This window comes from Salvelinus alpinus, chromosome 27 (assembly GCF_045679555.1).
Source record: "Salvelinus alpinus chromosome 27, SLU_Salpinus.1, whole genome shotgun sequence".
Lineage (NCBI taxonomy): Eukaryota > Metazoa > Chordata > Actinopteri > Salmoniformes > Salmonidae > Salvelinus > Salvelinus alpinus.
This window is the reverse complement of record NC_092112.1, coordinates 26,477,685-26,766,042: the sequence shown is the minus strand read 5'-3', so window position 1 is coordinate 26,766,042 and position 288,358 is coordinate 26,477,685. Positions and strand designations below refer to the sequence as shown.

General features: G+C 42.0%; 7 protein-coding genes across 50 annotated transcripts; 5 read left to right on the top strand and 2 right to left on the bottom strand.

Annotated features, from left to right (window-relative positions):
- The first annotated feature begins 77,837 nt into the window (after positions 1-77,837).
- LOC139556265 (heat shock factor protein 2-like) lies at positions 77,838-84,211 on the top strand. Of its 2 annotated transcripts, none has more exons than XM_071369997.1 (11): positions 77,838-78,054; positions 78,491-78,599; positions 78,688-78,815; positions 81,391-81,515; positions 81,621-81,696; positions 81,833-81,891; positions 81,987-82,068; positions 82,349-82,461; positions 82,551-82,805; positions 82,980-83,091; positions 83,406-84,211. In XM_071369997.1, the coding sequence occupies exons 1-11, from the start codon at positions 77,962-77,964 to the stop codon at positions 83,763-83,765; spliced, it is 1,512 nt and encodes a 503-aa protein (XP_071226098.1). In that variant the 5' UTR covers positions 77,838-77,961; the 3' UTR covers positions 83,766-84,211. The 2 variants fall into 2 exon arrangements, with proteins under 2 accessions (XP_071226098.1, XP_071226099.1); XM_071369998.1 differs by having other exon boundaries at positions 77,863-78,054; positions 82,980-83,042.
- Positions 84,212-84,266: 55 nt separating this feature from the next.
- On the bottom strand, positions 84,267-90,771 carry LOC139556264 (serine incorporator 1-like). The gene is made up of 10 exons (XM_071369996.1): positions 90,624-90,771; positions 88,649-88,810; positions 88,342-88,535; positions 88,107-88,186; positions 86,838-86,975; positions 86,524-86,693; positions 86,277-86,367; positions 86,030-86,174; positions 85,665-85,889; positions 84,267-85,177 (listed from the first exon to the last, which is right to left on the bottom strand). The coding sequence occupies exons 1-10, from the start codon at positions 90,660-90,662 to the stop codon at positions 85,039-85,041; spliced, it is 1,383 nt and encodes a 460-aa protein (XP_071226097.1). The 5' UTR covers positions 90,663-90,771; the 3' UTR covers positions 84,267-85,038.
- A 12,780-nt stretch (positions 90,772-103,551) lies between these two features.
- On the top strand, positions 103,552-125,969 carry LOC139556263 (cAMP-dependent protein kinase inhibitor beta-like). The gene is made up of 3 exons (XM_071369995.1): positions 103,552-103,745; positions 123,268-123,427; positions 125,108-125,969. The coding sequence occupies exons 2-3, from the start codon at positions 123,295-123,297 to the stop codon at positions 125,194-125,196; spliced, it is 222 nt and encodes a 73-aa protein (XP_071226096.1). The 5' UTR covers positions 103,552-103,745; positions 123,268-123,294; the 3' UTR covers positions 125,197-125,969.
- Positions 125,970-127,244: 1,275 nt separating this feature from the next.
- Positions 127,245-129,038, top strand: LOC139556262 (fatty acid-binding protein, brain). Its single transcript, XM_071369994.1, has 4 exons — positions 127,245-127,422; positions 127,578-127,750; positions 128,186-128,287; positions 128,758-129,038. The coding sequence occupies exons 1-4, from the start codon at positions 127,350-127,352 to the stop codon at positions 128,806-128,808; spliced, it is 399 nt and encodes a 132-aa protein (XP_071226095.1). The 5' UTR covers positions 127,245-127,349; the 3' UTR covers positions 128,809-129,038.
- Positions 129,039-137,206: 8,168 nt separating this feature from the next.
- LOC139556261 (cyclic GMP-AMP phosphodiesterase SMPDL3A-like) lies at positions 137,207-144,068 on the top strand. Of its 3 annotated transcripts, none has more exons than XM_071369990.1 (8): positions 137,207-137,408; positions 137,730-137,943; positions 139,128-139,272; positions 139,557-139,653; positions 139,862-140,025; positions 140,247-140,427; positions 141,857-141,981; positions 142,665-144,068. In XM_071369990.1, the coding sequence occupies exons 1-8, from the start codon at positions 137,306-137,308 to the stop codon at positions 142,965-142,967; spliced, it is 1,332 nt and encodes a 443-aa protein (XP_071226091.1). In that variant the 5' UTR covers positions 137,207-137,305; the 3' UTR covers positions 142,968-144,068. The 3 variants fall into 3 exon arrangements, with proteins under 3 accessions (XP_071226091.1, XP_071226092.1, XP_071226093.1); XM_071369991.1 differs by having other exon boundaries at positions 137,208-137,408; positions 139,134-139,272; XM_071369992.1 differs by lacking the exon at positions 137,730-137,943 and having other exon boundaries at positions 137,269-137,408.
- A 12,497-nt stretch (positions 144,069-156,565) lies between these two features.
- LOC139556278 (clavesin-2-like) lies at positions 156,566-185,276 on the top strand. Its single transcript, XM_071370058.1, has 5 exons — positions 156,566-157,902; positions 158,583-158,757; positions 176,416-176,526; positions 177,001-177,221; positions 182,517-185,276. Exons 1-5 carry the CDS (start codon positions 157,514-157,516, stop codon positions 182,608-182,610), a joined length of 990 nt encoding a protein of 329 aa, XP_071226159.1. The 5' UTR covers positions 156,566-157,513; the 3' UTR covers positions 182,611-185,276.
- Positions 185,277-190,734: 5,458 nt separating this feature from the next.
- On the bottom strand, positions 190,735-262,298 carry LOC139556277 (proteoglycan 4-like). Of its 41 annotated transcripts, none has more exons than XM_071370013.1 (67): positions 262,222-262,289; positions 252,969-253,178; positions 245,133-245,189; positions 242,586-242,720; positions 239,398-239,424; positions 238,265-238,372; positions 237,906-237,932; positions 232,744-234,024; positions 230,798-230,884; positions 230,291-230,563; positions 224,250-224,288; positions 223,817-223,882; positions 223,008-223,040; positions 221,137-221,175; positions 220,925-220,966; positions 220,572-220,616; positions 220,088-220,132; positions 219,926-219,967; positions 219,646-219,702; positions 218,445-218,492; positions 217,072-217,404; positions 216,728-216,775; positions 216,604-216,642; positions 216,354-216,389; positions 216,228-216,275; positions 216,095-216,142; positions 213,601-213,648; positions 213,459-213,497; positions 213,313-213,381; positions 212,920-213,063; positions 212,769-212,804; positions 212,595-212,621; positions 212,429-212,476; positions 212,287-212,325; positions 212,141-212,209; positions 211,946-211,993; positions 209,446-209,493; positions 209,304-209,342; positions 209,158-209,226; positions 208,765-208,908; positions 208,614-208,649; positions 208,440-208,466; positions 208,274-208,321; positions 208,132-208,170; positions 207,986-208,054; positions 207,791-207,838; positions 205,291-205,338; positions 205,149-205,187; positions 205,003-205,071; positions 204,610-204,753; positions 204,459-204,494; positions 204,285-204,311; positions 204,119-204,166; positions 203,977-204,015; positions 203,831-203,899; positions 203,636-203,683; positions 201,136-201,183; positions 200,994-201,032; positions 200,848-200,916; positions 200,455-200,598; positions 200,304-200,339; positions 200,131-200,163; positions 196,876-196,908; positions 195,163-195,207; positions 195,008-195,037; positions 192,208-192,252; positions 190,735-192,100 (listed from the first exon to the last, which is right to left on the bottom strand). In XM_071370013.1, the coding sequence occupies exons 1-67, from the start codon at positions 262,256-262,258 to the stop codon at positions 191,940-191,942; spliced, it is 5,634 nt and encodes a 1,877-aa protein (XP_071226114.1). In that variant the 5' UTR covers positions 262,259-262,289; the 3' UTR covers positions 190,735-191,939. The 41 variants fall into 41 exon arrangements, with proteins under 41 accessions (XP_071226114.1, XP_071226115.1, XP_071226117.1 ...); XM_071370014.1 differs by having other exon boundaries at positions 230,291-230,560; XM_071370016.1 differs by having other exon boundaries at positions 217,072-217,380; positions 262,222-262,288.
- Positions 262,299-288,358: the final 26,060 nt, after the last annotated feature.

Here is a 288,358-nt window from a genome sequence, read left to right as displayed (position 1 = left end):
TATGATGGATTTTCTACATGCGTGGTTATGCTGCACGGTTTCTGCAGGATGCTTCCGATTTTTCAGCAATTCATATATTATTTACCTCAGCGAAGGACCAAGCCATCAATTAGCTTTTTACCTCTGATCCAAAGATAGTAATGGATGGCATTTATTTATACTGGGATCAACTCTTTGATTAACTCAAAACACTTAAAAGTCAACATTGAGGACTTCATCTGATTACTCGAATGTTCCATTGTGCTGGTCCTGAAGTTCGGCGTGTTTTGTTGTTCTTTGTTTGCTATGGACAACCTAATTACATTTTCATTGATTTATGTTGGCAGCATTCTCACCTTCTCAAAATTATAGCTGGGGTTTCATCACAAACATCTAACACACATACACAGTGCCTTCAGAAAGTATTCATACCGCTTAACTTATTTCACATTTTATTAAGTTACAGCCTGAATTTAAAAAAAATTCTGCCATCTACACACAATACCCCATAATGACAAAGTTAAAATGTGTTTTTAGAAATGCTTGAAAATGTATTGAATATAAAATACAGAAATCGAATTTACATAAATGTTCACACCCCTGAGTCAATACTTTGTAGAAGCACCTTTGGCAGCGATTACAGCTGTGAGTCTTTCTGGGTAAGTCTCTAAGAGCTTTTCACACCTGGATTGTGCAACATTTGCCCATTATTATTTTCAAAATTCTTCAAGCTTTGTCAAATTGGTTGTTGACCATTATTAGACATCCATTTTCAGGTCTTGCCATAGATTTTCAAGTACAGTACATTCGGAAAGTATTCAGACCCCTTGACTTTTCCCACATTTTGTTACGTTACAGCCTTATTCTAAAATGTATTAAATAAATGTTTTTGCACATCAATCTACACACAATACCCCATAATGACAAGTTTTTAGACATTTTTGCAAAATTGATTAAAAATAAGAAACAAAAATATGTTATTTACATAAGTATTCAGACCCTTTGCTATGAGACTCGAAATTGAGCTCAGGTGCATCCGGTTTCCATTGATCATCCTTGAGATGTTTCTACAACTTTATTGGAGTCCACCTGTGGTAAATTCAATTGATTGGACATGATTTGAAAAGGCACACATCTGTTTATATAAGGTCCCACAGCTGACAGTGCATGTCAGAACAAAAACCAAGCCATGAGGTCAAAGGAATTGTCCGTAGAGCGCCATGACAGGATTGTGTTGAAGCACCGATCTGTGGAAGGGTGCCCAAAAAATGTTGCAGCATTGAAGGTCCCAAGAACACAGTGGCCTCCATCATTCTTAAATGGAAGAAGTTTGGAACCACAAAGACTCTTCCTTGAGCTGGCCACCCGGCTAAACTGAGCAATCATGGGAGAAGGACCTTGGTCAGGGGGCTGACCAAGAACCCAATGGTCACTCTGATAGAGCTTCAGAGTTCCTCTGTGGAGATGGGAGAACCATCCAGAGAGGACAACCATCTCTGAAGCACTCCACCAATCAGGCCTTTATGGTAGAGTGGCCAGACGTAAGCCACTCCTCAGTAAAAGGCACATGACAGGCCGCTTGGAGTTTGCCAAAAGGCACCTAAATGACTCTAAGACCATAAGAAACATGGTCTGATGAATCCAAGATTGAACTCTTTGGCCTGAATCCCAAGCGTCACATCTGGAGGAAACCTGGCACCATCTGTACGGTGAAGCATGGTGGCGGCAGCATCATGCTGTGGGGATGTTTTTCAGTGGCAGGGACTGGGAGACTAGTCAGGATCGAGGGAAAGATGAGCAGAGAGATCCTTGATGAAAACCTGCTCCAGAGCGCTCAGGACCTCAGACTGGGGCGAAGGTTCACCTTCCAACAGGACAACGACCCTAAGAGCACAGCCAAGACAATGCAGGAGTGGCTTCGGGGCAAGTCTCTGACTGTCCTCGAGTGGCCCAGCCAGAGCACAGACTTGAACCCGATCGAACGTCTCTGTAGAGACCTGAAAATAGCTGTGCAGCGATGCTCCCCATCCAACCTGACAGAGCTTGAGAGGATCTGCAGAAAAGAATAGGAGAAACTCCCCAAATACAGGTGTGCCAAGCTTGTAGCATCGTACCCAAGAATACTCGAGGCTATAATCGCTGCCAAAGGTGCTTCAACAAAGTACTGAGTAAAGGGTCTGAACACTTATGCAAATGGGATATTTAAGAATAAGACTGTAATGTAACAACATGTGGAAAAAGTCAAGGGGTCTGAATACTTCCCGAATGCAGTGTATATTTAAGTCAAAACTGTCATTGGGCCACTCAGGAACATCTTCTTGGTGAGCAACTCCGGTGTAGATTTGGCCTTGTGTTTTAGGTTATTGTCCTGCTGAAAGGTGAATTCATCTCCCAGTGTCTGGTGGAAAGCCAACTGAACCATGTTTAACTATAGGATTGTGCTTAGCTCCATTCTGTTTATTTTTTATCCTGAAAAACTCCCGTCCTTAATGATTAACAAGCATACCCATAACATGATGCAGCCACCACTATGCTATAAATTTAGAGATTGGTTCTCAGTAATGTGTTGTATTGGATTTACCACAAACATAACACTTTATATTCAGGGCAAAAAGTGTATTTTTGCAGTATTACTGCCTTGTTGCATACAAGTGAAAAAAATCTCAATTTAAGCCATTTTAAATTCAGGCTGTAACAGAACAAAATGTCGAGGGGTGTGAATACTTTCTGACAAAAGCAGTCAGTGGTTGAGCAAACAGTGATTAATTTGAGTACCTGGTAGCCTAGCGGTTAAGGGTGTTGGGCCAGTAACCCAAAGGTTGCTCGTTTGAATCCCAAGCTGACTAAGTGAATAATCTGCTGATGTGCCTTTGAGCAAGGCACTTAACCCTAATTTCTCCGGATAAGAGGGTCTTCTAAATTATGTAAATGTAAGCAATGCTCTAAACATCCTTACATGCTCAGATAGGACGTTGTACCCAACTAGGGCATCAACATGCAAGGGCATCAATATGCAAGTGCATCAATATGCAAGGGCATCAACATGCTAGGGCATGAACAATCATGAAATACAGAGAGCACTCCTAAGCAACTCTTCCTTAGGAAGTCATAGTATCTTCACTGAGTAGCCAACATTGGAGTTAAAATGACTCTTCTTTATCAACTTCCAGACACTCAACAACAAGCATCTTATCTGCAGCAGTATGAGTCATTGGCAGAATAACATGGCACAGATTCTCTGATAACAAGGCTGTGTTTATCTCTCAGACGTTTGTTTTAACAGCCCTTGGTAGAGGCCAGGAGTGATGCTGCTAACACAGACTGATGAAGGTCACAACATGAAATATACCTCAGTGGAAACAGAAGTACAGTTACTAAATCTTACTGTCAGAATTAGTCTGATGATAAGATATTTATTTTCTCCCCCCTTTCTATTTTCCCTTTAAAAAGCATTCTCTACAGCACATCTTACTGAAGCCGTTGGAAATGTTGGATTGTAGTCCTCTGATGAAGCGGCGTATCTGTTATTATTCACCATGTCAGCGTTAATGACTTAACCACCCAGAGAAAAGCCTGTTGTTTTCTTAATTAAGTCACCCATCAAGGGCATCGTTAGACCGGCCTTATTTGACTTTGAATAATAAAAGGCAGAGTCACACAAACACACAAGCTGTTCCACTCAGTTCAAGGTGAAGATAGACAGTGAGAGAAAATTACTGTCAAACCCAACAGCCAGTGGTTTACCAAAAGTCTTCTTTGGCCTGGTATGTGACCAAGATGTCATGAAATGGGTATTTTAGCAATGTATTGAGGATAACCCCCTGCCGACACATAGCCAATACATTATCTTCCATGAGTTTGACCTACAGTGCCTTGCAAAAGTAGTCAGACCCCTTAGATTTCTTCACATTTTATTGTTTTACAAAGTGGGATAAAAAAAATGTCATTGTACTTTTTGTCAACAATGTACATAAAATACTCTGTAATGTCAAAGTGGAAGAAAAATACATATATATATATATTTATTTTTTATTAATATCCAAAATATATTCGTTGCATAAGTTTTCAGCTCCCTGAGTGAATCAATACAGGTTAGAATCCCTTTGGCAGTGATTACAGCTTCTTGGGTTATTCTCGAAGAGCTTTACACAGCTGGATTGTGCAATATTAGCCAATTATTCTTTTAATAATTTTTCAAGCTCTGTCAAGATGTTGGGGATCATGGTTTGACAGAAATTTTCAAGTCTTTCCATATATTTTCAAGCAGATTTGAAGTCCAAACTTGGCCACTCAGGAACGTTCACTGTCTTCTTGGTAAGCGACTCCAGTGTAGATTTGGCCTTGTATTGTAGGTTTCTTCCACTTGGACATTACAGAGTATTTTGTGTAGATTGTTGATAAATCAATACAATTAAATCCACTTTGTAAGACAATAAAATGGAAAGAAATTCAAGGGGTATGAATACTTTTGCATATACTGTATATAGGCTGGGCCCTGCGTAGTGCGTACTGTGACTGTTAACTAGCGCTCACAGACTCACTTTAAATTAAGTATTTATCATGTTGTTTTAGTAGCACTTGTTTGCTCAACAGATTTGAAATGCCACAACAGGACACCACAATTAGCCTTCTTGCTCTTTCATTTCCCAATCATCAATGTTACTGGTGTAACACAATGTGTCATTGATGATTGGGAAATGAAAGCGCAAGAAGGCCAACTGTCAATATGGGCAAATTAACATGAGGTAATGACAACATTGCTGATTACATTTACATTATCGTGTGAAGTCTCCTTTGGCAATGAATTAAGAATATAATTGTTGTATTGGGTTTCTTGGGACTCCAATTAGTAAAAAATTGCCATAAAACCAAACTTTCTGATGCTGAGATTTATTTAGTGACTTGTGGTATTTCAAATCAGAGGTGGCTTGAAGTTAGTGCACTGTTCCAATGTACCAAACACCCAGTGAGGGGGGTCAGTCAATGTACCATGATGGGGGGTTCTGGCCTGGGGTTTGAAGTGCCATTCATTCCCAGGCATGTGTCACTGTTCTGGGGCTCATTTACAAGGCTCTCCTTGGAGGCTTGTACCAAAGGCATGCTGACTAAGGCATGCTGACTTCATTTCAGGAAACTGGGCTAGCTCCGGCCCACTCAGCACAGAGGAATCTCTCTCTCTCTCTCTCTCTCTCTCTCTCTCTCTCTCTCTCTCTCTCTCTCTCTCTCTCTCTCTCTCTCTCTCTCTCTCTCTCTCTCTCTCTCTCTCTCTCTCTCTCTCTCTCTCTCTCTCTCTCTCTCTCTCTCTCTCTCTCTCTCTCTCTCTCTCTCTCTCTCTCTCTCTCTCTCTCTCTCCTGCGAGAAGGTACTGGAGGAGGCTGGAGTATGGCAGGATATCCGTGCATACTGCCGCTCACTCTCCCCCTCGGCTCCCGCATATTGCTGCCTTCTCCCAGCCACAGGGGTCAGGGCAGACGCTGCTGGACGCAGGGAGCCAGGGCCAGGGTAGAGTAGGAGGGCCCAGGGCCCACTCAACCAACCAATGCTGACATTTTGCAGTAATAAAACTAATCTGTAATCAGTTTTGTGTGCTCTGAGGCTGACGTGCTGCCGCTATCTCCAAAGAACATCTCCTAATTGCCTGCAGACGTTTGCAGATCTACAGTACATACCTAGACAGTTAGAATACTGTAGTATGCAACATGTTTGCTGACTGGTTGTGATCCCTTCAATGAAAACAATTAATGTTCTCTACTGCAGTTATGCCCCAGATTTCATATAAATAGAATTGAATAATTGCCCCACATTTTCTAATAGAACAGTGATAACCCTGGATCATTATCTTAAGAACAAGTCTAGAGTCAGACACAATCTTGTTTTATCCTCCAATTCCAGAGTGGTTTCTGTCTCACTGTTTCCACGTACCATGTGATTATATTCATTTCATTGGCTGTGTGGTGGTTGTTTCTATTTTTTCTTTGCTGGTCAGTTTGGCTAAAGCAATGTCTCCAGGACTTCCTGGCATTTCTGGTGAATCACAGACACACTAAACACAGTGAACACAATGAGGTGCCTGCCCAGGTTTCCCCAGAATGATGAACAGGAAGGGATGGGATGACGGCCATTGTACAGGATGTGGCCCGTGCACAATCATCTGGAGAGGGTATGTGTTAAAGCTGTTATAACAACTGTGTTCCATAGACTACTCTGCTGACGTATGTGTGCCACTGTGCCCAAATGGGACTGAGACCTTGCAATAATAACAAAATTATGGTGGCATTTGGCTGGCAAGACAGTTAAACTAATACTTGTTATCATTCTCATGCTACAACTTGGATACCAGACACAATCTGAAATAGGACATTTTTCTTTTGTCTCTCTAAACTAATGCAGTACAATTTGTTTGGTTTTGAAGTGATATTCAGCATCTGGATGCCATAGGGCCACGGAGCAGTCCTTTGCCATGCCGCTCTCTGATACTGTAACCTCTCTGGGTTTGGTCGGTTATCACACCTTGTATTTGTGCCTAAGGTCAGAGAGAGCAGGAGAAACCGGCCTGGCACAGCACAGAAAGAGGCATTAGATGCTCATAGAGATGCGGAAGGGGCTTATGTCACGTTTTGGTCAGACTACCCTGCTCATTATTTTCTCCTCCTCTGCTTCTCGGTCGGGAAGTGAATAGTGAGTGACTGAGGCATCCTGAGGAGGAGGGAGGTTGGGTTACTCCTCTTATAGAAGGATGTCATGATGCCGCTCCTCCCTTCCTCTTACTCATACAAACCTACAGACAGACTCTGGAAAGAGGAAAAGAAAGCAAGAGAGAGAGAGAGTGGTTGCATCCAGTACCTTTCTACATGTAGCATGTCTGTTTGACAGGATTCTCAAACGAGTGTTTGAGTGAGTGTGTACGCTTGTGTATGTGTGTCAGCCCACTGAATAAGGCTCCAGAACCTCAGGGCTGACAGGGTTCTGATTCCTCCTCCTTACGCAGTTTCCATGGTGAACAGTTCCTGTAGTTCCACAGTGGGGGATGTTTCAGCACCAGCACAGGCTGTAAACAATGTCTGTCGCTAGTGTGTATGTATGATAGCATAAACATGCTCTTGCATTACATGCAGAAGCAGTTCCATTATGACTTTAAGCCTCCCATGCCATTTTTGCCGCTTTGCAGGATGTTTGCAGTGAGAGCTGTGGGTAAGGACCACTCAGCACGTGCTCACAATGTTGAAACCAGTTGATCTGGAACCACATGTGTCACAGTGCTCTCCAAAAGTATTGGGAAAGTGACACAATTGTATTGTTTTGGCTCTGTACTTGAGTACTTTGGATTTGAAATGATACAATAACTATGAGGTTAAAGTGCAGACTGTCATGTTTAATTCTGGGGTATTTTCATCCATATCTGGTGAACCGTTTAGAAATTACAGCACTTTTTGTACATATTCTCCAAATTTTAGGGGACCAAAATTATTGGCCCAAACTCCCTTATATGTGAATTAAAGTAGTCAAAAGTTTAGTATTTGGTCCCATATTCACAGCACCCAAAATCTTGTGACTCTACAATCTTGTTGGAAACATTTGCTGTTTGTTTTGGTTGTGCTATTTTGGAGTCACTTTTATTGCAAATAAGAATAGAATATGTTTCTAAACACTACATTAATTAATGTGGATACTACCTTGATTAAGGATAATTGTGAAAATTGATAAGTAAGAAAGTTACAGGTGCACAAATATCATACTTACCCCCTCAAAATGCTAACCTCACCCTGTTATTGTAATGGTTAGCGTGTCTTGGGGGTATGATATTTGTGCGTCTGTAACTTTCTCACTCATCATTATTCACGATTCCCCCCTTTTGCCCCCAGAACAGCCTCAATTCGTCAGGGCATGAATCCTACAAGGTGTCAGAAGCGTTCCAGCTATGTTGACTCCAATGCTTCCTACAGTTGTCTCAAGTTGGCTGGATGTCTTTTGGGTGGTGGACCATTCTTGCGTGAAAAACCCAGCAGCGTTGCAGTTCTTGACACACAAATCGGTGCGCCTGGTACCTACTACCGTAGCCCGTTCAAAGGTACTTTAATCTTTTGTCTTGCCCATTCACCCTCTGAATGGCGCACATACACAATCCATGTCTCAATTGTCTCAAGGCTTAAACATAATTATTTAATCTGTCTTCGTCTACAGTGATTGAAGTGGATTTAACAAATTAAATCCATAAGGGATCATAGCTTTCACCTGAATTCACCTGGTCAGTCTATGTCATGGAAAGAGCAGGTGTTCCTAATGTTTTGTACACTTAGTGTAAATCCACACTGTGCGCTAACATGCAAGGCTCCTGCATCATCTACGACCATAAATTGCACTGTGAACTTGATGACCAGTTGAACTAATGTTACGTACACAGCAAATTGGCCAGTGTTACCTAGTGTTGATTATTCAGTGTGTCACGATCGTCTTGTGGTGAGAGAGAGGACCAAGGCGCAGCGTGTGAAAAATACATCTTCTCTTTATTTTGAAGATGAACAAACGAAACAAAAACAACAAACAGACGAACGTGAAGCTATGCAAGAACTAGTGCACACATGCAACATAGAACATAGACAATTACCCACAAATGCATGATGCCCATGGCTGCCTTAAATATGGCTCCCAATCAGAGACAAATGAAAGACATCTGTCCCTGATTGAGAACCACTCAGGCAACCATAGACATACCTAGAAACATTCACTCAACCATAGACATACCTAGAAACATTCACTCAACACAAACTCATACACTAAACCCAACACCCCCTTTACCATATAACCACCCAAAACGACAAAACACAAACATTCCCCATGTCACACCCTGACCTAACTAAAATAATAAAGAAAACAAAGAATACTAAGGCCAGGGCGTGACAGTACCCCCCCCCAAAAGGTGCGGACTCCGGCCGCAAAACCTGACACATAAAGGGAGGGTCCGGGGTGGGCCTTAAAACCTCTTGAGAATACAGGGGGTGCTATTTTCGCATTAGCATAATTTGCTCTACAGATTAAACTGCCTCTTATTCAATTATTGCTCTTACTATATGCATATAAATAATACCATTGGAAAGAAAACAATCCCTAGTTTCTAAAACCGTTTCAATTTTGTCTCTGAGTGATACAGAAGTCATTCCACAGCACTTTCCATGACCAAGAACATAAAATCAAGATGTGTTATGCTGGCTTCAAAGCTCTGCCTATATATGGTCGTGCCCCCTATGACCAGAAACACACTTCATTCGCCTTCCTCTGGTTGTCAAGAGGACGTCAGAGGAGAAATTCTTTGTTTATCTGGGACTGACGTGAAATAGGACCCATTTCTTTGGCGTGACCGACAACTTCCGGTTTACTGAATCGCTCGAATTTGAGCTGCGATTGTGTACTGTTTTGCTGGCGTTATGTATGAAAACTATCTCCGTGTCGAATTTTGTTTGATACATGTGACCATATCATCGTAATGTATGTTTTTTCAATATAGTTTAATCAGATTATTTGAATTTTTCCGGGAGTTTTGCGGTGTTCCGTTGTCGGATTGTATTTACGTTTGAGAAATCCGTGCCACTCGACCGGTACCTGTGCTAAATGGAGTGGGCAAGGAACAATTCTGAACAGAACCAACGACTCATCTTGACAAAGGACACTTTGATCAACATTCTGATGAAAGATCAGCCATAGTAAGACCCAATTTACGATGTTATATCATATCTGTTGTGCATGTGAACTGGCCGTGGGCGCCTAGCCGAATCTGCCTGGTATAGCTATGCTAATTTAGCGCTACATTTTGTTTTCGTTATAAAACATTTCATAAATCTGAAATATTGTTTGGATTCACCAGATGTTGGGCTTTCAATATCTGTACGCTGTGTATTTTTCTGAAATGTTTTAAAATGAGTAATTAGTTATATGACGTTGGTCTCTGTAATTGTTCTGGCTTGGTCGGCACCTTTTCAGATTGCAGCTGCAATGTAGAACTGTGATTTATACCTGAAAAATGCACATTTAAAAAAAAATAACTATGCAATTCCATAAATATGTTATCAGACTGTCATCTTACGAAGTTGTTTCTTGGTTAGTGGCTATATATATTTTTATTTCGTCGAATTAGTGATAGCTACTGATGCAGGAAAAGGTTGTTGGGAGTAAAAATATCGTGTCCTTTGCTAACGTGGTTAGCTAATAGATTTACATATTGTGTCTTCCCTGTAAAACATTTTAAAAATCTGAAATGGTGGCTTTATTCACAAGACCTGTATCTTTCATCTGGTGTCTTAGACTTGTGATTTAATGATATTTAGATGCTACAAGTTACTTGTGACGCTATGCTAGCTATGCTACTCAGTGGTGTGGGGGGTGGGGGGTGCTACCGGATCAGGGTTGGTGACTCGTGAGAAGTTAATATGGCGGCGGCTCGGGTGCGGGACGTGGCCCCCACTCCACCATTGTCAATATCCGCTTCGGTGTCTCTGGTAGATCCTGGCTGACTGGCGGCTCTGGAAGATCCTGGCTGACTGGCGGCTTCGGAAGATCATGGCTGGCTGACGGATCTGGCTGCTCATGGCTGGCTGACGGATCTGGCTGCTCATGGCTGGCTGACGGATCTGGCTGCTCATGGCTGGCTGACGGATCTGGCTGCTCATGGCTGGCGGGCGGCTCTGGCTGATCCTGGCTGGCGGGCGGCTCTGGCTGATCCTGGCTGGCGGGCGGCTCTGGCTGATCCTGGCTGGCGGGCGGCTCTGGCTGATCCTGGCTGGCGGGCGGCTCTGGCTGATCCTGGCTGGCGGGCGGCTCTGGCTGACTGGCGGCTCTGGAAGATCCTGGCTGACTGGCGACTCTAGCGGCTCCTGACTGACGAACGGCTCTGACGGCTCGGGACAGACGGGCGGCTCTGACGGCTCGGGACAGACGGATGGCTCAGATGGCGCTGGGCAGACGGATGAATCAGATGGCGCTGGGCAGACGGATGGCTCAGATGGCGCTGGGCAGACGGATGGCTCAGATGGCGCTAGGCAGACGGATGGCTCAGATGGCGCTAGGCAGACGGATGGCTCAGATGGCGCTGGGCAGACGGCAGACTCTGGCCGGCTGAGGCGCACTGTTTGCCTGGTGCGTGGTGCCGGAACTGGAGGTACCGGGCTAAGGACACGCACCTTCAGGCTAGTGCGGGGAGAAGGAACAGGGCATACTGGACCCTGGAGGCGCACATTAGGCCTAGTGCGTGGTGCCGGCACTGGTGGTACCGGGCTGGGGACACGCATCTCAGGGCTAGTGCGGGGAGCAGCAACAGGACGCACAGGACTCTGGGGACACACAGGAGGCTTGGTGCGTGGTGTAGGCACTGGTGGTAATGGGCTGGAGACACGCACCATAAGGTTAGTGCGTGGAGGAGGAACAGGGCTCTGAAGACGCACAGGAAGCCTGGTGCGTGGTGTAGGCACTGGTGGTACTGGGCTGGGGCGGGGAGGTGGCGCCAGAAATACCGGACCGTGCAGGCGTACTGGCTCCCTTGAGCACTGAGCCTGCCCAACCTTACCTGGTTGTATGCTCCCCGTCGCCCGACCAGTGCGGGGAGGTGGAATAACCCGCACCGGGCTATGTAGGCGAACCGGGGACACCATGCGTAAGGCTGGTGCCATGTAAGCCGGCCCGAGGAGACGCACTGGTGACCAGATGCGTTGGGCCGGCTTCATGACATCCGGCTCAATCCTCAATCTAGCCCTGCCAGTGCGGGGAGGTGGAATAACCCGCACCGGGCTATGAACACGTACAGGAGACACCATGCGCTCTACTGCGTAACACGGTGTCTGCCCGTACTCTCGCTCTCCACGGTAAGTACAGGGAGTATGCGCAGGTCTCCTACCTGACTTCGCCACACTCCCTTTCAGCCCCCCCCCCAAGAAATTTTTGGGTTGTACTCACGGGCATCCAGCCTTGCTTCCGTGCTGCCTCCTCATATCGCCTCCTCTCGGCTTTAGCTGCCTCCAGCTCTTCACGAGGGAGGCGATATTCTCCCGGTTGTGCTCAAGGACTCTTTCCATCCAGTACCTCTTCCCATGTCCATGAATCCTTTGTGTATTGCTCCTGTTGCTGCTTGACACGCTGCTTGGTCCGGTTTTGGTGGGTAATTCTGTCACGATCGTCTTGTGGTGAGAGAGAGGACCAAGGCACAGCGTGTGAAAAATACATCTTCTCTTTATTTTGAAGATGAACAAACGAAACAAAAACAACAACCAGACGAACGTGAAGCTATGCAAGAACTAGTGCACACATGCAACATAGAACATAGACAATTACCCACAAATGCATGATGCCCATGGCTGCCTTAAATATGGCTCCCAATCAGAGACAAATGAAAGACATCTGTCTCTGATTGAGAACCACTCAGGCAACCATAGACATACCTAGAAACATTCACTCAACCATAGACATACCTAGAAACATTCACTCAACACAAACTCATACACTAAACCCAACACCCCCTTTACCATATAACCACCCAAAACGACAAAACACAAACATTCCCCATGTCACACCCTGACCTAACTAAAATAATAAAGAAAACAAAGAATACTAAGGCCAGGGCGTGACACAGTGTGACATTTCTAGTGTTGATTCAGAAGGTAAATTAACACTCAATAGTGTGAAATAACCCTGTGTTGGTGTTAATAACCAGAGTTAAACTAAAACCATGCCCGTCATATTTCCCAGCATAACCTATTCCAGGTAGATTTTTTGTACGTACATTACTTGATTAATTAATCTTATACTCCTCAAATATAAATAATATACAAACTTGGACTTGTTTCACCTGTTACTGAAATGGTTGTTCCAGTTTAGACGTCTCATATCTTAATCTTCCCAGCCCGACAGTCATTCAGAATGCAGGTTGCAGGTGAATATTTGCAGTGGGATATCCCCACTCTGGCTGAATTCCAATAGGAATTACACATCACTTTGCAAGCCAGCATAATGTGACTTGCAGGCCTGATGTTGCCTGTAAACCATGAGTTTCAGGCCACTGTATTAGGGTAAAACTATGCCCTCAAAATAAGGCCTTATGAAATATGTGTCATATTTTGTTAAATATTAACATTTTAATTATAATATATTATCTTAGGATCTCACTAGGTGAAGGCCACAGGCCTGAAACTGGATGAATGCAACACCCTTCTATCTGTCAATAACAAATACAGTTATGGGTGGTAACTTTTACAAAAACACTTTCTGAAAAACACTTTCCAACACTTCGCTGCCACCAACTGACTCTAGGGCAGTTGTGCTCTATTTGTGTTCCAACTCTAGCTGCGGAGGTCCTATATTAGGTTGGCAAACCTGCGTTCATTAGAGCCTGACTGCTGAGACACAAATCAAATCTATGACAATGCGGCGGCCACTGATTCAATAGAAGAGGGATGACTGCAAATGGCCGGCTGGCTGCTATGGCCCAATAACACCTAATGTTTTACATCGTCTTGTGCATTACAAACAGAGCCCGTTAGAGTTCAATCTGGGCAAGGCAGATGCACAACAGCAATGCTGGTCCAGACACTGGAACTGGTTTGATGGATTGTCGGATATAAACAAATTATGTTGCGTGCCTTTTCTACTCAAACGACCTTGAGGCATGAAAGCAACTGGTTGTTTGGGATAATACATTTGAGTTATTGGATTTTATTCTGCCACACATATATTAATATATTTAACGTAAGGAATCTTAACAGAAAGTTTACCTAAAGTCCCCAGTTTTAAACATATTAAATGGTTGTCTAGCAGTATTTTCAGCATAATGGCCTTTTGTAGATGTCATGCCATAGACATTTACTTAATATCCAATAAGACCAGCTAGCCTTAACACACCCAGGACCTCACAAATTACTACCTAATTGGGGAGCAGTATGTCCTTAAATTAAATCAAAGTTTTACAGTGCACTCTTGACCTTGGACTCTCTCCTAAGAGCTGCCCCGAACAGCATTCTTAAGTCCAAGTGCAATAGAAAACTAGATTTGCCTGTGTTTTACATCTATTTCCCCACTATGAATTTGGAATAACACTGTGAAATTGTGAACATTATGATAATGCCCTTTTAGTGTAAGAGCTATTTGAAATGACCATCTGAAATTTCAGCCTGTTTTGGTGGGATGGAGTTTTGGCCTGCCTGGTGACATCACCATGGGGTAAGTTAGTTAATAGACCAATAAGAAAGAATTTCAAACCTCTCTGCCATTAGCTTGTTTTTAGTTTTCCAATCCCCACTTAGATCACTTCGAGATAGTCCTAGCAAAATTCTTGCTTGACAAATTGCTCTTTGTTAAACAATTTTTGTTTCTTTTTTTATCATTTTAATTTAAAACAATCACTGTATGGTACTTAATTGTTACCCAGAAATTATTTGATATTGAGATTTTTTTTTTAAATGGCTGCATTGGGCCTTTAACAGATAATAATAATCGATAGATACACATTTTGACGGAGTGAAATTTACATGCACACTTAAAATCATAGTTCAGATAAAATAAGAATATGAAAAATGTACTTAATACAGTCTGGTAAAGTCTCAAATCTCATACCAGGTCATGTTTCTTCACTGACTCTCACTGGCCGCATAAACAACTATTGGTAGCTAGTGGCACACAAGCATTGTTCCGGCTGCTCTAGAGATGTGATTGTGGATCTATGGTACATTACCATTTCCACGTGATGTTTAATGTCAGAACCGACAATGTGGCACTCGTAAACAAACAGGCTGCACTGCTGACCCTAAAAGCTAGTTTATTTTCCAGACAAATGTCAGCACATCGGACAGCCTGTTCCAAGGCTGGGGCAGTCCGGGCCCTGGCCCAGGCTAGGCAGAGAAACAAACTCCTTTGCCCCTGACACACAATTGAAAACATGGGAGTTGTGTTTGTTTTCACTCAACATGAGAGGTAGAGTGAGAGTTCAGAGCTCCAGTTCACTGCCACGCTATACGCCAGCAGTCCAGATGTGAACACTTCCTGCTTTGGAGGTTGTGTGGGACTGAATGGGACTGGGACATGCTGCTGATCGCTCAATAGTTTTCAGCGGGGGAAAAGATCGCCGTGTGTAGTGATGGAGTTTTCAGACTTGAGTCATTGGGGGAATTGCGGTCTGCTTGATATAGGGCCTAGTAAAATAGGAAAGGAAACCAGCAATAGATCATACAGGAATTCTGTTTGCACTTGTCGTCCACTGCAGGAAAGGGAGGAATGTTGGGATTCGGTTCATAATGTTGAACATTTTTAAAGGCTTTTCAATCTTTCATGTACTTTTATTTATTTCTGCAGATGATGAATGTCTCTTCCTCCGCTGCATATTAAGAGTGTGTTTGAAGCAGAGCATGCGTGGAAGCAATTGCCGTAATTCACCCATGATCTGATCATCTTGTCTATTCTGCCTGATCGGGTCTTGCTGAAGATATGGTGGACCATACGAAGAAAACTGGATACAGAGTTCTCCCAACAAACTGTCACTCTGAGGCTGGATGCTGATGTCACACTGCTTCAACCTGTACTTTCAGAATATTCAAAACTGTATTCACCATCACCACCACCACCTCTACAAATAAACAGTCAGTCAGTCAATGCCCTTCCCAGAGCGGGACGGAGAGGCCTGTAGAGGCCTGTGTGATTCATGCAGCTTGACAACACCCAGGCACAGGGATGGGACACTTTGAGAAGATCCAGTGTCTCTTAATGAGTCTCCCAGTCTGTGTACGTTCTCACAGGGACAGATGTTTCATTCATACCAACTGGCATCAGACCAGACGGAAAGCTTCATTGAAGAATATATTGCATAGAGAAAATATATCTGGTATGTGCATGTGATATGTATGTGCACTCTATGTATTTTTGAATACATATTTGACTTATTTGTTTCGTTCTGTGAATTTCTCTCGGCCTAGTGGCAGACATTATGCAATATTCCTATTCTAGAAGAAAGGTAATTCTGAAGTTCACCGAAAGTCTCTAAGGTAAACATCAACATCAACATAACATTAACCTCTTTGTTTCGGAAGGCGCTTGGCATGATCTGTGTGTTTGTGTGTGTGTTTTCTGTAGACTCTGCGGTCTGCCTGTTTGACTTGCCTCAGATCACATTGTCAGCTGAACAGCAACTCTCCCCCAGGGCCCGGGATCAAACCAACTGAATCACCACATTCACTGGGAATGCATTTCATAGAATGAAGAAACAATACTCCAAGCCGGAGTTCTATACTACTTGTCAGACACAGAGAACTGAAACTATATAGTCGTTGTTGGGTTGGGATTGACATGGGGTGTGGAGGGTCTGTAGGTGGCTTTTGACTATTCCTTTGTATTCCTCAGGTCTAACTCATTGTTAGAAAAAGGTTTGATACAATTCTGATCTTAGGTACTATATTTACAGAATTTTATATGAATCCTATCAATTAAAATGTATTTATCAGAGATCAAATTATATTTAAACATAATAATATTGCAGGAATGCTAATATTATCTGTTTCTACAACAGAAACGATTTCAGAACAATCTGTCAAAATGATTTTTCTTGTGCTTTTTGAGGTAGAACGAGTCACATGTTGCTGGACGTGCCGAGCGGACCTGATTTAGTCATCTCATGCAACGTCTCTGTGAACATCTGTGTTTTGGTGTCAGGCAGCAGGAACTGATAGAGAGAGGAGCATGAGTTCACACAGCATCCTACGATGGAGCAGCCATAGCCCCTGCCTTCACCCTGGCCTGGACAGCACTGCACTGCCAAGACACAGGCAGCTTTAGGAGAAAGAGTAGAGGGCCTGCTAATAAGGTGGACTACCTGCACACCCTCTGAGTTTAGCACCCTCTACACCGGATCTCATACGCATAAACATTTACATATCTATCTGTACAAAACACGTCCAGAGAAATAAACAAAGCAATTACACTTCACAGAACATTGCTGCTCAGTTGTATTGTAGACACATCACTCTTTCCTTGTGCTGGTGTGGGGGTGGAAATGATGTCTGGATGAAGTAACCTGTGGCCAGACGGACTGGCAAATATTATGGTTACCATGTGTTCACCACGCACACATGCCTCAGTGCTGGAAACGCACTCACTAGTCACGTCAGCCCTCACCTAAGCAAAGCATTGTCTTACTATTGTGAAATACAATATTTTATCTTCACATGTTTATTTTGGACGAAGTGGGTTTTGTTGTGAACTACATCACTGACAGCACGCAGGCGTCTCCAGACGGAGCAGAGTAAAAGCATAAACCCAAGCTGCGTGAGAGAAAGAGTCAACTTTGAGGGAGGGAGGACCCAGCTCGGCCCATCGCATCAATTAAGAGGCTAATATGACAATCTATTAGAAATGTTTACAGATGGCAGGCTCTACTGAGTCACAAGTGACTGCATACAGGAATCAGCTTCATTGTTCTAATGCTGGTATATGAGCAGGAAAAAGAAGGCCTCACCTTGCAGTGGGGATACATTTATCTGTACTTTAGTTCTTCCACGAGGCTGTGAGTGCTCCCCCCCACCTTCTCCTAACATCTGCAGAACACATGACAATGCAAAGTATTTCAACACCTCCAACACCACCACATCTTTTAAAAGGTGAGAAAAAACACACTCCCAAAATTTGTTCTGGACAGGAAAAATGTCTAAGAGAGTGTGCTGTCTCACGTCAAAATGTTCCAAGAATATTTTTCAGTCTGTGGGCCTTGCACAGACAGTACACCCACCTTTTCCCTTTTTAACTCTTACCAGGGGTCCAGTAATGGGAAATGATGATGGGAGAGCCATTTGACCAATGTGATGTAGGCCTACGTGTGTTCTCATCCTCATCTTGTCTCCTCCAATGAAAGCTGGATCTAAACTTAGCCCAAATATTGATATGGCAAAGATGAGCGCTGTTTGGCCCCTGAGGTGATGTGTATATATGTGGCGTGGAGGGGAAGAAGGCCATAAGAGTGCACCAGGCTCTATTTCCTGTAGGTTACTCCATTAGGGCCAAGTGGTGTCCTGAAAAGACTCCTGGGTACTGACCTCCATTCCTTTCTCATAATGATTGTGGATCAATCACCACAGTGTTTACTGCTTGTGACATCAATAGTTATACATTGCCAATAATGTAAAGGTTTAACACTATAAATGGACGTTTAGTGAATTCCTATGGCAAAGTTAAACACACAGTTGGGTCTGTTTCAATCATAGAGGAGCTTTGGATGTTCATCATGTCCTTCTCATTGTGTTATAAGCCGGACCAGATCCAAACTCTGGATGGAACAACTCCCTCCATCTAGGGGATATTATTATATGTCTCACTCGTGGTCACAAGTGGTTACCAAGGCTCACTTCCCCAAATATGCAAGATGATATAAATAACCCAGTCTGACAGGGCTGACCATCACACACTAAGAGTTATTGAGAAGGCATGAACTTATGAGGGGGTGAGTAAAACCTTGGCTTGTCTGTCAAAGCTGGTTGTAGCCCTTTGTATTTATGTTCAACACATTTAACTTACAAAGAAACATGCCTACTAAAAATGCTGCCGGGAAGACAAAACCGTTGATACACTGATACTGACAGAGATCAAAGATTCATGTGATACCTTTTCATGCACTTACTGTAATGTACTGTAATGTTTCATGATGGCAGAAAGTAAGTCAGCCACACAGTAAGTAATCCAAAGCATTAGTTAACACAAAATAATTATTAATAGGGTCACGCCAATACTATTGCATGATGCTTAGTCTGCTTTAAAACAGTGCCACGGAGATGTCCAAACAGTGGTGCTAGATTATGCTCATAGGCCCATATGCATCTGCATTCCCAATAGATCTGCGGGATGATAGAACATTGAGTACTAGTTCATTATCCACTTATCCAGTCACTACGCTGCCATAAATTATGTGGCGATGTATCCACTCTGGAAATAGCAACGCTCTGTTCTTCACTTCCCATCTCCTCTTTAAAGAGACTTGATGGAAGATACAAAGCAGGGCAAGCTGCTGCTCCACACTGATGTTTGTGTGTGTGTGTGTGTGTTTTTGTGTGTGTGTGTTTTTGTGTGTGTGTGTGTGTGTGTGTGTGTGTGTGTGTGTGTGTGTGTGTGTGTGTGTGTGTGTGTGTGTGTGTGTGTGTGTGTGTGTGTGTGTGTGTGTGTGTGTGTGTGTGTGTGTGTGTGTGTGTGTGTGTGTGTGTGTGTGTGTGTGTGTGTGTGGATAAGAGCATCTGCTAAATTACTCAAATGTAAAATGTTTGTGGACCCTGAAGGACATTAAAGCGACAGTACATGCCTTTGGAGACCAGCCGCAGATGATCTTCTGATTAAGGAGGAAATTATGGCGCCGGAGGGTAGGGCTGACGTCTTATCGGCTCTCGACCAATCGTGCTATTTTGTTTGTTTATTCACGTTGTTCGTCACTTGTTTTGTACATAATGTTGCTGCTACCGTCTCTCATGACCGAAAAGAGCTAATGGGCATCAAAACTGGGATTATTCACCTCAAATTGGACGAGGAGTTCTTCTTCAATGAGTCGGACGCAAGGGATATACTGCAGACACCCGACCAGCATGATTCGCCGGAGAAGGAAACTGAGATTTCAAGGCAAAAAATCCGGGTGCCTTGCGAGGATCAGGCGACGAGTGGCTAATCTGCACTTGCCTTCCGTTCTGCTAGCTAACGTTCAATTGCTGGAAAATAATGGGACGAACTGAAAGCACGTATATCCTACCAACGAGACATTAAAAACTGTAATATCTTATGTTTCACCGAGTCGTGGCTGAATGACGACATTAAGAACGTACAGCTGGCAGGTTATACACTCTATCGGCAAGACAGAACAGCAGCCTCCGGTAAGACACAGGGCGAGGGCCTATGCATTTATGTAAACAACAGCTGGTTCACGATATCTAAGGAAGTCTCAAAGTTTTGTTCACCGGAGGTAGAGTATCTCATGATAAGCTGTAGACCACACTATCTACTTAGAGAGTTTTCAGCTGTATTTTTTGTAGCTGTCTACAGAGCGAGGTTGGCACTAAAACCGCACTCAAGGAGCTGTATACAAACCAAATCAAATCAAATGTATTTATAAAGCCATTCTTAAATCAGCTGATATCTTAAAGTGCTGTACAGAAACCCAGCATAAAACCCCAAACAGCAAGCAATGCAGGTGTAGAAGCACGGTGCCTAGGAAAAACTCCCTAGAAAGGCCAGAACCTAGGAAGAAACCTAGAGAGGAACCAGGCTATGATGGTGGCCAGTCCTCTTCTGGCTGTGCTGGGTGGAGATTATAACAGAACATAGCCAAGATGTTCAAATGTTCATAGATGACCAGCAGGGTCAAATAATAATAATCACAGTGGTTGTCGAGAGTGCAACAGGTCAGCACCTCAGGAGTAAATGTCAGTTGGCTTTTCATAGCCGATCATTCAGAGTATCTCTACCGCTCCTGCTGTCTCTAGAGAGTTGAAAACAGCAGGTCTGGAACAGGTAGCACGTCCGGTGAACAGGTCAGGGTTCCATAGCCGCACGCAGAACAGTTGAAACTGGAGCAGCAGCACAGCCAGGTGGACTGGGGACAGCAAGGAGTCATCAGGCCAGATAGTCCTGAGGCATGGTCCTAGGGCTCAGGGCCTCCGAGAGAAAGAAAGAATTAGAGAGAGAATACTTAAATTCACACAGGACAACGGATAAGACTGAGACAGGAGGGGTCGGGAGACACTGTGGCCCCGTCCAACGATACCCCGGGACAGGGCCAAACAGGCGGGATTTAACCCCACCCTCTTTGCCAAAGCACAGCCCTGATACCACTAGAGGGATATCTTCGACCACCAACTTACCATCCTGAGACAAGGCCGAGTATAGCCCACAATATTCCACCATAAGCAAACAGATAAATGCTCATCCAGAGGCGGCGCTCCTAGTGGCCGGTGAATTTAGGGGAAACTTAAATTTCTATCAGCATGTTAAATGTGCAACCAGAGGAAAAACATTTTTTGACCACCTTTACTCCACACACAGAGACGCGTACAAAGCTCTCCCTCGCTCTCCGTTTGGCAAATCTGACAATAATTCTATCCTCCAGATTCCTGCATACAAACAAAAATGAAAGCAAGACACCAGTGACTGGGTCACCAGAAGCCATGGATTACAGGCAACATTCGCACTGAGCTAAAGGGTAGAGCTGTCGCTTTCAAGGAGCAGGACTCTAACCCGGAAGATTCTATGCCCTCCGACGAACCATCAAATAGGCAAGGCATTAACACAGGACTAAAATCGAATCGTACTACACCGGCTCCGACGCTCGTCGGATGTGGCAGCGCTTGCAAACTATTACAGACTACAAAGGGATGCACAGCCGAGAGCTGCCCAGGGAACCAGACGAGCTAAATAACTTCCATTCTCACTTCGAGGCAAGTAACCCTGAAACATGCATGAGTGCATCACCTGTTTCGGACGACTCTCCGCGCCCGATGTGATTAAGACCTTTAAAAAGGTCAACATTCACAAGGCCGTTGGGCCAGACGGATTACCAGGAGGTGTACTCCGAGCATGCGCTGACCAACTGGCAAGTATCTTTACTGACATTTTCAACCTCTCCCTGTCTGAGTCTGTAATACCAACATGTTTCAAGCAGACCACCTGTCACGTTCTGACCTTTATTTTCCTTTGTTTTGTCTTTAGTTAGTATGGTCAGGGCGTGAGTTGGGGTGGGAAGTTCTATGTTGTCTGTTTCTATGTGGGGTTTTCTAGTTTGGCCTGACATCAGAGGCAGGTGTTTTGTGTTGTCTCTGATTGGGAACCATATTTAGGTAGTCTGTTTTGTATTGTGGGTGGTGGGTGATTGTCTATGTCATTACGTAAGTTGCCTGTGTCTGCACTTGTCGTAGTATAGCTTCACGTTCGTTCGTTTGTTGTTTTGTTAGTTTGTCAAGTGTTCTTCGTTTCGTCTTCGTTAAATAAATTCAAGTATGTATTCAAACCACGCTGCGCTTTGGTCCGATCCTTGCTCCTCCTCAGACGAGGAGGATTACGACGTTCGTGACACCACCATAGTTCTTGTGCCCAAGAACACTAAGGTAACCTGCCTAAATGACTACCGACCCGTAGCACTCACGTCTGTAGCCATGAAATGCTTTGAAAGGCTGGTCATGGCTCACATCAACACCATTATCCCAGAAACCCTAGACCCACTCCAATTTGCATACCGCACCAACAGATCCACAGATGATGAAATCTCTATTGCACTCCACACTGCCCTTTCCCACCTGGACAAAAAGAACACCTATGTGAGAATGCTATTCATTGACTACAGCTCAGCGTTCAACACCATAGTGCCCCCAAAGCTCATCACTAAGCTAAGGACCCTGGGACTAAACACCTCCGTCTGCAACTGGATCCTAGACTTCCTGACGGGCCGCCCCCAGGTGGTAAGGGTCGGTAGCAACACATCCGCCACGCTGATCCTCAACACTGGGGCCCCTCAGGGGTGCATGCTCAGTCCCCTCCTGTACTCCCTGTTCACTCATGACTGCACGACCAGGCACGACTCAAACACCATCATTAAGTTTGCTGATGACACAACAGTGTCACCGAAACGATGAGACAGCCAATAGGGAGGAGGTCAGAGACCTGACCGTGTGGTGCAAGGACAAGAACCTCTCCCTCAATGTGATCAAGACAAAGGAGATGATTGTGGACTACAGGATAAGGAGGAACGAGCACACCCCCATTCTCATCGACAGGGCTGTAGTGGAGCAGGTTGAGAGCTTCAAGTTCCTTGGCGTCCACATCACCAACAAACTAACATGATCCAAGCACACCAAGACAGACGTGAAGAGCGCACGACGAAACCTATTCCCCCTCAGGAGACCGACAAGATTTGGCATAGGTCCTCAGATCCTCAAAAGGTTTTACAGCTGCACCATCAAGAGCATCCTGGCGGGTTTCATCACTGCCTGGTATGGCAACTTGCCATACCAGGCAGTGATGCAACCCGGGGGTAGTGCATACGTGGGTAGTGCATATGGCCTAGTAATTCACCGGGGCCAAGCTTCCTGCCATCGAAGACTCCAGCCACCCTAGTCATAGACTGTTCTCTCTGCTACCGCACGGCAAGCGCTACCGAAGTTAGCACCAGTTACCTGTGAGCCAGGCGCATCTCCCGGCTAGCAAACTAAATTACTACAACTACAATACCTCTTTCGCCATCTGGCTTGGATCCTTTGTCGACACGGCGCCCTGCCGCACCACCACGACTGGTCTGCCGACGAATACTCCATCCGCTGTGCCTTCAACCGTCCTACATCGGAGCAGACGCTTCCACTCGACCCGGGCTACTAACTTTAAACGCAGTGTTGCCCGCGTGCTAGCGTAGTAGCGACTACTCCGCGGCTTCCCTGTTCCATCTATTGCTGCCCCCTGGACCCTATGAACACTTGGCTTCATAGCTGATGCCTGCTGGACTGTCATTTAATCACGACACTCCATTCTGTTTATTTTTTGTTTATCTGTCGGCCCCAGCCGAGAATTCAGGCTCTGTGTGTAGTTAACCGACCCTTTCTGCCCATTCATCGCCATTTTACCTGTTGTTGTTGTCTTAGCTAGCTCTCCCAATCAACACCTGTGATTACTTTATGCCTCGCTGTATGTCTCTCTCAAATGTCAATATGCCTTGTATACTGTTGTTTAGGTTAGTTATCATTGTTTAGGTTTACAATGGAGCCCCTAGTCCCACTCATCATACCTCTGAATTCTCCTTTGTCCCACCTCCCACGCATGCGGTGACCTCACCCATTATAACCAGCATGTCCAGAGATACAGCCTCTCTTATCATCACTCGGTGCCTGGGCTTACCTCCGCTGTACCTGCACCCCACCATACCCCTGTCTGCACATTAAGCCCTGAATCTATTCTACCACGCCCAGAAATCTGCTCCTTTTATTCTTTGTCCCCAACCCTCTAGTGACCAGTTTTGATAGCCTTTAGCCGTACCTACATCCTACTCCTCCTCTGTTCCTCAGGTGATGTGGAGGTAAACCCAGGCCCTGCGTGTCCCCAGGCACCCTCATTTGTTGACTTCTGTGATCGAAAAGCCTTGGTTTCATGCATGTTAACATCAGAAGCCTCCTCCCTAAGTTTGTTTTACTCACTGCTTTAGCACACTCCGCCAACCCTGATGTCCTTGCCGTGTCTGAATCCTGGTTTAGGAAGGCCACCAAAAATTCTGAGATTTCCATACCCAACTACAACATTTTCTGTCAAGATAGAACTGCCAAAGGGGGAGGAGTTGCAATCTACTTCAGAGATAGCCTGCAAAGTTCTGTCATACTTTCCAGGTCTATACCCAAACAGTTCGTACTTCTAATTGAAAAAATGAATCTCTCCAGAAATAAGTCTTTCACTGTTGCCGCCTGCTATCGACCCCCCTCCGCTCCCAGCTGTGCCCTGGACACCATTTGTGAAATGATTGCCCCCCATCTAGCTTCAGAGTTTGTTCTGTTAGGTGACCAAAACTGGGATATGCTTAACACCCCAGCAGTCCTACAATCTAAGCTAGATGCCCTCAATCTCACACAAATCATCAAGGAACCTACCAGGTACAACCCTAAATCCGTAAACATGGGCACCCTCAGAGACATTATCCTTACCAACTTGCCCTCCAAATACACCTCCGCTGTTTTCAGGATCTCAGCGATCACTGCCTCATTGCCTGTGTCCGCTATGGGTCAGCGGTCAAACGACCACCCCTCATCACTGTCAAACGCTCTCTAAAACACTTCTGCGAGCAGGCCTTTCTAATCGACCTGGTCCGGGTATCCTGGAAGGATATTGACCTCATCCCGTCAGTAGAGGATGCCTGGTCATTCTTTAAAAGTAATTTCCTCATCATATTAGATAAGCATGCCCCGTTCAAAAAATGCGGAACTAAGAACAGATATAGCCCTTGGTTCACTCCAGACCTGACTGCCCTTGAACAGCACAAAAATGTCCTGTGGCGGACTGCAATAGCATCGAATAGTCCCCGCGATATGCAACTGTTCAGGGAAGTCAGTAACAAATACACGCAGTCAGTCAGGAAAGCAAAGACTAGCTTTTTCAAGCAGACATTTGCATCCTGTAGCTCTAACTCCAAAAAGTTTTGGGACACTGTAAAGTCCATGGAGAACAAGAGCACCTCCTCCCAGCTGCCCATTGCACTGAGGCTAGGTAATACGGTCACCACCGATAAATCCATGATTATCGAAAATTTCAATAAGCATTTCTCAAAGGCTGGCCATGCCTTCCTCCTGGCTATTCTCTGTATATATCAATGATGTCGCTCTTGCTGCGGGCGATTCCCTGATCCACCTCTACGCAGACGACACCATTCTGTATACTTCTGGCACTTCCTTGGACACTGTGCTAACTAACCTCCAAACGAGCTTCAATGCCATACAACAGTCCTTCCGTGTCCTCCAACTGCTCTTAAGTAAAACCAAATGCATGCTTTTCAACCGTTCGCTGCCCTCACCCACCCACCCGACTAGCATCACCACCCTGGACGGTTCCGACCTAGAATATGTGGACAACTTTAAATACCTAGGTGTCTGGTTAGACTGTAAACTCTCCTTCCAGACTCATATTAAACATCTCCAATCCAAAATCAAATCTTGAATCGGCTTTCTATTTCGCAACAAAGCCTCCTTCACTCACGCCGCCAAACTTACCCTAGTAAAACTGACTATCCTACCGATCCTCGACTTCGGCAATGTCATCTACAAAATAGCTTCCAATACTCTCTCAGCAAACTGGATGCAGTCTATCACAGTGCCATCCGTTTTGTTACCAAATCACCTTATACCACCCACTACTGCGACCTGTATGTTCTAGTTGGCTGGCTCTCGCTACATATTCGTCGCCAGACCCACTGGCTCCAGGTCATCTATAAGTCTATGCTAGGTAAAGCTCCGCCTTATCTCAGTTCACTGGTCACGATAACAACACCCACCCGTAGCACACGTTCCAGCAGGTATATCTCACTGATCATCCCCAAAGCCAACACCTCATTTGGCCGCCTTTCCTTCCAGTTCTCTGCTGCCAGTGACTGGAACGAATTGCAAAAATCGCTGAAGTTGGAGACTTTTATTTCCCTCACCAACTTTAAACATCAGCTATATGAGCAGCTAACCGATCGCTGCAGCTGTACATAGTCCATCTGTAAATAGCCCACCCAATCTACCTACCTCATCCCCATGCTGTTTTTATTTACTTTTCTGCTCTTTTGCACACCAGTATCTCTACTTGCACATCATCATCTGCTCATGTATCACTCCAGTGTTAATCTGCTAAATTGTAATTATTCGCTCATATGGCCTATTTATTGCGTACCTCCTCATGCCTTTTGCACACACTGTATATAGACTTTCTTTTTTTTCTACTGTGTCATTGACTTGTTTATTGTGTTATTGGCTTATTGTTTATTCCATGTGTAACTCTGTGTTGTTGTCTGTGTCACACTGCTTTGCTTTATCTTGACCAGGTCGCAGTTGTAAATGAGAACTTGTTCTCAACTAGCCTACCTGGTTAAATAAAGGTGAACAAAAAAATGTCTATGCCCAAGAGGCTTCTAAACAGCTTCTACCACCAAGCCATAAGACTCCTGAACAGCTAATCAAATGGCTACCCAGACTATTTGCCCCCCCCCCCCCCCCCCACTGCTGCTACTCTCTGTTGTCATCTATGCATACCCACTTTAGTAACCCTACCTACATGTACATAATTACCTCAACTACCTCAACACCAGTGCCCCCGCACATTGACACATTGACTCTGAACCTGTACCCCCTGTAAATAGCCTCGCTATTATTATTTGCTGCTGCTCTTAAATTATTTGTTTTTCTTATCTCTTACTTTTTTTTCTATTTTCTTAAAACTGCATTGTTGGTTAAGGGCTTGTAAGTAAGCATTTCACTATAAGGTCTACACCTGTTGTATTCGGCGCATGTGACAAATACAATTTGATTTGATTAAATGGGAGGTGTAAAGGGGACAGATGGTTTGCAGGCAAGAGAACAATCGGAACCAGAACTGACTGAAGCAGGTAGCAGACATTCCACCAGTTGCACACTACAGCACATGAAAGAGCACAGAGCGTGAAATATGTGGCAGGCAGAAAAAACATCCTCAACATACAAACGCAGACAATCTCATGCTCTCCCTGACATGTTTTGATCAGATGTATGATGTAGAGACATATCGGTATTCAAAGCCATATGTCCTGTGAACAGAGCAACACTAAGTTGTTAGGGATCCCCTTTGTGGGGTGAGACTGTGAGGGAGACTGCTGTGGTTCTCAGAGCCCTTTAAACAGTGGTACGTCTCACTAGCCTTCTCTTTTCAGCATGCCAACGGCTCTATGCAGCCCCAATCTCTCTCTAATCTGTCTCTGCCAAGTTCGCGAGAGTCTGCCAGTCCGCTGCAGGCCTGTGTGCTGAAGGTTCTGCCACGTTAAAGCTGGACCAGATAGAAAATAAATGCCTCCCAATGTTACACCAATCTGATGATTTATGGTATTATACACACTACATATGCCATGTACTTAGTAGAAGTGAATGTTTCATAATGATTTGAGTCTATTTGTGTGACAGGGTTATGGGTTTAGCATTGAAATGAGCACCGACTTCAAATCGAATTCCTTCCCTTTCTTTGCTGACTTTATTGACATAGGTTCCCTCATGGCCCATTATGTCTCCCGGTTCCCAGGAGACGAGAGGAACTCTGTATTATTCCCACCTCCCTAAGCGCACTGCCTTGCACAAACACTGGCGGTGCAGACCAAACACAAATTTTTCCAGGTTCACACTTTCCTGACCATGTGAGCCTGCTTAACATTTTTCACCCCACAGACACATACCTCTGGAGAGAGACCATGTGATTAGTTACAAGAGCTAATGGTCAATTTATTCAACATTCAAGAATACATTGCCGGTTGTTTATATCCTCTTTAAAAATGCTCTGAATTCTAAAAATAGTTATTGGAATAAAGCACCTCTCACATAAGCGTCTTAACCTAAATGTTACTGATTTGGGCCCTCTCCATCTGGCATCCTCCATGTCACCTTAAATCATATGATTTAGGGTCAGTGGTGACACCCCAGATGTTTTACCCTTCTCTTAGCTGTTTAAATTCATATTAAAATATATTTTTTTGCATTTCTAAATAACTTTGGGAACTCTATTCAGTGCATTCTGAAAGTTTTCAGACCCCTTGACTTCTTCCACATTTTGTTACGTTACAGCCTTATTCTAAAATGGATTACATTGTTTCTTCCCCTCATCAATTTACACACAATACCCCATAATGACAAAGAAAATACAGGATTTCAGATTTTTTAGCAATTTTACATTTAGATAAGTATTCAGACCCTTTACTCAGAACCCTTTACTTGTTATAGCACCTTTGGCAGCGATTACAGCCTCGAGTCTTCTTGGGTCTTGTCACGCCCTGACCTTAGAGATCCTTATTATTCTCTATGTTTGGTTAGGTCAGGGTGTGACTTGGGTGGCAAAGTCTATGTTTTCTATTTCTTTGTTTTTGGCTGAGTGTGGTTCCCAATCAGAGGCAGCTGTAAAGTAACGATGTACGCCTACCACGCTGCGCCTTGGTCCACTCTTCATCATTCTACAAACGAGAGCCGTTACAGAAGATCCCACCAAAAACGGACCAAGCAGCGTGGCCAGGATGAGTGGACATGGGAGGAAATCCTGAATGGAGAGGGACCCTGGACGCGGGTTGGAGAGTATCGCCGTTCAAGGGAGCAGATGGAGGCAGCGAGAGCGGAACGGCGACGATACGAGGAGTCAGATAGACAACGGAAGCCCGAGAGGCAGCTCCAAAAAAACATTTTTGGGGGGCACATGGGGGGAATACCGGAGTCAGGGTTTAGACCTGAGCCAACTCCCCGTGCTTACCGTGGGGAGCGAGTGACCGGTCAGGCACCGTGTTATGCGGTGATGCTCACTGTGTCTCCAGTGCGCATTCACAGCCCGGTGCGCTCTGTGCTAGCTCTCCGCATTTGCCGTGCTAGAGTGGGCATTCAGCCAGGACGGATTGTGCCGGCTCAGTACGCCTGGTCTCCGGTGCGTCTCTTCGGCCCAGGATATCCTGCGCTGTCTCTGCACACTGTGTCTCCGGTGCGACTTCACAGCCCAGTGCGTCCTGTGCCGGCGCCTCGCATTTGCCGTGCGAAAGTAAGCATCCAGTCAGGACGGGTTGTGCCAGCTCTACGCTCGAGACCTCCAGTGCGCCTCCACGGCCCAGTGTATCCGGTGCCTGCTCCACGCATCAGGCTTCCAGTGCATCTCCCCAGTCCAGTGAGACCTGTTCCGGTTCCACGTACCAGGCCTCCAGTGTGTCTCCCCAGCCTGGTAAGCCCTGTGGCAGCTGCACGCACCAGGCTGTCAGTACGTCTCCTCAGTACGGTGAGACCTGTTTCGGCTCCACGTACGAAGCCTCCAGTGATAATCTATGGCACGAAGCCTCCAGTGATAATCCATGGCCCGGAGTCTGTAGTGATAACCCATGGCACAAAGCCTCCAGTGATAATCCATGGCCCGGAGCCTCCAGTGATAATCCATGGCCCGAAGCCTCCAGTGATGATCCATGGCCCGGAATCTCCAGTGATGATCCATGGCACGAAGCCTCCAGTGATGATCTATGGCCCGGAGCCTGTAGTGATAATCCATGGCAAGAAGCCTCCAGTAATGATCCATGGCCCGGAGCCTGCAGTGAAAATCCAGGGCACAAAGCCTCCAGCGATGATCCATGGCCAGGAGCCTGTAGGGACGATCCATGGCACAGAGCCTGCAGCGACGGTCCCCTGTCCGGAGCCTGCAGCGACGGTCCCCAGTCCGGGGCCTCCAGCGACGGTCCCCAGTCCGGAGCCTCCAGCGACGGTCCCCAGTCCGGAGCCTCCAGCGACGGTTCCCAGTCCGGAGCCTCCAGCGACGGTCACCAGTCCGGAGCCTGCAGCGACGGTCCCCAGTCCGGAGCCTCCAGCGACGTTCCCCAGTCCGGAGCCTCCAGCGACGCTCTCCAGTCCGGAGCCTGCAGCGAAGGTTCCCAGTCCGGAGCTTGCAGCGATTGTTCCCAGTCCAGAGCCTCCAGCGAGGGTCTCCAGTCCAGAGCTTACAGGGGGGGTTCCTAGCCTGGAGTCCCCGATGACGATCTACGGTCCGGGTGTCCCGGCGACGATCCCTGCACCAGAGGCGCCACCGAAGTGGGGGCAGCCTCAAGCGGAGCGGGGTCTGCGTCCCGCACTGGAGCCTCCACCGAGAGTAGATGCCCAACCGGACCCTCCCCTATAGGTTCAGGTTTGCGGCCGGGGGGGTACTGCCACGCCCTGACCTTAGAGATCCTTATTATTCTCTATGTTTGGTTAGGTCAGGGTGTGACTCGGGTGGGGAAATCTATGTTTTCTATTTCTTTGTTTTATGCCGAGTTTGGTTCCCAATCAGAGGCAGCTGTCTATCGTTGTTTCTGATTGGGGATCATATATAAGTTGTCATTTTCCTTTTGGGTTTTGTAGGATCTTGTTTTCTGTTTAGTTTCTTAGCCTTACAGAACTGTGCACTTTCGTTTTTTGACTTTGTTATTTTGTTTGGTGTCATCAATAAAGTTACGATGCACGCCTACGACGCTGCACCTTGATCCACTCTTCATCATTCTACAAACGAGAGCCGTTACAGGTATGATGAAACAAGCTTGGCACACCTGTATTTGGGCTGTTTCTCCCATTCTTCTCTGTAGATCCTCTCAAGCTGTCAGGACCCGGTGCGAGAAACAGTCACTAATAATTGGCAGAACCCAGAAGATGAGGCAGACACAGCAGTACTAGAGATGGTGGTTTAATAAAAAATAGATATCTTCCAAAATACAAAAGAAAATCCACAAAGTGGTAAAAACAGCAAGGGAAAAAACAAACCTCAAAAGATCAATCCAAAAATACACGAGAACAAAACCAGAGAACCTCTGGAAAATTCAACAAGAGAAAAATGTTCACAAAGGCTGGGGCTGGGTGCTAACATACAAACACTGAGCAAGGAACTGAGGAACACACAGGGTTAAATACTAACAAGGGAATGACTTACAGGTGCAAACAATAATTAGGGCAAGAAAAAACAAAAGGTACAAAAAAGGTGCAAGGAGGACATCTAGTGAACAAAACCTGAACAGTCCTGGCCAAAACCTGACAGAATCCCCCCCCTAGGAACGGCTCCTGACGTTCCTACCAGCCTTCTCAGGGTGGAGGACCCTGAACTGACGAATGAGGTCAGGGTCCAGTATGTCCTTGGCAGGAACCCAGGAGCGCTCCTCGGGACCGTAGCCTTCCCAGTCCACCAGATACTGCCAGGACCGCTGCACCCGGCGGGAATCCAGTATCCGATGGACGGTATAAGCCGACTGGCCTCCGATGATACGGGGCGGAGGGAGAGGTCTGCCTGCCGGGATAAGGGGAGAAAAAACAACAGGTTTTAATAAAGAAATGTGAAACGTGGGATTAATTTTAAGGGATCTGGGTAAGTGCAGGCGAAAAGTAACGGGGTTCACTTTTCTGGCAACCTTAAAGGGACCGATGAATTTCTGGGACAGTTTGCGAGACTCCACCCGTAGCGGTAAATTCTTGGTTGAGAGCCATACTCTCTGGCCGAGGCGCAGGGTAGGCCCGGGACGGCGACGTCTGTTGGCTTGTTGTTGGTACCTCTGTGAGGAACGCAGAAGATTAAGACGGGCCTTCTTCCATGTAAGCCGACAGCGTCTGATGAACCTCGAGGCTGAAGGCACACTGACTTCTGCCTCCTGGTTCGGGAACAATGGAGGAGCATAGCCAAACTGACACTCGTGCGGGGACATACCAGTGGAGGAGGAGCACAAGGTGTTGTGCGCGTACTCGGCCCAAACCATGAAGGACGACCATGTGGACGGGTTGTTGGAGACCATACATCTGAGGGTGGTTTCCAGCTCTTGATTCATCCTCTCGGTTTGGCCATTGGACTCCGGATGGTACCCTGAAGATAGACTGGCAGTGGCCCCTATGAGTTGGCAGAAGGCCTTCCAAAACCTTGAGGCGAACTGGGGACCTCTGTCGGAAACCATATCTTGCGGAATGCCGAAGACTCGGAACACATGGTTAATCACCAACTCAGCCGTTTCCTTGGCAGAAGGTAACTTAGTCAAGGGAACGAACCTGGCCGCCTTAGAAAACCTGTCGATGATGACTAGGATAGTTGTATTACCATGGGACGGAGGAAGGCCAGTAATAAAGTCCAATGAGATATGGGACCAGGGTCGGTGGGGAATAGATAGAGGGTGAAGGAGTCCTTGAGGGCGGAGGTGAGAAGATTTGCCCTGGCAGCACACGGAACAGGCCTTGACGAAAGTGGCAACGTCTTCTTTTATGGTGGGCCACCAGAACTTACGCTGGATGAACTCCAAGGTGCGACCTACGCCCGGGTGACAGGTGAGGCGAGAGGAGTGCCCCCACAGAAGGACTTGGGACCTTGCAGCCTTGGGAACAAACAACCGATTGGCAGGACCTCCTCCAGGGCCCGGTTCGATGGCTTGGGCTTGTTTCACGGTATCCTCCACTTGCCACGAGATCGGAGCCACGATCTTAGCGGCCGGAAGGACAGTCATGTCAGTATCTTCTCGAATGGCAGGAGAGTAGATTCGTGACAAGGCGTCCGGTTTGAGATTCTTCGACCCGGGTCTATAGGTGAGGATAAACTGAAATCGGCTGAAGAAAAGAGACCATCGAGCTTGTCTGGAGTTCAACCGCTTCGCCTGCTGGATATACTCCAGATTTTTGTGGTCCGTAAGCACTTGAAACGGTTGAGAAGCCCCCTCGAGCCAGTGTCTCCATTCCTTCAATGCCATCTTAACCGCTAGGAGTTCACGATCCCCCACATCGTAATTCCTCTCGGCCGGGGTAAGCCGGTGAGAGAAGAAGGCGCAAGGATGAAGCTTCTTGTCTTCACCCCTCTGAGACAGGACAGCTCCAACCCCAACCTCTGATGCGTCTACCTCCACCACAAAAGGTTCATCCGCCGTTGGTAGTGTCAGAATGGGAGCAGAGAGGATGCGCTGCTTGAGTCCTTGGAAGGCCGTCTCAGCTTCTCTTCCCCACAGAAACCTTGTGTTGCCACCCTTGGTTACAGCTGAGAGAGGGGCTGCCACCGAGCTGAAGTTCTTGATGAACTTGCGGTAAAAGTTAGTGAAGCCCAGGAAACGCTGAACTTCCTTAACGGACTTGGGCGTGGGCCAATCCGCTACCGCCCCTACCTTCGTGGGGTCCATCTGGACTCGACCGGGTTCCACTACAAATCCCAGGAATTGTACTCGGGAGGAATGGAATTCACATTTTTCCGGCTTAACGTACAAATGGCTGTCAAGGAGGCGTTTGAGTACTTGTCTGACATGCTTAGTGTGTTCTTGAAGGGAACTCGAAAAGATGAGGATGTCATCCAAGTAAACAAACACGAAGATGTTAAGCATATCCCTAAGCACATCGTTTATGAGCGCTTGGAACACAGCTGGAGCGTTGGTCAGGCCGAAGGGCATCACCAAGTATTCGTAGTGACCAGTAGGCGTGTTGAAAGCGGTCTTCCACTCGTCACCGGGTTTGATCCGCACAAGATGGTATGCGTTCCGCAGGTCAAGCTTAGTGAAGACCACTGCTTCCTGGAGCAGCTCAAAGGCTGTGGCCATAAGGGGTAGCGGGTAGCGGTTACGGACGGTTATGGCATTAAGTCCCCGGTAGTCGATGCAAGGACGTAATCCCCCGTCTTTTTTGGCCACAAAGAAAAACCCTGCTCCCGCCGGCGAGGTGGATGGACGCATGAGGCCTGCTGCCAGAGAGTCCTTGATGTAGGTATCCATAGCAGCTCGTTCGGGAGGAGATAGGGAAAAGAGCCGACCCCTGGGGGGGCATGTGCCCGGAAACAGGTCGATGGGGCAATCGTAAGATCTATGGGGTGGTAGTTTGGTGGCCCTCTGTTTGCTAAATACCGGTTTGAGGTCATGGTAACACTCGGGAACTCGGGACAGGTCGATGGATTCTAGAGACTCGGGAGGGGAACTCGGGGAACTTGGGAAGATACAAGTGGCTTGGCACGTAGGACCCCACTGCTTGATAGTGCCCACAGACCAGTCGATGTGAGGGTTATGGCTGTGAAGCCAGGGGTATCCAAGGACGAGAGGGAACTCGGAACACGAGGTCAGATGAAAGTTCATCACTTCCTGGTGTTGGGAAACTGAAAGTCGCAAGGGGGTAGTGACACGAGTGACAAGTCCAGATCCCAAAGGGCTTCCATCCAACTTAGTAACCCTTATGGGATCACTTAGAGGTTCAGAGGGAACGCCATTTTCCTTCGCCCAGACACCATCCATGAAGTTACCTGCGGCTCCAGAGTCTACCAAGGCTTGAAGGGGAAGCTCGTGGTTGTCCCAGGAAAGGGTAACTGGAATGAGCAGGCGGGAGTTGGATGGATGGGAGGAGGTTATGTTTCCCGTTACAGTCCTCCCAGGCCTGCACGGGAGAGTGCGTTTTCCCTGGAGCCCGGGACACGTGGAGAGGAAATGGCCCGGTTTGCCGCAATATAGACAGCATCGCTCCCTCATCCGGCGGTCTCTCTCAGCCTGGGAGATGCGTCCAACCTGCATGGGTTCCGGTGGAGTCAGCGAGGATAAAGGTGGAGACTCGGAGCTGGGACCGATAGGAGCTAGGGTGAGAGATCTACGGTTGAGCTCTCTCTCTCTCAGACGCAGGTCTATGCGTGAAGCCAACTTGATCAGGGACTCGAGGTTGTCTGGTGGTTCCCGAGTGGCCAGTTCATCTTGGATGGTGTCGGAAAGACCCTTCAAAAAGAACACTGTGAGCGCCTCGTCGTTCCAGCCACTCGCTGCTGCCACCGTGTGGAACTGGATGGCATAGTCCGTCACGCTGCGCCGACCTTGGCGGAGAGTCAGGAGCTGTTTGGCTGAGTCAGGACCGCTGGTAGGACCTTGAAACACTCGCTTGAATTCTTCAGCAAAGGTAGAGTAGCTGGCACAGCAGGGACTTTGGGCATCCCACACAGCAGTAGCCCAGGCTAGGGCTTTTTCCGACAGCAGGGTGATGATATATGCTATCTTGGACCGGTCGGTGGGAAACGACGAGGGTTGCAGCTCGAAGGAGAGAGAACATTGGGTGAAAAACCCCTTACAAACCCTCGGATCACCTGAGAACCGTTGGGGAGGCGGCAGACGAGGTTCAGCCAGGGGGTTAACTGCCACGGGCACTTGAATCTGATGAACTGGAGCAGAAGCGGTTGCAGGAGAAAGTTGATCAGAAATCTGCTTTATGGAAGTCATCATCTCCGACAGAAGTTGAGAATGTCCAGCCAGTAAGGCCTCTTGCTGAACCAGAGCAGCTTCGTGACGTTGGACAGTCCCCTCGTGGTGGGACAGCATGGGAAAAAAGTCCTGGGTACTGGCTGCCTCTGGGTTCATATTAATGGCTCAGTGTTTCTGTCAGGACCCGGTGCGAGAAACAGTCACTAATAATTGGCAGAACCCAGAAGATGAGGCAGACACAGCAGTACTAGAGATGGTGGTTTAATAAAAAATAGATATCTTCCAAAATACAAAAGAAAATCCACAAAGTGGTAAAAACAGCAAGGGAAAAAACAAACCTCAAAAGATCAATCCAAAAATACACGAGAACAAAACCAGAGAACCTCTGGAAAATTCAACAAGAGAAAAATGTTCACAAAGGCTGGGGCTGGGTGCTAACATACAAACACTGAGCAAGGAACTGAGGAACACACAGGGTTAAATACTAACAAGGGAATGACTTACAGGTGCAAACAATAATTAGGGCAAGAAAAAACAAAAGGTACAAAAAAGGTGCAAGGGGGACATCTAGTGAACAAAACCTGAACAGTCCTGGCCAAAACCTGACACAAGCTCTGTCAGGTTGGATAGGGAGCGTCGCTGCACAGCTATTTTCAGGTCTCTCCAGAGATGTTCAATGGGTTTCAAGTCCGGGCTCTCGCTGGGCCACTCAAGGACATTAAGAGACTTGTCCTGAAGCCACTCCTGCGCTGTCTTGGCTGTGTGCTTAAGGTCGTTGTCCTGTTGGAAGGTGAACCTTCGCCCCAGTCTGGGGTCCTGAGCAGTTTTGGAGCAGGTTTTCATCAAGAATCTATCTGTACTTTGCTCTTTCCCTTGTTCCTGACTAGTCTCCCAGTCCCTACCACTGAAAAACATCCCCACAGCATGATGCTGCCACCACCATTCTTCACCGTAGGGATGGTGCCAGATTTCCTCCAGATGTGACGCTTGGCATTCAGGTCAAAGCGTTCAATCTTGGTTTCATCAGACCAGAGAATCTTGTTTATCATGGTCTGAGAGTCTTTAGGTGCCTTTTGGCAAACTCCATGTGCCTTTCACTGAGGAGTGGCTTCCGTCTGGCCACTCTACCATAAAGGCCTGGTTGGTGGAGTGCTTCAGAGATGGTGGAACTTCTAGAAGGTTCTCCCATCTCCACAGAGGAACTCTGGAGCTCTGTCAGAGTGACCATTGGTTTCTTGGTCACCTCCCTGACCGAGGCCCTTGTCCCCTGATTGCTCAGTTTGGCAGGGTGGCCATCTCTAGGAAGATTCTTGGTGGTTCCAAACTTTTTCCAATTAAGAATGATGGAGGCCACTGTGTTCTTGAGGACCTTCAATGCTGAATAAATGTTTTGGTACCCTTCCCCAGATCTGTGCCTCGACACAATCCTGTCTCCGAGTTCTATGAATAATTATTTCGACCACATGGCTTAGTTTTTGCTCTGACATGCACTGTCAACTGTGGAACTTTATATATACAGGTGCAGTTGAAGTCGGAAGTTTACATACACCTTAGCCAAATACATTTGAACTAAGTTTTTCACAATTCCTGACATTTCATCCTAGTAAAAATACCCTGTCTTTTCTCAGTTAGGATCACCACTTTATTGTAAGAATGTGAAACGTCAGAATAATAGTAGAGAGAATGATTTATTTCAGCTTTTATTTCTTTCATCACATTCCCAGTGGGTCAGAAGTTAACATACACTCAACTAGTATTTGGTAGCATTGCCTTTAAATAGTTTAACTTGAGTCAAACGTTTCAGGTAGCCTTCCACAAGCTTCCCACAATCAGTTGGGTGAATTTTGACCCGTTCCTCCTGACAGAGCTGGTGTAACTGAGTCAGGTTTGTAGGCCTCCTTACTCGTACAGGTCTTTTCAGTTCTGCCCACAATTTTTCTATAGGATTGAGGTCAGGGCTTTGTGATGGCCACTCCAATACCTTGACTTTGTTGTCCTTAAGCCATTTTACCACAGCTTTGGAAGTATGCTTGGGGTCATTGTCCATTTGGAAGACCCATTTGCGACCAAGTTTTAACTTCCTGACTGACGTCTTGAGATGTTGCTTCAATATATCCACATACTTTTCCTGCCTCATGATGCCATCTATTTTGTGAAGTGCACCAGTCCCTCCTGCAGCAAAACACGCCCACAACATGATGCTGCCACCCCCGTGCTTCACGCTTGGGATGGTGTTCTTGCAAGCCTCCCCCTTTTTCCTCCAAACATAACAATGGTCATTGTGGCCAAACATATCTATTTTTGTTTCATCAGACCAGAGGACATTTCTCCAAAAAGTACGATCTTTGTCCCCATGTGCAGTTGCAAACCGTTGTCTGGCTTTTTTATGGTGGTTTTGGAGCAGTGGCTTCTTCCTTGCTGAGCGCCCTTTCAGGTTATGTCGATATAGGACTCGTTTTACTGTGGATATAGATACTTTTGTACCTGTTTCCTCCAGCATCTTCACAAGGTCCTTTGCTGTTGTTCTGGGATTGATTTGCACTTTTCGCACCAAAGTACGTTCATCTCTAGGAAACAAAACGCATCTCCTTCCTGAGCGGTATGATGGCTGCGTGGTCCCATGGTGTTTGTACTTGCGTAATATTGTTTGTACAGATGAACGTGGTACCTTCAGGCGTTTGGAAATTGCTCTCAAGGATGAACCAGACTTGTGGAGGTCTACAGTTTTTTTCTGAAGTCTTGGCTGATATCTTTTGATTTTCCCATGATGTCAAGCAAAGAGGCACTGAGTTTGAAGGTAGGCCTTGAAATACATCCACAGGTGCACCTCCAATTGACTCAAATTATGTCAATTAGCCTATCAGAAGCTTCTAAATCCATACATCATTTTCTGGAATTTTCCTAGCTGTTTAAAAGCACAGTCAACTTAGTGTATGTAAACTTCTGACCCACTGGAATTGTGATACAGTGAATTATAAGTGAAATAATCTGTCTGTAAACAATTGTTGGAAAAATTACATGTGTTATGCACAAAGTAGATGTCCTAACCGACTTCCCAAAACTATAGTTTGTTAACAGGAAAAACAAGTTTTAATGACTCCAACCTAAGTGTATGTAAACATCCGACTTCAACTGTTTGTGCCTTTCCAAATCGTGTCCAATAAATATAATTTACCACTGGTGGAGTCCAATCAAGTTGTAGAACATCTCAAGGCTGATCAATGGAAACAGGATGAACAAGCAAAGGGTCTGAATACTTATGTAAATAAGGTATTTCTGTTTTAAAATTTTAATACATTTGCAAACATTTCTAAAAATCTGTTATGGGGTATTGTGTGTAGATTGATGAGGAAAAGTTTTTATTTAATCTGTTATAGAATAAGGCTGTAACGTAACAAAATGTCGTTAAAATCAAGGGGTCTGAATACTTTCCGAATGCACTGTATCTATGTGAGTTACAGGTCCCTCTAGCAGAGGAAAAACCAGAACTTAGCGTGTTGGTTATAAATATTGTAATGATATCAATTTTAAAGATGCCCATGTTCTGGGAACATCAGGTGAATGTTTTTTCTCCATTAAATAAACATTGTAGAATCATCCACACAACTGGACAGTTTTTGTGTTTTGGGAACATATCTCTTGTCATGCCCCCACAATGTTCCCAGAACATAATGAAACATTCTGGGAACCTTTAAATAACAGATTAAATGTGTTATAGTAACGTTCTTGCATCTGCAGTGGAAAGTTTTATACGTGTTATGAGAACATTTGCAGCTACCAAACAAATGCTCTGGGAACATTCACAGAACCAATTTTGGTTTGCTGGGAAAACATTACTGGTACATTGTGTTATTACATTACCTGGAAACCTAAACAGATGTTGTGCACATTTTAGTGAAAGTTAGGAGAACATTCCAAGGATATACAGTATATATTTTTGGAAAATAAAAAATGAAAAGATGAAGTTATCAAAAACATTCTCTGAGTGTTTTTGGGAAGTTATCATCCTAGGGTTAGATAAAACCCTAACTAAATCAAATCAAATCAAGTTCATTTTATATAGCCCTTCGTACATCAGCTAATATCTCGAAGTGCTGTCCAGAAACCCAGCCTAAAACCCCAAACAGCAAGCAATGCAGGTGTAGAAGCACGGTGGCTAGGAAAAACTCCCTAGAAAGGCCAAAACCTAGGAAGAAACCTAGAGAGGAACCAGGCTATGAGGGGTGGCCAGTCCTCTTCTGTCTGTGCCGGGTGGAGATTATAACAGAACATGGCCAAGATGTTCAAAATGTTCATAAGTGACAAGCATGGTCAAATAATAATCAGGAATAAATGTCAGTTGGCTTTTCATAGCCTAGAACTTTCATAACTAGAACTTAATTGGAATCTTAGCTAATGTTCTGGGAATGTTACCAGTTTGCTGGGATGTTCATATTTCTATTGGCTCTCTGAGTTTTATGAGGTTTGGTGTTCTTGGAAAGATTTTCACATTTCTCAAATAAAAAACCTTACATAGCTCCCTTGTAGCCATTAATAGTGGGGGCAGTTCCTCAAGTGGCACAGAACTGTTACAACTATTTATAATAAAGTGAGTAAGTGTCACCAGCGCAGCATTAGGGCTCCTTTAGGCCTGTACCTAGGTAATCTAGCACGCATAAACACACCACACTGGCTTGTAAATCAAGTCCTCTAAAGATTCTGATGAATCCGTGGAGGGTTTGTATGAATCTGGACGCAATTGTTACATGCCATTGCTGAGGCCAAAGAATGTGGCGTTGAGCAAACAATGAAAAGATAATAGCAGCACAAGCCTAGGGCCAGGCCTGGACTGGGCCATGTAGTGTGAAGATGTGATCTGAGATACTGTTTTTGACACTACTGCTGATGAACCACTAATTTCCTATCAGCCCATACGCTAACACCCATTGGCATCATGGTTCTGACAGACGCTGGCAGAAAGGAGCCAAACCAAACCATGGGCAAATCAAACCAAAAGCTTAAAGTGTCTTCAGACTGAGGCATTACCTGGTTGATTCTGACAGCTGATCATCATGGAAAACACACCTCTCTATGTGCTCCTTTAAAGTATGAGCAAAAACCTTCCAGTTGAAAAAAGCCAATCAGTTAAATACATAAAGACCACCAACCGCACCAGCGCCTGAGGCAGAGTTGGCCTTTCCCCCTCTCTCCTCCTCGGAGTGGCGGTCTGAGGCGTAAGCTGCAGATGGAGCAGCCTTTACAGAGGTCAGCGGGTTGACAAGCTGCTTCACCCAGCGAGCGAGCCACATTGAACCACTCAGTCTTTTTATTCCCCCACCATGTGAAAGAGCCAAAGCCCAAGCCTCAGAGCAGCAGTGCATGGTTATATCCTCCACTCCACCAGGACCACATGGATTTTATAGTATTTATTGGCTGTCTCCGGCACTCGGGTTTCGCCAGTGCTGCAGCCCTCTCCAGTTTCTCCAGCGAATACCTTATCATCATGGGCATCTCCGTGTACAAACAGCAGCTGGCAGCCAAACCACAGAAGGCCTCAGAAATGAAATGCTTATTTGAATCAAAAAGAAAGGGAATGTTATGCTTTTATAGTTGAAATCATGAGAGCAACAATGTTGGTGTAACAAAACAGCACAGATTCTGCTATAGATGGACCGACACTGAGGCCACCCAAAGCCAATTTCCATCACATGACAAGAGAGAGTGAGAAAGGATCACTCTTTGAGAAGTTGGCCTACCAATTCCATGAGCACATTGTCTTTTGAGAGTTTGCTTGACCTTGCTGGCATTCATCCACTATGTCCTGAATACTAAAGATGGGCAATTCCTGTAAGATCTAACCACCTTTCCTGAAGAACTGGTCAAGAGGCCTGTCACCCATGTAGTCTCATCTCATAAGATATGACTTGGAACCCATTATCAACACAGTGGTAATTGTATGCTTTCTAAACACTTGAAATGTACAAAGTGTCAGTGCAAATTTGAAAGTCCCAGGAAAAACTTGATTGCCTTTTGACTGCATCATAAAACACTGTGGGTCTAATAAAGTTGATTCAATGATGAATTGTTGAGCTATTTACAGATTTAGAAGAGAACAATGGGATATTTTTATTGGATTATTACCTTTTCAGTAAGGGCCAAAAAAATGTGTATTTGTACTTTTCTGGACCTGCTTTTTCACATGACGAAAATCAGACACAGGGTGAGTTAGCCGCTGGGTATAGGCTCTGGATATCTGTAACATCCCAAATCATCTAATTAAGAAAGTATTGCAGTGTGGGTAGGAGAGAGTGGTGTGTGTGTGTGTGCGTCTTAGCAACCTGACTTCCTTAACCCCACTCAAAAGGTCAAGTAGCAAAACTTGCCAGCCGTTTGCATCAGATAACTGATATTGGGAGAGAAAGAAATGTCAGAATGAGTTGCAGAACTTATTTGGAATATGGTCAAAATAAAGATGGCAATAACACATAAGTGTTGGAGTCAAATGACCTCAACTGACCTGTACCCCCACACATACACTAGGTACCGGTACCCCCTGTATATAGCCTCGCTATTGCTATTTTATTGTGTTACTTTTTATATTTTACTCTAGATTATTCAGTTATTTAGTCAAATCATTTTCTTGAACTTGTTGGTTACATGCTTGTAAGTAAGCTTTTCAATTTGACATCTACACCTGTTGTATTCAGTGCATGTGACAGATTAAATGTAATTTGATTTGAATTGTATGGTGGAAAACGTAAGCATATGCACTAAATTCAAGGAATAACGCTAACCTTATCAGTTACAAATATTGAGGTCCCATTTAAGAATAAAAGTGCTTCTCTGCTAACATGCAACATTCCAAGCGAACAATAAAATAAGGGATTTGGATTTATCACCCTCCAGCCCTCACCTGACTCACATGGTGTCATGAAGTTCAGTCATGGCTGGAATCATGTCGGAAACTTTTCTTTTTGTTTCCTGGATGAATTTTTCATTCCATTCCATTCCATTTCATACTGAATGTGTGTTATTATTATTATTATTGAATTCTTCTCGGTAAAAATGTGAACCACCTGCTGCAGGAGCCCAGGGGAATAGGAGAGAGTGGTGCACTGCGCACAGCGTGGATTGATGCCCTGAGACTCCTCCATCTCAATAAACCCAGGGCTTCATCTACTATACCCCTCTCTCTTGCTAATCATATGGAGCCCTTGGTAACAAATGCCATGTGTTTTTCCAGGGCAGAGCATGACTGGGGGCAAGGAGTTGCCATGTTTTGTGGCCTAATACTTACCTGGCTACCCAAACTCCTTGCTCCGGCCAAACGCTACACCACGCCCACGGATGTTAGTTTCTTCTTCCAGCACTAAGTCTGGATTGGATTACCTCCCTGACGATTTCTAGAATGAAAATCCATTCTAGACTGTCTGATTGGTCCCAGAAACCAATTGTTTGGGCCAGAGCCAAAACACATGTAGGTAAAGCAGCGTGGGGGGCATTCAAAGGCACTGATATCTAAAAGTAAGAAAGTACAATAAGCTTAGCATTGCACATTCAACACTGTATCCAATGAGGTTGTCCATTATCTATCACCTCTGAGCCCTGATAAATATACAAAACATTGGCCCATTCTGTATCTAATCTACAGAAGACACTTCACATTTTCCAAAGCATCTCATGTAGACTCCAGTAATTATCTCTATTCCTTGGGGATATGGATTCCATCTGGGACTGCCAAGGTAAGCTGCAGTAGTGTTATTGCCAGCTATTGTGAAAATCATAGATGCCTTGCAAGACTTCCTACAGAGTATTGTTTTGCACTACAATTTCTCGAAAATGACATAAAAGAACATGGACTTGGAAATTGAAGACACTTGTGTTAGCTTGTTGTTAATAAGCATGATCAGTTGATCTTTAACACAAGGCACCATTACTGACATAACATTCGTGTTGAGATCACCTGGCCTTTAATCCAGCTTTTCATTATGTTTTTCTAAATCCTTTGAAGCATCTGAATGTCTTTGTGAAGGTTGGCCAGCGGAAGCTCTGCCTTTGATCCTGTGTGATCCGAGATATCCCACATTGTCAGGGGTATTGATCTTAGCGTTGTGTGTGTCACAAGGGCATGCCACGCAAAGACTCGTAAGGAGAATACTCTAAACCTCGAAGCTCACAACCTCATCCACATGTGCTGGGGTGTTGTCTTTCACCAGCAGTGTATTCTCAGTCAGGCAAGTACCAATACGGACCGATACACAGACAAACAAGGCAAAACACATGAACTCCTTTGGCTGAAAATGATGGGCTTTGCATCAGTTCAATTCATATCACTTCATAACAGCCTATTTTCAGTTGTATGACTGTCATGTTAACTCAGACCAGGTGCAGCTGGTATTATGAGATGAGCTCCCATTTTTAAGCAGATTCAGAGAGACTTCATAGAATATTCACAAAGCCTTCATAGAGCATGCGTAAAGCCTGCATAAGAATTCAACATCACATTTCTAAAAGGTGAGAGGAATTAAGGAGAACATATGTTTCAATGCTTCTCAAACTGTTTTGCTTACATATTGGACATGGCCTTAAACACAGGTGACTTCTGACATCAACAAGGCCAGCCTGTAACCTGTACAGGAGTACCTAGGAGGCCGTTGACTATTGATGCATGTCCAACACAGTCCAGGGTACTAGGGCTCCAAAGACCTTGTCTAGATCTTGTGACTTTGACCCTGGTGTTCAGGTATAGTTCAACAGTTCAATCAAGTTCTGATCTTGTTGATCTGCAGTCCTTTCTACAAACTATTCTCATGTGGTAAGTCTTGCGGTCTCCCCTGTCTTTTAGTTGAGACAGCGTAGCAGAGCAAGGCCCTTCAGTATAAGCCTCTATACTTTCTCAGAGAAGCAAGGGGACATTCTACAGTATGTGGGAACCCTGAAGAGATGGTAGAGAGGGGACATGGTACCAGCTGGTGCCACACTCTTAAATGATGTATGGTCTAGACATGACACAACATCAAAGCAGTGGTTGGAGTTTAAATGTTTGTGCAGCAGACATCTGAAACTTAATTAGACTTTCATCATTTCATGCTTGGAATAGACATTGCACCAACTAGAGACGTGATGTGACACGTAATTTTTCTACGCTCCCCCTTTGTTAATGGGGCTCGACGTTCGACTGTGGAATGATTACACACAGACGGTAATGAAGTGAAACACAAATGATCTGAGGACGAGAAAGAAGCTGTGATAGTAGTTGTGTTGCATCCAGAAACCCCTCTCATCAGATGGACTGCAAATACCTGCACACGCTAAGCCAAATAGGGTTCTAGCTACTTCACGCTGGGTTCAAGTAGGGATTCTACATCACATGGAAGACCCACGTGTGTTTATTGTGACCAGTAGCTAAACGGCTGTGTGAATGCCCCCATTGTTGCCATGACATATTGAATCATCTGTGCCAATTTACGCCTAGTGTTTTAGAAAGACGGTCAAAGTTCAGGCTTGAGCTCCATCCCTCTTTGTGAGTATCCGGCCCTTTATCCCTTTAGCCCCATCACACATGCTGATGGCTTTCTAGCATCCAGCCAAAACAGCCAGGCAAAGCAGCGCTGCCCAGCAGCCTCAAAGTACCTTCCTGCATGTTGAGAGAGAGCCTCCAACGGAGAGCCAGAAGAAATAGTGCATTTCTTCAGTGGTGAATGCTCATGCTTAGCAACAGCTTTGTCCCAACCACAAAATTATACCACTGAGGAACTTTTCATGAATTAAACATGCGGAACACAAGGTGCTGGAAATGTCCTCACATTATTTACGGATGCTGTGTTATATAACAGTCGACAAAGAGACCCTGTAATGTAGTTGAATACCTGGCAGGTCGCCATCGGAAAACAATCCTGTACAGGAGCATGATATTTCTGGAATGAAAGGGTCCATCTGACGTCATTTTGATCAGATTTTCTCCTCTTTTCCTTTACATATCAGTGTGTATGAGTGATTGACCTGTCAGTGGAAATAGATGCACCATAATGTGCTGTCCTTGCAGTCACTGACTGCTCACTGGCTCTGGTCTGCTCATCACACTGTTGTCCAACTGATGCAGCTTCAGGAGAGCAATAGAGATACGAAGTCCACTGTCTCTCTATGCCAGGCTTTTAAAGGTTCAGGGTTTACTGCTCCGGTCTGGTAGATAAAAACTCAAGCAGGAGCCTGACCACACTGAGTTTGCTTTAGCTGCACATGAATAACAAAGATACAAGTGCAAATAAATATACATTTCCATGAAGCCTTGAAAACTGCACAAATTACTCTCAACGTTGCATGGATTCTTTGGTGCCTTTGGTCATCAGTGGGGCCAACAATACAGTGGAGGCCTCTGGTACACAAACACTGTCCACTCTAGAGTATGTCGTTTTGTATTTATTTGCCAGAGTACAGCAGCTTTGATTTCCATCAGGGGATTTGTTTACTTTTATTGAAGTTGTCTGAAATGCCAGTGTTCAAGTCCACAGGAAATTGAAACACAGGTACGCAGGATAATTGAAATATAGGGAGAACAAGTTCAAAGGCTACTGGGAATGTGGAATCTTCAGGGAGATTTACTTACATGCTGATGGCAATCTAGGTTTTAACCACCTGAAGATGAATCTAAAAACATCATTGCTTGCCATGACCTTTAATGATCATAATCATTCACAGTTGTCATATATTACTGACTATGCCCTGAACATAGAAGTTTGCTGTGCCAATGGTGAGCTGAGAGTAAGGGTCCCTGGACGGTTGCCAATGGAATTGAGAAAAATACTGTCAGATCAAAATGTTAGTTTCTAAAGATTGTAAACATCCTCTAACAATGATTTAAGACATAGTGAAAAGGTCAATGTTGAAAGGGCTAACTATCAAGATTTACATCGTATATTACAGAGGAATAGGCTACACTACAGTAAATTAAAAGTAACTTAATTTGCTCAAATGTTAGTATGCATCTGTGTATGTATGTTGGCTTACTTAGCGTGTGTGCAGACTCTTGTATCTAAATGTATTTAGCCCCTCTATGGGAAAAATACCTGTCCTAATGAGTTAAACAGGAATGTGCCTCTAATTTGAGATTATGGTGAGTCAGAGACTGGAACTCTAACTAGAATCCATACCTTGGATCACGGTCAATCAATCTATTATTACTTGCTAATCAACTGACTAAGCAATCAATGCTAATCAGCCTCATCATCATGTGCTGCGTGGTTGTGAAATGAACTGACAACCGGCTCAGTGCCACTTCCAATCCCTGAGGCTCCATCATTAAGTCTACCCCAGTAAATTACCTAAGTAACAGAAAAATGTGTGACCCCTTGTTGACTCGGAGAGTGTTCCTGTGTGGCATAAACTCTGAGCATGTGTGGTGGGCCTGAATCCCTGTGTAAAAGCTGTGGGGTTCACTCCCCTGACCTGGCGCTCTGTAACCTGTCACTATAAAATGTATAAAAGAAGGACCTCTGCTGGAAGCTCTGCATTTATGGCCAACTCTGGTCCTGGTCCCGAGGGAGCTAAGAGGATTTAGACAGGGAATAGAGGATTATCCCAGACAGCTTTTACACTCCACCAGCATCAGCTCTACAAAACCACAATTACATACAGTGAAAAGAAATGTAAAACAGGTGACAGTACAGCTTTTGTTTTTAGGATTTTCTATTTATTATTTTTTAAATTATGGGCTTTGTTTCGAATGCACTAGATCAAAAGATCACCTTTCACAAGCTTTGAAAGGCAAGTCAATGTTTATGCTCTGACTTCAGCATGTCTTCCAGTACAGCTAACTTCGATTTGAAAGCACATGGGATAATGTAATTAAAACCACATTGCTACAACTAAATAAAACCTTTTGGATATAAATCAGTAACCATTAACTGATATGAACGAACCTCTGTTCTTTGATGAGGATTATACTGTTTTCATTTTTCCATCCAGTTCTTTCTATTTTATTTTAAATGCATATTGTTTAGCTTATACAAGTGTCCAAGGGATGAGACCATCGTCATAGACAATGAAAAAGCCAGGTGTTCAGAACAATATTAGGCTGGTTAGAGTCAATATCCACTGGCCTGATATCATCAAGAAACTCATCATAGGCTCACTCTTTTGAGTTTTTTTCTCTTAGTCTCTCCAATACAAGTTGTTTTTTATAGTGTGATTATCAGGCATGACTATAGCCAGTGGTGTCCGAACGTTGGACTTAGCAGTGATGCAGTTGGTATTTTAGAAGTAAGTATATATTTCAACCAACAGTACACAATGATGTCATCTAAAAACAGGTTTAAAAACCCTAGATGGACAGAATAAACACCTGCTATAGCCATTTAGATAGGTAGCATGCTAGACAAGAGTTACTGATGGACAAAATATTATTTCATAGAGAAAGCATATGCTGGTGAAACATTGAACTTGGTGTACAGTGCAGTGCCCCACATGGCCATGTGTGAGGTTCCTCCTCCGCCATTCAAAATTACAAGTTAAATCCATTTAGTCCTTTAAGATCGGAGCCAGTGGATAATTAACATTCCCTTGCTGTTTACAGTAAATTATTTAACACAGTGGTTTTCTTTGGGAGCTGGTGATTACAGTGTCGCTTGTCTTCTAGTAAAAAAATCCCCTCTTTCAAAGGCCCATATCAAGGAGATTTCAGCTGAATGGAGCCCGTTATTAAGACTGAGACTAACACAAAAACAGCTATGTTTGGGTTTTCTTCCTGTGTATATCTTTGGAAGGACACAGACAGAATGGCCAGAGAACCAGACAGTGAGAAACACAGGTGTGCACCAGCCCTCCACCACTACTTCCTGGTGATAGCCTTACTGCTAAAATGTGGATGAAGTATTGAGTTGTGGAGTTCTTGATACGATTTTAATTAATCTTGAGCATGTGGTGGACTCGTGACAAAACAAACTCATTTATCTCTCTCCATCAAAGATCATTTTGGGTTGAAAGGGGAATTTCCTTAATAGTTTGTCCTAATAAAAATGGAGCAGGTGTGGTCGACATGGCTGGACATACAGTATCAAGTTTAATTTAATATAATTAGAGGGATATTAGCACATTTTATCTGTAGACACTTCAGCAAAAATAAGTTTCAATAGATTTTAAGCTCTTAAAATATGTTCAAGTAAGATTCTCAAATGTACATGTAAATACCTTGTACATGTAAATAACACTCATTATGCCACTTGTTGCCCAATGTTGGTTCTCCCACACTCCTGCGTCCTGAATATACAGGCTTGCTTGCCAGTGTTTACAATTTGATAAGTGCACACTAGTTAAAGGGTCTTTGTGTGTATCTGATGGTTATTATAAAACAAGCAAACCACGTTCCTGCCACACACAAAACTAAACAGACATGTAGCACTGCCACTGCCAGCAACATGTAGTTACTTGTAGTTTTCAGATCCTTATACTTCCTTTTTTACGTATTCTCTCTTCCTCTTTGATTATCCATAACCACACGATGCAGTGTCTTAAATGTGGCCAAAGGAGCATAGTAAAGGAGCGAACATTTGAAATAAAAATCCCATTGGGTTCATTCTGGTTACTTTAAACAAGTGTCTGACAACTGGGTCAACTTCAGTGATGTTTTGACCTCAGAGCAATATAAACATAGGGTTAAGAGCTTACTTTTTAAGCCCAAGACCAATTTTGTTGAACAATGTTGTGTTTGGACACTATAATTTATAACATCATACAATAAACAGCCGAGATTATGTTCAACAACATAGTTTGACAATTAATTCAACTGTAATGTAGTACAACATAGCATCATAAAATTAGTTTTTAAATTGTACCAGGTTTCAGTTAGCATTGGGTAATACATGAGCTTGACCGAAGCCATGCTATCAACTTCACGCACATGCAATACAACACATCAAAGGCAGCACTGTGGATATCTGTGGGTCTCTATGGGTCTATTCAATTACCCTGTAAAATGTTAATAGCAACTGTTTTGCTCAGTCTATTGAAATAAATACATACAGCACCAGTCAAAAGATTGGACGCACGTATTTATTCAAGGGTTTTTCTTTATTTTACTATTTTCTACATTGTAGTGAAGACATCAACACTATGAAATAACACATATGGAATCATGTAGTAACCAACAAAGTGTTAAACAAATCAAAATATATTTTATATTTGAGATTCTTCAAAGTAATCACCCTTTGCCTTGATGACAGCTTTGCACACTCTTGGCATTCTCTCAACCAGCTTCATGAGGTAATCACCTGGAATGCATGTCAATTAACAGGTGTGCCCTTTTAAGTTAATTTGTGGAATTTCTTTCCATCTTAATGGGTTTGAGCCTTGTTTTGACAAGGTAGGGGTGATATACAGAAGATAGCCCTATTTGGTAAAAGTCCAAGTCCATATCATGGCAAGAACAGCTTAACAAAGCAATGAGAAATGACAGTCCATTACTTTAAGATATGAAGGTCAGTCAATGAGGAAAATTTCAAGAACTTTGAAAGTTTCTTCAAGTGCAGTCGCAAAAACCATCAAGAGCTAAGATGAAACTGGATCTCATGAGGACCGCCACAGCAAAGGAAGACCCAGAGTTACCTCTGCTGCAGAGGATATGTTCATTGGAGTTAACTGCACCTCAGATTACAGCCCAAATAAGTGCTTCAAAGAGTTTAAGTGACATACACTGCTTGAATCTGGACTTTGTGGTCGAATTGCTGCAAAGAAACCACTACTAAAGGACACCAATAAGAAGAAGAGACTTGCTTGGGCCAAGAAACATGAGCAATGGACATCAGACAAGTGGAAATCTGTCCTTTGGTCTGATGAGTCCAAATTTTTGATTTTTGGTTCCAAATGCAGAGAAGGTGAACGCATGATCTCCACATGTGTGGATCCCACCGTGAAGCATGGAGGAGGAGGTGTGATGGTGTGGGGGTGCTTTGCTGGTGACACTGTCTGTCATTTATTTCGAATTCAAGGCACACTTAACCAGCATGGCACACACAGCATTCTGCAGCGATACACCATCCTATCTGGTTTGCGCTTAGTGGGACTATCATTTGTTTTTCAACAGGACAATGTTGACACCTCCAGGCTGTGTAAGGGCTATTTGACCAAGAAGGAGAGTGATGGAGTGCGGCATCAGATGACCTGGCCTCCACAATCACCCGACCTCAACCCAATTGAGATGGTTTGGGATGAGTTGGACCGCAGAGTGAAGAAAAAGCAGCCAACAAGTGCTCAGCATATGTGGGAACTCCTTCAAGACTGTTGGAAAATCATTCCTCATGAAGCTGGTTGAGAGAATGCCAAGAGTGTGCAAAGCTGTCATCAAGGCAAAGTGTAGCTACATTGAAGAAACTCAAAATATAAAATATATTTTGATTTGTTTAACACTTTTATGAATACTACATGATTGCATTTGTGCTATTTCATAGTTTTGATGCCTTCACTATTATCCCACAATGTAGAAAACAGTACAAATAAAGAAAACACTTTGAATGAGTAGGTGTGTCCAAACCTTTGACTGGTACTGTATATTCTAAACCTTTGAACCTTTGACTGGTACTGTATATACAGTACCAGTCAAAGGTTTGGATACACCTACTCATTCTAGGTTTTTATTTAATTTTTACAATTGTCTACATTGTTGAAGAATAGTGAATATATATATATATATATACTGTATATATATATACATAACCTTGTGTGAGAAAATTGACTGTGGTTTGGCCCATGAGGGGAGGTGTCAAAGTTTCAGATGACACGGCTGAGAAGGGAGGGCTGACTGGAATCGCATGTGTTTTGGAAAAAAGGGGAAAAAATAGCTGAGGAACATCCTTCGTCGTGGCTCTGTTTTGGGTCTATATGTCACACCAACCATCTGGATGCTTGGAGCACTGAAAACCATAGTGTTCAGAGACCAAACACCAAACAGGATACTGAGAGGAAGTGGATTCGGGCAGAGAACCCCCCTTACTTCCTGTCATTCCTATCCACTTTGACTTCAAGCACAGAATCAGTGTCTTCCTAGTTTACAGATAGGAAACATTCACACTGTCCCTGGTTTCAGGCACTAAGAACTTCCATATATAATCAGGTAGTAATATACAGGCAGTCCTCCATACTTTAGACTGGCAGATGTATCCTTAGGACATGACTGACTGGAAACCTGGTTTATTCCCCCCAGTAAGAAAATGACTAAATATGAAATCAAGTTACTTCCAAGTGGTCTATCCTTTCAGTTCCATCCATATCTATCAAATCTATGTGACATTCTCCATCACAGTGCTTTGATTTGGTTTAACACCTAGATGTAAATGGAGACAATTAACAGAGCTACAGTGGGGGTAATTCAAGTTCAAGTTTTATTGTCACATGCACAAATACCGTGAAATGCTTCACTTGCAATCTCCATCCAACAGGCAGTAATCAATATCAAAATACTATAACTAATACAAATAATAAATGTATCTGATAAAGAAAAAACAAGAAATAAGAGAGGAAGCTACAGTACTTTCAGAAAGTGTTCACACCCCTTTACTTTATCCACATTTTGTTGTGTTACAGCCTGAATTTAAAATTGTTAAAATTGAGATTTTGTGTCACTGATCTACACACAATACACTACAATGTCAAAGTGGAATTTTGTTAATAAAACATCTTTGAAATGTATTTAAACAAAGCTGAAAACTCCACTATGCAAGCAACCATTTCACTGTTCTGTTTACATCTTCTGTATCCTTTGCATGTGACAAATAAACTTTGATTTTATTTGATATAGTGTGTGTTTACCAGAGACGGTAACGTGAAGAGCAACATGATCTGCACCAAAGTCAAATTAGGATATAATGTTGGGCCAACAAGACAGTGTTTTTCAATTCCTCGCAAAGAAGGGTACCGATTGGTAGGTGTACAAAAAAATGTAAATACAATAAGCAGATGCTGAATATCCCTTTCAGGGTGGTGAAGCTATTAATTAGGCTTTGGATGGTGTATCAATACACCCAGTCACTACAAAGGTACAGGCGTCCTTCCTAACTCCGTTGCCGGAGAGGAAGGAAACTGCTCAGGGATTTCACCATGAGGATGATGGTGATTTTAAAACAGTTACAGAGTTTAATGGCTGTGATAGGAGAAAACTGAGTATGGATCAACAACATTGTAGTTACTCCACAATACTAACCTAAATAGCAGAGTGAAAAGAAGGAAGCATGTACAGAATACAAAATATTCCAAAACATGCATCCAGTTTGCAACAAGGCACTTAAGTAATACTGCATAAAATGTTGCAGAGAAATGAACTTTTTGTCCTGAATGCAAAGAGTTATGTTTGGGGCAAATCCAACACAACACATCACTGAGTACCACTTCATATTTTCAAGCATGGTGGTGGCTGCATCATGTTTTGGTTATGCTTGTCATCAGCAAGGAATAGGGAGTTTTTTAGGATAAAAATAAACAGAATATAGCTATAAGCACAGGAAAAATCCTTGAGAATATCCTCAGTCTTCTTTCCAACAGACACTGGGAGATGAATTCACCTTTCAGCAAAACAATAACCTAAAACACAATGCCAAATCTACACTGGAGTTGCTTACCAAGACGACATTGAATGTTCCTGTGTGGCCTAGTTACAGATTTGACTGAAATCTGCTTGAAAATCTATGCCAATACTTGAAAATGGCTTTCTAGTCATGGTCAACAACCAACTTGACAGTGCTTGAAGAATTTTTTAAAGAATAATGGGCAAAGCTCTTAGAGACTTACCCAGAAAGACTCACAGCTGTAATCGCTGCCAAAGGTGATTCTAACATGTATTGTCTCAGGGGGGTGAATACTTGTCTAATCAAGATATATTAGTGTTTGATTTTTCATATATTTTTTGCAAATGTTAGAATTGTTCTTCCACTTTGACATCAGAGTATTTTGTGTAGATCGTTGACCAAAAATTACAATTAAATCAATTTTAATCCCACTTTGTAACACAACAAAATGTGGAAAAAATCAAGGTGTGTGAATACTTTCTGAAACTAACAGTGCAGTACAACATACAATTAAACAATCAAATCCAAACGGTGTACAAATTTGCAGCAGGGAAAAATATTATGATGGGAATGAGCACTATAAATCAGTATTCTATACTTCCAACTTATGTGGGTCAGTGCCAGAGACAGATAGAGAACTCTAGTGCCCAAAAGCCAGTTTTAGTATGGGCAGCGCCATTAAGGACTTTCACCATTTTTAAGTAGTCAACTGAGTGGGACTTCCTACAGATGTAGGATCTTAATTTGATAACCTATTTGCAGGAGAACTTTCCTGCAATGCAGGACATTTAAAATGTGTAGTGTATTTGAAGTAAAAAAAATTGAACGTTCATGGTGTGGAACTATTTTCCATTAAAGTTCTTGCTTCATTTATTGTTACAAGTTTAGTCACAATATGCTGAGCAGGGGACATGACTGCCAAAGACACAAAACTTTTTCAGGGAAGTAATGAGATTTAAATAAACTCAAAAACTTTATTTGACTCAGTCAACCAATTATTATGGGTGAATTTGTAAAATTGCTGGAACAAAAATGTAATATCTATTAAAGGCTGATACTAATACAATAATTTATTTTGAGAATTGTTAATTTTATATTTCTACACACCTCATTGTCCAAAGCACGAAGGAAAATGTTCCCATATCGTATAGGTCTGCTCAGGCTTCCTAAACCTCTTAATCTCCCTGTACCCCAAATAAGCTATGGACCTGTCTCTATTCAATCATAGCAAATGTAAGTAAAAAGACAATCTGTGTTTTATACCCCCGATAATTCAATTTCTTTATTACAAGTCACGATTTCTCTAGAGGGCACTTTGACAGACAAGAGAAAAGGGCATTGTCAAGGAATTCAATGTACTTTAATTGGGGCTACCCAATGATTACTGGACCTTTTTCATTTCTCTGGCAGTGCTGGTACAGCCCATCAGACACATGGTGAATTGTAGCGATTGACTTACAAAGGTTAACCTCTCCTATGGTACTGTGAGTGGTGGGGGGTAGATGTGTATGGAATGCTTAAGTGAATTCACAATGGGGTTACTGGGAAAAGGGCACTGCAAAGCCAGACAATGAGGTGCCCTGCTTTTTCAAGTGCACCAGGGACTTGGATGAACTCTCTCTAAGAAGTCATTAGAACTTACACTGTCGATGCGTAAAATAACAGAAGGGAAGATGCAGAATGTACATATTCACCAAATCTGATGGGATTTGTGAGTACACTGAGTAGATTTGCTGACACAATCATCTCTAGAAACCACTGATGTTGAAGAATGCTGACTATCTCCTTTGGCAAGTGTTTGCCCTTTATAAGTATGCCAAGGCCAACACATGTCCCCTGGAAGTAATTGCCTGCCCTTGACAACACACTCCTCCAATGTAACTGTAGTGTCCCCTATCACCCCAAACTGAGGTGGGTGGTGAAGCCATCCAAGGCCTACACTACAGTATTAGTACCAAAGCGAAGTTGGACACATTTGTGTATGACACTTAGACGTTTGTTTCTAAATGATGTGCTCAGTTTAAGCTTGTCTCGAATTTGAGCACATTTGTGGCCTGCTGGAGGTCATTTTGCAGGGCTCTGGCAGTGCTCCTCCTGCTCAAAGGCGGAGGTAGCGGTCCTGCTGCTGGGTTGTTGCCCTCCTACGGCCTCCTCCACGTCTCCTGATGTACTGGCCTGTCTCCTGGTAGCGCCTCCATGCTCTGGACACTACGCTGACAGACACAGCAAACCTTCTTGCCACAGCTCGCATTGATGTGCCATGTGTGGGTTGTAGACTCCGTCTCATGCTACCACTAGAGTGAGAGCACCGCCAGCATTCAAAAGTGACCAAAACATCAGCCAGGAAGCATAGGAACTGAGAAGTGGTCTGTGGTCACCACCTGCAGAATCACTCCTTTATTGGGGGTGTCTTGCTAATTGCCTATAATTTCCACATTTGTCTATTCCATTTGCACAACAGCATGTGAAATTTATTGTCAATCAGTGTTGCTTCCTAAGTGGACAGTTTGATTTCACAGAAGTGTGATTGACTTGGAGTTACATTGTGTTGTTTAAGTGTTCCCTTTATTTTTTTGAGCAGTGTTGTTCCTTCATGTTCGTTTAGAAGTTTCTCAGGAGGAACTGGAGGACGTTCAAGTCGACGTGAACAGCTTCCATGGTCCAACTCAGTTTGACATGGTGAGAGGCACACCAAACACTGAAGGGGCAGAGCTGTGTATCAAAAACAGCCTAGAGGAGAAAACAGAGCCAGACAGTAGATGTTAGATGGCACTGCAAGGATATACTGTTGAGAGCAGCTCTATTACCCAGTAAAATGTCTCTGTTAGGGAGGGGGCTGAGGGGGACCTGTTGGTACTGAGAGAGAGAGAGAGAGAGAGAGAGAGAGAGAGAGAGAGAGAGAGAGAGAGAGAGAGAGAGAGAGAGAGAGAGAGAGAGAGAGAGAGAGAGAGAGAGAGAGAGAGAGAGAGAGAGAGAGAGAGAGAGAGAGAGAGAACCTGAGCATCTGCCAGTGATGTGGTAGTAATGCTTCTGTTCTTATCAACAGCCCTATTGGAGCCAGTACGTGAGTCTTATAGCCCAACACAGACAGACCTCGATAGCTGCCTGAGAAACAAGCATCACAAACTGAACATGTGCACATCACCACAGGTATGTGGAAATGCTCTACAATGGAAATACGCTTCAGAGCGTTGAAATCACTGTCAGCCATGCCTAACAATCACAAGTGGGAATCATGTGCTGTTTATCTCCAAGCACCCTTAACAGGTCATCAAGCCTCCGGGTTCTGCTGACCCTGTTCAGGCGTTTCTTTAACGCCTGCAACGTTAGGTCTTCAAGACTGCGAGGGATAGCCATTAAGATTACGCCCAAGCTCTTAAGAGGATACTGGCTTCAAGAAGCATTAGTGGCTCCACCTCTTGAATACTCTCTGAAGCAGTGGTTCCCAACTTTTTTCGGTTACTGTACCACCAACTGAATTTGATCTGCCCAGTACCCCTGAAGTAGCCCCTCATGTGCATTTTACCAGTAGGCCTATGTTCTCATGAGTCTTCTCAAGTACCCCCTGTGGATAGGTCAAGTACCCCCAGAGGTCCTAGTGCCCCTGGTTGGGAACAATTGCTCTAAAGTGCTGAATATGTAGAAGCACAGTGGGCATCTAGCAGCTGGCACAGCGCTACTCCTCGTCCTCTGTATGAAAACGAGACGCACTGTATTATTCCCTATTATCACAATAACATCTGGAGAAGCACCGTTTGCTGGAAATTAAACTCACCTGAGCTTACATCTCATGTGCCAGTGGAGGCTGGTGAATTGAAAAATAGAGGAGGATGGGAGACCCACGGTATAGTCGCGAAACACACGAAGACCATAAAGTGTGTTTCAAAAATCGTCAAAGACGAATTATTTTAACCTAAAGCATTTAATAAAGGCATTTATAGTACAATATTATGGGGAATGGGAACTTACACAGTGTTGGAAAGGGATCACAGCAGTGATTGAATGAGGGTATGAGGCATGAGTTGAGGTGTTCAGAGGCTTGACAGGGAAGACAAAAAACAATAACACAAGACACTACACAGTTAGACAAAAGAGCTAATAATGAGTTAGTCCAAGCAAGGAGTAAAATCTTTGATGTGTAATAATGTGATTGTGTATGTGATTGACTCTACATGCAGTAATGAGAGAACATTGATAGGGGTACTCTCAGTGCTTGGAGAGGAAACATTCAATGTGCCAGTGGATGAACGGGCACATGAGACATCATGGCTTCAGTTCGTCAGGAGAAAGTTGACAATGGTAGTGGAGTGGAGTAGTCATCACCACTTAATCATGGAACATGAGGGGACTTAGCTGTAAATACAAATAGCAGACACATTCCATTACAGCTGTGCCATCGTAGGTTTGGACAAAGAGTTTCTCTATGAAGTTAAACTCAGACATCTCAGAATTCATAAAGTCGAACACAGAGTCGAACACAGGTCCCAGAGCGGTGGGGCAAATTTTACCTCCTGGGGCCTGAAGTTTTTCCTTATATATTAACCTGAGAAATGAAGGCTATTCTGGACCCTATAAGGTATGACAGTGATTAATCAGTTGTTTAAAGGTTTTATATGGGCTATGATGGGACCAGTTTTTCCTAATCAGGTCACATGGTTTTAAAAAACTCCTGGCCCTGGGGGGGGATGAATCCATTCAAACTGCAGCTACCTTATATTTGTTCATATACATTATATTTAGACTAGATTAGGAGGGGGATTTCCTTTACCCAGACAACAACTGATAGGTAATAGTACTCACAGGGCTGAGCTTGCTTTATCCATGTTTGCATCATGCAGGCCTATGCAACTGTAGGACTTATAGAAAATGACTCACATCTGACTGATTCATTCCAGGTAATCATTTTCAATATAATCAAATTTGATCACATTCACATTTTCTCCTGACACACAAACACTATAAATACATAACGTTACCAATTAGTTACCCTGACCAGATGGACAGGGCTCACAGGTTGTATGCAGCTGCTCTTATTAGTAGCCTACAGTTGATCAGATGGAAAAATGGTCTCATTTTCATCCCATACAGCATGTCAGATTTGTAATGTTTAGATGTAGCCTGGGCTGCTGCAACATTTATGCCATGAGTCCGGAGCGAGTATGTGTTATCATCTTTGCTAAATAAATACCGGAGGAAAGTGGAAAGCCTACATGAGCGCACACAAAAAAATGTGCTGTGTCTACCTCTCTCTTTACTCTAAATTTGAATGGATGATGCGATGGAAGCTATCAAATCATTCGGGATTGTTTTCGATATCCCAGAAAAGATGTTCAGCGTGTAAAGAATCTTAACGTGCAATTACAACTCCAATGTACTTGTCTTCCTGCTTAGTTGTGCACTGGGGCCTCCCACTCCTCTTTCTATTCTGGTTAGAGCCTGTTTGCGCTGTTCTGTGAAGGGAGTTGTACACAGTGTTGTACGAGATCTTCAGTTTCTTGGCAATTTCTCGCATGGAATAGCCTTCATTTCTCAGAACAAGAATAGACTGACGAGTTTCAGAAGAAAGTTATTTGCTTCTGGCCATTTTGAGCCTGTAATTGAACCCACAAATGCTGACGCTCCAGATACTCAACTAGTCTCCAGAAGGCCAGTTTTATTGCTTCTTTAATCAGACCAACAGTTTTCAGCTGTGCTAACATAATTGCAAAAGGGATTCTAATGATAAATTAGCCTTTGAAATGATAAACTTGGATTAGCTAACACAACGTGCCATTGGAACACAGGAGTGCTGGTTGCTGATAATGGGCCTCTGTACGCTTATGTAGATATTCCATTAAAATCAGCTGTTTCCAGCTATAATAGTCATTTACAACATTACCAATGTCTACAATGTATTTTCTGATCAATTTGATGTTATTTTAATAGACCAAAAAATAAATTCTATTAAAAACAAGGACATTTCTAAGTGACCACAAACTTTTGAACGATGGTGTACGTATACTGTATATATATATATATATATATATTAGCATGGGTATTGAAAGATACCAGAGGGTGGATAACAAAAAAGCACTAATATAAGAAGTGGAAGGTACATGTTCTGTTTTTGGACTAAATGTTTACATTATGATTTGCCTCTGAACTGTATGTGAACCCCTCTGCAATCTACTGGCACTAACCATTCAAATATAGGACTTCAACTATGCTATTTGCTCTCTTTCTCTCTTAGACTGCTAGCACAAAGCCTACGTGAAAATTAGGTTTATCACAAAAGATCATGAAAAAAAGAATCAACTGGCCCAAATCAGCTCTACATAATTCAGCAGGGAGGTGCGCCACTACCAGACATTATACCCATTATACCAGTGGAGAAACTACGTCACCTACATTGGTATTACCATATCCCTTTCAATTCACATTCTTTGCAGAAATAACTATTTGCAAACCTTTTAAAACGTCCAGAAAAACAGTGGTCTTAGAAGGGTATTTATACTTTAAAATACATATTTTATGTGAATGGATGTGTTTTAATGTCCTAATTTTATATTTTTTTCTTTACCTCCAACTCTATAATAGCCAAGTGAGCCTATGAGGACCTTGGGGATCAGATTTACCATTATACCCATCGATCAAACGTATAACTGTCACACCCCGATCTGTTTCACCTGTCCTTGTGCTTGTCTCCACCCCCCTCCAGGGGTCCCCCATCTTCCCCACTTATCCCCTGGGTATTTATACCTGTGTTTTCTGTCTGTCTGGGTCAGTTCGTCTTGTTTGTTCAAGTCAACCAGCGTTTTCCCCAGTCTCTCTTTTTCTTGTCCTCCTGGTTTTGACCCTTGCCTGTCCTGACTCTGAGCCTGCCTGCAGTCCTGTGCCTTTGCCCCTACTCTGGATTACCGACCTCTGGCTGTCCTGACTCTGAGCCTGCCTGCCGTCCTGTGCCATTGCCTCTATTCTGGATTATCAACCCCTGCCTGCCTTGACCTGTCGATTTGCCTGCCCCTGTTGTTGCAATAAACATTGTTACTTCAACCCAGTCTGCACTTGGGTCTTACCTGAAACCTGATAATAACAGACAGACACTGCTCAAAATGAGTTATTTGTGATATACACTCAGTTGCCACTTTATTAAGTTCACCACCTTATTCAAAAAAATTAATTGTTCCTACATACATCAAGTCCCATGGTCTTGGCTTGCTAGACACTAAAGCATGCAGAGAAGTATTCAGGTATTCTGTTACTGTTTGTTAGAACTTTAGAATGTGCAAAAGGACAGCACAGTCTGTGATGGTCTTCTGTAACTCAGAAAAGTTCCAAAATTACTGAATGTAATAAACTCCAACTGGACTTAAAAACGTGAACAGTCTATCTCCTTTCCCAGTTTCATCAACAGTTCTGAATTCACGCTGCTCCAGATGCAAAGGGGGTTGTACCTAATAATGTGACCACTGACCACTGTGTCTATAGACTTTCCAGAATGTGTTCTGAGAATACCAAGGGTATTAAACATTTGGCTGTACGTGTTGAACAGTTGAATCTATTACCTCAGGAGATGGTACCATTCAGCTTGTCTGGAGATGACAAAGAAGGACTTCAACAAAGCCATAATAGAAAATGTTTGGAAGGGGCCTCTTCGCTGTTAAATTAGAGATGTATAAATAAATTGCACTAAAAATGCAAACATTGATTTGGCATACAATGTAAGTGTAGCGCTTGTCTGAAGAAGTGGACCAAGATGCAGCGTGGGGTAGGTTAATCATATTCTTTAATGAATAACCAGCAAAAACAAGAAAGAGAAACCCAACGAAACGTACAGCCTTTTAGGGCTCAACAGCAACAATACAAGAACAACAAAAAACGAACGTGAAGCTTACTAGGGCTATACAGGCCACTAACAAAGACAACTACCCACAAATACCAAAAGGGAAAAGGCTGCCTAAGTATGATTCCCAATCAGAGACAACGATAGACAGCTGTCCCTGATTGAGAACCATACCCGGCCAAAACATAGAAACAAAGAACATAGAGTTTCCCACCCGAGTCACACCCTGACCAACCAAACATAGAGAATAAAAAGATCTCTACGGTCAGGGCGTGACAGTAAGATTATAAACATTATACAACTTCATGTAAACATTGTCTAACTTCATATAGAACAAATTGCACTTGAAATTAACATTTCTTGAGAGTTATTGCAAATAAATGCATATTTACACTTTTTTCTGCAACAATCACTGAATTAGTTATTGATTTCTTCATCTTTAAATGCAATATTTGAGATGTTATGTATTTCTATCAAATCAAAACTGGAATTTCTACTCAAAGGAAAGTTTGTAAAAGTATACTAGACATTTATAGAATAAATAATACCTAGTTTGATGATTATGTCATAATCAGTGAAAACGTTATTGATTCATACAGTGGGGAGAACAAGTATTTGATACACTGCCGATTTTGCAGGTTTTCCTACTTACAAAGCATGTAGAGGTCTGTATTTTTTATCATAGGTACACTTCAACTGTGAGAGACGGAATCTAAAACAAACATCCAGAAAATCACATTGTATGATTTTTAAGTAATTAATTTGAATTTTATTGCATGACGTAAGTATTTGATCACCTACCAACCAGTAAGAATTCCGGCTCTCACAGACCTGTTAGTTTTTCTTTAAGAAGCCCTCCTGTTCTCCACTCATTACCTGTATTAACTGCACCTGTTTGAACTCGTTACCTGTATAAAAGACACCTGTCCACACACTCAATCAAACAGACTCCAACCTCTCCACAATGGCCAAGACCAGAGAGCTGTGTAAGGACATCAGGGATAAAATGGTAGACCTGCACAAGGCTGGGATGGACTACAGGACAATAGGCAAGCAGCTTGGTGAGAAGGCAACAACTGTTGGCGCAATTATTAGAAAATGGAAGAAGTTCAAGATGACGGTCAATCACCCTCGGTCTGGGGCTCCATGCAAGATCTCACCTCGTGGGGCATCAATGATCATGAGGAAGGTGAGGGATCAGCCCAGAACTACACGGCAGGACCTGGTCAATGACCTGAAGAGAGCTGGGACCACAGTCTCAAAGAAAACCATTAGTAACACACTACGCCGCCATGGATTAAAATCCTGCAGCGCACGCAAGGTCCCCCTGCTCAAGCCAGCGCATATCCAGGCCCATCTGAAGTTTGCCAAGAACCATCTGGATGATCCAGAGGAGGAATGGGAGAAGGTCGTGTGGTCTGATGAGACAAAAATAGAGCTTTTTGGTCTAAACTCCACTCGCCATGTTTGGAGGAAGAAGAAGGATGAGTACAACCCCAAGAACACCATCCCAACCGTGAAGCATGGAGGTGGAAACATCATTCTTTGGGGATGCTTTTCTGCAAAGGGGACAGGACGACTGCACCGTATTGAGGGGAGGATGGATGGGGCCATGTATCGCGAGATCTTGGCCAACAACCTCCTTCCCTCAGTAAGAGCATTGAAGATGGGTCGTGGCTGGGTCTTCCAGCATGACAACGACCCGAAACACACAGCCAGGGCAACTAAGGAGTGGCTCCGTAAGAAGCATCTCAAGGTCCTGGAGTGGCCTAGCCAGTCTCCAGACCTGAACCCAATAGAAAATCTTTGGAGGGAGCTGAAAGTCCGTATTGCCCAGCGACAGCCCCGAAACCTGAAGGATCTGGAGAAGGTCTGTATGGAGGATTGGGCCAAAATCCCTGCTGCAGTGTGTGCAAACCTGGTCAAGAACTACAGGAAACGTATGATCTCTGTAATTGCAAACAAAGGTTTCTGTAGCAAATATTAAGTTCTGCTTTTCTGATGTATCAAATACTTATGTCATGCAATAAAATGCAAATTAATTACTTAAAAATCATACAATGTGATTTTCTGGATTTTTGTTTTAGATTCCGTCTCACAGTTGAAGTGTACCTATGATAAAAATTACAGACCTCTACATGCTTTGTAAGTAGGAAAACCTACAAAATCGGCAGTGTATCAAATACTTGTTCTCCCCACTGTATAGCTTTAAATGCCATTTTATAGATGTTATGTATTTCTATCAAGTCAAAACTGGAATTTTTACTCAAAACAAAGGTTGTAAAAGTATACTAGACATTTATAGAATAAATCATATCTAGTTTGATGATTATGCCATAATCAGTAAAAACATTCTTGATTTATATAGCTTTAAATGCCATTTTATAGATGTTATATATTTCAATCAAGTCAAAACTGGAATTCTTACTCAAAACAAAGGTTGTAAAAGTATGATAGACATTTATAGAATAAAGCACACCTAATTTGATGATCTGTGACAAACGGTGAATTAGTTATTGATATATACCGCTTTAAATGGCATCTTACAGATTTTATGTATTACTATCAAATCAAAACTGGAATGTTTACTCAAAACAAAATGTTGTAAAAGTATGCTAGACATTTATTCATCAGATGGGGCCACAGTGTCTCCTGACCCCTCCTGTTTCAGCCTCCAGTATTTATGCTGCAGTAGTTTATGTGTCGGGGGGCTCGGGTCAGTCTGTTATTTCTGGAGTTTTTCTCCTGTTTTATCCGGTGTCCTGTGTGAATTTAAGTATGCTCTCTCTAATTCTCTCTCTCTTACTTTCTCTCTCTCTCAGAGGACCTGAGCCCTAGGACCATGCCTCAGGACTACCTGGCATGATGAATCCTTGCTGTCCCCAGTCCACGTAGCCGTGCTGCTGCTCCAGTTTCAACTGTTCTGCCTGTGGCTATGGAACCCTGACCTGTTCACCGGATGTGCTACCTGTCCCAGACCTGCTGTTTTCAACTCTCTAGAGAGAGCAGGAGCGGTAGAGATACTCTCAATGATCGACTATGAAAAGCCAACTGACATTTACTCCTGAGGTGCTGACCTATTGCACCCTCGACAACTACTGTGATTAGTATTATTTGACGCTGCTGGTCATCTATGAACATTTGAACATCTTGGCCATGTTCTGTTATAATCTCTACCCTGCACAGCCAGAAGAGGACTGGCCACCCCTCATAGCCTGCTTCCTCTCTATGTTTCTTCCTAGGTTCTTATAAAATAAATCATACCTAGTTTGATGTTTCTGTGGCAAACTGTGAATTAGTTATTGATTTATACCCCTTTTAATGGCATTTTATAGATTCTATCAAATCAAAACTGGAATTTTTCCCCCAAAAAAGTTTGTAAAAGTATGCTAGACATTTAAAGAATAAATCATACCTAGTTAGATTTTTATGTCATAATCATTGAAAACGTTATTGATTTATATAGCTTTAAATGGCATTTTATAGATGTTATGTATTTCTATCAAATCATAACTGGAATGTCTACTCAAAGCAAAGGTTGTAAAAGTATACTAGACATTTATAGAACAAATCATACCAAGTTTGATGTTCCTGTGACAAACGATGAATTAGTTATTGATTTATTCCACTTTTAATGGCATTTTATAGATTTGATGTATTTCTATCAAATCAAAACTGAAATTTTTCCCCAAAAAGTTTGTAAAAGTATGCTAGACATTTAAAGAATAAATCATACCTAGTTTGATGTTTCTGTGACAAACGCTGAATTAGTTGTTGATTTATACAGCTTGAAATTGCATTTTATAGATTTTATGTGTTTCTATGAAATCATAATTGGAATTTGTATTCAAAACAAAGGTTGTAAAAGTATGCTATACATTTATAGAATAGATCATATCTAGTTTCATGATTCTGTGACAAACGGTGAATTAGTTATTGATTTTTACATTTGTAATTGGCTTTTGGCGAATGTCTGCTGAATGTCTGATCTACGTTTGTTGAATGTCCGTGTGTGAATATAAAACCAACTTTACCTCAGTCTATTACTGAGCTATACATTTGATACCAGTTGGTATTGAACGCCCTCAACTTTTCATCCTTCTTCATGAAACTGATCTCAGGCAGAAGTTGGCCCTCACTTTTAATTCGCACTTTCCATGTACCCCAGAGAATGAAAGGGGTTCTTCAACAAAAAGTCCACAACATTTTTGGTAGCGTTGGCCATTCTACCATTTTGGCAGAGAAAACTGCTGGTAGCTGGCTAGCTACTGAAGTTAGCAAGGCAAATTTAAATAAATAGCCCAACATGTTTTTATATTCTAAAGTTCTAAACCCAAGTAACAATGTGTAATATACCTCCTCCGTCTCCTGTAATTTGAAAAAACTCATTTAAATTGAATAATATCCTAAAAATGCTCAACTGTCACTCTTCACTCTTAATCTTTATCCACCATGTCACCAAGCTTCTCAACACATAACACCTCCATAATGCTCTGTGGCACAATCCCAATACAACACATTGGGTTCATTCTCTGATCCTACATCTATGATTGGACGGACAACATGTCAGTTCATACTACAAAAGCTTTGAGTGGTTGGAGGACGTCCTCCGGAAGTGATCATAATTACCATGTATGTCCATGGAAGGGGGTGAGGCCTACCAGCCTCCTAGGTTTTGTATTGAAGTCAATGTAGCCAGAGGGGGATGGAAGTTATCTGTCCTCCAGCTATTGTAGACCTTCATTGCAAAACAGTGTATTTTAACCAATTATTTGGTGACATATGAATATATTTAGTATAGTTTATCTAAAAAGGATAACTTCTTTAATGTTTCACAATATTTATTTTTAGGAAATTTCCCTGAGATGGATGGTTCTCCCCTTCCACTGTCATGTACAGAGAAAACTGCTGTCTATCTTTCTACACTCTTCAAGATCATACAACCATCAGAAAAAAAGGTTTGTCCTAATCACCTTGACTGAGCCAGGCCAAATCTTGGTTACCCTCCAGTGATCCATCTCCTCTCCACACGTTGTAGTTCACTCCTGGGTCATGTATAAATGCCTAATGGGGCTGAGCTGTGTGTCCCCGTGGCCTTGTGACACCGTTGTTAGTGTTTTCTGAGCCATAAAGTACAAGAAAATTTTAATACCGGAGCATATAAACATGTGTGCCAGGTGGTTCTGAAAGTTTGGAGGCTTCGTTTATATATTTATTTACTTTTATTACTCTTGGCATGCAGGAATGCAGGTCTCACACTGGGATAAAGCAGCCTGCATGCAGGCCAAATTGCTTTATTTAATTTATCGAAAAGGAAGAAATTGGTGAGAAAGTGCAACAAGTTGAAGAGTGAGCAGGATTTTCAGACATGTATATCATGCAACTGGAAGGATTTGGAGCTAACCCCAAGGATGTGAAGGTGTTAGTTAGGTAATGAACTATATCTGTCTAGTTAGAACAAAGACATATGTGCCCAAGCCGTTTTGATCCCAGCTCTGCTGCTTTGCTAATGATTTTATGTAGGAATCAGGTGTTTTCTACAAAGGGTTGATATCGTTTTTATAAAGTGATGTCATTGTACATAAAATTATGTCACCTCACGCAGATGGTGAGAATAGAAACCCTGAATCAACAGTCTATAACCTGAATACAAAAAACAGATGCTAATCTAGATTTGTATCTGTCTATTCCTGCAGCAAATAAATTGAGAGAAAGGATAACGTTTGATACAATAAAATAACCAGTTTCATGTTTTGTCCTTTATAAAACCACATGATTAGAAGAGCTCACATTTGTGAGTCAAACAATGTGTGAGACTTACCATCTGCAAACAGTTAGTGTGCTAATTATGACTGGCTCACAGCATAGTCTTGAAAACCCGACCCTAGGCAACACAGTGACTGGTTTCAATGATGTTCTCTTTTGGATTAGAGGAACTATGTCACTGCCACGAGGCAGACATGTCAGAATGTCGCGATTTAAAACCAAAGTTTTCAGGAAAAACCTTTGCAGTGGTTTTAGTGAAGGTAGTTGATGCAAACTAGCCCCTTGCGAAACGCACTCATTAAAAAGAACCTCTGTGAGCTCCATCTTGCTAGCTACTATTTTGTACTTTATTCAAGCGGATAAAGTAATGACGTAGTTTCAATATGCCAAAAGAGCCTATCATTGAAACCAGACCCCAGTCACCGTGTTGCCTAGGGTCAGGTTTTTGAGACTACTCACAGAAAGCAAGGTACATGATGCCAACAAAGAGAGTGCAGAGCCTGAGACATATAAATCAAATCAAATATCCAGGTAGAACTTCCATGTGAATCAGTGTGAGTTGCAGCAGTAGTAGTCTATGCATCGTAGCAACACCGGTCCCGCTCTGAATTCCACAACAAGGTGTCTTCCAAGGTCCCACTGAGGTTCTTCACAGTCTGGAAGGTGGACACAATGGGGTTGTCAGTGGTGATTGAGTGGTCTTGGAGCCCAAACTTAGACCTCTTTATTAATTATTTAATTTACTAATAAGACGAGGTCTAATTGCATTTCATAGAGAACGCGTTCCAGATAACTCACGATCAAATGACTGTACCTGTGTAGCAGCAGCCCGTGTTCCACATCGGAATGTATAGGCTATCCATAGTCGGCAGACAGATCTTACATCACAGAGCAGTTCACAAGAAACTATTAAATCAAATTGTTGGATGCTACCTACCCCTCCATATCAAAACCAAACATGGGTGGGGGGGGGGGGCATCTAACAATTGCATGTAATCTTTTCCTGGGCACCGCCCGGCGATGCAAACAATGCATTCGGAATCAGAACCATCCACCAACCCCGAATATACCCTCAGACGGAGGAAAAGCATCGCAAAACAGGCACAGACAATGGTTGGTAAATAAGTAGCACTGTGGGCTCATGTTAGGCGGCTAGGAGCGAGCCGGACTTCCCAAGGTAGAGACACATACAAACAAATGTCCATCCAATTTATATAGCTATAAAGACATTTCTACATCACATTAATAAATATTTCTAGCTACATACACACTCACATTTTACAGTCAAATGGCCTATTAGCTACTTGTGTTACAGCAAAGGTTAACGTAAAGAAGGGAGAGACAGGCCTATGCCTGTACAAAAACTGTAGCCATGAGAGCATCCCCTTATTTTAAGAAACAGCTGGTCAGGCAGAGAGACACAGAGAGGAGAGAGAGAGAGAGAGAGAGAGAGAGAGAGAGAGAGAGAGAGAGAGAGAGAGAGAGAGAGAGAGAGAGAGAGAGAGAGAGAGAGAGAGAGAGAGAGAGAGAGAGAAAAACAGATCTCTCCCCGGATTTGAAAGGAAAAGTCAGATATATTTAAACCCCCTGTAGCCCATGCCAACACCAATCCAATGCGTTTAAATTTGTGTGGAGTAAGTAGTGTAGTGAGCGAGTGCACACTTCAGAAAGATGGAGAGATTATTGGGATCTGGGATGCACCAGAGAGAGTTGAAAGTGCATCTAGCTCCCTACTTGGTCTGTCAACTACGAGTTAGTGTGACCAATCACTGGCCTATCAATGCAGGTTGGTTAATGCACTGTTTGGGGGGCCACAAAAGGCAGTTCGTTCCTCCATCTGCAAGTAAAAAGACAAGCTATAATTGTTTGTATGAAAGGTGTTAGCTAGCTAGCTAAACAAAAATGTATGTCAAATGAGAAAATGAGATAGGCACGAAATTGACCAATAGACTAGCGAAGGATGCTGGAAGTTACGCTCTTTAGCTAACTAGTTAGCTAGCTAGCCAGCGCTAGTTAGGTGTGCTTGCTGAAAGCCAAGCACAACTTTAGAAATTGTTTACACTTATTATTATTTGCCTTACACTGCCACCTTTAAGGCCAAAACCGTAAAAGGAACCAACACCAAAACAATGTTAGAACGTGCAGGCAGACTGTCTTCGGGTTACTTGAGAAAAAAAGGATGTTTTGATGCAACTTATTATTTTCACACTACAACCATATTTGCATAAATCCCAATGCATTCCATTCCAATTCTGGTCGCTACTTTTTTCAACGGTAGGTTCAGAATTTTTTGTGGTAGATTTGTGTGTGTACAGGGCTAAGCGTGTCTCTCAAGGCGGATAAAAATTTATTTTGTCTTGTAAAAGTTGAATATTTTCAAAAAGAGTAATTGGTAATTGGTTAATGGAGGAGGATTGGAGGGAAAGATAGAGGAGGTTGAAAAGACTGAGGGAGGCAGAGGATAGGTTTGAATCTGTTGAAGCTAGCAATAACAAGGGAGAGGGTATGTCGAGGAAGATTGGTGTCAAGTTCAAACAGAGTAGTTTGGATGCCAGTTCGAGTTCTGGAGATGAAATGGAAGGGGTAGAAGGTGTTGTGAGGGACTCGTAGCCCGAGCCTTGCATTGATGGAAATGGTTATGATAAAGATAAGTTTGGTCCAGTGGGAGTGAGATTTTTGAAGAGGGTGGAACCAGGCCTTTTGGCTGATCAATGGGTGGATTCAGGTTGGGTGGAAAAGATGGTTGGTGCTGTTGAGTCGTTGAAGGCAACCCAAAGTGGACTTGTGAAGTTTACTTGTGTTTCTTCAGATCAGAGCAGGCCTGTATCTTGCTTTGCACTTAGGTACAGGACACCATTGAAGGGAATGATTTCTGGAGTAGCATTAAGTGTGGAGGTGGAACAATTGAAGTTGAAGATTCCTGGTGTTTGTGACGCCCACCGTTTGGTGCGACACAGACCTGGCAGAGAGGGTGGTGAAACAGAGGTTATGCTCTCTGTTCTTTTGAACTTTGATTTAGAGTCTTTACCTGACAAAGTAATATTAGGATATATGAGTTATACTGTTAGAGCTTTGTGCCCAATCCACTGCGGTGTTATAAGTGTCACGTTTATGGGCATGTCGCAGGAGTGTGTAGGAGGGAGTTTCCAAGATGTGGGAAGTGTGCATGAGGACATGGGACAGAGTAATGTGTAGAAGTTGTGTATGTCAACTGCAGGGGTGCTAATTTTGCTGAGGATCGGACGTGTCAGGGTGCGAGAGAGGCAGGTTGAGGTGGCCAGGGTCAGAGTAGTGCAGAAGGGGTTGTATGCTGAGGCAGTGAAGAAAGGAGAGCAGGATCAAGGGTCAACGATTTTGAGAGAATCCCTGTGAATAGTAGATCTGTGCCAGAACAGAGGGATAGGCCAATGAGTGATATACTGTATACTATAGTTCAGTTGGGAGCGGTAATACAACATATTGGATGCCAACCACCATTAAACCTCACAGAAGAAGAACAAGAACTATTTCAAACTGTTTAAGCTTGAACCACTATTCAAACTAAATTGGTTGCTTGTATACTGTTTTTTGACACCATTAATAGTAAATATAATCATTTAAATTTGTATAAAAGATCCATAGGCTTCAATGGGAAGCATTTGGATTCGCCACTGCTCTTGAACTGTTAAAGCTAAAAACATCAAACCAACGTTGACATGTTCAGACTGACTCAACTTAGATTGCTTGACAAAATATTGTTGATACTATTTTGCTTTTTGAACTATAACCATTTAACAGTTGCATAAAAGCTCCATAGGCTTCAATAAGAAACAATGACTAGCTACTAGCTACGCCCCGGATCAAAGCTCTAGTCTGGCTCTAAGTCCGCAATAAATAGCTTTGGTCCAGGGAGTAGTTAGTAGCTAGCTAGCTCTGGTCCACACTAGCTCTGGTCCAGCTCTGATCCAGGGTGTACCTAGTAACTAGCTAGCTCTGGAACGCACTAGCATTGTCCCAGCTCTGGTCTGCACTAACTAGCTCTGATCCTGGTTATAGCTACTAGCTAGCTCTGGTCTGCAGTAGCTCTGGTCCGCCCTAGTTGAGCTCTGTTACCCAACCCGAGTTCTATGGACCCCGACATCTTACATTGGGTTAGGGCTGGGTAGGGCCTTTTTTTAAATCAAAAACTAGGGTTACGGTCCGGGCTTGCGTATAATTTTCATGAATGATTAAATGGATTACTAACATTTTGAAGCTAAGCCATTTGTTCCCTTCGGCTCTTCTGTGTAGTGTCCCTGTATTGGTCATATCTTACGATCGATCATAACATGGTGTCAGAAGTGCTTCAACCTAGTAAAATAGCAGGCCAACCTCGTAAAATATACAGTAAGACCAGAACATTGTCCGAGTCGACGAGAGATTATTTCTTAGAAAATGTGACTTTTGCTAGCTAGCTCTGGTCCCCAGTAGTTTAATTTTACTGAAATTAACATCAGTAGCTATCAAATTCTCTGGTGATAAAATATCTCATCAGGCATGTCACCTGTAAAGTAAACAGATACCAAAATGCAGTAGCAAATCAATATTAGCTAGATAGCTAAAGTGTATTGAACCCCCATCTGTCGCAAAGCACAACATTCCTTCGAATGGGAAATGTACAGGTTATTTTTTCTTCTTTCTTTTTTAAGTGTCAAGTGATCTAGTGTACGTCATTCTCATCAGCTGATGGAAGCTGGAGGCAAAAAGGGACATAAGACCATTTGGACAAGGAAAGGTCTAAGTGGAATCCTTGGGACATCTAACGCTGACATCAGCCAATTGAAGTTGAAATGTAAAATGGTTCAGGTAAGGGGGTTATGGTTAAGGTTGGGGCTAAACCTAGGGTAAGGGTAGGGGGTTAAGTTTAGGGTTAGAGTTTAGGGTAGGGATGTGCCTAGGGTCCCACTTTGCATCTACCTTTGGACAAACCACTTCATCAAAGATTTTGGATTTCATTAGAATAAAGCCATCCATGTATGCCCAATACCATCATTGCTCCTTTAAGAAAATGAGAGAGATCTACACAAGCTGATGAGTAAGTAAAGACTTTGGCCAGCTTTCTGAATTCTGTCAATAGTTTTACCAGGCCTATACAGTATGTCATCAATCTGAAGACAAAGTTAAAACCAATTAACTTAATACAAGGCCTCCATCCCAGCGCTATTGGCCTAAATGTCCTCTCTGCTCTTGGATATTGATACCATGCTGTAACCCATTTATTCTCAACCCAGGATCTAACACTAATGTGAAATGTGCAAACATATATTTTATGGATTCTGGCTTGTAAGTAGTCATTTCATTTCCAAGTCTCACTGAGCTAAAAGAAAATAAATGGATGTAATGATCTTTTTACTAAGAACTTCCTCAAAGCAAAGGAAATAATTTGAACATTTGTCTCTAACATCCAACTGGGAAGGTGTGTTTTATTGTTGCACATAGCTCTTAAAAATAACTTCTTTGGTGAGATCATTTTATTTCAATTTGTGTGGTGGAATATGCAGCATCAATTAATATACAGAGGCATTCCCATTTGGTTACACTTAATCAAAGATGTTTGAAACAGCAGTAAAACTTCTCAGTTGGCAGTCTAAAGGAAGTCTAATACCATCAGTACATGGCAAACTCCAAACGTATTTATTAATTAAGTAAAAAATAAATCTGCTGAGATCTGGACTAATATATTTTTTTTGGTTCTTTTCTGTTCTGTTAGACTTCAAGATTAATCAAATAATGAGAGAGAACAACAACAACTATAAAATGAGGGTCCAAGTTCTACATCCAATGGAAAATGTAAATTCATTCCAACATTTTTGTTCCAACTTTGCTGCAAAAAGAGAGGGAGAGTGAGTATGCAGCTTCACAACCACTACCTGAACACCCTGAGCCTGGTCCAGGGAATGGGCATGATTAAGAAATGCATTGGTAAAACTTTAACCTAACAGTGCTTTTGTCCTCCTCATGGTTGCATACAAACACAGGCCTGAAGGAAAGTTGTTAATACGACAAATATAGGTCAAGTCATGTAGCCAATTCCTTTTGGAACACTGTATCAATATTTTCCTTTGGCATTAACACCTTACAAGTCAGATGGGAAGAGTGTCACAACCTTTCACCAAACGCAAAAGTTAAGCCAATTTAATCTTCTGAATTAGCCATTTAATAATGCTGCCTGCCACCAAGTGAGACATACTGTAAGTCCCCATAAGCACTCTATTTGCTGGTGCTATGCCTACTCTCCAGCATTTTTTCAACAATGGAAGTTTTTCAACCGTGGCAGGAATATTGTCAAATATAATAAGAAGCAACTTACATACTTCAGCACCATACTGTCTAAATATACTAATGTTCAAGGGTCGAGCAGTATTTTACTTTTATCCAGGACAATTGTACATATGGCACTGAACTTACCTCCCTGTACTTATACAATGAAAGGCAGAATATCACCTGTCTTACTTTAATGTGCTGTGATTTTGCCTTTCCTATAATCTCTGTCTCAGAATCAAAGAATGTCCTAATTAGTGCCATTTAAAAGGACTTCATGACGTCTTTTGATGTAATATTACCGTCTGTCCCAATTAGCTGTGCACTTGTCAACCTCATTTTGTTATGATGTCTGAATGTAGAAGAGGCATGCGCTGTTGGCAACATAGGTCTTTCTGCAAATGGTCCCCCTCTCGGTGTAGTGTGTTAGCCTATGTTTTTAAGCCACAGAGGGAAAAAAGCACTGAAATTAAGTTCATGTGTGAGATAAATACAGTACAATAGCATTACATTTTGTTCATGTGCAGCATTTAGGAATTCTTAAACATTTGCATTAATCCCTCTGAAGAATGCAATAAACACCAATCGAATGAAAAGTTACCTAACAATAGACCACAATAGTGTACGTTTTATGGCAAATAAGAAATGCCCTCTATTGGGAATAAGTTACGTCCTTGCTTATCTGGTTCACAAAGCAGGCAGTTTTGGCCAACCAACCCCCACACATTGTTTCTGCTGTACTCTAGCTGCACTCTAGCAGGTAGGTAGTCAACAGTGGCTCTCTCAAACTGCGGAGGGAAATGGTTTTACTTAACCCCTGAACTCTCCTTTATGGCTTTTTCCACTGAAATGACTATAATACTAAATAGATTCTTTCTCTCAGTTTTTTCAGGACATTTTGTCCTGAACATTGCAAATATTTATTCCAGATATTCCAGAAATTTAATAAATGATCAAGAACAATTGACAATTTATTCTTAATTTCACTTCAGCACTTTGATAATTGCTATACTTTTATTTGTGTTAGACCTTTATGCAGGGAATAGAGCTGAAGAAAAGCATATTGTAATGAAAACAAACAAATATTTACATTAGAAGAAAAGTGCCAAGAGCATAAATTATAGGAGCAGAAATTTGAGAAGTATCTGAGGTAGGAAACTATCCTAAAAATGTTACATACTACATGATCTAAGGCTGACACCTAGTGGCAAGACATAGATTGACTCATCAATCTAATGTAAACAAAGCTAGGTAGTAGGGGGTGTTATGAGCATCCTTCCAAAGAGGGATTTCAGCAGTTACTCTTCCTGGGGTCCAGCAACATTAACGCAGTTTATACAATTGAAAATATTACATTACATCACATTTCATAACACTTTTCACAACACATTAAGTGTGTTCCTCAGGCCACTCCTCTACTATCACGTATCTACAATACAAAATCCATGTTTACGTGTGTGTCTTATCATGTGTATGTGTGTCTGTGCCTGTGTGTGTGTCTCTTCACAATCCCCGCTGTTCCATAAGGTGTATTTTTATCTGTTTTTTAAATCTGATTCTACTGCTTGCATCAGTTACCTGATGTGGAATAGAGTTTCATGTAGCCATGGCTATATGTAGTACTGTTAGCCTCCTATAGTCTGTTCTTGACTTGGGGATTGTGAAGAGACCTTTGGTGGCATGTCTTGTGGGGTATGCATGGGTGTCCGAGCTGTGTGCTAATAGTTTAAACAAACTTGGTGCATTCAGCACATCAACACTTCTTGCAAAAACAAGTAGTGATGATGTTAATCTCTCCTTCACTTTGAGCCATGAGATATTTACATGCATATTATTAATGTTAGCTTTAAGTGTACATTTATGGGCCGGCCGTACTGCCCTGTTCTGAGCCAATTGTAATTTTCCGAGGTCCCTCTTTGTGGCACCTGACCACAGAACTGAACAGAAGTCCAGGTGTGACAAAACTAGAGCATGTAGGAACTGCCGTGTTGATAGTGTTGTTAAAAAGGCAGAGCAACGCTTTATTATGGACAGACTTCTCCCCATCTTAGCTACTGTTGTATCAACATGTTTTGACGACGACAGTTTACAATCCAGAGTTATTTCAAGTAGTTTAGTCAACTTGCTCAATTTCCCCCAAAAATAATTTGTACACAATTTAGTTGAGGTTTAGTGTTTAGTGAATGATTTGCCCCAAATACAATGCTTTTAGTTTTTGTAATATTTAGGACTAACTTATTCCTTGCCACCCATTCTGAAACTAACTGCAGCTCTTTGTTGCAGTGATTTAAATCCCTGTAGTAGCTGACGTGTATAGTGTTGAGTCAACCGCATACATAGACACACTGGCTTTACTCAAAGCCAGTGGCATGTCATTAGTAAAGATCGAAAATCGAATTAGGGGCCTAGACAGCTGCCCGGGGAATTCCTGATTCTACCTGGATTACGTTGCATATGCTTCCATTAATAATCGGGATCGGTGTCCCATCCACGGGACGGTTGAGCTAACATAGGCTAATGCGATTAGCATGAGGTTGTAAGTAACAAGAAAATTTCCCAGGACATAGACATATCTGATATTGTCACGCCCTGACCTTAGTTATCTCTGTTTTCTTTATTATTTTGGTTAGGTCAGGGTGTGACGAGGGTAGGAATGCTAGTTTTGTACTGTCTAGGGTTTTTGTATATCTAGGGGTTTTGGTAAGTCTAGGTATATGTATGTCTATGGTGGCCTGAATTGGTTCCCAATCAGAGGCAGCTGTTTATCGATGTCTCTGATTGGGGATCATATTTAGGTTGCCATTTTCCCTTTTGGTTTTGTGGGTTCTTGATCTATGTTTAGTTGCCTGTCTGCACTATCCATATTAGCTTCACGGTTCGTTTTGTTATTTTGTTAGTTTGTTCAGTGTTCGTTCTTTTAATAAATAAGAATGTACGCTTACCACGCTGCGCCTTGGTCTCCACCTTTTGACGGCCGTGATAGATATTGACAGAAAGCTTAAATTATTTTAAATCTAATTGCACTGTCCAATTTACATGAGCTATTACAGTGCAATAATACCATGCTATTGAGGAGAGTGCACAATTTTGAACATGAAAAGTTATTAATAAACAAAGTAGGCACATTTGGGCAGTCTTGCTACAACATTTTGAACAGAAATGCAATGGTTCATTGGATCAGTCTAAAACTTTGCACATAAACTGCTGCCATCTAGTGGCCAAAATCTAAATTGCACCTGGCTGGAATAATACATTATGGCCTTTCTCTTGCATTTCAAAGATGATGGTACAAAACAAAATACAAAAGAACGGTTGATTTTTTTCTTTGTATATTCTTTTACCAGATATATTGTGTTATATTCTCCTACATTCCTTTCCCATTTCCACAAACTTTATAGTGTTTCCTTTCAAATGGTACCAAGAATATGCATATCCTTGCTTCAGGGCCTGAGCTACAGGCAGTTCAATTTGGGTATGTCATTTTAAGTGAAAATTGAAAAAAAAAGGGGCGGTTCCTTAGAACACCCTCTGTATTCTGTTAGACAGGTAACACTTTATCCACAATATAGCAGGGCATGTAAAGCAATAACACATATGTTATTCCATCAGCAGACTATGATTGATAATGTCAAAAGCCAAAGAGAAGTCTAACAAAACAGCTCCAACAATCTTTTTATCATCAATTTCTCTCAGCCAATCATCAGTCATTTGTGTAAGTGCCATGCTTGTTGAATGTCCTTCTCTATGTGTGCTGAAAGTTGTCAATTTGTTTACAGTAAAATAGTATTGTATCTGGCCAAAAGTTTACTAATGGTTGGTAACAGGCTGGTTTGTCGGCTATTTGAGCCAGTAACGGGGGCTTTACTATTCTTGAGTAGTGGAATTACTTTTGCTTCTCTTAAGGCCTGAGGGTTCACATTTTCTAGTAGGCTTAGATTGAATATATGGCAAATAGGGGTGGCAATATTGGCCGTTATTATCCTCAGTAATTTTCCATCAAATTTTCCATCTTCCATTTTCCCTTTACAAAGTTCAAAATTATAATTCTTGTCTTTCATAATTTGATCAGTTATACTTGGATGTGTAATGTCAGCGTTTGTTGCTGGCATGTCATGCCTAAGTTTGCTGATATTTCCAATGAAAAAATTATCAGTGGGCTTTGTGATGAATGAGCTGATTCAATGAATGATGGAGCTGAGTTAGCCTTTTTGCCCAACATTTCATTTAAGCTGCTCCAAAGGTTTTTACTATCATTCTTTATATAATTTATCTTTGTTTCATAGTATAGTTTCTTCTTTTTATCAACCTTAGTCACGTGATTTCTTAATTTGCAGTACATTTTCCAATCGGTTGGGCAGACTTATTTGCCACTCCTTTTGCCTCATCGCTCTCAACCATACAATTTTTCAATGCCTCATCAATCTACGGGGATTTAACCATTTTTACAGTCATTTTCTTAATGGGTGCATGCTTATTAGTAACTGGAATAAGCAATTTCATAAATGTGTCAAGTGCAGCGTCTGGATGCTCCTCATTACACACCACAGACCAACAAACATTCTTAACATCAACAACATAGGAATCACTACAAAACGTATTGTATGACCTCTTATAGGTAGACTCAGCAAATTGACATTGCAGGTAGTAGCACCACAGATATTGAGAAGATACAGACTTCTCTCTCACAAAGTCACACACAGGCGCATGTGCTTGGGTTCGCATCATGCAGGTCACCAAAAAGTCAGAGAAGTTGAGCCTCGCGCTTCAACGCTCTTAGTTGTTTCAGAAATTGACCCACTATGCTGTTCAGTTTCTGCATCTATATCATATTGCTGAGTGTACCTTTAAATCATGTCAGAAAAACTACAACATTTCACCAATACTTAATTATCTTTTTTTGGAAGGAAACGATTTAACTCATATTGCAATTTATTAAAGGTCATATTTAATAGAAATCTGGTCAGTTACTTTAATGCATGTCACAGAAAAACTCAAACATTTCAGCAATAATTTGCAAACGTATAATGATCTATGCATTATTCTACATGTTACACGTGTGAACGTAATGTAAGTCAACATTCAACCAATCAGCTGCTGCTCTTCAAACAGGAAGTCGTATGCATGCTTAGGACGCTTGTTTTCTTCTTCTCAGCGACTTGCTTCTTTCATCACCAAAAGGCATCTTTCCATCTTTAGTTTGCAAAATGAAACAAAATTCAAATGTACCAGCCTTTCTCACCAAGCTTTGGACTCTTGTGGAAGATTCTGACACAAATGAATTTATTTGTTGGAGTCAGGTAAATTAAATTGCCCAACTGAGCGTGCCAGCCTGGCAGAGCTAGGTAGCGCTAGCACTTGACTCTGCAGGGTGTGAAACGAGTTAGCCAGTTATAGTAGCTATATCTGCCTAGTCCTAGAATCATGTGTCGATTAGTAGGATTCAAGAAGCATCGTTTTGTTTTGTTAGTGATACTCTTTTGATATTGTTGTCCCTGCTGGCTAAAGCTAGCACGTTATTTTGAATGATCTGTTTGTAAATTGTCTAGCTTCTTATAATAGCATATAAATAAAATTGGCTAGTTAACAAAAGAGCATATAAATAAGCATTCCATGATCAAATAAAGCAAGAATACCCATGCACTATTTAGGTCCTGAAATGTAACACACATACATGTAATTGATTGGAAGTAGTTGCAGACATTCTAGTCTCCTAATATATACATATTTATTTAGGAAGGTAACAGTTTCCTTGTCATGGATGAACAGCGATTTGCCAAGGATATCCTTCCCAAATTCTTCAAGCACAACAACATGGCCAGCTTTGTCAGACAGCTGAATATGTGTAAGTAAGCGCTTCTATAAACATAGCGACTCTGCTGTTTTATTGGAATGCCTCTTGTGCAGCTGTCTAATGGCTGGTCAATTTGCAGATGGATTTCGCAAAGTGATGCACATCGACACAGGCATAGTAAAGCAAGAGAGGGATGGACCAGTTGAATTTCAGCATCATTACTTTAAACATGGTCAGGATGACTTGCTGGAAAACATCAAAAGAAAGGTAAGACTAGGGCTGTGGCGGTTTGTCAGCCGCTGATTGTCAAGCAAATAAACACATTTAACATCTCCACACATAGTCTACAAGCCATTTTAAAAAGTCTAATAAATCCATGTAATCTATCCTACACCTTCACAATAAATCCATTATTTATTTTAGACATGTCTAAAGAAAATATAGTCTGTTTCAGAAAAGAAAAGCATAATCTGAGTTTTCCTTATGTTAGATCCAGATGTGGCTATGCCAAATGGCTGTGAGCTACACTAGTTCAATTAGCAGACAATATTTGCTTATAATTCCTTGGCATTATTTTATAGTATGAAGAATACAATTTAACAAAGCTGAATAAAATATAAATATTTTCTCCAAATGATTTGAGGGAGTGCGCACATGCGGCTATTCTGTGTTGAGCGATTAACAAAGAAATAGGTACTCCTACACTACCAGTCAAAAGTTTTAAAACACCTACTCATTCAAGGGTTTTTCTTTATTTTTACTATTTTCTACATTGTAGAATAATAGTGACGACATCAACACTATGAAATAACATATGTAGTAACCAAAAAAGTGTTAAACAAATCAAAATATATTTGAGATTCATCAAGTAGCCACCCTTTGCCTTGATGACAGCTTTGCACACGTTGGGCATTCTCTCAACCAGCTTCACCTGGAATGCTTTTCCAAAAGTCTTGAAGGCATTCCCATATATGCTGAGCACGCATTTTCCTTCGCTCTGCGATCCGACTCATCCCAAACCATCTCAATTTGGTTGAGGTCGGGGGATTGTGGAGGCCAGGTCATCTGATGCAGCATTCCATCACTCTCCTTGGTCAAATAGCCCTTACACAGCCTGGAGGTGTGTTGGGTTATTGTACTGTTGAAAAACAAATAATAGTCCCACTAAGCCCAAACCAGATGGGATGTTGTATCGCTGCAGAATGCTGTGGTAGCTATACCGGTTAAGTATGCTTGAATTCTATATAAATCACAGTGTCACCAGCCAAGCACCCGCACACCATAACACCTCTTCCTCCATGCTTCACGGTGGGAAATACACATGCAGAGATCATCCGTTCACCCTCACCGCGTCTCACGAAGACATGGCAGTTGGAACCAAAAATCTCCAATTTGGACTCCAGACCCAAGGACAAATCTTCACCGGTCTAATGTCCATTGATTGTGTTTCTTGGCCCAAGCAAGTTTCTTCTTATTATTGGTGTCCTTTAGTAGTGGTTTCTTTGCAGTAATTCGTCCATGAAGGCCTGATTCACACAGTCTCCTCTGAACAGTTGTTGATGTGTCTGTTACTTGAACTCTGTGAAGCATTTATTTGGGCTGCAATTTCTGAGGCTTGTAATGCTAATTAACTTATTCTCTGCAGCAGTGGTAACTCTGGGTCTTCCGTTCCTGTGGCGGTCCTCATGAGAGCCAGTTTCATCATAGCGCTTGATGGTTTTTGAGACTGCACTTGAAGAACCTTTCAAAGTTCTTGAAATTTTACGTATTGACTGACCGTCATGTCTTAAAGTAATGATGGACTGTCATGTCTCTTTGCTTGTTTGAGCTGTTCTTTTCATAATATGGACTTGGTCTTTTACCAAATAGGGCTATCTTCTGTATATTGTCGTCCCCCCCGTCCCCCCCTTGTCACAAAACAACTGATTGGCTCAAACGCATTAAGAAGGAAATAAATTCCACAAATGAACTATTAAGGAATGCCAAGAGGGTGCAAAGCTGTCAAGGCAAAGGGTGGCTACTTTGAAGAATCTCAAATATATAAAATATATTTTGATTTGTTTAACACTTTTTTTTTTGGTTACAACATGATTCCATAGTTTTGATGTCTTCACTAGTATTCTTCAATGTAGAAAATAGTAAAAAATAAAGAAAAACCCTTGAATGAGTAGGTAAGCCAACTTTTGACTGGTACTGTATGTGTGACATTTGTTTTGATTTAGAATGGTCCATTGTCATGCACCTGTATCGAAACAGGGGCAGTGGGGAAAAATACGTAATCTATGCACTTAAATAGGGAATGGAGGACTTTTCCCTGTGGTTTATTTTCATGTCAGCCAAGTAGGCTCTACTCCTGTTGTAAATATAAGCAATGTGCTTAGCATTAGGGAAGTTGAGAAAAAAATATAGTAGGGCAAGCCTATAGAAGGCTGATGGGATCCTCCTCTTTTTATTAGCGGCCATCACTCTGTTTTCTCCCGCATAGCCTAAACAAATGAGCTGATGGGTTCTCATTAAGTGTTTGATTAGATTTTCGAAAACATTTTCATTGATGTTATAGTGATTAGAGGGACAATAGTGTGCTGAGTACCAGGCAGTTAGCAAGTTTGGTAGGCTACTAATGACTAGCAGCAGCATCAGAGCTTGGAGAAGCCTAATTGCCGTGACTAAACGGTCATGTGGAATTTGGCTGCCTTCTCGACTTGTGACCGCCGGTGTGGTGGTAATACGGTCACCGCAACAGCCCTAGTTAAGACCTCATGGAAACAAACATATGATGGTAAACAAATAAATCACCTATATCAGTAAGTACGTCAAACTGAATAAGGGCATATTTTTTCAGGTTTCCAATGCAAGACCAAATGATACCAAGATCAGACAGGAAGACCTGTCCAATATTTTGGCCAGTGTTCAGAATGTTCACGGAAAACAAGAAAGCATTGATTCCAGACTCAACACACTGAAAAGGTAAGCAAACTGCCATGCCCTGGCTATCAAATGGAGGTTAGAAAGTAGTAGTGATGTGTTGGTTTGGAGACAGTTCTATGCTCATGCTTGAATTTCTGTTTACAGAGATAATGAAGGTCTATGGAGGGAAATATCAGACCTGAGACAGAAGCACTCCCAACAGCACCAAATCATTAAGAAGGTGCAGCAAAAAATTCTGCACCAAGAATGAGTTTCCATATTTCCAACAATTTGCTCACAATAAAAACGCTTAACAATTCTCCTTTAGGGTATAATAGTTGTCTAACTTTGATGATAATTGTCTTTGTTCATTGCAGTTGATACAATTCATCGTCACATTGGTACAGAAGAACCGGATGAGTTTAAAACGCAAGAGGTAAGGCTTCATAGTATAGCAATTCTTCCTCTGAATGACATCATCGATTACTAAACATTATTAATTCATTTTACATCTGAATCTCCATTTTACAGGCCTATTCTACTGAACAGCAATGGAAAGAAGCCTAAATACATCCATGAAATCTACGATGATCCTCCTCTGGACCACAACAAAGTATGTGTAGAGGTCTGAATGGGTTTACCTCCCTATGTAAGGTGTACATGGTGGTGTCCATCCAATCAGTCAGGACGCTAATGCTAGCAAACAGATTATTATTTTTTTTTTTACAATATTAAGGCAGGATCACTGCCCAGGAAAATGCCGCATTGTAAGAACAAAACTTGACATTGGCGGCGGCGCAGATTTCTTCCATAATATGAGTTTATGTTACTTCAAAAGTCTGTTTTCTCAATGTAAGCTATTCTAAAGATGTACATTTTGAACTCTCTCCCAGCCGTCTGTCAGTGGTTTGAAGAATGCTGATCTTACTGACGATGTCGTCATCTGTGATGTAACTGACGATGACACAGAGATCACAGAGGGCCCCTCAAGAGCATTGGATCAATCGTAATTCAACATTTAAAAAAATTGTTTCATGTATATTTCCATCTGCCATCGTCCATCCTCATGCCTTTTCTCCTGTCCTTCATTCTTAGGGATGTAGAAATAGTTGAGGTCTTCAACAGCAATACTGTGTCACAGACAGACAGCGCTGACAGTATAGGACAGACCTACTCTTTAGTAATCGAACCAGAAGAGACCACCATAAGCACATATGATAGCCTTCCCACAAGCAGCACCTTGCAGCTCAACAAACAGTCAGGGTTGAGCCTGGAGGATCCAATGAAGATGATGGACTCAATCCTCAATGAGAGTGGAGCTATTTCTCAGAATATCAACCTCCTCGGCAAGTAAGTGGACTTGACTAGCTTTACGTTTGTGGCCTGTATTTCATGAAGAACTTGAGAAGGCTTTCTCACATTATGTTCCATATTACTGTGTTGCATTTTTTCATTTGTAAGGATATAGACCTATTGAATTATTGTCTCGTCTTACAGTTAATAGGCATCCAAATGTTTTAACAGGGTTGAGCTGATGGACTACTTGGACAGCATTGACTGCAGTTTGGAAGACTTTCAGGCAATGTTGTACGGGAAGCAGTTCAGCATTGATCCAGATATTTTAGAGTCCACAGAGGTTTATGTTAATTACATTTCCATACAAAATCTACAGTTTTGCACTTGTATAGAATTACCTGGTTACCCCACTCAATTCAATATCCGGGATGTATTTGTTACAGAAACTGTTTAAGAACCAAACACAGCAAATGGAATGAAACATGGAGGGACCTACCTGAATTTGTCCAATAGAAACTCTCGTTTGCATTTCCCATTTGGAGTAAACGGTTTCTGTTGCGAAACCTTTTGCCACAGAATTGACATAATGATTATACCCCAAGTCTGTCTGAATTTTATTTGTGTTTCTGAATCCTCATTCATTTCACTCTTTAGGGGAGTGGTGGTCCCAAAGAAAATGCAGGGCTGCTATCCAAAGGAGACAAGTCTAGTTTCTCAGCAGACAACCAGCTGGTCCAGTACACATCCTGCCCTCTGCTGGCCTTCCTGGATGGCTGCACCCCTTTGGCCACAGAGGCAGACAGCAGCACAGCCACAGAGCTGGGAGACAGCCTGCTGCAGCACAACACTGAGGTCCCCACAGACCTCCTGGAGCCAGACGAGGAGCCTCCACGAAGCTCTCTGATCCGCCTGGAGCCCCTGACCGAGGCAGAGGCCAGCGAGTCAACGCTCTTCTACCTGTGTGAACTCAACCCAGAGGGCGACACCACTGACTTGACACAGCTGGAGATTTAACAAGGTTAACTAAGGAGCAGAAAAAGGATTGGACCTTTTGTAGATACTTGTCAAAATGATCTATTTCCCCGTATCTTTTGGTACTTTTCTGTTCATAAGTAAGACATTCCGTCATTTAGTGAAGAAACAATCTACTAACAGCTGTACGTAAACCCCGATAAAGATGAGGCTGCAATTATGTTGTTGGTTTAGGTTTCAGCATTTCTTGTGAAAAGGGGAATGTTTCACTGTATTATTGATTTCTGTATTGATATGTTTTAAGGATCACATTAATCTTTAATGAACAAAAAACAGAAGTGCCTGCATTTCCTTAGTAGAACCCCAATGTTGATCATTTCAAGTACTGTAGTCTGATATGTACCGTGTGTATCAATGTTTCATGTTATGATTCATAGATTGCGAAGCTTAACAGTGACAATGACATTAAAAGAACAGCAAAAGCATCATTACATTCTGAATGCTTTGTTATGTAGGTGAAGGTATATTCAAGAAAATGCATGCTTTGCCTTAAAGTTTATTAAAAGGTGGGTTACAATGCACTTTAATACATGTCAAAAGACAACAATTGTCAGTCTACTGGAAATACTGAATACACATTTCTAGTATGTTAAATAATTTATCCACTGAACATCAGTATTTTACATTAAGATAACTCCAGTGTGAATCATAGGTAACAAGGTACACAAAACTGAAGGACTAATATTTGACCTATAACACAAGATGTGCATGATAACAAAAGGGAAAGCTGTAGTTTGTTTTGCTATTTGGGAGGATGTTCTGAAAAGGAAAGCACAGCAAAGCATGATGGTAGATTAGCCTATAATATGCCACTGGTACATCACTGATGGAAATTAACCTAGGATTACAACAATGAGCTAATATCTGAAACCCTGCACTTCATTGCTACATATGTATAACTTAAAGCAAAGTGTAGCATATTATCAAACATCAAGCAGTCTTGCCCATTTTGTAACAAATCAATGGTTCTTTCTGAATGTCTCCTATCCAGAGTCAATTACAGTTGAGGAAGAGTCCTCCTTTCACTGACCATCTCCAAGCCCCGGCTACCTTTACAACCCCAACTCAGCAAAAAACATTCTTTAACTTTGCAATAGGATAAAACATGGTACATAAAACACCCATGTATTCAATACTATAGCATGCATGCAGTGTATTAACAAAAAGGGTGGGTGGGGAATACACATACAGTATTTACAGAGTTGAATATTCAAAATGATCATGAGCAAATGATTGCCCCCCATTCTTTAGATCATCAGTCGAAGTCTCGGTTGACCAGGACCAGTGGGGCTGCTAAAGTCCACACATAGAGGGCAATGCAGATCCAGCTGGAGGAGATCTTCACCCACACAGAGGGCCACTTGCTGGTCATTGTCTCATAGTTGGAGTCAGGGCTGAGAAAATCAAAAACAACAGACAAGTCAAACCCAGGAGGGATAGATGCGGTAAAAGAGGTCAATCAAACTCGACCAAAACAATGGAATTGCCATGGAAATGTGTGGGGGAAAAGTGCCGTGAGGGAAAGATCTCATTTAGGCTACTGTTTGTGTGCATTTCACACTGTTGAGGTAAAAATCGGAGTATAATGCTTGTATGGATGTCAACCCAAATACATGTTCATGTAATACTTAACCAATCAATTGCATTAGAGTTAAAAACGACTGTACCACCACAGATTTGTTTACTAGCTATGCTAACCATCTTAAATGAAAGGGAGTTAGCATTTAGCAGTCACTTCTAAACCTGAAAAGGGACAACTTCTACATGTTATGACCTGTGTATATTTCACAATATTCAATACTAAGGCTACAGACTCATTACTGCAATTGCCTAGTTATCATCCTACCAGACCAAATAATCCAAGAGAGTGAGGATACACACCTGTACCAGTTGGTGAGGGTCATCATGATGTAGAGGGAGGCCAGGAAGAGCATGAAGTGGAAGAAGGAGTAGCTGTAGGTGACTCCGTCCTTCTCGTTGTCCACGGCACGGTTCTCACCATCTTCCACGTCAAAGTTCTCAGGGTGGTGGCCATCCTCAATCAGGGAAGACTCGTCACTGGTCAGAGTCAGTTTGTTCACCTGGGTGTTGGAGGAGTTGCGGATGCTATAGGAATGAATGGATAACATGTTATATTCAGGGTCAATAGCAACTGCACAAAGCTGGTAAATGGTAAAATAGCATTAGCAGTTTCTTCGAAGAGAAAACTGCAGACATTGTTGTTTGGGTCGGACTTGTTTCCTTACCTTGAGTACAGAACACACATCAGGAACAGGACCAGCCCCACAATACCCTGGGCATCCCACCACTGAACAACAGGGTGGTCCTTACCAGCTGGGGTGGTGTTGTTGAGGCCAATGATACCCAGCAAGCTTGGGTTGCATTTCCTGTCTGTGGATGGCAAAGACAAACACATTTACTCGAGTGCTTGTCTTGATGAAGAGCTAGCCATTTATTGGTGTATCGGAAACATTTGATCATTAAAATTCTCACCTGGCTCGTTGGTCATGGCAGACCAAGTGAGATACATGGTGTACAGAGTCACAATGGAAGACTGCAGCAACCCGGACCTTGGCTGGGACTCCTGTTGAGAAAAGGGGTGAGATAACACTAAGATGTAAATGTGTCAGAACATATTATAATTACATGTTTATTATACAAGATGAAGGTCCAGAGACTAAGGTTTTTGGGGTACAACATGGAGTGTGAGTTGACATGCTGGTCCAATGCACTTCCTTACCTGAATCTTGGGCAGGACGGACATGACTGAGGCTCCGACACACAGCAGCATGTTGACAGTGATGAAGGCCTTGTTCTCAGTGCAGCCGTCAGTGTGGGTGTAGTAGACGTAGAACATGATCAGAGACACCAGGGACAGGATGTAGTTGATGGTGGTAGCAGACAGCAGAGCTGCACGGGAGAAATTAGACTTACTGGTTATTTCTGGACAATGGGAGTTAAAAGTGTAGACACAGAGGGTTGCTTTAACTCAACCTGGCACCAGTGCATTTTCACAAGGTATTCTTAAAGAGAAGCTCCTGTTGATTACCATACCTGCATACCAGCAGCGAGAGTTGCCCTCCTCCATCTTCTCCACCCAGGACTCATTCCAGGAGTGGGCAAAGTCTATCAGCAGGACCAGCTGGATCAGGATGAAGCAAAAAGCTCCAGCCATTCCTATGTAGAACCAAACTAAGGGAGAGAAATGTGAACTAGCTACAGGCTAAGTGAGTATTATTAGCTTCAAGTGCAATCGCAAAAACCATAAAGCACTATGATGAAACTTGCTCTTATGAGGACTGCCACAGGAAAGGAAGACCCAGAGTTACCTCTGCTGCACAGAATACGTTAATTCGAGTTACCAGCCTCAGAAATTGCAGCCCAAATAAATGCTTCACAGAGTGCAAGTAACAGACACATCTTAACATCAACTGTTCAAAGGAGACTGCGTGAATCAGGCCTTCGTGGTTGAATTGCTGCAAAGAAACCACTACTAAAGGACACCAATAATAAGAAGAGACTTGCTTGGGCCAAGAAACACGAGCAATGGACATTAGACAGGTGGAAATCTGATGAGCCCAAATGTAAGATTTTTGGTTCCAACCGTGTCTTTGTGAGACGCAGAGTAGGTGAACGGATGATCTCCAGATGTGTGGTTCCCACCGTGAAGCATGGAGGAGGTGGTGTGATGGTGCTTTGCTGGTGACACTGTGATTTATTTGAATTCAAGGCACACTTAACCAGCATGGCTACCACAGCATTCTGCAGCGATACGCCATCCCATCTGGTTTGCGCTTATTGGGACTATCATTTGTTTTTCAACAGGACAATGACCCAACACACCTCCAGGCTGTGTAAGGGCTATTTGACCAAGAAGGAGATCGACGAGTGCTGCATTAGATGACCTGGCCTCCACAATCACCCAACCTCAACTCAATTGAGATGGTTTGGGATGAGTTAGACTGCAGAGTGAAGGAAAAGCAGCCAACAAGTGCTCAGCATGTGGGAACTCCTTCAAAACTGTTGGAAAAGCATTCCAGGTGAAGCTGGTTGAGAGAATGCCAAAAGTGTGCCAAGCTGTCATCAAGACAAAGGGTGGCTACTTCGAAGAATCTAAAATATATTTTGATTTGTTTAACACTTTACAACATGATTGCATACGTGTTATTTCATAGTTTTGATGTCTTCACTATTATTCTACAATGTAGAAAATAATAAAAATAAAGAAAAACCCTTGAATGAGTAGGTGTGTCCAAACTTCTGACTGGTACTATACATTTCTATGAGACAGAAAAACATTATTTGTATGAAAAGGGCCATTACCAGTTGTGAAGGGACCCTCTGGAATGAAGAATGCACCAATGGTAATGGCAGTCGCAGAAGCAAACTTGAAGAACCAAAACCTAAAAGAAAGCATAAGTATTTTAACTGATCGACCTGTTTGAAATAAATATACTTATGGATACCCTTGTTCCTTATTTATCTTCCTGCATTGCAGTATATAATGCTTACTGATATTGTCATTACCCATATATGAAGAAGACACAGTGCTATTTACCCATTGTGTATAGTAGCTCTGGGATCCTGGCTACTCTTGACTTTGACCATGAGGAGGGAGAAGAGCAGGAAGAACATTGCCATGCCGAAGCAGATACGGTACACAGCCTTGTAGCCAACCAAGACATCACAGTTGACATGACCCTCCACACCTGGAATTGATGTACCCATTCCCCCATCACAGAATCCTGGAATCTGCAAGAGCCAAGATGCACAAGTAATTAGTCAGGCCAAACAAAAATGTGTAGAATTAGTTGTCTTAATTGTAAATGTTGTATATCAAATACATAAAACGCATAGTTTGGTACCTTCTTGAGCTGCTCTTCCATCCCTGGCATGAGCATAATGCATGCGATGCCCACGCACAGCAGGAGGAAGAAGGCATAGATGAGTCGGGTGACAGTGGAGTTATTCCCACTGGGGCAGCATTTGCACAGCAGGCAGGGGGCAGTGCCACACAGGCAGGGGATCTACAAGGCAAGACAAGGGAATGAGGTTAAATGTGATTCAAACCAATTAGCTAAGTCATACAAGTATAGAACTGATGCTGACAGAATAATATATCTGCCCACCGCTGAATGGTTTTACAGTTAGAATATAGCCTAAGTACAAAGTCAATAGAGTTTTCATTCATTGATAAAAGTTAATAAATCTACGTAGGGTTGACATAACACCAACACACTTGTTTTTCCCAAGTTGCTAACTGCGTTGGAAACCAAATCTCTGCTAAGAATAGAGATCTGGTCACGGCAGGTGTCAAACCTAATCAAGTTGATACCAATGTGGAAGAGAGACCAGGCAGTTAACGGTACACGTTTAGCTTGAAAATAGTTTCAGGAATATAATTAGTTAAACTAAATAGGAAACAATACCAGACATTGTTAAGAGAATTATGTTCTCAATGTTCATAAACCGAACTTCAATTAAACTACTCAGTCTGCAATCCAGAGTTTGTAAGATTCTGGTTGAATGAAACAGACGGAGGCCCAGCTACAATAGTCTAAATGTTTATTCACGAGAGCTCTAAAAATCATACAATGCACACTTGGTTATATACCTCACATATGGTCATCAATGCCCCTCCTCTTCTCCTGACACTGGCAATGCCATTTACAAGTCTTACTTCAACACCTACATTGCTTATCATATCCTGCAACACGTTACATAATCTTTCTCCCCTCTCTGGGTGGGGAGACCTCCTTCCCTGTTATCAGTTTCACAGTGGTCACAAGTTGTCTGCCACAGTTCCTTGTCTGTTAACAGTTCCTCTTTTTCTATGCACAATTCTAGTCTTATGATTCAAATAGATCTCACTCTATTATCCAGTGACAGGGTGGAATACTGTTAGTTATTGCCTTAACATTAATTTGAAAGTATAAATAATTTAGTAATTATCTTACCATTACTTTAAACATATAAATCACATAACAGACATATGCCTAACTGAACTGAGTGCCGTTAAATTCAAAAGTATTTTAATGACCCACATTTCACAATGCACTGGTAGCCTAACTGGAGACGTCATAGTTAACGGTGATCTGACATCTGATTCTGTTTTGATGCCTAGCTACGGTGTTGCAATATTTCCAAGTACCGGGCAGTAGCTAGCTGGTTAAAATTATCATCATGTTATTGATAAACAATCGTCATATGCAGGTTTTGACAGTTCGATCCCCGAACTGGTTTACTTTGCTTGCTCTCTATACGTTTACATTTTCAATTCTACAGCAATGTAGGCCTACTTGAGACCTAGCTAGATAACCGCTAACGTTAACTATGACGTCTCCAGTTAGGCTACCAGTGCATTGTGAAATGTGGGTCATTAAAATACTCTTGAACATATAGGCACTATCAATAACAAAGTGGCTATCTAGCTAGGTCTCAACTACATTGCTGTAGAATTGAAAATGTAAACGTATAGAGAGCAAGCAAAGCAAACCAGTTCGGGGATGGAACTGTCAAAACCTGCATATGACGAGTGTTAATCAATAACATGATGATCATTTTAACCATCTGACGCTAGCTAAAATTGTGATCATGTTTTAGAAAGATTACCCGGGGCCAATGTATTTGATTAAAAGGCAATGCACCAAGCCATACTGAACAGGGAACCACCCTGGCTTTGTTGTTGTTCATTGACGCTAACACAGCTACAGTTACTTTAGGATTACAGTAGCTAGCGAAACTGTCGTCTGAATAAATATTTGATCCGGTCCGTTTTAAAAAAAGTGGATCTGAGTGATGTAGACTTTTATTTTAATTATCATAAAAACGAAGGCTTACCCAACTCGCCATGGAACACAGTCCGAGAACGGCCCCCATGATTTTGCCGAAATAAGACTTCTCTGTGCTGTAAAAGATGGATGCTTTTCGTCTGTTTACAATACAATCGCGCTTCTTCTTAGGATTTGATTGGTGGATCGCATCCAATTGAAGGTGCATATACCGCCATCTACTGTACTGGTGTGTGAGGCATTTCACGGCCTACTGTACCTACATTAAATTATGTACCTACATTAAATTACACAAAATTTGAAAAAATTAAAATTCCCCTGCCAACTATTAACCCTCTAAGAAAACTAAAAAACACCCCATTCCACTATTTAACCCTATCTAATCCTACTCCAGACCAACGGTCTGAGAGGATAGAACTCTACCACTCAACACCCCATGCAACTGTTCTGCAAAAAATCCTTGCAATCCAAAGTACTTCTCTGCAGCAGCCACCACAACCTCTATTTTCTGTGACTTCCGATCCATTTCTACAGTACAATTGACAACCATGGCTATGAATACTAAAAATCACACCTTACTGAAGCACATATTCTTGCCATCGCTCTCTCTCTTGAGCTCTGCCTATCCACAGGAATCCTCTCAATATCCCTCACCCTGTACCCATCTTCCGCTACCACTCTCGTCACTGCTCCTGCACACTTCTCATATCTAGGGATCTCCCTACTACACACTACTGCAACATGCCCATAACTGGCATTTTCGGAAAACAAAAGTTCTCATGGGATAACTTACACTTCCTAACTTGACCTTGTTGACAAAGACTCTACATCAAAGCTCAGCAGGACAGACAATGTCTTCTCCGTTTCCCCACGCTCTCCATTGCACCAAACGGTGGGCATCACAGACACCGGGAATCTTCCATTTCAACTGATCCTCCTCAACACTTAATACCACCCCTGTTATCACTTCTTTCTTAACAATCTCACTGCCACTTCTGTTTTTTTAATGGGAATCCACCATCTATGACTCATTTCCGGTTAGCCTTGCGTATGTGATCAAACATGTGATCATGCACCAGTGTGAATAAATGCAGCATACTCAGAAAATGGGCATATTTGTTGCTTTGAATCTGTTAGTTTGTTCTAAACACAATGCCTTCATTGTTGTTCAATGAACATTGTTACATATTGAATGCAACTGTATCCAGGGTGGAATAAATCAAATTAATTGTCTCACATTCCCTTCAATTTCACTCCAGACAAACAGCAGTATCTACCATTTTGCTCTCTCTTTGCTGGCTATCAGTGGCAGGACCAAGACCACATTTGTACCTGATTCTCCTGAGACTTTAACTTGAAACAATGTGTTTTCCCCCTCTAAATGGTTACAATGCAACTCCATTTTGTTGCTTCCAGCCTATAGACAGAAATTAAAACAGGAAGCGCCCGTGCTCAGGTCTGTTCAACGCTGGTCCGACCAATCGGATTCCACGCTTCAAGATTGCTTCGATCACGTGGACTGGGATATGTTCCGCATATCGTCGGACAACAACATTGATGAATACGCTGATTCGGTGAGCGAGTTTATTAGCAAGTGCATCGTTGATGTTGTACCCACAGCGTCTATTAAAACATTCCCCAACCAGAAACCGTGGATTGATGGCAGCATTCGCGCAAAACTGAAAGAGCGAATCACTGCTTTTAATCAGGGCAAGGTGACCAGAAACATGACCGAATACAAACAGTGTAGCTATTCCCTCCGGAAGGCAATCAAACAAGCTAAGCGTCAGTATAGAGACAAAGTAGAGTCGCAATTCAACGGCTCAGAGACGAGAGGTATGTGGCAGGGTCTACAGTCAATCACGGATTACAAAAAGAAAACCAGCCCCGTCGCGGACATCGACGTCTTGCTCCCAGACAAACTAAACAACTTCTTTGCTCGCTTTGAGGACAACACAGTGCCACTGACACGGCCTACTACCAAAACCTGCGGGCTCTCCTTCACTGCAGCCAACGTGAGTAAAACATTTAAATGTGTTAACCCTCGCATGGCATCCCCAGCCGCGTTCTCAGAGCATGCGCAGACCAGCTGGCTGGTGTGCTTACGGACATATTCCATCAATCCTTATCCCAGTCTGCTGTTCCCACATGCTTCAAGAGGGCCACCACTGTTCCTGTTCCAAAGAAAGCGAAGGTAACTGACCTAAATGACTCTCGCCCCGTAGCACTCACTTCCGTCATCATGAAGTGCTTTGAGAGACAAGTCAAGGACCATATCACCTCCACCGTACCTGACACCCTAGACCCACTCCAATTTGCTTACCGCTCCAATAGGTCCACAGACAACGCAATCACACTGCACACTGCCCTAACCCATCTGGACAAGAGGAATACCTATGTAAGAATGCTGTTCATTGACTACAACTCAGCATTTAACACCATAGTACCCTCCAAACTCGCCATTAAGCTCGAGACCCTGGGTCTCGACCCCGCCCTGTGCAACTGGGTCCTGGACTTCCTGACGGGCCGCCCCCAGGTGGTGAGGGTAGGTTACAACATCTCCACCCCGCTGATCCTCAACACTGGGGCCTCACAAGGGTGGGTTCTCAGCCCTCTTCTGTACTCCCTGTTCACCCATGACTGCATGGCCATGCACGCCTCCAACTCAATCATCAAGTTTACAGACGACACTACAGTGGTAGGCTTGATTACCAACAATGACAAGACGGCCTACAGGGAGGAGATGAGGGCCCTTGGAATGTGGTGTCAGGAAAATAACCTCACACTCAATGTCAACAAAACAAAGGAGATGATCGTGGACTTCAGGAAACAGCAGAGGGAGCAGCCCCCTATCCACATCGACGGGACAATAGTGGAGAAGGTGGAAAGTTTTAAGTTACTCGGCGTACACATCACGGAATAACTGAAATGGTCCACCCACACAGACAGCTTGGTGAGGCTGAAGAAATTCGGCTTGTCACCAAAAACACTCACAAACTTTTACAGATGCACAATCGAGAGCATCCTGTCGGGCTGTATCACCGCCTGGTACGGCAACTGCTTCGCCCACAACCGTAAGGCTCTCCAGAGGGTAGTGAGGTCTGCACAACGCATCACCGGGGGCAAACTACCTGCCCTCCAGGACACCTACACCACCCGATGTCACAGGAAGGCCAAAAAGATCATCAAGGACAACAACCACCCGAGCCACTGCCTGTTCACCCCGCTATCATCCAGAAGGTGAGGTCAGTACAGGTGCATCAAAGCAGGGACTGAGAGACTGAAAACAAGCTTCTATCTCAAGGCCATCAGACTGTTAAACAGCCATCACTAACATTGAGTGGCTGCTGCCAACATACTGACTCATCTCTAGCCACTTTAATAATGAAAAAATTGATGTAATAAATGTATCACTAGCCACTTTAAACAATGCCACTTTATATAATGTTTACATACCCTACATTACTCATCTCATATGTATATACTGTACTCTATACCATCTACTGCATCTTGCCTATGCCGTTCGGCCATCGCTCATTCATATATTTTTATATGTACATATTCTTATTCATTCCTTTACATTTGTGTGTATAAGGTAGTTGTTGTGAAATTGTTAGGTTAGATTACTTGTTAGATATTACTGCATGGTCGGAACTAGAAGCACAAGCATTTCGCTACACTCGCATTAACATCTGCTAACCATGTGTATGTGACAAATAAAATTTGATTTGATTTGAGAAGAAAATCTCATTGAATTGACTTACTTCTTAGCTGTTTTCTAATTTTAATAATTGAGTCACATTGAACATGTAAATGCCCCCTGAGTACAAATGCTGCTGATAGATTAAAAAGAGAAAGTGTGGGAAATAGGTATGATTCATGCATGGCTTTTTCAGTGAGCGAAGGGCTACTGTTAAAGTTCACAGTCGACAAATCAAACATGATGTTAGATCAGATATTTGGTAACTTTATCACCTTTAGGCTATTTTGGATAAACACATATTCTGGATATGGAGAATTAGGAAGTCATCCATGAGTACTTTGAGTTTCAGAAGTAGCCTCGCACGAGCCTTGGCTTGTGGGTTTCACATGGGCATCAGTTTTCCAGATACCTTGCTCAGGTGATAATTGAGCCTTTCCTCACTGAGCATGAGGCTACCCTAATTTTGGCTGTGTATTGAGCACAGTCTGAGCTTGTTGCTATTTTAATTGCTTTTGTTTGATTAAGAAGATTAATTTCCTCCCTGATCTAATTCTATTCTTTACCCTGTTTGGTTTGGATGAAAGCCTTACATAGGCCTACTCTGTGCAATACGAGGCAGTGACTCCTTGTTCAGACAGTACTCATAAAACTAATTGGATTAATGGGAATCGGAAAAGATTAGGGACACAATAGCCTAATTCTATCAAGGGTCGTCATGTATTGAGGCAGTTCGTTTTACCTCTCCAAGCTACTATAGCAAAGAAACTCTGACTATAGCCTGTCACTGATGATTTAGTAGAATAGGAAAGTCTAGGGGAAATTCATGCATAACACTTTTCCCACCATCACAAGAGACCCCAACAATTTGAGACTCTTGAAATGGATTTGCATCATTACATGGTTCACAACACAAAACTGTGTTGCTAATCAAATTCAAATTTTATTTGTCTCATACACATATTTTGCAGATGTTATTGCAGCTGCAGTGAAATGATAATGTTTCTAGCTCCAACATTGCAGTGGCTTTGTCCCAGTTTAGTTAGTCTGTGTATTCTCCAGCTGAAAAGGGGTGCATATGTTCTCTGCCCTCCCATGCATACATGCATATTTAATATCACAATTATACCATGGAAAATTCATTTTCTCTTTGGCTGTCTGGTCTAGGATTCAGTGTTACGTTTCATAATTGAGTACGTTTCCAGAAAACCTCATTGCTCATTTTATTTCTGGGAAGAGAGCAATTGTGGAGGTGACACATCGCCTAGTGTTCAGTGATGCATAGGCATATTCTACAAATAGATGAACCACTACACAAGAAATGAATTCAAGCATTCATTTGGTAGGATACCTTAATCCATTAGAAATGTGCAATGACTGAAATAGGCCTATGTCTTTCATTGTATGACAGGTACATTCAAACTGAGGGAATGCAAACGCCAATACTAAATTATAATTTCCATATCAGGGTCTGTAGTGACGCCTCAAGCACTGCGATGCAGTGCCTTAGACTGCTGCGACACTATGGAGGCCAATAAATACACTTTTAATAGAATACAAAGATACGTTAATGGTATTACTCAATAGTCGGCAAAATTTTAATTGGTCTTTGTGCTGGGCAACAGGCTTAATACATGTCACGTTGTACTGTATAATGATAGGAGACAGGCGCAGGAATACGAGATAGAGGGTTTTATTTCTCTACCCAAAATAGCGTACGTCATGTACATGACGGGGACGAAGCCCAAAACAAACACGTATACAGTTGAAGTCAGAAGTTTACATACACCTTAGCCAAATACATTTAAACTCAGTTTGTCACAATTCCTGACATTTAATCCTAGTAAAAATTCCCTGTCTTAGGTCAGTTAGGATCACCACTTTATTTTAAGAATGTGAAATGTCAGAATAATAGTAGAAAGAATTCTTTTTTTCAGCTTTTATTTCTTTCATCACATTCCCAGTGGGTCAGAAGTTTACATACACTCAATTAGTATTTGGTAGCATTGCCTTTAAATTGTTTAACTTGTGTCACGGCCGTTGAAAGAAGTGGACCAAGGTGCAGCGTGGTAAGCGTACATATTCCTTTTTATTTGAATGACGCCAACAAATACAATAAACGAAAGAAACAACCGTGAAGCTTAAGGGCTATAGTGCCACAAACAAAGACAACTACCCACAACAAAAGGAGGGAAAAAAGGCTACCTAAGTATGGTTCCCAATCAGAGACAACGATAGACAGCTGTCCCTGATTGAGAACCATACCCGGCAAAACATAGAAACACAAAATCATAGAAAACAAAACATAGAATGCCCACCCCAAATCACACCCTGACCAACCCAAATAGAGACATAAAAAGGCTCTCGAAGGTCAGGGCATGACAGTACCCCCCCCCCCCCAAAGGTGCGGACTCCGGCTGCAAAACCTGAACCTATAGGGGAGGGTCTGGGTGGGCATCTATCCGCGGTGGCGGCTCAGTTGTGGAACGCAGACCCCGCTCCACCACTGGCTCACTCCACTTTGGTGGCACCTCTGGTGCGGGGACCCTCGTCGCCGACCCTGGACTGGGCACCCTCGCTGCGGGCTCTGGACTGGGCACCCTCACTGCGGGCCCCGGACTGGGGACCCTCGCTGCGGGCCCCGGACTGGGGACCGTCGCTGGAGGCTCCGGACTGGTATCCGTCGCTGGAGGCTCCGAACTGGAGGTCGTCGCTGGAGACTCCGGACTGGAGACCGTCGCTGGGGGCTCCGGACTGGAGACTGCCGCTGGAGGCCGTCGCTGGAGGCTCCGGACTGGAGACCGTCGTTGGAGGCTCCGGACTGGAGGCCGTCGCTGGAGGCTCCGGACTGGGGACCGTCGCTGGAGGCTCCGGACTGGAGGCCGTCGTTGGAGGCTTCGTGCCATGACTCATCACTGGAGGCTTCGTGCCATGGATCATCACTGGAGGCTTCTTGCCATGGATCATCACTGGAGGCGTCGTGCCATGGATCATCACTGGAGGCTTCTTGCCATGGATCATCACTGGAGGCTTCGTGCCATGGATCATCACTGGAGGCTTCTTGCCATGGATCATCACTGGAGGCTTCGTGCCATGGATCATCACTGGAGGCTTCTTGCCATGGATCATCACTGGAGGCTTCGTGCCACGGATCATCACTGGAGTGAGGAGACGTATGGGCAGTCTGGTACGTGGAGCTGCCACAGGGCTCACCAGGCTGGGGAGACATACAGGAGGCCTGGTTCTGGCAGCAGGCACAGGACTCACCAGGCTGGGGAGACATACTGGAGGCTTGGTTCTTGGCACTGGCACCGGATACACTGGGCCGTGGAGGCGCACTGGAGGTCTTGAGCGCAGAGCTGGCACTACCCGTTCTGGCTGGATGCCCACTTCCACCCGGCAAATGCGGGACGCTGGCACAGAGCACACCGGCCTGTGAATGCTCACTCGAGACACTGTGCGCATCACCCCATAACACGGTGACTGACCAGTCACATGCTCCCCACGGTAAGCACAGGGAGTTGGCTCAGGTCTAAACTTCGACTCTGCCAATCTCCACATGTGCCCCTCAAATGTTTTTGGGGGAGCTGCCTCTCGGGCTTCCGTGACCGGGTCTTGTCCCCTGCCATTCTCTCCTCCCCGGTCCAGCTCGTCCTCCAGGTTGGCGCACGCTGCTTGGTCCCTTGGTGGTGGGTAGTTCTGTCCCGGCCGTTGAAAGAAGTGGACCAAGGTGCAGCGTGGTGAGCGTACATATTCCTTTTTATTTGAATGACGCTGACAAAAACAATAAACGAAAGAAACAACCGTGAAGCTTAAGGGCTATAGTGCCACAAACAAAGACAACTACCCACAACGAAAGGAGGGAAAAAGGGCTACCTAAGTATGGTTCCCAATCAGAGACAACGATAGACAGCTGTCCCTGATTGAGAACCATACCCAGCCAAAACATTGAAACACAAAATCATAGAAAACAAAACGTAGAATGCCCACCCCAAATCACACCTTGACCAACCCAAATAGAGACATAAAAAGGCTCTCTAAGGTCAGGGCGTGACAACTTGGGTCAAACGTTTTGGTTAGCCTCCCACAAGCTTCCCACAATTACGTTGGGTGAATTATGGCCCATTCCTCTTGACAGAGCTGGTATAACTGAGTCAGGTTTGTAGGCCCCCTTGCTCACACACGCTTCTTCAGTTCTTTGGGATTGAGGTCAGGTCTTTGTAAAGCCACTCCAATACTTTGACTTTGTTGTCCTTAAGCCGTTTTGCTACAACTTTGGAAGTATGCTTGGGGTCATTGACATTTGGAAGACCCATTTGCGCCCAAGCTTTAACTTCCTGACTGATGTCTTAAGATGTTGCTTCAATATATAGACATCATTTTCCTTCCTTCAATGCCATCTATTTTGTGAAATGCACCAGTCCCTCCTGCAGCAAAGCACCCCCACAACATGATGCTGCCACCTCGTGCTTCACGGTTGGGATGGTGTTCTTCGGCTTGCATGCTTCCCCTTTTTTCCTCTGAACATAACGATGGTCATTATGGCCATACAGTTCTATTTTTGTTTCATCAGACCAGAGGACATTTCTCCAAATTATTTTACTAGGATTAAATGTCAGGAATTGTGAAAAACTGAGTTTAAATGTATTTGGCTAAGGTGTATGTAAACGTCCGACTTTAACTATATATATATATCACAGGGCTGCTCCAACAGTCTTCCCAGCACAGACCTGACCAACGAGACATACTAGGCGTTGTTAGCAGAATAGACCAAAATGTAATCTATTTAAACCACAACGATGATGGTTGGGATGAGGGGTAATGGATAGCTGAACTTAATGGTGGTTTTATTCAGTCTTCAATAATAATCAATGCAGGGGCGCAGTCTTCCTTCATAACAAAAAATAAGCTAGAGGAGGCTGGTGACGTAGGGGCGGATAAAACCCTGCTGTCGGCTCTCCTGTACGTAGGTATCCATGGCCTCATGTAACAGTATAACTTTAGACCGTCCCCTCGCCCCGACACGGGCGCGAACCAGGGACCCTCTGCACACATCAACAACTGACACCCACGAAGCGTCGTTACCCATCGCTCCACAAAAGCCGCGGCCCTTGCACAGCAAGGGGAAACCCTACTTAAAGTCTCAGAGCAAGTGACGTAACTGATTGAAATGCTACTAGCGCGTACCCGCTAACTAGCTAGCCATTTCACATCCGTTACACTCACCCCCCTTTCAACCTCCTCCTTTTCCGCAGCAACCAGTGATCCGGGTCAACAGCATCAATGTAACAGTATAACTTTAGTACCGTACCCTCGCCCCGACACGGGCGCGAACCAGGGACCCTCTGCACACATCGACAACAGTCACCCACGAAGCGTCGTTACCCATCGCTCCACAAAAGCCGCGGCCCTTGCACAGCAAGGGGAAACCCTACTTAAAGTCTCAGAGCAAGTGACGTAACTGATTGAAATGCTACTAGCGCGTACCCGCTAACTAGCTAGCCATTTCACATCCGTTACACTCAGTCTCCGCATAGGGGAGAGGGTAGACGTGTCCTCTCGGGAGGGCTGTGTCAGACAGCAGGTCAATGGCACAGTCCCAGGGGCGATGAGGAGGCCGGCGTGTAGCCTGGGTCTTAGAGAAAACCCGCTGCAGATCCTGTTATTCCTCCGGGTAAATCCACTTGAGGGGCGTGTTCCGGACTTTCCACCATAGTGGTGTTGACAGACACTGCGAGACACCTCCCCTGACACTCCTGCTACCAACCCAGCAGTCTCTTCTTGGACCAGGAAATAACAGGGTCATGCCAACTCAACCAGGGGAGACCTAAAACAATGGGGTGCGTGGGGATGTCAATAATCAAAAAGGTGATCTGTTCTAAATGAGTGTCATGGTTCAGCAGAGAAACGGGAACAGTAATGTGATGTACGAGCCCTGTCCCTATTAAACAATTGTCCAGGGCTCGAACCGGAATGGGTGACTGTAGGGGAACCAAAGGAATGCGTAATGCAGAGGCCAGCTCCGGAATCAATCAGAGCTAATGGGAGTGAGGGGCTAGGATATTCAGGGAATTTAATGGGAAAAGACACTGGTTGAGTTGACAGAAAAGGAGAGGAGATCTTGTATTCTCCCTGGGTTGGAACAGGGGATTTCCCTGGCTCGTCACCTTCTCGCCTATTAGTGGATAGAGGGCAGGTTGGGCAGAAATTACCCTTTTCTCCACAATAGGATCAGAGGCCCAGATTCCTCCTTCTCCTATGCGCTGCCTTGGGCAAATGTGCAGAGCCCTCCTCACCCTCAGCCGTCCACAGGATGATCAAACACAAAGAGGTGTTTGACTGGGGTGCCGCCAGACCGCAGCACCCCAGTCCAGGGCCCGTCCGGTCAGTGCCGAGATGACGGTGGCAACCCTGTCTCTCCCGGAGACAGCCTCTGCGTAGCATGCGAAGTACAGGTCGCATTGCAGAAGGAATCCCTTGCGTCTCGCTGGCGCGCCGTCAAAGTGGAGAGACAGGCGTTTCCACGGACTGGCTCAGATGGGACAGAGGAAGGTACTGGTGGTGTGGGAGCTGGTGCCAGAACTGGTGCTGGAGACTGGAGGGACTGCACATTCCCCTCCAAACGCAGGATGGTTGCCAGTACGCTGTCCATGGCGCTGCCGAGTCTGGAGAGACAGTCCTCGTGATGTTGGACTGTCCCTATGATGGTCGCCAGCTCTGCCTTTCCCGCTGTCTCCATTAGATGGGTTGATTATTCTGTCACGTTGTATAATGATAGGAGACAGGCGCAGGAATACGAAATACCGTTTTTTTTATTTCTCTACCCAAAATAGTGTACGTCATGAACATGATGGGGACGAAGCCCAAAACAAACACTTATATATACAGTGGGGAGAACAAGTATTTGATACACTGCCGATTTTGCAGGTTTTCCTACTTACAAAGCATGTAGAGGTCTGTAATTTTTATCATAGGTACACTTCAACTGTGAGAGACGGAATCTAAAACAAAAATCCAGAAAATCACATTGTATGATTTTTAAATTATTAATTTGCATTTTATTGCATGACATAAGTATTTGATCACCTACCAACCAGTAAGAATTCCGGCTCTCACAGACCTGTTAGTTTTTCTTTAAGAAGCCCTCCTGTTCTCCACTCATTACCTGTATTAACTGCACCTGTTTGAACTCGTTACCTGTCTAAAAGACACCTGTCCACACACAATCAAACAGATTCCAACCTCTCCACAATGGCCAAGACCAGAGAGCTGTGTAAGGACATCAGGGATAAAATTGTAGACCTGCACAAGGCTGGGATGGGCTACAGGACAATAGGCAAGCAGCTTGGTGAGAAGGAAACAACTGTTGGCGCAATTATTAGAAAATGGAAGAAGTTCAAGATGACGGTCAATCACCCTCGGTCTGGGGCTCCATGCAAGATTTCACCTCGTGGGGCATCAATGATCATGAGGAAGGTGAGGGATCAGCCCAGAACTACACGGCAGGACCTGGTCAATGACCTGAAGAGAGCTGGGACCACAGTCTCAAAGAAAACCATTAGTAACACACTACGCCGTCATGGATTAAAATCCTGCAGCGCACGCAAGGTCCCCCTGCTTAAGCCAGTGCATGTCCAGGCCTGTCTGAAGTTTGCCAATGACCATCTGGATGATCCAGAGGAGGAATGGGAGAAGGTCATGTGGTCTGATGAGACAAAAATAGAGCTTTTTGGTCTAACTCCACTCGCCGTGTTTGGAAGAAGAAGAAGTATGAGTACAACCCCAAGAACACCATCCCAACCGTGAAGCATGGAGGTGGAAACATCATTCTTTGGGGATGCTTTTCTGCAAAGGGAACAGGACGACTGCACCGTATTGAGGGGAGGATGGATGGGGCCATGTATCGCGAGATCTTGGCCAACAACCTCCTTCCCTCAGTAAGAGCATTGAAGATGGGTCGTGGCTGGGTCTTCCAGCATGACAACGACACGAAGCACACAGCCATGGCAACTAAGGAGTGGCTCCGTAAGAAGCATCTCAAGGTCCTGGAGTGGCCTAGCCAGTCTCCAGACCTGAACCCAATAGAAAATCTTTGGAGGGAGCTGAAAGTCCGTATTGCCCAGCGACAGCCCCGAAACCTGAAGGATCTGGAGAAGATCTGTAGGGAGGAGTGGGCCAAAATCCCTGCTGCAGTGTGTGCAAACCTAGTCAAGAACTACAGGAAACGTATGATCTCTGTAATTGCAAACAAAGGTTTCTGTACCAAATATTAAGTTCTGCTTTTCTGATGTATCAAATACTTATGTCATGCAATAAAATGCAAATTAATTACTTAAAAATCATACAATGTGATTTTCTGGATTTTTGTTTTAGATTCCGTCTCTCATAGTTGAAGTGTACCTATGATAAAAATTACAGACCTCTACATGCTTTGTAAGTAGGAAAACCTGCAAAATCGGCAGTGTATCAAATACTTGTTCTCCCCACTGTATATAACACAGGGCTGTAACCCAAACAAAGAGTGAGATGTAAACCTCTAATAAATACATGGGACGAGACACGTAATAACACTAGTACACACTAACACGCAAGCCGATACAACAGAGCACAGGTACTCACAAGACCAACGGACATGGAACAATAATCAACAAGGACAATGGGGAACAGAGGGCACATGTATACACATACTAATCAGGGGGAATGGGAACCAGGTGTGCGTAATGAGACAAGACAGTCCGGGGTTGGTGGTAATGATCCAGTTCAGTGACGCCTAGAAGGCTGGTGATGTAGACCTCAGGAGCTGGTGAACAGAGTGTCAACATCAGTACCGGGGGAATCCGTGACAATACAGAGTACTGGGGACTCCTTACTCCCCCACTTCATTCACTGCAATGCAATACACGGTGTATGGGATACTTTTTGGGTCGTAGAGAAATACTTTTCTACTTGTCTCAGCTAAATTGGGGTGGGAAATACTCAGTAGGTCCTCTACTAACCAAATATGTGTAGTTCTGGAAGGGGACTGTGTCATACATATCCAGCAGCACTTCGTTCTCCACCAGCTCCACAGCCCAATGCAATACACTGTAATAGACTGTACATGGGATACAGAGAGAAAACTTTTCTAGCTGTCTCAGCTAAAGTGGTGTGGGAAATACTCAGTAGAGTCTCTACTAACCAAATATGGCTTTTATTTGGAAGGTTTCTTAATTTCCGAAAGAACGTGACGTCATCATTTGTGCTGCTGGCAGAATACTAGCTCTGTGTGATAAAAAAAAAATATCGTTCTGTGTGATGTCACCGCGGCGGAGATAGTTATCCTCGCACTAGAATAAAGAGAGTAGAGGAACTCACGATGAGGGCAGACTGTGTGCACCGAGTCCTATCCATGGGTTGTCGATGGTGAAATATCTATTTCGTTGGAGCGCAATTAAATAACATTCTCGTAACAACCATTGTTCTACACATTGGGTAAGTAGGTGTCACAATATTTCTTATTTTGGCAGGTTTCTCGTCGTCAGGTTGTTGCCAAATGTCGACAAGTAGCCTACAATCTGCTGTAGCCTAATTTATGGGCAAGTTATAGGTTACAATTTTTAATTCAGCTGGTTATTATTGTCATCGCTTGCTGTTGAAACCTGCAGCCAGAAAATGTTGGTCATGTAAATTCAACACATGACCATGCCGTATGCAATGTCATGCATAAAGGCTACAATGCACAGATGTGTGAGAGCAACCTTTTTGGCAATTGATGGATCCGTTGCACATGTATTCCATTGTTATGGAAAAACATATGTTGTATGTGATGCAGAAGAATATCAACGAATATCAGTCATACATATGCCACTTGGGATTGATTGATTATCAGGATCATTAAAAGGCATATGCTATTAATTGATCATAAATGCGTTTTATTTGAATGACACATCCTCCTCTCCTGTCATCCCCAATGATGTTTGCCTTTGATGGCTATTGAATACTTGAAAACCCTGCATACCTCTCTCAAATACAATGGTCTGTCCCTCTGTCTACCTGTCCGTCTACCTGGTTGATTTTCTTTAATGCAATAAATAGCTTATTTCAATGACCTGACTGCAGTGCAATCACAAGGAACAAACATGATCATATGAATCAATGTTTCCTTATACCTTTTGTTGATATTCTCCTGCTGATTAAATAAAGCATGGTCGTATAAACATGGGTCTTGTCTATTGAATGAGCTGTTTACGATGAATGTGAGTCAGCCAGCAGCTTTCTTATCACAAAATTCAACCCTATGGTTTAAAATAGTGTTTGGCCTTCATGCATCATGCAGTAAGATGTTGTAGTTATGGTGACCTCCAAGCACTAGGTTTATTATTGGTTGCAGCATGCATTTCGTGCCAGTGCTCTGACTCTCTAGCTCCTGCTGATTAGAGGGTAAGCACCATGTTATTCCCTCCACACCCACCATCATCTACTGTACCAGTCAACACCTGCCCTGAGAGACCACATGCCTGGAAGAATAATAAGCCAGCCCGGGGAAATGTGTTGATTATGATATGGAGAAAGAAGAGATTGCAGACACATTCTAATCTTAAATCTGTCGACTGCCTACTCTAGTCTTTAGAATCCTGTGTAACGTAATTTCCAGACCCTCTCGTCTGACCTTCTCCATCATCAAATAAAATAAAATGTTATTGGTCACATACACATGGTTAGCAGATGTTAATGTGAGTGTAGCGAAATGCTTGTGCTTCTAGTTCCGACCGTACAGTAATCTCTAACAAGTAATCTAATAATTTCACAACAACTACCTTATGCACACAAGTGTAAAGGAATGAATAAGAATATGTACATATAAATATATGGATGAGCGATGGCCGAACGGCATAGGCAAGATGCAGTAGATGGTATAGAGTACAGTATATACATGTGAGATGAGTAATGTATGGTATGTAAACATTATATAAAGTGGCATTGTTTAAAGTGACTAGTGATACATTTATTACATCCAATTTTAAATTATTAAAGTGGCTTGAGTCAGTATGTTGGCAGCAGCCACTCAATGTTGGTGATGGCTGTTTAACAATCTGATGGCCTTGAGATAGAAGCTGTTTTTCAGTCTCTCGGTCCCAGCTTTGAAGTGACTATGCATATATGATAAACAGAGAGTAGCAGCAGCATAAAAGAGGGGTTGGGGGGGGCACATAATGCAAATAGTCCGGGTAGCCATTTGATTACCTGTTCAGGAGTCTTATGGCTTGGGGGTAAAAACTGTTGAGAAGCCTTTTTGTCCTAGACTTGGCACTCCGGTACCTCTTGCCATGTGGTACTAGAGAGAACAGTCTATGACTGGGGTGGCTGGGGTCTTTGACCATTTGTAGGGCCTTCCTCTCACACCGCCTGGTGTAGAGGTCCTGGATGGCAGGCAGCTTAGCCCCAGTGATGTACTGGGCAGGACGCACTACCCTCTGTAGTGCCTTGTGGTCAGAGGCCGTGTAATTGCCGTACAAGGCAGTGATGCAACCAGTCAGGATGCTCTCGATGTTACAGCTGTAGAACCTTTTGAGGATCTCAGGACCCATGCCAAATCTTTTTAGTTTCCTGAGGGGGAATAGGCTTTGTCATAGGTTGTTATTCTGGCACCACCCGGCTAGGTCTCTGACCTCCTCCCTATAGGCTGTCTCGTCGTTGTCGGTGATCAGGCCTACCACTGTTGTGTTGTCTGCAAACTTAATGATGATGTTGGAGTTGTGCCTGGCCATGCAGTCGTGGGTGAACAGGGAGTACAGGAGGGGACTGAGCACGCACCCCTGGGGAGCTCCAGTGTTGAGGATCAGCGTGGCAGATGTGTTGCTACCTACCCTCACCAACTGGGGGCGGCCCGTCAGGAAGTCCAGGATCCAGTTGCAGAGGGAGGTGTTTAGTCCCAGGATCCTTAGCTTAGTGATGAGCTTTGAGGGTACTATGGTATTGAACACTGAGCTGTAGTCAATGAATAGCATTCTCACATAAGTGTTCCTTTTGTCCAGGTGGGAAAGGGCAGTGTGGAGTGCAATAGAGTGCATCATCTGTGGATCTGTTTGGGCGGTATGCAAATTGGAGTGGGTCTAGGGTTTCTGGGATAATGGTGTTGATGTGAGCCATTACCAACCTTTCAAAGCACTTCATGGCTACGGACGTGAGTGCTACGAGTCGGTAGTCATTTAGGCAGGTTGCCTTTGTGTTCTTGGGCACAGGTTCTATGGTGGTCTGCTTGAAACATGTTGGTATTACAGACTCAATCGAGGACATGTTGAAAATGTTATTAAAGACACCTGCCAGTTGGTCAGCACATGCCCGGAGCACACGTCCTGGTAATTCGTCTGGCCCCGCAGCCTTGTGTATGTTGACCTGTTTAAAGGTCTTACTCACGTTGGCTACGGAGAGCGTGATCACACAGTCGTCCGGAACAGCTGATGCTCTCATGCATACCTCAGTGTTGCTTGCCTCAAAGCAAGCATAGAAGTAATTTAGCTCGTCTGGTAGGCTCGTGTCACTGGGCAGCTCGGGGCTGTGCTTCCTTTGTAGTCTGTAATAGTTTGCAGTCCCTGCCACATAAGACGAGCTCGTAGCTGGTGTAGTATGATTCAATCTTAGCCCTGTATTGACGCTTTGCCTGTTTGATGGTTCATCGGAGGGCATAGCAGGATTTCTTGTAAGCTTCCGGGTTAGAGTCCTGCACCTTGAAAGCGGCAGCTCTACCGCTTTTAAGGTGCGGGATATGTTCGTAAACACACCAGCCAGCTGGTCTGCGCATGCTCTGAGGACGCGGCTAGGGATGCCGTCTGGGCCGGCAGCTATGTGAGGGTTAACACGTTTAAATATTTTACTCACGTTGGCTGCGGTGAAGGAGAGCCCGCAGGTTTTGGTAGTGGGCCGTGTCAGTGGCACTGTATTGTCCTCAAAGCGAGCATACAAGTTGTTTAGTTTGTCTGGGAGCAAGACTTCAGGGTCCGCGACGGGTCTGGTTTTCTTTTTGTAATCCGTGATTGACTGTAGACCCTGCCACATACGTCTCGTGTCTGAGCTGTTGAATTACGACTCTACTTTGTCTCTATACTGACGCTTAGCTTGTTTGATTGCCTTGCGGAGGGAATAGCTACACTGTTTGTATTCGGTCATGTTTCCGGTCACCTTGCCATGATTAAAAGCAGTGGTTTGTGCTTTCAGTTTTGCGCGAATGCTGCCATCAATCCACGGTTTCTGGTTGAGGAAGTTTTTAATAGTCACCATGGGTAGAACATCACCGATACACTTGCTAATAAACTCGCTCACCGAATCAGCATATTACGTCAATGTTGTTGTCTGAGGCTATCCCAGTCCACGTGATCGAAGCAATCTTGAAGCGTGGAATCAGATTGGTCGGACCAGCGTTGAACAGACCTGAGCACGGTCGCTTCCTGTTTTAGTTTCTGTCTATAGGCTGGGAGTAACAAAATGGAGTCGTGGTCAGAATTTCCGAAAGGAGGGAGAGGGAGGGCTTTGTATGCGTCGCGGATGTTAGAGTAGCAATGATCCAGAATTTTGCCAGCCCGGGTCGCGAATTCGATATGCTGATCAAATTTAGGGAGCCTTGTTTTCAGATTAGCCTTGTTAAAATCCCCAGCTACAATAAATGCCGCCTCAGGATATGTGGTTTCCAGTTTACATAGAGTCCAATGAAGTTCTTTCAGGACCGTCGAGGTGTCTGCTTTGTGGGGATATACATGGCTGTGATTCTAATCGAAGAGAATTCTCTTGGTAGATAATGCGGTCGGCATTTGATTGTAAGGAATTCTAGGTCAGGTGAACTAAAGGACTTGAGTTCCTGTATGTTGTTATGATCACACCACGACTCATTAATCATAAGGCATACACCCCCGCCCTTCTTCTTACTCTAGTCTTTAGAATCCTGTGTAACGTAATTTCCAGACCCTCTCGTACAATCTGTCTGACCTTCTCCACCATACTGTAGTGTAAGTGTCATTTTAACATTCAAACAGTGCCACTCAGCTTGGACCAGGCTGTTGTTGTCTACTGACTGCTGTATTTTCTAAAGAGGATACCAAAAGTAGAAATGAAATGTTGTTAACGCATATCCAGAGTGACAGATGAAGTTGCAGGGGACATAGCATTACAACCCCTCTGCTTCCTCTGGGCAGCACTGACTCAAATAGACTCAGAAGGGTGCCCCTTCACCTCACAACACTGTGTCGTTATCATTATTCTCTGGAAAGGTAAAGAGGAAGGTGAAGAACGCTGCTACCCTTTTAACATTAGTGGTGGGGTTTGTCTGTCCCTAGCTGGCTGCTGCCTATAGGCTTATATTCCTGCTAACTGGAGCTTGTCCGGTGTTAGATATGCAGTTATTCCTATTCATTATTCATGTGAACTAGTGTCATACATCATCTGCCAGCCTGTCACTCAGGATCTAAATCTCACAGTAGGTAATTCCAATATGGTCAGTCGTGACTGTACTTTAAAAACATCTATTCAGTTAATGAGCTTAGGAGGATCCAGGTGCGTCCCATTTGTATAATCCTCTTAATTGGCTGTGTTGATGACAGAGAATTAGCAATGGTGTCTGCCTACTAGGATGTGTAATTGCACACATGGGAATGAAAAGTGCAGTTTGGTATCACTTATTTTCCTGTTGTCACATTGTGTCGTGTCTACACATTGTTTTTCTCAGGCACGTCTGTTAAAACAAATGCGAAGAGAAACTGTGCCTGTTATTGTATCAAATAAATAAAGTGTAAGGTGTAACTAAATCAGTTTCATCAAGAGTGTTTGATCGAAGACACCCCTACCTGAAAGCCCCAGAGACCAACATAGTCTTTTAATTAAAGATGGTGTCTGAAGGGATTAGTCAGGTAAACACTGACAATAGGTGATATTTCAATTTGGACATCCTTAACTACCTGCGAGCTGCGACTCATGAAATACTTTTTGTAACAGTTGTAGCTCACTCTGTTTGAAGTCTTTTTTTTCATCAAGTGGGCGCCTGTGATTGTCTTTGACAGTTTCTGTGCTGGTATTTCACTGGCAATGCCCCAGGAGGGATCCTTTTTCCCATCATTCCTCTCTTCTGCCTGGCTCTCTCTCAGCTCAGTCAGCACCACAGTAATTGGCTCTTGTGAAACCGGCTCAGTTTTAGCACATAGCCAAGCATGCTCTCGCTCCTCTCACTGTTGAGTCAATAAAATTATCACAAATCGGTCCCTCTGTGGAAGACTAACAGGTCCTTGTGGGGGTGGGGGGGTATGTATCAAAATCTATCATATTGGCATTCTGGACCACTCTGCCAGAGACAGAACAGCTTGCAGAGACTGCTGCACACATATGTTCTCTCTGTGACATATTGAAAATAAGACTAAACTATGTATTGGATGTATTGCTAATGCTTTATTCATGCTATTGGGTCGCATTTAGCCCTTTTTAGCCCCTTAAACCTCTGGCATTTTGGTAATGAAAGGAGCCATGGGTTAGGTGGTTAAACAGCAAAACAACAAAATCCCATATTGTTGTGTTTATTTTGTGTACTGTAGTAGAGTGTTAAGGTTGTCCCCTGGATTAGGTTTTTGGAGTAATTCGATCTTTTTGGGATTAAAGCTCCATTACACTGTTGTTGCCACGCTGGATTAGGATCCAAATGTGCTGATTGGCCCATCGACCCACTGTGAACCGCAGTATTCCTCAGAGGTTCCTACCCTGTGGGTATGTCCATGTTCATCCGCCTGTATCTAAATCCCTTTGGGTCACCAGCTGCCAGTTTGTCACTGACAAGAGGACAGTGGAGTACTATAATGTTGCAGTGCCAGTATTGCATGATACACATGCAGGAACCCCATGAGTGCACTTAGCTCTCACTGGTAGTGCCAACAATGATGCTACTCTAGTCTACACAGTGCAGTGGTGCATCCCAAAAGGAGTGATTTTAAGACCACAACACAGGTTGCGTTCCTTGTTCCTAGGGCCACAGGTGGCAATCCATACCAGACATTGATTGTCTTTAAAGCACAGATAAACTACATTGTAAATCTGATTATTACCATACACATCATTCACTTAGCACACACAATGCCAGGTGAAGAGCCCCACAGACACACAGCTCTGTGGCCTAATCCTTATCTTTATCCAGCCTTGTGTAAAGTCTTGAGTTTTGGGCCAATAACACGACCAGGATCGTGTTATCTTAAATCACTGGATTTGAACTTAGTTATCACAGAGGCTAAAAATAAACCTCTAGCAATCTAGGCTGTACTCGTCGCTCTGCTTTATATCCTGTGTTACACTCTGAAAATAAAACTGCGGTTGAACAAGACACTGTATGATCAATAACAAATATGAGATAGACCGCCTAGCTGTCATTGTTTGGCCACAACCGACCGCACAACTGCCTGGTAAACACTTCAACAAGGAGGATGCTTTTTTCTAGACTGCCCTATGTGATTTGGCACTATGAAATGGCACTCATTTCCTGCTAAACAAACTGCCTGTCTGCTAATGTAGTCTGTGACACAAATGGGCCGATATAAAGACAAGGGTTGCATTCAGGAAGTGTTTGTTATCAACCTCTGGCAGGAATTCTCTCTGATGTGAAGAAACAAATTATTTATTAAAGCCCATGATAATTAAAAGGGACGATTGTTTCTCCTTCCATGTGTAATACACCTTGTTAATCTGGATTGTTTTAAACATAATTTCTGTGGAAATTGGAAAGAGAAGTATTGATTGACTTATTATGAATGAGGGTCTGTAGGCCTACTACAAATGTACTATATCACATGAAGCCAAATAGATACACTACATGGCCAAAAGTATGAGGACATCTGCTCGTCGAACATCTAATTCCAAAATCATGGGCATTAATATGGAGTTGCTGCTATAACAGCCTCCACTCTTCTGGGAAAGCTTTCAACTAGATGTTGAAACAGTGCTGCAGGGACCATAAAGCCACAAGAGCATTAGTGAGGTCTGGGACTGATGTTGGATGATTAGGCCTGGCTCGCAGTCGACGTTCCAATTCATCCCAAAGAGGTGTTTGATGGTAGATGTCATGGCTCTGTACAGGCCAGTCAATGTCTTCCACTCCGATCTCGACAAATAATTTCTCTATGGACCTCGCTTTGTGCATGGGGACATTGTCATGCTGAAACAGGAAAGGGTCTTCCCAAAACTGTTGCCACAAAGTTGGAGGCACAGAATCATCTAGAATGTCATTGTATGCTGTAGCATTAAGATTTCCATTCACTGGAACTAAGAGGTATAGCATGAACCATGAAAAACATCCCCAGACCATTTTTCCTTCTCCACCAAACTTTACAGTTGGCACTATGCATTGGTGCAGGTAGCGTTCTCCTGGCATCCGTCAAACTCAGATTCATCCATCGGACTGTCAGATGGTGAAGCGAGATACATCACTCTTTAGAACGCGTTTCGACTGCTCCAAAGTCCAATGGCGGTGAGCTTTCGACCACTCCAGCCGACGTTTGGCATTGTGCATGGTGATCTTAGGCTTATGTGCCGCTGCTCGGCCATGAAAACCCATTTCATGATGGCCCGACGAACAGTTGTTGTGCTGACGTTGCTGCCAGAGGCAGTTTGGAACTCGGTGGTGAGTGGTGCAACAGGACAGACGATTTTTGCGCGCTACGCGCTTCAGCACCCAGCGACCCCGTTCTGTGAGTTTGTGTGGCCTACTACTTCGCGGCTGAGGTGTTGTTGCTCCTAGACTTTTCCACTTCACAATAACAGCACTTACAGTTGACCGGGGCAGCTCTAGCAGGGAACAATTTGACGAACTGACTTGTTGGAAAGGTGGCATCCTATGACAGTGCCATTTTGAAAGTCACTAAGCTCTTCAGTAAGTTAATTCTACTGTCAATGTTTGTCGATGGAGATTGTATGGCTGTATGCTCAATTTTATACACCTGTCAGCAACAGGTGTGGCTGAAATAGGCAAATCCACTAATTTGAAGGGGTGTCCACATACTTTTGGTCATGAAGTGTAGGTGAGTCACTATAACTCTTTGTAGTGAATGCCTGTGCATGTGTACAAATATACACAGTACAATATATGAAGATTTCCTTCAAATATGCTTATGTCATTAATTATTCAATTGTATTCACTCTTGCATGAGCAAAAAGAGCTGTTTTCCATTCATAGGGTCACTGTCAGTCAGAGCACTTAATGGTGAGGCCATCATAGACCTGCCAGAGAGAGGAGTTACAGTGTTGGTGTGCGTGCATGCCTCTTCTGGCAGGTGTGTGTAATACATTGGCTTTCAGGTGCATTTCCTCTCTCTGAGTCTTGCTCTCCCAAACATTAAACTCCTCATAAATCTTCTCAAGGTGATTTTTCAACAAAGCGTGGAGGAAGACGGCCTTCTCAAAGTCACAGGCTGCTTCCTGAGGGAGAGGGTCATAACTTTTAAGCTACTCTTGGCAACACGATGGGTCACAGCTTCAACCAGCATCTAAGATGTGCATTAATTGTAATTATAAACTGGGTGGTTCGAGCCCTGAATGCTGATTGGCTGAAAGCTGTGGTATATCAGACCGCATACCATGGGTATGACAAAACATTTATTTTTTCAGCTCTAATTACGTTGATAACCAGTTTATAATAGCAATAAGGGGTTTGTGATATATGGCCAATATACCGTGGTTAAGAGCTGTGTCCTACACTCCACGTTGCGTCGTGCGTAAGAACAGCCCTTAGCCGTGATATATTGGCCATATACCACACGCCCCTGGACCTTATTGGTTAAATATAGCTTTGTTCAGTTTCAACCCAGCAAACCAAAATTGGTTCTGTGAACATTCCCAGAACAATCATTATGTTGCCCCAAAAGTTCTAATAATACAAAAAATGATGGTTGTGCTGATGATCATACAATGTTTGTATAAAAAATTCACCTGATGTTGCAAGAATGTTTCCAGAACACATTTTGTTATTACGTTGAAACCTAAACAACCTTAGGGGAATGTTCTGTGGTGGTTGTTACAGATGTTCTGCACAACATTTTAGTGAATGTTAGGAGAACATTCCAAGGATATTTAATTTAAAACATTTTCTGGGAAAAAAAATGTTGTTATCAAAAACATTATTTTTGACATTATAATGTTTTTGAGATGTCATCATCCTAATGTCAGATAACACCATAACTAAATATTAATGGGAATGTTAGCTAATGTCCTGGGAATGTTCCCAGTTTGCTGGGAACATACTGTTTGGTGTGAGAGGAATGTAATTGCTGATTTTTGGTTTGGGTATTTCTATATTTTGTGGGACAATTTTAGGCATCCAGAACATTTTCTAGATATAATGACTTAGGACTTGTGAAAAATGCGTTTTGTTTCTGCAAATGCTCAACGTCAATAAGATATCAATGTATTGTATGTTTTCTATAAATTGCCAACTTAGCCATGTGCAGCTGTTTTCAAAAGCTATTTTGTTGTGGAGTCTGGCTTTCTTCACTTCAAAGCACGTAAGAAGATATCCAATTGACTATCCAGTTCAAAGGATTTGAGTAAAGCCTGGAGGGATTTGCTTTGACCAGCGCTTTCAGTGTGGATAACCATTTTATGTGTGCTATCAGGAAGAGAACTGAATATGAAGGTGAATAAGACAATGTTTTGGTCTGCATGGAAAACATCCGTATCTGTTTATTGCATTATTACGTTGCATTTTCTCTTCTATGGATATTTTATGTGATGTTCTGATTACAGTATTTTAGTGCTTATGATTTATGAGTTATATCATTATAGCTGATTGTATTCGCTAGCTGTCTGATTTACTGGTGATTATAATCAGTCCTGATTGAGATATACTGTACGTCTGGCTTGGTCTGCATTAGTGAGTCACGTCTTCAAAACTGAAGGAAAGCAAGATGCCACCTCCGATTTAGTCATCTACATTGTCTGAATAGGCGATAGCCTTCAACATGGTAATCGGTTTTAATAGCTTACATTATCTACTATGAATCATGGTGTGAGTCAACACAATAAACATGTGTGGTAGGCATGTTATGACTGAAAGGTTTTATATCATTACTGAAAAGATGTTGTGGTTCACTTAGATGGTGCATGACTTCTATTCCTGATCTGCTCTGTGAAATCCCTGGTAGCAATCCAGAGACGGGATATGGGGAAGAGGGACGGTGTCTCCCAAAACACTGCTGGATCCCACAGATTCACTTTGGCATCTCCTGCCATTGAAACAACACTTCAACAGCACAGCCCATGCAGTCTTCTTGTGCACCATGATCATATGTGCATCCTAAATGGCACCCTAGAGCCCTCCAAATGGCACCCTAGAGCTCTCCAAATGGCACCCTAGAGCTCTCCAAATGGCACCCTAGAGCCCTATGGGTCTATCAATCAGGCTTAGGAATCTCTCCATTGGAAGTACGCTGGAGGAGCCTTACTCAGTGACTTTTGAGCGCACTGAAGTCACTTGTTAGTTTGGTGCTCTGACATTTGAACAACCCTGGGAGGTGTATCCTCTAAAGCCCATTCAGCAGGAGGTCGCCTGTCCAAATATAGCCCTGTATTGAAGAGGAGAGCTCTCTTCTCTTCCTGGCTGCTATGGGAGACATGTACTTAATTAGCCTCCCTATGTTTCAAAATATGGAGGTAACTTTGTAGGCTTTGTTTCAAATGACGTCTTTCCAAAGCAAAAGGACAAATAGCAGGAAAATGAGGTGGAAAAAACAAAGGAAGTATTGTGGCCTCCCCCACTGGGATTTATTTCTGAATAGAAGAGGTCCAATGAGCAGTGTAACATGATCAGATGGGCATTTGCTGTCAGAGGCCTTTATAGTAACACATGTAACGCTGAAATAACATTGTCTCTGCAAATATTGTGCTGCTGTGATGAATTTAATTTCATGTTTTTGCAATGTAATGTGTTTTCTTATCAGTTACATAAACAAGCATTACGCTCCTGCAATATTCAAAGAGATTTTCTCCATAAATGGCTGTTTATTAGCGTGTTTGTTTGTGTTTTATTTATGTTCTGCAGTGCCATTGTCAGAGGTTGTCACAGTATTTTTAGGTTTGCCAGGCGTCCTCTGTGCCTTGGTGGGGTCTCTCTGTGGTGGCCATTTTATCTGACCGCTCACTTGGTCACATGCTGCCCTTTTGAACAGAGGGGTGCTGGGAAAAGCCTTTGAGCCTGCTGAGAGGGACACACCGAGGACGTGCTAGCCTTCCACACTGTCACTCACAGCGGCTCACGCCCTGACCATCAACTCACGCCCTGACCATCACACACATACAAAACAACAGAAAACAGGTCAGGAACGTGACAGAACCCCCCCCTCAAGGTGCGAACGCCGGGCGCACCAGCACAAAGTCCAGGGGAGGGTCTGGGTGGGCATCTGACCACGGTGGTGGCTCAGGCTCCGGACGCTGTCCCCACACCACCATAGTCACTCCCCGCTTCTGTATCCCCCTCCCAATGACCACCCTCCAACTAAACCCACCTAGATGAAGGGGCAGCATCGGGATAAGGGGCAGCAGCTCCGGGATAAGGGGCAGCAGCTCCGGGCTGAGGGACTCCGGCAGGTCCGGGCTGAGGGACTCCGGCAGGTCCGGGCTGAGGGACTCCGGCAGGTCCGGGCTGAGGGACTCCGGCAGGTCCGGGCTGAGGGACTCCGGCAGGTCCTGGCTGAGGGACTCCGGCAGGTCCTGGCTGAGGGACTCCGGCAGGTCCTGGCTGAGGGACTCCGGCAGGTCCTGGCTGAGGGACTCCGGCAGGTCCTGGCTGAGGGACTCCGGCAGGTCCTGGCTGAGGGACTCCGGCAGGTCCTGGCTGGACGGCTCTGGCAGGTCCTGGCTGGACGGCTCTGGCAGGTCCTGGCTGGACGGCTCTGGCAGGTCCTGGCTGGACGGCTCTGGCAGGTCCTGGCTGGACGGCTCTGGCAGGTCCTGGCTGGACGGCTCTGGCTGGTCCTGGCTGGACGGCTCTGGCTGATCCGGTCTGGCGGAAGGCTCTGGCTGATCCGGTCTGGCGGAAGGCTCTGGCTGATCCGGTCTGGCGGAAGGCTCTGGCTGATCCGGTCTGGCGGAAGGCTCTGGCTGATCCGGTCTGGCGGAAGGCTCTGGCTGATCCGGTCTGGCGGAAGGCTGTAGGCTCTTGGCAGACGGGCGGCTTTGCAGGCTCATGGCAGACGGGCAGTTCAGGCGCCGTTGGGCAGACGGGCAGTTCAGGCGCCGCTGGGCAGACGGGCAGTTCAGGCGCCGCTGGGCAGACGGGCAGTTCAGGCGCCGCTGGGCAGACGGGCAGTTCAGGCGCCGCTGGGCAGACGGGCAGTTCTGTAGGGAGGAGACGGAGAGACAGCCTGGTGCGCGGTACCGGAACTGGAGGCACTGGGCTGGAGACACGCACCATAGGGAGAGTGCGTGGAGGAGGAACAGGGCTCTGGAGATGCACTGGAAGCCTGGTGCGTGGTGTCGGCACTGGTGGTACTAGGCTGGGGCGGGAAGGTGGCGCCGGATATACCGGACCGTGAAGGAGGACACGTGCTCTTGAGCACCGAGCCTCCCCAACCTTACCAGGTTGAATGGTCCCCGTAGCCCTGCCAGTGCGGCGAGGTGGAATAGCCCGCACTGGGCTATGCAGGCGAACCGGGGACACCACCTGTAAGGCTGGTGCCATGTACGCCGGCCCGAGGAGACGTACTGGAGACCAGATACGTTGGGCCGGCTTCATGGCACTCGGCTCGATGCCCAACCTAGCCCTCCCAGTGCGGCAAGGTGGAATAGCCCGCACTGGGCTAAGCACGCGTACTGGGGACACCGTGCGCTTTACCGCATAACACGGTGTCTGACCAGTACGACGCCCTCTTACTCCACGGCAAGCCCGGGGAGTTGGCTCAGGTATCCAACCCGGCTTCCCCACACTCCCCTTTAGCCCCCCCCCAATAAATTTTTGGGTGTTACTCACGGGCCTCCAGCCTTCTTGAGGGGGGGGTTCTGTCACGTTCCTGACCTGTTTTCTGTTGTTTTGTATGTGTGTGATGGTCAGGGCGTGAGTTTTGGGTGGGCAGTCTATGTTTGCTGTTTCTATGTTGGTTTTGGGTTGCCTGGTATGGCTCTTAATTAGAGGCAGGTGTTTTGCGTTTTCCTCTAATTGAGAGTCATATTAAGGTAGGTTGTTCTCACTGTTTGTTTGTGGGTGATTGTCTTCCGTGTCTGTGTCTGCGTACCACACGGGACTGTAGCGTTTGTTCGTTCGTTTGTTATAGTCTGTACCTGTTCCTACGTGCTTCGTGTTTTATGTAAGTACTCCTGGTGTAGGTCAGTCTACATTCGTTTTTTGTTATTTTGTAATCCTTCCCAGTGTTTGTTTTCGTGTCTCGTCGATTGATTTAATAAATCATTATGTATTCAAAACCCGCTGCATTTTGGTCGAATCACTACTCCTCCTCTTCGTATGAAGAGGAGGAGGAACACCGTTACACCGTGTCTCATCTGAGCTGTTGTAAAAGCTCCACTTTCCCTCACTTATCAATTCTCTTACCATCAATCATCAATCAATCAAATTTATTTTATATAGCCCTTCGTACATCAGCTAATATCTCGAAGTGCTGTACAGAAACCCAGCCTAAAACCCCAAACAGCAAGCAATGCAGGTGTAGAAGCACCTTACCACAATGGAGAGCTTATAAAAAGGTGCTATCTAGAATTTAAATGGGTAATTCAGCTGTCCCCACACAAAAACCCTTTGAAGAACCCTTTTTTGGTTCCAGGTAGAACTCTTCTGGTTCCAGGTAGACCCCTTTCCACAGAGGGTTCTACATGGAACCCAAATAAGTTCTACCTGGAACTTAAAAGGTTTCTACTATGGGGACAGCCGAATAACCCTTTTGTAACCCTTTTTTCAAAGTGTGCAGATTAATAGGCAGTGGGGCTATTGAAAGCTTGTTAAATTCTCCATAGAATGGGAGGCTATGAGGAGGATAAATGAACCTTGTGGCTGGCAGGGTGTGCAATGCTGGTGATGAGTGGTGGTGGATGTTTGAGCTTCAAGGTCAGCCTAGCCCAGAGTAATCAGCGATTTCACATGGCATGGTTCTCTTTCAAGCCATTGTCACTGAGTAAATTGGCTGGGGCGGCTTTGCGTGTTGTTTGCTGTGCACAGGAGGCTGACACAGGAGGCTGACACAGGAGGCTTCCATGGCCGTTACCCTTATCACACTCGGCCAAGCTGCTCTAGGTCATCACTCCACATTGGTCCCACCAGCACTGATGGACAGAGGGAGACTGTATACTGTTTCAGCCTTTAGTTCAAGTGACACTAAAATGTCAAAGCTTTGATGACAAAGGTTGTGAGAGCAGACTACATGACACAGGGGCACAACTTTGGTTTTATAAGTGTGTGTGTGGGGGGGGGGGCATAATATGGAATAACACTTTTTTGGTTACTACATGATTCCATATGTGTTTTTTCATAGCTTTGATGTCTTCACTATTATTATACAATGTAGAAAATAGTCAAAATAAAGAAAAACCCTTGAATGAGTAGGTGTGTCCAAACCTTTGACTGGTACTGTATAAAAGCCTTGATGTCGCTGAAATGGAAGACAGCTCTCTCTCTGTTGTTGACTAAAATAAGTGCATGTTTTTTAGAGATATTCCACATTAATGTTTGCAGTTTGTAGCCTAACTGCTACCTTTTTTTAAGGTTTTTGTCAAGATTGTCCATCTTTATCAAAATGTAGTTCTGGCCACCTTCGATGGAGAGATGTCAGTCATCTGGGCTGGGCTCATTCAGTATATTTGTCCTATACTTGTCCCTTCAATCCCACCCCCCACTAATCGCAGAAGAGATCATTGAGCATTCCTAGAAATAGACATGAACATTTCTCTCCTAGGTGGTTGTTCAGTATTAGAAGGATGATGTGCTGCTCCAATGTTATTTAGGATTAGGAAAGATCAAGACTGGATTAGCAGTCTTTGTTTTAGAGGGGTTGTTATTAGGTAATGTCTGTGTTGAGGTGTTGACTTCAAAATATTTGACTTCCTTCTTTGCATACTTTCGAGGGGAATATGTTTGCTGATTAACTAGGATATTTTAGTCTTTAGTGGTCTAAACTGTGATCCTTTCTGATTGTGATAACATAAGCCTTTACACACCTACACCTTTCAACCCACATATGCACATGATGCTTTACAACGCCCTCCTTGCTGCACTGTGTGAGCAAGCTCAACTGTACGGAGATAAGCTTGTGTTTCTAACAGCAATGGGCGGGCGATGTTCTCAGTCAAACACACACAAGCTGATGCCTCCCTCTTGCCTTCTGGCACTGGACTCTCTCTCTCATTGGCTGCTTGGCACAGGGGCCTGCTGGCAACGCACACAGCTCCTTTTATTCCAGTGGACATAGATGAGTGGAAGACTGCGAGGAGAATGCCAACACCAGTTCCTGCTGCTTCCACTCTGCGAGGGCACTGTGGGTTCCACTGCTACCCAGAGACTTCTGTTGTATGGACCCGAGTCCAAATAGAGCAGTCTATCTGTAGTCACACACAGTTATGGATGCATGTGTTTAGCAGTGGGCCTTTAAACGCACTCCTCAGAGCATCTCAGCACACACAGGGCCTTTAGGGCCACACTGCTTAACCAGCACAACACATATTCCAAAGCTGGCCACAGATAAAGGAGAGGGAGCCATGAGGATTAGAGGGCCCATTTAAGAAGTGTTTTTCACCTAGTGAATGTTTACATAACACTAAATCAAGACAATTACATTTTTGGTCTAAATGACCCTGCTTGGCTCTGGCCCCTATTCTGACTAACGTCTCCCCCTGATTCCATCTTTCACCGGTGCCCCAGGTGTTATGCTGGAGCCCTGTTAAAAATAGTGACAAAGCTAATGCAAGAATCGCCTGTCTTGACTAAGGGGGTTTTGATTCAATTCTAAATGTTGTGACATTCAGCGAGTGCTTATCGTCTACGGGACTGATACTTGGAGGTGATGCACCGTCTGTTGAATGATGACTAGATCGTTTTTCTAGTCACTGTCTCTCTCTCTCTCTGTGTGTGTGTGTGTGTGTGTGTGTGTGTGTGTGTGTGTTTAACTATTCTTGTGGGGACCAGAAGTCCCTACAAGAATAGTAAACAAAGTAAAAATTGACCAACTGGGGACATTTTGTTAGTCCCCACAAGGTCAAATGCTATTTCTAGGGGGTTTAGGGTTAAGGTTAGAATTAAGTTAAATATTAAGGTTAGGAGCTAGGGTTAGTTGTAGGGTTAGGGTTAGGAGCTAGGGTTAGGTTTAGGGTTAGGATAAAGTTGAGGTTTTTGGGTTAGGGTATGTCCCCACAAGGTTAGCTGTACAAGACTGTGTGTGTGTGTGTGTGTGTGTGTGTGTGTGTGTGTGTGTGTGTGTGTGTGTGTGTGTGTGTGTGTGTGTGTGTGTGTGTGTGTGTGTGTGTGTGTGTGTGTGTGTGCATGCACGTGTGTGTGTTGTGTTCTTGGAGGTAGGATATGTTTTCTTTGGAAATGTATAGGGTGTCTAAATGTGTGTGGTATAAAGATAGTATAAAGATAGTGAATAGGCCAGGAGAGACTGTAATCCTTTGAAAGATAGTGAATAGGCCAGGAGAAACTGTAATTACATCTCTGAATATGTTTTATTTTGCATTAATTAAGCAACAAGAGGGAATGTTTAACATGCACAGTAGATTTGTAATTTAGTCATTCAGTACTGTACTGCTGTGAAATGAGCCCCCTGCTGGTCAAATTGTATACTGCATTGCATATTATTTTAAGATTTACTGGTTATCTGTCCATTACTACATGGGGTCTCATAATGTAAAAGGCAAAGTTGTATATTTTAAGGGGAAATAGAGCTGCAGTAATGACATGCAGGAAAGATTGCATAACACATGGTTAAGTATTGATCACATGTGTACCAATGCCCCTGTAGTAATAAAGTAGTACCAATCAATAGCCATTAGGTCAAGGTAACGAAGGTCCTGGATATTTAGACTAGAGCTAAGGGACCAAATGTCCTTAGAGCAGGGTATTGAGGCAAGCAGTGCTCTTTGTGAAAGCACTATGGTCTGTTATAGTGCTCATATTATGGTTCAGTATGTAGAGATTTACCATACCGTACTGTACCAGGGTTGAGGAGAAATTCACTACCTCTTCTAGTCTTTTTAAGAAACGTTTGTGTGTTGAAAATGCCTAACCACTTGCATAATCTATTTGCATACACTTCAAACAGACATATAGTCACAGTCAAAAGTTTGGACACCTAATCATCCCATGTTTTTATTCGATTTTTTTACAATTTTCTACATTGTAGAATAATAGTGAAGACGTCAAAACTATGAAATAACACATGGAATCCTGTAGTAAATAAAAAAGTGTTAAACAATTCAAAATATATTTCATATTTGAGATTCTTCAAAGTAGCCACCCTTTTCCCTTTCCCTTTCCCTTTGCCTTGATGACAGCTTTGCACACTCTTGGCATTCTCTCAGACAGTTTCATGAGGTAGTCACCTGGAATGCATTTCAATTAACAGGTGTGCCTTGTTAAAAGTTATTTTGTGAAATGTATTTCCTTCTTAATGCGTTTGAGCCAATCAGTTGTGTTGTGACAAGGTAGGGGTGGTATGCAGAAGATAGCTCTATCTGGTAAAAGACCAGATAGAGTCCATATTATGGTAAGAACAGCTCAAATAAGCAAATAGAAATGACAGTCCATCATTACTTTAAGACATGAAGGTCAGTCAATGTGGAACATTTCAAGAACTTTGAAAGTTTATTCAAATGCAGTCTCAAAAAACCATCAAGCGCTGTGATGAAACTGGCTCTCATGAGGACCGCCACAGGAAAGGAAGACCCAGAGTTACCTCTGCTGCAGAGGATAAGTTCATTAGAGTTAACTGTACTTCAGATTGCTGAAGAGTTCATGTAACAGACACATCTGTTTTTGTTGTCTCTTGGTGTCATTCAGATAACTCTTATTAGATTTTTAATTTTTAATTTAATATAATATGTTGTGTTGTTCTTGTCTACTACTGTTCTGTACTTTTTCATGTATTTGTAAGTTTTATGTGGTCCCCAGGAAGACTAGCTGCTGCATGTGCTGTAGCTAATGGGGATTATAATAAGCTAAACTAAACCATACCATTCCATATAGATTTAGTTAGAAGCATGAAAAGTTCACAGTCAAAGAATTCTTCTGATAATTATCATTAAAATAATAGGCCTATTACTGATTATTATATGTACATGTGTCACGCCTGCTCCCACTCTTCCCCCCTGGCGCTCGAGGGCGCCAGACTCCCCAGCATTGCTTACTCCTGCCACCATCATTACGCACACCTGCCTTTCCACCGTCACGTGCATCAGCGATTATTGGACTCACCTGGACTCTATCACCTCTGTCATTACCTTCCCTATATACGTCTGGTTCCCCGCTCTGTTCCCTGCTTCAGCATTGATTGTCGTATGTCTTTGTTCACCCGTGTGCCGACGCTGTGCCTGTCTTGTTACCTGTTAGTTCCTGATTAAATGTTGACTCCCCGTACCTGCTTCTCATCTCCGGCGTCGGTCCATACAACATGTATGTGTTGCAGCATGCACAATACATTCATTACCTTTGTAATGTGCACAGATATATTCTGTTGTATTGTAATGTGTGACGGAAAGCTTGTGTAATGAGTTTCATAAACTAGGTGGGTCGAGCACTGAATGCTAATTGGCTGAAAGCCGTGGTATATCAGACCATATACCATGTGTATGACAATGCATTTATTTTTACTGCTCTGATTACTTTGGTAACCAGTCTAGAATAGCAATAAGGCACCTCGAGGGTTTGTGTCGTGCCTAAGAACAGCCCTTAGCCGTGCTATTTTGGCCATATACCACACCTCCTCGGGCCTTATTGCTTAAACATAACACAGTGTTATCAACCAGGTACAGTATGTTTAGACATAAATTACACTTTGTTGTTGTGTTCCAGACTATGCTATGAGAACAGGGCCCAGCGATGACTGATGTGGAGCCTGTTGTCACTGATTTTGCAGCCACAGGGAGGACTGGCCGGAGGAACGCTGTACCTGATATCGCTGGGGCAGGGCCTGCTGTCCTGTCAGACAAACTAGCAGAGCTCTCTGTTGTAGGTGGGTAGTGAAATTTACTATCAATTACATGCAGTACTTGATTGCAAAGTTTCTGCGATATTTACAATAATTTACATACGGCTACAGTACATGATTGCATGCTTTCACTCTGTTATGGATTAAGATTAATTGTACTTTGAATTGTAATTCAAAGTATTTTCATCTAAACATTTCAATTCGAATTTGAATCAGTTTATTTCAGAAATAGTATTTTGTGAATATTAATGATGGTACTCTATCTGGGGTTTTTTAATCATAGAAGTACATGCAATTTCCCATAACAATACTTATCTGTATCTAGCCATTATAGAAAAAAATGTGGTGGAGAAACACTTAATAAAGCACTGTCATTAAAGAAACTCTTTACTCAGATAGTTGAGTGCTTTTGTGAGGCCCTGCCAGCCCAGTACCCATCACCATTATCAAGTGTCTTCTCTGGACAACCAGCTTTCCATTAATCAACCAGGGTTTAATGGGAAGGGCATCTGGACATTAACAGAATGTAAAATGAACCACAGCTTTAACTGTTTAAATGCAAACAAATGAAAGAATCAGCCATCTTCCTCTATTAGTTATAGCCCAAAGGCTGTGAGGGTAGTTTGGAAAGGGCTAACTATCTATCAGTGAGGGCCTCTGTTTATGTATAACTTTTTTACTCAGCATTGCTCCCTTTCACTTTGTGGCTGCAGTGTTACACCCTTCAACTATAACAACTGGTCCATTGAGCATTAATGTATGAGTCAATAACAAGATTATGCACACACACGGTTGCACACATGCACAAACACACACACACACACACACACACACACACACACACACACACAGACAGACAGACAGACAGACAGACAGACAGACAGACAGACAGACAGACAGACAGACAGACAGACAGACAGACAGACAGACAGACAGACAGACAGACAGACAGACAGACAGACAGACAGACAGACAGACAGACAGACAGACAGACAGACAGACAGACAGACAGAAACACACATGCACACACACACACACACACACACAGAGAAACACAGAGAAACACAAACACACACAGAAACACACACAAGAGCTCAAATGGTCAAACAATAGCTTTTGTGAAATTCATCTCCTTCTGTTACTCACATTGGCCTTTTCATGACTTGATTTAAGCAGATTTAACCAACCAGCATCATATACTGTAGATCCTAATGTTGTAGAGGGCATGAACCAGATATATCACAGTTGCGTGCAATTTGCAGTATAAATCCCCTATAAAATACAGAAAGGAATTGTCTGTCAAGAAGCAGTCTGTGTTGGCTCATTTTCCCTGAAGACGGTCATCTCAATGATGGTGAAGGCTCTCTGTAGAGTAATTTTACGTTGACAGTGTTCAAAACCATATTAAAATGCTGAATATGAACAGGGCGGTTGAGTTGTGAGGATCTGTGTTAAGTTTAGTCTCTGTTGATATTCAAGGTGTCAGCCTATGTGCTGAGGTTGACAATCTCATATTCCCTTCATCTGGTGAATGCAGATACTGTATTTTCCATGTCTTACAAACAAACACAAAATAGGGGAAAGTATACGCTACAGTTTGGATTGTGAATGGAATGCAAACATTTTCAACTACATGGGCAATGAGGCATTTTCAAAGATATGTTCCTGACTGAAATGATGAATGTTGCTCTTTGTGTTTCTCAGATGATGGAGGAGAAGGCGGAGAATGCACGTCCTCTGGAAGTCCACCGAATTGCCCTGTAGAGGGTGAGGAGAAGGCGGAGGGGACGTAATAGGGCCGTGGTCTCTGGCTAACTGACTACAAGAGAAGATGGAGAACAAGAGAGAGACTGGCTCTACTATGGCCTGCTTCTCCTCAAACAAACCCCATTGACTAGACAACTGTAATCGTCATGCACTGTGCTATGCAATGTCAGGACACCGACGATGGAAACTTAAATAGTTGGGTGAAAAAGGGAGAGCGCTATAAAAAAGAAAAGGCTGTTTCTTTATAAGTTAAGGGGGTATTCGTTCAAGATTACCCATAATTCATTACATGTACAGAGAATGAAATTGCACTTATGTCCGGTTCATATTAGCATATGAAGTGAACTGGTGAAGTGGCATGACTGAAAAATGTCATTTCTTATTTGAGCAAGAGGGACTTGTACATACGTTGCATACAGAGCTATTCCAATGAAAGCATTTTTTCTCAGAATGTCAAAATATAGTTGCAGGAATGTTTATATTTGCACAACAAAATAATAAACATTCCATTTGGTGATGTAAGTCAAATTTGTATCTTACAATTGTTGTTTATTAGAGCACTACAGTGCAACCTCTACTTTGTGTGTTTTTTTACTGTTAAAATATGCATAGTTAACAACTGAGTTATTAGAAATAAAATATATATATGTATTTTTGGGCAGTAAATACAGTTTTACATTATAGTTGCCACCCATTAAAGATGCATTTCAATGTCCACTGCAGCTAATAAACATAATGCTTTATATACGGCATTGTGGTAAATATTTTTCAGATGCTGTAATAAAAAATAAAATACAAATTGTGTGTTGTCTTTGTACAAGAGAGGCATCTCATTGCACAGTGAAATTGATACCAACCTACCTTGTTTCATCATTGGCAGTAAAATGGGGATTACATTGTCTCTCCTACTCTTTCTTAGTCATCTGCAATAATACAGTACATCAGCAGAGCTTTTCTTAGCCATGGAACCAGAATATTGTTGTGTGTTGTTTGCCACGAATGAAAGGCTACAATACCTTGAAAAATTAAACCATGTTGTTCGTTTTTGTAGATGTCATTTATATCTCTCCTTATATTGTACCACAGTATCTGGTGGGGACTGATTTGGCCAGAGGAGGGCACCAAACATGTCTTTCACACCAACATGAATGGATCTTTTACAAAATCCACTGGCAAATATACATATTTTTTTAACACCTTTTTTATTGTCATGAAATATAAAGCAACTTACTAACTGAGTATAGCTATTAAACAATACATCAAGGAGACATATTTCTTCAAATAGGGATTATTCATGCTACTGTAATAATACATCTACATTCTATTAAACTACACATAAAAAGCTCTGTATCAAATTTCAAAGCTCTTGGAAGCAAAGCACTGAACATTATGCTGAAAATCTTTAGTTAAAAAGATGATTGTCTCCTAATGGTATTCATACATGCATAGCATATGTTGTTATCATATATTTAATTAGAATAGTCAAAACCTGATCATGCTATGGAATAATTACAGTATCCACAGCCTACCCAATAATATGTAAGACATAAATGTTAGATTTTTTACTTTCCTTCAGATTTAGGATAATTGAAAATGAAGAACTATCTTTGCCTAAAACAAATACATTGGTACTTGAATGCACACAGAATGCATAATAACTGTCCTCAATGCAGAAAGCCCATGGGACTGTTAGAGTGGATTAATCCACTTAATGACAAAGATTTGTCAAACAAACTCTGATTCCAGTTGGGTGGTTTTTCAGCCCTAGATCTGACACATTCCATTTACCGTCTGTCTTGCAGAGCAAGGACAGTGGTTAGTGTAGCTAGTATGTTTACTGTAGCTAGTAAGTCACAACAAGACTGATCTGCAACTGCAATCAATGCACAAGCAGTTGATAAATAATATGTGTATTTTGCAATAGGTGTGTCAAATCATGGCATGGCATATGCTATGTAAAGTGAAAATCAAAGCATAGCTTTACAAGCTCTCAACACCAATCAGAAGACAGAAAGTATCTCCTGAGCCAATGGGAAGTAAGTATCCACCCCCTACGAGCATATTAATAAGCCCCAGACAAATAATGAAGGTTTATGTGAAAAAGCTCATATTGACTCCGGCACCATCTGTATCAACTTTACCTCAGTTCTCTTATTGCACGGTCCTCTAACTCTTCATCATGGTTGATGCCTTCTGTGCCACCTGGAAACTGGTTGACAGTGACAACTTCGATGAGTACATGAAAGCACTTGGTAAGTTTTCATGACTTTACAGTTATAACCTAATAATAAGAAAAGTTATTTATTACCTGTATATTTGTTCAATGACATAATGTACAGTAGTTCGCGTCAGGTGATTCATTTTGCATGATCCCACCTCTCATTGCCTTTTTTCATTACTTTCACAGGTGTTGGTTTTGCAACAAGGCAGGTCGGAAATGTGACCAAACCAACCGTTATCATCGCAAAAGAGGGGGACAAAGTGGTCGTTAAAACCCAGAGTACTTTCAAGAACACTGAAATATCCTTCAAACTGGGAGAGGAGTTTGATGAAGCCACTGCAGATGACAGAAACTGTAAAGTAAGTGCTACAATATGGGATTTTTTAAAAGGGATATATGCACTGGACACTGCACTTGAATATAGGCTTTGTCAGCTAGAACAGCTCTTATATTTTTCCCTGGGTTGGTTTGAGGAACCTGTTAAAGAGCCCAGTCCAACGTTTTCAGTTATTGTTTCCAGCGTTTAATAAGGCATTGACTAACATGTTTACTTGACAAATTTCATTCAATTTGTTTATATTTAGCCGCATTATGAACATCATACATTTTGGTCCAAAATGACTTTATTAGAAATATAAGCTATTTGTAAGAGCAATATGATCTGAATTATGAAACATTGGAACTTTGGAAGTATTGCATTTATGTCTTCATAGAAGTTACCATAATATATTGTAGCTATATTTAACTTGTTGTTGAGAGCAATATTCTGACCTATTTGTCCTATCTGGTTGCAGTCCACTGTGAGCTTGGATGGAGATAAGCTTGCTCACGTTCAGAAGTGGGACGGCAAGGAGACCAAGTTTGTGAGAGAAATCAAGGATGGAAAATTGGTCATGGTAAGAGCCTTCCTAAATCTATTCTGAAATTAGAATTCCTGGGTAATATGGATTTTGAAACAAGATGATGGGGAAGCAAGGCTACACTAGTACTAGTACTAGTAATGGCGTAGAGGGTATTTCTATGCTGAAAGCCTTTGTGCTGAAGCTGGTACTGCTGAGCATAGTAGCATAGTTCTCAGTGTAGAGATATGTGCAAATAAGTTTAAAACATGTCCATGGTCCTCATCAGTTTAACATTATGACTAGTTTTACATTTCCCACAAATTGTAGGAGTGACCTCTAATAGTCCAAATTACGCAACTTTCAGTTCCAGTCTGACCTGATGTGATATAGGAACTGGACTCTTATTTTAAGAGTCCATCAAGCAATATCTTACTTTTCATGATTATGAATGTTATTTATACTGTATTTCATGTTTGATATCCTCAATGCACAGAGATGTATTTGTTATTTTATCTCATTCACAGACTCTTACATTTGAAGACATTGTCGCAGTGCGTACCTATGAGAAGGCATGAGCTGGGAGACATCACTAGTTAAATCATTTGAGTCCATTTTACTGGACTACAGCCAAGAAGTGTTTTGTTTTTACTGCATGCTGACCTTTGCACTTCATCCTTCCAAATGTTTTACAACATGGGCTGGAAGTCTTTTTTGTAAGACATTTTTATATATGTTTATTTGGTGATAGCTCATCATTTGTAAACCTGTGTGAAACATACTCAAATAAAAGAACATGCACTCAAAATTCTATGTTTTTACTCTATTATGTAAATGACTGTTTGATACCCATTGTTGTGCAATTTCCTCAACGTCCACATATTCACTCACTCAAGGATTGGGCATGCCTAGTAACAGGTGTCTGCCACAATGTATTCATGTCATGACTATTCGATACAATATATCAGCAGAACTCAATCTCACATGCCTTGGAAAACCATGTTGTAAAAGTGTTGCGAAGGGGCATTTGTCTGTGCGGCTGTGTCTGCGTGCACCAAATATTATTTTGTAGAGCTGCGCCGGCGAAATCAATAGAGCTCGCCAGCTCGTAATCCTAAAATACGCAAATGATTTACTTATGTTTCGTTCAGACATTCCTATAGAGAAAATAAATGTGAAAGAATAGGGTTTTGCGATAAACAGAAAATAAGGTCTGAGGTTAACAGGTCTGTTTAGGAGATCTTATACGTTTTGTTCTGTGAGATAATATCAATCAGTTAACATGACCGTTATGAATTAGGAATCCTTTATGTGCTTTGTGTGCTTTTTTAAATTACATAAATGCCTCACAATTGACAAAAAGGGACGTCGGCTGATGAAGATGAACTCATAGCACCAAACGTATAAGATCCCCTGGCTAAACCTGTGTTTACCGCAGAGCTTATTTTCTGCGTTTATACAAAAATCCTACAAAAACTCCATTAATTTCCCCATAGGCTTTGGCCAACGAGCCATGGAGTTAGTGCCCGCAAAAATACTCCAATACCATTGCTCTCTATGGGCCCAATTCAGACAGAAAATGTATGCCTTTCCTACGTATGCTTTTCTTATGAACTGCTTATGCAGGTGCTTTACTGGCTTTGCAGGTGTAGTTCCATTGCATGCGCTGAATAAATGTAATTCAACCAACCCTCCCACTTGCTGCCCAACATATTTTCTCATGGAGTTTTAATTTAATAGCATTTTCAGTACATTTATGTAAGATCATCCCTTTAAATTTGGTGTACATTTAATAAGATTTTTTTTGACAGACTATGAAGAGAATGTTCAGAATATTAGGGATCAAATGAAAGAAAGCCGCAAATACAAGCATATATCTCATTTTCAGCACCAATTGGTAGATAAGAAAATACTCTGATATTGTATAGTATTTAGGATTAGTAAGGAAAGTATTTGGGAAAAATACAAATTAAACAGGTTTGGAGAGCCTTTATGCACATTATATATAAAGTACCAGTCAAAAGTTTGAACACACCTACTCATTCAAGGGTTTTTCTTTATTTTTACTATTTTCTACATTGTAGAATAACAGTGAAGACATCAAAACTATGAAACAGTTAGTTAAATGGATACCAGGACAATTTACATTGACCCCCTTCATTATTTATTTATTTATCTTAATTGTTTTTCACTAACACCCTTGCACTGGCTCTATGTACACTCACTAGACTCTACCCACACACTCAGAAATACTACACTGACACTGACACACACACACACACACACACACACACACACACACACACACACACACACACACACACACACACACACACACACACACACACACACACACACACACACTACACACACTCACACACACACAAAAGACACACACGCATATTGACGCCACACACTCACATAGACACACTTTCACACTTCACATATGCTGCTAGTTGTCATGAACCTGTGCACTAGGTTTAAACTGCTATGTATGGTCTGTGTTCCATAATGATTCAAATAGACATGTCCCAAATTATTGCAAAAGTTATAATACGTTTGCCTAATATGATACACTATTGCTAGCGTTCTACAGCTGCACGATCGAGAGCATCCTGACCGGTCGCATCATCGCCTGGTTTGGCAGCTGCTCGGCATTCGACCATAAGGCGCTACAGAGGGTGGTGCGTACAGCCCAGTACATCACTGGGCCAAGCTTGCTGCCATCCAGGACCTATCTACTAGGCAATGTCAGAGGAAGGCACAAAAAATTGTCAAAGACTTCAGTCACCCAAGTCGTTCTCTCTGCTACCGCACGGCAAGCAATACCAGAACGCCAAGTCTAGTTCCAAAAGGCTCCTTAACAGCTTCTATCCCCAAGCCATAAGACTGCTGAACAATTAATCAAATAGCCACCTGGACTATTTGCATTGACCCCCCCATTTGTTTTTACACTGCTGCTACTCGCTGTTTATTATCTATGCATAGTCACTTTACCCCTGCCTACATGTACAAATTACCTTGACTAACCTGTACCCCCGCACATTGTTGTTATTTTTTTATTTTTTTACTTGAGTTTAATTATTAAAGATTTTCTTAACTCTATTTTCTTAAAACTGCATTGAAAGTAAGCATTTCAGAGTAAGTTATTGTCACGCCCTGATGTGTTTCACCTGTTCTTGTTATCGTCGCCAACCCCTCCAGGTGTCGCTTGTTTTCCCCAGTGTATTTATCCTTGTGTTTCCTGTCTCTCTGTGCCAGTTTGTCTTGTATGTTTTCAAGTCAACCAGCATGTTTTTCCTGTGCTCCTGTTTTCTATTCTCTTTTTCTAGTCTTCCCGGTTTTGACCCTTACCTGTTTTTTCTGGACTCCGTTCCCGCCTGCCTGACCCTTCTGCCTGCCCTGACATTGAGTCTGTCTGCCACGCTTTACCTCTTGGACTCAGTACTGGTTTTGACGTTTTGCCTGTCCACGACCATTCTCTTGCCTACTCTTTTTGGATTGTAAATAAACAACAAAGACTCGAACCATCTGCCTCCTGTGTCTGCATCTGGGTCTCGCCTTGTGTCCTTATAGTACGAACTGGCCATGACAGACCCAGCAGACTTGGACCAGATCCGCCGCGCTGTCTCCCTGCAGGGAGCCACTATTGGGAGACATGAGGAGCTGTTACATGACCTTCTGGAAGGGCTTCATTCCTTAACGGAACGCCACGACCAAGGGTTTAAAGAGATTATGGAGCAAATCAGGGAGTTACCCCGGCTCCCCGAGAACCACGCTTACCTCCTCCGGAGCGATACTCTGGGAATCCTGGTATCTGCCGGGGTTTTCTTTCTCAGTGCTCTCTTATTTTTGAGCTACAGCCATCTTTGTTTCCTTCAGACCGATCTAAGATAGCGTATGTTATTACGCTAATGTCGGGAAGGGCGCTCTCCTGGGCTACGGTAGTTTGGGAGCAACAATCCGCCATTGGTTGTCATCTGGAGGATTTCATGGCAGAAGTGAGGAAGGTATTCGATTCTCCGGTATCCGGGAGACAGGCGGCCAGTAAACTTCTTGAATTACGTCAAGACTCCCGTAGTGTGGCAGACTACACGGTTGATTTTTGCACGTTGGCCGCCGAGAGTGCCTGGAATCCGGAGTCTCTTTTCGATACTTTTCTTCATGGATTATCTGAGGTGGTAAAAGATGAGCTAGCTGCTCGGGAACTACCGGTGGACCACGACTCCCTCATTGCCCTCACCATTAGAATTGATGGATGCCTAAGGGAAAGCAGGAGTGAGAGGAGGTCTGGTCTCAGGCACACTCGTTCATCTGCAGTGGCTCGCTCACCTTCGAGGGAACCTGGAAGTCCTCGAGGATGGCTTTTCCGAGAGGATCCGAAGCCACCTGAGCTCCCTCGAGGAACATCGATGACTGGTGAGTCGGATACACCAGAACCTATGCAACTGGGAAGAGCTAGATTATCACATAGGGAACATTCACATAGGCTAAGCTCCAACAGTTGTCTGTATTGCAGTGCTGCAGGGCATTTCATTGCTACCTGTCCAGTGAGGAGACCTAGATCATTAGCAGGTACAAGTACTCTGGTGAGTCAGATGGAGACACTGCCTAAAGGTGGCGCAGCCTTCCCCTAAACGACTGCCTGCTGGATTAAGTTCAGCCTCGGATCTCTCTGCCGTTCCCACAGAGTATCATGACCTCCGGGAGATTTTCAGTAAGGCTCATGCTACCTCCCTTCCTCCACATCGTCCTTACGATTGTGTGATTGACCTCCTCCCAGGCACCACACTGCCTCGAGGCCGGATTTATTCCCTGTCTGGCCCTGAGACCAAGGCCATGGAGGAGTACATTGATAACTTTCTGGCGGCTGGAAGTATTCGCCCTTTGGCCTCTCCTGCCGGTGCAGGGTTCTTCTTTGTGGGAAAGAAGGACAAGACCCTGCGTCCATGTATTGATTACCGGGGTTTCAATGACATCACGGTCAAGAACCGGTACCCGCTACCACTCCTCTCCTCGGCTTTCAAACCTCTCCAGGGGTCAACCATCTTTTCTAAACTGGACCTCCGGAATGCCTACGACCTTGTTCGGATACGCGAAGGAGACGAGTGGAAGACTGCTTTCAATACAGCAAGTGGACACTATGAGTACCTGGTCATGCCGTTTGGACTCACTAACGCTCCTGCTGTGTTCCACGATGTGCTCCAGGACATGTTGAATCAGTTTGTTTTTGTATACCTCGATGACATCCTGGTTTTCTCCCGTTCTGCCCAGGAACACGTTCTCCATGTTCGACAAGTTCTTCAGTGCATTCTGGAGAACCAGTTGTTTGTTAAAGCGGAGAAGTGAGAGTTCCACCGCGCCACAATCACTTTCTGGGATACATAATCTCTGAAGGGAATGTTCAGATGGATCCGGAAAAAGTGAGATCGGTGGTGGATTGACCCCAACCCACATCCAGGGTGCAGCTACAGCGGTTTTTGGGGTTTGTTAATTTTTACCGCCATTTCATTCGGGGCTACAGCAACCTGGTGGCTCCCCTCTCTGCACTCACCTCTCCCAAGGTACCATTCCCATGGTCACCAGCAGCAAACAAGGCTTTTGTGGATTTGAAGCAACGATTCACCACTGCCCCCATCCTCATCCATCCGAATCTGACCCGTCAGTTTGTAGTGGAGGTTGACGGTTCTGACGTGGGAGTAGGGGCCGTTCTTTTCCAGAGATCCGTCCAGCACCAAACGCTTCATCCCTGTGCCTTCATGTCCCATCGTCTCAACTCGGCGGAGAGGAACTATGACATTGGCAACTGGGAACTCCTAACAGTAAAGATGGCCCTGGAGGAGTGAAGGCATTGGCTGGAAGGGGCAGAACATCAATTTTTGGTTTGGACCGACCACAAGAATTTGGAATATCTCCGCACAGTCAAGCGCCTTAACTCTAGGCAGGCCCGGTAGGCTCTGTTATTGACTAGGTTTAATTTCACCATCTCCTACCGCCCAGGGTCCAAAAATGTGAAGCCGGACGCCCTTTCCGCTGCCACACCCTCAGAATCAGAGACCATTCTCCCTGCCTCATGTTTGGCAGCTGCGGTTGTCTGGGGTATTGAGTCTCTGGTTCACAAAGCCCAATGTTACCAGCCGAACCCTGGGGAAGGCCTGGCTAACCTGGATGTTCGTTCCTGATTCGGTTTGGTCCCAAGTCCTGGAATGGGCTCCTTCTTCCAGGCTTACCTGTCATCCTGGTGCTCGTCGTACCCTGGCTTTCCTCCGACAGCGCTTCTGGTGGCCAACCATGGCTCCTGATGTCTCGGCCTTCGTCGCCGCATGCATGGTGTTTGCTCAAAGCAAGACTCCGCGGCAAGTTCTGTCTGGTCTCCTTCAGCCACTTCTTGTTCCTCATCGCCCCTGGTCCCATATTTCCCTGGATTTCGTCACTGGGCTTCCTCCGTCAAATGGCAACACCACCATCCTGATGGTGGTTGACAGGTTTTCTTTTTCTAGTCTTCCCGGTTTTGACCATTGCCTGTTTTTTCTGGACTCCGTACCCGCCTGCCTGACCCTTCTGCCTGCCCTGACATCGAGCCTGTCTGCCACTCTTTACCTCTTGGACTCAGTACTGGCTTTGACCTTTTGCCTGTCCACGACCATTCTCTTACCTACTCCTTTTGGATTGTAAATAAACAACAGACTCTAGCCATCTGCCTCCTGTGTCTGCATTTGGGTCTCGCCTTGTGCCCTTATAGTTTTTTAAAATGTTTATTTAATCTTTATTTAACTAGGCAAGTCAGTTAAGAACAAATTCTTATTTTCAATGACGGCCTACCAAAAGGCAAAAGGCCTCCTGCGGGGACAGGAGGCTGGGATTAAAAATAAAAATTAATTCAATAAAATTATAGGACAAAACACACATCACGACAAGAGACAACACAACACTACATAAAGAGCAACACAACATCACAATACAATACAGCAATACAACATGGAAGAAGCACAACATGGTGGCAACACAAAACAGGGTACTGTCAAGTCTGCTCCTGCTCCTCCCCTCCGGCGTACAACGTAGCCAGAGTACTAACCACCGGTCCCAGGATTCATCATTACGCACACCTGGCACTCATCATTACGCGCACCTGTTAATCTTTATGATTCACATCTGGACTCCATTATTTTCACAATTTCCTCCCCTTTATATGTCACTCTCCCATGTTCACTCACCAGTTGGTATTGTTCTTGTGTATCGGCGGTCTGCCTTATGTTAGGGTTGTGTTCTTTGTTTTGTTGTTTTATAAAAAAATGTCACCTGCTTCTGACTCACTCAACTGTCCAGTTTGAGTATTTGTTGCAGCTCGTTCCAGTCACTAGCTGCAGCGAACAGAGATGTGTGTGCTTTGGGGACCTTTAACAGAATGTGACTGGCAGAGTGGGTGTTTAATGTGGAGGATGAGGGCTGCAGTAGATATCTCAGATAGGGGGCAGTGAGGCCTAAGAGGGTTTTATAAATAAGCATTAACCAGTGGGTCTTGCGATGGGTATACAGAGATGACCAGTTTACAGAAGAGTATAGAGTGCAATGGTGTGTCCTATAAGGAGCATTGGTGGCAAATCTGATGGCCGACTGGTAAAGAACATCTAGCCGCTCGAGCACCCTTACCTGCCGATCTATAAATTACATCTCCGTAATCTAGCATGGGTAGAATGGTCATATAAATCAGGGTTAGTTTGGTAGCTGGGGTGAAAGAGGAGCGATTATGATAGAGGAAATAAAGTCTAGATTTAAATTTAACCTACAGATTTGAAATGTGCTGAGAAGACAGTGCACCGTCTAGCCATACTCCCAAGTACTTGTATGAGGTGACCTCATACAAGACCTCTAAACCCTCAGAGGAAGTAATCACACCAGTGGGGAAAGCGGCATTATTCTTACCAAACAACATGACCTTTGTTTTGGAGGTGTTCAGAACAAGGTTAAGGGGCAGAGATAGCTTGTCGGACACTAAGAAAGCTTTGTTGTTGAGCATTTAACACAAAATCCGGGGAGGGGCCAGCGGAGTACAAGGCTGTATCATCCGCATATACTGTAAATGGGGGAGCTGAGCTATGTTGTTGATGTAAACTGAGAAGAGCGTGGGGCCTAGGATCGAGCTTTGTTGTACACCCTTGGTGACAGGCAGTGGCTGAGACAACAGATGTTCTGACTTTATACACTTCACTCTTTGAGAGAGGTAGTTAGCAAACCAGGCCAAAGACCCCTCCCCAGCCAAGCATACACCTGTTGTATTCGGAGCATGTGACAAATTAAATTTGATTTGGATCCTCAGAAACAACCACACAGAGGAAAGAAAGGCAAACCAACGATGTAAAGTAATGATGCAAAATATAAGGAAACTAACACTAAGGGGATAGACTGTTGATATTCTTCAGTTTGCTGCCATTTTTTCTGGTTTCACATTTGTCTTCAGTGATCACAAGGTAAAATGTATCTAAAACAATTGTAATTTATATTTACAATACCCTTATCCAAAGGTTTACTCATTTACCTAGCTCTATCAATAGCTCTTCTCAATTTGTAAATTACAGTGCATGGATAATGGTGTTATTTCATTGGAAAAAAGAAAGATATTGTTCCACTTGCAACCAACAGGTTGCTAGACCTTATTGAACGTTTCATCTCACATAAAGATAGTGGAATTATGATAGAAATAAATCAAGTCAGAATACAGAATATCTGTAGACACACCTCCACTACACCTTCATTTCTTTGATCTCCACCCGCATCGAATAGCAGGTGAATGGCATGCTATTCTCATGTTAAAATTCAAGGTCAGAATATGAGTAGAGAGAAGTGCATAAAAAGGGAATTACGTTCCATTTACGCGCGTTTAACTCGGGTCAGAATTCCCCCCATGTGCTCTCTTGACTCGCTTTGGAATTTATCACGTGACCGTACTGTTCGTTTCAGACCTGGACAAAGCAGTCACATGAGCGCCGTACTTCCGGTTTGTATCAGTTGAGAAAACGTCAATGATATAACCAAACAACTGCAATTTCTCTCACTGTTATTTTGTTTAATGTGACTATGGGCGTCGTGTCCAATCTTCTAGTTGGGCTGCTGTCCAACGTGCTGCTGATTTACGCGGCGCCTCTTTCACCTGTAAATAGCATTTACCTGCCAAGCATAGGTACGTTGTTTATAGCGTTGATTGCACCCATGAATTATGTTTAGTTGTCAAAATCATTTTGCTTAGAAAATGAAAGCGAATGCTGGTGTTTGTGTTGTATTATATGCCATTGTATTCTGTGTTTAACGTTTAAACCAGGTTTTACTTCAGAAAAGTTTTATAACCCAACCTACTAAAATTACATTTATTTTCTGGGAAAAAAATAGAGTTACCTAGAGTTAATACGTCCTGGTCATTTGACGTGACTAGCATGATTTACATCATCTCCTACATGTTATAAAGTAGATTGATATAACATGCCCAATAATATTTCAATTTCAGGGAGATTCTGGCACATCTCTGACCTGCATTTGGACCCCACATACCATGTGACTGATGACCACACCAAAGTGTGTTTCTCCTCTAAGGGTGTCCCAGCCTCGAACCCTGGTCTGTTTGGAGATTTCATGTGTGACTCTCCCTACCAGCTCATCCTGTCAGCCTTTCAGCACATGAAACAAGTGGCCCCACAGCCAGAGTTTATGATCTGGACAGGGTTTGTAGCTTAATATGTTATGAAGAGCAATATGTAGTGTGCCTGCGGATTTGTATCCCTGTTTCACATACAACAACATTGGAGAAGTACAGTTTGAGAGGGTTAAAAAAAATAGTACATTGCTTCCTCTTTCCTTTCATTGGATAACTAAAAATGATCTTGTCACAGATGGAATTGTTGTAACATAAGCAACAAATCAGTGATCTGTTTGGAGTTAAGTGAAATGTAATCAATGTCTGTATAGCAGGGTTGCCCAATTCTGGTCCTGGGTGGCCTCTCCTTCTAATCAGGGACACCATGGGAGTGCAATTAACTACCAGGTAGAAACAAAAACCAGAAGTGTTTTGTCCCTCCAGGACTTGTATTGGGCAGCCATTGTATATTCATTCTGCTGGAACATTGGTGTAGCACACACTGCCGCAGTATACGTAAGGCGGGCCCACGATAGAATATGAACACATCATAAGCCATGATAAGCCAAAATCTCAGCCTCATGGCAAAATGTGTAGAATAGCAGGAAATGAGCTCTAAAACAGCACGATTTTCTCTTAGCCTCATGGAAAATGTGTAAAATATGCTTGGACCTTGCATTACGACACTGGTCTTGAATCAGCTTTAAGCTGTGTGCGTCGCTATCCAAAATAAAAAAAGTAATTTGCACATTCAGCCAAATAAACCATAAATCATCCATACAAGACTTTCTGCTGATATGAAAATAAAGTGCTATAAAGTCATTATGCCAACGTGCAACCAGTGGGGGACGGACGACTCAGCATCAGATAGGTGTGCATACAGTATGAATAGAGTGAAGAGCAATGCATACTGAAGACTATTAAACATGAAGTAAATGCTAAGCTAATGCCTGAAAATATGAATCATACATCACATGAAGGGTTATGTACTGCATGTGTATGGTGCTTTGTCATTTCAACTCATAAATCTCCAGTTAATCAGTTAAGCCTGACATTTTATTGGCATGTATAATGTGTGTTAAGCAGAATTAATATGCTTTGGTGAAAGGCCCCTGCCACTGCACCTATATTAAAATGTGTTTTAAAAAAGCCAACCCCTGGATTACAGGGATTTAGGGGTAATACATGAGCACATCTTTGTTTTATTTTATTAATGCTGTCCTGGGCTCTAATAACTTATTAGAATGGGCTTATTTCTCCCCACCCCCCCAGAGACAGCCCTCCACATGTCCCTGCAGGGGAGCTGTCCACAGATGTGGTAATCCAAGTCATCAGCAACATGACTCAAACCATCAGGGAGTTCTTTCCAGACATGCTAGTGTACCCCGCCCTTGGGAATCATGACTACTGGCCACAGGTATTTTATCTACAGTATTCCACTAATGGGGATGTGATGGGGTGGAGAAGACCTGTGATGTATAGTCATCTGGCCCAATGCTGATTGTGGTAGACTCTGGGTCAAACCAGAGATTGAGTCTGTACATCTGAAAGATGAATGTTTTCTTGAAATAAAGGAGTTTTTAGCATAAATGAAAGATGAGCAGCAGCAGTTTGTCATTTTCTCTCATAAAAATGTTAGTTTCATTTTTGTCGGTCAATATGCCTACTCTATTTCCATGACACAGTGGTCATTCTTTTCAGGATCAACTTCCGACGTCCACTAATGATATTTACCAGGCTGCAGCCAAACTGTGGGAGCCTTGGTTAAAGCCAGAAGCCCTTGTAACTCTCAGAGAAGGTAAGCTGCTTGTGTTTAGAACATGGGAATTAGTGTTAGGTCTGCTGATCAGGCACTCTTGGTGCCTGGTATTACTATGCATTTGCTTTTTGCATTGTTTTTAATCTACATAAACATTTACATATTGATAACCCTTGCAGAACTCACAATACCTTGATACAACACACAATAACCTTACCTGACCCTGAATTTGATGTCTTTTGTGAAGGTGGATTTTACTCTCAGATGGTGCAGCCCAAGCTGCGACTGATAAGCCTGAACACTATCCTATACTATAGCCCAAATAAAGTGACAGTGAATATGAGTGACCCGGCTGGACAGTTCCGGTGGCTGCAGGACACCCTGGAAGCATCTGCTCAGAGCATTGAGAAGGTAAATAGGTCATCGCTGCATTACTCTGTAGAAGGAATATCTCTCTGTCTATCCAGGTGAGGATGGCTTCTGAAAAGTCCTGCATGGCTCCTAAGCACCCTTATATGGAAGACAGGATAATATACAGCAAATAACATGGAAGACTGATTATATCTTTTTAAAAGCAATATTTTTCTTTTCTGGTGCCTTAACATGCTGTTCCTCCTGTCGTCCCTCTGTAGGTCATTGTAATTGCTCATGTTCCAGTGGGTTACTTGCCCTTTGCCAGGAACACCACCGCCGTCAGAGAAGCCTACAATGAGAGACTTGTGAAGATCTTTCGCGACTACAGTGACATCATCTCAGGGCATTTCTATGGCCACACTCACAGAGACAGCATAATGGTCTTGCAGGACCAACAAGGTGAGTCACTGGCTAGTGTCAAAGCTCTGTGTTACTGTCATCAAGGGATAACTGACTGGGTGGGTCAGGATGAGGTTTGAACATGATTTTTATCTGAGATCAAATTATTACATCTCCATCCTACATATCATTTGCCTGACGACTCATACTGAATTTAATTCCACTGCTCTATCACAACATGCATTCAGTCTGAGACTGCCATCGTAGAAGTCCTTTCTGCTGACATCAAATTGAGGGACATTGTACAAAACAAGTTATCAGCGATTGGATCGTCTCTAACCAATCAAAATAAACACTGTTGAAAGTTAAAATAGTGGAATTCACAAGGTGCAATTTCGAAACCTGGTTGTGCATCAGCAGTTTTCCCCTTGTTGTGTCACTCATTGACAGTCACTCACTTAGCCCATATCAGTCAAACATTTTTAGATTTGTTAAATTAGTCTAGCCAGCTATCTTATTTTGTAGTATTCATGGCCGAATTACCTCCAATTACCTTGCCTCCAGGGGGGTCCCCATTGATTTTAATAGTCACACTCACTCAGATATCATATTAACATGGCATAAATCATGGCCAAATTTGTAGAATTGCAGGAAATTAGCTTTTAAAACTTCTCCCTACCACATGGCAAAATGTGTAGAATTTCAAGAAAATTGGCTGTAAAACTACAACAACAAAAAAGTTACACATGGATTTGTATACCTTTTTGTTAATAAAATATTTTTTCTGCTTACAGATCCCTCTGTACGTTTTAAATGCTAGGTTTTAATCCTGGTTCTGAGTTAATGTGTAGCGGCTAATTGTATAGCTTCTAGGCTATGTGTTTGTAGATTGACTGAGGTGAATGAAGCTACAGCTACAGAATGAAGCTACAACCCTCTAATGGGTTAATGGCTGGGATCATTTTAACTTGTTTTTGCTGTTCTCTATAGCATTTTCGACCTCAGTATAACTCGGACCCTGGCTACAGCCCTGGGCCCAACCCATCGGTTTCTGGGACCAATCAGATCGGCTTGAATGTGTTCGCATTCGAGAAGTCGTCAAGGAGGAGAACAAATTTAGAATCATTCTAGAGAAGAAATGTTAATGGGGTGGTGTTTGGCTGGAGCGATGTGGATTGGTAGCCAGGCAAACACATCAGGGTGTGAACGAGGCATCATACACTGAGTAATCTTTTGTACCTTTCCAGATATAATGACGCATTTAGATCATGTTCAACACCGCCTGAAGTTACTCAGACAATCCAAATCCACCTTTCATCTCCTATGGGTTCAGTGTTACAATGACTGCCAGTGTTGGTTAGAATCCCCACGGCCACGAAAAATGCATGTTTGTCTAACTAGGTTAACTCAATGGAGGAGGAACTGAGGAAGGAATGCTTTCAGCCATTTATTTATTTACCCAACTCATCCTCATTTGTTTGCTTTGAAGGGGAACCGATTAATTCCCTGTTTGTCACACCGGCTGTTACTCCAATCAAGAGTGCAGAAGAGCCGTACTCCAACAACCCAGCCTTCCGCATGTACCACTATGACCCACAGGACTACAGGCTGCTGGTAAGTACAACCACCATTATCCAGTGGTTTTGGACAGGCCCCTTTCATTTGAACATGTTTGGAAATATCCATTGATATAATGTATTATCATCCTCATGTCTAACCTTATTAACTCTCTCAAGGGGATGTAGGTAGCCAGAACTATTTAATCATTCCCATGCAGAGGCTGATTTCAGTTCTGCATTTTCACTTTCCCTCTTATCATTAAGGTCTGCACTGATCTGTCCCTGTCTTGGTTTATCAAAGTACAGAAATCTCCATGTGATTCTCGCTTATACAGCATAGAGCTCAGAGTAGCTTACAGGTGATTTCAGCATCCCCCTTAGACGGGAACTGGAACATGTTAGCACTGCAGTAAGCTCCACAGTCAACATTGGGGAGGGCATAGCCCTTAAATCTCTAGTAGCTCTACTTTCTGGGGTAATCTGTTAAGAAAAGGCCAGGCGGAAAATAAGAGTCAGAAACATCTTGACTAAACTTATTCAAATGGTGACCATTCAGGTCAACGTCATTTAGGTAAGTTAGCTCTCAACAGCTTAACCAGCCCCTAGACCCACAGCAATGATGTTCCTTCATGATTAATGGTGCTGTCACACATCACTACTTCTAATCAAGGTACTTTCTCAGAGTGGGGGTTTTACATGGCTTTTCATGGTTTTGAAATAGTCTTTCTCTCGCTGAAGGATATTTGGCAGTACTACTTGAATCTCACCGAAGCCAACCAAGAAAAAAGATCTGACTGGAAACTTGAATACGTAATGACTGAAGCGTTTGGATTAAAGGACATTCAACCACACAGCCTGTTTAAACTTGTCTTGAGTTTTGAAATGCAGCAAAGCAAAGCATTTCAGAAGTATTTTAGCCATTTTATGGTGAGCTATGATGATACCATTGTGTGTGATGGGGCCTGCAAGCTGACTCAGGTCTGTGCGGTGCAGTCCTTGGACCATGCCTCCTATTCCAAATGTATTGAAAAGGGACATTAAAACAATTATCTTATTTTTTTTGTGAGTTAATCTGAAAATTCAGGGATTTTATACATGTAGATATATTTCTTATGTTTGCACATGACCATGAAATATAAATGTATTTTTTGTAATACTTTCAATTGAATAATTACAAATCAAATCAAAGATTATTTGTCACATGCGCCGAATACAACAGGTGTAGACCTTAGAGTGAAATGCTTACTTACAGGCTCCAACCAATAGTTCAAAAAAGGTGTTAGGTGAACAATAGGTAAGTAAAGAAATAAAACAACAGTAAAAAGACAGGCTATATACAGTAGTGAGGCTATAAAAATAGCGAGGCTACATACAGACACCGGTTAGTCAGGCTGATTGAGGTAGTATGTACATGTTGATATGGTTAAAGTGACTATGCATATATGATGAACAGAGAGTAGCAGTAGCGTAAAAGAGGGGTTGGTGGGTAGCAGGACACAAAGCAGATAGCCCGCTTAGCCAATGTGCGGGAGCACTGGTTGGTCGGCCCAATTGAGGTAGTATGTACATGAATGTATGTATGGTTATAGTGACTATGCATATATGATAAACAGAGAGTAGCAGCAGTGCACACAATGCAAATAGTCCGGGTAGCCATTTGATTACCTGTTCGGGAGTTTTATGGCTTGGGGGTAAAAACAGTTGAGAAGCCTTTTTGTCCTAGACTTGGCACTCCGGTACCGCTTGCCATGCGGTAGTAGAGAGAACAGTCTATGACTGGGGTGGCTGGGGTCTTTGACAATTTTGAAGCAACTCTGAGGTCGAAATATGAAATGTTTGAAATGTTGATGATTATATAATTGCAAAAGGCCAGATATTTTGACAAACTTTCTCTCTGTGAAATGCTATAATCAAAGGGAAATAACTAACTCCTATGCACATTGTCTGTTTATTGCTTTGAAAATATCTGGCAGTTATTGAATAAACTCTAAACAGAATTGCCTTGCTTGCAGTACAAAGCAAATTAGTTCTAAGTGAAACTGTTGCACAGAAAGTGAGGGCATTCATGAGAAATATGTTTTTTTTTCAATGAACAGCTTGTTTATTTTTTACAAATAAAATATGGCACAACTATTTACTCTGCATTTGTAAGTTGTTCTGATATTATTTCTCTGAGACACCTATCTGTTTCTCATGTTACTGAGATAAAGCTCTCTGGATCAAAGAGGCCCTAGTTTTCCCAGCTGTAATGCTGCACTTCTCTTCACGTGCTCCCCAGCCCCTTATATAGCTGTACTGTGAGAGAGGTTAACGCATGACCTTGCTGGAGAAAATGAAAAGCTCGGAAATGCCTCGCTAGACCAAACCACTCTGTAGGGGAGATGGGGGTGGAGCGGATGGGAATCAGACAGCCCCAACCCCATTGGACCCCCTCTTCTCCTCTACATCTCTTCCCCCCTCTCTATCGCTTCCCCCCTTTCTCATCTCTCCTTCTTTTCCCCCCTCTCCTCTCCCTCTTCCCCCCGCTCTCCTCTTTCTTCTACCCCCCTCTCCATATTCCCTTCTCTCCCTCTCTTCCCCCCTCTCTCCTATTCTCCCCTCTCCCTCTCCACACACGATCTACTCCAGGATGACTATCTGCCCTTGCCTTTTGGAATTGGGGACAAAATCTTTCCACTCATATGCCCTCAACTGAGTTTAGTCATTAGCATTCAGGGGCAGAGAGTCTGGAGGAGCCACAATACCCGGTGGAAGGGACTGTGGAAATGAAGTTAGCGGTTGACATGGTGATAAAGACGACTCCGGGGTAACTGCAGCAGAACTCTGGCAGGCCTCATTAATGACTGAGATCCACTAATGAGCGTGAATCACTGGCCTGCCAATCAGACAGGCTGGTTCCTGTCAAAGAACCAGCCACTGATGGAGTGAAAAAGAGAGAGATGGGTCAGTATTTTCCCTGTCGCTGTGACTCCATTTGAGGATAGAATGGTTCTCCTGCTCTTCAGTCTTCACTACCCCGCTAGCCACCCAGGGTTGTCCTGAGTTCAGGCCAGGTTTTAAAAAACAGTATAAATCTAGTAGGAGACAGTGACTGAGGGCCCCTCCTACGGTGGGCAGTAGTAGTGAATGCCTGGATTGGCCTCCTCCACACTGAAAGAGAGGCAATAATACCAGTTCTTATGCACCCTCTGAAAAAGGATTTGGGTAGGGTGGAACTGAGGAGAGAGCGGGATATGGCTGAGCCCAGGAAAGACACTTCAACTGTCAGCAGCATTCTAGGCATCTTATGAGAAGGGAGGCACGCTTTCTCAGAAAGCCTCCAAGCCTCTACATTTCAAACCAAGAATCCACTCAGACAATAGTGACAGAAGGCTGAGTTCTTAAGCCTCGGTGGACTTAATGCCATTATATGCCTCTGACCTTCATATCGCCTTAGAGATACAAGGAACTCAACAGCCTGCCTTGCTTATATAATGGAGAGTATTGCTTTACATCTTTTCAGTAATGTAAATAGTCTATGCTATAAAATGTACAAATCCAGAATAGAACACAAGTTCTATACGTCCATGTTTCTCTATCTGAATTGGATTTTATTTTGTACCTGTAGCCGATTAAGTAATAAGGCATGGTTAATGCTGTCACGTATGCTTAGACTTGTAGAGTGCTCTTTGCTTCCTGAAAACCTTAAGAGCTGTAGTTGTGAGGTCAATGTGAGGGACCCCAGCAGGTCAAGTCTACGCTAATTACCAGGCCTCATTATGGTCAAGTAGACTGTCATCAGTCGCCACACCTCACAGCACTTTTATTTCTGCTGGCTGGGTTTATGCTGCAAAACATTTAATCTGTGGATTACTGTCAAGATTGTGTACCTGGGCAGGCCCTTGGGGAACTGGAATCTTTGGAATATGACTGTTAATTTCAGGGGATGGAGGCAGAGCACAGAACCCACTCAACACAGATTACACTGTGCCACTTTGGTCAGGGAGACTGTTGTTACTTTAGAGGCTTTTATTCAACACGGAGAGCAATGACACAATGTTAGGTAATGGTGTCGTACCCAGTCTTAATATCACTTAGAGCATCTGTTCAGTTATTGAGGAGTTCCTATGGATTATTAAAAACTATTTAACATCCAAACATCCTCATGTCTCTTATAATAATAATACATGAGATTTGAAGTGCCTTTCAAAAAAACAAACAAGGAAGATCAACAGCAAAGAGTATAGAATAAGACAATTATATAAAAGCTGCTTAGCTAGGGCTGAGTAAGGGGGGAGCTAAAATTAGGGGTAAGACACACTGAAACAGTGGGTTTTGAGATTGTTTACGTTAGATTACCTCACCCTCCCCACAGTCTTTCCATCTATGGCCATGGCGACTGAAGTGTTATGTGTTAGAGCCAGCTGTGCATTGTTTTGTTGTCCCGTTTATCTTGGCTGTGTCTCCAAGACGCTCCGGGGTTGCGGAGGAGTAGGCGTAGTAGCCAGTAATGAACTTGTTCGGGCATTAAAACTGCCACTGGATGTCTAGTAACAATTGCAGCTCGTGGTTGTAGTGTGCATGGTTATTATGTGGAGGTGGCGTGTGAACGGGTCTCATACCCCAGGTCAATATTTCACACCCTCAGTCTAATGAAGACACAAGCCATAAGCCATCTTGGTGAAGACTAGTGCTTATCAGTGACCTGTCCTCACTTACCCTCCTCTCTATCACTTGATTTCAATGTAAGAGATTCTGAAATCGGGGCCTGATTTCATTTTAAAAGGACTTATTTTGCATGCAGCGACTAAAACCTAAAAGGGTGCCATTTAAAGTACAAAATAGCCTAAAAACCAGTGGGTCTATTCCAGCAACAAGTACTTTGTGCTTGTAGACAATAAATTATGTTTCAAATCAATGTTGCAAGTTGTAACATTGTTGGATGACTCAGCTATGACTTTACCACAAAATACCAGCCACATCCAGTAAGCCTGTAGGGTCCCATTACAGATAGTATAGATGCAGGGCCAGTTAAAGACCAATACAAACCCCTTGAATCATGATAAGTATTTTTATTTCATCTTTATTTAACTAGGCAAGTCAGTTAAGAACAAATTCTTATTTACAATGACGGCCTACACCGGCCAAACCCAGACGACGCTGGGCCAATTGTGTGCCGCCCTATAGGACTCCCAATCACGGCCGGTTGTGATACAGCCTGGATTCAAACCAGGGTGTCTGTTGTGATGCTTCTAGCACTGAGACGCAGTGCCTTAGACCGCTGCGCCACTCGGGAGCCCAAGTGTTGTATTACCTACTGAGAGTGAGAGATGGTCTGGATAGACGGTCAGACCTTTTCATAGTCACACCACTATTGGGGCTCATCTTCAGGAGCTCTGTCAACAATGCATAGCCTTGGTGTTGAATCTGTGTCAGCAAGGACAAGAGTGGTCTGGTCTGTGACTGCTAAGTAACCTCTCTCCCCAGCCTGGCAATCCTCCTGTGGGAAATTCCTGTGGTTTGTAAATACTGCTTACTGTTCTGCTTATTGGCCAGTTCACTGTCTCGTTCCCAGCTTTGTGTTTTATTCACCGGAAAGTAATTGAGACTAGTGTTGTTGGCCTACAACAAGGCTCAACCCTATTTAAGTGTTGCTTTGTTCCATTCAGGTTTTTATTTTATTCATCAAGTATGGACTTTGATTAATCACTTTTTACCTTAACTCACAGAAAGGTGAAGCATGGTCATCTAATGATTTTTTACAATACAGGAGGTTGAAAAATGTTGTAAATTCACAGGAATGGCAAGTGTTTTATTGTTTTTAAGTGGTGAAATGCAAGATAGCCGTTGCCACTTCTATAAGCATTTAGTAAATCAAAAGTAAATCTAAAGTCTAATATAACTCTTTGTATATCCAAATTCCCCTGTGGACCAACACAATGTTCTATTCATAGAGTTAACCTCATGTGATGCTAGCTCTCACACCCTACTCCTTCTCCTACAGAATATAAAGAGACTTAGTGAAACAGATTTTCAAAGCCAAACTTGGCACAGACCAGCCATTGAGAGGGAGGCATGGTGATTGTGCAATCCAGCCTGTTTCCCCAACGATGGGGGTAAGAGGGGGGGTCTTGAAGGGGGAAAGGGCCAGGGGTGAGAGAGAGCAGGGGAGCAGGCAGAAACCCGACCAGGGGGGTTCCTTTCGTCTCATGCTTCAGTGGCAATTTGTCAGCCAGCATGAATGGCCGCCTTTATGAACCCACAAGACAGCAGTCGGGGTTCAGATCTGATTGAGCTCTAAGCCGATTGTACCCCGTTCCTTTGTGGGCCGAGCATAGCCCGTTCCCCCTCAGCCAATGGGCATCCAGCTAGGGTATTACCTCACGATCATATGATGTCTATGCCAATCACCCAGAAAAACACTCCCTCTTTTCCCCTTTGAGAGGAAGAAAGGCACTCTGGGAAAATAATGAAACTCCATCAGGCCTTCCATGAGAACCACTCTCTCCAGGAATACATTGACAACGGAGTGTAGAGAGAACAAAAGGCAGATTTCTGCAGGGAAATATTTTACAAAGTGGCGTGTAGGCAGTCGTGATTGAGGGAGTGTTTGGAAGTAGGCCAAACATACAGGGAAGATCACCATTATGGAGACTACTGCCAATTAACATGTTCCCCACTGGGCTCGGGCTGGAGATTCCCATGATACACGAGGGTTAAGCTATTGTCTTCAGACACAAAGCTCTGATTATGGAAGTGGGAGCTGTAGGTATGCGTGCAAGAGACAGTGGTCTGCAAGAATGTACAGAAGTACACTGATGTGAATTTAAATTGTTTCATTTGGAAAGAATAAAACTTGCATTATTTTTTGCATGACAGAGTGAATAAAACTTAGAGCTGTGACTAGTTCTCGAACCAATTTGTGGATTGTTTCTTGCTTCATTAACAGTAGGGTTTACACAAAAGTGAATAAATGACATGACACTTTACTACAGTATTTTCCCAAAATATTTTGTGAGACTATGGACAGTAGCTCGAATAGGTTTCAGCCTAACATCATCTGAGAACAACATGGTAGATGTTAATTAATAAATGACCTACAACCCATAGTAGGAATGACCAAATTCTTGATAAATCTATTCCTTGTGATTTGCATCTGTCTGGCATCCTATGTTTATTTCCCTCATCAGAGGTGACTTACCTAACAAACAAACTAACATCCTAAAGGATCATGTTCTATCTACCCCCGCCATGTAGCTTCATCTAAAAACAGTGCCTTCAGAAAGTTTTCACAGCCCTTGACTTTTTTTTGTGTGTGTTACAGCCTGAATTTAAAATGGATTAAACAGAGATTTTCTGTCACTGGCCTACACACAATACCCCATAATTAGATTTTTTTTTATTTTTACAAATGAATTCAAAATTAAAAGCTGAAATGTCTTGACTCAAGTATTCAAACCCTTTGTTATGGCAAGCCGAAAAAAGTTCAGGAGTAAACATTTGCTTAACAAGTCACATAATATGTTGCATGGACTCACTCATCTCTTAATTAATAGTGTTTAACACAGGGTTTCCCAAACTTGGTCCTTGGGACAAATAATCAACTAATCATCCAGCTTTGAAAATTTGAATCAGCTGTGTAGTGTTAGGGCAAAAACCAAAACTTGCACCCCTTGGGGTCCCGAGGACCGAGTATGGGAAACACTGGTTTAACATGATTTTTGAATGACTACCTCATCTCTGTACCCCACACATACAATTATCTGTAAGGTCCCTCAGTTGACTGGGGAATTTCAAACACAGATTCAACCACAAAGACCAGGGAGGTTTTCTAATGACTCGCAAAGGGCATCTATTGGTAAAAAAGCAGAGATTTGAATATCCCTTTCATCATGGCAAAGTTATTAATTACAATTTGGATGGTGTATCAATACCGCCAGTCACTACAAAGATACAGGCATCCTTCCTAACTCAGTTGCTGGAGAGGAAGGAAACCGCTCAGGGATTTCACCATGAGGTCAATGGTGACTTTAAAACAGTTAGAGTTTAATGGCTGTGATAGGAGTAAACTGAGGATGGATCAACAACATTGTAGTTACTCCACAATACTAACCTAATTGACAGAGTGAAAAGAAGGAAGCCTGTACAGAATGCAAATATTCCAAAACATGCATCTTGTTTGCAAAAAGGCACTAAAGTAATACTCCAAAAAATGTGGCATAGCAATACATTTTTTGTCCTGAATAAAAAGCGTTATGTTTAGGGCAAATCTAATAGAATACAATAATGAGTACCACTCTCCATATCTTCAAGCATAGTGGGGCCTGCATCATGTTATGGTTATGCTTGTAATCGTTAAGGACTGGGGTGTTTTTCAGGATGAAAAGAAACAGAATGGAGCTAAAACAGGCAAAATCCTTGAGGAAAACCTGGTTCAGTCTGCTTTCCACCAGTCACTGGGAGATTAATTCACCTTTCAGCAGGACAATAACCTAAAACACAAGGTCAAATCTACACTGGAGTTGCTTACCAAGAAGACAGTGAATGTTCCTGAGTTACAGTTTTGACTTAAATCTACTTGAAAATCTATGGCAAGACCTGAAAATGTTTGTCTAGCAATGATCAACAACCAATTTGATAGAACTTGAAGCATTTTTAAAGAATAAAGGTCAAATTTTCCAGGTGTGGAAAGATCTTACAAACTTATCCAGAAAGACTCACCGCTGTAATCGCTGCCAATGGTGTTTTTACAAAGTATTGACTCAGGTGTGAACACTTATGTAAATTAGTTTTTTCTGTATTTCATTTTCCAAACATTTGCATAAATTTCTGCAAACATTATTTCACTTTGTCGTTATGGGGTATTTTGTGTAGATAAGTGAGAAAAAACATCTAGTTCATCCATTTTGAATTCAGGCTGTAACACAACAAAATGTGGAAAACGTCAAGGGGTATAAATACTTTTTGAAGGCACTGTATGTGGACAGAAGGACATATTTCCAAGTCAGTAATGATTTTCTAAAGACAGGCCTAAGCCGATTGTGTGCCTTTGCTGCAGGTTTCCTTCCTTGACTTTATCCTTGGTTTGTAGTGGGGCAGAGCCTCAGTAGGCAGCATTGAGTAGTTCAGGGTCAATGGTTTTGCCCAGGATGGAACATATTGGCCAAGGTCTTTGATCATGGTGGAGCCTGGGGGTCGTGACCCCTTTTATTCCACATGATAACAACTTTACTGACCCATGATACTATGTCTGCGTCCCTAATGGCACCGTATTCCCTATGTAGGCCATTATGTTTGACCAGGGCCTGCCCTATGTAGGGAATAGGGTGCCATTAGGAACGCACATAGCCCAACAGATGACCCCGCCTGCAGTTTAGGGGCACAGAGCTGGTTAATTTCTAAAGGCAGGTTTCCTCATTACATTTAGCCCCTGCTAACTGCCTTTTGAACTCTTGATGTTCACCATTGTTACATGCATTAACCAGGCTAGTTTGATATGGATATGAACAATTGCTCTGAGAAACACTGTACAAATAATACTTGAAATGATTCACAGTAGAAACACTATTCTGACAACCTCAATATTGTCAATTTGACTTTGAATTCCCAAGATATTGTTACTCCGCCCTTAGTTTACACAGTTCACTGTTGTATGCATGATACAGTATATTGCCACCTTCATTGCAATGGCCTGATGTTCTACAAAACAATGGATGGAGATGATGTGGTGTGGGAAGGTTGCCAGGACATACTTTAACACAATCAGACCTGACCTATGCATTCTGCTCATGTGGAAAAATGATGTTTAGGTTTAGTTTTAAACTGGCTATTCAATTGTTTAAAAGTACTCATTATGATCATCTTCTGTGTTATCATATTAGCATTAAAACTGTGCAAGCTATCTGTAGTTGCTGACCAAAATGCAATACGCTACTCTGTGGCAAAGGGGTCTGAAAAGGTGGTAGACTGCAGATTAACTGTTACAACAGTGCCATCATCTGGCATTATATGTTCATTGCATCCTTCTGAATAAAATCCTGCCAACAGTTTTGCACTTTTGTTGGTGGAGTGCATTGGTCATCTGTAAATATGGGTGTGTGCTTTTTACTTAATTAGGTAGTTTACCATTGGAAACTTGTGATGTGACCTGACTGAACATTTAAATGAATGGAATCATAAGAACAACAATAAACATGTCAGAACCTTAATATAATTAAATTACATTCCTCATATCATATGAATGTAGTGGTATGTTGTATTCTCTTATAGTTAATGTGACAAAGGAGGTAATAACAAAGGCAAGGGCTTTTTCAATTAAATATATTAAAATAACTAATTGAAAAGCACTTCCCTCCCACATAAGATTATATAAGTGATTCTGGGATAAATGTAGACAAAGTGACATATAACCTAATTTCCCCCCCTAATGTTACACAGAAAAAAACAAGGTGTACAAACAGATTGTAATATTTTGTAACATAATCAGTGAACATGACATTATTGGTCTCCTGGGACCTCATTTATCATTCATGCGTAGGCACAAATCTGTGTGTAAACCATGCGTGGGATCATTTCCACGCAAAGTGCGAGATTTATCAATATGAACGTTGGCTTGAGAGTGTGCCATGACCATGCGTACACACAGTGCCAAGTGGTAGAATAAGGGAACTGTTTGTCAAGCGTAGTATGGGGAAAATATATGTTGAAAATGTGTGAACCTGTGAGAGTAATCATGAAATCGTTTTTAAATGTAATCGTATTTCCATTTCCAAAACCCATTTTTATAGGATTTTTGCGAGGATTTAAGACTAACCTTAAAAATGCATGCCATTCCGGTGCACATCCAAGTGCTATCCACCCTCGGGGTTTTGGCAACCGGTACTTTATAGCGGGAGCTTGCCAATTCGCATCTCACAGCCCTCGATGAGCCAATGTTTTGGATGCAATCATCAGCAAAACGAACAGTAACACATACCATTTCCATAAACCATTGCACAACAGGTTGACGTCAACGGGGGTTTCTTTGCCATGATGCCATCAATGGGTTCCCAAATACGAACGGATCAATAGATGGCACCCACCACATCGCCATAAAATCACCATCACAAAACGAATTAAACTATGTGAACAGAAAAGGCTTCCACTCTTTATGTGCAGGTTATGTGATGCGCAAAAGACGCTGCTGAATGTTGTGGCAAGATGGCCAGGTGGAATGCACGACTTGTTTATTCTGCAGAACAGCATTATTGGCCTATATGCCGACAGAAGGGAGCTGTTGAGGATGGATGGCACATTGGTGAGTGTTGCATACTCAGTACCTATATTTTGCCATTGCTAAAGCAACTTGACTTGTCCTAATGGTCCTCTCTTTGTAGCTATGTTTTTATTTTTACTGGGCAAGCCACAACTGAGCAAGACAAATAACACATTTTGGTTGTACTCACTCTCTGACACTAGCACCTCTATTTAATGTATTATTTATCTTTTCTTAGATTTTTTTGGGAGCGCGGTTGTATTTCATAGTATGGCGTCGTGCAATCCCCACGGTTTAAATGGACCACGTGGTTAATTAGGGGCGTTTCGAAAAGCAAACAGCTACAGTCGTGCATGAGCACTGATGCTGGGAACAGTTGGTGTTTGTTCATCAATGGTTATCTCCTATCGGTGTGCATATGACGCTCATAGGTTTGTTTGACAAATCACACTTTTTCTATGCATACGACAATTCTAAATTCTGTTCGTAAGTGTTATGCTATGACAACATCCCTCAACCCCCAGACTATTAATTGAACCTGTCGCCACTAATAACACCGTGTAGGCTCCGTCTGACAAGATGCCAGATAGTGAGATTGGTTCAGGCCTTAAACACGGGCCGGTGCGCCATATGGCGTGTAATTTATCAAGAGTTATACCCTACAGCAGCTCAAGCATATTGCTCCATCTGAACATTAGCGGACACGCAGCAACCATATTGGCAAAGGCCCCGGGCAAGCCTCCGATAAACCACTAGTCCATTAGGTGGCATCTGAATCCCTGTCTGTCGGTACGAGCGAGCACACCCGGCCTGGCAGCACTGATGCTACTTAGCACTGGGCGCCATGTTGAACCCACTCACCCATTTCTCTGAACTTGCTGGAACGGGGAACTGGAAGGCTAAAAAAAAACGTTTTAATGAAAATTGTTCATGACAGTTCTCGAGAATATTAAATTAAACGGAAATTCGGGTAATTTGTTAACATTTCAGTTGTAGGCCTACGTGCTTCCATTCCCCCCATAGATTGTTCAGAGAGCCACCATTCCCTCCACCATCTGGCTATTGAGATAAGCTCATGGGCATTGGCTTGGTGGGCGCCTGCCCCGTCTAATATTGAAGCAGCACCAGACCAGTGGTTTTCACACAACCACGCTTATGGACCAGCCAAGGTCAGAGGCCCCGGGCCTATGAGGAATTAATTTAATTCATTAACATGACTGTAGAAAATCAAAACTCAAACTAAGAGCACTGTCTTTCCATTAAGATGTGCAATTGAATCATCATTGATATTCAAGTTGAATAGGCATACACAAAACATTATTTTAGCTCATGCACTTTACAAAATAGGCTAGTATGCAACTCATGGCATCTGTCCATGCACTGATGTACTGAGTGTTCTGGACTATATGGTCCCGTGTTGTTTAATAAGTAGCCCGTTTTGTCTCACTACTGTATATTTGGGATGTTTTAAACTTGACATCTACACCCCAATCGAAACATCTAAAATAATGTTACATCGTAGTCAATTATACCAGCTACACCAGTTTCCAAATACCCCGCAGAGCTAGAGCAGAGTCAACAAGGCGCTGTCCACTCACCTGGTGCTGAAACGGACACTGGGCAGTACTGGAGTGACTGGACGCGTGAGTTTGGTCAAGGTCACTAATTTCATGACACCTTTGTGATCTGGCTCTGTAATATTAACCATTTTGTAAACATCCAACTTGTCTTACCAGGTAGCTGCTAAAGCCTACATCTCCCGTTTTTTGTAGATAGGTGTAATTGTCATCAAGCATAGATAGCCTAATGTCATTCTGAATGCCATCATGCACCAATACAAATACTGCAAACTGAGTTCTAACATCTTAAGCTACGATTTTTTTTTAAATAATCAAGGAATCAACCATCGAAAGACCAAATGGCCTATTCACAGAGCAACGTGAGAGAGCACTTCAAAATGACAGCTGCGCCTTCACAACAAAGGTAATTTGCAATGCAGGTCCGTCCATTCAATTCATTTCCTCCACACACCCGTCAGAACAGAGTGTAATTATCGTCTGCCCATTTCCCTCTCCCTCGGGAGTCTATTTTTCCTCCCTGTCACTGCTCAGATGTCAGTCCTGTGCTCCCTCTGGCCCTCGCGCTACATAAAATTATCCACGCGCTGCGCCTTATCTTCCGCTACATCCTCACCAGTGTCGAGCTCGAGCTGGGGGAGCGGTTGAGTGATGTCCAGAATATCTGATGTCTAACTAACACTATGAATCAGTTAACGAAATAACCAATTAATAAACCCCACACAAGCTCTGCAGAATAAGTGACTCCAGAGGAGATGAACAATGCATAATTGGTTCGACTTTGAGTGAGTGGGAGGACATTTCCTTTGTTGCACTAGGTTGATAAGCTCTGAAAATGGAGCCTTTTATATCTATAAGACTTTGAACTGAATGTCTCATCATCCACATGGCACAAGGAAGTGTATGTGCATCTCACTCTGACTCAGACAACATCACCCATATGATTATTATCCAGGTTGGCAATTAGAATATAGGCCTACACAGGTTTGCGCACCATTATAAGGACTGAAATCAGCAGCCATGAAGAGGATGGTACCTCAAAAAATCACATTGATTGGACCCCTGTCAAGTCAAGGGGTCCCCGGCTGTGGGCGCGCGCGTGTGCACCGGTGCGCATGCCAAGTCCTCCTCAACAGTGTGCGCCGTTGATCATCGCTCTCAGAGCTTGGAAGCAATTCGGGCAACCGTTGTAGCACAACTTGTAATCACATTTGTTTGTACAGGGGGAGAGAGCAACAAACGCAACAAATGCTGGAACAGACAGGTTGGTATTTATTATTCAGTTGAGCGGCCACTGGCCCCGCCCTGAGTGGGAGGACCAGGAGGACAGTGTGCAGCCGTAGACCACCACAAGACATAATTAATTGCCTTACTGAAACAAAGCCCATGTCGGGATGCTCCTGCAATCAATTAAATAGATATATCAAACCAATTGTGTTGCCTATTTGTTGCAACATTGTAAACATTTTGATATAAAGTGTCACAATAATGAAAGGGAAGGCCATAGGAAAAAACTAAAGAGAATGAAAATTAACCAAGAAGTCATAACATGTGCATTTTTTCCGGATGTAATTGTAGGCTATAGCCATATGACCTAATGCATTTATAGCCTAACGCAAAATGGGTTCCCCAATGCAATGCTAAATTACATAAACATGGTTGGATGGTTGGAGGTCGTTTCAAAAATATTATTTATACAGCAGTAGAATAGCCTATACGATAAAATAAAATAAATAATTCATGACCCACAAATTGATGACAGACTGAGATTGAGACGACGATAGAAGAGGAATCAGCATAAATTCGAATGTAAAATCAGAGTGGGCAGCCTATGTCTGGTCTGGTCGCAGCCAATCAGCAGGTGGTGTTTGGGTGCGATGAATAGAGAGTGAAGAGAGGGTTATTCTCCCTCCTACACCATGTGATGACGGCCAGAGTGACTATAACACTGGAGCGATGGTTTTTAGTCACTTTCAACAGCAACAAAACGGCAACAGCATCACTGACGTAAAGCAACCACAAAAAGAACCGGAGCAGCACCGAGCTCAGAACAACGGGAATTGGACTTGGTCATCCAATATTGGGACCAAACACACAGAATGGAAATAGACAGCATACTGGAGTGAGGATGTCGACGAGGATGTCGACGGAATATGTCGCCTTGAGTCTTTCTAATTTCTAGCAGTCGGGGACAGCATCTTTCTGATTCTGAATTGCAATGCATTCGGTAAGGAGAGTTATGACAGTAGTTGCTGCAGGGTGCCGCATTGCCTGACCGCTTGAAGGTAGCATAGTGTAATGCTTTTATGGTAATTGTAATGTTAGAGTATTTTGGGTGGGGATGGATGATAACGGTTGTCTCACAATTGTGTGTTTAGGCTTCCAACATAGCCAGGTTAGAGATGCAATCGGTGACTGAACATAGGCTATTCATAGACCTAATTAGGAGGTCAGCAACAGCCAGTATTGCGACTGATTTGAGAGCTATAAATGTCAACATATGAAAAGAAAGTTGGAAACAGAAGTCAAATGTTAGATAGGTACAGGTGGAAACATAATGTCGCTGTCCAAAAAGTGAATGCAGCCTATGTTGCACCTTCTATCACAGGCCTACTCAGGAGGACCCAGGACGATATCTGAAGTCAGGCTTTGCTTTTAGGGAACTGATTGAGAGGGTCCAATAGGCATATACGTGACGCATTCATTGTTGGAGGTTTTGGCTCCATCGACGGTAATATTTTACCTACCATTCAATATTGGCCGTGGAAGCAAGGACGATGGCTCACTTGCAAGCGGGCTTGTCTCCAGAAACCCTGGAGAAAGCCAAGGTGGAGTTAAAGGAGAACCCCGACACTCTACATCAGGACATTCAGGAGGTGAGGGACATGATCATCACCCGCCCAGACATTGGCTTTCTTAGGACAGAAGATGCTTTCATCCTGCGCTTTCTCCGAGCGCGGAAATTTAATCATTTCGAGTCGTTTCGCCTCTTGGCCCAGTATTTCGAATATCGTCAGCAAAATCTGGATATGTTTAAAAACCTCAAAGCAACCGACCCGGGAATCAAGCAAGCTCTCAAAGACGGATTTCCGGGGGTGCTGACCAACTTGGACAGATATGGCAGGAAAATACTGATTCTCTTTGCTGCTAACTGGGACCAGAGCAGGTAATGTCCGTCTGATATTTGGGAGCTGTCCTTTCAGAACTACTGTAACGCCACTTGACAGTTTGCTTTTAGTCGACCATCTATATATTTTCCCACAAATCTGTAGCATTGGCTTTGTTATAGCCTAGTCTCATGAATTTAACCGAAACATAAATTGAACTATTAACCAAAAGGCAAGCCTTGTCAGTGTCTCATTGATGTAGGCCAGGGCATGGGCATAGACTAGGCTGCATGGGCATAGACTAGGTCAGTAAAAATGCTATCACCCCACTAGTGAATGAGGAATGTAAGTGTTGAACCATATACAATCAAATTACGTTTCACCACATTACTTTAGAGATTTGAGTTTGTGATTTCTTTTACTTTAGGGGCCCACTCATGTGATCTCCATAGTCACAATGAAAACACATTAGTAATTTCACACAATAGCAGGATGTGATAAACACACAAAAGGCCATCAGAAGTGCACATTAACTTAATAACAGCACTCATACAAGTCAAGTTTTCTCTGCAATCTGCATCTCTGTGTATTACTCTCCTGAATGAAAAGGTTAAAGAGTCACATTCTGTATTTACTGCCAAACAACGGTATGCTGGTTACATGTAATGTTTATAGTTAACTATATAACTGGGATTACAGTACTAGAATAGTCTCCTAATGCTTTTGCTCACCTCTATAGGTATACATTTGTGGATATACTGCGATCTATTCTGTTGTCGCTGGAGTCCATGATAGAAGATCCAGAGCTACAGGTGAATGGATTTGTCCTGATCATTGACTGGAGCAACTTCACGTTCAAGCAAGCCTCCAAACTAACACCGAGTATGCTGAGACTGGCCATAGAAGGTCTACAGGTAATAGTCTCAACATTCTTATAAACCTTCTCTTTGCTGGGCTCCACATCACTCAGATTAAGTTCTTAGCTACTTTTGACACTAAACTCCATTTACTGAGATTTCCCAGATGACTCCTAATTTAGAGTGGTTTGCTACATTTACTAATTTTAGTCAAGTCTAAAACAATAAAGGTCTTTGGGGATTTTGAATACACCAGACACTTGTCAGTCTTGCAGTGTGGAAGTGCAGATCTTCGTTGTTGTCATGGTCGGTTATAGAAATATAGCACTACTGCTACTAGTTTATATGGGGGGAACATTAGCGACAAGCTATATTTCAACCGCTTACCACACATGGTTCTGCACACCTGGGATGCTTGCTGGAGTAGTGGGACAAGTCACCGAATCTTCATGAAAAACTGTTTCTGACCAACTTTCTTATCATTCTCTTGGTGATGTGACAAGCTGTTATAATGTAAACGCACATCCACTCAATAATCACTCCTCTGTACTCTCAGAAAGGACTTTACAATCAAAGACTTGCATAACAAATGAATTACATTTCCATTTTGATTTCTGAGCCTATGATTGCAATCTTCAGCAGGTGATGCAGAGACTCAAATTTGAACAACATTCCTTTGACCCTGTTCAATATTTTCTAATGGAATTCAAAAGACAAGGTCTCTGTCCAAGTGCATCCTTTGGGAGGTGGCCAACCAAATTATAAATATGATGTGTAGCCTAATAACAAAATGCATACAGCAATTGCGAATTACATTTTTGTCATTTAGCAGACACTCTTATCCAGAACAACGTATAGGAGCAATTAGGGTTAAGTGCCAAGCTCAAAGGCATAGAATGATTTTTCACCTAGTCGGCTCTGGGATTCGAACCAGCAACCTTTTGTTTATTGGCTCAATGCTCTTAACCGCTAGGCTATCTGCCAACCAATTCCTCTGTAGTCCATCATTCAAATGTCAATGTATGGAAAGTTAAGATAGGCTAGTTCTATAGCTGTGTGGCCATGTAATATGTAGCCATGTAGAGCGTAGGCTGTTATCACCAGAAAGGTTCTTGACGGAATATCAATGGAGGACCATGATGAGGCCGTTGCACATTCCACTGCCTCTCCAGACACAGATTAGACTGTGAATAATTGATCACTGCTATTAGTATTTCTGCCTCCTGATGTGCCGCTACCAAATCATGTGGGAACACTGTTGTCATCCTTAGAATGGAAAATAAAATAAAACCCAACAGAAACATTGTACTAACTAATGGAATCAGCCACATAATCAACAGTTACTGGCTAAACGTTTCTTCCAGTCGGAGACGAAAAGCTCCAACTGAAACCCATTTCAATCTGAGCAGGTTTATATCTACAGTACATAATATATGTTCATCAGTTCTACAATAGTAGATACTTCATAAGGTATATATGCTATTTATTATATGGTATGGTATCTTCAACTATTGATTTTCCCCCTCAGACACAAAATGTGTTGTCCAGTGCCTGACCCTTCTCCTCATAATGCTTCTCTCCAGTGTAACGGATAGTGGTGACATCCTATCTGTGAGCCCGCTTGACACTGAACACTGAGAGCATCTCAGGGTGTTGTGACCCTCTGGTGGGTTGTGTAATGACATTGAAGGGCTCATGTGTGCCAGCCCACTTCATGATTCACTATGACTGTCATGAAGGGCCTGAGCTGCTAAAGAAATCACACACAAAGAAAAGCACATTCAAGACATCAACATTAGGTTTTCATCCTCAGCTGAGGTTAACACTCGTTGCCTCTATGGGTTTTGATTTTTGAAATTGCCAAGACCTCAAGACGTTGTTCTTTTTTGTTGTGAAGGACATGTTATAGTTAATGATTTATCCATATTACATATCATTTGTACATGCATCAGGTGCAGCTAACTGTTTGCTGCTCACCAGTGTGTTTGTGTGTGTGTCTTCCGGATCTCGGTTCAGCTTCTTTATAATTTCCTGTCAGTACATTTGTTAATGCACGTGGGTGGTGTGTTCAGAATAACATGATGAAATTCAACATTACTGACAACAATAAAAAAAAAAAAATACACGTCCACTGGCAACAATGAAAACACTGCTTACAGAATTTGAAAGAGATAATGGAAGATTCTGAAGCTTAACAGAAAAATGAAAATTACCCGAAAATCTGAACATACCCCATAAGGATATTTCAAAACGCATCTCCAACTGTGTCTGCTAAATAACTCAATTGTAATTGTCAATGTGTGATAATTCCGTTTCCTATTCCCAAACTGACAGTCACATCTATTGTTGTTGGAATAGCTAATACACAGAGCACAGCTCTAGTAGAGATTTCATTGCGTATTGCAAAACAAAGAGAAAGAAATTAAGACTTGTTTAGAGTGTGGGTATTCTTGGCAAATCAATAACAAGAAAAACAAATGGTTGAAATGAGTAAAACACTCCATGCTGGCCTTGGTTTCCCCAAGCTATGCTTTGTTATCTTAGAGCCTCTGTTGTTTCCTCTTGCTCTCTCTCTCTCTCTCTCTCTCTCTCTCTCTCTCTCTCTCTCTCTCTCTCTCTCTCTCTCTCTCTCTCTCTCTCTCTCTCTCTCTCTCTCGTCTGTCTGTCTGTCTGTCTGTCTGTCTGTCTGTCTGTCTGTCTGTCTGTCTGTCTGTCTGTCTGTCTGTCTGTCTGTCTGTCTGTCTGTCTGTCTGTCTGTCTGTCTGTCTGTCTGTCTGTCTGTCTGTCTGTCTGTCTGTCTGTCTGTCTGTCTGTCTGTCTGTCTGTCTGTCTGTCTGTCTGTCTGTCTGTCTGTCTGTCTGTCTGTCTGTCTGTCTGTCTGTCTGTCTGTCTGTATGTATATATATATGTATATATATATGTATATATATATGTATATATATATGTATATATATATGTATATATATATGTATATATATATGTATATATATATGTATATATATATGTATATATATATGTATATATGTATATATGTATATATGTCTGTCTGTCTGTCTGTCTTTGCCATGCCTTTTGTCCCTCTTAGTCTAGAGAATAACCTGTGTTTGGCAGCCAATCACAAAAGACCAGTCTTCCCCATCCCATCCCACAAGTTTCCGTGGCAACCTGTCCAACCGCCATGCTATGTACTCTCCAGATGGACTGTTCTGCTAGATGAGAGAAACACACTTCTCCCATTCTCTCTCAGAGTGGGTGAGGATGTGTGCATTGTTTCTGTGGGTTTAAGACAGATTGGGGGACAAATGTTTTACATTAACATAATTCTGCAGATGTAGGGCTGTAGTCAGTCCCTCTCTCCATATGGTCTGCTTCTCCATAATTATGTCATTTGGTGCAATGGTGTTAATTCACATCTTAAAAGGTGACAGCTTAAAACCCATTTAGCCAGGCTCAATCAATTAGTTATATATGATCAATAAATTATATATGAGTGCAACACATTTTTCAAATGCTCTTACATTTTTAAATTTCAGCCATTTAGCAGCCACTCTTATACAGAGCAACTTACAAGAGCAATTAGGGTTAAGCTCCTTGCTCAAGGGCACATCGACAGTTTTTCACCTCGTCGGCTCGGATTTGCACCAGCGACCTTTCGGTTACTGGCACAATGCTCTTAACTGCTAGGCTACCTGCCGCCAAACCTTTATCACTATTATTAATGATAGTGGGAGATCGTCAGTGAAATAATTGGAACTGCGAGAGGTTCATGCTTGGAGCTATTTTTAGAGCTCATTTTTTTGAGCACTCTATAAAGTATTCATATTGCATTGCCATTTTCTTCTAAGTGTATTGTGGTGAAAAAATACATTTTGTTCATTCACAAATGAATGTGTTTTTTCCCCCTGCGTATGGCTAATAGACTTATTTCAGTAGCAGCAGATAATGCCGTGTTGTGCTTTGAGGACAGCGGCTGTAGCTATACAGTATATGATGTTCTGTCCGAGGAGAAGGAAAGTCTACTTTTGTGAAGAGGTGTAGTATAAATATGATTTATGGCTTTATCCTTTAGAATTAAAGTGCTAGATAATTTGATGGAATAGTTATTTTTCTGCTGTGCGTTAAGTTGGGCTTTGCCTGAGCTTGGTGTGCCCTTGAGAGTGGTTCAATTGATTGAAAGCTGTTATCTCTGTCTGTGTCTTTTCCCTTTGTTATCTAACATCTAATCCCTGAGATTATATATCTATTAGATGCCCAGTCAGTCTCTCACCCATCAATACACTTCTACATACTGTAGCTACACATTGTATATACACTACATGACCAAAAGTATGTGAACACCTGCCCGTCGAACATCTCACGCAAAAATCATCTGCATTAATGTAGAGTTGGTCCCCCCTTTGCTGCTACAACAGCCACCACTCTTCTGTGAAGTCTTTCCACTAGATGTTGGAACATTGCTGCTGAGACTTGCTTCCATTCAGCCACAAGAGCATTAGTGATGTTGGGCATTGATGTTGGGCGATTGGGCCCGGCTCGCAGTCGCCATTCCAATTCATCCCAAAGGTGTTCGATGGGGCTGAGGTCAGGGCTCTGTGCAGGCCAGTCAAGTTATTCCACACCGATCTCGACAAACCATTTTTGTATGGACCTCGCTTTATGCACGTTGGCATTTTCATGCTGAAACAGGAAAGGGCCTTCCCCAAACTGTTGCCACAAAGTTAGAAGCACAGAATCATCTAGAATGTCATTATATGCGTCGCGTTAAGATTTCCCTTCTCTGGAACTAAGGGGCCTAGTCATCCACCAAACTTTACAGTTGGCACTATGCATCCGGGCAGTTAGCGTTCTCCTGGCTTACCGTCGGACTGCAAGACGGTGAAGTGTGATTCATCACTCCAAAGAACACGTTTCCACTGCTCCAGAGTCCAGTTGTGGCGAGCTTTACACCACTCCAGCCGAAGCTTGACATTGCATATGGAGATCTTAGGCTTGTGTGCGGCTGCTCGGACATGGGAACCCATTTCATGAAGCTTCCTATGAAGAGTTCTTGTGCTGACGTTGCTTCCAGAGGCAATTTGGAACTCAGTAGTGAGTGTTGCAACCGAGAACAGACGTTTTTTACGGGATACGTGCTTCAGCACTCGGCGGTCCCGTTCTGTGAGCTTGTGGGGCCTAGCACTTTGCGGCTGAGCCGTTGTTTCTTCTACACATGTCCACTTCACAATAACAGCACTTACAGTTAACTGGGGCAGCTCTATCAGGGCAGAAATTTGACGAACTGACTTATTGGAAAGGAGGCATCCTACGAAGGCTCTTCAGTAAGGCCATTCTACTGCCAATGTTGGGCTATGGAGTGGCTGTGTACTCGATTTTATACACCTGTCAGCAATGGGTGTGGCTGAAATAGCCGGATCCACTAATTTGAAGGAGTGTCCACATACTTTTGTATATATAGTGTATGTGTTAGGGTTAGGGTAAATTCAGGATGTACACTGAAATTCCAATTATAATTATCCTCAATGATTTTCAGTGGGGAAAAATGTGAATTTTCGTTTACTTTCTGAATTGACGGGAATGGAAATGGAATTGACCCCAACCCCTTTATGTAGTAATGCAGGGAGAAAACCCTATTCCCAGACAGATACTTCTTACAATCCACTGAGCAAAACATTTTGGTCAGTATTCTTAGTCAACTCAGTGTTACTGTATTGTTTGGATGCTATGATTCATGCATAGATAATGATGTCATTACAGGTGGATGAAATAGCCCTTGAGCTTTGAAGGGATTATACAAAGTGTTTTTCCTTTTCTACTTGTGGTGAAAACTCCAGTAGAAGAACACTGATCAGATCCTAATGCCATTCCATCAATAACTTATTGAGCTATGATATATTCCCATCGATTGCATGTTTTATTAAGCCCACCCACAGGATGGATGAATTGAAAGCATCAAACCGCTCGACACGGTTCTCTAAGCTTGCCGATAACGCAGTGGACTTGCTCCTTTGTATTCAAATTGTATTTATGAATTTAGTCCTTAACTAGAACCTTTTCAATGTGTTTATCGCCAAAGTATACCCAAAAGCTGTGAAATATGGATTTGACCTTCCCTCAGTTGAGTCTGGACTTTTATCAAGGGCAAGTCTGTATAATATTTATAGATTTGACCTGTTAACACATTTTGAGTGATTCAGAAGAACAGAGCCTTTCCTCAATGAGAGGTCATGGATTATGCTGTGCTGTGCTCAATAGTGCAGTATGCACATGTAACAAGTTCAACCAAGGTGCTCCCTCCATCTCTCTGTCTGACTGGGAGTCTCCCATCTGAATGTTCAGCTCCATTGCCTCGTATCCCACAGCCCTGTCCAGGGGACTCTCAGCTGGCGGAGGAATCAGCAGCAGACATACATTATTTTGGACCGAGGGACAGAGGAAAAACAATTGTTAGTTTGCTTGCCTCAGATTCCGATTCCGCCTGGCACTCTGGAGTTGTAATGTTGTTTCTCCTGCAGAAGAACTGTGCTGGTCTGGTCTATAACAGAATGTGGTTTTGCCAATAAGTTGAACTTATTGAACTTTTCCCCATCTTTTTCACTTGCCATTTTCCCAAATAAAGCAGGCCGGATCTGGCAGGTGCAGATAAAGTGTCTTCTATGGTGCCTACGTTATTGACGTGACCTATCGTTTGTGACTGTCTCTCTTCTCTCTCCTTTCTCCTCTCTCTATTTCCATGGCTACGTATTAATCCAGGGTCTGTCTCTTCAAATAAAGCAGAGAATGTTCAATGGCTTTATGTCATTTTCAGTTTTCACTTCACGTAGTTCTCAATCAAAAGCCTTCCCCAGATAGCCTACTACAGAGTGCTGTGGGCCTGTTTATATTGTAGTCTGCTGTTAAACTAGTGCATATGAAGAGGCCTGATTCCAGTAAAGGCATAGCCGTGGGAAGTAGGGGTGCTGAGGGGGCTGCAGCACCCCCTGAAAAATCATAATAATAATATATATATATAAATGGGGGAAAAAATATTAAAATCCACAAAAGTGGGCCTTTAATAGTGCTGTATTAGCGGACCAATATAGCGTCTGTTGCATGGGCCAAAATATTTTTTAAGCGCCCTCTCCCTTGAAAATAAATAATAATAATACGCAACATCCCCAACCCAAACTACTTCCAGTGGCTGTAAGTAAAGGGATATAACAAAGTAGCATCTTCACTTCAGGCTACATTTTCTTTTTGAAAAGGACTCCACTCAATTGATGTTTTCTTTTTTCATTTTCACAGCAGGATTAATTCACTCCATCCTTTATCATTGACTCCTGAAAAGAGCAGAGCTGAATTTTGAGATCTCGTCAAGCCAATCCTATGAAAAGAAAAATGAATCCAGGAAAAGATAGGCTCATCAGCTTCACAAAAAATAATGTGAAAACATGAGAGAAAACATTCTAGAATTTTCAACATCAACAGTAGTCGAAAAAGCACAGATTGACAATTCAAATAATCAGATTTACATATTATAGGCTATAACTTTTAGTACACCATCTCATCTCTTGGGTTTGCATTCATATACCCTTTTGTCATGTTTACGAATCAGTTGCCAAATTCATTCCAGACCATGAAGCTCAACTTCAAATGAGATTCATTCAAAATGGGGATAGTGCATTCACTGTGGCAATCGGGATAATCAGCATTTTCTGGTTGACAAATCACATGTCATCAGTGTATACCACTGAGTCCTTGTGGAACAACACATTCTGGGATTTTGCCAGTATGTGTTCATCAGTGTTCACTGAGGGGTTTGACAGCTTGGCTTTATAGGCTTCTATTGCCATCAGTGCCTCTCTGCAATGCAAGGAAAGTCTCATCAGCAATCTCTGCCTTGTTAGGTGGGCTGCCCTTGAATCTCTGCCCTAGTTTCTTGCTTTTGTTGCTTGGGAAAATCTGTGAGGTAACATCAGGCAACCTATATGTTTTCAACAAAAGGACAAGTACATCAGGAGGCTAAACTGTGACATAACAGTCACCAAGAGATAAAAAAATATATACAGTGGGGAGAACAAGTATTTGATACACTGCCGATTTTGCAGGTTTTCCTACTTACAAAGCGTGTAGAGGTCTGTAATTTTTATCATAGGTACACTTCAACTATGAGAGACGGAATCTAAAACAAAAATCCAGAAAATCACATTGTATGATTTTTAAGTAATTAATTTGCATTTTATTGCATGACATAAGTATTTGATACATCAGAAAAGCAGAACTTAATATTTGGTACAGAAACCTTTGTTTGCAATTACAGAGATCATACGTTTCCTGTAGTTCTTGACTAGGTTTGCACACACTGCAGCAGGGATTTTGGCCCACTCCTCCCTACAGATCTTCTCCAGATCCTTCAGGTTTCGGGGCTGTCGCTGGGCAATACAGAGTTTCAGCTCCCTCCAAAGATTTTCTATTGGGTTCAGGTCTGGAGACTGGCTAGGCCACTCCAGGACCTTGAGATGCTTCTTACGGAGCCACTCCTTAGTTGCCATGGCTGTGTGCTTCGTGTCGTTGTCATGCTGGAAGACCCAGCCACGACCCATCTTCAATGCTCTTACTGAGGGAAGGAGGTTGTTGGCCAAGATCTCGCGATACATGGCCCCATCCATCCTCCCCTCAATACGGTGCAGTCGTCCTGTCCCCTTTGCAGAAAAGCATCCCCAAAGAATGATGTTTCCACCTCCATGCTTCACGGTTGGGATGGTGTTCTTGGGGTTGTACTCATACTTCTTCTTCCTCCAAACACGGCGAGTGGAGTTAGACCAAAAAGCTATATTTTTGTCTCATCAGACCACATGACCTTCTCCCATTCCTCCTCTGGATCATCCAGATGGTCATTGGCAAACTTCAGACAGGCCTGGACATGCACTGGCTTAAGCAGGGGGACCTTGCGTGCGCTGCAGGATTTTAATCAATGACGGCGTAGTGTGTTACTAATGGTTTTCTTTGAGACTGTGGTCCCAGCTCTCTTCAGGTCATTGACCAGGTCCTGCCGTGTAGTTCTGGGCTGATCCCTCACCTTCCTCATGATCATTGATGCCCCACGAGGTGAAATCTTGCATGGAGCCCCAGACCGAGGGTGATTGACCGTCATCTTGAACTTCTTCCATTTTCTAATAATTGCGCCAACAGTTGTTTCCTTCTCACCAAGCTGCTTGCCTATTGTCCTGTAGCCCATCCCAGCCTTGTGCAGGTCTACAATTTTATCCCTGATGTCCTTACACAGCTCTCTGGTCTTGGCCATTGTGGAGAGGTTGGAATCTGTTTGATTGAGTGTGTGGACAGGTGTCTTTTATACAGGTAACGAGTTCAAACAGGTGCAGTTAATACAGGTAATGAGTGGAGAACAGGAGGGCTTCTTAAAGAAAAACTAACAGGTCTGTGAGAGCCGGAATTCTTACTGGTTGGTAGGTGATCAAATACTTATGTCATGCAATAAAATGCAAATTAATTATTTAAAAATCATACAATGTGATTTTCTGGATTTTTGTTTTAGATTCCGTCTCTCACAGTTGAAGTGTACCTATGATAAAAATTACAGACCTCTACATGCTTTGTAAGTAGGAAAACCTGCAAAATCGGCAGTGTATCAAATACTTGTTCTCCCCACTGTGTATGTTTGGTTATGAACTAATACATCTAAACAGAAGCTAATAAATCAATTGAAGTGATCTTGTGATAAAAGATCTTTGGAGCCCTGCAGAATGGCCCACGTCCATCTGTTCATGTTCCATGTTGCTGGCTTCTGATGATGCTTGGATGTTGCCTTTTTAGTTGCTCACAGTTAAAGATGCATATGCAGAAATTGCTCCGGCATTTCCTGGTTGCTAAAATTCTTATACTTCGCCTAATTTCAGTTTATGTGACAAAACAATCAAGTATAGTGTAGAGAATCATTGTACCATCTAAACCGCTGTGAAATGTGTTTTCCATAACCCAAAATCTTGTATTTTCAGCTGTTTGAAGCTGGTGTACAAAACAGAAAGTAAAAGACACAAAAAGGAATCTTAAGAACGGGAAGCATAGAAATAGCGCACATATAACAGATCTAACGCTTCTTAGACTTGCTTTCAATGAGAATGACAGATGTATAACACACATTTCTATGTGAATTTGGTCTGGTCACCCAAAAAGTTACATATTGCAGCTTTAAGCTTCATGCTCTCTCAATTATGGAAGTTTTCCTCCCCAAATGAAACTGCAGCAGAAGTAGTTTGTAGCTAGAATAAATCAAAGAGGGCAGCAGTGGTTTTCTATTCTTCCTCTTTCCCTCCTTCCTCCAACATCGCACTAGAGGTACAGACCAACAACAACCAGAGGAGGAAGACGAAGTCTCCATCCTGCATTCTATTTTGTGTTTCTTATACATTCAGTGTACAAAACATTAAGAACAGCTGTTATTTCCATGACATAGACTGACCAGGTGAATCAAATCAAATCAAATCAAATTTTATTTGTCACCTGTGCTGAATACAGGTGTAGACCTTACAGTGAAATGCTTATTTGCAAGTCCTTAACCAACAATGCAGTTTTAAGAAAATACCTAAAAAAAAGTATGAGATAAGAATAACAAATAATTAAAGAGCAGCAGTAAATAACACTAGGGGGGCTAAATACAGGGGGTACCAGTACAGAGTCAATGTGCAGGGGCACCGGTGTTGTACTGTTCTTTTCCCAGGTGAAAGCTATGATCTCTTATTGGTGTCACTTGTTAAATTCACTTCAATCAGTGTAGATTAAGGGGAGGAGACAGGTTAAAGAAGGATTTTTAAACTTTGAGACAGTTGAGACATGGATTGTGTATATGTGCCATTCAGAGGGTGAATGGGCAAGACAAAAAAATATTTAAAAAATATATTGAACGGGGTACAGAGTCAATGTGCAGGGGCAAGTAGTAGGTGTCGGGCGCACCGGTTTGTTTCATGAACTGTAACGCTGCTGGGTTTTTCACACTCAACAGTTTCCCGTGTGTACCAAGAATGGTCCACCACCCAAAGGACATCCAGCCAACTGTGGGAAGCTTTGGAGTCAACATGGGCCAGCATCCCTGTGGAACACTTTCAACACATTGTAGAGTCCATTCCCCTGAAGAATTGAGGCTATTCTGAGGGCAAAAGGAAGGTGTTAGGAAGGTGTACCTAATGTTTGGTATACTCAGTGTATAATGCAGATGGCGCCTTCATCCTAGTCAAAGCTGTCGGATGTATCACTCTCCCTGTCCACTATCAGCTGTGCCTTATGATGTTGTGCCAGAAAACAGAGTCTCAGCCTGTGAGCAGCTCTACTGGTGCCAGACGCTGGACCGCCCAGTGTCCTTGCAGCCAGGCCAAGGGATGCTAACCCAGCTGTCCAGCATCACCGTGGCAACAGCGGCTGTCCTTCCTGAGATAGACAGAGCCCTTTAAGCTCAGTTCTGTCGTCTTCACCATCAAAGCACATGGCTCTTTTCTCTCTCAGTCCAGGCAGGGCAAGAGCAAACACATGCTAGCCCCACTGATGGTGATGAGGAGTATCCTGAACAAACGATGGACTGATCCCTGTGATGTAAAGGGATTAAGGTGTATGGATCCTTCTGTTTGGCTTCTAGGCCTAGACGTGCACATGAGGCCATTAGTGCCCTGTTTTAAAAATGAACAGCTATCTGGTTATCTGCAAACTATGCATAGCCAAGAGGCAAGATCTATCTCACACTGCAAGGATACCCTCTGACACTTCAATTTTTGGTCTGAAAGTGTGATAGAGAGAATTAGTGTTGTGAGTTGATTACCATGCTTAGTAGAGGTATACGTCCCGCTGGGTAGATAGGTATAGCACAGCTTGTGTTAATGAAGAATTCCCAGCGTTGGTTCTCTGAGCTGGGAGGAAAAAACTCAATAATAACAGTTGTGTGATCTTAAATGTCTAGCTTGATAAATGTGGATTAAAAACTGAGCCAGATTTAAGAGGGAAACCCTACTGAAAAAAAACATAATAGCCCAATTTTCAAGCTGGTCCACGCTGGGCTATGTTGTCCATGCAGGTCGGATTGCTGGTCAAGATGGTCTGACCAGCATGGTCTAGCTGGTTAGGTTGGCCAACTAGCTGGTCAAGCTGGCGATGCTGGTGAACAGCTCATGCTGGTATGCCGGTGATTCTGGTATGCAGGTGACCAGCTCATGCTGATGTGCTGGTGATGGTGGTATGCTGGTGACCAAGCTGGTCCATGCTGGTCTATGCTAGTCCAGCATGGTCTAGCTGGTGAAGCTAGTCTGCAAAACCACGCCCATCATCATCATATTTCCCAGCATGCTCTATTGCAGTTTGATTTTTGGAATTGTTTGTTTCAATATCAGTATCTTTGCATGTACTTGATTGATTAATTGATTCAATTATCTTATGCTACACAAAGATAAATAACATTTTCTAAACTAATCCAATCTGTTAGTTGGAGTTATTGCACCTGTTACTGAAATGGTTGTTCCAGTTTAGGTGGCTTACAGTGCATTTGCAAATTATTCAGACCTCTTAACCTTTTCCACATTTTCTTGCAGTACTGCCTTATTCTAAAATGGATGAAATTACTTTTTTCCCTCATCAATCGAGACGCAATACCCCACAATGACAAAGCGAAAACAGGTTTTTAGACAATTTAGCAAATATTTTTTTATTTTTAAATACCCTATTTACGTAAGTACTCAGACCTTTTACTATGGGACTCGAAATTGAGCTCAGGTGCATCCTGTTATCATTGATCATCCTTGAGATGTTTATACAACTTCATTGGAGTCCACCTGTGGTAAATTCAATTGATTGGACATGCGAAAATGTCTAATGACCTGTTTTTGCTCTGTCATTATGGGGTATTGTGTGTATATTGATGAGGGGAAAAAACTATTGAATACATTTTAGAATAAGGCTGTAACTTAGCATCCCTTGGGGCGGCAGGTAGCCTAGTGGTTAGAGCGTTGGACTTGAAAGGTTGCAAGATCGAATCCCTGAGCTGACAAGGTAAAAATCTGTCGTTCTGCCCCTGAACAAGGCGGTTAACCCACTGTTCCTAGGCCGTCATTGAAAATAAGAATGTGCTCTTAACTGACTTGCCTAGTTAAATAAAGGTACAATCTAATAAATAACAACATTTGGAAAAATTTAAGGTGTCTGAATACTTTCTGAATCCACTGTAGGTAGTCATTTATTAATATTTCTAACCCTGGCAGTCATTCTGAATGCAGATTTTAGGTGAATGAAAGTTCCAATTGTTGGATATCCCCAATCTGTCTGGATTCCAATAGGAATTAAACATTATTTTGCAAGCCAGCATAATGTGACTTGATGCTGGTTATGCTGGTCACTAGTGTCCAAAACACAGTGAAGGCTGGTCAGCAGCAAAACACAGTGAAGGCTGGTCAGCAGCAAAACACAGTGAAGGCTGGTCAGCAGCAAAACACAGTGAAGGCTGGTCAGCAGCAAAACACAGTGAAGGCTGGTCAGCAGCAAAACACAGTGAAGGCTGGTCAGCAGAAAAACACAGTGAAGGCTGGTCAGCAGCAAAACACAGTGAAGGCTGTTCAGCAGCAAAACACAGTGAAGGCTGGTCAGCAGCAAAACACAGTGAAGGCTGTTCAGCAGCAAAACACAGTGAAGGCTGGTCAGCAGCAAAACACAGTGAAGGCTGGTCAGCAGCAAAACACAGTGAAGGCTGTTCAGCAGCAAAACACAGTGAAGGCTGGTCAGCAGCAAAACACAGTGAAGGCTGGTCAGCAGCAAAACACAGTGAAGGCTGGTCAGCAGCAAAACACAGCAAACGGCTGATCACCAGCAAAAACCAAGCGAATGCACCAGCAAAAAAACAGCGCAAGGCTGATGACCAGAAAAAAACAGCGCAAGGCTGATGACCAGAAAAAAACACAGCAAAGGCTGATCACCAGCAAAAACACAGCGAAGGCTGGAAGGCTGGTGACCAGCATGACCAGCCTACAGTATGCTGGTCTATGCAGTTTTTTTTCAGCAGGGAAGCTACAGTGAGCTAGCGACACCATTGTCAACTGCCTCCATTAGCTAATTCAATTAATACAGGTAGCCATTACACCAGTCTTAAACTTCAGTAAAGTCTGCAGAACAGATAGGAACCACACTTACACATGAAACTGAGGCATTACCAACTTGTTAAATGTTGTGAGACTATTGTGTATTTTGAGCTTTCCTGGTGATTGTCCTCCCACGGGTTTGACTGACGCTGTGATGTTGATCTGCTGCGGTGCCTGTGTGAGATGACTTTACCCTAGATTGTGTCACTAGATTACAGTGTGCACTCTGGCTGTTCCTCCTGCGTCCTCCTCACAAACAATCCCCTAAATCATCAGATTGCTCCTTTACATGAACTTCTCTCCAGGGACACAGTTCTGCTGCTCGTCAGCCAACCCTGTTATATCAGTGTATAATCTCAGAATACTCCCTGTGTCCAAATTATAACAGACCATTATGATAATAATGTTCAATCTACAGTGCCTTCGGAAAGTATTCAGACCCCTTGACTTTTTCCACATTTTGTTACGTTACAGCCTTATTCTAAAATGGATGAAACATTTTTTTCCAGCAATCTAGACACAATATCCCATAATGACAAAGTGAAAACAGGTTTTTAGAATTCTTTGCAAGTGTATTCAAAATAAAAACAGAAATACCTTATTTACATAAGTATTCAGACCGTTTGCTATGAGACTCGAAATTGAGCTCAGGTGCATCCTGTTTCCATTGATCATCCTTTCGACGTTTCTACAACTTGATTGAAGTCCACCTGTGATAAATTCAATTGATTGGACATGATTTGGAGAGGCACACACCTGTCTAAATAAGGCCCCACAGTTGACAGGGCATGTCAGAGCAAAAACTAAGCCATGATGTTGAAGGAATTGTCCGTATAGCTCTGAGACAGGATTGTGTCGAGGCACAGATCTGGGGAGGTGTACCAAAACATTTCTGCAGCATTGAATGTCCCCAAGAACACAGTGGCCTCCATCATTCTTAAATGGAAGAAGTTTGGAACCACCAAGACTCTTCCTAGAGCCAAACTGAGCAAACGGGGGAGAAGGGCCTTGGTCAGGGAGGTGACCATGAACCTGACGGTCACTCTGACAGAGCAGAATGGGAGAAACTCCCCAAATACAAGCTTGTAGCGTCATACCCAAGACGACTTGCGGCTGTTATCGCTGCCCAAGTTGCTTCAACAAAGTACTGAGTACTTATGTGTTTATATTTTTTTAATAAAAATTTCTAAAAACCTGTTTTTGCTTTGTCATTATGGGGTATTGTGTGTAGACTGGTGAGAGGAAAAAACTATTTAATCAATTTTAGAATAAGCCTGTAATGTAACAAAATGTGGAAAAAGTCAAGGGGTCTGAATACTTTCCGAATGCACTGTATGTCTCAAACCTGCATGGTAATGTAACAGCACGGAAAAAGCCAATGTAAGTGCAATATTGTAACATAAATGGACTGGGTGATTTTCAATGAGCAGCATTAACATGAAGCCAATAATGCCAATATGCAAACCCATCAAGATAAATCTGTAACGTTGGACAAGGAAATGAAAAAGAACAGAATTACCTTCTATTTACCCTAGGAAGCTCTTTGCCACCTTCTCCTCCCTCCTGAATCCTCCTCCCCCTCCTCCCCCCTCCTCCCTCTCTGCTGATGACTTCGTCAACCATTTTGAAAAGAAGGTCGACGACATCCGATCCTCGTTTGCTAAGTCAAACGACACCGCTGGTTCTGCTCACACTGCCCTACCCTGTGCTTTGACCTCTTTCTCCCCTCTCTCTCCAGATGAAATCTCGCGTCTTGTGACGGCCGGCCGCCCAACAACCTGCCCGCTTGACCCTATCCCCTCCTCTCTTCTCCAGACCATTTCCGGAGACCTTCTCCCTTACCTCACCTCGCTCATCAACTCATCCTTGACCGCTGGCTACGTCCCTTCCGTCTTCAAGAGAGCGAGAGTTGCACCCCTTCTGAAAAAACCTACACTCGATCCCTCCGATGTCAACAACTACAGACCAGTATCCCTTCTTTCTTTTCTCTCCAAAACTCTTGAACGTGCCGTCCTTGGCCAGCTCTCCTGCTATCTCTCTCAGAATGACCTTCTTGATCCAAATCAGTCAGGTTTCAAGACTAGTCATTCAACTGAGACTGCTCTTCTCTGTGTCACGGAGGCGCTCCGCACTGCTAAAGCTAACTCTCTCTCCTCTGCTCTCATCCTTCTAGACCTATCGGCTGCCTTTGATACTGTGAACCATCAGATCCTCCTCTCCACCCTCTCCGAGCTGGGCATCTCCGGCGCGGCCCACGCTTGGATTGCGTCCTACCTGACAGGTCGCTCCTACCAGGTGGCGTGGCGAGAATCTGTCTCCGCACCACGTGCTCTCACCACTGGTGTCCCCCAGGGCTCTGTTCTAGGCCCTCTCCTATTCTCGCTATACACCAAGTCACTTGGCTCTGTCATATCCTCACATGGTCTCTCCTATCATTGCTATGCAGACGACACACAATTAATCTTCTCCTTTCCCCCCTCTGATAACCAGGTGGTGAATCGCATCTCTGCATGTCTGGCAGACATATCAGTGTGGATGACGGATCACCACCTCAAGCTGAACCTCGGCAAGACGGAGCTGCTCTTCCTCCCGGGGAAGGACTGCCCGTTCCATGATCTCGCCATCACGGTTGACAACTCCATTGTGTCCTCCTCCCAGAGTGCTAAGAACCTTGGCGTGATCCTGGACAACACCCTGTCGTTCTCAACTAACATCAAGGCGGTGACCCGTTCCTGTAGGTTCATGCTCTACAACATTCGCAGAGTACGACCCTGCCTCACGCAGGAAGCGGCGCAGGTCCTAATCCAGGCACTTGTCATCTCCCGTCTGGATTACTGCAACTCGCTGTTGGCTGGGCTCCCTGCCTGTGCCATTAAACCCCTACAACTCATCCAGAACGCCGCAGCCCGTCTGGTGTTCAACTTTCCCAAGTTCTCTCACGTCACCCCGCTCCTCCGCTCTCTCCACTGGCTTCCAGTTGAAGCTCGCATCCGCTACAAGACCATGGTGCTTGCCTACGGAGCTGTGAGGGGAACGGCACCTCCGTACCTTCAGGCTCTGATCAGGCCCTACACCCAAACAAGGGCACTGCGTTCATCCACCTCTGGCCTGCTTGCCTCCCTACCTCTGAGGAAGTACAGTTCCCGCTCAGCCCAGTCAAAACTGTTCGCTGCTCTGGCACCCCAATGGTGGAACAAACTCCCTCACGACGCCAGGTCAGCGGAGTCAATCACCACCTTCCGGAGACACCTGAAACCCCACCTCTTTAAGGAATACCTAGGATAGGATAAAGTAATCCTTCTAACCCCCCCCCCCCCTTAAAAGAGTTAGATGCACTATTGTAAAGTGGTTGTTCCACTGGATATCATAAGGTGAATGCACCAATTTGTAAGTCGCTCTGGATAAGAGCGTCTGCTAAATGACTTAAATGTAAATGTAAATTTACATTCTACAAAACAATGTTCAAATCCACTCTCATTAGCCAACATACCCTCCTCATAATGTAGTTTGATAGAATAAAACAATATATACTCTTAGCGAAAACACAGCAAAAGTGGATTACCATACCAACAGGTAGAATAGTGAGTGTATTTGTGTTTTGTATTGCCCACAGGACAGCTTTCCTGCCAGGTTCGGAGGAATCCATTTTGTGAACCAGCCGTGGTACATCCACGCCCTGTACACTGTTATACGGCCCTTTCTGAAGGACAAGACAAGAAAAAGGGTAAGATGGGAGGATGTTGTTGACTGAACATTCTGAAAAATCACTTTGACAGAGACCAACAAGTCAACTGTGTTGCTGTAACCAATGAATGTCAGGTCATTCTATTCAACATATAGCATCGGTTATCATACTTTCTGAATAGCTGCTGTCATAAACATTGTTCAGGTCAGGACATTTGCTTTTCAAAAGGGCAAATCTATCCACTCCAACAAACTGTAGACTTTTATAACGTGCTCTTAAACAGTATATACTCATTATCTATCTGTGTCAAGGTTGTGTTGTTGTTTTGTCCAGTGCTTGACTTGGACTAAAACAGTATGGTTTACAATTAGGTGCAGAAGCTCCACAATACTTTTGAGCTATTATTCTATAAGAGGAACATGATCTAAAGTAGTAGAACGTTCGAGGTGCCGGTACTCAGCTCCGGTGAGCTCCTGCCCAAGTCAACCACTGGTTTTGTCCATCCCTCTCTAGATCTTCATGCATGGGAACAACCTGAACAGCCTTCACCAGCTCATGCACCCTGAGATCCTGCCCTCTGAGCTGGGTGGGATGATGCCCCCCTACGACATGGGCACCTGGGCCCGCACCCTCCTGGACCACGCCTATGATGAGGAGACTGAGTACTGCCCCGAGTCCTACTCCCTGTCTGTCAAAGACCTGGAGAAAGACCTGTCTCCCAAAACCATGAAGAGGTCAGTCTAGACTCTGGACAGTCATGTTATTCACGTGTGTCAATGTGATAGATTGTGTATTGTGTGTCTTCATACGAGATAAAGGTGGAGGTGTCTTCTAAGAAAGCGATATGTTAGTCTGTCAGATATGTCATAACTGATGTATTGTTTCCATTTATAAACCGGATGGTTCCAGCCCTGAATGCTGATTGGCTAAAAGCTGTGGTATATTTAAGAAATAATTAGAGCGTAATTAGAGCAGTAAAAATAAGTGTTTGTCAGACCATGCAGGTATACGGCCTGATATACCACGGCTGTCAGCCAATCAACGTTCAGGGCTCGAACCACCCAGTTTATAATAGACCATATTCCACAGGTATGACAAAAAAATACTATTTACTGGTCTAATTTCATTGGTAACCAGTTTATGCGTTGTGTCGTGCATAAGAACAGCCCTTAGCCGTGTAATATTGGCCATATACCACACCCCCTCGGGTCTTATTGCTTAAATATATCATAAAGTATATGGTTCATGTAATAACCACAGAAATAGGGCAGATATGGAATATACTGTACGTAGGGCTTCCTAAAGCTAGAAGAGTACGTAGGACTTCCTAGAGCTAGAAGAGTAAGTAGGGCTTCCTAAAGCTAGAAGAGTAAGTAGGGCTTCCTAAAGCAAGAAAATCTATGGAAAACACATCCTACAGTAAGAACAATCCTTCATTAAATTGCACTACATGTGTAGTTCGGTGGAAATTATCCAACCATTATGTAGAAATTATGTTGAATATAATAATAAATTACATTTATCAATCTGACTCCATTATTCTGTGAATAAATGCAACAGGCCCTGTACGTCTCTGAAGGAATCTAGTCAAGGTAGCGAGCCTTACATCTCCTCTCAGCATGACTATAATGATCATGTGTCTAACTTGCAATTATTAAGAGACTAGATACAAATAGCTAATCCTGGCAACCAATGTTCTAGCATTAATTTATTCAGACAAGCAGATCAGAGATGTCAAGGTGTCACCCAAACATGTAGTGTAAATAACAACTACAAATAGACCTACTAAATGATGAACGTGTAGTCAGTCAAAGAATTACTCTGTAAAACGAGGAATTTATTTACTCAATTCAGCTAATATAATTTATTAGTCACAAAATAATTAACGCTCAAACAATTACAGTGTACATGAAATACATGATCCATTGCAGACTAGCACAGTAAATTACTACAACCAATAGGATAAGATTTAACGTAGTTACACATGTCTTCAGTTCAGAATAATCTCTAATCTAATCAACTCAATTTAAATTATTGGAGCGCACCCCTGTGTCACTCCCTCTTTGAACTACCCGCTGTCCGATGAACAAAATAACAGTTTCCCAGTAACAATAAATCCATAGCACTTACAGTACAATAAAACATATGGTATCAAAATTCATAGCTCTTTACGATCTCTTGAACAATCCAAACATGACAATTTCATTCACACAGTAACATTCATTTAGTCGATTTCACATTTTCATCTAACTTCACATCTCCAAAGGTGCCTGTGCTCTCAGGGTTCTGTGGGAACGTCCCTCCCCACAGAAAACCATAGATAAGGTGTTTTTGACCCCTGTGATAGCCCACAGATGGTCATTCATCCAAACAATGTCATAAATCGTGATTGAGTCATCACGCTGGGCCTCGGCACCTTCAAGTCGCCAGTCCCGAGTATCACCTTCTCTCATTCGTCCACTACACACGGTAGTGCAGAGCACAAAAATCCATATGCTTGTTTGTGTGTGTGGTGTATTAAAATGCCTCTCACTGGCATAATTTAGTTGAATTGCTCTGAGAGATAAGCATTGAAAATTGTATACTTGTAGATTATCTTATTCATTCACTATTCAAAATGCTAAACATTGTTCTGTGTGTTTCATTCAGGTGAGTAGTTTAAGAAATCCTCCTTGACATATACACTACCGGTCAAAAGTTTAGAACACCTACTCAGGGTTTTTCTTTATTTTGACTATTTTCTACTTTGTAGAATAATAGTGAAAACATCAAAACTATGAAATATCTCATATGGAATCATGTAGTAACCAAAAAAGTGTTATACAATATATTTCATATTTGAGATTCTTCAAAGTAGCCACCATTTGCCGTGATGATAGCTTTGCACACTCTTGGCATTCTCTCAACCAGCTGCATGAGGTAGTCACCTGGAATGCATTTCAATTAACAGTTGTGCCTTCTTAAAAGTTAATGTGTGGAATTTCTTTAATTCTTAATGCGTTTGAGCGAATCAGTTGTGTTGTGACAAGGTAGGGGGGTATACAGAAGATAGCCCTATTTGGTAAAGACTAAGTCCGTATTATGGCAAGAACAGCTCAAATAAGCACAGTCCATCATTACTTTAAGACATGAAGTTCAGTCTATACGGAAAATTTCAAGAACTTTGAATGTTTCTTCAAGTGCAGTCGCAAAAACCGTCAAGCGCTATGATAAAACTGGCTCTCATGAGGACCGCCTCAGGAATGGAAGACCCAGAGGTACCTTTTCTGCAGAGGATAAGTTCATTAGAGTTACCAGCCTCAGAAATTGCAGCCCAAATAAATGCTTCACGGGAGTTCAAGTAACAGACACATCGTAACATCAGCTGTTCAGAGGAGACTGTGAATCAGGCCTTCATGGTCAAATTGCTGCAAAGAAACCACTACTAAAGGACACCAATAATAACAAGAGACTTGCTTGGGCCAAGAAACATGAGCAATGGTCATTAGACCGGTGTAAATTTGTCCTTTGGTCTGGTCCAAATTGGAGATTTTTGGTTCCAACCTCCGTGTCTTTGTGAGATGCGGTGTGGGTGAACAGATGATCTCCGCATGTGTGGTTCCCACGGTAAAGCATGGAGAAGGAGGTGTTATGGTGTGGGGGTGTTGGGGTGTTGGCTGGTGACACTGTCTGTGATTTATTTAGAATTCAAGGCACACTTAACCAGCATGGCTACCACAGCATTCTGAAGTGATACGCCATCCCATCTGGTTTGGGCTTAGTGGGACTATCATTTGTTTTTCAACAGGACAATGACCCAACACATCTCCAGGCTGTGTAAGGGCTATTTGATGAAGAAGGAGAGTGATGGAGTGCTGCATCAGATGACCTGGCCTCCACAATCCCCCGACCTCAACCCAATTGAGATGGTTTGGGATGAGTCGGACCGCAGAGTGAAGGAAAAGCAGCCAACAAGTGCTCAGCATATGTGGGAACTCCTTCAAGACTGTTAGAAAAGCATTCCAGGTGAAGCTGGTTGCCAAGCGTGTGCAAAGCTGTCATTAAGGCAAAGGGTGGCTATTTGAAGAATCTCAAATATAAAATATATTTTTATTTGTTTAACACTTTTTTGGTTACTACATGATTCCATATGTGTTATTTCATAGGTTTGATGTCTTCACTATTATTCTACAAAGTAGAAAATAGTCAAAATAAAGAAAAACCCTTGAATGAGTAGGTGTTGTAAAACTTTTGACCGGTAGTGTATCTTTTTTTGACAGTCTATTGTCTCAGAGAGTTTTTCAGGGCTGTGTCTCTTACGACTTACTGGGTCATGAAATGAGCATTAGGCAAAACAAATGAATATGATGCACTGATCTGCACTCAATTCACGGAGCTCTGACTTCTTCTGAGTGCGCTAGCTACTGTAGCTACCTTCTGGAGCATGAACAGAAGTGATGGAGTTTTACCTTCGGCAATAAGCTCAGTTCCACTCCTGCTGCCTCACAAAACTCTCTGACTAAACCTGTACAGACATATGACATTGTCATGAAGGCCTTCTTGCCTTGGGGAAATTGGCCTCTCTAATGTCCTTTTTTTGAGAGCCATCTCAATTTGTCAAGTGTGTTTGTGTGTTTGTGTGTGTGCATGCATGCATCTACGTGTGTGTGTGTGTCTACCTGAAAGGAAATACATGCACTTCCCCCGTTCATAGCACAGAATCTTTAGTGAATACATGTCTGGATTCAGCAGATTTGAATTAGTAAAATTAATTCTCATTGACATTTCTGCTTACCAAGACAGTAGACCGACACAGCAGGCAAAGCAATGAGAGATAAAGCACAGTATGGGATTTTCATAAAGGACATAAAAGCACTTAATAATGTCTTTATTCCTATTGTTAAGCACTCTGTTGCCCTGCACTGCCCTGTATCTGTGACAGAAGAGCATTTGATTGGTGTATCATAGCATCCTGGCCAGGGTCCTGATGTATGGTGAACTAAAGGCTGTAATCACCAGCAGCCATATGATCTGAAGTGACTTCTTTAGTCAGGGCTATTATCTCCCCACTGTACACTGCCATTCATACACTCCATAAAGTTCAAGCAAACATTACCTCATCAATTACTTGATTAATATAACAAAATTGTATATGAGTCACTGTTAGAGAAGTATATGTTTTGTATGATGAGCCACTGTGTCATGGGCACCCCATAATGACGAAGCTATACTGTACTGTGTGACTATGATGTCTGTGAGTGGAGGCAGATCTGTTTTACTTTACTGCTGCAGTAATGACATAGCTCCCCGCTAGCAGCAGTAGCTGTATGAACTTCTAAATGTTAACCTCACTGAGGCTGACGTGATTGAGTTCTACTATTCATTCCAATGGTAATTTAGCCCCTGTGTTAATTTAGCCCCTGTGTTCATACATTTTATTTTGTTTTTGGGTGTTTTTTTTGCCACAGGTGAATGAAGCTCTGGTTGTTGACTTAGTTATCATCATCAGTCATATGAATCTTTCTCTGTCACGGTAGACACAGGAGACCAACCTGTCCCAGATTTCTGCATGATGAATGATAGCTCCCGTTCCCCAAAGCAGCTTAGGCTTTTATTAGAGAAATACATCAAAAATAGGTCAGATCAGTGTCTGAGGGTGACATTTTGTGATCAACTTTTTGGGCTCATGTACTAGACAAGATAACACCATTTATTTTTCTTGGAGAAGATCATTTTTATTGATGGTTTTGTGTGCTTGTGCGTGTGCTTGTGCATGTGTGTGCATTTGTGTGTTTGCATGTAACCCAAGGCCTCTTCTAAAACAATTCATGCGGAGGGATTTTGGGATGCATTTATGAAACCCATCTTATATGACCCATTGTCTATGACCCCCATGTGTGCTACCTGCTCTGCAGGATGCAAGGGGGCTCTGGGACTCACACCTTTTCATCCCACTCCTTTGTACTTGAGTAGGTGAGAAGTCATCAGTGATAATGCTTCACTGAGCACAGGCCTCTCTGATGCCAGTCATCTTTTATTTATATCCACAGGTCTCAGTCGGTGGTGGAGCCCGGAGTTCTTAAACGGCCAGAAAAAGTGAAGAGCGAGGAGGAGAACATGCAGCCACTGCTCTCGCTGGACTAATGTACAGTCTGACACAACACAAACAGCCTAGAAAACATTGACCCTCAGACAGACAGAGACAGAGACAGAGACAGAGACAGAGACACAGAGACACAGAGACACAGAGACACAGAGACACAGAGACACAGAGACACAGACACACAGACACACAGACACACAGACACACAGACACACAGACACACAGACACACAGACACACAGCACAGACACAGACACAGACACAGACACAGACACAGACACACAGACACACAGACACACAGCACAGACACAGACACAGACACAGACAGACAGACAGACAGACAGACAGACAGACAGACAGACAGACAGACAGACAGACAGACAGACAGACAGACAGACAGACAGACAGACAGACAGACAGACAGACAGACAGACAGACAGACAGACAGACAGACAGACAGACAGACAGACAGACAGGAAAGAATGCCCTTGTTCCCCCAAAACAAAACAAAATAACACCGGCATAAAAAGGAGGTGAGGAGCAGGGAAGAAATTGGAGCACGAGAAGAGCTCTGTTCTGTTCTGGCATCATAAAGATGGTCCGACCCACCATTTTGAGGGACATTTCTAAAAAACAAAAGGGAATAAGAGTTACTAGCAGAGTTCCATATGTTATTGTTAAGTGCCAATTCAAAACTGTAAATACACTTCTGATCTAAACCCCAGGAGGATGGGGACTCATTGTGACAGGAACACATCTAGAGACTGCTGTTAATATTCTGTATGTGCTTGTGAAATATTTTGTGAAAAAATGGTACCTTAGGAGGTTGATGGAAAATCATGCTTAAAGAGGATTGGGAGCTGGGGACTTTCGGTACAGTTTCTAAAATGTCCAAACCGGCAAGTGCAGCTCAGGATTAGTTCTAATAATGATGAGGTTCTCTTTAAATGTGAAGCAGAAAGTGTCTGACTGCTTGCACAACAAGGCATGTGGCTCTGTCATCTGAGGAATTCAAAACAGACGTTCAGGTTTCTCTATCTAAAAGCAAACTCCCCTTTACTGTTCAAGGCTCAATGAATTATGTGTTTTTGTCAGAGACCACATTTTTTGTTTGGTCTGGATCTTGCTATTGGAATACTTTCATCAAGAATGGCTTCTTATCTATGGTTAAATTTGGCTAAACAGTGTCTTCAAACCATTACATTTTTCAACATTTATGAAACATGTCAAGGTTAGGTATTTCATATTACATTTGAGACAAGATACACAGTAAGAAGTGCGTACAGCACCATGAAAACATTCTGCAACAGCAAGGTCACATGACAATTGTTTTATGTTTTGAAATGATTTAGTATTAGCTATTGGTTCAGCTCAGAAGTGTTAAGAATGTTTTCTCTGTGTCATGTGATTCCAGAAATGAGTTCTTGTTTAAGATGTATTAACTACACTTGCTTTGAGGATTATCTTGAAACTATTTGTTTCAATAGGAGAGAAGCTGTCCACAACAGCATGGCTACACCTACTTGAAAACCAATTTAGATACAGTATTTAAAAGATATAGACATTATTTTCTTATATCTTATTTTATGATGGTGGAAGTTAAGATATAATGTATACTTATATACAGTATGATAACAAGCTTTTGTAATGGCTGCAAGGGTACAGTCAGTGTATGCCACTGTGTGATCATCCGTTGCGAGCTCCTTTGTTTCTCCCTGCATGGTGGTGAAGCTTGAGGCAATGTTCAGCTCTGGAGCCTCTGAGCCCTGACACAGTGCTGCCTTCCTGTTATGACACTAACATGGGGTGAGTTTGTAAATTCACTCTGGAGTGGCTGCCTGCTGCCCAGAACTAGGCCAGGCAGACAGACATTCTTAATACCCAGTGAACACAGTACCGTAAACCGTACAGGAAATGTCAGCTCCAGCTCGATGACTGAGTGACTCGGGCTTTCAGCTGCTGCAGACCCAGGAACCTTTTTGGTTGCTTTGGTGAAGAAAGGGTGCCATAAGAGCTTGTCAGTGTTACCCACTCTGTCTGTAGTAGCCGTTAGGTAGCGATGTGTGAGATGTTACAATAACTTGATAGCTGAACAATGTAATTTTGTATCTAAAGCCTCATTATCAGATGGTGCTGTCTGTGTGCATCACCCTGGTATATTTTTGTGTGATGTTCATCAGTATTTTAAGGCATTCATGGTGCTTGTTTGTCCTGTGCACTATTCAGATCATGCAACAATAGCAGCAGCATTTTTGATAATTGAATATGCTTGTTTAGCATTTGGAATGTTCTTCCAACTGTTTTCATGTATCCAGCCTTGCCATTTCAACCAAAGCCACCCATTGACAAAACAAAGATTTTATTGTATTATGCTTTACTTAATAGGAATCCATGGTTTGAAGGTAAAGCAACGACTTATTACGCCAATGTATTATTTTTCATGAAATGAATGCATATTATTGCTTTGAGTTAAGTCTTTGGTGTCATGTTTTCATGTCACTTTGATTGTATATACATGTAGGAACAGATGGCAGAGAAACTCAATTTAGAGGTCTAGTCAAATCTCAGATTATTCAAAGCGGACGTGTTGGGCAGAGTGTTTAATGTTTAAATGTCCTTAAAGACAACTTGCTGACTTAAATTATGTAACTGAATCAAACATGTCATGAGCAAAAAACAACCAATAAATATGGACACACTTAGATTGGTATCGCTCTGCTGTCTTATTTACTGTTCTGCACTCCTGTATGCTGCATAGTATATTTACAGCGAATGAATGTCCTAAAATGGAAGCCATACTCCTGAGCGCACACCAATTTCACCTATAGGCAGTAAAGCACGCGAGTGAAATGAACAGTGTCACGACCAAGGTAATAGTGAAGGTATTTACAGGCTATTTTGTTAAGGGGACCTCTGCTGTTGAAGTATGATTTGCAGACCACTGAATAGAATACAATATGATTACAGCGGGTAATTGAGAGACCCTCAAAGCTTTCAGTAAGCGGGTCGCATTCAAACGAGAGCGCCTTCTCTAAACACGTGTATTGGCAAAGGGACCAATGAATACATTAAAAGCTCTGAAAGATATCAAAAGCTGTGTGCTCAGGGTAATTGGTTGGGTGGAAAATTACTTCGGAATGAATACCTCTAGGTCGCGTTTCAGAAAAATGCAAGCATCTGGTGTGCGTGTAGAGAGCTAATATGAGGAATTGTCGCAGCAGGATGATTTTTCCGTCCCTGCCTATACTGAGTGTCTACCAGCCACACTGGGTTTACCCCCATCTGAACACACACAGCAGCAAACCCACCAGGTTTCTGAATTATTAATTGAAAAAGCCAGCGTTGTTCCCTCCCACATGACCATCACAGTGCAGTCTGTTTGGCTAGTTGGCTCACCCAGTCAGAACCCATACTGACTGAGACAACAGATGTGGTTTGATTTATAATTTAGCATGGGATCCTCCACTTTCAGAGATTGGTCAGAATGATGGATGGACTTGACTGTGTATGAGTCTTCTGATCATCCCTATTGACTTCAATGAGATAGTGTAACTAAAGCTATGTTTTTCCTGTGGGGGAGGCGTTTCACTGTCTGTTGAGAGCATGAGGGGCCAGGGCTATTACAGGAGTCATCATCACACTGCACAGTGGAACCAGCAGCTTCCATATTGCCTTGCTTTGCCCTGGTCCACTCCCATACAGCCTCTTATGGAGATGGAGCTCTGATCCTGGCCTGAGGTGGATTCTGGGAGCTGCCTGCGTGTTTAGGCTGTTGATGCTGTAGGGAGTTGTGTTGTGGAGGGTGCTGTGGCCAGACAGGCAGAGATGAATCACACCTCTTTACCTCATGACTCTTACCATCACACACATGCTGCTCTGGGTACGTGGGAAGGAGCAACATTCTCTCTGTCTCTGTCTCTGTCTCTGTCTGCACAGTGGTTATATCAGAAATTCAAACAACCCCCACAGCGTCATTCATTTCAATCTGTTTTCAACATAAACTCCACGGTAGCTTCAAACCGAAGACAAGCGGTTGTATTATTTATTGCAAGTGGCAGCATTACTGAGCAAATCATGTGGCACATTGTACTAATTTAGTGCTCTGGCTGACCCAGATCTCCTGGCTCATCAGTTGATGGTGTGGCCTAGCTAGCTAGCTAGCTTGTGCTTCTCTCTATCTATCTCTCACTGCTACTGTAGCTCAGGCTGCATGGGGCCCCACACCTCTGCTCAGATTATTGCAGCTGTAGAGCCATGGAGAATTAAGCCTTTAAATAGTGTACTGCTTTAAGGTGACAGATTAGAAAATATGTGTTCAAGTAGCACCATTTTATCGGGAATTAACCCAATGTAAGAGAGGAATTCACTGGATTCTATTTTTGTTCCCTGCCCTGTTCGGAGCAGATTTGATTCAATTCCTTTAATGAATGGCTCAGGCATGGGCTGGGCTGTCTGACTCCTCTTGTTGGACCAGATTGTGAGGAGTCTTGAGAGAAAATGGAAAGCACAAACCCACAAATCAAATTATACAGTACCACTAAAGTACTTTGGCATACAGTAGCAGATACTCATACTGTATCTGTGGAACTAACTCAATTTGATCTGCACTGCATGATATTTAGGCAATTACACCTCAAGTACAGATGGCATATCTTAATTAGATCATCCTGTTGTTGCAGGAATTTTCCTGCACAGCAGGGATGCCAACTTGTACTGTATTCAAGGTTTACATTTTTTTCTAAAGTTAGTACATTTCAGACTTGATTTGCTCTAATGAAAAGTGTAGAAACCACTACAAAAAATGGCTATTAATTATAATCCACATAACAATTCACATTTCCTGTTGCTGCAGGAGTATTTTCCTGCTCTGAGAAACTGGGTCAAATTAAGATACGGCATCTGGACTCTATTATTGTCTTGTTTTTATTTCCTCTCAGGCCTGGGAATGGACTATGTATCCTGGGAGACGTAAAGGCAGCTTGTGTGGTAAAGTTTCAGAAAAACAACCAATCTGCAAATCAAGGGAAGCACTCGATAGCAGAACATAAGGTTGCCTTCCTCGTAACTGTGGTAACAAAAGCAATGAAAACGTCAAGTATGATTACCCCTCTATTGCAGAAACAGTATTACCGCTGCTGTTTTAGCCCCTCCAATATTAGTCCCCGTCTATAAGGACTGCTGTTACACAGGGGAAAATGGACATAAGAGGATTTGACGTGATCAACAGTCTTTATACCCACTGTTGTGCCTCAGAATTTGACAACTTTGTTGCTGGGTGGCATGACAATATGCTGTGCAGAATACAACCATTTTAGAAGGATCGCTGGGTCCCCCACGGGACGGTTGAGCTAACGTAGGCTAATGCAATTAGCATGAGGTTGTAAGTAACAAGAACATTTCCCAGGACATAGACATCTGATGTTGGCAGAAAGCTTAAATTCTTGTGAATCTAACGGCACTGTCCGATTTACAGTAGCTATTACAGTGAAAGAATACCATGCTATTGTTTGAAGAGAGTGCAACATTTTGAACATGAAAAGTTATTAATAAACAAATTAGGCACATTTGGGCGGTCTTGATACACATTTTTGAACGGACATGCAATGGTTCATTGGATCAGTCTAAAACTTTGCACATACACTGATGCCATCTAGTGGCCAAAATATAAATTGCAACTGGGCTGGAATAATACATTATGGCCTTTCTCTTGCATTTCAAAGATGGTACAAAATAATACGGTTGTTTTTTTCTTTGTATTATCTTTTACCAGATCTATTGTGTTATATTCTACTACATTCCTTTCACATTTCCACGAACTTCAAAGTGTTTCCTTTCAAATGGTACCAAGAATATGCATATCCTTGCTTCAGGGCCTGAGCTATACGCAGTTAGATTTAGGTATGTCATTTTAGGTGAAAATTTAGGCTAATCCTTAAGAGGTTTTAAGTGGTTAACACAAAAATAAATCTTCCATGACTAGAAGACATCTATACCTATAATTGGAGGAAAGCCCATAACAAAATCAAACCGACTTATTATTTTTTTTTGACATGTTTACTCGATTTGTGACGCTAACATTGCATTGCCATGTGCAGTCCACGTTTTGCTAAATGTATACACAAAAATGAAGTTAACAAGAAAATAAGTCAAGAGCACATTGTTCTGAAAACAAAAAAAACTATACATTCTTATAAATACTGCAACAATTGATAAATCCTTTTTTTTAAATCAGTTCTCAATTGTTTTATGCACCATGTACAACATACTTTAAATATATATTTTTGGGCATTGATTGATGTGTTGTTGCGTTGCTGTTTAAATAATGGTTTGAACTTTGTTAAAACTGCAACAACAAAAAAACTACAACTTAAGAACAGCATCAGTGGCATCATGTTGTGATCAATTACAGAACATACAGTAGCCACAGAAGACAAACATAGTTTAGAAACAGTCTCAGAATCTAGCAATAGAGCATTGACAAGATAAATATCTATAAAAAGGAATAGCTCAAAATAAAGTATGTATTTTTGGCAAGACATTTAATCTGGGATGTAATTAGTCTTTGGGAACATATCTGATATTTAAGGCTGAGAGTTTGTTTTCCTCCGTGCATGTTAGGAAACGCTTCTGTATTAATGAGAAGTCTCAAATTAACAGAGCGCACACATCTCATAGTAAAGCTATCTATATCCATCCTTTACAGCTCAACTGATGTCTGACTGAGATATGATTAAAGCTAATATTTCAAGTCCTACAGTGCTCACCAGTGTGACTGAGACATAGAACCAGAGACAATAACTGCCAAATGTTTTGTCTTTTTTTAAATAACAGTCATGCATAATACACAGGAAATTACCAAAAATGAATCGTCCAAAAGAACAAAACAACCCAAAATATATTTAGTTTGTGAATAATTTTCTTTAAAATGACATTGTTACAGCTAACATAATCAGCACAGAATCCGTGCTTATTAATCATGTATATCTGAGGTCTGTACTCTGTCAAGACATTCCACAATGTGCCAGGTGCACTGTTGTAAATCAAGTAAACATCAGGTATTTAAACCTCATACTGTACGGTTGTCTAGTCAATGCTTTGTTATACTTAATGACTGGGAAGGTATGATGGTATGACCGAGCTCATAATGTAAGAGCAGTCAACCAACAAGTCCATTCTGCCACGAGTAAATATGTTTCTCTGACAAAAGAATAGAAAGGTAAGACATAGTTATAATTATAAAAATATATAATTAGTGTAATCTCTGTTGTTGCATTGTAGATAAGTGTGGGGGACTCCATCAGTCAGATCCACAGAAAACAACACACAGCACACAGACAGCAGCATTTCCCCTGGTGGTACAGGAAATGCTGCACTGGAACTTCAAAGTCAAGATTTTTTCCTTTGGCCTACTTCACAATACTTTGTCGAGATGTTGTTGCGGACTGTGGATGCATGTGACACTGCAAAATGTATGGATAGATAGTAGATACCATACAACAGGCTGAGACAGCTACAGTCAAAACAAAGTAGTTTCTCGGCCTTCCCTCTCAGGCTTTCAATAGTCTAGGTACCAGTCTTTTTAGCTAACATTCCACTCCTTGCCACTCCTGTCATTTACCAAAGCTGGCAAATGACAGGAGTGGCAGGGATGGGAATGTAATAGCTGAATAGAGAAGGTAACCAGGCTTTCACAATATGGGCTCTCAAGCCACCACTTACTGAGCATTCTTATTTTCCCTTCTACTGTATAAAGGACATCTGATCTCAGGCCCAATAGTTTCTTTCACATGGTCTTGAAACATGGACTCCTGACATCAGTCTTTAGTTGAGTAAGACAACAATGGATACGCTGGACTCAGCACAGCAGCACCATTATCAGAATAAAGGCACTCCTCCTTGAACATGATTCAGCAGTAGGCTGCTGCGCATGGCAGCAAGCGCCATGATAGTAACATGACAGCGATGATAAAGTCATCCTCACCTATATATCACAGGATGACATCATAACACCATCTCACGAGAATCAATGTGTGGACATGTGTGGACAGTCATTGACTTGACCTCTAGTGTTGCATTCTCAGTACACACACACTCCCCAGGAGAGAGAGAGAGAGAAGAGGTTTTTCTGGTTAACAATGGGAGCATCCATGAGAAATGGTACCATACTCATCTTCCCACAATTCTTTACCAACATGCCAAGCAGCAAGATACAAGCTGATACAGTTATTTACATGGAAGTAGCATATTAAACAAAAATGACAACATAACATCACCTTGCTTTAACAGTGTGTGTAATGAGTGATAAGGCAGTGTTCTTAAGCCATGTGTTTTATGCAGATCTGGTCAGATAACTACAGTTAGTGTTAACATACCTGTACCTTATCTAATAACATCTGACAAGGAGTAGAAACGTTTACTGTAGGTGAAAACTTCTTGTCATCTTTGGCAGGCGAACTAATTTGATGAATATCTTTTAAAATAAAATAATAATATTCTTTCTAAATACAGATATACTCAAATAAGAATTTCTGCCATTTTTAGGCAAATACAAATATCGATCCTCTTTCATGATCAAACTGTGATGCACACAATTTCTAAAATGAGTATGAAGATCGTCACTGTTGATTTGATGCTCAACTATTACAATAGTCTTAAAAAATGGCTTAGGATTTCCTGTTACAGCAGGAAATGTCACACATCAACAGAATCATACAGACATGGACATGTTCGGAGAAAGTGAGCTATATTGTTAATTTGTTATTGTATAGCATGTTCAATTTGTTTCCTTAATAAAATTGAATCAAAACATGAAATAAAAACTAAACTCAATTTTTATCACAGTGCCATTGATAATGTATGACTCCAAAATCAATTTACAGATGTTTTGTCATCCTGAACTTGATGAATATTGTGATAAAAGTAACAAATGAAAAAATTATAACGTGAAGTAATTATTCAACAAATGAAAATGGCAAGATGTTGATATTACATGTACATTATATACATTGAACTTGAGCTAAATTACAATTTATATGCATATGTTCATTGAATTTGGTTGAAATTTACAGAAATTATCAATTTCATTTGCTTCCTAAGGTAATATATAGGCATAACTTACACTCCTTTTCTTATAAATAAATCTGTTGAAAAACATAGATCACAAAGGACTCAGCGCTGAGCGCTAGCAAAAGCGGCAAAGCCACAGGTAAAAGAAAAGAGTTCAGGGACTTTACTCACGGGAGCTCGACCGGTCATAGAAAAATAAATAATACTGTACTGTCCATCCATCCTTCCCCTTTTGTCCCTGATTATCCTGGTTAAGGCTGCCGTGCAGACGACTAGAGGGAGCAGCATGGAGGTGAGAAGCGAGTCTACTGCCCCGCCGCTCTGGCTTTCTGCTGCTGCGCCTGCTGCCACATCATGGACCGCATGGCTGGGCTCATCGACACAGGGGTCATACCAGGGGTGGAAGGTCGCAAAGGGTAGTGGGCATTCTTTCCAACCATTAAAACACACTGCAAGACTTTCTGACCTGTAAGATACAGTGTGGAAATAAGGAATCAATTAAGGATTTTTTTAAAGGAGCGTTTTTGCATGTTTATCACAGTAAGAAAAAGTTAAGACAGAAATTAATCTAACCTGGCTTCTTCTTGTCCATGGCATTCTCGTCAGTCTGAGATTCTTCTGATGAGGGCAGGAAAACAGGGAATGAGAGATAGACATGTTTGAGAGGGAGAGAGGAGAAAGACTCCTGGTACCCAATGTATATATTATCCTTATATAAATACACAATGTGATGGCTCTCTATATTTCCTCTATCCAGGGCCCCCGAGTGGCGCAGCGGTCTAAGGCACTGCATCTCAGTGCTAGAGGCGTCACTACAGACCCTGGTATGATTCTAGGCTGTATCACAACGGGCCGTGATTGGGAGTCCCATAGGGCAGTGCACAATTGGCCCAGCATCGTCCGGGTTAGGGTTTGGCCGGGGTAGGCCGTTATTGTAAATAAGAATTTGTTCTTAACTGACTTGCCTAGTTAAATAAAGGTTAAATAAAAATAAAAAGTATAAATAAATGACCAGAGGATATGAAGGGAGTTTCAGAGCAGACCCTTTCAATCCCAATGGGACTTCTCCAGCCCTGTGAGGACTACCGGGATTTGGGGAATATGTACTGCTGTGCTGACAGGGAATTCTGATCAGGAAGTCTATTATAATCCACTGGGGAAAATGGGCTCTGAATTTCAATGATACAGGTGACCTTAAAAAATACTGTGATGGATAAAGGAAGGAAGGAGTATTATTTCCCCATTAGAAAGAGGTGTTTTAAAAGTGTTCAATCTAATCAAATATAACCCAGGGTATTTGTTTGGTCGTTAGGAAGAAAAACAAAGAACGTAGAGTAGGGGTGTTGAAATCATTCTGCCCCAGGGGCCACATTCGCTCTTCATTGAAGTCCGGAGGGCCACACTGAAAATTGGTTATATTTCCTTGCCGTAAAAAATTGCCAAAAATAGTCCTCTATCCATAGTTTTAGCAATTTTCGATGCTCCCTGACTGTCTAGTGATTATTATCGATCTGGACAATCAAGAAGCTATGAATGTAGGTCCATTGACTGTGCACAGTGTTTATTATCGATCTGGACATTCAAGAAGCTATGAATGTAGGTCCTTTGACTGTGCACAGTGTTTATTATCGATCTGGACAGTCAAGAAGCTATGAATGTAGGTCCATTGACTGTGCACAGTGTTTATTATCGATCTGGACAATCAAGAAGCTATGAATGTAGGTCCTTTGACTGTGCAAAGTGTTTATTATCGATCTGGACAATCAAGAAGCTATGAATGTAGGTCCATTGACTGTGCACAGTGTTTATTATCGATCTGGACAGTCAAGAAGCTATGAATGTAGGTCCATTGACTGTGCACAGTGTTTATTATCGATCTGGACAGTCAAGAAGCTATGAATGTAGGTCCATTGACTGTGCACAGTGTTTATTATCGATCTGGACAGTCAAGAAGCTATGAATGTAGGTCCATTGACTGTGCACAGTGTTTATTATCGATCTGGACAATCAAGAAGCTATGAATGTAGGTCCATTGACTGTGCACAGTGTTTATTATCGATCTGGACAGTCAAGAAGCTATGAATGTAGGTCCATTGACTGTGCACAGTGTTTATTATCGATCTGGACAGTCAAGAAGCTATGAATGTAGGTCCATTGACTGTGCACAGTGTTTATTATTGATCTGGACAGTCAAGAAGCTATGAATGTCGGTCCATTTTCTGTGCACAGTGATTATTAGCGATCTGAACAGTCAAGAATCTGAGTGAATATACTTCCATTATCATTTCTACACAGCTTTGATTTGTTTTTAGTCATTTTAAAATATATTAAGATCATTTTTTTATGCATCAACATAGTTACTTTAGAGAGAAGAGTGAGAGTATACTTACTATGTTTGTTTAACTAACTTTAAGTGCCGAGAGTGGGAAGGCCATGGCGGTGAACACAAGCATGACTACAACCCTTATTTCAAATGAAGTAATTGCAGCTCAGGTCTCAAAAGACATGTAAATCACTTTTGCCTTAATGTAATACATACAGTAGATAGTCATCATATTGAGGATAGTGATTGAGTATTGCTTGATGTCCCTTCACTGTGAGACAAATCACACAGGACGTGAAGAGAGAGTGACTGGGAATATGGGTAAGGAAGAGATGGGACTAGAATATCAAGACTCCACAAGTTCAGTCAATAGAACATCACCCTAATGTCTTTGAGGCTTCTGGCTTTAACTTAAATCAACCCAGTAAGTGTTGTTACTATTTATCACTAGGCACAATCTATTTGAATAACTAAATGTTTCTCCGTGAACGATTAACATGGTTAATTTACTCCCCAAAACCCCCCAGAGAGCAATATCAGCAAAGAGTCATTGAATCCTAGTTTTATTGTGTTGGCCAGTGGAGTGGAAGGTATAGCTACTACCTTAGTCATGAATAGAAGGTAAAGAAGATTCTGCCCCAATCTCTAGAAACATATAATAATTTTAATGGAAAATTGCAAGGGAAACATTTGCTACAGTAATTCATTCCAATCATATTGGATTTTATCAAGGCGAAATCAATTCTATAAATGAGGTATAAATATGCAGTTATAAAAAATAAATGACACAAATAATATGATTCCACCTTCCAGAAAACTGTAGCAGTAAACGTTTTTACACATTACATTTAGATTCTACTAGTGCAGGATCACACATTGAGATAATCCTCAATAGTAAGTGCAGCAGACAACCAAAAGAAATCATTGGGTTAGACAGAGCACCACCATGTGGGGCCTAGTGAACATGGCTGCACTAAATCTAACAGCACCTACTGCTACATCCATATCTCTTATTTGAAGCACAGACACAAGGCATTGGTATTTACTCACTTGCTATACCAGGAGGCTTCACTTCTTTCTCTGAAATCAGAGGCGGGGAAAATCATCAAGCATAAATAATCAATGGAGATCAATAGTAAGTTATCAACCGTTTATGAGGAAAGGTACCAGTAATACGAGTTATTTGATACTTTGAGCTGACGTACCTTTAGCCTCCTTCACAGCTTTCTTCTCAGTCTTCTCAGCTTTATCTGTGAGAGGAGAAAAATACATTTGTCTACATGCCATTTCACCCGTTCTTCAAACTCTGCTTATAATCTCAAATATATTCTCTTCACACTAACAAAAAGTGACATGGCTGTAATTGCAGTTTTACCATGCATACATTTAAGCTCTAATCATGTTACGAGTGACTGGTTTCATTTTTCATGGGTTGTGAATTTTTCCCAACAAATGTATATAATAAGTGATGTGAAAGGGAATCGTAGGAACGCGTATTCAGAACTGATCTGTCTAGTAAACAAAGTCATTCTGCCTGGCCTTTGTCTAAAGCTATGCCATTTGACAGATCCAATTTCCAGTTGTCAACTAGAGTTTTGTGTTGATTAAGCATGAGAAAGATAACTGATGCTGGCATGTAATCAACCAATCACTATCATAATATATTATTATGCACGATATACTATTCACATTTTTTTTTTCAGCTTTACAGGACACTATAACAGAGGAAAAGAGAGTATCCAGTCATTAAGAACACGACATTCACAAGGCTGATCCATGGACAAGGAGCATCTTAACAAAACAATGAATAAATAAAAAGACATTTGATGGCTATTTAGCATGACAAATGTATTCAAAACCTTGAAACCACTCACTCTTATCTACTCAAGTTTTAGGCAAATAAATAATTCATTAAGTCCTATATAAATTTGTGTTAAAAAAAGAAAAAAGAAACTGACCTACTTATCAATAGAAATCAGATTTGTTGCTCAGGGATTGATTGGATATGATCCCTATGGTTTTGATTTAGTTTTCTGTTTACTTATGTGGTTGAGTGGACTGGGCTGTCTTCACAGAGGGTGTGGTTTTAGCTTTGGCTACAAGACAAAATAAACCAAAAGTACTTTTACAATAACCTTAGTACCAGGTTGAGGGAGCATTTAGTACTATATACGCCGGGATAAAGCTTTTGCACCAACTACATTATTCAGTAACAATGCATTATTCAACTTTAATTATCTAAACAGCTTTGAATTAGTTTTAATGGGAACAAATCCTTCGCGAAAAGCATTTAACCCATTTAATGACCAACGATAAGTCAATATGTGTATAAAATCGGTTTATAACACTTCCTGTCTACAAAACTTGACAAATGAACTATGTATACACTAAACAGTGCTAGTCCTTCTACACATACAGTATATCAAGGAAGGACTGAAATAACACAGAAAAAACTAAATGCTGCACCACAATCTGTTGATTGATCACTCTAGTTGGCCTGGGGTGATTAATAGTTAAATTGAGCCATTTGCCTCAGGTTTATTGATTAAAAGTGTTCTCCAGCCACACTTTGATATAGGCTACATTTCAAATGGTCAATACCAGATTTGACTTTTATTCAGCCTAGTTCATTACTGGAATCTAGTGCTGTTGGCCCGTGCAGTAAAAGGCTGGAGCCCATCTCAAATACCCATTAGTCAGAGGATGAGGCATAGTCAAGCAAGGACTGTAATATCTTATCACTCAATTGGAAAATAAAAGGAGAAGCTGTTTGTAGTTGTGTAAACAGACATACTGCAAAGACACTGCTATGGTAGCTAAGTTTGATAAAACCTCATCCTTTTTTTATTCAATAGCAGCATCTATTCAATTCATACTAGAGCAATGTATTTGCATATTGTTATATGAACCGAACTCACCATCTGATGTCTTCACATCCTTTACCTTGTCTTCTTCTCATGCAAGAAGGAGGAAAAATGTATATGAGTGGTATGTATTCCTCTTATCTAATTGGAAGGTTTACACATCAAACAGTAGAAGCACGAACATCTTAGCAGTAATTCAGGTCAATCTATGTTACAAACCCAAATAGATTCTTGTTTCTTTTAAAACTGGATGAAGATTATATTACACATACTCTACTCATATTTTCATATCCTTGTGTGGAAACGTATAAATCAGGTTCAATGTTGTACACTGGGTTGCCTGCAGTCCTGTAAGACATACAGTAGGCATCTGGGTTTTGACCCCAATAAGAATCCAATCTAAGAAAGGCCACAAATGCAAATCTCCTTCATAGCTACCGGTCTTGCCTTCACAACATTCTACAATATCACCAACATGTGATCATTCACAAAATACGTTTCAGCACGAAGCTCTACAAAACAATAATTCAAGTTGAATTTGTAAAGGGCCTTTAAATTGTATCTTTGGTTGGTCTAAATTACCCCAGGCTAAAGCTAGGATAAAATTTGAAGTTTGTTTTTTTAGGGTTAAAGGCAAACTCTTGAGAATCTCACAAAGCTACCAGATTCTTTCTTTGGAACTAGACAAGGGAGATAAACCGTTAAAATCAGTTATTCATACTAATGAAAATAGATGCATTGGTTATGCAAAAGGATACGTAATATCCAGAAAACACCCTATTTCACCCTACTGTAGGCCTATCATCAATATAGGCAAAGTAGAGCAGTCCTTGCCGATGACAAGAATACCCATTATATGATGCAGCCACCACTATGCTTGAAAATATGAAGAGTGATGTGCTGTGTTGGATTTGCCCCAAACATAACACTTTGTATTCAGGACATAAAGTTTATTTCTTTGCCACATTTTTTTGCAGTTTTACTTTAGTGCCTTATTGCAAACATAATGCATGTTTTGGAATATATGTATTCTGTACAGGCTTACTTCTTTTCACTCTGTCATTTAGGTTAGTATTGTGTAGTAACTACAAGATTGTTGATCCATCCTCCATTTACTCCTATCACAGCCATTAAACTCTGTAACTGTTTTAAAGTCACCATTGGCCTCATGGTGTAATCACTTTCCTTACTCTCCGGTAACTGAGTTAGGAAGGACGCCTGTATCTTTGTAGTGGCTGGGTGTATTGATACACCATCTATAGTGTACTTAATAACTTCACCATGCTCAAAGGGATATTCAATGTCAGCCAAAAAGAGTAGAACCTGCTCAACTGATTTTACACTATGATTTGACTAGATGTTGAATGTCTCTTCCTCGAAATCACAGAGGATGCATGGAGGGACAGGTCAAAATGCTGAATTTTGGCACTTTAATATGTCTTTATTCATTAAAAAAACAGATTTATTGAATTTTCCATGTGGTCTATATTAAAGGGAACTTACTGTAATATACCAGGCTTTTAAAATGTAATATGTGTGTACAATCTCTCTTAAAATATCAAAGGGCACTCACTTCGTGAAACGACCCATATATTGTTAACCTTATTTGTTTTGTTAACTCAGATGTGCCAGTGTTTGTGTTTTATTTTAGGGTTCAAGTCCTTGAAGGGAATTACATCTGAGTGTTGTTTTTCCAAACACATTACCCAGTTAAGTAAAACACCACTTTGCTCTACCATGCAGACACACCGCAGGCGATATAGAGAATGATGCCACTGTAATGGTCTAGATACAGGGAGGAAATTAGGCGTTGGGTTGGGAGGAGCAGAACATATGTTGAATGTAGACTGAGAAGAACTGCCAGGTTAAAACTTGAACCCTACATATAACTAGTCAGGAGGGTGTTGACAGTCAGGAAGCCCGTATGACAGATTCCAGCCTGCACTAACCTGATTGCTCCATGCTCCGCAGAATATGAAGACAATATATCATGTGTTTTAATATGTGTGTGTAACCTTTATAATAACTAGGCAAACAAATTCTTATTTACAATGACGGCCTACACCGGCCAAACCCGGACAACGCTGGGCCAATTGTGCACCGCACTGTGGGACTCCCAGTCACAGCCAGATGTGATGCAGCCTGGATTCAAACCAAGGACAGCAGTGACGCTTCTAGCACTGAGACAGTGCCTTAAACCGCTGCGCCACTCGGGAACAGTACAAATGTAGCATCTTAATTTGAGCCAGTTTGCTAGAGCAGGAAAATAATTCTGCCGCAACAGGAAATGTGAATTATTATTATTAATGGACATTTTGGTAGGGGTTGATACATTTTTATAAGGGAAAATCCAGTTTGAAATTGCAAAGTGTAAATTACAAACATCAGACGCTTTTATAAACATCAAATATATGTTTACAAGTTGTTACACTTTTAAAATGTCCTGCCCCTGAACATGACAGTTAACCCACTGTTCCTAGGCTGTCATTGTAAATAAGAATTTGTTCTTAACTGACTTGCCTAGTTAAATAAAGGTAAAATATAAAATAATTAAACCTATCCATGTTATGGGGTTTTCACTACCTTCTATAGACACAAAGTCAGATTCCACTGCCACAAAGTCCAAAATGTGTTTTTTGGTCTTTATTTAAGGTTAGGGTTAGGCATAAGGTTAGCAGTGTGGTTAAGGTTAGGGATAGGTTTAAAATCATATTTTAAGAAGATCAATTGATGAAATGGACGGGGTTATGACTTTGTGGGTATAGAAACTAGTGATGAGCATGTTATGGGCTTCTCTGGGGGGTTGCTATAGTAACATGATGGAGGCTTGTGTATGTGATAACGGTTATCACCAACATGGGAATGTGAACAGCACAAGCTTATTAACATCCAACAATAGAAGGAAGAAATACTGGATGTATTACAGATGTTGCAGCATCCTTCTGAAGGACTGTGTCAATGAAACATGCATACTATACAGTAATCATACTATACAGTAATCATACTATACAGTAATCATACTATACAGTAATCATACTATACAGTAATCATACTATACAGTAATCAAAAGAAATAGCTACCATCAGTAAAATAGTGAGATATTATATATTGTGTACAAAGCCAAGCTCCCACTCTGCTAATAGGAGTCATCCTTCAGGGTTGAATCACCATTACGTACATCATGGGAGAGAACTGATTAACTGCTGTAGGTCACATGTTTAACACTCTACTGTTTGAAGTGTTAACTTGTTTGACTCAGCTGGCAGGACATGAGTTGATCCACTCAAAACACAGTCAAATCATTCTTACCTTTTTTCTCTGCCGCTTTTGGTTTCTCTTTTGCTGATGGAAAACGTTTTGATTAATTATGTGTTCAGTAAATTGCATTCAAAAGAAAAATAATGAAAGATGATATACTGTTTGTACAATACTGTTAATGCTGAGTTTCTGCCCTGCACACTGCTAGGACAGATACATTTTACCTGTCTCAGGTTCTTTGAATAGCTTCTCCTCCTTCACTGCAGGAGATAAAAGTGTTGGAACAGTTAAACAGCATGTTTCCAATTGTCATTGTATCTAACTGAAAATAATCTATATTTAGTTTGATGAACTTTTGCATTGCTGTTTGGTTACCTTTTGTTGTAGGGATGGGTCTTATAGCGACAACTCTTGCCATGGCTTTTACCATTGGCACCACTACATTTGTGTGGTTACCTTTCCTCATAGAGGGGACTCTTGGAGTGGCTTTCTCTTTTAGGGGCTCAGGTTCTGAAACAACTGGTGCAGAGACAAATTAATTTATTACATTATGTACTCATAAAGCATACCAATAATAATCGCCTTGATTGAAAAAGTTAATTAAGCCAAATTGGGATTAAGAAGCGCTATACCATTCTTTACAAGCGACCATTCAGCTTTGGCTGTTGCAGCACGAAGTTCTGAGATAAACAAGACATGTAAGAAGCGTTTAACTACAACTAATAGTAAGCATCTACTCAAGTTAACATTTGTGAAATACAGTATTACCTTTCTTGGAAGTGCTTGTGGTTGTCTTGGTAGTGCTTGTCTTGACTTTTTCTCTGGAGATTGCAGGCTCTAAAACCATGATATATCCACAGTTAGAATATATATTAATTCATCGACTGGAATAACGTGATCTAAGTTGTTGTTACCTTTCTTCGTAGGAGTTATTTTGTCCTTTTCCACAGGCTCTGAAACAATGAAAATGCAAAATATGCTCATCATTCAAAATACAGTATTCATACAGCTCAATGTTGCATTGTGAATCCCATAGCAACTAAATATATTCGTTACCTTTCTTGGCAGCTGTTGTTTCAGCTTTTTCTTTGGAAACAACAACCTCTGAAACAAAGAACACAGACCAAAAACTTAAATTCACCAACTGAACAACTCTAAAAGGAAAACGTATACAGTGCCTTAGGAAATAATTCTGACCTCTTCACTATTTCCACATTTTATTAATTAAGTTACAGGCTTATTCTAAAATTGATTAAATTATTTCCCCCCCCTCATCAATCTACACACAATACCCCACAATGACAAATAAAAAATAGGTTTTTAGAATTTGTTGCCAATTTATAAAAAAGAAAAAAGTAATATGACATTTACATAAGTATTCAGACCTTTTACTCGGTACTTTGTTTAAGCACCTTTGGCAGTGTTTACAGCCTTGATTATTGGGTATGACTCTACAAGCTTGGCACACCTGTAGTTGGGGAGTTTCTCCCATTCTTCTCTGCCAGGTTGGGTGGGGAGTGTCGGTGCACAGCTATTTTCAGTTCTCTCCAGAGATGTTTGATCAGGTTCATGTCCGGGCTCTGGCGGGGCCACTCGTGGACATTCAGAGACTTGTCATGAAGCCACTCCTGTGTTGTCTTGGCTGTTTGCTTAGGGACGTTGTTATGTCGGAAGTTGAATCTTCACCCCAGTTGGAGGTCCTGAGCGCTCTGGAGCAGGGTTTCATCATGGATCTCTCTGTACTTTGCTCCGTTCATCTTTCCCTCGATCAGGACTAGTTTCCCAGTCCCTGCCGCTGATCAACGTCCCCGCAGCATGATGCTGCCACCACCGTGCTTCACCGTAGGGTTTGTGCCAGGTTTCCTCCAGACGTGACGCTTGGCATTCAGGTCAAAGAGTTCAATCTTGGTTTCATTAGACCAGAAAATCTTGTTTCTCATGGTCTGAGAGTCTTTAGGTGCCTTTTGGCAAACTACAAGCCGCTGTCATGTGCCTTTTACTGAAGAGTGGCTTCAGTCTGGCCACTCTACCATAAAGGTATGATTGGTGGAGTGCTGCCTGAGATGGTTGTCCTTCTGGAAGGTTCTCCCATCGTCACAGTAACTCTAGAGCTCAATCAGAGTGACCATCGGGTTCTTGTTCACCTCCCAGACCAAGGCCCATCTCCCCCGATTGCTCAGTTTGGCCAGGCGACCAGCTCTAGGAAAAGTATTGGTGGTTCCATACTTCTTCCATTTAAGAATAATGGAGGCCGCTGTGTTCGTAGGGACGTTCAATGCTGCAGAAATGTTTTCGTACCCTTCCCCAGATCGGGGCCTCAACACAATCCTATCTCGGAGATCTTCGACCTCATGGCTTGTTTTTTGCTCTGACATGCACTGTCAACTGTGGGACCTTATATAGACAGGTGTGTGCCTTTTCAAATCATGTCCAATCAATTGAATTTACCAAAGGTGGACTCCAATGAAGTTGTAGAAACATCTGAAGGCTAATCAATGGAAACATGATGCACCTGAGCTCAACTTCGAGTCTCATAGCAAAGGGTCTGAATACTTATGTAAATAAGGTATTTCTGTTTTTATTTTTTATACATTTGCAAAACTTTCTAACAACCTGTTTCAGCTTTGCCATTATGGGGTATTGTGTGTAGATTGCTGAGAATTTTTATTTATTTAATACATTTTTGAATAAGGCTGTAACGTAAGAAAATGTGAAAAAAAGTCAAGGGGTTTGAATACTTTCCAAAGGCAGTGTATAAAATATACGGTGCCTAGGCGTAAGTTTGCACATCATTACTTCACAGGAGAGCCATTTGAATGTAAACGTTAAAAAAAATCTAAATATGTTTTGGGCAGAAATGCCTTCTGGAACGTGTGGACTTTCATGTGCCTTAATAACAAACTTGTATGCCATCTGTAAATACAAATACAATTGTTAATTAAGAGCCTAGTTGGTTTAGCCATGAAAAAAGCTAGGAACCTTCCCGCTAGGGATGATTGGCTGAGATAATGGGTGGGCTGGACATGCTGAGAGATGAGTTCGGATTGGTCTGCCATGTAGCACGCTCCTGTCTATAACAGAAGCTGGTCAGTATGTGTAGGTAATCCTTTCTAATGCTGCTTTTTTCAAAAGATACCACAAAGTGGAATTGAAAAGGTGTTGCTCTCCACTTTCTGGAGGACCGAGTTTTGAAATCAGTGGAATGCCCGGTGGAATTGGAGTATGATGGCTAAGGATATGGAGAAATTTCTGCCGTTTGATTGCAAATATGGAAAGGGAGTTGAAAAGAGAACACAGAAGACTGTTGCATAAAACACCTGTCTCTGGATTACATCTTCAAACTAAGGGAAACCATGGCATCCGTGACAGAGAGGGAGAAACGTCCATCCATGTATACGTGCAAGATAGTCTAGCTAGCAAAATTTTCAGATATTGCATGTTTCTAATTTTGTCAGAAAGTTGTTTTCATTTCAAGTTAAAGTATACTATTAGCTAGCTAACATTAGCTCGCTAGCTAATGTTATGTGTAATATTATTACAACATGCAATAAAGTACCTTTCTTCATTGTGGTAGGTTTTGTCTTTTCTTTGGAGACAACAGCTTCTGGAATGACAACATCATGCTCAATATTTTCCAATAAAAGTCAAGCATGCAGTATGTTATTAATAATGCACTACAAAACCACAAGCTTTTAACTACAACTAATAGTAAGCATCTACTCAAGTTAACATTTGTGAAATACAGTATTACCTTTCTTGGAAGTGCTTGTGGTTGTCTTGGTAGTGCTTGTCTTGACTTTTTCTCTGGAGATTGCAGGCTCTAAAACCATAATATATCCACAGTTAGAATATATGTTAATTCATCAAATGAAATAACTTGATCTAAGTTCTTGTTACCTTTCTTTGTAGGAGTTATTTTGTCCTTTTCCACAGGCTCTGAACCAATGAAAATGCAAAATATGCTCATCATTCAAAATACTGTAGTCATACAACTCAATGTTGCATTGTGAATCCCATAGCAACTAAATATATTCGTTACCTTTCTTGGCAGCTGCGGTTTTTGATTTATCTTTGGAAACAACAACCTCTGAAACAAAGAACACAGACCAAAAAATTACATTCACCCACTGAACAACTCTAAAAGGAAAACATAATTAACATGTCTGGAAATAAATCTACTCAAAACACAGTCAAATAATTTGCACCTTTTTTCTCTGCCGCTTTTGGTTTCTCTTTTGGTGATGGAAAACGTTTTGATTAATTCATTATTCAGTAAATTACATGCAAGATAAAAAAAATGAAAGACGATATACTTGTTTTTATAACATTTCTAATGAACAGTTTCTGCCCTACACACCGTTACAACGGATACATTTTACCTGTCTCAGGTTCTTTGGATAGCTTCTCCTCCTTCACTGCAGGAGATAAAAGTGTTAGAACAGTTAAACAGCATGTTTCCAATTGTCATTGTATCTAACTGAAAATAATCTATATTTAGTTTGATGAACTTTTGCATTGCTGTTTGGTTACCTTTTGTTGTAGGGATGGGTCTTATAGCGACAACTCTTGCCATGGCTTTTACCATTGGCACCACTACATTTGTGTGGTTACCTTTCCTCATAGTGGGGACTCTTGGAGTGGCTTTCTCTTTTAGGGGCTCAGGTTCTGAAACAACTGGTGCAGAGACAAATTAATTTATTACATTATGTACTCATAAAGCATACCAATAATAATCGCCTTGATTGAAAAAGTTAATTAAGCCAAATTGGGATTAAGAAGCGCTATACCATTCTTTACAAGCGACCATTCAGCTTTGGCTGTTGCAGCACGAAGTTCTGAGATAAACAAGACATGTAAGAAGTGTTTCACTACAACTAATAGTAAGTATCTACTCAAGTTAGCATTTGTGAAATACAGTATTACCTTTCTTGGAAGTGCTTGTGGTTGTCTTGGTAGTGCTTGTCTTGACTTTTTCTCTGGAGATTGCAGGCTCTAAAACCATAATATATCCACAGTTAGAATATATGTTAATTCATCAAATGAAATAACTTGATCTAAGTTGTTGTTACCTTTCTTTGTAGGAGTTATTTTGCCCTTTTCCACAGGCTCTGAAACAATGAAAATGCAAAATATGCTCATCATTCAAAATACAGTATTCATACAGCTCAATGTTGCATTGTGAATCCCATAGCAACTAAATATATTCGTTACCTTTCTTGGCAGCTGTTGTTTTAGCTTTTTCTTTGGAAACAACAACCTCTGAAACAAAGAACACAGACCAATAACTTAAATTCACCAACTGAACAACTCTAAAAGGAAAACGTATACAGTGACTTAGGAATTAATGTCGACCTCTTCACTATTTCCACATTATATTAATTAGGTTACAGGCTTATTCTAAAATTGATAAAATTATTTCCCCCCCTCATCAATCTACACACAATACCACACAATGACAAATCAAAAATAGGTTTTTAGAGTTTGTTGCCAATTTATAAAAAATAAAAAATAATAATATCACATTTACATAAGTATTCAGACCCTTTACTCAGCACTTTGTTGAAGCACCTTTGGCAGTGTTTACAGCCTTGATTATTGGGTATGACTCTACAAGCTTGGCACACCTGTAGTTGGGGAGTTTCTCCCATTCTTCTCTGCCAGGTTGGGTGGGGAGTGTCGGTGCACAGCTATTTTCAGTTCTCTCCAGAGATGTTTGATCGGGTTCATGTCCGGGCTCTGGCGGGGCCACTCGTGGACATTCAGAGACTTGTCATGAAGCCACTCCTGTGTTGTCTTGGCTGTTTGCTTAGGGACGTTGTTATGTCGGAAGTTGAATCTTCACCCCAGTTGGAGGTCCTGAGCGCTCTGGAGCAGGGTTTCATCATGGATCTCTCTGTACTTTTCTCTGTTCATCTTTCCCTCGATCAGGACTAGTTTCCCAGTCCCTGCCGCTGATCACCGTCACCACAGCATGATGCTGCCACCACCGTGCTTCACCGTAGGGATTGTGCCAGGTTTCCTCCAGACGTGACGCTTGGCATTCAGGTCAAAGAGTTCAATCTTGGTTTCATCAGACCAGAAAATCTTGTTTCTCATGGTCTGAGAGTCTTTAGGTGCCTTTTGGCAAACTACAAGCCGCTGTCATGTGCCTTTTACTGAAGAGTGGCTTCAGTCTGGCCACTCTACCATAAAGGTATGATTAGTGGAGTGCTGCCGAGATGGTTGTCCTTCTGGAAGGTTCTCCCATCGCCACAGTAACTCTAGAGCTCAATCAGAGTGACCATCGGGTTCTTGTTCACCTCCCTGACCAAGGCCCATCTCCCCTGATTGCTCAGTTTGATAAGGCGACCAGCTCTAGGAAAAGTATTGGTGGTTCCATACTTCTTCCATTTAAGAATAATGGAGGCCGCTGTGTTCGTGGGGACGTTCAATGCTGCAGAAATCTTTTCGTACCCTTCCCCAGATCGGGGCCTCAACACAATCCTATCTCGGAGCTCTTTGACCTCATGGTTTGTTTTTTGCTCTGACATGCACTGTCAACTGTGGGACCTTATATAGACAGGTGTGTGCCTTTTCAAATCATGTCCAATCAATTGAATTTACCAAAGGTGGACTCCAATGAAGTTGTAGAAACATCTGAAGGCTAATCAATGGAAACATGATGCACCTGAGCTCAACTTCGAGTCTCATAGCAAAGGGTGTGAATACTTATGTAAATAAGGTATTTCTGTTTTTTATTTTTTATAAATTTGCAAAATTTCTAACAACCTGTTTTAGCTTTGCCATTACAGGGTATTGTGTGTAGATTGCTGAGGATTTGTATTTATTTAATACATTTTTGAATAAGGCTGTAACGTAAGAAAATGTGAAAAAAAGTCAAGGGGTTTGAATACTTTCCAAAGGCAGTGTATAAAATATACGGTGCCTAGGCGTAAGTTGCGCATCATTACTTCACAGGAGAGCCATTTGAATGTAAACGTTTAAAAAAAATCTAAATGTGTTTTTTGCAGAAATGCCTTCTGGAACGTGTGGACTTTCATGTGCCTTAATAACAAACTTGTATGCCATCTGTAAATACAAATACAATTGTTAATTAAGAGCCTAGTTGGTTTAGCCAAGGAAAAAGCTAGGAACCTTCCCGCTAGGGATGATTGTCTGAGATAATGGGTGGGCTGGACATGCTGAGAGATGAGTTCGGATTGGTCTGCCATGTAGCACGCTCCTGTCTATAACAGAAGCTGGTCAGTATGTGTAGGTAATCCTTTCTAATGCTGCTTTTTTCAAAAGATACCACAAAGTGGAATTGAAAAGGTGTTGCTCTCCACTTTCTGGAGGACCGAGTTTTGAAATCAGTGGAATGCCCGGTGGAATTGGAGTATGATGGCTAAGGATATGGAGAAATTTCTGCCGTTTGATTGCAAATATGGAAAGGGAGTTGAAAAGAGAACACAGAAGACTGTTGCATAAAACACCTGTCTCTGGATTACATCTTCAAACTAAGGGAAACCATGGCATCCGTGACAGAGAGGGAGAAACGTCCATCCATGTATACGTGCAAGATAGTCTAGCTAGCAAAATTTTCAGATATTGCATGTTTCTAATTTTGTCAGAAAGTTGTTTTCATTTCAAGTTAAAGTATACTATTAGCTAGCTAACATTAGCTCGCTAGCTAATGTTATGTGTAATATTATTACAACATGCAATAAAGTACCTTTCTTCATTGTGGTAGGTTTTGTCTTTTCTTTGGAGACAACAGCTTCTGGAATGACAACATCATGCTCAATATTTTCCAATAAAAGTCAAGCATGCAGTATGTTATTAATAATGCACTACAAAACCACAAGCTTTTAACTACAACTAATAGTAAGCATCTACTCAAGTTAACATTTGTGAAATACAGTATTACCTTTCTTGGAAGTGCTTGTGGTTGTCTTGGTAGTGCTTGTCTTGACTTTTTCTCTGGAGATTGCAGGCTCTAAAACCATAATATATCCACAGTTAGAATATATGTTAATTCATCAAATGAAATAACTTGATCTAAGTTCTTGTTACCTTTCTTTGTAGGAGTTATTTTGTCCTTTTCCACAGGCTCTGAACCAATGAAAATGCAAAATATGCTCATCATTCAAAATACTGTAGTCATACAACTCAATGTTGCATTGTGAATCCCATAGCAACTAAATATATTCGTTACCTTTCTTGGCAGCTGCGGTTTTTGATTTATCTTTGGAAACAACAACCTCTGAAACAAAGAACACAGACCAAAAAATTACATTCACCCACTGAACAACTCTAAAAGGAAAACATAATTAACATGTCTGGAAATAAATCTACTCAAAACACAGTCAAATAATTTGCACCTTTTTTCTCTGCCGCTTTTGGTTTCTCTTTTGGTGATGGAAAACGTTTTGATTAATTCATTATTCAGTAAATTACATGCAAGATAAAAAAAATGAAAGACGATATACTTGTTTTTATAACATTTCTAATGAACAGTTTCTGCCCTACACACCGTTACAACGGATACATTTTACCTGTCTCAGGTTCTTTGGATAGCTTCTCCTCCTTCACTGCAGGAGATAAAAGTGTTAGAACAGTTAAACAGCATGTTTCCAATTGTCATTGTATCTAACTGAAAATAATCTATATTTAGTTTGATGAACTTTTGCATTGCTGTTTGGTTACCTTTTGTTGTAGGGATGGGTCTTATAGCGACAACTCTTGCCATGGCTTTTACCATTGGCACCACTACATTTGTGTGGTTACCTTTCCTCATAGTGGGGACTCTTGGAGTGGCTTTCTCTTTTAGGGGCTCAGGTTCTGAAACAACTGGTGCAGAGACAAATTAATTTATTACATTATGTACTCATAAAGCATACCAATAATAATCGCCTTGATTGAAAAAGTTAATTAAGCCAAATTGGGATTAAGAAGCGCTATACCATTCTTTACAAGCGACCATTCAGCTTTGGCTGTTGCAGCACGAAGTTCTGAGATAAACAAGACATGTAAGAAGTGTTTCACTACAACTAATAGTAAGTATCTACTCAAGTTAGCATTTGTGAAATACAGTATTACCTTTCTTGGAAGTGCTTGTGGTTGTCTTGGTAGTGCTTGTCTTGACTTTTTCTCTGGAGATTGCAGGCTCTAAAACCATAATATATCCACAGTTAGAATATATGTTAATTCATCAAATGAAATAACTTGATCTAAGTTGTTGTTACCTTTCTTTGTAGGAGTTATTTTGCCCTTTTCCACAGGCTCTGAAACAATGAAAATGCAAAATATGCTCATCATTCAAAATACAGTATTCATACAGCTCAATGTTGCATTGTGAATCCCATAGCAACTAAATATATTCGTTACCTTTCTTGGCAGCTGTTGTTTTAGCTTTTTCTTTGGAAACAACAACCTCTGAAACAAAGAACACAGACCAATAACTTAAATTCACCAACTGAACAACTCTAAAAGGAAAACGTATACAGTGACTTAGGAATTAATGTCGACCTCTTCACTATTTCCACATTATATTAATTAGGTTACAGGCTTATTCTAAAATTGATAAAATTATTTCCCCCCCTCATCAATCTACACACAATACCACACAATGACAAATCAAAAATAGGTTTTTAGAGTTTGTTGCCAATTTATAAAAAATAAAAAATAATAATATCACATTTACATAAGTATTCAGACCCTTTACTCAGCACTTTGTTGAAGCACCTTTGGCAGTGTTTACAGCCTTGATTATTGGGTATGACTCTACAAGCTTGGCACACCTGTAGTTGGGGAGTTTCTCCCATTCTTCTCTGCCAGGTTGGGTGGGGAGTGTCGGTGCACAGCTATTTTCAGTTCTCTCCAGAGATGTTTGATCGGGTTCATGTCCGGGCTCTGGCGGGGCCACTCGTGGACATTCAGAGACTTGTCATGAAGCCACTCCTGTGTTGTCTTGGCTGTTTGCTTAGGGACGTTGTTATGTCGGAAGTTGAATCTTCACCCCAGTTGGAGGTCCTGAGCGCTCTGGAGCAGGGTTTCATCATGGATCTCTCTGTACTTTTCTCTGTTCATCTTTCCCTCGATCAGGACTAGTTTCCCAGTCCCTGCCGCTGATCACCGTCACCACAGCATGATGCTGCCACCACCGTGCTTCACCGTAGGGATTGTGCCAGGTTTCCTCCAGACGTGACGCTTGGCATTCAGGTCAAAGAGTTCAATCTTGGTTTCATCAGACCAGAAAATCTTGTTTCTCATGGTCTGAGAGTCTTTAGGTGCCTTTTGGCAAACTACAAGCCGCTGTCATGTGCCTTTTACTGAAGAGTGGCTTCAGTCTGGCCACTCTACCATAAAGGTATGATTAGTGGAGTGCTGCCGAGATGGTTGTCCTTCTGGAAGGTTCTCCCATCGCCACAGTAACTCTAGAGCTCAATCAGAGTGACCATCGGGTTCTTGTTCACCTCCCTGACCAAGGCCCATCTCCCCTGATTGCTCAGTTTGATAAGGCGACCAGCTCTAGGAAAAGTATTGGTGGTTCCATACTTCTTCCATTTAAGAATAATGGAGGCCGCTGTGTTCGTGGGGACGTTCAATGCTGCAGAAATCTTTTCGTACCCTTCCCCAGATCGGGGCCTCAACACAATCCTATCTCGGAGCTCTTTGACCTCATGGTTTGTTTTTTGCTCTGACATGCACTGTCAACTGTGGGACCTTATATAGACAGGTGTGTGCCTTTTCAAATCATGTCCAATCAATTGAATTTACCAAAGGTGGACTCCAATGAAGTTGTAGAAACATCTGAAGGCTAATCAATGGAAACATGATGCACCTGAGCTCAACTTCGAGTCTCATAGCAAAGGGTGTGAATACTTATGTAAATAAGGTATTTCTGTTTTTTATTTTTTATAAATTTGCAAAATTTCTAACAACCTGTTTTAGCTTTGCCATTACAGGGTATTGTGTGTAGATTGCTGAGGATTTGTATTTATTTAATACATTTTTGAATAAGGCTGTAACGTAAGAAAATGTGAAAAAAAGTCAAGGGGTTTGAATACTTTCCAAAGGCAGTGTATAAAATATACGGTGCCTAGGCGTAAGTTGCGCATCATTACTTCACAGGAGAGCCATTTGAATGTAAACGTTTAAAAAAAATCTAAATGTGTTTTTTGCAGAAATGCCTTCTGGAACGTGTGGACTTTCATGTGCCTTAATAACAAACTTGTATGCCATCTGTAAATACAAATACAATTGTTAATTAAGAGCCTAGTTGGTTTAGCCAAGGAAAAAGCTAGGAACCTTCCCGCTAGGGATGATTGTCTGAGATAATGGGTGGGCTGGACATGCTGAGAGATGAGTTCGGATTGGTCTGCCATGTAGCACGCTCCTGTCTATAACAGAAGCTGGTCAGTATGTGTAGGTAATCCTTTCTAATGCTGCTTTTTTCAAAAGATACCACAAAGTGGAATTGAAAAGGTGTTGCTCTCCACTTTCTGGAGGACCGAGTTTTGAAATCAGTGGAATGCCCGGTGGAATTGGAGTATGATGGCTAAGGATATGGAGAAATTTCTGCCGTTTGATTGCAAATATGGAAAGGGAGTTGAAAAGAGAACACAGAAGACTGTTGCATAAAACACCTGTCTCTGGATTACATCTTCAAACTAAGGGAAACCATGGCATCCGTGACAGAGAGGGAGAAACGTCCATCCATGTATACGTGCAAGATAGTCTAGCTAGCAAAATTTTCAGATATTGCATGTTTCTAATTTTGTCAGAAAGTTGTTTTCATTTCAAGTTAAAGTATACTATTAGCTAGCTAACATTAGCTCGCTAGCTAATGTTATGTGTAATATTATTACAACATGCAATAAAGTACCTTTCTTCATTGTGGTAGGTTTTGTCTTTTCTTTGGAGACAACAGCTTCTGGAATGACAACATCATGCTCAATATTTTCCAATAAAAGTCAAGCATGCAGTATGTTATTAATAATGCACTACAAAACCACAAGCTTTTAACTACAACTAATAGTAAGCATCTACTCAAGTTAACATTTGTGAAATACAGTATTACCTTTCTTGGAAGTGCTTGTGGTTGTCTTGGTAGTGCTTGTCTTGACTTTTTCTCTGGAGATTGCAGGCTCTAAAACCATAATATATCCACAGTTAGAATATATGTTAATTCATCAAATGAAATAACTTGATCTAAGTTCTTGTTACCTTTCTTTGTAGGAGTTATTTTGTCCTTTTCCACAGGCTCTGAACCAATGAAAATGCAAAATATGCTCATCATTCAAAATACTGTAGTCATACAACTCAATGTTGCATTGTGAATCCCATAGCAACTAAATATATTCGTTACCTTTCTTGGCAGCTGCGGTTTTTGATTTATCTTTGGAAACAACAACCTCTGAAACAAAGAACACAGACCAAAAAATTACATTCACCCACTGAACAACTCTAAAAGGAAAACATAATTAACATGTCTGGAAATAAATCTACTCAAAACACAGTCAAATAATTTGCACCTTTTTTCTCTGCCGCTTTTGGTTTCTCTTTTGGTGATGGAAAACGTTTTGATTAATTCATTATTCAGTAAATTACATGCAAGATAAAAAAAATGAAAGACGATATACTTGTTTTTATAACATTTCTAATGAACAGTTTCTGCCCTACACACCGTTACAACGGATACATTTTACCTGTCTCAGGTTCTTTGGATAGCTTCTCCTCCTTCACTGCAGGAGATAAAAGTGTTAGAACAGTTAAACAGCATGTTTCCAATTGTCATTGTATCTAACTGAAAATAATCTATATTTAGTTTGATGAACTTTTGCATTGCTGTTTGGTTACCTTTTGTTGTAGGGATGGGTCTTATAGCGACAACTCTTGCCATGGCTTTTACCATTGGCACCACTACATTTGTGTGGTTACCTTTCCTCATAGTGGGGACTCTTGGAGTGGCTTTCTCTTTTAGGGGCTCAGGTTCTGAAACAACTGGTGCAGAGACAAATTAATTTATTACATTATGTACTCATAAAGCATACCAATAATAATCGCCTTGATTGAAAAAGTTAATTAAGCCAAATTGGGATTAAGAAGCGCTATACCATTCTTTACAAGCGACCATTCAGCTTTGGCTGTTGCAGCACGAAGTTCTGAGATAAACAAGACATGTAAGAAGTGTTTCACTACAACTAATAGTAAGTATCTACTCAAGTTAGCATTTGTGAAATACAGTATTACCTTTCTTGGAAGTGCTTGTGGTTGTCTTGGTAGTGCTTGTCTTGACTTTTTCTCTGGAGATTGCAGGCTCTAAAACCATAATATATCCACAGTTAGAATATATGTTAATTCATCAAATGAAATAACTTGATCTAAGTTGTTGTTACCTTTCTTTGTAGGAGTTATTTTGCCCTTTTCCACAGGCTCTGAAACAATGAAAATGCAAAATATGCTCATCATTCAAAATACAGTATTCATACAGCTCAATGTTGCATTGTGAATCCCATAGCAACTAAATATATTCGTTACCTTTCTTGGCAGCTGTTGTTTTAGCTTTTTCTTTGGAAACAACAACCTCTGAAACAAAGAACACAGACCAATAACTTAAATTCACCAACTGAACAACTCTAAAAGGAAAACGTATACAGTGACTTAGGAATTAATGTCGACCTCTTCACTATTTCCACATTATATTAATTAGGTTACAGGCTTATTCTAAAATTGATAAAATTATTTCCCCCCCTCATCAATCTACACACAATACCACACAATGACAAATCAAAAATAGGTTTTTAGAGTTTGTTGCCAATTTATAAAAAATAAAAAATAATAATATCACATTTACATAAGTATTCAGACCCTTTACTCAGCACTTTGTTGAAGCACCTTTGGCAGTGTTTACAGCCTTGATTATTGGGTATGACTCTACAAGCTTGGCACACCTGTAGTTGGGGAGTTTCTCCCATTCTTCTCTGCCAGGTTGGGTGGGGAGTGTCGGTGCACAGCTATTTTCAGTTCTCTCCAGAGATGTTTGATCGGGTTCATGTCCGGGCTCTGGCGGGGCCACTCGTGGACATTCAGAGACTTGTCATGAAGCCACTCCTGTGTTGTCTTGGCTGTTTGCTTAGGGACGTTGTTATGTCGGAAGTTGAATCTTCACCCCAGTTGGAGGTCCTGAGCGCTCTGGAGCAGGGTTTCATCATGGATCTCTCTGTACTTTTCTCTGTTCATCTTTCCCTCGATCAGGACTAGTTTCCCAGTCCCTGCCGCTGATCACCGTCACCACAGCATGATGCTGCCACCACCGTGCTTCACCGTAGGGATTGTGCCAGGTTTCCTCCAGACGTGACGCTTGGCATTCAGGTCAAAGAGTTCAATCTTGGTTTCATCAGACCAGAAAATCTTGTTTCTCATGGTCTGAGAGTCTTTAGGTGCCTTTTGGCAAACTACAAGCCGCTGTCATGTGCCTTTTACTGAAGAGTGGCTTCAGTCTGGCCACTCTACCATAAAGGTATGATTAGTGGAGTGCTGCCGAGATGGTTGTCCTTCTGGAAGGTTCTCCCATCGCCACAGTAACTCTAGAGCTCAATCAGAGTGACCATCGGGTTCTTGTTCACCTCCCTGACCAAGGCCCATCTCCCCTGATTGCTCAGTTTGATAAGGCGACCAGCTCTAGGAAAAGTATTGGTGGTTCCATACTTCTTCCATTTAAGAATAATGGAGGCCGCTGTGTTCGTGGGGACGTTCAATGCTGCAGAAATCTTTTCGTACCCTTCCCCAGATCGGGGCCTCAACACAATCCTATCTCGGAGCTCTTTGACCTCATGGTTTGTTTTTTGCTCTGACATGCACTGTCAACTGTGGGACCTTATATAGACAGGTGTGTGCCTTTTCAAATCATGTCCAATCAATTGAATTTACCAAAGGTGGACTCCAATCAAGTTGTAGAATCATCTGAAGGATAATCAATGGAAACAGGATGCACCTGAGCTCAACTTCGAGTCTCATAGCAAAGGGTGTGAATACTTATGTAAATAAGGTATTTCTGTTTTTTATTTTTTATAAATTTGCAAAATTTCTAACAACCTGTTTTAGCTTTGCCATTACAGGGTATTGTGTGTAGATTGCTGAGGATTTGTATTTATTTAATACATTTTTGAATAAGGCTGTAACGTAAGAAAATGTGAAAAAAAGTCAAGGGGTTTGAATACTTTCCAAAGGCAGTGTATAAAATATACGGTGCCTAGGCGTGCGTCACTACTTCACAGGAGAGCCATTTGAACGTAAACTTTAAAAAAAAATCTAAATGTGTTTTTTGGCAGAAATGCCTTCTGGAACATGTGAACTTTCATGTGCCTTAATAACAAACTTGTATGCCATCTGTAAATACAAATACAATTGTTAATTAAGAGCCTAGTTGGTTTAGCCAAGGAAAAAGCTAGGAACCTTCCCGCTAGGGATGTTTGGCTGAGATAATGGGTGGGCTGGACATGCCGAGAGATGAGTTCGGATTGGTCTGCCATGTAGCACGCTCCTGTCTATAACAGAAGCTGGTCAGTATGTGTAGGTAATCCTTTCTAATGCTGCTTTTTTCAAAAGATATCACAAAGTGGAATTGAAAAGGTGTTGCTCTCCACTTTCTGGAGGACCGAGTTTTGAAATCAGTGGAATGCCCGGTGGAATTGGAGTATGATGGCTAAGGATATGGAGAAATTTCTGCCGTTTGATTGCAAATATGGAAAGGGAGTTGAAAAGAGAACACAGAAGACTGTTGCATGAAACACCTGTCTCTGGATTACATCTTCAAACTAAGGGCAACCATGGCATCCGTGACAGAGAGGGAGAAACGTCCATCGATGTATACGGGCAAGATTGTCTAGCTAGCAAAATTTTCAGATATTGCATGTTTCTAATTTTGTCAGAAAGTTGTTTTCATTTCAAGTTAAAGTATACTATTAGCTAGCTAACATTAGCTCGCTAGCTAATGTTATGTGTAATATTATTACAACATGCAATAAAGTACCTTTCTTCATTGTGGTAGGTTTTGTCTTTTCTTTGGAGACAACAGCTTCTGGAATGACAACATCATGCTCAATATTTTCCAATAAAAGTCAAGCATGCAGTATGTTATTAATAATGCACTACAAAATCTGTACCTTTCTTTACAACAGCTGGTTTGACCTTCTCTTTGGACACCACAGCGTCTAGAATACAAGGCAAGAGATAATAACTGTATTAAAATACAGAAAGCAATGATGCAGTTCAACTGTACAAATTGTTACCTTGCTTCTTAACCTTTTCTTTAGGGGGTTCTGGCTCTGGAAAAAATACATTATTGACAAAATATCAGTAGAACATCTTATTGATGTGTGTATGCTTTGGTGTAACACTTATAAGCAGCTATATACCTTTACCTTAGGTAACTTCTAACACTGAAACCCTTACTGTTGAGTGCATTTACATAACAGTATATATTCAGTACATGTTTTCAGTTAGTGTGAAGGATGATTTGGTATGTAGAGAGTCTCTTACCCTTCTTTGGGGCAGCTGCCTTGGTCTTTTCCTTTGGAACTGAGGGTTAAGAATAATGTTTTCAGGTCAAACAAGAACAAGTTATGTAAGTGTATCCCTTTGAATCAATACAATATGTTCATACCCTTCTTTATGGTGGCAGCCGTCTGCTTTTCTTTGGGAGCCTGTGGTTCTTCAATGACAAAAAAACGTCTGTTAAGAGTATCCTTTCAAGTACAGTATCAAGGGTCAATAAATCGAAATAGGACATCAGATATGAGCATTCTCATTTACACGGAGAGAACAGAAGATTACTGTTTTCCTCACAAACTATTATGTCTATCTGTGTGGAAAAGCAATATACATACATTTTATTATATTTTATAATATACATTTGATTTGCAAGCACTCTGTCCCTTTAGTGAAAATGACCTTGTAGTTCCAATATTACCAGCTAAGTTAGAGCTTTAGTTCTGAGAGAATAATTACCTTGAGTCCATGAAGCTGGTTGAGTTGCCGGTGCAAGTCCAGGTGCAGGATCTGTTGGTTGAGTTGCTGGTGCAGGTGCTGGTTCAGCTGGTTGAGTAGCTGGTGCAGGTGCTGGTTCAGCTGGTTGAGTAGCTGGTGCAGGTGCTGGTTCAGCTGGTTGAGTAGCTGGTGCAGGTGCTGGTTCAGCTGGTTCAGTAGCTGGTGCAGGTGCTGGTTCAGCTGGTTGAACTGGAGCTGCTGGTTGAGCTGGAGGAGCTTGATAAACTTGATACGCTGGAGGAGCTTGATAAAATGACTGAGTTGGATGAGCTGTTGGAATATGCAGTGGAGATGCTGAAAAAAGTTGTAAATTCGTGTATAATGCAACTTTGGATAAAACATGTGAATCAAACATATTAGCCAATTAAAATGACATCTGATGACAAGGAGAAAAAAGTAGCTGAGGTGTTGAGCAACAAGGGAAAAAACAAGGTGTGTTAAATAAGGTTAAACAGCAGGAAGACAGATCACTTAACTTCCCATTACAGTGTCTTTTCATTGCACACTTGGTAAAATTATAAAAGTAATTCATAAGACAGAATGTATTTTTAAATAATATAGGGCATATTGTTGATATTTATTTAGAAAATGTACAGTATATGTCTACTGTTTGTTTTAAGTTGTAATCACAAGACCTTTTCGGTGAGAAACACCAGGAAACTGCTGGGAAATGCAACTGTAACTAGAGGCACAACTGACACAATAGAACAATAAAGGAACATTGTGCAGAGCAACTTAAAGATGGAGATCTTTAGTATTTTCAAAATGGTTATTGTTAACAATACATCAATGTTTACCAAGCGATAATAATTAGAAACCTATACAAGGACATAAAGACATACAGATGTAGAATCTTAATTTGATCACCCTGTTGCAGGAGAACATTGTTGCATTGCAGGGAAAAACCTGTAGTTAATTGTTTTTTGGTTTAAAAAAGGCTTCTGAAGTTTGCAATTTCCACTTTGAAATTTCAGGCTGGATTTTCACTCATGAAAAATGCACCAACCCTTACAAAAATGTACATGAATTGTAATCTATATAATAATTCCAATTTCCTGTTACTGCAATATTATTTTCCTGCTATAGAACATTGGCTCAAATTAAGATCCTATATCTGTACAGTAAATGGTGTATGTGGAAAAGGCTGTGAAGTAGATAACTCTCAGCCCTAGTAACTAGGGGTCGGAGGTTTTCTTGGTCTGGTTACATGATCAGGATTAACTTCTGGCCATAATTACAACACAGAGCTCTGCAGACATGTCAGACACATTTAAATAGTGTTAATGTTAACAATTAATTACCTAATTGGAAATAATTAAAATAATACCAAATACCTGTCATAGTTGTAGGTGGGAATGGATTGTCTGTGAATATGTGATGCACTGGAAGATAAATGGATTATTTTCAGTCAAGTTTGAGAAGGACATATTATACTGGACATATTATGCTAGACATGTTATACTGAACATATTATACTGGACATATACAGGATATATTACACTGGACATATACAGGATATAAACAGGACATATTATACTGGACATATACAGGAAATATTATACTGGACATATACAGGATATATTATACTGGACATATACAGGATATATTATACTGGACATATACAGGATATAAACAGGACATATTATACTGGACATATACAGGATATATTACACTGGACATATACAGGATATAAACAGGACATATTATACTGGACATATACAGGAAATATTATACTGGACATATACAGGATATATTATACTGGACATATACAGGATATATTATACTGGACATATACAGGATATAAACAGGACATATTATACTGGACATATACAGAACATATTATACTGGACATTTACAAGACATATTGTACTGGACATATACAGGATATATTATGCGAGACATGTTATACTGGACATATTATACAGGACATATTATATTGGACATATACTGGATATATTATACTGGACATATACAGGACATATTATACTGGACATATACAGGATATATTACACTGGACATATACAGGATATATTATACTGGACATATTATACTGGACATATACAGGACATATTACACTGGACATATTATACTGGACATATACAGGACATATTATACTGGACAACAGGACATATACAGGACATATTGTACTAGACATATACAGGACATATTATACTGTACACAAACAGGACATATTATACTGGACATATACAGGACATATTATACTGGAAATATACAGGATATATACAGGACATATTACACTGGACATATACAGGATATGTACAGGACATATTATACTGGACATATACAGGACATATACGGAACATACACACAACATATTATACGTGACATATACAGGATATATTAAGGAATGTATTAAGGATTGTATTATTACTGTAATAGAAGAGTGACATACAGTATACAGAACAACAATTACCACTGATATGAATATGTATGAAGCAAATAATAAAGTTATTATTATTACTATTGTTATACAGTACCTTTAGGAGGTGCTTCATAGCGTTAGTGCATACTTACGATACCAGCCAGGAGGTGATGATGGCCAGTAGACTGGTGTGGGTTGACAGGTGGGAACTACAACATACAACATCACACATTCATACAGAACATGCATGCTATGAAATGTCAATGTATTGAATAATTTGTTGCTTGAAATAGTGTTTCAATGTACATGATAGAAAGACAACATACTCAAAATGTGGTCTGATTCTTGTCTACTGTATGTTCTCTCGTACTGCAATGTGTCCTAAGATGAGACAATGCTATCTGAACGGTACCATGAAGAAGACACATTTACCTGGTGCAGGTGCAGGTACCCCCGCATCTACATGTTGAGAATCTGCAATATGATAAAAAGAGGACAGAAATAAAGACATGAGGTGTTGGACAGACATAACACAAGTCCGGGCACAGACTCTGACTCTTAAAAAAAGCTTTAATTAATGCATGACTGAGTTACCTTTCTTTGTGGACTTCTCCTTCACTTCCTTTTTAAGTCTGAGTTCTAAGGAGGGAAAGGGAATGGCACAGCGGGGTTACATCTGATCGGTGACTTTGAAGTATTTTTCCACCTCAGCCGCTCTAAAGACCTTACTCTCCCAACTAGGAGAACTGAGGAGAAGAGGGTGATCTCCACACATATTTGACTGATTTGAACTAAATAAAACTGGGCAGTTTAAAACCAGACGATTTACTTTCTTTAAGCAGTGAGTGCTATGTCTGTCTTTTCATGAATTGTAAGACACTGAGAAAAGAATACCTTTTATCATTGAGTATTTTGTTCTGTATCCATCAAACTATATAGAAGACTGTACTGTTCTGCACTGTACTGCTCAGGGGCATTGACAAATCATCGAATATATGTTTTATATATCATATCCTTTATACATATATATAGCTAAGTCATTCAACTTGGGCCTGTACTGTTTAAAAGAATACTGTACCTCTCTTTCTGATCGCCTCTTCTAACTCCAATTGCCTTGCAACCTCTGGTTCAATGACATTGTTAGAGGAGTTACAGAGAGATGTTCCACCACACATTCAAAGGGGCAAAGCAATCTTAGAATATTTTTTATTTATTCATTGTTGTATTTTGTTTTATTCAAATAACTTGCAAACAGCATTTCACTTGTGTGTAAATCTGTTCTTCATTTCAAATACAGACAATATAGTAGGCTATTGCATAAGTTCACTGTACTTGCCATTCAACTTAAATAAATATTTCAAAATCTCCTCAAGATGAAACATTTGTCTTTCAGAGATGTGATAATAAGCTGAAAATGAAGATTAGTCCTACCTCTCCTTTTTGTGTTCTCAACTGGCTTGCACATGTCTCGTTCTTTATAATAGAAAAAAATCACATAACAATAATGAATATGTCATTGATGTTCTTCTCATAAATAGAGCAACTAGTACCTTCAGCATGTTTCTGCATTACCTAATATTATGTATTATCAACATTGAAATACACAGTAAATGTACAGAAAATACATCGTTTTCCAATGGTACCTCTCTTAGTTCTCACTGCTGGTTCCTTTTTAGGGGCCTCTGAAAATGAACACAGAATACATGACACAAGGGAACATTATATACACATTCTTACTTAGTGCTGTAGTTGTATGCCAAAGCTGAATGCCAAACTTTTAGAGAACACGTTCAGGAATCATTGGCCAATTTAATAAATGGATCACTAGTCACTTTATTAATGGCACTTTAATAATGTTTACATATCTTACATACCTATCTCATATGTATATACTATATTTTATACCATCTATTGCATCTTACCTATGCCTCTCGGTCATCGCTCATCCATATATTTATATGTACATAATCTTATTCCACCCCTTTAGATTTGTGTGATTAGGAAGTTGTTGTGGAATTGTTAGATTACTTGTTAGATATTACTACACTGTCGGAACTAGAAGCACAAGCATTTCGCTACACTCGCATTAACATCTGCTAACCATGTGTATGTGACCAATAACATTATATTATATTTTGATTTGATTTGAATGTATAGCTGTTTTAAAATAAAACCATATGACAGAAAAATTACTGAAAATGTCAAATGTTTGAGAATTGCAATAGCTAAGATTATAATTGGCATAATCATACTGTACAGCTAACTACTTCTGACAAATGTGGCTAAGCGGTGAAGCGGATAAACCATCAAGAATCTACAATTCAATCTCTGTTTCATCTTTAATTTTAAAAAGATTTCTGATCAACCTGAAGAGAATTAAAGATCCTCTACCACTTTAAAGATGAACAGCTTTGCACTAAGATTGACTTGGTTCATCAAACCTCTCTAGTCTCTAAGCTACTTTCAAAGCTACATTCAAAGCAACATGAAATATCAGCTTTACAACACATACTCTTCCGATCAGGAGTGGCCTTTTTAGCTGTGGATGAGGAAATGGTTATGGTCAAACAAGTCATAAAGTTGTATATGTAAATGTATATTATTAGTTCATTTTAAAATACTCTCAGACTCATCTAATATGAAATTGTTACAGTCCAGTGTTCATTTTGATTGCCTAAACCTTTTCTCTTACACCATGCTTGAGACACTACAAAGTCAACAACTCAGAGTGCATACTGTATCATGCAATGCTCATGTCATGTGCATATCTAGCATATAGCTATCAAATAGAAAACACATTGACACATTGTATAGAGATGTATAGATGTAGGATACATACTCTATATCAGGTGCATTCAATTCTTACCCTACGAGGTCTGAAGCCTGCTCGTTTTCTGTTCTACCTGATAATTAAATTAATTGCACCCACCTGGTGTCTCAGGTCTAAATAAGTCTCTGATTAGAGAGGAACAATGAATGCAGTGGAACTGGCTTCTAGGTCCAGAGTTGCGTTTGAGGGCTCTATATCTGTTACCAATGTAGATTTGCCCATTTTCAAACAGCAGGGGCCAGTATTATGCCTATTGAGGCAAGGTTCAATAATGCCATGCTCTCTAAGGTTTCCACATGCTCCCAGTTACAAACATGGTAATACACAAAAGCACACTTTATCTGAAAACTTCCACTGAGCATTTTCTCCAAAATTGCAATTAAGATGTTTATGTTAATAGAAAAGCTGCTTCTATAAATATACAGCAGGCAAAAAAGTGAGATCATCATCACTGGCACAGCAGTATACATGGATTACCACAGTTTACGGTACTTTCTATATGGTGCAGTTACACATTAAGAGTGCCTTAGTGCTGTTTAGGGCCTGTTAAGGGCTTTTCATTCCTCTACTTCTACATAAGCTCTTACTTCAACAGCAACCAACACCCTCCTTGGGGAGCATGAAGCGATGCACTACTGTGCTGCTATTCCTAACCACATGAAGGATAAAGTGACTCTAACATACCTTGCTTGGCTACTTTCCTCTTGACATGTTTAGCTACATATGACACAGATATATACCAGCAATTAGAGAAACGCACCCTAATGCATGGCTTATCTAAACCTCTCCACTAGATGGCGACTTTGAGAAGCAAAACCAAAGAAACGCAAACCATAAGTCAAAATTGAGTTACTGGGGAGTTACTCACTACTGAACTTTTATTAACCTATGTTTGGTAGAAACACTGCAAACCTGCAGCACATATGGGTCAAGTTGTAGCAATGGACTTTGAATTACTTGATAGTTAGTATGTCTACAACAACATTTAAGCCATAAATGAAACTTATAACACTGATATCATTAAACCAAAGTTTTAAGTGTTGCCAATAGCCCAATAAGTCAGAAGCAGAAAAAGGTGTTAAGTCTACTACACGTAGGCATCCTCTCAAAGTCATAAGACACTTTTATGACAGCCAGTTCTACATCCAAGGCTATATCCCCCCCCCCCCCCCCCCCTTAAAAGATTTAGATGCACTATTGTAAAGTGGCTGTTCCACTGGATGTCATTAGGTGAATGCACCAATTTGTAAGTCGCTCTGGATAAGAGCGTCTGCTAAATGACTTAAATGTAAATGTAAATGTAATATTAAGCAGAAAGAATCACTCCAATAGTTGTCCTATACAAATACATTTGACCCATAGGGGAACACAGCCCTACTCACAGAAATAAGGCCAGCCAAAAGTATGGTAAAGATATGAAGAGGTTAGTAATGAACAGCTCTCACTTCTCCACAACCATGCATGATATTGATCTATTAGTGGTATATCAATACCTTTTTCCTCCGCTGGCTCACTTTCAGGCTCTTTTGGTTTTGATGAATGCATACAAGGGCACACTACTGTAAAATGGAATGCACAGCTTTAAGCTTTACGATAGATCTTTGTATTTACATGTCACTATTTATTCGTTTCTCTTTTTCAATGATATTCAGATGCAGGGGTGCAACTTTGGTTTTAGAAGTGGGGGAACATAATATATATATATTTTTTAATAAACACTCCAAACAGCCTACCCGACCGCTTGGAGGCATCCGCATGGTCCTAAAGCACACCATTGCCTCATTTTGTATCACATTCCAATGATAAAACTGGGGGGGGGGGAACAAAAATGACATTTCAGAATGTGGGGGGGGACATGTCCCCCCCTGTCCCCAGTGAAAGTTGCGCCCCTGTTCAGATCAATAACCGACAAGGCTACTGATATACCTTGATGTGCAGGAGTAGCAGCTTGCTGGACCTTTACCTCTGAAAAAGAAATTGATTCACTGATCAATACAAATAAATATGTAAACAGCCAAATGGTCTGGTATACTAAACCCTCTTCTAAATAATCAATCAACATAAATGTAAGATGGAGCTCTTTTCCTTTGATGTCATACACATATATCCTCATAAAAGACCTGTAGTGACATGCTTCAATAGCAGGGGGGAGAAAAGTTAGGTGAATAACAAACAAAGAATATAATTAATTCTTCAACCAAGAGGGTGATTTTTCTACTCAGAAAATCAATATTCAACCAAAAAGGGGATTTTCTGAACTAACAATACGCATGTTTCCTTCATTAAAAGTCAGATCTCTTGTACTGTAGCGTTAACATTATGCATTCATAAATAAAAAAAGGTTACGACTGGAATTAATTTGAAAAGTGGCAAGTGTAAGTTACAGGATGCAAATATGACAGCTTTATTAGAAATCTGGATTGCTTGAATTTGTCAGAATTAATGTGACACATTTTGATTAAACAGTAACCTTTCACTTGAGAGATGGGATCTTCACAGCAAACCTATGCAGCTGAATCTAGCATCCAATGACAAAGTTGCAAATAACAGAAAAATAATGGTGGTTGCCATAGTGCTTGAGGCCATAATCAGTGGGGAAATATAATATAAGGATACCACAATACTTCCAATTTGTGTAAATCAAAAGATCATGCTGCAGAAATCAAATTTGAAGCTGCTTCTCTGATGCTTTCGGGGACATTGAGACTGATCTCATTTGAAAGCTTTTAGCCAAAAATGCTAATTCCTTCCTTGATTCTATTCAGCCCTGCGGTCAAGTACATGATCTGTGTTATTAAACAATTATTCCTTTATCTTATTTTTTTCTGTTTGTATTGTATAAGCTGATAAAACAAAGCATTTCTCTTTATCCTGATTGAAATCATCAGGGATTCCAAGAGAAATATATTTCAAAAGATGGAGGTTTAATTGTTTCAGTCTTGTCCTCCTTTTGCAGTTTGAACACGAATGCTGGAGAAAAAATGTCAACATGTAAAGCATGCTTTAGGGCTGTAGGACAAAACAGGACAGTAAAACTAGAAGACCATGATGTCACGATCAGCTCCCTTTCTGGATCCGTTCTGGAATATATCACTGATCGATCCATTAGTAAATATATCACTGATCCATTAGTAAATATAAAAATATAGAGTAAATAGATATATGAATATATAGTGTAGTTTCCCATTCTATCAAATTAAAATATATGTTATTACTCATACTGTAGTCTGAACAGTGTTCTTCTTTCTCAGCCAGATGCAAACACAAAATAACATATACAATAGATGCTCAGTTGTTGGACACTTTTCAGCTTGAGGAGAGACAAAGATTTTGCAAGACATGACAAAAAGAAACAGTTGTCAACCAATCCTGTTCCGAGGCTTAAGGTCAAACCGCGTCACGAGACTGAAGAATAATCTGTTCCACAGACTTTAACATAATACTTTTTGGTGTGGCAAGGTGTCCTCAGATTCTGAAGAGAATTAATAACTCCTACAGTACACTGTAAGTGGGCAGCTGCACTTAGTGTACAAGAGTATTGAAGAGTATTGCCAACAGGAGTGATTGATTTACAGAGGGGTTCGAAATTATTGACATATTTTGTGCAAAAACAATGAGAAATGATGTTACTTTATACTAATGCAATTCCTCAGAGAAAAATATTTTGTTTAATAAGTAATGCTTTTTTGTCTCAAAAAGGTAGGGGTCAGAATTATACTGTAGGTGTCTCTGTGTTCAATACCTCACCTTATGAGGACAACGGCACGGAGCCTTTTCTAAAATGTTTTATGAGTTGGAGAACACATTGGGAGGGATCTTCTGCTGTGAAATATGGTGTTGGATCTTTGGTGTTATCGGGGTATTTTGCCTCCACTGGTCCCTTGTTAAATGACAGGGCAATGAGATGGCCACTGGATGGCCATAAACAATGACTGGTAATGTTGCATAGTTTTGGAAAGGTCTGGAACTCACATTTCTGGTTAAAAATAGCTTTAAATTGCTGAGGTCTAATCACTTTGAGGACACAAGCTCAAGTACAAATATTATGAAAATATGAAAAATCTAATATAATTTTTTTTACTATTCAAGAAAAGTGGGGCAATATGGCTTGACATACCTGAAATGATTTTTAAATATAGTAACATTTAAATTATAAATAACATTAAGATTTCACCTTTCTTATAAATGGAAAATAAATATGATCATTCTTAGTGACGTACAATATTGGCAAGATTTCATACACAAACAACAGAGAATTTATTAAGATCAAAAGCATCATGAACTTTAGCCAGTACCAGGATATTTTAAGAAAAAACCTGGTTGCCTCTGCCAAGAGGCTGAAACTTTGCTGCAGGTGGATCTTCCAGCAAGACAATAATCACATAAAAATCCACAAAGAAATGGTTAATTGGCCACAAAATCTACATTTTTCAATGGCCATCTCAGTCTCCAGACTGTGGTTTGAGTTGAAGAGGTCAGTCCATTAGTGCAGACGAAAGGATATCAAGGATCTGGAAAGATTCTGTATGGAGGAATGGTCTTAGAGTCCTCCCAATGTGTTCTCCAACTCATTAAACATTTTAGAAAAAGGCTCAGTGCTGTTATCCTTGCAAGGTCAGGTATTTAAAGCTATTGAAAACAGGGTTGTCAATCCTTTTGACCCCTACTTCTGAGAAAAAATAATTACTCGTTAAACCACATCTCTTTCTCTGAGCAATTGTATTAATTTAACATAATTTAATTTCCCATTTTTGCACACAACATAGCTCAACATTTGAATAATTTATTTTATACATTACAGTCATTTTTGTTAATCTTTATCAAGGGTGTCAATCATTTCAGCCCTGATCTAAATGATCTAAATGTATACATGCATGGAAGCTAAGTCCATCTCTACAAAGTCCATGTTGGCATGAGCTATATGAAAATGGACAGTAAATCCACATCAGTGTTATGATGTCATGTTTCTAAGACATCAGCAGGAGCAAAGGGGAGTGGTTCCTCTCAGGCTAGCCTACAGGAAGTTCCTGTTAGATTCAGAACCTAGACTCCCATCTAGTGCATCATGGGGGAAATAGGGCATGAGTTCCCAGCCTTTTTCTACTCTCCAAATTAACATGAAAAAATTACAAGGGACCCCAATTAAAATGTTATCTTGCCTCGCTATGTGATTATATTTACAAAATTCCAGTCTACCCCAGGTTTCCTCAACACATAATAATGAAATCCATGTGTATTCTAACAGTGTAAAATACCCTTCGTTGACTTGATTGCATATATTGTACCTATGCAAAGCACATTTTAAAATTATAGATTTTCTCAAGGGACCACGTTTCAATAGCAGCCACGTTTGGGAAATGCTGACATAGTGTATTTCTGTGTTTGTGCTTCACTGACAATAACAAATACTGTGGTGGTATGGATAATTTTCTATGGCTTATAAATTATGCAAATGTTTCTAAACTAAAAATATCTTTAACAATTGCTAGAATTTGGCACTTACACATCCTACTTGACTTGATCATTCAAAATAGCTTGAGAGGCAATACCATTGACCTTAAATATAATGAAAGTCATGCCATCAGATCATCATCTAGTAGCATGCAACAAGTGTTTGCCTCAAAGGCCATCATTACTCTGAATCTCTCTCATACTATTGATCCTGTTTTGCCTTTGCATCCTGTAGGGACTGTGACTGTGCAGACTGCGTCCTCTTCCTCTCCCACAGGAGGATTGGCTCCTATACAATCCTGTGGATTTGTCTCCAGCCTCTATGGTGTGTACATCTAGACCTCAGAGCCCACTACAGCCCTAAGCCTTGTGGGAGCTACACTGTCATTTAGAGACCTTGGGACTATAAGGTTCTATTTGACAAGACGTCACAAAACAGTTCTAAGATCTGGGATGTGAAAAATACAAATGATTTCAAAACCATACATTTTGCAGATAGAACCTTATAGTCCCAAGTCCTTGATTATTCATAACATAGGCTCTCGTTTCTTTTGCAATTGCTTAGATTTTTTTCACCACTTTTTCAAAAGAATAGCCACCACTTAAGCTCTTTATGGTAAAAACAAATACATACAGGAGCCTTAGAGCATGTTTAAGGTGCATTGGAAACATACCACAATTGACTAATAACTATCAAGTAGTTTACTGATTTCGGGTGTCAGACACCAGAAAAATATATCAGTTTACTCATCCAGAGCTAAGCTTTAGCAACGTTGCTAGTTCTCCATGGGATATTGTGTATTTGTCATTTTAGGGAACTATCGCTTTAACAACTGTGTGATAAAAATGTATTTATAAATTTGATGATGTGATTAGAAAGAAGGAAAGGTATTCTCTTTATTACATCATTAAATGTCTGTACTTTTCTATTGAAATATAAATAATTGTAACATTCTGTACCAGATAGAATCTTATGGCTGAACCCAGATTTCAGAACCATAAGGTTCTATCTGTGTTTGCACCCCCCTAAAAAAAACAAATTTACAAATGTCTAAGAATTTTGATACTCTGCACTTGAGGTACCTTTAAGGTGAGGACCTTAATGTTTTATGAAAGAAGAATTCACTACAATACAGTTTAAAGATCTGGGATGTGGAAAAGTTAATGCTCAATGTCTCAGAACTATGCTTTGCTCAGATAGATCCTTGTAGTCCCAAGGTCACAATTTCCAATTGCACTTCTGTATGCTACACTGGGGCATTATCTTACGTAAGATAGCACGTCAATTCCGCCTGCAGTGACGCTATCTAACGTAAAACAATGACTCTGGGGTAATCTGGGTATATTTTTTTGCTCTTAAAACCCACAGGAATCTACATACTTTGCCACAATGGCAGTTATTTCAACTTCTATCACGTCACATTTCCCTACCATTGCAGATTAGATCATTCACAGCATGTCTCCAAACGTAAACACAATTGACAATGGCAATTCCAAGACATTGAGGATGGAATGGTATCTTGACCGTGTGATGAGTTAAATAAAGGTTCAATAAAAAGAAAGAAATCCAATAAAAATGAGTGTCCTGAATGTTAAAACAGAATACAACAAATATGTTATAGTAGTTGTGGATGCTTCAGCTGTTCTGTTGAAATGTGACCATGACCATTCTGTATAACGCACAATATCACTGGAGGGGAAAACATGTGCCAAGCCTCTTAGAGTAAACATGGCACATCAAGCAGCAATAACATTCCTTTGATCACAACTCAGCCATATAAAAATGATTATATTTTTTATCTACCAGAGCAGATAATAAGGAATTTCAAGCTGAGGTACCTCAACGGAATGCATACATACTGTACATAGCTTTGATATAATTCTGACAAATGTTTGATTCACGTATTTGTAAGGGGATGATTTTTTTGTCATATTTTCATTAGCCTATTAGAATGATGTTGACCTTTAGCTTTCGTGGTGAACTAAAGCTGAAAGGGTAAAGAGATAAACTCCAAAACCAGACCATTGTTATTGAACATTCTCTATGGTACACTCTTAGAAAAAAAGGTTCCAGAAGGGTTCTTTGGCTGTCCCCATAGGATAACCCTTTTGGGTTCCATGGAAAACCCTCCGTGGAAAGGTTCTACCTGGAACCAAATAGGTTCTACCTGGAACCAAAAATGGTTCTTCAAAGGGTTCTCCTATGGGGACAGCCAAGGAACTCTAGATAGCAACTTTTTTCTAAGAGTATAGTGAGTGGCACAGTCTGAGACAGTCTCATGCAGACATGCCAGCCACCGAGACATATACTTAATATTGATAAAAAGGAACAGATGGGAAAATGAGTAATGGAGAAGACGGAGAGAGATCAAAGAATTAGCCTAAGGCCTTCCTCTCCTCTCCCACCTCCCTGCTCCTCATACTCTACTCTCTCTCTCCTTATCCTTACCATACCTCACCCACATCCATTCAAACACTCAGACTGTGTCTTGCATCGTCCCACTCTTTTTATTTACCTTTGACTGCAGGTTCTACCTCCTCCTTGGGCTCAGCTACCTCATCTTCCTCCTTCTCGGCTTCAGGCAATGCTGCTACCACCACCTCCTCGAGTCCATGCTCTGGTGCTACCTCCTCCTCCTCTTCCTTGGTATCAGTGATGGGTTCTACCTCCTCCTTGGATTCGGGCTCTGCTGTCTCTTCCTCCACTACTTCTTCTTTCAAAGCTTCCTCTATTGTCAGCTCTGGTTCAGCAGATGGTTCCTCAGTCTCCTCCTCCTCTTCTGGTGCTTCTGGAGGGATGATCTCTGTGAATATACTCACAGCTGCAACTGAATAGCTTTGCTAGGTTTCAATGCATCAATGAGGAACCTAACTTTGCATTAGGGGATATTACCCAGCTATTGTAAGGGTCATGCTGACTTTCAATGGATTAATTTGGTACTAACATCAGTATGTTACACAACATTTGGTACCCATTTGAACTCTAAGAGTGAGAGAAGCATGGCATGATGGGTAGTTTTCACCTTGGATCTCTTCTGTCTTTTCCTCTACTTCAGTCTCTTTAGCCTCTTCAGAAAGCGGGGTTATTGTTTCTTCAACAGGTGGCGTTACTGTAATGCATGCAATTAGTTATATCATAAAATCAAATGTTGGCAGCATATTTTGAAAGCATATTGATCGGATGAATGGCATCTTTTGCCATTAAAATAATGAGAGCTTCAATATGAACAGACTTACCGTTGAGCGCTGGTACATTGAACGATAACGTTTAAGTTTAGCCAATTATATTTTACGTTTTAGTAGACACTCTTATTCAGAGCGACTTAGTGAGTGCATACATTTCATAATATGTGTCTCCACACTCGTCCCCCATGGGAATTGAACCCACAACCCTGGCGTTGCAAGCACCATGCTCTATTAACTGAGCCACACAAAACCTGTAAATTCTCTGTAAAGTATTTACATAACAAATTCAAGATTCAACAGATTTACAAAGATGGCAGAAATTAAATATCTTTAATCAAGCCGGCACCATTAGTAATCTACTGATGCGATGGTACTACTAACTATTAAACTATTACTAACTATCAAAGCAAGGCTATGGTGACATATTAGTGAAAGCTGTGCATGTGGTGAGTAAGTATGGTATACAAATATGATATAAGATGACGAATGATAAATGCATTTCAATATAATTTTTAAAAAACAGTGGCAATACTATTGTTTCTACAACACTTCCTACATAAACCGCCACTACTTCAACTGCTAATGGAAAAAAATGGACTGTAGCCAAAAATGGACTGTGAGAAATCACAAGCCCTTGACCGACCTCCCGGAGGATATAACTAGCTACAGGAGCTTGATGAGTGGCAAGTTCACACATGAAAACTGCCTCTGGTACCCCCTGCCTTACAGAGGTACTGGGCTGGCAACCCTACAGAGCAACAGCAGATGCTACCTTCTGATCTACCCAGTATGAATACGGGGATCTCCCTCACAACCCCAGAACATGCATGGCCACACACACCTCCTCGCCTGATTTCATCAATATTCATGTCTAGGTTGGTCCGTTGCCAAACCTAACCAGTGTATCATCTGGAAATAAGACCAACATTATTCTAAACCAAGTCATTTTTCTAAACTAGAACATTAAACAATGTGTGTCATGAAAACATTCATGTCTTATCACTTTTCCTGGTTTGTTGTGGAGGCACCATACTGGATAAAATTCCATCCACACAGGCCTTGCTACAGAGGGACAACAACTTCTATCACCCCGTAACCACCATCTTCTTTGTACTGGAGTGTCATTGAAAAGTGTAATTTCATTGTGTATTGAGGAACAGAAGTATTTACTGTGTCTACCTGGGCCACTCTGGTTGACAATTACATAACCAATATACAAATCAAGTGTACTATTACATCACTCTATTCATGCGTCTTCCATCCTTCCATCATTGGGCTTCCTTACATACTGTACTGTATATTATTTGTGTCAAACATCATCATTTATGCCATTAAGAATATCCTGGGCAGTCCTAAGGTAATAATTCCTACTGAATGTATCAATATGATTTAAGGCCTTGTTACAAGGAACAATACATACTGTATTAAGTAAATCACCAACCATCACTCATGGGTAAAAAAGGTATCTTTGTGATGCTGTATAATGTGACTCCGAGAAAGCTTTAGTTTCAAGGCAGATTGTTCTATTATGGATCTGCAAAAAGTGTAGACTATTCAGACTCATTTGATCTCTTATCTATACTGTATATCAGATTTGAGTGCAGTATAAATAATTAATTGTAAAATCAATAACGTACCCTATGAAACATACAGCTAGTTTTAATTCTGACCAGTTAGTTGATAATGTATGAATGTTATTACCTTCTCATGGACAGTACTACACAGGTATGAGGGTTATGCATGATGATGAAACATCAGAGGAATGAAAGTTACTGGTCAATACCTGTCAAAAGAAGGTCATCAATGCCATCATCATCATCCTCTTCTTCATCCTTGGATAGATCATCTTCCTCAGGAGCAGAACTATCAAAGGCTCCTGGTGTGATGCCATCATCTTCATCGGCGTCATCATCTTTGCAGTTCACTTCAGTTGCATCCTTCCCCTCATCATCATCATCTGCTGTGTCATCAGAAATGTCTGTGACATCACTAACAGTCTCACCTGAATCCTCCATTGTTTTGTCAACGTCATCAACGATGGCACCACTGTCCTCACTGACAATGTCATCATCAGTGTCCTCTAAACTATCTGTAGAGTCATCAGTTGTATCCTCAGCTAATGTGTCTGAGATATCAATATCCTCACTATCAGCAAGATTGACCTTGATATCATCATCGTCATCATCGTTATCTTCTAGGTCAATGGGTTTACCATCATCATCATCGTTGTTGTCATTTGCAGTAGAAGCAGGAGCATCCTCTGTGACTTCAACACTGGCATCATTAGTTTCATCCTCTTCATTATGGTCATCATCAGTGGAAGCAACAGCAGTATCACTGGCATCCTCATCTGTAATTGCTTCAGTTTCAGCTTCAGCTGTGGTGTCATCCTCCTCTCTGTCCTCATCTCCAGCAGATGCTTCTGTCACTGTGTCATCAACATCAATCAGAATGGGAGCCTCATACTCTTCTTCATCATCATCATCATCCGTCTCAGCAGTGACTTCAGCAGCAGCTTCATCCTCACCATCATCTCCCTCCTCCTCAGCCACCTCATCCGCTGCAACAGCCTCTTCTTCCTCCTCCTCATCATCTTCTTCATCCTCAGCAGTAGCAGCCCCTTCCTCATCATCATCAGCAGCCTCTTCCTCCTCAAGATCATCAGCCTCCGCAGCAGCCTCTTCATCATCATCTCCAACATCCTTATCGTCATCATCCTCTTCTTCAGCCACTGCAGCAGGCTGTTCTTCATCTGCCTCACCATCATCATCATCATCATCATCATCATCCTCATCTATCTCAACCTCAGCTGCTGCTTCCTCGTCCTCTTCTTCCTCTTCTTCATATTCTTCCTCATCCTCATCATCAGCTTCTTCTTCATCCTCGTCTTCTTCATCCTCATCTTCTTCCCCTTCAACCTCATGCTCATTCTCCTCTTCTTCTTCATCCTCATCCTCATCATAATCTTCCACTTCTTCCTCATCCTCCTCATCCTCCTCTTCATCTTCTTCTTCGTCCTCTACTTTAGCAACTGGTTCTTTTTCCTCTGCAAACATCCCTGCAACTACAGAATGAACTGTGTATCTTAACATGGTGAGAAAACCTTGAATGAAAAGTGACATTCAGTGCACTGGGCCATAACCAAAGAGACCCATAATGTATTGAGAGTTTTCAAGACAACACACTGCACAATATCTTTATTGTGTACTCATAATGCTTACACCTGACATGCTGCTCTCTGCTCACCTAAACCACATACATCTAGTGGTGTGTATGTATACTACCATGATCATTATTCCATACCATCGATATGTCGATATGTCCAACATAATGCTTTCTCTATATTACGTTGCAGCATGTGGTATAAACATAATGACAGTGCTCCATGATGCAAGACACCACAAAGACAAACTCACACAGGTTGACTTGTTTGAGGAGAATTATAGGTTAAAAATTGTCAATCCACAAAGAGTCTGTCAGTGAAGAGTTGTTATTTTCTGTGGTAGTGAAACAGAGACGCGTAGTACCAACAATCTCCCCTTTAAGAATCCTCTCATTCTCTCATGGTTATGATGATGCTGGGTATGAACAGCAATTCAAAACCATTAAAACCCCAGACCGAAAAGAAGACGGAACCGAACAAAACAAAATAATACCTTCAAGACAACAACTCACACTTACTGTATAAACAGTATGCACATGGAAACACATGCTAGAAGATGCAGTACTGGTAAATTCATGTCCATATAAATTACGTCTGTTCTTAATTAAAGGTCAAATTCAGCCGTTTTCATCTGAATATCAAATCATTTCTGACTAACAATTTAGTACCTTACTGGGATTGTTTTCAAGTAAAATGGTAAAAAAAAGAAAAAAACATTTTCTTCTTAGCAAAATGCAATTTCTCAAGCAAGAATTTAGCTAGGAGTGTCTGGGAGTGTTCAGAGAGAATGGCCTAATTGTAGAGGCTAATGGGAGGGATGTGTCACCTGAAAACGATCTGTTATTGGCAGAGAGGGAAAACTCTCTTTGTTATTGGTCTATTAACTTATACCGCCTGGTATAAAAAATTCCTACTCAGCCAAACAAGCTGACATTTCAGGCAGTCTACTCAAACAGCTCTTACACTAGGGGCTCTATTTTTGGCTGGCTTTAAGGTGGTGCTAGTGTCAAATGCACGTTAGTTTGCTATTTTGTCATGTAAAAACTGGCTTGACTGGCATTTCAAGCCTGCCTAGTCAAGCCTGTTGATAAAGGGTTTGACTACTGAGACCGCTTGGAAATCAAGGGTTTGACTCCTGAGACCACTTGGAAATAAATCTTAATCACCAAAGTTTTATGAAAATATTAAGTTTGAGAGGAGCAAATAGTGAGGTGACATTCCCTTTTTATCTATGCATTGTAAGCAGGCCCACATTATTTTAGCCATGCAGGTCCCTTGTTTAGGCTACAAAGTCCATGCCCATCATGAAATGAGAGATGAGAACCTCTGTACCGGTGAATCTCGTATTTAGAAGTTATTTTCCTGTGACAATTGATTGTTTTCTGTTTCATATGTTCAAAACCCAAGCCCTCTCTTACCCTAGGCCCAACGAAGGCTGGTTCAACAGCAATGCCTGTCTTTTTCATCCAGGCATCTTTATGATATAATTACCTTTTACATTTATTTATTTATTGTTGTTGTTGTTAAAACATTGTCAAAACATTTAATCTTATTACAACTTATTGGAATTATTCACCTTCCTGGTTTTATGGTGACAACTCCGTGGCACACCTGCAATGCAACTCCTGTAGATGTGTGAATATGATCTGATCTGTAAGATGGTTCTGATTATGTTCAGAAAACATATTTGGTCACCGTATAAGATAAGTCTACATTTTGTTATTTAGTTTCTGTAAGTCATTTGCCAAATTATAACGGACTAACATTGGAATTGCTGTTGATTCCAAGGCAATACATAAATGACCGTAAATACACAACTTGAAGCACCCATATATTTCGCCATGGAGCACATTCTGATTGGCCAGTGAGGGGCCAAGACTCAACATACCAACAACTTGTTTATTCATCAAAACCCAGCCCTTTCACGCCAAGGCCAGCAAGTGCACCAATAATTGTAATAGTGAAAATAGCAAAATTATTTCTGACACACCTCTGAACCTATAGCGCTACCACCTGGGCTTAGATTTACCATTGTGTTAGGTTTGTTAAAATAGAGCCCCTAGATTTACCATTGTGTTAGGTTTGTTAAAATAGAGCCCCTAGATTTGCCATTGTGTTAGGTTTGTTAAAATAGAGCCCTTAGATTTACCATTGTGTTAGGTTTTTTTAAATAGAGCCCTTAGATTTACCATTGTGTTAGGTTTGTTAAAATAGAGCCCCTAGATTTACCATTGTGTTAGGTTTGTTAAAATAGAGCCCCTAGATTTGCCATTGTGTTAGGTTTGTTAAAATAGAGCCCTTAGATTTACCATTGTGTTAGGTTTTTTAAAATAGAGCCCTTAGATTTACCATTGTGTTAGGTTTGTTAAAATAGAGCCCTTAGATTTACCATTGTGTTAGGTTTTTTAAAATAGAGCCCTTAGATTTACCATTGTGTTGGATTTGTTAAAATAGAGCCCTAGATTTACCATTGTGTTGGATTTGTTAAAATAGAGCCCTTAGATTTACCATTGTGTTAGGTTTGTTAAAATAGAGCCCTAGATTTACCATTGTGTTGGATTTGTTAAAATAGAGCACTTAGATTTACCATTGTGTTAGGTTTGTTAAAATAGAGCCCTTACATTTACCATTGTGTTAGGTTTGTTAAAATAGAGCCCATACATTTACTATTGTGTTGGATTTGTTAAAATAGAGCCCTAGATTTACCATTGTGTTAGGTTTGTTAAAATAGAGCCCTTAGATTTACCATTGTGTTAGGTTTGTTAAAATAGAGCCCTTAGATTTACCATTGTGTTAGGTTTGTTAAAATAGAGCCCTTAGATTTACCATTGTGTTAGGTTTGTTAAAATAGAGCCCTTACATTTACCATTGTGTTGGATTTGTTAAAATAGAGCCCTAGATTTACCATTGTGTTAGGTTTGTTAAAATAGAGCCCTTAGATTTACCATTGTGTTAGGTTTGTTAAAATAGAGCCCTTAGATTTACCATTGTGTTAGGTTTGTTAAAATAGAGCCCTTAGATTTACCATTGTGTTGGATTTGTTAAAATAGAGCCCTTAGATTTACCATTGTGTTAGGTTTGTTAAAATAGAGCCCTTAGATTTACCATTGTGTTAGGTTTGTTAAAATAGAGCCCTTAGATTTACCATTGTGTTAGGTTTGTTAAAATAGAGCACTAGAAGTGCATTATCATAATTGTCATTATTTTACAGTATCATTTCAACCTCATGGTGTGGAAATATATATAAAACACAGAAAAATCAAGTTTTTGTCTGAACTGCCCCTTTAAGAGTATTTGTACCATAGTACTACCAAATAATAAGTCAGACTGAGATAAACTGTAATGGTCTATTTATAACTGCAAACAACTATGACATTTGAAATTCGAATTCACTGAAATTAATGGTACTATTAGATTTTATCCTACTACAATATCAACAACCAGAAGACGTGTAATGACCATGTATTACAGCGATCAATAATTAAGGTAAATAGACCAGTTGTCTGTAGTAGCTTCTGGGAGTATAATTACGGTGTCTGGGAACAAATTGAGCAAGTAATCACACACAGGTATAGGCTAGTAATATCACATTATATAGCAATTCATGACAGCAGAACACACATTTGCTATAAATTACTCTGGCAACAGTGCAAATTACCACTTACAGACATCATGCAGCAAAATGCCTCACTCCCATGTATCAATCATCAATACATGTCTAATGTTATTTCATATCTGATTAATTTTCTATATGAGCATATTAAGAACAGGAAGGCACAGACCTTGTTTTCTGGACGGTATGAATGCAGCTATGAGGTAGGAAGGAAGGTGATTTCAGTAGCAAGAGGTTAAACACAAAGAGTGATCCATGTCCCTTGACAAGTACACAATGTGTGACTATGGATAAGAAGTTAGTAAGAGTACTGCAAGTAACCAAGTTAATACGATGGTTATGTTAATAAAATGTAAGCATTTTATCAAAGCCACAAAACAACAAACCATTTATTAGCGCTGCTGAATAGCTTGGTTAGAGTGATATCCATTGATTTTGCTTACTAGTATGTGCATTTGTTACGTGCCATTCTAGTTAAACTACATTATATCTAATGTAGTTTAAATATAGTAAACATCGTATGTTTACCTATAAACCTGGAAAGCATGGCCATGGTACCTTCTGTTCCCCCCTTCTCACTTTCAGCATGATGATCCTCTTCAACGTACCATGCTATATCTTTTGGGGGTGGTTTTACTGTTACGGGCCAAGGTGAACATCCACAAAATCAACCCCCATTAACCTCAGCCTATGTAATCTTTTCAAATCCTTGGGACAGCCTACCTACATTAATGAAATGTTTGGTCCTAAAAAAAACTAAAACAAGCATAATTTCATCTTGTGTCAAGGTTTAATTTTGCTTATCTGTTTTGTCACTGATGTGAGGCTCCTAAAGAGTGAAGGGAATTGCATAGTGGAGATAGGTGGTGGCAAACTATGCAGTGGATTGGTTTCAAAATGCCATCTAGAGAGATAGCGGGGCAGAATCCTTAGGTATTAGACAGCTGTGTGTTAGATTTAGAGATTTGGAGATTTGGAGAGTTTATTAGTCACATGCACGTGGTTGCAGATGTAAATGCAGGGTACAGTGAATATCTTAAGCTCCGAGCTCCAACAGTCCAGGTCAAAGGGAAGTGAATGAAACAATAGTATTTCTCAGTATAAGAGAGATTTAGGCCTATGTTATGAGGTCATTCTGTTAGGGTCTTTGGCACAGCCAAGCATGTATAGCCTACTAGATAGAGCTAAATCATCATATAGTACATCTTACACTACAGTCGATTACAAATGCTGTAGGTCTTGTAGGTCTAACTCCATGCAGTGACCTGCATTTCAGCAGCAGGTTTGGAGTGACTAAGCGGCACGTCTAAGCTCTTGCTGAAGGAAACAAGGCTTTGACTTCGAAAGCTTCATTAGTGGCCGGATGAGTGAGATTGTTATCTCAGGTCATATGAGCGCCTGCTAAGCTGCAAAGCCAAGCTCGCGTCCCTCACAGTAACCTGTAGCTGAGTCCTTTAAGGGCACAGGAAGTAGCAGGCAGAAGAGCTAGCATTCACATTGACTGACAATAGCGGTATTGCCAGGAAGCATTTCTCAACAATATGTATTTTTTCCTTTCACTAACATCTATGTTATAAAGAGCATGAAGAAAACAGCTATTATAAAACATTGACGAATAAGTAAAAAACCTATGGAAAAATGATAGATACATGAAAACAAACCTTTTTTCTTCACCGGATGTAGCTCACCTAAAAACAGATTGGGGGGGATATGTTAGTGTAAGAAAGGAACCAACAAAATAGATCTAGTGAAACATTGATGAAGGCAGAATCAATTATGAATGTGGATCAGAGTGGGAGTAATGCTCTTCTCCAGCTGCAGGCACCTTCCTTTTACCTCTTAAAAATCACCAAGGCGCTAAAGAGTATAAGTCAACTCAATGAGAGGCAGTAGGCTACACAACAACAGCAACAACAGCTCGTACATTTGTTTACTATGAATCTCAGAGCAAAGGTGGACGATTTAGTGAAATGTATTCCTGTGAAAGAGCCTGGGAGTGGTAGCAGAATTATGTCTAACATGTCAGCTGTGTTATGCTAAGTTTGTGTTATGCTAAGTTTGTGAGGAAAACAAGTGTGAACTCCACAAAAGTCAGTAGACAGGTTTAGTTTCTGCAGAGCAGTTTGATTTGACGAGTCAGCCATTCTTCAAGGGAGATGTGAAAATACACCCACCTCGTTTGTGCTAAACTGGCTCTAGCTATGAATAGCAGATATTCACATTTGGGATTTATTTTTTCTCTCAGAAGTTAAATGAGAGGAAAATGCTAATTCTGAAGGGTGTGTTTGATGTTGTGGGGTGCGTTTTGAAATATACTGTATCTCTTACTGCAGAGAGAAGGAGGTCCTTTCAAACCACATTAGCCTAAGAGATAACATTACCAGGTTGTATAAATGCATTAAAGCAACAAATAACGTTTAAAGCTTATTTATTTAATAATTTGTTATTTAATGCTATGAATCTGAAGTATTAAGAAGGTGCCAATGCCATGGCGTCACAAAACCTGGACACTATGTTGTGCCTGTATGAGTGGTTAAAGTGTCTACCCTACAGTAAGACAGAAATAGTCTCTGCCCTTTGAGTCGTAACTCACAGACAGCTGTCAGACAGCCAGGCAGGTCAGCATCTATCTGCATTTAGTCCACTGAGCTATGCATAGCCACCGTGGGACAACCCTTTCTTCTTACTTTCTCTGTCCCTATAATCTCCATTTGTCTTGCCCTCCATCCCTCCACAGACTCACTCTCTCCATCATTTAACAGGGAGCAGAGGTCACTGTTACCGTATGTGTGTGTGCGTGTGCGTGTGCACGTGCGTGTGCGTGTGCGTGTGTGTGTGTGTGTGTGTGTATGCGTGTCAAGAAGGGATGCAGTGGGTTCAGTTAAACTTTAGTCTGTATGACAAAGACTTCTGTACCTTTGGATGATATTGTAGATGTGTTTGGCGGTATTCCCATGCTGCCATAATGAATGTCTATATGCATTTTGTATTGATAACTAAAATGTGTGCATAATGTGCCTGTTTCATAACAAATGTTTTTAACCACTACTGTACCTTGTAATTCACTATTTCAGCCTAGGCAGAAAGTATTGCTGATCACCAGATAGCAATGTACATTTACATTTTAGCAGACTCTCTTATCCAGAGTGAGAGCCTACATTTTCAGATTATTTATTATTATTATTATTATTATTTTTGTCCTCTGTGGCAATCGAACCCATAACCCTGGCGATGCTCTACCAACTGAGCCATACTATCATCTGAAATACCTGCCTTATCAAAGTTACCTATAATAGTGTATGCATCCTGATGATGCAAACCACATGATATGTTTTATAAATACAACAATATTACATCAGAAGCTGCCTGGATGACAACTATAAAGTTAATCCATCTGTATGTTTTCATTGATTCACTCCAGCTCTAATTGTGTGTGTGTGTGTGTGTGTGTGTGTGTGTGTGTGTGTGTGTGTGTGTGTGTGTGTGTGTGTGTGTGTGTGTGTGTGTGTGTGTGTGTGTGTGTGTACATAATACAACTACATTGCTTTCTTCAGTGAGTTACTATTGACACTGACATTCGTGCTACTCTCCTGCATTCCCTTTATTGCACAGCAAAACTATTAGTCAAATCTAAGTGACGTTTGCTTACATTATTTTGTTGTAGTGTAATTCAATAACAGCTGCTGAACTGTACGTGTGGTGCTGCTGTTAAATTAACTATAAACATTTGCTTTCCCAAATCACACTGATGTGTGTTCACTTCTCTACCACAAATCATTACTGTACCGCAGGAAGTTTGTCCCTGAACTGTAGTACTGTAGTTGTCCTCCACACTGGGGTATACTTAGAGCTCCTGTTATAAGAGCTGGTAAATCGCTAGGTTGTCATTGGAAAGGACTATTGATATCAAGTTCCTTCCTGGTTCAATAAGGCTGGTAGAAATACATCTTACTACCCAGCTGAATCGCAGGCTAAGCTACGGAATGAAGACAAGCTCCTTGGCTGTTTTAGATGTCCTCTAGCTAACATTGTGTAAAACTGTATGTGCTGATGTTGTTGTGAGGAAACACACACTGCTGAGTGTGTTGTAGTGGTGAGTGTGGAGCAAGCCTGGAGATGAGATCTGTATATTTAAGTGAGCATGGTGGACAGCGAGTGGTGAAAATACAAAAGCAAGGGATTAATATGAGAGAGAGAGAGAGAGAGAGAGAGAGAGAGAGAGAGAGAGAGAGAGAGAGAGAGAGAGAGAGAGAGAGAGAGAGAGAGAGAGAGAGAGAGAGAGAGAGAGAGAGAGAGAGAGAGAGAGAGAGAGGATTTGTGGTTGACTTAAATTAATTTTTTCACACAAATGTGGTACAGGAGTTAAGGTATCACGCTGCAGGTCGAGAGCATTGTTCTTCCGTTTCAAATTCTTCTGTGTGAAAGGCTGGAAAAAAGTGTCCCATTCTTTAGTTTGAAGTTTGGAACGCTGTTATTAGCTCTATGTGGATGGAGCTTGTATTTAATATGACAATACATCATGTAATATGAGATATGATAAACAGGCTCAGGTTGATATGTATGGACCTCCTTTCAACATACTGTGATTTACAGTATATATATTATTGTGTAGTGTTTAGAGGACCACAGGCTAGCCTTGGAGATAAGCCAGTGGCTGCGCTACAGGTTCTCAGTCTGACAGATTTATCCTGCATCCATGTTGTTGAATGAGGCATGACCTGCCAGGTGACTCGTCAAATCAAAGTGGGCTGGCCCTTTTTCTTTTAGAAATACCATGATGTTCTGTTTATTATGTTACTGTTGTTGCTGTTATTTGGTCTATTAGTGGGGTAGTATGTGTGAAGTATACCTTCAATTTCCTCCTCCTCCTCAGGTGCTACCAGGTTGGAGGCAAAGGTCAGAAGCAGGTTGCCCCAGCCAGTGGACTCCTCCACCGCCTCGTTCACCACTTTCATGGGATCTGAGCTGATATGCTGAATGCTTCCTGAGAGTGTGGTGAACAGGCTGTGTGAGTTAAGACCCAGCAAAACATAGCTACCCTACATTTACACACTCACTTCTAGAAACACTCCACTCAAAACTAGACTAAGGAATATTTAAAGAATACTTAGTTACCAATGTATAAAACTGCATTCTGTTATAGACAATATAAATATTAATTTAACAATATGCTGTGCTTAATCTGTCAAATGGAATCATACACCGTTCAAATGTTCTGTATGTAGGTAAATGCATGAGAACAAGCAAATCCCAGCAACGGAATTCATACCCAGAAACAAATAGAGAAATTATATGAAGATGAATGTGTACATGACTATAAACAATAGCTTGTAACTAAATGACTATAAAAATGTGATGTAGTATAACATGTCCTCTGGTGGTCCAATGGGTTAGTTCTAATTTCTGCTGGCGCATACACTGTGGAGACGACCGCCTGTCTGTCTGTCTGTCTGTCTGTCTGTCTGTCTGTCTGTCTGTCTGTCTGTCTGTCCGTTCGTCCGTCTGTGCTGTGCAGGCAAACAGCATGAGACATACATTTCCATTTCGTCATAGGTAGAGACACACAGTAGGCAGTAGGAATGACATGCAAACATGCTACAGTACAGACTACAGGACATGTCAGACACCCCTGCCAGCATACTGTGTTAGTGACAACTCTCACTGCTCTTTAGACTGTTCATTAGCGAGCAATTATCAAAGCAGTATAATGGATATTCAGAAGAGAGTGGTTATTAGTTATATAATCTAAAGTAGTGTAGAATTAGCATGAGTGGGTTAAGGAAACACGGTTGATATAGCCATATTCAACAAAGGACTTTTTGTTTCCTGGACTTGAAAATATTTAAGTGGGAATTTATTTTCTATGCAATTCTGAACAAATGGACGTTACAGCTATCGACAATATCTAAATGCCTATATCAAAGGTATTGAAAGGTACACAATATTGCCGAAAGTATGTGGACACCCCTTCAAATTAGTGGATTAGGCTATTTCAGACACACCCGTTGCTGACAGGTGTATAAAATCGAGCACACTGCCCTGTAATCTCCATAGACAAACATTGGCAGTAAAATGGCCCGTACTGAAGAGCACAGTGACTTTCAACGTGGCACCGTCATAGGATGCCACCTTTCCAACAGGTCAGTTTGTCAGATTTCTGCCCCGCTAGAGCTGCCCCGGTCAACTGTATGTGCTGTTATTGTGATGTGGAAATGTCTAGGAGCAACAACGGCTCAGCTGTGGTAGTCCACACAAGCTCACAGAATGGAACTGGCGAGTGCTGAAACGAGTAGCGCATAAAAATTGTCTGTCCTCGGTTGCAACACTCACTACCGAGTTTCAAACTGCCTCTGGAAGCAACGTCAGCACAAGAACTGTTCGTCGGGAGCTTCATGAAATAGGTTTCCATTACCGAGCACACAAGCCTAAGATCACCATGTGCAATGCCAAGCAATGGCTTGAGTGGTGTAAAGCTCGCCGCCATTGGACTCTGGAGCAGTGGAAACGCGTTCTCTGGAGTGATGAATCACACTTCACCATCTGGCAGTCCGATAGACAAATCTGGGTTTGGCAGATGCCAGGAGAACGATACCTGCTCAAATGCATAGTGCCAACTGTAAAGTTTGGTGGAGGAGGAAAAATGGTCAGTGGCTGTTTTTCATGGTTCGTGCTAAGCCCCTTAGTTCCAGTGAAGGGAAATCTTAACGCTACAGCATACAATGACATTCTAGAGAATTCTGTGCTTCCAAATTTGTGGCAACAGTTTGGGGAAGGCCCTTTCCTGTTTCAGCATGACAATGCCCCCGTGCACAAAGCGAGTAGCATAGAGAAATGGTTTGTCGAGATCAGTGTGGAAGAACTTGACTGGCCTGTACATAGCCCTGACCACAACCCCATCAAACATTTTTGGGATAAAATGGAACGCCGACTACGAGCCAGGCCTAATCGCCCAACATTAGTGTTAGACTTACTGTAACTAATGTGTTTGTGGCTGAATGGAAGCATGGCCCCGCAGCAATGTTCCACCATCTAGTGGAAAGCCTTCCAAGAAGAATGGAGGCTGTTATAGCAACAAAGGGGGACCAACTCCATATTAATGCCCATGATTTTGGAATAAGATGTTCGACGAGCAGGTGTCCATATACCTTCGTACATGTAGTGTATTTATCATGACATGAGTTAATGGACTAATTAGTTGCTATATTAGTCGTTAATAGTAAATTGTATTATATTTAAATATATATATATATATATATTTTTTTTTTAACAAATATATGCATTCGTTTTATCTACTCCTCTAAAGTTAGTTGCAACAGTATGTAAACTCAAACTCACTAAGGGCCTCAGTGGCCTCTAATCATCACAACAAAGTTAAAAGCATATTATTATGGCTTGCCTCTAGACCTCCCTGCCTCCTTAATTGCTTTCCTGACAGCGGGAGGTGGGGTGACTCCTGTTAAAAGCAGAGGTATATAAGCAGTGGCACAGGTACAGGGACAGTGAACAGTCTCCATCACATGCAAATTATCAATGTGGGAGGAAGAACAAACTCCAGAGTGATGCGTTCTGGGAGGAGGAAACGGGCTGTCTTACCATAACAACCAATGGCACAGAGACACAATTACTCAATTCACAATCAAAGTATGGTGACAGAAGAAATAAAGGTCATCACAAAGACATTCATCACAATGGAAACAAAGATAGACATGACCATAGTGTAGAGAACACATCAACATAAAAAACGTAAACACCCATAATGCAATAGGTGTGAAAAATGGGAGAGAACAACAAAATGCTGTGCTGTAACTATAACGAGCACAGTATGTCGTTCACTCTTTATTGCATCTGCCATACTGTAGCAACACTTCGCTTAGACATGTTTTTTTCTTTTTTCTTTAATCCCATTGACTTGATTGATTTGTTCCAAAAGCTAATGTGCAGTTATTCCATACTGCTGTGGTTTGTATGATTTGAAGCATACCAATGAAATACTGATTATTCAGTGACATTTGCTTGATTGGCACTTCAACCTACGTCATGTAAATGAACAAATATCCCTCAACGCTTGTGCATTTGAACCCCTCTATCTCTATTCTCTGTCGACACTGATTCCTGGAAGGATGACTTCAACTAAATACATAGAAATAAATAACATATTACCCTGAAAGAAGTGGTAAGAAGGCAAGGGACTTGGGAGTGGAGTGGAATCAACCATCCAAACTAAGTCTCTCATTATGGGAAGGCTCTGTGGTTTGTTCCAAATCACATTGGAAGGTTTAGGTCTCTCTCTCTCTCTCTCTCTCTCTCTCTCTCTCTCTCTCTCTCTCTCTCTCTCTCTCTCTCTCTCTCTCTCTCTCTCTCTCTCTCTCTCTCTCTCTCTCTCTCTCTCTCTCTCTCTCTCTCTCTCTATCTATCTCTATCTCTATCTCTATCTCTATCTCTGTAAAGGAAGCAGTGGTGGCATGACAATAGACTTGGTTCAACTCCAATTGGTCGCCTCCCAGGCTATGTGGTGCACATCAAAGGGAATAAAATGTCCTCACAGTCAACACACTCTGCTCATTGTTACAAAATGTCGGTTGAGTATTTAATTTACTGAGTGTTGCCCTTTATTGAAATGTCATGGTGGGACAAATTCTTATTAAAAATGCAGTCATACCCAATTGCTGTCCACTAAATGGCTGTGCTACGGCTAGGTTCGTAATTTCCAAGGCCAGCAAAACAAAATACAGTGCCTTCAGAAAGTGGTCTTTCCTCATTTTGTTGTGTTACAGCCTGAATTTCATATGATCAAATGTAGATGTTTTGTCACTGGCCTACACACAATACCCCATAATGTCAAAATTTTTGTTTTCGCAAAATAAATATATATATGAAAAGCTGAAATGTCTTGAGTCAATAGGTATTCAACTCCTGTGTTATGGCTTAACAAGTCACATAATAAGTTGCAGGGACTCACTCTGTGTGCAATAATAGTGTTGAACATGTTTTTTTTCTTTCTACCTCATCTCTGTATCCAACCCATACAATTATCTGAAAGCCCCTCATTCGAGCAGTGAATGGATTCAACCACAAAGACCCAGGAGGTTTTCCAATACCTTGCAAAAAAGGGCACCTATTGGTAGACGGGTAAAAATAAAAGTTATAAATTGCACTTTGGATGGTGTATCAATACACCCAGTCACTACAAAGACACAGGCATCCTTCCTACCTCAGTTGCCGGAGAGAAAGGAAACCCCTCAGGGATTTCACAATGTGGCCAATAGTGACTTTAAAACAGTTAGAGAGTTTAATGGCTGTAATAGGAGAAAACTGAGGATGGATCAACAACATTGTACTTACTCCACAATAATAACCCAATTGACAGAGTGAAAAGAAAGAAGCTTGTACAGAATAAAAATATTCCAAATCATGCATCCTGTTTGCAACAAGGAACTGAAGTAATACTGCAAAGAATTTGGCAAAGCAACTAACTTTTTGTCCTGAATACAAATTCTAATATATATTTTCAAGCATAGTGGTGGCTGCATCATGTTATGGGAATGTTTGTAATCGTTAAGGACTGGGGAGTTTTTCAGGATAAAAAATAAACACAGGCAAAATCCTAGAGGAAAACCTGGTTAAATTCTCTTTCCACCAGACACTGGGAGATGAATTCACCTTTCAGCAGGACAAGGCCAAATCTTCACTGGAGTTGCTTACCAAGAAGACAGTAAATGTTCCTGAATGGCCGAGTTACAGTTTTCACTTAAAACTATGGCAAGACCTGAAATGGTTGTCTAGCAATGATCAACAACCAATTTGACAGAGCTTGAAGAATTTCAAAAAGAATCATCTGAAAATGTTGCACAATCCAGGTGTGGAAAGCTCTTAGAGACATACCCAGAATGACTCACAGCTGTAATTGCTGCCAAGAGTGCTTCTACAAAGTATTGACCCAGGGGTGTGAATACTTATGTAATGAGATATTTCTGTGTTTCATTTTCAATAAATTTGCAAAAATGTCTAAAAATATGTTTTCACTTTGTCATGATGGGGTATTGTGTGTAAATGGGTGAGAGAAACAATTTAATCAATTTTGAATTCAGGCTGTAACACAACAAAACGTGGAATAAGTCAAGGGGTATGAATACTTTCTCATCACACTGTATTCTGTCTCAGGGCACACAGCCTTTTGTTTTACATATCAATTAGTTTGTGACCTTGTTGAAATTAATTTAGCATGTTTCCCTGTTACTGTATGTCTTTGTGTCAAAAATGGAAAGTACTGAATGTGTGCATGGCGATGAAATGAGTATGAAAAAAAAGTGGACTTGCTGTCACTTATCACTGTCTTCAAAATAAAATAATAATTCCAAAAATCTGTTGGATATCCAGTTGGGTCCACTACCATACATATTTGGTATGAAATTATGAGTGGCATGTACTATTTAGCTATTCCCCTAAATTCCAATGTCTCTGGCAGTCTCTTTTCTGACAGTGAGGGGTTCAAATGAACAGAGAGGACCAGTCTATGAGAGGGAGTCTAGTGACACAGTCATCCTTCACAGAGAGAGATGATACCGCTCAGTATCCTACAGGTGACCAAGTGCTACAGTAGCCACCTGTCCTGACAGATGATTCTTAAAAGCAAGGACATGAGACTTGCTTTCAGTATTACTGTGATTCAGCATGTCGTCAAAGATTGTGGCTTCAAAGGCAATTTTTTAAAAGGTTTATATGATATGGGTATATTTACATTTACATTATACTGTACGTGTACAAATTCTACTCACGCCAAAAAGTGTTAAGATTTTGATATTTGTTATTTTTGGTCCTCTAGTAATTGTCTATTTTTTTTCCTTTCAAGGGTTAATCGATGGTGCCATGGTTTTGTGTGGTGATTATCACCCTCCCATTCCATGTGTTGTCCTGGTGCCATACAGTATCCCCTGGGATAATTTTAACCAACCTTAACCCCCCTTCCCTAAACCAATTTTAATGATGTGTGACCCCAATGTAGCCCCTTTGTTTTCATTAATAAGGCTACCGTTTAAGAAATTGATTTAGGGTATAGTTTAGCTGTAGTCTGACTACTAACACTTAATAAATACTATTTTATACTTATGACAAGGCTGAGAGGCGTCGGTAGAAATGGCCACAGCCTCAATTTCTTCCCATTATTGTGCATGGAATGGTTTAGGAGGTCATTCCTCCATAGATGACCATCGGTATTGGCCACATTCAATGCTCATTATTATGCATTGTAGATTAAATCTAAATCTCTCCTTGCAGGCTTATCTGCAACATACAATATTGAATTAGAAATATTAAAACACATCAGATTGGTGTCTCCTCAACAGCAGCACTCAATCAAAGAGAAAGACGTTCTGCATGGTCACTATTTAATACCACACAGTTAACAACACAGACTGATGTGGTCTTAATGTACGATTATTTTTTATTCATTTATTTTATTTCACCTGTATTTAACCAGGTAGGCCTGTTGAGAAGAAGTTTACAACTGCGACCTGGCCAAGATAAAGCAAAGCAGTGCGACAAAAACAACAACACAGAGTTACACATGGGATAAACAAACATACAGTCAATAACACAATAGAAAAATCTGTATACAGTGTGTGCAAATGAAGTAAGAAGGTAAGGCAATAAATAGGCCAATAGTGGCAAAGTAATTGCAATTAAGCAATTTACACTGGAGTGATATATGTGCAGATGAGGATGTGTAAGTAGAAATACTGGTGTGCAAAAGAGCATAAAAACAAAAACAAATATGGGGATGAGGTAGGTAGTTGGTTGGATGGGCTATTTACAGATGGGCTATGTAGAGCTGCAGCGATCGGTAAGCTGCTCTGACAGCTGACGCTTAAAGTTAGTGAGGGAGATATAAGTCTCCAACTTCAGTGATTTTTGCAATTCGTTCCAATCATTGGCAGCAGAGAACTGGAAGGAAAGGCAGCCAAAGGAGGTGTTGGCTTTGGGGATGACCAGTGAAATATACCTGCTGGAGCGCGTGCTACGGGTGGGTGTTGCTATGGTGACCAGTGAGCTGAGGTAAGGCGGAGCTTTACCTAGCAAAGGCCTATAGATGGCCTGGAGCCAGTAGGTTTGGCGATGAAAATGTGGCAAGGACCAGCCAACAAGAGCATACAGGTTGCAGTGGTGGGTAGTATATGGGGCTTTTGAGACAAAACGGATGGCACTGTGATAGACTGAATACAATTTGCTGAGTAGAGTGTTGTAGTTAGTGAACCAGGTGAAGCAGTCATTAGAGAAACCAAGGCTGTTGAGTCTGCCGATAAGAATACGGTGATTGACAGAGTCAAAAGCCTTGGCCAGGTCGATGAAGACGGCTGCACAGTACTGTCTTTTATCGATGGCGGTTATAGGACCTTGAGCGTGGCTGAGGTGGACCCGTGACCAGCTCGGAAACCAGATTACATAGCGGAGAAGGTGTTAGCATCAAGGCAATTGTGTATAAATTGAGACAGAAAAGTCAACTGAATTGACAGTTGTAAGTTATCATAGGCCGGATGCATGAGAGCAATTGTCAAACAATTTAATGGGATGATTTTGCCTGGAAATAAGCCCTTAAAAACACTGTCAAATAAAGCACTTTAGACTAAAAAGCTCCTGTCAAGACTAATAGTGAATTCAGATGAATATATAGTTTTTTTGTCCTTTAATTGTGGTCTATTTTGCACTATTACTTAAGCTGCACAAAAAACCAAGCAACACTCAAATAACTTTTTTGTTAAGATTGAGCTATTGAAGACATTTAAACTATTTATGGAAAGATTAAAAAATCTTTACAGCTTTCTATTCAATAGCACCGACAATAGCACCGACAATCGTTGGACTTGTAACCAAAAGGTTGCAAGATCGAATCCCCAAGCTGACAAGGTAAAAATCTGTCGATCTGCCCCTGAAAAAGGCAGTTAACTCACTGTTCCTAGGCCGTCAATGAAAATAAGAATTTGTTCTGAACTGACGTGCTTAGTTAAATAAAGGTAAAATGTAAAATAAATAAAGCAATATCCAGACATTGGAAAGTAGCACAGGACTTGGTCTTTTTAAAACGTTGCTTTTCTAAGGCCATGCAGCTTTACTGGGCACAAAACATGACCTACTGTAACACAGACTCAATACATTCTAAAGCTGTCTGGTTATGTAATAATTGACTAAACTATATAGGCTACTGCAGGCAATGCTACAACCAACTTACACTAGTACAGTTACAGCACACAAATAAGCACTTCATACACTAAACACATTTTACTGGATTACAAGTAATGACTGAAAACACACATGCACACACATGGACACACAAATACCTTTAATGCAATGGATGTTACTGAAATTGATATTAAAGCCACACTATGTCACAGAAAAGGCCACACTAGGGTGTTATTATGGTAAGTTTTGTTCAACTACACACTAAAAACTGGTGAATAGTAGTTTAATGACACATCAGGTGACTTCTAAATGGGCTGTATACCTTTTCAATCATACATTAGTATTAAGTCAGTTCTGTAGATGAGTTATCATGAAAGCTATAGTCCAAAACCATTCATATAGGGAGGTTATGGTTGACCTTAGATTATCTGTACCATTATGGTTGGCATCAGAGTTGCCATTAGCATGGAAACATACTGTATCTGTTTTTTTATCACAAAATTGCCTACTTCGATTGTGCTAATGAAATAATAGTGTGAAAAGGTATATAGACTCACTTAGTACTAGACGTAACCTGTGTAAACTTGAATGATCCAGAGGCAACACTTGATGGACCATGTGTACATTATCCATTATTAATGTGCAGCATGAAGCCCCCACAACACTGACTGGAGTGTGTAACAATTGCTGCCTAACAGCAATTAAAGCGTGCAGGTTGTTAGTAGCAAAGCGGAAGCAAACGCACAGACGGGCAAGCGCAGTATAATGCAGGGATTGACAGGGTGAAAATAGGAGGAGGAAACTAGATTAGAAATGAGAGTGAAGGTACGTAGCTACGGCACTCTAGTGAGAACCTAAAGGGTGTGATCTCTGTGAAGGCCAAATGACTTGGGGTGGATAGACTAGACTCACAGCCCCCAGTGTCAGCCTTCAACTACAGTTTTGTGAGTTGAACAGATCTACGTTACAATGGTGCACACTTATGAAGTTTTCTGATAGAATGTACAAATTAAATGTGAATGTGAATTGATATTACATGAAAATATGAAAATAGATCAAGAATCCATGTACACAATGACAATTTCTCTCAAATACTGATCCACGTCAGCAAACAGCAAACTCTCAAACAATAAAAATTGTCATTGTCAAACTTTGCTAAACCACAAAATCACACTGAAATCAACTTAGAAGAATACAAGAATACATCATACATTCACCCTACAGAGCATTTCATCATTACGTCTACAACAGTCGTAATGAACTATATTAATCACAAGTCTGTGATACAATAACATCCCTACTGACTGAAGCAATGCATCTCAAATCGTCTCTACCAGTACATATTTTGACTCATCCAAAAGTAAGCTTTTTCACTCAAAGCTGTTTGACTGGGACAGGGGCATGGCTATTTCTGCCCACCCTCTCTCAGATAACTGTTGACTGTAACCGAACACAGCTGCTGCTGATAGTTCCCAGGCCCAGTAAACTGCAATGCTACACCCTATCTGTCTTTGTCACTGTCGGTCCTATCAGTAACCAGCCAATGAGCTCCCGGCTACCCTGAGAGCCCGCACACCGTTGGTAGGGCAGTGGCACTTCAGATAAAGTAGTGCCAGCCTGGAAACAACAAGCTACTGGGCCTTATCATGCTCCCTGAGCTCACTGCATCCCACATTGCTGCTTTAGCCATTATCCATGACCTTGTTTCACCCAGGCTAAATGTTAAGGCTAAATTAATGAACAAACCTGAGTAGAGGGGCTGTTTATAATTGGACCAAATCTATATCCACATCATTAAAAACCAAAGCCTAAATGACCAAGATGGATGATAACTCAATGCATGATGCATCACATAAACTACTGAGCAGCACCAGCCCCTTTTCATCCTAATTAGTACCAAGGAAAGAGGAAGTCTAGCTGTAACCTACAGAGGCCTTTGAGGAATAAGCTAGAATCCTAATGCAAAGAGCAAGTCTAAACTTTAACCTAACACAGACCTAGAAGTAGCATCCCAATGCATGATGGGTGGGAGCAGTAGGGGGACAGGTTCAGGACCTACCTGTGAGGCCCTTGTAGTCCATCAGGTCGAACATGATGATGGCCACGCAGGACCAGGTGATGACCAGGGCTAGGACCAGGATCCAGGCCATGGGGGAACTGAAGGTGGTGTACAGGTCGTCAGTCACGGTCCTCTTAGACACCCTGACTAAGGGCTGTCCTGCCTCGCCGTTTTTGCTCTCTATGACCATGGTTGTGGTGGAGGATCGCGCTGGAAGAAAATAACCAAAGATAGGTTGGCGGCCTGATGCTGAACCAACCATGAAGACCAAGTGATTGGTTGGGTTCGTTTGTGATTAAACTGCACTGAGACAAGTTTTTGTCAGGTGAATAGCTAGACTGTGAAGGTATTGTAGTGTACTATACATGGTGCACAGTGTCAAAGCAATCTAATGTCTTGTATGGAATGTGTTGTCTCTGTGATCTTTGACTTAGCCATGAAAAACCCATCTCTACAAATAAATATAAATCTCTGTAACGTGGTGGATTTGATGTTAAATGGAGAGAGCTTCCTTACAAACAAAATATATGACCTTTATGTGCGCCATTCATTTGACAAGGCTACTCATCGATTTATCAGAATGTGGCAGACTAGGTCAGAACAAGCCATTGATTGTTGTGCAGCTGCAGTAGTTAGAATGCAGTGTTCATTTTCTCAAATTGTATATGCTCCTGTAACACTGTGAAATCAGGTCGGTGCTAATCAGAGAGAAGCCCTGGCTTGCGACATGGTCTCCGGTGTTTTCTCTGAATCGGCCCATGACAGAGATAGTATCCGACTGAAATGTTGCTCCAGCCATCATGATTTGTGTGCATGCATGTGTATGAATGCATGTACAGTACCAGTCAAAGTTAGGACACACCTACTAATTCAAGGGTTTTTCTGTATTTTTACTATTTTCTACATCGTAGAATAGTAGTGAAGACATCAAAACTATGAAATAATACACATGGAATCATGTAGTAAGCAAGAAAGTGTTAAACACATCAAAATATATTTTATATTTGAAGTTCTTCAAAGTAGCCACCCTTTGCCTTGATGACAGCTTTGCACACTCTTGGCATTCTCTCAACCAGCTTCATGAGGAATGCTTTTCTAACAGTCTTGAAGGAGTTCCCACATGCTGAGCACATGTTGGCTGCTTTTCCTTCACTCTGCGGTCCAACTCATCCCAAACACTCTCAATTGGGTTGAGGTCAGGTGATTGTGGAGGCCAGGTGATCTGATGCAGCACTCCATCACTCTCCTTCTTGGTCAAATAGCCCTTACACAGCCTGGAGGTGTGTTTTGGGTCATTGTCCGGTTGAAAAACAAATGATAGTCCCACTAAGCGCAAACCAGATGGGATGATGTATCGCTACAGAATGATGTGGCAGCCATGCTGGTTAAGTGTGCCTTGAATTCAAAATAAATCACAGACAGTGTCATCAGCAAAGCACCCCCACACCATCACACCTCCTTGGTGGGAATCACACATGCGGAGACAATCACATACTCTGGGAATCACACATGCGGAGATAATCACCTACTCTGTGTCTGATGAGTCAAAATCGCAAATTTGGACTCATCAGACCAAAGGACAGATTTCCACCGGTCAATGTCCATTGCTCGTGTTTCTTGGCCCAAGCAAGTCTCTTCTTCTTCTTGGTGTCCTTTAGTAGTGGTTTCTTTGCAGCAATTCGACCATGAAGGCCACATTCACACAGTGTCCTCTGAACAGTTGATGTTGAGATGGGTCTGTTACTTGAACTCTGTGAAGCATTTATTTGTGCTGAAATCTGAGGTGCAGTTAATAATTCTAACAAACTTTTACTCTCTAGCAGAGGTAACTCTAGGTCTTCCTTTCCTGTGGCGGTCCTTATGAGAGCCAGTTTCATCATAGCACTTGATGGTTTTTGCGTCTGCACTTGAAGAAACTTTCAAAGTTCTTGAAAATGTCTGTATTGGCTGACCTTCATGTCTTAAAGTAATGATGGACTGTCGTTTCTCTTTGCTTATTTTAGCCCTTCTTGCCATAATATGGACTTGGTATTTTACCAAATAGGGCTATCTTCTGTATACCACCCCTACCTTGTCACAACACAACTGATTGGCTCAAACGCATTAAGAAGGAAAGAAATTCCACAAATTAACTTTTAACAAGGCACACCTGTTAATTGAAATGCATTCCAGGTGACTACCTCATGAAGCTGGTTGAGAGAATGCCAAGAGCGTGCAAAGCGGTCATCAAGGCAAAGGTTGGCTACCTTGAAGAATCTCAAATATGACTTTTTTGGTTACTACATGATTCCATGTGTTATTTCATAGTTTTGATGTATTCAATATTATTCTACAATGTAGAAAATAGTAAAAACAAAGAAAAGCCCTTGAATGAGTAGGTGTGTCCAAACGTTTGACTGATACTGTAGGTCAGTGAGTGTGAAAGAGAAAGAAAGAAAGAAAGAGAGAGAGAGAGAGAGAGAGAGAGAAAGAGAGAGAGAGAGAGAGAGAGAGAGAGAGAGAGAGAGAGAGAGAGAGAGAGAGAGAGAGAGAGAGAGAGAGAGAGAGAGAGAGAGAGAGAGAGAGAGAGAGCGTGTGCATGTGCTTGTGCATGTGTATTTGTCCAGCCTGACCCAGTGTGGGATCAGGCCACCTGTTGGGTCTCTTCACCATGGCCTGCACCCCGTTGTCAGCCAAGGGGGATTATTGGGTACCCATGTCCCCTCATACTGCTGACTCAAGAGGCTCTGCAGACAGACACCATATGTCCGGCTTCCTCTCACTTTGATTCAACAAAAAACAATACACAAGTCATACTGTGACTTGAACAGTGTCAGTGTGTGTGTGTGTGTGTGTGTGTGTGTGTGTGTGTGTGTGTGTGTGTGTGTGTGTGTAGTATGTGCACTTGAGTGTGTTTGTCAGGGTTACAGTAATGGTATTCACAGTATGGTATTATCCTGGATTCCAGGAGTAGTGTGGAGGGAATAGTGATGAAATACATCACACAAATATGCTGTGCTGTTAAACATGTATGAAGCTCCAACACATCTACTTTCCCTCTCTCATGACCCATTGCTGTCTGAAGTTGACGTCCCTGTCTTGGGAACCCTTAGTAGACATCCATGACAACTAATCTCAGGACAGTAATAGAGTCAGATAGAGTCAGCCAACAAAACTGATCTGATTTTATCCTCTCCTGGGTGCTCTCAAAATAGTCCCTTCCTAGGTCAATTTTAAGTTTTGTCACCCTGGCTCAGGTTAAATAAAATCTGAGCCAGGTACTCGAACTGACTGAGGGAAAACTAGGTACACCAGAAATAATTATTAGTTTGAATCCCTGTAACAGTAATAATGGAGGTGGATTATGCACCTTAAGTGCAAGACACTTAAAGTCGTGCCATCATCACAAGTATTTCAAGGCTGCAGAGCAAATAGCCAATATGATATGCTACATGATATCCAGTATTTTTAGAAGCCGCCAATCATGAGATTCCTTTACAGAGCAGGTTCCAAAATGTATGCTGAGCTATGTTACAAATTAAGTTACCTATAATAAGGAAGTAAAATGTAAAGACATACTTAGACTTGTGTCGATACTGTACCTTCGACTCGCTCAGTCATGCTGGTTTGAATATGTAATTTCAGCAATTAATCCCTTAGGAAAATTATTTTTTTGACTTGTTGTAGAGAAGAAAAAAAACATGGACTGCCACCTCACTAATCCTGTTTGAGTCCTGATGGTCGAGGATGAGTCCATGCACAGAGCCCCTACAAGGAAGAACTGCCACAACCAAAAGATATTACAACTGGTGTCTGGACTGGATGTTCAATTCCCCTGAAGATGAAAAAGGATAAATATACCAAAGGGTCACCGTCACGTAGGTTCTCTGAAGAGGGTCAATTAAAGTCCAGGAGGGGGAGAGCAAAAGTTGAGGAGGAAAAAAGTTCCAGGGCTGGCCAGAGGAGAGGTGCAGATGCAGCCTAAAAGTTTTCCCTGCCCATGATGGGTGTAGATCAGGAAGCATATAGGACAGGAGGGGGGCTTCAATGTAACCTTAGCACAGGCTATTCTGCCCTGCCTGGGTTATTCTTAGAGCTAGCCACACCAGCTGTATTCTGCTTTGCCTTTTTAGGCTAGGGGCGTGACCCCTTCCAACAGACCTGTACTGTCATGGAGTGGAGAGCAGAAGGGGCATAAGTACTCCTCTCCTGAACAGCCCCCTCCCTCTGCTGGCCTGGGAATGGGACTGGCAGACACACAAGTCACGTCACTCACAGTGGAGTGTCCACAGGCAGGAAACTGAGGAAGATGTTTTTAAAGCTGATCTTGATTAAAAATAATATTACAAATTAAATAATAAGAAAAGCCACAGTCAGGAACTGTTCATCTGTCACAGGATGCCAGGCTGATTGCAGCCAAAGTGCTTTGTTTACCTTTGTGAACATGAAATAAAAGATACAGACTCGATTTACTGCCCTTTGGGATTGCATTACCTGTGAAGCGCTCTGCCCACATTATTATCTGGTGCCAGCTGGGTCAGTCACTGCCCACTCAACAGACTGGCACCTGGCAGCCTGATTTAGGCATGGTTAGTCCAATTATTCATAGATTATCTTTACAACTGTAAGACCAAAGCATATCTGATATGATGGTTGGAATATAACCACTGACATTGTATGATTCCCAGATTCATGTACATCTCAAAACATGAATCAAAGCCACAACAGAAATCCATGACAACGGATGCCGCTGTTTGATTTTGCCTGTCAAATGCCCCACAAACCTGGAGATTTTTTTTTAGCAAATTTAAAATGTAATGCACTTGATCTTTCGGGAAGAAATGTCATGCATTTTAACCTCCCTCCTCTCTTGGCAACCACACACCTCTGCTGAGAAGCCTTTTTGACAAGCTAAAGCAGTTTAACTGCTGCCTGATCCCTGAGCTCACATAAAGGGCTGAAAAGACACATTTCGTATGAAGATGTTGAGTACAGTATCCTATGAGATTTTTTTTACAAAGAGACGGACATATGGCTGTATGTGTGATCTACACAGTAATCTGTCTTTTGATTAAAATGTACAGGCATTCAGACTAGAGACAAATGAAACATATTATTTTGTTTTAACATGTCGTTATTCCTCCATAACTAGTAAAAGTCATTATATTGACAGCATTGCACAGTCAGCTACCACTGTTGAGATAAAACAGAAAGGCCTGCTGATGAAATCGTGTGCAATCAGGGGGAAAAACATCTCACCCTGCAGAGTGACACACTGACGTTTACAACCACGGCCTTTCTTACAGATCTACTGTGACACCTTTAGGGCATCATTACACCTCAAAACCTCAAAGTGTTTTGAGAACTTTTGAGAACTATAAATCATGTCCTGGCAGTGATAGACCCCAAAGTGGGATCACTGCAACCACCGCTCAATCAGTCTTACAGCATAATACTCTCAATGCAACTCTATCTCCATTGCTGCCTATGTCATACATTCGTTTTTTTTAAAGCTGGGACTTCCACGAAATTTATGAAAGAAATGCAAACATTGCAAACATGGAATGACAGAAGTTAGGCTAAAACTAGAAAAGTATATTTCCTGAAGAAAATGGGGTGTGGATTTATGGTTTTGAAACAAGTTATAGTAGTGGTATTGACTGCAGTAGTAATGATAGTGACTTGAAAAAGATTGATTGATCAGTTGTTTAATTGGATAGAATACGGAAGGATAGCCTGAACATATGAAATTTGGTTTGGTGTCTCTAGCTTGAACAGTTCATTAGTTACTATTGGTGTGTTATTTTATGCTAATGTGTGCACATTTCTACAGTTATAGTTTATCCTTTATAAAGTATTAAAACTAATCAAGTTAGGATAGCCTGAACATTAGAAAGTTGGACTTGTAGCCTAAATGGAAAACAATATTGATGGAAATATTGATTGATTGGAGTGATTGATCAATCGGTTGATCGATAAGATGGAATATCCTGAACATGAGAAAGTTGGTCTGGTGTCTCTAGCTTGAACGGTTCAAGAGTTACAATTATTGTTGGTGGGTATTATATGCTAATGTATGCACATTTAAGTAGTTATAATTTATAGTGCAGACCAGAGCTAGAACAGAGCTAGACCAGCGCTAGTGCGAACCAGAGCCAGCTAACTACGCCCACGACCAGAGCTAGTGCAGAGCAGAGCTGTAGTTGTGGTCAGTAGTTGTATGGTTGTGCTGTAGGTTCCTTGGGCCCTCAGTATGGACGTGGTCACTAGTTGTGGTCAGTAGTTGTGTCATTGTAGTCAGTAGTTGTGGTCAGTAGTTGTGATAAGTAGTTGTGTAGTTGTGTTGTAGCTTCTTTGGGCCCAACAGGGTGGACTTGGTCAGTAGTTGTGGTGAGTAGTTGTGGTCAGTAGTTGTGGTCAGTAGTTGTGCGGCTGTGGTTCAGTAGATTTGTGGTTCAGTAGTTGTGTGGTCAGGTGTTGTGTGGTCAGTAGTGGTCAGTAGTTGTGTGGTTGTGGTCATTAGTAATGGTCATTAGTTGTGGTCAGTAGTTTTGTAGTTTCGGGTCAGTAGTTGTGGCTACTAGTTGTTGTCAGTAGTGTTGTTCAGTAGTTATGGTCAGTAGTTGTGTTGTTGTTGTCAGTAGTTGTGTGGTCAATAGTTGTGTGGTCAGTAGTTGTGTGGTTTTCATCAGTATGTGTGTGGTTGTGGTCAGTAGTTGTGTTGTCAGTAGTTGTGGTCAGTTGTTGGGTGGTCAGTAGTGGTCAGTAGTTGTGTGGTTATGGTCATTAGTTGTGGTCAGTAGGTTTGTGGCTGTGGTCAGTAGTTGTGTGGTTGTGGTCAGTAGTTGTGGTCAGATTGATCGATTGATAGATTGGATCTGATAGCCTGAACATTTGAAAGTTGGTCTGGTGTCTCTAGCTTGAAAGGTTCAAGAGTTACTTAAGCTTATAAGAAATCCCGCTATGCCCTCCGACGAACCATCAAACAGGCAAAGCGTCATTACAGGAATAAGATCGAATCGTACTACACCGGCTCCGATGCTCGTCGGATGTGGCAGGGCTTGCAAACTATTACAGACTACTACTACAGCTGCCCAGTGACACGAGCCTACCAGACGAGCTAAAGTACTTCTATGCTCGTTTCGAGGAAGGTAACACTGAAACATGCATGAGAGCATCAGCTGTTCCGGACAACTGTGTGATCACTCTCTCCGCAGCCGATGTGAGTAAGACCTTTAAACAGGTCAACATTCACAAGGGCACAGGGCCAGACGGATTACCAGGACGTGTACTCTCAGCATGCGCTGACCAAGTGGCAAGTGTCTTCACTGACATTTTCAACCTCTCCCTGAGTCTGTAATACCAACATGTTTCAAGCAGACCACCATAGTCCCTGTGCCCAAGAACACTAAGATAAACTGCCAAAATTACTACCGACCCGTAGCACTCACGTCTGTAGCCATGAAGTGCTTTGCAAGGCTGGTCATGGCTCACATCAACACCATTATCCTAGAAACAGATCCACAGGTGATGCAATCTCTATTGCACTCCACACTGCCCTTTCCCACCTGGACAAAAGGAATACCTATGTGAGAATGCTATTCATTGACTACAGCTCAGCGTTCAACACCATAGTGCCCTCAAAGATCATCACTAAGCTATGGACCCTGGGACTAACACCTCCCTCTGCAATTGGATCCTGGACTTCCTGACGGGCCGCCACCAGGTGGTAAGGGTCAGTAACAACACATGCGCCACGCTGCTCCTCAACACGGGGGCCCCTCAGGGGTGCATGCTTAGTCCACCTCCTGTACTCCCTGTTCACTCATGACTGTAGGGCCAGGCACGACTCCAACACCAGCATTAAGTATGCCTATGACACAACAATGATAGACCTGATCACCGACAACGATGAGACATCCTATAGGGAGGAGGTCAGAGACCTGGCCGTGTAGTACCAGGACAACAACCTCTCCCTCAATGTGATCAAGACAAAGGAGATGATTGTAGACTACAAGAAAAGGAGGACCGAGCACGCCTCCATTCTCATCGACAGGGATGTAGTGGAGCAGGTTGAGACCTTCAAGTTCCTTGGTGTCCACATCACCTAACTAAAATGGTCCAAGCACACCAAGACAATCGTGAAGAGGGCACAACAAAACCTATTCCCCCTCAGGATTGGCATGGGTCCTCAGACCCTCAAAAGGTTCTACAGCTGTACCATCGAGAGCATCCTGACCGGTTGCATCACTGCCTGGTACTACTCGGCCTCCGACTGCAAGGCACTACCTAGATGTAGTGTGTACGGCCCAGTACATCACTGGGGCCAAGCTACCTGCCATTCAGTACCTCTATACCAGGTGGTGTCAGAGGAAGGCCCTAACAATTGTCAAAGACTCCAGCCACCCTAGTCATAGACTGTTTTCTCTGCTACCATATGGCAAGCAGTACCGGAGCGCCAAGTCTAGGTCCAAGAGGCTTCTAAACAGCTTCTACCCCCAAGCCATAAGACTCCTGAACATCAAATCAAATGGCTACCCAGACTATTTGCATTGCCCCCCCCCCCATTACACTGCTGCTACTCTCTATTATTTATGCATAGTCATTCTACTCTCTGTTATCTATGCATAGTCAATAACCCAAGCACACGCTAGCAAGATCCTATTGGTGCGTTGTAGCATGTATTTCGTATTTACGTTAGGGAACACCGCCTATTTGAAGTGCGAGTGTGCACATATTACCTCAATAACCTCAACTAACCGGTGCCCTCGCACACTGACTCTGTACCAGTACCCCCTGTATATAGCCTCACTATTGTTATTTACTGCTGCTCTTGAATTATTTGTTACTTTTATTTGTTATTCTTTTTTTGTATTTTTTTAAACTGCATTGTTGGTTAAGGGCTTGTAAGTAAGCACTTCACTGTAAGATATACACCTGTTGTTTTCGGCGCATTTGACAAATAACATTTGATTTAATTTGATTTGAGATAAGACCTGAGAATTATATTAGCAAACCCATCAATGACTGATGAGTTACATAGAGAAAATATGCTACCTGGACATTTGAGATCAATCAAATACAAGTAGCGAAAGGCATTGAAATTTGTTCAGATCTGGATGGTGCAATAAAGACACTTAATCATTTCCATGTTTTCTTTCAAGACACACAGAATTTACTCTGAGATGCTATCATTAAAGGGCAAAGCAAAGAGCTTGCCATCTTCACATAAGTATGTAAAAGTTCTTCTGTTGATAAATGTGTTATTACTAACCTGGCATTGTACGAAGCCCCAGCAATAAGATATTCATGAGTCCTCAATTGAAAGAAAACATGCAATGACAGATAGAGAGACACACTCTCTTCTACGGCTGTTTGAACTCTAAGCACTGTTTACTTCCACACTCATTGATTTCTCTGAATTTGTGTGGACGAAGCATAATGTTGGACACCCCTAACTGATCAAGGAATACAGCGTCTGCAGTTCTGCTGCTGATGTAGTCATTAAGACTTACTGGCAGCAGGCCTCAAGTGCATTAACTACTCATGCTAAATGACCATTATAGAGAAAGGGGTCAAGACTTGACGATCAAAAGTAACTGTTGATGTACTATTGACTCCACAATAACATGTCATGAATTTGTTGTGGGTTAGCCTAGCAGACACAGTAACAATACTCCAAATGGGGTGGGCCACAGTTTGCTGTGTCAAACCAAATCATAAGTTTGTCCTGCAAGCTTTAAGTGGCCATCTGGATTCATGCTGCATCAAGTAACGACCGAGCTCAGCGCTACGGGGAAACATCTGAAAACACAAACTAGCTAACTGAGCTCTCAGACAACACTACGGCTATATGGATCTTATAGTGTTGCACGGTATACTGAAACTTCGGTACTTTCTCAATACTAGAACATGAAATACGTCTCACGGATCAAGTCTGTATCAGCGCAGCCGATGTCCCCCTTAATGCCACGTTCACGTGCAAGTCGGAATTAGGAAACTGACATTTCCGACATGCTAACTGGTTGTAGTTATACACGTTCAACGAAACATCAAGTCAGAAATTTCTGACTATCCTAGTTTCGACTAGCATTTGAACGCGGCATAAGCCTTGTTCACATTACTCATAAGCACTCAGTCACGTGGCACCGGATGTCATGCATTTTAATGAGAACATCCATAGCAGAGTGGAATCGCAACGCCCCCTTGTGGTTGAAGGCTCCTTTGCGAGAAGGACTCTGCATACTTTGACATTTTCCAAACTTTGTTTTCGTCTTCAGTCCAGCCAGTGTCCGTCGAAGAACAGGAAGTTACCAAACCACAGAAGAAGGGTACAGCTAGCAACTTGTAACCCATAAATTAGTACTATTTTAATTCTAAAGTTAAACAATACACATTGCTTGTTAAACCAGATATATTATATGACTGTTGCCTCCCATTTAAGTTTATTGTGATGGTAAGGAAGTTTGTTTTTATTATAATTATTAGGTGGAGGTGGCTAGCAACAGTGGTATCCTCAATCAACCTATGTTTTAGCTAGCTAACATTAGCTAGCTAGCTTGAATAACTATAAAGTTAGAGAAACAAGTTGAGAAAAAAGTAACGAAACAAAACATGTTTAATTATCACTTGAAACAACATATGTAACCGGCCTTGGATGAAAAATTCACATTTGGCAATCTCCCAAAATAAATGTGATTTCCATCTTGCGTTAAAAAACACTATACTCAAAGATATTTATAACTAACCCAAGATAGTTAATCTGTGTCATTTACAGTGGGAGCAAATGAAGCAGAACAAGCAAGGAGGTGGACAAAGCCAAACACGCGCTAGCAAGATCCTATTGGTGCGTTGTAGCATGTATTTCGTATTTAGGTTAGGGAACACCGCCTATTTGAAGTGCGAGTGTGCACAAACTCAATTCGACCTTACAGTCCTTCTAAACAACACAATTTTTTGCAACTTTGGCAAAGCGTCAAGTCTATAAAACTTAGTGGGAACAGAAAAATACATTGAGATCAGACGTTTCATCGATAAGAAAATTTGCAGAATGTACGCCCAGTTTCCCGTAGTTCCATCCTCTCCCTCTACCCATGACTGGACTTCCTCTTATTACCATATTTGGTGGTCAGAAAATGTTCTAAACGGATGTTTCAGTTTTATAGCCCCTGTGACATGTCTGTGCTACCACTTCTGTCTGTGCTACACGTTCAGTAGCGGGCAACAGTGTAAAGTACTTAAGTAAAAATACTTTAAAGTAGTACTTACAGTATGTAGTTTTTTGGGGTATCTGTAATTTACTTCACTTTACTATTTATATTTTTGACAACTTTTACTTTTTCATCACTACAATCCTAAATGAATAATGTACTTTTTACTCCATACATTTTCCCTGACACCCAAAAGTACATTTTGAATGCTTAGCAGGACAGGAAAATGGTCCAATTCATGCACATATTGGCCGGTTCAAGTGCTAGTCCGAACTAGGAAACTGAAATTTCCGACTTCTAACTGTTTGTAGTCATACAGCATTCAACGAAACAGCAATTTTCGTGTTTCTAAGCTACTTCTACGCAACTGTTCAGTAGAATAAAATAAATCCCAAATGGAAGGGAAACAGATTGTTTGTCGTCTGTAGCCCCATGAAATCAACCAAAACAAGCTCAATACCTTAATGCATGCTCATATTTTTATTGAATATGCATTCACCTGTATTGTAAATAGGCTTAGGCTACATCTTAATTTACCCAGTTTATCAATAGAAATGTACCATTCCCATGAATGATTATCATTATGTTGATATTTTTGATTAATTGATTATATGATTGTATAATTGATTCATTAATGCATACCTGGTGCTCTGAAAAATATAAATATTTAGATGTAAATGTAAAAAATGTAGATGTAAAAAAGTTGAAAGTAATGATATTGAACTCAAAAGATGCCCAAAGGTTGAACAGAGCAGTAGCTGAGTTTATCTGTCTGGATCAAGTGCAATTCTGTGACTTTGACTAATATGCCTTATTTTTTGCAGCGGTATCATTTTGGTATCGTTGATGAATTGAGTATTGTGATTGTATCAAGCATCGTGACACTAAACCTGGTATTGGTATCGAAGTCAAAATTCTGGTATCGTGACAGAGCTAGGATCTAATTATACATCACAAATGGATGTGCATCACACAACTCCCTGCAAAGAAGACCAAGGGGGAGTAGGCCTTGGTTTGAAGAGCAAGTAGATTTGATGGAGTTTGTCAGAATGTAAGCACTTTCAACAATCAGAATGAGAGGGTTATAGAATATGGGTTGATGCATTTTCCCTATCTCTTCCACCATAAAGGCTTTTGTGAAGACGATTCCTCAGGCTTGAGCTAAACACATGATAAAGATATTATGTACGCTGCAGGGGGCTTTATCAAGTCATGCTGAGAATCATTCACTTGATGTATGCCTGACAGACAGAATACTGTTTCTGAAGGTTTCAAGTAGAAAGCCATAGATAGACTAAGCTACAATCACATTCAAATAGATGTGTGATTATCTATTCTCTGGCTTGATGCATTCTTGTTCTACAGGTGACACTTACCCGGAATAATTGTATCTCACTCTGCTTGTCTAACTAATGTTGTTACCTCGTTATGCAGGTCTCGTTCACAGGAGTAATCCATAAAAGCCTGTCCTCCGAGCCAAGGGAATATCAATAGTGACTCAACTGGGATTTCAACGATAGCCCCCTCTGGTGCTGCTGCCTGCTACATCACAACCACTCCATCACATTAAAGGCTACAATAAAACAGTCCCTGAGAAGGGATATAGCAGAAACTCATAATACAGTACATTTGGCAATAAGACCCCTTTTGAATCCAAGCCATAAAATCTGTAGCTAGATGTATTAATGCGTAATTACCGTTAGCTGATCGCTAGGGCTGTAGTAGAGCGGGTCGAACGTTTCAAGTTCCTTGGTGTCCACATCACCAATGAACTATCATGGTCCAAACACACCAAGACAGTCGTGAAGAGGGCATGACAACACCTTTTACCTCTCAGGAGACTGAAAAGATTTGGCATGGGTCCCCAGATCCTCAAAATGTTCTACAGCTGCACCATTTGCAACCTGACCGGTTGCATCACCGCCTGGCAAGCGGTACCGGAGCGCCAAGTCTAGGTCCAAAAGGCTCTTTAACAGCTTCTACCCCCAAGCCATAAGACCGCTGAACAATTAATCAAATGGATACCCAGACTATTTACATTAACTCCCCCCCACTGCTGCTACTCACTGTTTATTATCTATGCATAGTCACTTCACCACTACCTACATGTACAAATTACCTTGACTAACCTGTACCCCGGGACATTGACTCGGTACCGGTACCCCCTGTATATAGCCTAGTTATTGTTATTTTATTGTGTTACTTTTTATTCTTTTTTACTTTTGTTTATTTGGTAAATATTTTCTGAACTCTTCTTGAACTGCACTGTTGGTTAAGGGTTTGTAAGTAAACATTTCACGATAAGGTCTACACTTGTGTTCGGTGCGTGTGACAAATAAAGTTTGATTTGATTTGATGTAGTACACCCTCTCCTTCTCCTCCTGAGACAGGTGACCCAGGACGAGGCTAAATTACAGGCAGTGGGCATCTCAGAGGACACCTGATTCCAACAACATTACTTTACAGTAAGACTCCAACCATTTCCACATAATAGTACCTTATGTGTCCCTGTGTTGAGAAGGTACACTATCAATGAAGGACTTCTACATTACTGATTAGATTACATTGTGTTCTGGCGCCTGCCCCCTTTTATTTATTATCAAAGCCAGCAGTTCAAAGGAGCCATACAAAGCGTGCCAGGATGTAAATGCTGCCGGTTTCCACCCGCCTTCCATTTCTTTGGCAGCTTTCAATGGGGAAGGAAGGCCTCACTCAGGGGAGAGAGATGCTACTGCTGCTCAAAACATCCAGTTCCATGAAATACCTTACAGTGTAAATGTAATGTAAACAAGATTGAGCTTCTTGAGATGTGCAGAAGTGAAAACTCCAACGCCTTACCAACATCTCCCTGATGTTCTGTCTGAAGTGGATGAGGCTGGTGAATATGGATGAGATACAAGATGCACATAAAAGGTTTGTTTTCACCCCAAATTACATTTATCTTCCAGTGGGATATGAGAACAGCCTTGTCCTATACCTGGCCTGTCAGCTTGGTTTTTACTCTGTGGTTCTGTTTCTCTATCTCCTCTCACCATCACCAGCTCGCACCTCATAACACTGATCTCATCTCACACTGCCCTCAATGTTGCTGCTGCAACAGCACACAGGTTGGCCATGTTGTTGGGCTGGTTTCCTCAGCCGCCACTTTCTGTCTGTGGGCTGCTTCCATTGGCCATCAGCCTGCATGTCCCAAGGCTTCTTGGGCTTTATGGCTTCTGAAAGCGTACCAAACCCAGCTTTCCTGTAGCCGAACAGCCGCTAGACTAAAACCATCCAGATTCTCACTGCGTGTGGGTGACAGTCTGTGACTGTCGAGAGTGGTAAAGTAAACAGTAACACACATTCACACAAGGAGACACGCACGCGCCCTCATACACAAACACATGCATGCAATTTCTAAATGCAGTCATTCTATGTAAGCCTAATTGGCTATTTATGTCAATGACTTGATCCAGGTAGGACACCATTTACTATAAATGGCACTCCAATTCTATTCACGAGTGCAGCATATGCTTCAACTTTTTTTGCAGCCAAGTCACCCGTGATACGAGTCAGTATTCAATGTCCATCCATGTTTGAGGACGTTGAGCGGTGACATGTAAACCAGCCACTTGGTGCAACAGTGAGCACTGTTACCTTCAAGTAGGTTTTCGGTTTTGCTAGGGTGTTGTGGACGGAGATAGCCGATAAGTGTATGCATCTGCCTCTGGTGCTATAGGTTGCATGCTCAAATCCTAGCCTACCTGAAAACACATCTCTGTGATGTTGAAGTCGAGCTTCTCCACCCCAACGCACATTTCACCATTTCTGAATAGTTCAAATCAAATCAAGTTTATTTTATATAGCCCTTCGTACATCAGCTAATATCTCGAAGTGCTGTACAGACACCCAGCCTAAAACCCCAAACAGCTAGTAATGCAGGTGTAGAAGCACGGTGGCTAGGAAAAACTCCCTAGAAAGGCCAAAACCTAGGAAGAAACCTAGAGAGGAACCAGGCTATGAGGGGTGGCCAGTCCTCTTCTGGCTGTGCTGGGTGGAGATTATAACAGAACTATGCCAAGATGTTCAAAATGTTCATAAGTGACAAGCATGGTCAAATAATAATCATGAATAATTTTCAGTTGGCTTTTCATAGCCGGTCATCAAGAGTTGAAAATAGCAGGTCCGGGACAGGTGGCGGTTCCATAACCGCAGGCAGAACAGCTGAAACTGGAATAGCAGCAAGGCCAGGTGGACTGGGGACAGCAAGGAGCCATCACGCCCGGCAGCCCCGACGCACGGTCCCAGGGCTCAGGTCCTCCGAGAGAGAGAAAGAGAGAGAGAAGGAGAGAATTAGAGAGAGCCAAGATTTTCAAAATGTTCATAAATGACAAGCATGGTCAAATAATAATCAGGAATAAATGTCAGTTGGCTTTTCATAGCCGATCATTAAGAATTGAAAACAGCAGGTCTGGGACAGGTAGGGGTTCCATAACCGCAGGCAGAACAGTTGAAACTGGAATAGCAGCAGGGCCAGGCGGACTGGGGACAGCAAGGAGTCATCATGCCTGGTAGTCCTGACGTATGGTCCTAGGGCTCCGGTCCTCCGAGAGAGAGAAAGAAAGAGAGAAGGAGAGAATTAGAGAGAGCCAAGATTTTCAAAATGTTCATAAATGACAAGCATGGTCAAATAATAATCAGGAATAAAAGTCAGTTGGCTTTTCATAGCCGATCATTAAGAGTTGAACAGGTAGGGGTTCCATAACAGCAGGCAGAACAGTTGAAACTGGAACAGCAGCAAGGCCAGGTGGACTGGGGACAGCAAGGAGTCATCATGCCCGGTTTGCCGTGACGTATGGTCCTAGGGCTCAGGTTCTCCGAGAGAGAGAAAGAAAGAGAGAATTAGAGAGAGCATACTTAAATTCACACAGGACACTGGATAAGATAGGAGAAGTACTCCAGGTATAACCAACTGACCCTAGCCCCCCGACACATAAACTACTGCAGCATAAATACTGGAGGCTGAGACAGGAGGGGTCAGGAAACACTGTGGCCCCATCCGATGATACCCCCGGACAGGGCCAAACAGGAAGCATATAACCCCACCCACTCTGCCAAAGCACAGCCCCCACACCACTAGAGGGATAACTTCAACCACCAACTTACAATCCTGAGACAAGGTAGTTCCATTCCATAGTCCCAGCGTTCAGCCTCTATTGAATCATCCTCCTGCAATGCATGTGTTTACAATAGAGTTTTCTAAACCTTTACCGTTAATTTACAGCATAGTTTTAGTTTGCTAATACTGGCAGTTTATTATGTCAAGCAAACATTTGTTTCTTTCCTTATTTTATCTCCGCTATTTCTACTTGGATGCAATGTCAAGCAGCTCTTAAGCGCTTGGTAACACTTACGAGGTAAAGGTTTGCTTTATACGTCATTCCAAAAGAAAATCATATTGCTGTTTATTTTGTTCTGCTGTGCTTCAACCGGCAGGTCAGCTCCACTCTTCTGTTTTGTTTAGAATTAGGCCTATCTGCGCGCTCCACTCTTCTGTTTTGTTTAGAATTAGGCCTATCTGCGCGCTCCAATGTTCGGATATGTTTGAGATCAGGCCCATGTGATGCTAATAATTAATATTGTCAATATGTGTACTCCTACTCAAATGTACTGTATATATGGCAAAAGGATGTTATCCTATTTAATTAATGATTTAGATTAGTGATTATATTATGGTACATGCCTCAGTTTACTTCTTTTAAGTAATTTGATTTGTCCCATAGATTGTGGGCCAGTTGGTAGGCTCCAGAAGTGTGGCCATGTGCGAGGTCCTATAAATACCTGTGTTGAGGAAGTGATCACCGTTAGGGCGCCTCTAATACTCAGCTGATACAGGGGAGAGTAGAAGATAGCCAGACTTGTAAATTGAGCTAACAAACAGAAGTTGGGTTTTGGAGAAACGCCATCAGTGCGTGCTCTGCAAGCAATTCAGCAGATGAAGGTGTGGCAAGTGCACGATGAACGGATAGACATGGTTATGGGCAGCAAGGAAGAAGGAGAAGAACCGAGTGCAGTGGGAAGATGTGTGTTGAGGAAGAATGGCGCCAAGTACTTCAAACCGTATTCTGCTGGCTCTGATGGCTCATAAATGTGGTGATAGATCTGGTGAAGACCTTCAAGTCCAAGTCTCGCCCCGATGGTCAAGCAAAGGATGATTCGGGCCCAGTGGGAGAAACATTTCTGGAAAAAGTGGATCCCTGCTTTTTAACTGATCCATACGTAGTCTCAGGCTGGGTAGAAAAGAAGTTGGGTACTGTTAAATCGGTGAAGATAGCTCGAAGTGTTTCTTCCATCCAGAGGGAGCAGGTGCTTTGCGTCATGTGACTAGGGACAAGACCTGTGACTTGCTTTGCTCTCCGGAGCAGGGCGCCTTTTACTGGGGTGTCATTACGTGTTGAGGTGGAGCAACTGAAATGTAAGCTGAAATGCGAGTGTGATGAAACTGAGATGACATTTTCTGTCCTTTTTGAAGCAGTCTTTACCTGATAAAGTCATGTTAGGATCTGTCAGTTATCCACTGAGAACTTCTGTGCCAAACCCACTAAGGTGTTTCAGATGCCAAGGTCATGTCGCAGCAGTGTGTACAATAGGAGGGAGATTACAAGATGTGAGGTGTGTGCAGGAGAGCATGGGACAAAGGAATGTGTAGTAAAAATGTGGCAATTGTTGGGGTGCCCGTGTTGCTAGGGATCAGAAGTGTCCAGTGCGAGAGAGAAAGGTTGAGGTTGCCAGGGTCATAGTAGAACTGAATGTGTAGTAAGCTGAGGCAGTGAAGAGAGTAGAGAAGGATGGTTCAAGGTAAGGCTAGCGGTCACCAACCGGTCGATCGCTACTGGTCTATCTCCAAGGCATTCCTAGTCGATCACCAAACATTTCTGTAAAAAAAACTAAGATAAAGCCTTGCGTTCCAGATGTTGTTTTTCCCCCCGCTCTGTTAGCGGTAGGTGCACTTGATTCAGCAGCTCTAGGGCCGGGAAGGCAAAGTATTCACATTTTTAACCATTTCATGTATCTGAATTAGAATTCCTCCTACCCAGCAGGCCAAGAGAGAAAATCAAGTGCACCTATAGGTCTACCATTGGATGGTGACCACTGGCCTAGGCCAATACAGAGTGATACGAAGATGTGCTTCAGTAAGGTTGGCTTCTTAGCATTCATTGCCATGGTTAATAACTGTACCGCAGAAAAGAAACATAAATGACAGAAGATATGTTGTGGTATGTGCAGTATAACAAGGTTATACTGCAGAAGAGTTACAAGGTGTTGAATGAAAGAGTCCCGTCCTCCCAGGCCGTCGGCCTAGTGTAGCATCGTTTAGGGTCATAGTAGTGGAATGGGGTGGTGTTTTTTATTTTTATGAAATAGTTGTATATAGGTGTAGAGTTATTGGGTGGTGCAATTATTACTTTTTTTATCACAAAATGTAACGTGATTGACCACACACTACAGCACAGTAGGTGGCGGCATGCACAAACAAAATGTGCGAATGCTATGATACCGAAGAAGAAGAAGAAGAAGAAGAAGAAGCAGCCATCACAGTTAGCCAGTGTTGTAATTGCTCATAGGGTCGTGGGTAACTGCATTCATGGAGTGTGTCTGAAGGTGGACGTGTCAACAGATGTGGGAGGATCAACAGAATTGGATGTATGGAAAGCGAATCAGCTAATTGGGCAGATTTGTTGCCACTTGTGTGGCTGATTGGGCTGCACGACAAGTTGATTGTTGACAACTGTAACTAAGCCTAACCCTAACCCTTTTCCTAACCTTAACCTCATTCTCCTAACCTGCCACGTTCATTATCCTAACCTGCTATGTTAATTATCCTAACCTGCTACGTCAGTTCTCTTAACCTGCTTTGTAAACATTAAGCTATCCAATAATGGAGCACTAAAGTTACACCCATTGCTGTTGATCCACCCACTAATGTTACACCCATCGCTGTTGATCCACCCACTAATGTTACACCCATCGTTGTTGATCCACCCACTAATGTTACACCCATCGCTGTTGATCCACCCACTAAAGTTACACCCATCGCTGTTGATCCATCCACTAATGTTACACCCATCGCTGTTGATCCATCCACTAATGTTACACCCATCGCTGTTGATCCATCCACTAATGTTACACCCATCGCTGTTGATCCATCCACTAATGTTACACCCATCGCTGTTGATCCACCCACTAATGTTACACCCATCGCTGTTGATCCACCCACTAATGTTACACCCATTGCTGTTGATCCACCCACTAATGTTACACCCATCGCTGTTGATCCATCCACTAATATTACACCCATCGCTGTTGATCCACCCACTAATGTTACACCCATCGCTGTTGATCCATCCACTAATGTTACACCCATCGCTGTTGATCCATCCACTAAAGTTACACCCATCGCTGTTGATCCACCCACTAATATTACACCCATTGCTGTTGATCCACCCACTAATGTTACACCCATCGCTGTTGATCCACCCACTAATGTTACACCCATCGCTGTTGATCCACCCACTAATGTTACACCCATCGCTGTTGATCCATCCACTAATGTTACACCCATCGCTGTTGATCCATCCACTAAAGTTACACCCATCGCTGTTGATCCATCCACTAATGTTACACCCATCGCTGTTGATCCATCCACTAAAGTTACACCCATTGCTGTTGATCCATCCACTAATGTTACACCCATCGCTGTTGATCCACCCACTAATGTTACACCCATCGCTGTTGATCCATCCACTAATGTTACACCCATCGCTGTTGATCCACCCACTAAAGTTACACCCATCGCTGTTGATCCATCCACTAATGTTACACCCATCGCTGTTGATCCATCCACTAATGTTACACCCATCGCTGTTGATCCATCCACTAATGTTACACCCATCGCTGTTGATCCATCCACTAATGTTACACCCATCGCTGTTGATCCATCCACTAAAGTTACACCCATCGCTGTTGATCCATCCACTAAAGTTACACCCATCGCTGTTGATCCATCCACTAAAGTTACACCCATCGCTGTTGATCCACCCACTAATGTTACACCCATCGCTGTTGATCCATCCACTAAAGTTACACCCATCGCTGTTGATCCATCCACTAAAGTTACACCCATCGCTGTTGATCCACCCACTGATGTTACACCCATCGCTGTTGATCCACCCACTAAAGTTACACCCATCGCTGTTGATCCATCCACTAATGTTACACCCATCGCTGTTGATCCACCCACTAAAGTTACACCCATTGCTGTTGATCCACCCACTAATGTTACACCCATTGCTGTTGATCCACCCACTAATGTTACACCCATCGCTGTTGATCCACCCACTAATGTTACACCCATCGCTGTTGATCCATCCACTAATATTACACCCATCGCTGTTGATCCATCCACTAATGTTACACCCATCGCTGTTGATCCACCCACTAAAGTTACACCCATCGCTGTTGATCCACCCACTAATGTTACACCCATTGCTGTTGATCCACCCACTAATGTTACACCCATCGCTGTTGATCCATCCACTAATATTACACCCATCGCTGTTGATCCATCCACTAATGTTACACCCATCGCTGTTGATCCACCCACTAAAGTTACACCCATCGCTGTTGATCCACCCACTAATGTTACACCCATTGCTGTTGATCCATCCACTAATATTACACCCATCGCTGTTGATCCATCCAGTAAAGTTACACCCATCGCTGTTGATCCATCCACTAATGTTACACCCATCGCTGTTGATCCATCCACTAATGTTACACCCATCGCTGTTGATCCACCCACTAAAGTTACACCCATTGCTGTTGATCCACCCACTAATGTTACACCCATTGCTGTTGATCCACCCACTAATGTTACACCCATCGCTGTTGATCCACCCACTAATGTTACACCCATCGCTGTTGATCCATCCACTAATATTACACCCATCGCTGTTGATCCATCCACTAATGTTACACCCATCGCTGTTGATCCACCCACTAAAGTTACACCCATCGCTGTTGATCCACCCACTAATGTTACACCCATTGCTGTTGATCCATCCACTAATATTACACCCATCGCTGTTGATCCATCCAGTAAAGTTACACCCATCGCTGTTGATCCATCCACTAATGTTACACCCATCGCTGTTGATCCACCCACTAAAGTTACACCCATTGCTGTTGATCCACCCACTAATGTTACACCCATTGCTGTTGATCCATCCACTAATGTTACACCCATCGCTGTTGATCCATCCACTAATATTACACCCATCGCTGTTGATCCATCCACTAAAGTTACACCCATCGATGTTGATCCATCCACTAATGTTACACCCATCGCTGTTGATCCATCCACTAATGTTACACCCATCGCTGTTGATCCATCCACTAATGTTACACCCATCGCTGTTGATCCATCCACTAAAGTTACACCCATCGCTGTTGATCCATCCACTAATGTTACACCCATCGCTGTTGATCCATCCACTTCTTTTGCAACGCCCACTTTCAGACACACTCCAAGTATGCAGTTACCCACACCTGATTCAACTTATCAACTAATAATCATGCCCTTGACTACTGCTGCATACTTAACCAAGTGGGAAGTGGGAATTTATATACGTATCACATACAACTGGGAAAAATCTACTTGAACAGCCCTCCAACTGGTAATTACTAGTCGGAAACTCATCTATCATCATGAGTTCCCACTTCAACCACATGGTGACCTCTGACGTCACCTACTAAAGAAATGATCTTGATGAAAGCATTTTAGGCAGTTAAATGCAACAATAAAACATTATTTCTAAAAAGCAATCTATTAATATGGTTTTTGAACACTATAATTTGTACGCAGCTTGTTGATCTTTAGCCAATCAGCATTTCTCAATGAGTTCAAAGCACGGGAATTCATCAAACTGGTATTTACAACTTCCCAAAAGGTAAATTCCCACCTCCCAGTCGGTTATGAACGCAGCATGGGCGCGTTGCTGATGCATACCAGATCTTACAGTGCTTGGATAGGTATTTTACGTATCAGCTAACCACATCATATAGCAATCTGGTGCCCGACGTCACAGTCGATGACTTAGCACACAACCATTGGCTGATGCAAACAACGTCTGAGCAGAGGAACGCGACCTAGGTAAATCAGGTGAGCAAGTTCAGGGCTACAATGTCTGGGGGTCCCCGAGGAGAGGTTTGAAAACTACTGGCCTATTTTAGTAGGAATGCCTATTTAAGCCTAATCCTTCTAATTTTGGATCCTTTTAGTGTTTTTTAGTTGTTTGTTTTGTCAGTCTTTTTCCACATTTTACTAAATATTTTTGCCAATCTTTTTGTAGGCTTATCACCTATCATTACTGTGTTATGGACCATGAGACTGATTACCTCAGAGTGGGCGCGTTCCAGTGGAGCACTTTTGTCAAGACGTTTTCCACATTTTGTTGTGTTACAGCCTGAATTTAAAATGGATTAAATTGAGATTTTGTGAGCTAAGACTGGCGCAGCAGTCTAAGGCACTGCATCGCAGTGCTAGAGGTGTCACCACAGATCCGGTTATGATCCCTGGCTGTGTCGCAGCCGGCTGCGACTGGGAGACCCATGAGGCAGCGCACAATTGGCCCAGCGTCGTCCGGGTTAGGGGAGGGTCTGGCAGGCCGGGATGTCCTTGTCCAATTGCGATTTAGCGACTCCTGTGGTGGGTCGGGCGCATGCACGCTGACACGGTCACCAGTTGGGTGGTGTTTCCTCTGACACATTGGTGCGGCTGGCTTCCTGGCTAAGCGAGCATTGTGTCAAGAAGCAGTGCGGCTTGCAGGGTTGTGTTTCGGAGGATGCGTGGCTCTCGACCTTCGCCTTTACGGGAGTTGCAGCGATGGGACAAGACTGTAACTACCAATTGGATATGAAAAAAGGATAAAAAGTAATAAATAAATATGATATTTTGGCCTACCCACAATACCTTATAACGTCAAAGTGGAGTTATGGTTTTCAAAATTTGTACAAATTAATAAAAAATGGAAATCTGAAATGTCTTGAGAAAACAAGTATTCAACCCCTTTGTTATTGCAAGCCTAAATAAGTAATAATATATTTAACAAGTCACTTAATAAGTTGCATAGCCTCACTCCGTGTGCAACAATAGTGTTTAACATGATTTTTGAATGACCACCTCATCTCTGTACCCCACACATACAATTGTCAGGTCCCTCAGTCGAGTAGTGAATTTCAAACACAGATTCAACCATAAAGACCAGGGAGGTATTCCAAATGTGGCAAAGAAATTAACTTAATGTCCTGAATACAAAGCGTTATGTTTAGGGCAAATCCAACACAACTGATCACTGAGTACCACTCTTCATATTTTCGAGCATGGTGGTGGCTGCATTATGCTTGTCATTGGCAAGGACTAGGGAGTTTTTTAGGATAGAAAGAAACAGAATACAGCTAAGCAGAGGCAAAATCCCAGTGGTGTAAAGGGCTTAAATAAAAATACTTTAATGTACTACTTAAGAAGTTATTTGGGGTATCTGTGCTTTACTTAATTATTTATATTTTTTGCCAACTTTTACTTCAGAAAATAATGTACTTTTTACTCCATACATTTTCCGTGACACCCAAAAGTACTCGTTACATTTTGACAGGAAAATGGTCCGGGGGTTTCTGTTACAATTAGACCTCTATCTGGCCACCATCCACCCAGCTCCATTGGGTCATGAGAGGGTGTCCGCCCTCGTCTCGTGCCTCACCGGGAAAGCCCTGGAGTTGGCCAACGCCGTGTGGAGAGAGGGAGATGCGGCATTGGACCAGTTTGAGGAGATCACCCGTCACCCAGTCTTCGACCACCCGCCCGAGGGTAGAGCGGCGGGTGAATGCCTCTACCATCTGAGGCAGGAGACGAGGAGCGCCCAGGAGTTCGCCCTGGAGTTTAGGACCCTGGCTGCCGGCGTGGGATGGAACAACAGGGCCCTGATCGACCATTAACGCTGCAGTCTGCGCAAGGACGTCCGTCGGGAGCTGGTCTGCAGAGACACCACCCTCACGTTCGACCAGCTGGTGGACCTGTCAATCCGGCTGGACAACCTGCTGGCTACTTGCGGACGTCCAGATCGGGGTCTGGTGGTTCCATCCTCCCACACCCCCTCTCCGATACCCATGGAACTGGGAGTGGCGGTGCGCAGGGAGACCGGAGGGGGTTCACGCTCGTGCACCATCTATGGCCGCAGAGGTCACACTGCCGGTCGGTGCCGGGTTGGTTCCTCTGGGAATCGAGGCAGCAGGCAGGGCGCTCTGGCGTCACCCCAGGTGAGCCGGTACCATTCTCACCCAGAGCCCTCTGTTGCACATATGTTTGTGTCTGTCACGTTTCCTAAGTTTTCCCTGGATTCCCAGCATAAGGCGGTTGTTGATTCAGGCGCGGCTGGGAATTTCATTGATAGAGCGTTAGCTCATAGTTTAGGGATCCACCATTGTTCCTGTGGATGTGCCATTCCCCGTTCACGCCTTAGATAGTCGACCATTAGGGTCAGGGTTGATTAGGGAGGTCACCGCTCCTTTGGGCATGGTGATGCAGGGGGGTCACACGGAGAGAATTAGTATTTTCCTTATTGACTCTCCTGCGTTTCCCATGGTGCTGGGCCTACCCTGGTGGCGGTGGTAGTGTGGGAGCTGGACGCGGTGTCCAGCTGGGTGTCTGTACTTTCCGTCTGCTGTCCGCGACCGGCTGATCTATTGGGCCCACACGTCACCCTCCTCGGATCATCCTGGGATAGGTCGGACGGTGCGCTGTCTTAGTGGGAAGTACTGGTTGCCCACTTTGGCTAAGGATGTGAGGGTTTATGTTTCCTCCTGCTCGGTGTGCGCCCAGTGTAAGGCTCCTAGGCACTTGCCCAGAGGTAAGTTGCAACTCTTACCCATTCTACAACGGCCGTGGTCACACCTGTTGGTAGATTTCCTGACCGATCTTCCTCCCTCACAGGGTAACACCACGATCCTGGTCGTTGTGGATCGTTTTTCTAAGTCCTGTCGTCTCCTCCCTTTGCCCGGTCTCCCTACGGCCCTACAGACTGCAGAGGCCTTGTTTACACACGTCTTCCGGCACTACGGGGTGCCTGAGGATATAGTGTCTGATCGGGGTCCCCTGTTTACGTCGAGGGTCTGGAGGGCGTCCATGGAACGTCTGGGGATCTCGGTCAGCCTTACCTCAGGTTTTCACCCCGAGAGTAATGGGCATGTGGAGAGAGCTAACCAGGATGTGGGTAGGTTTCTGCGGTCCTATTGCCAGGACCGGCCGGGGGAGTGGGCAGCGTTCGTGCCCTGGGCAGAGATGGCCCAGAACTCGCTCCGCCACTCCTCCACTAATCTCTCTCCCTTCCAGTGTGTATTGGGGTATCAGCCGATTCTGGCTCCTTGGCATCAGAGTCAGACCGAGGCTCCTGCGGTGGATGACTGGTTCCGGCGCACGGAGGAAACATGGGACGCAGCCCATGTCCACCTTCAGCGCGCCGTGCTGCACCAGAAAGTTGGCGCAGACCGTCACCGCAGTGAGGCCGGGTCTGGCTCTCGACCCGAAACCTGCCCCTCCGCCTGCCCTGTCGGAAGCTGGGTCCGCGGTTTGTGGGGCCATTTAAAGTCCTGAGGAGAGTGAACGAGGTTTGTTACAGGTTACAGTTTCCCCCCGATTACCACATTAACCCCTCGTTCCATGTGTCTCTCCTCAGGCCGGTGGTAGCTGGCCCGCTCCAGGAGTCCGAGGAGGTTCCTCCGCCCCCTCTGGACATTGAGGGGGCCCCATCGTACTCTGTTCGTTCCATACTGGATTCGAGACGATGGGCGAGGGCCCTTCAGTACCTCGTGGACTGGGAGGGGTATGGTCCGGAGGAGAGATGCTGGGTTGAGGACGTGTTGGATCCTTCTATGCTGTGAGAGTTCCACCGTTTCCATCCGAATCGCCCTGCGCCTCGCCCTCCGGGTCGTCCCCGAGGTCGGTGTCGACCCGCTGCTAGAGCCGCGCATCGGGGGGGGGGGGGGGGTTCTTTCATGACTTCCGCCAAAGTTGTTCTCTCTCCGACCTTCTCGCCATCGCTGATCCATTTTTAATTTTCCATTGGTTTTGTCTTGTCTTCCATCACACCTGGTTCCAATCCCATCAATTACATGTTGTGTATTTAACCCTCTGTTCCCCCTCATGTCCTTGTCGGTGATTGTTTATTGTAAGTGTATGTGTACTGGTGTGCGTCGGGTTATGTTACCCATTGATTTGTATTATTATGTTTTCCGGTGGGGTTTTTTGTAAATAAACTGCGCCGTTGGAAACACAGTTATTTCTCTCCTGCGTCTGACTTCTCTGCCCCCCAATGAGAGAAGTGAACAATTATTGGAGCCAATGTCTAACCTTTCACGAGTATCAATCCCGGATCCGGGAGCACCCCCCACCCCCCACACACTGATTAGCATAGCTAGCATAGCTTCACAAGTAGATAGTAGCATCTAAATATCATTAAATCACAAGTCCAAGACACCAGATGAAAGATACAGATCTTGTGAATAAAGCCACCATTTCAGATTTTTAAAATGTTTTACAGGGAAGACAAAATATGTAAATCTATTAGCTAAACACGTTAGCAAAATACACCACTATTCTAACTCCATCAGTTTCTTACTCCTTCAGGTGCTATCACCAATTCGGCTCAACTAAGATATTGATAGCCAATAACCTATAAAAAAAACCATCAGATGACAGTCTGATAACATATTCATGGTATAGGATAGTTTTTGTTAGAAAAAAGTGCATATTTCAGGTAGAAATCACAGTTTACAATTGCACCGACCATCACAAATCCACTAGAATTACTAGATAGAGCAACGTGTATGACCAATTTACTCATCATAAAACATTTCATAAAAATAGACAAAGCATAGCAATGGAAAGACCCAGTTCTTGTGATTTCAGACCATATTTCAGATTTTCTAAGCGTTTTTCAGCGAAAACACAATAAATCGATAAGTTAGCATACTACATGTGCAAACGTTACCAGAGCATCGATTCCAGCCAAAGAGCGCTATAACGTAATCACCGCCAAAAGATATTAATTTTTTCACTAACCTTCTCAGAATTCTTCCGATGACACTCCTGTAACATCATTTTACAACATACATATACAGTTTGTTCGAAAAGGTGCATATTTAGCCATACAAAACCGTGGTTACACAATAAAAATACTAGGAAATCAAGCCTCAATATGTCTGACGTCATCTATCAGAGTGATCTAGTTTAATTGAAAGCTAATCATATACTTGACTAAAAAATACAGGGTTGACAGGAATCGAAAGACAAATTAGTTCTTAATGCAACCGCTGATTTACATTTTTAAAATTATCCTTACTTTTCAATACAGGGTTCGCCAAGTGAAGCTATACCAAACAAAATGGCGAAATATGCGTTTAAAATATTTCGACAGAACAACAATTTATCATATTAAATATTGCTTACTTTGAGCTGTTCTTCCATCATATTCTAGGGCAATGTATCCTTTCTATGTTATAAACGTCTTTTGGTCGATAGATGTCCTCTGTCCTTCGAAATATCCACTAACGATCGAACGGGACCCCAAAACGTGTCCAAAGTTTCAGAGTGCACAACAAAGAAATTCCTCAAAATCGCACTAAACGGATATAAATTGCTATAAAACGGTTTAAATTAACTACCTTATGATATTTCTAAGTCCTATATCGAATTAAATTACAGACGGATACATTTCAAGTTGATAACCGAGCCTGTGAAAATGGCGTCCGGAGGTCCCTTCCTGCGTAAGGGCGAGCGTCGAAAGGGGGGCTACTCTCACTCCTTGGTCTTTTATAACCTCTGAGAGCTACCTAGAAGGCCCATTCCACTTCTCATTGGTTACTGACATCCAGGGGAAGGCGGGTGCAGTTCGTGTCGTTCCATAGGATAGACAGAGACCTTAAAAACTGATCTGAAACCAGAGCTTCGCTCTCAGACCTTTCACTGTCTGTCATGGATTTCGCTGTAGAAAGAGTTCTGGGTCACCCACAGACATAATTTCAACGTTGTATGAAACTAGAAAGTTTTTTCTATCCAATAGAATTAATAATATGCATATTGTACGAGCAAGAATTGAGTACTAGGCAGTTTAATTTGGAGACGACAAAATGCTAATTCGGAACAGCACCCCCTGTAGTCGCAAGAATTAAGTATTCATTACTCCAACCTCGTAAAAATGACAAACTGAAACGTTGACATTTTCGTAAAAATTACTTTATATTGTAGTATATTGTATATTCTATTGTTTATATTGTAGTGCTTTTGATTTGACGGCCTGCACATGACATCCCTTTAAAATGTGTTTGGGGATTTCTATTGGAGAAGCAGTTTTTGTCTATCTTCATATTGTAGGCCAACTGTCTTTGACTTTACCGTTTCACAACCTCTGCATACCAGCGGTGATGTGGTGGCAGTAGGCTACAAGGTATCCTCATAACAGCAACGGTTCAAAGTGAAAGTGGGAAGAAAGATACGCAGAAAAGTAAGGCCAAAAGTATGTGGACACCCCTTCAAATGAGTGAATTTGGCTATTTCAGCCTCACCCGTTGCTGACAGGTGTATAAAATCGAGCACACAGCCACCTTTCCAACAACTCAGTTTCACAAATTTCTGCCCTGCTAGAGCTGCCTGGTCAACTGTAAGTGCTGTTGTGAAGTGGAAACATCTAGGAGCAACAATGGCTCACCCGCTAAGTGGTAGGCCACAGAGTGCTGAAACACATAGCGCATAAAAATCATCTCTCCTTAGTTGCAACACTCAATACCGAGTTTCAAACTGCCTCTGGAAGCAATGTCAGCACAAGAACTGTTCATCGGGACCTTCATGAAATGGGTTTCAGCCCCTGTAATAGGGTTAGAGGCAGAGAATCCCAGTGGAGAGAGGGGAACCGGCCAGGCAGAGACAGCAAGGGTGGTTCGTTGCTCCAGTGCCTTCCCGTTCACCTTCACACTCCTGGGTAAGACTACACTCAATCATAGGACCTACTGAAGAGATGAGTCTTCAATAAAGACTTAAAGGTTGAGACCGAGTCTGCATCTCTCACATGGGTAGGCAGACCTTTCCATAAAAATGGAGCTCTATAGGAGAAAGCCCTGCCTCCAGCTGTTTGCTTAGAAATTCTAGGGACAATTAGGAGGCCTGCGTCTTGTGACTGTAGCGTACGTGTAGGTATGTACGGCAGGACCAAATCGTAAAGATAGGTAGGAGCAAGCCCATGTAATGCTTTGTAGGTTAGCAGAAAAACCTTAAAATCAGCCCTTGCCTTAAAACCTCTCTGGGATATGTGGGACGGTAACGTCCCACCTAGCCAACATCCAGTGAAAATGCAGAGCGCCAAATTCAAATAAATTACTATAAAAATGTAACTTTCATGAAATCACACATTCAATATACCAAATTAAAGCTACACTTGTGAATCCAGCCAACGTGTCAGATTTCAAAAATGCTTTACAGCGAAAGCAAACAATGCTATTATCTGAGGATAGCACCCCAGCTAACAATCACAGACCATCATATTTCAACCCTCCCGGCGCGACACAAAATGCAGAAATAAAGATATAATTCATGCCTTACCTTTGACGAGCTTCTTCTGTTGGAATTCCAATATGTCCCATAAACATCACAAATGGTCCTTTTGTTCGATTAATTCCGTCGAAATATATCCAAAATGTCAATTTATTTGGTGCGTTTGATCCAGAGAAACACCGGTTCCAACTTGCACAACGTGACTACAAAATATCTCAAAAGTTACCTGTAAGCTTTGTCCAAACATTTCAAACTACTTTTGTAATACAACTTTAGGTATTTTGTTACGTAAATAATCGATAAAATTGAAGACGGGATGATCTGTGTTCAATACCGGAGGAAAACAATGTGTAGCATGCTTTCTGGTCATGCGCCTCTAACAAAGAGTACACTTCACTGGAGCCTCATTCTGAACAAGGCTACTTCTTCATTTCTCGAAGGAAAAACCACAACCAATTTCTAAAGACTGTTGACATCCAGTGGAAGCGATAGGAACTGCAGGAAGGTCCCTTAGAAATCTGGATTCCCAATGAAAACCCAAAAAAACAATCTGAATGGTTTGTCCTCGGGGTTTTGCCTGCCAAATATGTTCTGTTTTAGTCACAGACATGATTCAAACAGTTTTAGAAACGCCAGAGTGTTTTCTATCCAATAATAATAATAATATGCATATATTAGCATCTGGGACTGAGTAGGAGGCAGTTTACTCTGGGCATGCTTTTCATCCAAACGTGAAAATGCTGCCCCCTATCCTAGAGAAGTTAAATAGGGAGGCTAGCACTGGAGTAATATGATCAAATGTTGGGGTTCTAGTCAGGATTCTAGCAGCCGTATTAAGCACTAACTGAAGTTTATTTAGTGCTTTATCTGGGTAGCCGGAAAGTAGAGCATTGCAGTTGTCTAACCCAGCAGTGACAAAAGCATGGATTAATTTTTCTGCATCATTGTTGGACAGAAAAATTCTCATTTTTGCAATGTAACGTAGATGGAAAAAAGCTGTCCTTGAAACAGTCTTGATATGTTTGTCAAAAGAGAGATCAGGGTCCAGAGTAACGCCGAGGTCCTTCACAGCAGGTCTGGTTTGGTTTCCATGGCCGAGCAGCCGCACACAAGCCTCAAATCACCATGCGCAATGCCAAGCATCGGCTGGAGCTGTGTAAAGCTTGCCGTCATTGGACTCTGGAGCAGTGGAAATGCATTCACTGGAGTGATGAATCACACTTCACCATCTGGCAGTTCAACGGGCAAATCTGGGCTTGTCGGATGCCAGGAGAACGCTACCTGCCCGAATGCGTAGTGCCAACTGTACAGTTTGGTGGAGGAGGAATAATGGTCTGGGGCTGTTTTTTATGGTTCGGGCTTGGCCCCTTAGTTACAGTGTAGGGAAATCTTAACGTTACAGCATACAATTACATTATAGACGATTCTGAGCTTCCAACTTTGCGGCAACAGTTTGGGGAAGGTCCTTTCCTGTTTCAGCATGATAATGCCCTTGTGCACAAAGCGAGGTCCATACAGAAATACTTTGGGATGAATTTGAATGCCGACTGCGAGCCAGGCCTAATCGCCCAACATCAGTGCCCGACCTCACTATTGCTCTTGTGGCTGAATGGAAGCAAGTCCCAGCAGCAATGTTCCAACATCTAGTGGAAAGCCTTACCAGAAGAGTGGAGGCTGTTATTGCAGCAAAGGGGGGACCAACTCCATATTAATGCCCATGTTTTTGGAATGAGCTGTTCGGCCATCATCCCTTTGGAATGCTTTCAACATTTTGTTGAGTCCATGCCCTGACGAACTGAGGCTGTTCTGAGGGCAAACTCAATATTAGGAAGGTGTTCCTAATGTAAGGTATACAGTGTATATGCCCAAACCACAAGGGGGCACTGGGCCACCCGATGCGGCCTGTCTCAGGTGCTTCTTATTAAAACATGAATTATTGCCCCGCTCTACCGAAGGCATTGTTAGTGAATTTAATTGGTTCATTATGTGAGCTTCTATAATCAGCCCACAGAGTTGCTCCTAATAGACTCACAGGTAGGCACAGTATAGCATTATTATCCCACTGCTTGACAAATACCAACTCCATGCAAAATAGGTCACCCATATAGCCTACACAGGAGTTTCCTAAATTGCCCAAGCCCCACGGTTATTATTAACTCTCTAAATAATTTAGTTTTTGGCTTGGTGTGTGTATAAAAATGGACTTGATCGATGGAAATAAAATAAAATGTGGGTAGCCCACCACCCTATTCTGGGCTCATAAATTGGTTCCAACCATTCTCTCTTTCAATCAATCAATCAATCAATCAATCAAATGTATTTATTAAGCCCTTTTTACATCAGCAGATGTCACAAAGTGCTATACAGAAACCCAGCCTAAAACCCCAAACATGAAGCAATGCAGATGTAGAAAAAAACTCCCTAGAAAGGCAGGAACCTAGGAAGAAACCTAGAGAAGAACCAGGCTCTGAGGGGTGGCAGGTCCTCTACTGGCTGTGCCAGGTGGAGATTAAAGGGTACATGGCCATTTAAGGCCAGATTGTTCTTCAAGATGTTCAAACGTTCATAGATGACCAGCAGGGATCAAATAATAATCACAGAGGTTGTAGAGGGTGCATCAGCTCAGTAACTCAGGAGTAAATGTCAGTTGGTTTTTCATAGCCGAGCATTCAGAGGTCGAGACAGCAGGTGCGGTAGAGAGAGACAGTCGAAAACAGTAGGTCCGGGACAAGGTAGCACGTCCGGTGAACAGATCAGGGTTCCCTAGCCACAGGCAGAACAGTTGAAACTAGAGCAGCAGCATGACCAGGTGGACTGGGGACAGCCAAGATTTTGGTATAATTTGGGTTAGTAATCCATGTTTGTTTTACCATAGCGTAATGTTTGCTGGTAAATCTTCCCTAGAATATGGGCCCTTATGAAAAACAATAGGCTACTTCCCATAATCAGGTGAACGAAAGTTTTCCTTCAAGTTTACTATTTCGCAATACTTTTAGCACTCTATCAAAAAGAGCTCAGTGGCAATCTGAAAGAGCCCAAAATTGAAATCATGAACATGTGTTTACATCATGAACATGTGTCATTACATTTTTTGAGGATAAATACAGTATCTCTCTGTACTTTCAGATGGCCAATCCTTGTTAATTTCTAATTCTTAAACGGTTTGCACTAAAATACCAAAGAAGAATACAAATAATTAAGCAATATCTAATACAAACTGCTATTTAAAAATGGAGTGGCTGCAGATCCGACTTTTCTGGAGTTTTTTTCCTGACAGCTAAGAAAAGTTCCAGAAGTGCATGTGCGAGATTCTCTACTTTACGCACAGCCTCTGCTGTTATACTCGTAGAGAACTGGCTACTCTGGCGAATGGTGCTCGTTTAATAAAGTTAGATCAAAGCTGAATAACATAACTGAACCAAATATTATAGCGTATTTTAACGTTACTGTAAGGCAAAAAACACCACCTAATTTCTGGATGATTGGTTACATGTTTTCTCCTGGCGAGAGCTCGTGCCTCTAGGCAAATATGTGCTTTGACTGAAACAAACACAGGTAGGCTATACTACAGTTTGTTAGCACCATCTGCTCTAAAATTCGCTCATTCTACGTAATTCTTAAAACAACACTGTAGGCTACTTTGAAACAACACTGTATAACTCAAAAATATATAAATGCATATCCCCATGCAATTGATTGAGATCAAATGGTTGGAATACAGATGCTTCATGGACGTTTCCCCCGTAAAACTTTAAGAATTATAATTCACAATTGAGAGTGAGAAATGTGAAGGGAGGGTGACCACAAAAGTTGTTGCGTAAAGTACAAAAGAAAGGAACGCAGAATGTGATTTGGATCTTCAGGTCTGGGGAAAAGGAATCTAGGGGGCAGGACAAGGGACGAGACGTGGCCATCGGCCATTAAAAAACACAGGAGGAGATTATTCCACAGACCTCAAATAACCACAGTCATAAATAAAAACAGTGTAATAAACAGCATTTTTGCCCATGGCAATAAATAGATTTTAATGCAATGGATTCAATGGGAAATTGAAAATGTAGATTGGTTTAATTTACTGTTTCTTTTTTAATTGTATGATACCCTCAGGGCGTTTAAGATGTGTATCACTCTTTGTAAAGCACGAAACAGAGGACAAAACATACAATACACATACCATACGCCCATAATGGGCTGTGTACCTTTTCGTGCATCACAGGAGGTTTGTGGGAGGAGATATAGGAAGAGTGTCAAATACATAAAATGTATGGAAACCACGTTTGACTCCATTCCATTGATTCGATTTCTATATCTCCTCCCACCAACCTCCACTGAGGTGCATGTATTCTCTCTAAGACACTGAAATAATCAAATCAGTCATTTGACCAGGTGGAGCCTGAATTCCAGCAACACTGCAGCTGATTGTCTAGTAGCCACACATAGACCCTGACATCATTCTGAGTGACAGCTGGGGCTGTGCCACTCTCTTTGAATCTCAAGTTCACTGAAGGTGAAAACTCAACGTTTAAAAGGAGATAGCTTTATCGCACCGCTAAATTAAGTAAAAGTCAAAAAGTTAAATCAATGCTGTCTGAGCTTAGTGAGGCTTTACAGAGGTGGACATTCACATGCTTTATTGACAGTTAATGTAGCCGTTAACAGCTCTGAGTACAGGCTCAGGACTACTTCATTAGACTTGCCAAATAAGATATGATGATCCGTTACATAGAAAGGGCATTGAGGATAATGAGATGGTGCATGTTTATTATAAATTTGGATGTGACAGCTAGCTATCTTCATAAAGGAAATATAGTGAATTACTCATCAAGTAGGTGTTAAGTCAGACATTATGGGCCGGTTTCTGTGTTATTGAATATCCACAAATAGAGTACATGAAAACGTTTTTCAAAACACAATGGGCTGACCAAAAAGACTATAGATAAGCCAAGCCTAGCTCAGCTATCTCCATTGTTATTGGCTGCTTTGTATACCCTACACCACCTTCCTATACGTTTGCCTCAAATTCTTTATGACAACCATCCAGCTTAAAAGTTAAAATATCACAGCAATTCAGTGACAGATCCCAAGTGTTGCACCAACAGGCATCTGGTCATGGCAGATAAAAACATTTCCAGCCTTCTCTATATCTCTGTATGTATCAGTTTCATAGTTCGTTTAAGGAAACGATTCTGAGATTACAATGGAGGAGCTATGCCACGAGTCTTCCATTTCTCTCTAAAAAAATAATTCCAAGGAGGATGCATGGATGCCACTAGTCATTACCCACAGGATATCAGACAGTAAATACATGATACTGTCACTCAAGATTACCACAATAATTAAGCCATGTAATAAACACCACTACTGCTGTTTGTGTTTTTGTGTGTGTGTGTGCGTGTGCGTGTGCGCGTGCCTGAGTGAGTGCGCGTGTGTGCGTATGTCTGTGAGTATGTGTGTGCTCTCTCTCGCTCTGTTTGTGTGTATACTAGAGAGGGAGAGAGAGAAAGCGATAGAGAATCATAACTGTCCTTGCCAATCAAAAGACATGAGGGGGAGTATACAACATG

Excerpts from the sequence above, each read along its gene's own strand:
- LOC139556262 (XM_071369994.1), top strand. The coding sequence starts at position 127,350 with ATGGTTGATGCCTTCTGTGCCACCTGGAAACTGGTTGACAGTGACAAC. Across the intron at positions 127,423-127,577 it reads TGAGTACATGAAAGCACTTG|GTGTTGGTTTTGCAACAAGG; the intron begins GTAAGTTTTCAT and ends TTACTTTCACAG. Across the intron at positions 128,288-128,757 it reads AGGATGGAAAATTGGTCATG|ACTCTTACATTTGAAGACAT; the intron begins GTAAGAGCCTTC and ends TCTCATTCACAG.
- LOC139556277 (XM_071370013.1), bottom strand. The coding sequence starts at position 262,258 with ATGAATATCTTATTGCTGGGGCTTCGTACAATGCCAG. Across the intron at positions 208,171-208,273 it reads AACCGCAGCTGCCAAGAAAG|AGCCTGTGGAAAAGGACAAA; the intron begins GTAACGAATATA and ends TCATTGGTTCAG. Across the intron at positions 200,164-200,303 it reads ATTCAAAGAACCTGAGACAG|CAAAAGAGAAACCAAAAGCG; the intron begins GTAAAATGTATC and ends GTTTTCCATCAG.
- LOC139556264 (XM_071369996.1), bottom strand. The coding sequence starts at position 90,662 with ATGGGGGCCGTTCTCGGACTGTGTTCCATGGCGAGTTGG. Across the intron at positions 88,536-88,648 it reads TGGAAGAGCAGCTCAAGAAG|ATTCCAGGATTCTGTGATGG; the intron begins GTACCAAACTAT and ends TGGCTCTTGCAG. Across the intron at positions 85,890-86,029 it reads ATGTGTGTTCTGTACTCAAG|CATCCGCAACTCCTCCAACA; the intron begins GTAAGGAAACAA and ends TCATTCCTATAG.
- LOC139556263 (XM_071369995.1), top strand. The coding sequence starts at position 123,295 with ATGACTGATGTGGAGCCTGTTGTCACTGATTTTGCAGCCACAGGGAGG. Across the intron at positions 123,428-125,107 it reads AGCAGAGCTCTCTGTTGTAG|ATGATGGAGGAGAAGGCGGA; the intron begins GTGGGTAGTGAA and ends TGTGTTTCTCAG.
- LOC139556265 (XM_071369997.1), top strand. The coding sequence starts at position 77,962 with ATGAAACAAAATTCAAATGTACCAGCCTTTCTCACCAAGCTTTGGACT. Across the intron at positions 81,516-81,620 it reads AGACTCAACACACTGAAAAG|AGATAATGAAGGTCTATGGA; the intron begins GTAAGCAAACTG and ends TTCTGTTTACAG. Across the intron at positions 82,069-82,348 it reads CTCCTCTGGACCACAACAAA|CCGTCTGTCAGTGGTTTGAA; the intron begins GTATGTGTAGAG and ends ACTCTCTCCCAG.
- LOC139556261 (XM_071369990.1), top strand. The coding sequence starts at position 137,306 with ATGGGCGTCGTGTCCAATCTTCTAGTTGGGCTGCTGTCCAACGTGCTG. Across the intron at positions 137,409-137,729 it reads CATTTACCTGCCAAGCATAG|GGAGATTCTGGCACATCTCT; the intron begins GTACGTTGTTTA and ends TTTCAATTTCAG. Across the intron at positions 139,654-139,861 it reads CCTTGTAACTCTCAGAGAAG|GTGGATTTTACTCTCAGATG; the intron begins GTAAGCTGCTTG and ends TCTTTTGTGAAG.
- LOC139556278 (XM_071370058.1), top strand. The coding sequence starts at position 157,514 with ATGGCTCACTTGCAAGCGGGCTTGTCTCCAGAAACCCTGGAGAAAGCC. Across the intron at positions 157,903-158,582 it reads GCTAACTGGGACCAGAGCAG|GTATACATTTGTGGATATAC; the intron begins GTAATGTCCGTC and ends TCACCTCTATAG. Across the intron at positions 177,222-182,516 it reads TCTCCCAAAACCATGAAGAG|GTCTCAGTCGGTGGTGGAGC; the intron begins GTCAGTCTAGAC and ends TTATATCCACAG.